Source organism: Mauremys reevesii, linkage group 24 (genome assembly GCF_016161935.1).
Source record: "Mauremys reevesii isolate NIE-2019 linkage group 24, ASM1616193v1, whole genome shotgun sequence".
In the NCBI taxonomy this organism is placed as follows: domain Eukaryota; kingdom Metazoa; phylum Chordata; order Testudines; family Geoemydidae; genus Mauremys; species Mauremys reevesii.
This window is the reverse complement of record NC_052646.1, coordinates 7,804,698-8,073,090: the sequence shown is the minus strand read 5'-3', so window position 1 is coordinate 8,073,090 and position 268,393 is coordinate 7,804,698. Positions and strand designations below refer to the sequence as shown.

General features: G+C 52.5%; 8 protein-coding genes and 1 long non-coding RNA gene across 25 annotated transcripts in view; 4 read left to right on the top strand and 5 right to left on the bottom strand.

The window, feature by feature from the left end:
• Positions 1 to 27,034: 27,034 nt before the first annotated feature.
• On the top strand, positions 27,035 to 54,636 carry TUFT1 (tuftelin 1). 2 transcript variants are annotated; one of them, XM_039512572.1, is made up of 13 exons: positions 31,033 to 31,154; positions 39,887 to 39,961; positions 40,487 to 40,591; positions 41,366 to 41,452; positions 44,229 to 44,318; positions 44,710 to 44,781; positions 45,613 to 45,726; positions 48,571 to 48,699; positions 49,327 to 49,421; positions 50,152 to 50,257; positions 51,057 to 51,140; positions 52,752 to 52,852; positions 53,412 to 54,636. In XM_039512572.1, the coding sequence occupies exons 1-13, from the start codon at positions 31,095 to 31,097 to the stop codon at positions 53,473 to 53,475; spliced, it is 1,182 nt and encodes a 393-aa protein (XP_039368506.1). In that variant the 5' UTR covers positions 31,033 to 31,094; the 3' UTR covers positions 53,476 to 54,636. The 2 variants fall into 2 exon arrangements, with proteins under 2 accessions (XP_039368505.1, XP_039368506.1); XM_039512571.1 differs by lacking the exons at positions 31,033 to 31,154; positions 44,229 to 44,318 and adding an exon at positions 27,035 to 27,213.
• A 5,176-nt stretch (positions 54,637 to 59,812) lies between these two features.
• SNX27 (sorting nexin 27) lies at positions 59,813 to 106,802 on the top strand. Of its 3 annotated transcripts, none has more exons than XM_039512568.1 (13): positions 59,815 to 60,183; positions 82,257 to 82,488; positions 88,262 to 88,454; positions 89,456 to 89,520; positions 91,254 to 91,358; positions 92,616 to 92,694; positions 95,057 to 95,220; positions 95,825 to 95,914; positions 99,508 to 99,657; positions 100,103 to 100,231; positions 100,582 to 100,641; positions 102,624 to 102,686; positions 106,637 to 106,802. In XM_039512568.1, exons 1-13 carry the CDS (start codon positions 59,909 to 59,911, stop codon positions 106,682 to 106,684), a joined length of 1,653 nt encoding a protein of 550 aa, XP_039368502.1. In that variant the 5' UTR covers positions 59,815 to 59,908; the 3' UTR covers positions 106,685 to 106,802. The 3 variants fall into 3 exon arrangements, with proteins under 3 accessions (XP_039368503.1, XP_039368502.1, XP_039368504.1); XM_039512570.1 differs by having other exon boundaries at positions 59,817 to 60,093; XM_039512569.1 differs by lacking the exon at positions 102,624 to 102,686 and having other exon boundaries at positions 59,813 to 60,183.
• A 24,984-nt stretch (positions 106,803 to 131,786) lies between these two features.
• CELF3 (CUGBP Elav-like family member 3) lies at positions 131,787 to 187,204 on the bottom strand. 5 transcript variants are annotated; one of them, XM_039512874.1, is made up of 14 exons: positions 186,789 to 187,204; positions 169,330 to 169,519; positions 167,730 to 167,835; positions 156,302 to 156,384; positions 140,545 to 140,593; positions 139,431 to 139,559; positions 137,910 to 137,989; positions 135,816 to 135,959; positions 134,680 to 134,830; positions 134,311 to 134,460; positions 134,153 to 134,218; positions 133,711 to 133,812; positions 132,493 to 132,636; positions 131,787 to 131,922 (listed from the first exon to the last, which is right to left on the bottom strand). In XM_039512874.1, the coding sequence occupies exons 2-14, from the start codon at positions 169,465 to 169,467 to the stop codon at positions 131,795 to 131,797; spliced, it is 1,470 nt and encodes a 489-aa protein (XP_039368808.1). In that variant the 5' UTR covers positions 169,468 to 169,519; positions 186,789 to 187,204; the 3' UTR covers positions 131,787 to 131,794. The 5 variants fall into 5 exon arrangements, with proteins under 5 accessions (XP_039368808.1, XP_039368807.1, XP_039368810.1 ...); XM_039512873.1 differs by having other exon boundaries at positions 167,730 to 168,051; positions 186,789 to 187,202; XM_039512876.1 differs by lacking the exons at positions 167,730 to 167,835; positions 169,330 to 169,519; positions 186,789 to 187,204 and adding an exon at positions 165,560 to 165,825.
• A 3,733-nt stretch (positions 187,205 to 190,937) lies between these two features.
• LOC120390015 lies at positions 190,938 to 206,224 on the bottom strand. Of its 4 annotated transcripts, none has more exons than XR_005591014.1 (6): positions 205,816 to 206,224; positions 204,308 to 204,405; positions 201,464 to 201,671; positions 200,312 to 200,416; positions 194,152 to 194,252; positions 190,938 to 193,332 (listed from the first exon to the last, which is right to left on the bottom strand). It is a non-coding gene; the product is annotated as an uncharacterized LOC120390015 (long non-coding RNA). The 4 variants fall into 4 exon arrangements; XR_005591012.1 differs by having other exon boundaries at positions 205,775 to 206,223; XR_005591013.1 differs by lacking the exon at positions 201,464 to 201,671 and having other exon boundaries at positions 205,816 to 206,216.
• On the top strand, positions 202,149 to 210,380 carry RIIAD1 (regulatory subunit of type II PKA R-subunit domain containing 1). Its single transcript, XM_039512218.1, has 4 exons — positions 202,149 to 202,422; positions 205,358 to 205,434; positions 207,342 to 207,388; positions 210,043 to 210,380. The coding sequence occupies exons 1-4, from the start codon at positions 202,339 to 202,341 to the stop codon at positions 210,114 to 210,116; spliced, it is 282 nt and encodes a 93-aa protein (XP_039368152.1). The 5' UTR covers positions 202,149 to 202,338; the 3' UTR covers positions 210,117 to 210,380.
• Positions 210,381 to 223,158: 12,778 nt separating this feature from the next.
• MRPL9 (mitochondrial ribosomal protein L9) lies at positions 223,159 to 232,619 on the bottom strand. Of its 3 annotated transcripts, none has more exons than XM_039512508.1 (7): positions 232,482 to 232,619; positions 229,535 to 229,694; positions 228,622 to 228,746; positions 227,447 to 227,497; positions 226,534 to 226,635; positions 225,755 to 225,838; positions 223,159 to 224,327 (listed from the first exon to the last, which is right to left on the bottom strand). In XM_039512508.1, exons 1-7 carry the CDS (start codon positions 232,602 to 232,604, stop codon positions 224,217 to 224,219), a joined length of 756 nt encoding a protein of 251 aa, XP_039368442.1. In that variant the 5' UTR covers positions 232,605 to 232,619; the 3' UTR covers positions 223,159 to 224,216. The 3 variants fall into 3 exon arrangements, with proteins under 3 accessions (XP_039368442.1, XP_039368440.1, XP_039368441.1); XM_039512506.1 differs by lacking the exon at positions 223,159 to 224,327 and adding an exon at positions 224,368 to 225,057; XM_039512507.1 differs by lacking the exons at positions 223,159 to 224,327; positions 232,482 to 232,619 and adding exons at positions 224,372 to 225,057; positions 230,049 to 230,190.
• A 1,036-nt stretch (positions 232,620 to 233,655) lies between these two features.
• OAZ3 (ornithine decarboxylase antizyme 3) lies at positions 233,656 to 238,796 on the top strand. Its single transcript, XM_039512509.1, is given in 7 exon segments — positions 233,656 to 233,730; positions 233,732 to 233,931; positions 234,902 to 234,962; positions 234,964 to 235,029; positions 236,348 to 236,523; positions 237,525 to 237,610; positions 238,497 to 238,796. Coding segments are annotated over 7 exon segments (783 nt in total). The 5' UTR covers positions 233,656 to 233,670; the 3' UTR covers positions 238,631 to 238,796.
• Positions 238,797 to 239,792: 996 nt separating this feature from the next.
• On the bottom strand, positions 239,793 to 256,592 carry TDRKH (tudor and KH domain containing). Of its 5 annotated transcripts, XM_039512502.1 has the most exons (18): positions 256,447 to 256,535; positions 253,750 to 253,807; positions 252,261 to 252,305; positions 251,544 to 251,703; positions 251,217 to 251,365; positions 250,580 to 250,686; positions 250,001 to 250,190; positions 248,423 to 248,562; positions 247,758 to 248,064; positions 247,102 to 247,268; positions 246,723 to 246,895; positions 246,261 to 246,325; positions 245,862 to 246,013; positions 245,398 to 245,532; positions 244,486 to 244,546; positions 242,228 to 242,785; positions 241,422 to 241,528; positions 239,793 to 241,103 (listed from the first exon to the last, which is right to left on the bottom strand). In XM_039512502.1, the coding sequence occupies exons 5-17, from the start codon at positions 251,338 to 251,340 to the stop codon at positions 241,467 to 241,469; spliced, it is 2,241 nt and encodes a 746-aa protein (XP_039368436.1). In that variant the 5' UTR covers positions 251,341 to 251,365; positions 251,544 to 251,703; positions 252,261 to 252,305; positions 253,750 to 253,807; positions 256,447 to 256,535; the 3' UTR covers positions 239,793 to 241,103; positions 241,422 to 241,466. The 5 variants fall into 5 exon arrangements, with proteins under 5 accessions (XP_039368436.1, XP_039368435.1, XP_039368434.1 ...); XM_039512501.1 differs by lacking the exon at positions 251,544 to 251,703; XM_039512500.1 differs by lacking the exons at positions 251,544 to 251,703; positions 252,261 to 252,305 and having other exon boundaries at positions 253,750 to 253,879; positions 256,447 to 256,567.
• A 6,027-nt stretch (positions 256,593 to 262,619) lies between these two features.
• LOC120390504 (semaphorin-7A-like) overlaps positions 262,620 to 268,393 on the bottom strand; it is a gene marked incomplete at its 5' end in the record, with an annotated part of 20,264 nt that continues 14,490 nt past the window's right edge. The window contains 3 exons of the mRNA XM_039513234.1: positions 262,620 to 263,860; positions 265,528 to 265,583; positions 267,975 to 268,147. Of these exons, the coding sequence (XP_039369168.1) occupies positions 263,523 to 263,860; positions 265,528 to 265,583; positions 267,975 to 268,147 (567 nt within the window). The remainder of the gene's footprint in view (positions 263,861 to 265,527; positions 265,584 to 267,974; positions 268,148 to 268,393) is intronic.

The following is a 268,393-nucleotide window of genomic DNA, read 5'->3' as shown; positions in this document are numbered from 1 at the left end:
TGCAGCAGATTTGCATAAGGCAGGTGCTTTCCCCTCCCTATGCTGTTCCCAGGTGTTTATCTCTCGTCATGGGTTTTAATCAAACACACTCCACCTACAGCAGATCAGGCCCTGGCTCTCCTGGCTGATAGCCATTCACCCCCTCACCTGCTCTGCATTCCCAGCCCAGGGAGGGGGGGGTGGATGAATCAGCATCACAGGACACAGGCTGCTCTGCATGAACAAGAGCGGGGTGGGGGGGACCTTGGGTTTAAAGTGCTGACTTACAACTCCAGGCACCAGAGCTTAGTGCCTGTCTCTGCCACAAGCTCCCCGTGTGTCCCTGACCAAATCACTTAAATCGCTCCAGGCTGCTGCTCCCCAACTAGAAAATGAGGATGCAGATCTTTCTTGTCTAATTAGATTGCAAGCTCTTCAGGGTGGGGAGCAGCTCTCACTCTGTGCATATGCTGCACGCAGTATGAATGAGCCTTAAGGTGCTACTGTACTGCACTAATGGAGTAGGGTAGAGGAAAGAAAACTAATGTGAGAAGAGTAAAACTCAATGGGGGATTTCAACTATCCCCATATTGACTGGGTACATGACACCTCAGGACAGGATGCAGAGATAAAGTTTCTTGACACCTTTAATGACTGCTTCTTGGAACCCACAAGGGGAGAGGCAGTTCTTGATTTAGTCCTAAATGGAGCACAGGATCTGGTCCAAGAGGTGAATATAGCTGGACCACTTGGTGGTAATGACTATAGTATAATTTAATTTAACATCCCTGGGATAGATCTCTGAAACCATCCACTCAATGTGCAGCGGCAGTCAAAAAAGCCAACAGAATGTTGGGCATCATTAAGAAAGGGATAAATAAGACCAAAAATATCATATTGCCTCTCTATAAATCCATGGTCGCCCCATCTCAAAAAAGATCTATTGGAATTGAAAAGGTTTAGAAAAGGGCAACAAAAATGATTAGGGGTATGGAACAGCTTCCATATGAGGAGCGATTAATAAGACTGGGACTTTTCAGCTTGGAAAAGCGACAACTGAGGGAGGATATGCTAGAGGGCTATAAAATCATGACTGGTGCGGAGAAAGTAAATAAGGACGTGTTTACTCCTCAGAACACAAGAACTAGGGGTCACCAAATGAAATTAAAAGGCAGCAGGTTTAAAACAAAAGGATGTATTTTTTCACACAGTGCACAGTCCATCTGTGGAACTCCTTGCCAGAGGATGTTGTGAAGCCCAGGTTATAACAGGGTTAAATAAAAACTAGATAAATTCCTGGAGGATAGATCCATCAATGGCTATTAGCCAGGATGGGCAGGGATGGTGTCCCTAGCCTCTGTTTGCCAGAATCTGGGAATGGGCAACAGGGGATGGATCACTTGATGATTCCCTGTTCTGTTCATTCCCTCTGGGGCAGCTGGCATTGGCCACTGTTGGAAGTCAGGACACTAGGCTAGATGAACCTTTGGTCTGACCTAGTAGGGCCAGTCTTATGTTCTTATGTGTTAATCATTGGAACAACTTAATGGGAGGAGAGGGGTAGTGGATTCTCCATCACTTCAAATCTTTAAATCAAGAATGACTCAACCCAAAGGTTGCTGGGTGAGGGTCTCTGGCCTGAGTTATACAGGAGTTTAGACCAGCTGGTCATCATGGTCCCCCTTCGGCCTTCAAATCCATGAAATTTCAGGCACTTGAGTTTGGAAATGTCGTCCCTGACTCCCAGCCTTAGACAAAACTCTCTCTCTCGACCATCCGTATCATTAGTGTGTATTTGTGTTATACCATGAGCCAAGACCCCACTGAGTGTATATAAACTTGTGAAACTGCTTCTGGTTTACAAATGTTTTCAAGTCACTGCTCTGCGTTGAGGGTTGTTTCAAAGTGACGATTCCTTCACTCATGCATAACAATTAAGAGTCGGGAGTTGGTTGCAGCCAATCTTATATGGGTAAGATACCAGCTGAGTTTCAAATGGGAACAGGGTTGTAACTCATTCCCCTGACACAGCTGCATTGGTAATGCAAGGCACCATCATTCTTACCACACCTGAGTTGTTATCCATTGATCCTAGGATGCAACGGGAGGAAGTAAATGTAATTAGTGGGTTAATTTCAGCTCCATTAAAATGATGGGGCCAGAGGAACTATCTGCTCAATCAAAAAAAAAAAAAAAGCTATTAGGCAAAATGGTTTTCCAGGAAGGCGTTAGTTATTTTAAAGGTCTAAATGCTGCCATCATCTTTGCATTTCAAAGTGTAATTATCTACACAATGCAAAAGCTCCTGGTTGAAATACTGTATTAAATGCAATAATCTCACACTGCTTTCTATTAGTCTTTTACAAGCAGGGGCAGAATTACAATTTCCAGCTGTTGATTTCCTCCAGCTGATTTACAAGACGATTTGCTATGCTGAAGAGCCTAGCCGCAACAGGGAAGGTGTCTTTTTGCAATCTTGCTCAGATGCTTTGCAGCGACAGTGCGTGTGTGTGGGATTATTTATGACCTGGCCAATCCAGTAAAACTCTTTAATGGTAACCTCAGCAGCAACTGGGTGGTGGGTTTAATTGATCTAAGCTTGTCCACACATGCAGTGGATGTGCTCAGAGTCCTTCCCAAGCCCCACCCAACATGTTTTTGGAAGGAGGTCGGTTGGGGAAGGGACGGGCTGTTGGCAGGTGGGTGCTATACCCAACTTTGGGCATGGAGTTTAACCAAATAGGATCAAAATCACCCCTCTCGTGCGGTCGTTACAAGGTTGGGTGTCATCCAGCCTTGGGCTGCCAGGGTGTCCCTACCTCCCCTCCCCGACCCCTGCTATTGCTGGAGCAGGCTGGGGAGGAATTGGTCAGAGAGTGACTCACGCCCTGCTTGCAGGGAACCGGCTGTTTGTTCATCCCCCCATCTTCTGGCAGCAAAATAAGGGAGGCCCCGGGTGATGTCAGTGGGAGCTTGAAGCAACGTGGAGCTAAAATGTAGTCATCCCGCTGTGGTCATACCCGTGCCAGGCTACCCGTCTCCCCGGCGAGGCAGGAGAGGGCCTTGAATCACAAGCTAAAGCAGAAGCACTGGGCCTGATTCTGGCCTTTCATACTGGTGTGACTCTGGAGTGGCTCCACTGAAGTGAACAGGTTTACATGGCTGGGAGTGAGAAGAAGATCAGGGCTAGTGTTTTCACACCATCCCCCAACAGCAGGGAAGAGACATCCACCCTCTCTGGGTTTACTCCAGCTTTGCCTCCTGCGAACCACTCCTGTGACTTTGAACAGAGTTGATGGGATTTACCCCCCGCCATAACCAAGGGCAGAATTGGACCCTCCCTGATTGAACACAGCTGTCCCTGTGCTCAGTGCTAGGAGCTGTACATTCCCGGCAGGGCATGCACCAGCCTCTCTCTGCTTCACCCCCTGACTGTGTGCATGTGTCACGGAGTCACCAGGCGGATGCTCTGGAACTGCTCTGTATGAAGCCAGTCAGGACACTGGGGGAACCTCCTCTCTCTGATACTGTCACTAGGGCAAGAAGTTTACCCAGCTTTGGCCTTCCTGGGTCTGACCTCGGAGCATTCAGCATCCCTGTTCGCACCATGCGCTTGCCCCAGCGAGTCCACCTGGGCGGGGCTCCTGGGGAAACCAGAGGGCCCTACACCCCAACTCCGCAGTCCCCCGTGACTCTCAGCCAGCGTGTAAAATGGAAGGTTTATTAGTCGACAGGAACACAGTGTGGAACAGAATTTGTTAGCACAGAAATCAGTGACTTTAACCAAGTCCATTTTGGGGGAACCCCGGGCCAGACACCCTGGCCTCCCCCCTCCTCGAGTCCCGCACAGCAGACTGAACTGCACCTTGCTGCCTGGCCTCTGACGCCCATTCCTCCTCCTCTGGTGTTAGTCCTGCTTCCTGGGCAAAGTGTCACCTGGTCACACCCCCCTCTGGGTTCTCCGGTTACGATGGGCATCGGCCATTGCTTATGTGCAGGCAGCCCCCGAGAGTCTCAGCAAGTCACACACCCATATTCCCACCACCGAGGCACTGGTGCAATACACAGGGAAACTGAGGCACACACAGTATTCATGCAAACCAGTAACTCGCATAGGCTCACGTACAACATCATGAGGATGAAAACCCCACTTTGTCACAGCATGTCTCCCTTGTCCGTGATACGGTGCCTGGGGGTGGAGGAGGATGCTCGTGGCAGGGCAGAGCTGCGCTGCTGGGGATGGCACAGAGGAATTTGTCTTTCCTTCCAACCCATCACTTCTTCCTGCCCCTGACGGGCTTGTGTGCAAGAGGCCGGGAATGGATGGGAGGCAGGGGAATGACGGAGCTTGTTGGGGCCTGATGCAGCGGGAGCTGCGGTGCTCAGGCCTGCTCAGGACCAGCCCGTTAGCCCTTGTGGTGCGAGAGGCGAGTGGGAGCGGCTGGCTGCTCTGTCTTTTATGGAAAGTTCCCTGCTCTGTTTGGCTGCGGTTTCCCTGGCTACCCTATTGCTCTGGTTAATCAGCAAGGGAGGTTAATTACAGGGCACAGGGGCAGTTTCACTCTTCAGTCTCCCGCTCCCTGTATATGTAATGGGTATTTGGGGTGCAGGGAAGCTCTGGGGGAGCCCTAGAGGCCTGGTTGAGTGGGAGGGATCAGAGCTCCCCTCCCCCAGGCCGCAGCCTTTCCTCTCCTCCCTTCCCCAGCGGCCTCCCTGCTGGCAGAGAAGGCCTCCAGCCTCCAGCGGGGTGTGTGTCTGAGGCATGTGAATCGGAGAGGTGTGAACATGCACCCAGTGTGACACAGCAGCGTGCGAGACAAGAGCCGCTTCCTGCACCAGTGCCCCAAATACAGAGGAGCAAGGGAGAGATTCCCTCAAACCAGTGGGAGCCATGAAGGAAAAACTTTGCTTGATCCTGTGAATAGAGCAAGTAGCATCATGCTGTCCCCCCGCCTCCCCAATCAGAAATAGCTCCTGGGATCACCCCCCCCCAATCCAGGGGATGGATCACACCCACCTCTGACAGACAACCCAGGGCAGTATGTGTCTGGCTTCTCCAGCTGCTAAAGCCTCACTGAAGTGGTAGAGAGACCCCGGAGAATCCCCACCAGCCCAGGCTGGGGTGGGGGCTGCAGCTGGGCTTTGGATCCAAACACCCCTGCCCCTTATAGCATTTTAGAGCTGGGGAAACCGAGGCACAGAGTGGAACTGTGACTCTCCCCAGGGTCGTGCAGCAAGTCCAATGAGAAATCAGCCTGCTGTGAAGTCAGTTAATAAGGACATTGTTCTCCAATTGTTCCTTCTCCATCCCATCGGCCTCCTGTTTACAAAGGGGTCGTGGTGCTGGGTCTTTGCAGTCCCACTGGAGCTAAGCCTGGAGGTTGTTACTTGCCTAGTAATGGAGAGCCTGGAAGGGAGGCTGGGGAAAGGATTCTGCTTATCCACAGATATGTCTTGATTGCAGCTGGGGTGGGAGCATTAATAACGCCCATCCTGGGAGACAGTTCTGCCCCAATGGAGTTGCCAGAATTACACCTCCCCTTCTGCGGGGCCCGTAGGCAGGGCAGGGCTGGCGGCTGACGGGAATGCTGCTCGCCAGGGAGATTGTTCCATTGGCGCTGGAATACGGGCAGTAGATCTGCTGGGCAGCGCTGACTAGCAGGCAAACGGGGAATTACCGCTAGCAGCACTTTTCATCCATCCATTTCCCAGTGCTTGGGGCGGGGAACCTCCATGCTCCAGCCAGGGCCGGCTCCAGGAAGCAGGTGCTTGGGGCAGCCAATGGAAAGGGGCGGCACGTCTGGGTCTTTGGCAGCAGTTCAGCGGCAGGTCCCTCGGTCCCTCTCGGAGGGAAGAACCGGCCGCTGAATTGCCGCCCAAGAATGAAGAGGTGCGGTGGAGCTGCCGCCAATCGCGGCTTTATCGTTCTTTTTTTTTTTCCCCTTCTTTGCCGCTTGGGGCGGCAAAAAAGCTGGAGCCGGCCCTGGCTCCAGCCCTACCACTGGCTCCCACCCAGCTTCCGTGCTGACTTAATGCCATGGTCCTACATCAGAGACTGAATGTCAATCTACGACTCACCGCAACAACTGGGCAGAGATTGGCAGAGGCCCTGGAGGTTTTTCACCTTCCTCTGCAGCATGGGGCACGGGTCACTTGCTGGAGGATTATCTGCACCTTGAGGTCTTCAAACCACGATTTGAGGACTTCAATAACTCAGACATAGGTTAGGGGTTTGTTACAGGAGTGGGTGGGTGAGATTCTGTGGCCTGCGTTGTGCAGGAGGTCAGACTAGATGATCATAATGGTCCCTTCTGACCTTAAAGTCTATGAGCCTAGAATTGCACTGCTCTGGGACAACGCAGATCATCGCGCTCAAGACAGAGAATGTGAGAGCTGGGAGAAGGCCTGCTCTGTCGAGGGGCTCCCAGAGGAGAGCCGACAGATCTGAACTCTGACCAGTTTTAGGAAATGCTACACAACCGTCCTCTTCGAAAAGGCCTTTCCACCGTAAAACCAACACTCATGACACTGACACCCCTATGTACCCCTTTCCTGTGGTCAGGGCCAGCGCTTCCATTAGGCGACCCTAGGCGGTCGCCTAGGGCGCCAGGATTTGGGGGGCGGCATTTTGTACGCTCCCCACGGGGCGCACGGGAGCTTCCGGTTCCACTCCCGTTGCGCTGCCAAAGAAGGACCTTCTGCTGACATGCCGCGGAAAACAGCAGCAGGCAATTGAGCAGCTCAATGACTGATGCAGTCGCCTGCTGCATTTCGGCGGAGAGTCCTTCTTCGGCGGCACAATGGGAGCGGAACCGGAAGCTCCCGCGCACCCCGTGGGGAGTGCACAAAATGCCGCCCCCCGAATTCTCAGCCCGTGGGTTCTCAGCCCGTGGGCCACTTGCAGCCCAATCAGCACACAGCTGCAGCCCATGTGACCTCCTCAGGCCCGCACAGGTACTATATATATTGTGTGGACGAGGCCCATATAACACATAGAAAGCTCCATACACAGCCTGTGCTAAACCCCAATACAGACTCGCCCTCCTACCCCTAAACACAACCAACCTGCCAAAGCAACCAAGGAACTCAATAAAATCTGAAAAATCCGAAACAAAATCTCTCCCTGCAAGCAGAGCCGGTTGACATTTGTTCCAGCAGAATGTTTTTCCACTGGAAAATGCTGATTTGACAAAATTGAAACATTTTGTACAAAATGTTGGACTTCAGCAACACTTTCCATCGATTTAACTGAAATTTTCTATGGGAAATTACTGAAATGTTTTCTTTCAATGAGGCAGAAATGTTTCGTTTCAACTTTACAGAGACATTTGGTTTCAACGTTATCATTTCTTCTCAAATATCTTTTATTATATTATAAAAATAGGAACATTTCAACTTTTATATTCATAGGATGTCAAAATGGAAAAGGTCAGAAAGGGACTGTTCTGTCCTTCTCAAAATGAAATGCTTCAGTAAGGCCAAATCAAAATTGGAATATTTCATTTTGCAAAGAAGCCAGAGATTTCTAATTTTCCTTGTGTCCCAAGTTGATGGGGTTTGGATAAGGGCCTGGCCTCGCCTGTGATGGATCGGCTACCCCCAGCCAGCTGATCTGGCTCCATCGGCTACCCCCAGCCAGCTGATCTGGCGTGGCTGGCAACCAGGGGGCTTGGTTCAGCTGTCAGACCCAGCTGGGGAAGAGTTGGGTGTTGGGAGAGCTCAGTTGATGAAGAAGGCAGGTTGTCTCTTGTGACTGGTCCAGAAGGAGAAGGGCAATGGGGGAGAAGCAGGCTTCCATGGGAGGCCTGGGGAAAAGTCAACACCATGGCTGATGGCCTGGATGTAGACTGGGAATATGGACCTGGGGAAGATCTCCAGGGAACAAGACCTGACAGTCAGTGGCTCAGGGAGGAGCCAGGCCTCCATGGAGAACATCTGGAGGGTCACCGCTCTGCGAGGGAGTGGGCTGCAGCCTGCAATTCCCTTTTGTTTGATGCTCTTTGGAGTTGAGATCCGTCTACGAGTCAAGTTACTGCCCACCAAGCTGCACGCTGGGCCTGTCAATGCTCTGTAGCAGCGTCCACATGGGACAAGCTGCTGCACTGTGGATTCCCACCCTGGTTTGCCCCGCGGTAATTTGCTGTGTAGATGTGACCCAAGAGGACAACAGAGATGGAGCCATGCTGGTCTCTGCCACAAGGGGTGCAGGGAACAGGTGCTGCTACACCCCTGATTCAGGATGAAACAAAACCTCAAACTGGTGGAATTCCGCCCGGGACAGGAATTCTGTGTTTTGATCAGCTTGACTCCCAAGCAGAGTTTTCACCCAGAAAAGGGAGAAGAGCCGGAGGCACCAAGCTATCCTCCAAGGACTTTAGTTTTGAGTTTATGTGGAAGGTGTCTAGATGCTACAACGATGGGCAGCAGAATGAAACCCTGGGGTTGTATCAAGATTCCCTTGTTACAGCTGGGCACGTGGATTTGCCCGAGGTCATACAGCAGGTAAGTGCCAGAGCCAGGGGACTGGGTCGCAATCTTACGCTCAGTGCTCTGGGCAGCGTTGACTCAGGCTGATGGGAGAAATTTAAAATAGTCATAATAAAATAAAACAGGTTTGAGAAGAGGGGCTGGGGGTCAGGACTCTGGGTTCTAGTCGCAGTTCTGGGAGTGGAGTGAGGGCTAGTGGTTAGAACTGGGGATTGGGAGTCAGGACTCTTGGGTTCTGTTCTTAGCGCTGGGAGAAAAGTGAGATCTAGAGGTAAAACCAGAGAGTTAGGTGTCTGGATTCCTGGGTTCTCTTCCTGACCCTGGGAAGGGGGAGGGAGCTGGTGGTTGGAGCAGAGTCTGGGCGCCAGGACTCCTGGGTTCGAACCCCAGCTGTGATATTATGTGCTTGCGGGAGCAAGTCACTTTGCCTGTTCCATGCCTCAGTTTACCAATCTGCAAAATGGGGACACTTCCCAAGGAGGCTTGTGGGGATTTAATGTTGGCTGGGCCGTTGGGGATCCCGTGCCGGAGAAGGGCGTGAGTTCACTTATTGGACTCAGCCCGTGAGGAATCTAATCCTGAATCACCCAAAACACAAATGTTCCCCGCCCTGAGATGAGCCACGTTTTGCCAGAGGAGCCTTATACAAATCCTTGGCCAGGGCTCTGCATGGGGAAACCCCTGCGGGGCTTGCCCAGTCGAATCCCCGTGGCCTGCTGCCCTGGGTTTGGCAGCAGAGGCTCTGCTGTGTGAAGCATGAGGCCCCTCCCAGCAGATCCGGATGGAGTAACGAGGGCAGAACCGGTTCCCAGGCTTGCAGGGAGTAGGGAAGCTGGGTTAGGCCCTTGTTTTGCACCTGAGCTAAGTGTTGTAATTGTTCCTCTGTCATCGCCAAGTAAAACGAAGGGAGGTGCCATGTCTACAAGGTGCATCTGGGCCGCATGGCGCCGGGAGCACCCCAAATGCACCGGTTGAGAATCCTTTCCCAAGCCTGGTGCTGGCAGCCCGGCTGCGGTCCATGTGCGAGCCGTGGGGCAGTGCCTGCCTGGCTCAGATGGTAGCTGGGGCCTGCCCGCTCCCTGGTGTCTGGCAATGGTCATGTCAGGCTAATGAAATGCAGTTGCAGGGACAGGCAGGTGCTGATGAAGGATGCTGCAGGGTGTAAGCTGACAGCCTCATGCCTCCTGCTACAAATTTGGCCCCAGGGGCCCCAGTGCCCTTAGGCACTAGGGTACTAAACGTGTTTAATCACGATGATGATGTGTTTTACAATAGCCCTTAGAGACGCCAGTGGAAATCAGGGACCCATTGTGCCAGGCGCTGCACAGACACAGTCCCTCCCCCAAGGAGCTTGCAAGTGAGATGGACAAAGGAAGGACCATGGCCCCCGTTTTACTGCTGGGGAAGAGAGGCCCAGAGAAACAAAGTGTTTCCCACAGGGAGTTTGTGGCAGAGCCAGGAATTGAAACCAAGTCTCCTGAGGGCCAGCCCAGTGCATTCTCTATGCCTGTGCTCTGCCTGTAAAGGGCGCTAGGAATGGGGACATAGCTCTGTTAAGAGCTAGGCTGAGACCTATCACATTCATTGCACGTGGAAAACCACAGCCAGGAAGGATTGCTAGTAGCTGCCAATCTAGACCAATTTTGCTCAGTTGGTGGGTGCAGGGATCCTGGAGGTAGTTTGTATGGCAGCTTAATGCCTTGACTCCACAAGCTAAGGGGGTGGTCTGACCTGCCAGCAGAGAAGTCCTAGAGCATCATTAACTGGCTCTAATCATCCCTAGACCCCTAAGCACTTTAGAAAGGAGGACAGTATCATTATGCCCATTTTACAGATAGGGGAAACTGAGGTACAAAGTAAAGACTTGCCTAAGATCACCAGCAGAGCCAGGACTAGAACACACATCTCCCAAATCCCAACCCAGTGCTCCCGTCACTCACCCACAGTGCTGATGTACAGCTGCCCTTTGGCAAGCGCACCTGGCTTTGGTGAGGTTTCTTCTGATTTACGCTAGCTTAAGTGACAACAGAATAGGGGCCACTTGGTGCTGGGGCGTCCCATCCTGGTCTTGGGACGCACGCTGCTAATGCCCTGGGATTTCTGTTGGGTCTTTTGCTCTTTACACAGCATGTGTAATATGAAGGTCTGACAGGGTGGAGACCAAACACCCATGTGTGTAACACACACGGCCCAGCCACGCTGGTGCTCTGGCAGGTTCTGGTGGCGTTTGAAGCATAGAACCCAGTGAGCGCCATTAAAGGGCTCACAAACAGTTTAAAGGGATACTACCCAGTTCGGAGAGACTACATTTTCCCTTTCCCTTCTGCCTGGCCTGCCCTTATCAACCAACCAGCTTAGGAAGCCAACCACTCATGCCAACAGGGCTGGGGCCTCTGGTGTGACAGACTGATGATGCTTCCTTTTTAGGGCATGTCTCAGGTTCCTCTCCCCTGGGAGGACGGTGCCTGGAAAGGTTCCGGGAAATGAACCCGCCCTCCAACACCGCTGCCTCCTGGAGGCTGTCGTCACCACATTCCAGGCTGCTAGGAGACGGCGCTGCATCCTGCCAGCCTGCACCTGAGTTATTAACAGCAGCCGGGGCTGGAAGGCGGGGACCGGCCAGCAGAACTGGTTTGAGGCCGCTTTGGCCAGGCTACTGCACTCGCCCAACTGTATGTGCTGGGCTTAGTCCAATGTATTGTCCACCACTGAGCAAAAGCTGGGGCCAGTCAGCTGAGCTTTTCCCCTGGGTTAGCATTCAGTTCCCTCAGAGTCCTGCTAACTATTGGCCTGATGGCTTTATTACTAATAATACACAGAGCTTTACGGAGGTGACGGTATCGTCATCTATACTGCATGGATAGGGAAACTGAGGCACAGGGAGGGGCTCTGACAGTGGAGTGTAGGCTAGTAGGTTAGAGCAAGGGGCTAAAGACTTGGGACTCCTGGGTTCTAAAAATGGGAACAAAGATGCAGGTAATTATAGACCAGGCAGTTTAACTTCGATAGCTGGAAAGCTATTGGACCAAATGATGCAATGATCCGTTTGTAAGCACCCCCAGGGTGACAGGGTTCTAAGCCAGCATGGATTTGTCAAGAACAAACTGTGCCCAGCCAACAGGGTTACTGGCCTAGTGGATGTGGGGAAGCAGTAGATGTGCTATAGCTTGATTTTAGTCAGGCTTTTGACACAGTCCCACAGGATATTCTCGTAAGCAAACGAGGGACGTGCTCGCGATGAAATTACGACAAGATGGGTGCACGACTGGTCGACAGACCGTGTGCTCGGAGAGTTAGCAACGGCTCACTGTCAAATTGGGAGAGTGGAGCTAGTGAGGTCTCGCAGGGGTCTGTCCTGGGTCCGGTACTCTCAATATTGCCATTAATGACATGGAAAAATTGGAAAGAGTCCAGCGGAGGGCAACAAAAATGATTGGGGGCTGGAGCACATGATTTATGAGGAGAGGCTGAGGGAACTGGGATTATTTAGTCTGCAGAAGAGAAGAACGAGGGGGGATTTGATAGCTGCTTTCAATTACCTGAAAGGGGGTTCCAGAGACGATGGATCTAGACTGTTCTCAGTGGTGGCAGATGACAGAATAAGGAGTAATGGTCTCAAGTTGCAGTGTGGGAGGTCTAGGTTGGATATTAGGAAACACTATTTCCCTAGGAGGGTGGTGAAGCACTGGAATGGGTTACCTAGGGAGGTGGTGGAATCGCCATCCTTAGAGGTTTTTAAGGCCCGGCTTGACAAAGCCCTGGCTGGGATGATTTCGTTGGGGATTGGTCCTGCTTTGAGCAGGGGGTTGGACTAGATACCTCCTGAGGCCTCTTCCAACCCTGATAGTCTATGATTCTATGGTGGAGAGAAGACGATGCTCATAAAATTTGTGAATGACACCAGGGTTGGAGGGGTTGCAAGCACTCTAGAGGCCAGGCTTAGAATTCAAATTACCTTGACAAATTCGAGACCTGGTCTGAAATCCTTAGTCCATCCCGTGATTTGCTGCACACAGGGCTACCCACATTTGCCATCCTTGCCTGTCAACTGCCCTTCTCTCCAAATCTTCCCATTTCATGTTGAGGTGCTTGATGTCGTTCAGAACGGTTCGTTTCCATGTTGTTCGCAGTCTATCGCTCTTTCTTCTTGCGTTTTCTGGCTTCCATTCAAGGCCAGTATTTGAGCAGCGTTCTTTTTCCAGTCTCAGCACATGTCCCAGACACGGATATCTTCTTTTGTAGGTTATTTGTGCGAGGACACCTTGTCAGGTAATTTTTCTGACTTCTTCATTCGTAGTTTGTACATTCCAGAGAGCTATGGATGTACCCTTTTGAGCCGTCAGAATTTGGACCATCGAGGGGGTGACTTCGCGATGGAGTTGATCATCCACTGTCATATGCACATCTGAACCTACTTAGGCCGTGACTTTTGGTTTACGTGAGTAGTTTCTGTAGCTAGAATTGTATTTATTTATTTTTACGGTGACGGGAAGCCGCCCCGTCAACCGCCCCTCCTCCTTTTTCGTCTGGGCTTGGGACCGGCACTGGCGGAGCTGGTCTGAAATCAGCTGGTCTGAAATTCAACAGAGAAAAGCGCCATGTACTTCACTTAGGAAGGAAAAAATCAAAGGTGCCACTACAAAATGGGGCATCATTGGCCAGGCAGTCGTACTACTGAAAGGGCTCCAGGGGTTACAGTGAATCACAAATTGAACCTGAGTCAACAATGTGATGCAGTTTCCCGCCCAGGATAAATAGGTAATAATATTTGCTTACCGTTTCCCTAGGGGGCTGTGATGTTAATGATTGTGTGTGACCTGCTTTGGGATGCTCAGGTGAAAGGGGCAGTGTTAGCTGTGTTATTATCTCTCATAGGCCTGGTCGACTGGGATCTCCGGGCGGGCCGTGATTTCTCTCCACTCTCAATTCTCTTTCAGATTGTCTGTGTTTGGCTAGGTGGAGCGTTGGGAGCCCTTTGAAGGGCTGCACTTTGGCACAAACAGCGCAGCTAAATGTAACCTGATCTTTGGACTATTAATGGTGGCAGGAACCGCCCTGTGCTGAGGCCAAGGTTGTCTGCCTGTGAATAAATGCCATAGGCTGTCGCCCGGGGTCTGGTGATCAGAGCACACAAGTGTCAGGACTCCTGCGTTCTATTCCTGGCTCGGCCACAGGCTGACATGATGATGTCATGTATCCTCTCGTGCCCGGAGGATAACCCTCCAGGGGAGGCATCCCCAGTGATTAGGAAGAGAGGGGTAATAATGGAGGATTTGACTTTTCAGCTGGGTTTGAGACATCTAGACAGACCTACATGCAGTGCTGGGGAGGAGCTGGTGCCAGGGAGGTACCAGTGACACTGGGAAAGGTAGAAGGGAGGTCCTGGAAGACATAAGCAGTGGGTATAATAGGCCAGGGGAGGCTAAGCTGCTGCTGACCCGCCGCCAGATGCCTGGGTGGGCCGTGGTAGCCCTGCCTACCCCCCGCCTCTTCTCGTCCCTGCTCTGCTTCTTACCCAAGGCCCTTCCTGCCCGGTGCTGCCTGGCTGAGTCCCGCATATCCTCCACTCCAGTCTCCATCCTCCCTCTCCGGAGGTCCCCGCTACACCCTGCATCCCTCCGCTCCCCCTCCCCCATGAGGCCCCCCCCGCCGCTCACTGTGTCCCTGCGGGCAATGGGGGTCTTGCGGGGGAGTGGGGTGGGGGAGAGGAGGGACACGGGGAGCGGTGGGCGGTGGGGTCCTCATGGGGGAGAAGGGGAAGAGAGAAGGAACAAGGTGAGCGGCGGCAGGGAGGCTGAGTGGGGGTGGGGCCAGGGGCAGAGTGGGAGGTGGAGCCTGAGGTGGAGAAGGGGCGGAGCGTGGGCAGGGCCTGGGTGGGAGAGGCGGGGCCCCAGGCAGAAGAGGCAGGGCAGGGAGCTAGCCTCCCCCAGAGGAAGCTTCACCCGCCGCTCACACTGGAAGCCAAATCTAGGCTGCTAGGGAAGAGATTGAAATCCAAGACCTCCAGGGTGGCATTCTCTGAAATGCTTCCAGTTCCACATGTAGGGCCAGTTAGGGAGAACTGCAGGGTCTCGATGCGAGGATGAGATGATGTTGTACAGAGGAGGAATTTAGGTTTATTAGGAACTGGGAGACCTTTTGGGGAAGGAGCCTATCCAGGAAGGCGCCACCTAAACCAAAATGGAACCAGATTGCTGGCATGTAAAATTAAAAAGGTCATACAGGAGTTTTTAAACTAAGGGCTAGGGAAAGCCGACAGGTGTAGAGGAAAACATGGTTCAGACAGAGACATCCCTTAGGGGAGGATTTATCAAAGGGGATTCTTTATATCCTCGTAAAGAGGATAGGGTAGAAATTGATAAAGTACACGTAGGAACTGAAGAGAAACAGTAAAACAAAAAAAGAATCTAATTCAATTAAACCACATTCAATTTAGACAACTCAATATTGACAACTTTTATAAGTGTTTGCTAGAAGTCTAAATACTAAGATGGGTGAACTTGAGTGCCTTCCGTTAAATGACAATATTGATATAATAGGCATCATAGAAACTTGGTGGAATTATGATAATCAATGGGACATGGTAATACCAAGGTATAAAATATATAGGAATGACAGACTGGGTCATGCTAGTGGGGAAACAAATAGTCAAATATAGTAAAAATCTTAAATGAATCAAACTGTACCACAGAATCTCTCTGGATAGAAATTCCATGCTTGAATAATAAAAGAAGAGCAGTAGGACTATACTACCGACCCCCTGACCAGAATGGTGACAGTGACTGTGAAATGCTCACGGAGATTAGAGAGGCTACAAAAACAGACAACCCAATAATAATGGGGGATTTCAATTATCCCAAATTGACTGGGTACATGTCACCTCAGGACAGGATGCAGAGATGTAATTTCTAGACATCATTCAAGATTGCTTCTTGGAGCAGTTAGTTCTGGAACCCACAAGAGGAGAGGCAATTCTTGATTTAATCCTAAGTGGCACATAGGCTCTGGTCCAAGAGGTCAGTATCGCTGAACCACTCAGTGATAGCAACCACAATGTAATTAAATTTAACTTCCTTGTAGGAGGGGAAATAATAAGACGCCCACCACAGTAGCATTTAACTTCAAAAAGGGGAACTACACAAAAACGAGGAAGCTCATTAAATGGAAATTAAGAGGAACAGTCACAAGAGTGAAATGCCTGCAAGCTGCATGGAAACTATTTACAAATACCATAAAAGAGGTTTGAACTAAATATATATCTGAAATAAATAAAAAAAACAGTAAGAGGACCAAAAAATGCCACCATGACTAAGCAACTGAGTATAAAAGGTAGACAGAGGCAAAAAGGCGTCCTTTAAAAACTGGAAGTCAGAGCCTACTAAGGAAAATAGACAAGAGCGTAATTTCTGGCACGTCATGTGTAAAAGTATAATTAAGCAGGCCAAAAAAAGAATCTGAAGAGCAACTAGCAAAGACAAAAAAATTAAACAGCATTTTTTTTAAAGTACATTAGAAGCATGAAGCCTGCCAAACAATCATTGGGGCCACTGGACAGGGCCGGCTCTACTGTTTTCGCCTCCTCAAGCACCGCGCCGAATTGCCACCGCAGACGGCAGGGGCAGCCCATGCACCGTTAGGGCGGCATGAGCGTTTCTGTGGCGGCGGCAATTCGGCAGCAGCTTCTGTCTTCAGCCAGAAGACAGAAGCCGTGCTGCGGTGGACAGCTGAACATAGAAGCTGCCGCTGAATTGCCGCCGCGCGGAAACGCAGGTGCCACCCTAACGGCACACGGACTGCCCCCGCCATCCGCGGCGGCAATTCAGCATGCTGCTGGGGACAAAACAACAGGGACTGCCATCCCTTACAGATTGGCACCCCAAGCACCTGCTTGGAATGCTGGTGCCTGGAGCCGGCCCTGCCACTGGAGCACTCAAGGAAGACAAGCAAAGTAAGCAATTAAACTCTATCCTCTCATGGATCAGTAGCTGGTTAAAAAGTAGGAGTAAATGGTCAGTTTTCACAGTGGAGAGAGATAAATGGTGGGCCTTCTAAGGATCTGTACTGGGACCTGTGCTGTTCAACATACTCATAAAAGATCTGGAAAAGGGAATGAAAAACGAGGCGGCAAAATGTGCAGATGACGCAAAATTACTGAAGATAGTTAAGCCCAAAGCTGATTGCGAAGAGCTACAAAGGGAATCTCACAAACCTGGAGAGACTGGGCAACAAAATGACAGGTGAAATTCAGTGTTGATCAGTGAGAAGTGATGCACATTGGAAAACATAATCCCAGCTCTCCATACAAAATGATGGGGTCTGAATGAGCTGTTACCACAGAAGAAAGAGATCTTGGAGTCATTGTGGCTAGTTCTCTGAAAACATCCACTCAATGTGCAGCGGCCGTCAAAAAAGCAAACAGAATGTTGGGAATCACTGAGGAAGGGATAGATAATAAGACAGAAAATATCATATTGCCTCTATATAAATCCACGGTATGTCCACATCTTGAATACTGCGTGCTGTTCTGGTTGCCCCATCTCAAAAAAAGATCTATTTTAATTGGAAAAGGTACAGAGAATGGCAACAAAAATCATTAAGGGTATGGAACAGCTTCTGTATGAGGAGAGATTTTAAAAGCCCAGGATAGCTCAGGCTGGAAAAGAGATGATTAAGTGGGGATATGATAGAGGTCTATAAAATCATGAGTGGTGAGAGAAAGTGAATAGGGAAGTGTTATTTACCCCTTCACATAACACAAGAACCAGGGGTCGCCCAATGAAATTAATAGGCAGCAGGTTTAAAGCTAACATAAGGGAGTACTTCTTCACACAAGGCACAGTCAACCTATGGAACTCATTGCCAGGGGATGTTGTGAAGCCCAAAAGTATAACTGGGTTAAAAAAAAATGAGATAAGTTCCTGGAGGATAGGTCCATCAGCAGTTATTTATCAAGACGGTCAGGAATGCAACCCCATGCTCTGGGTGTCCCTAAACCTCTGACTATACTCTGATTTAGATTAAATCTCTGGAAAAGCTTCCTAACTATAAGCACAATAAGACAATGGAACAGACTGCCTAGGGAGGTATGGAAGCTCCTTTGCTGAAGGTTTTCAAGAAGCTGGATGGCCATCTGTCTTGGATGGTTTATTCCCAACAAATCCTGCATCGTGGCAGAGGGTTAGACTAGATGACCTTTGTGGTCCCTTCTAACCCTATGATTCTATGACTGCCAGAAACTGGGAGTGGACGACAGGGGATGGGTCATTTTGATAATTGGCTTGTTTTGCTCATTCCCTCTGAAGCATCTGGCACTGGCCACTGTTAAAAGACAACTAGGCTAGATGGCCCATTGGGCTGACCCAACACAGTCATTCTTATGTTATGTTCTTATGTTCCTAGATAATTTGGGATGTCACTTCAGATCAGTGCTCTGAGGATTAATCAGTGAATGTTTCTGAAGTGTTTTGAGATCCTCACGCAGAAGGTGCATACAGAAAATTTATTCCATTGTAGCACCAGCCGGGATCGGGTCCCCATTGTGTCAGGTGCTGCACAGACACACGGTGAGAGACAGTCCCTGCCCCGAAGAGCTTACAGTCTGAACAGACCAGAAAGATTATTATCCCCTTTTTACAGGTGGGGAATGTGACAGGTTGGATCAGAGAAAACTCCTTGGGAACGGCCAACTGATGTGCTGAGACTACCTCTGAGCCCGCTTTCCTGGGCAGCTTGGGACTTCAGTGCCCTGCCTGGTTCGAGCCAGACATACTAGCCGGCTACAAACACAGTCCCAGGTCTGAATAACGTCCCCCCGAAGCTACAGGATTAACTGAAAACAGCTTAAGAAGTGTTCCTGTCTCCAACACTCAGATGATCAGCTCCCAATGGGGTCCAAACCCCAAATAAATCCATTTTCCCCTGTACAAATCTTTATATGGGGTAATCTCATAAATCGTTCACCCTCTATAACACTGATAGAGAGATATGCACAGCTGTTTGCCTCCCCAGGTATTAATACATACTCTGGGTTAATTAATACATAAAAAGTGATTTTATTAATTACACAAAGTAGGATTTAAGTGGTTCCAAGTAATAACAGACAGAACAAAGTGAATTACCAAGCAAAGTAAAACAAAACACGCAAGTCTAAACCTAGTACTGTAAGAAAGTGATTACAGATGAAATCTCACCCTCAGAGATGTTCCAGGAAGCTTCTTTTACAGACTAGCCTCCTTCTAGTCTGGGTCCAGCAATCACTCACGCCCCCCGTGGTTACTGTCCTTTGTTCCAGTTTCTTTCAGGTATCCTTTCGGGGTGGAGAGGCTCTCTCTTGAGCCAGCTGAAGCTAAAATGGAGAGGTCTCCCAGGGGCTTAAAAAGACTTTCTCTTGTGGGTGGAGACCCCCTCCTCTCTCCTATGCAGAATCCAGCTACAAGATGGAGTTTTGGAGTCACATGGGCAACTCACATGTCCATGCATGACTCAGTTCCTTACAAGTGGCAGCCATTGCTTGCATGCTACCTTGAACGTCCCCAGGTAGACTTCTTATGTGGTTTGGAGTCTTCCAAGGTTCCCTTGTCTGTTAAGTATTTCTTGATTGGTCACTTAACTTGCAAATTCCTTTCTTAAGAAGCTGACCAAATGTCTTACTAAGGCTACTTAAAATCAAACAAGTATGCAGCCAATCTTCATAACTTCAAATACAAAAATGTTACATGCCTACAAATAGGAGGAATAGATTCAATAGATCATAACCTTTGCAGAGATACGTTACATGGCACATGTAGCATAAAACATATTCCAGTTATGTCATATTTCCATTCATAAGCATATTTCATAAAGCATGATGGGGTGCAACGTCACAGGGGAATTGAGGCCCAGGGAGATTAAACAACTTGATTAAGGTCATACAGGGAGTCTGTGGCGGAGTCCAGAATTGAATCCATCTCTCCTGAGTTCCAGTCCAGTGCCTTAAACAGGACCCGTCACCTTTGCTGCCCCATTTTGGTGTTACCATATGGCTGGCAGCCCAGATTGCTTAATTCTGGCTTATAGCAATGAGTTATAACAATGAGACAATGTCTTTGTCTTCCGATAAATAACACCATAACAATTCTCTACAGCTGGAACCATGTGAGGCCAGACCCCACGTGGTGTGAATTGGCCGGAGCTACATTGGAATCCATGGGGCCAGATCCCCAGCTGGTGTAAATGAGCCCTCCTCCACCGGAGCAAATGAACCAGCTCCTCTGCTGGTGTAAATCAGCATCGCTTCATTGACTTCAGTCGAGGTTTGTGGATTTACACCCGCTGAGGAACTGGCCGTGAACATGTGTTCTAATAAACACATGCTCTGTTGAGCACACATGGCTGCTGGGAGGCATCTGCCCTCAATTATGAAGGGCCTAGGACAGATACAATAGCAACCTGATGTACTTACTGTAAACCACAACTGGGGTGATTCATAGCTTTAAAAATACAACTAAATACTTGAGTAGGGGCTATTTTGCCCAGTATAATTGCAGACCTTGCCCTCAGAGATGTGTATTCGTCTCGCAGAGAGGTGACCTCACACAGGACTAGCTAGGGCAAATTTCACCATTCAGAGCTAAACATAGAAATGCCTTCTCCATTACAGCCCAAGTGCAGGGTGCTGGATGTAACCTACTTTAGTTAGGCCCAAGTTATGGGGAAGAACAACTCCTTTGGTGACACCCACCAGAGAAAGATTTGCCTAGCAGGGAACAATGAGATGAAAATAGCTCGCAAAGAGAAGAGGAAATGAATGTTATTCAAGTCCAGGGGTTAAAATTGCCAAGTGTGACTATAGGGAGGGGAGTTCAGAAGATAGTGGGCGTTCGGACTCCTGGGTTCCATTCCCTACTCCATAAACGTAGCTGACTCTGGAGGACAGATTCTGCTCTCGCTTATGTTGGAGCTGAAGTGAAATGGAGTGACCAAGGCCAAGTCAGCGGGAGAGGAAAATCTGGACCTGTGATTTCAGTGGAGTTGATCTAGATGTCTAGGGCCAGATTTTTAATGGGATTTAGGCACTTGGAAATACAGACAGGAACCTAGTGGGATGTTGTGAAAGCCAAAAGTATTACTGGGTTCAAAAAGGAATTAGCTGAGTTCCTGGAGGATAGGTCCATCAATGGCTATTAGCCAAGGTGGTCAGGGATGCACCCCCACACTACGTGTGTCCCTAAACCTCTGCTGCTCAGCGAGTGCCACGGGCTGTGCGTTGTGTGAAGTACTTGCTTAGGTTTGTTTTAAACCTGCTGCCTATTAATGTCATCAGGTGACCCCTGGTTCGTGTGTTATGTGAAGGGGTAAATAACACTTCCCTGTTCACTTTCTCCACCTCACTCATGATTTTGTAGACCTCTATAAAGTTATAAATAAAGGATCCTTTGGATAAGGCTGCTCCACTCGAGTGCTACAGGGATCCCGGAGTGTCTCAGGAACACACTCATTCTGAACCCTCGGACGCTGGGCAGGCAGTCCCAAGGCCACTTCATCACGTGCGGTTCCGTCTCTGATGATAACGCTACTTCTGCAAACAGCTGCCACTTTCTAGCACTAAGCAACGTCCTGATGACGGAAGCCAAAGGATTTAAAAGCGACCTTGCAAACTCCGGGCTTCCAGCCGCTCTGACAGTGTTAGTTCATTGCTCTTTCCTGTCATCAAAGGATCTCAGCGCACTTTACGGGTCATTCTTCAAACCAATCCCCACCCACCATCCTAATCCCCACTTTACAAATGGAAGCACAGAGCTGGGGGAAGTGACTTGCCCAAGTTCAGAGAGTGAGTCTGTTGCAGCACTGGGAGTAGAACCCAAGCGTCCTGAACCATTAGCTAGCTTCAGGAGACCTGGCTTCAAGACCTGCTCTGCCACAGGTTGCCTCTGTGACCTTGGGCCAGTCACTTAACATGTCCGTGCCTCACATCCCCACTGTAAAATGCAGCTAATATCCCTGCCTTTACACACAGGGGGGTTGTGGGGACAAAGTGCCATAATGATTATGAGGCTCTCAGGTACTCTGGTGACCATATAAGTATCAAGATAGATATACTGTGTTCACCTGCCCCTAAGCTGGGAGTTATGGCTCCCAGCCCCTGTTCTGACCAGCCAGACCTTCACTATCACCATGGAGATTTCAGATTGGTTCTCTAGGACTTTTGAAGGATTCATCCATCTTTATACAACATAGGTGTTTATTGGCTAACAAGTGCTGTGGCCTGAGCTTAGGGTGACCAGACAGCAAACGTGAAAAATCAGGACGGGGGTGGGGGGTAATAGGAGCCTATGTAAGAAAAAGATCCAAAAATCAGGACTGTCCCTATAAAATCAGGACATCTGGTCACCCTAACTGAGCTGTCTATGGCAGGGTCATGGACATCAGGGCTGAATCAGCTAAGCCAGAGTGCAACAGATGTAGCAATTACTTTAATGGGGCAGATCCTGCGTGATGCAAACCCGTCATCAGGGCCTGATTCGCTGCAGAGCAGGAAGGGGATCGGCGAGCCTGGTTTTAACCACGGGGTGGGAGGTGGACTGAGAAAGAAGTGGGGCGGAGATTATTATTTTTGCAGGGGGAGGTGGAGTTTGGCTAGTCTCTGGGACACACCCACCTGGAGAGGCCCTGACATTTACGACTGTAGGTATGTTTGTTTTGTGTTAATATGAAATCAGAGGCACTTGGAAAGACCCCTGTGAGCTGGGGATTCCCTTTCAGAGTTGCTGGTTGGACCTTGTCTGTGTTAGCAAAGTATGTGTCCCTGAGGCCAGGGACGGATCAAAGTTTAATGTGGGGGGCTGGGCTGAAGACCCAAGAACGATACCAAAAAAGAGAGACGACAGATGTGAGCCTGGAACAGGCCAGTTGCTAGCAAAATGGGCAGCAGAGGGGATCACAGCTGCAGCTGAATGAGCAGCAGGTACCAGGCCGGGTACCCTTTTAAGGTCAGGAGTTGTTTGCACTGGCTTGGCATTTGCACTGGTCTCAATCCAGAGGAGGGAGGAAGGGAAAAGTGCTTAGGGCACTGACTTGTGACATGGGGGTGCCCTCTTCCACCACAGACTCCTTGGGTGACCTCAGCACAGGACACGGAGCCAGGGTGGAGGGTCACCCGGGCCATGGCCCGGCCTCTTCTTGGCTGGCCAAACCTGAATGGCGCTGTGACCCCGTGTGCTACGTCACAGCACCATTCACTCAAATTAGGAGGTGGTGGGAGCAGGGGGCTCCTGGGCCAGCGGGAGGGTCAGGCTGGTGGTGGTGTGGGTGCTGAGAGGGGAAGGGGAGGGAAATATTTCCCCCTTCCCCTCCCCCATTTTAAATCATGCTCTGGAGCTCCTGGACTTTGGGCAAGTCACTTAATCGCTGTGGGCCTCAGTTCCCCAATGGGTGTGACATGCCCCTGTCTCAGACAGGTGTTGAAGGTTTTCGAGGGGCTCTGGTAATGGGGCCCCCAGAGAGATTGCATCAGTGGAATTCCTCTGGCTTTTCGCCAGTGCAGCTGAGATCGGAATCTGGCCCTGGGACCCTGACAGGAGGCGCTGGCGAGTAGGAAAAGCGTTTAATGGGGGGTGCCAGCAGGAGTTGGGGAGTTGTGCCTTAGCTTATGGCCCACCTCCCCTGGTGGTCGCTTTCCCTGCCACAGCCCCCCTCTGGCAGGTAAATGACCTGTCTGGCGTACTCACCCACCACCCAGTGGGTGCATGTGACACTGCTCTACCAATCAGATCCTTTGTCCCAGAGGCTGTGCCAGGAGCTGTACGAATTTACACTGGCTTGGAACATCTACCGGCAGTTGCACCCGGATGGGTGGGTGGCTCCCCGGACGCTATCTTGGGCCTGTGACGTAGGGCAGGATGGGTGTGGCACGCTGGGCCTCTGTGGCCACTGTTTACCCAGCTAATGCAGGGCAAAGTTCACATTTTACAGCCTGGCCCAGCTCCCCGCTCTCACGCCCCTTCCCTGCTCGGTCCCTGCGGAACGTCTCCACCTCGCTCCCTAGTAATGCTTGTGTTCACAGGGAGCTATGGATACCCTGAGTGGTGCGTGCCAACAGAGGAGCACTGAGCCAGCACCCTGCAGAGCCAGCCCTGAACTTCTGTTGGAAAAGGTGAGTTTGCTTCTGTGTGACCTCATGCAGTTGGGGGGTGGAGTCTCAAACATGCTGGGCCCCCACCTGCGAATTATTATCCCCATTTTACGGATGGGGAAACTGAGACATGGGGCAGGGATTTACTCCTGTTCATGTAGAGCAGTTTTTCCCAAAGATGTCAGCTGCCACACCAGGAGCTGGAGTTTCAAAAGACCACTGCACCTTGGGTGCTGCAAAGGGAGCAGCTGGGTGCTGAGCACCTAGCTCTTTTGAAAATCCAGCTCCAATTATGGGTGCTGAGCCTTTGAAAAACTGGCCCTTAATGAGGAAATGGAAGGCCTGGGAGTAGAACCCTATGAGTCCTGAATCCCACTCTCCTGCTGTAACCCCTACACCCCACCCCACTTCTGGGGATAGGGCCCAGGAGCCCTGATTCTCAGTCCCTTTGCTCTAATCAATATGCCTCACAACCTCTATTTTAGCAAATGCCCTGCCCATAGCTTTTTCCCCAGTGGTTCTTTCTGCAAACATGACAGGAGAATTCTCGGCTGGTTTTTGCAAACCCCTCCTGGCTTGTTAGTCAGAATTCCTCAGCTGCAACTCCTAACGGACAGTTCCCCCCAAACACAGACACACCGAAATGTGTAGCTGCCAGTTGGAGCATCTTGGGTCTGTCTAGCTAGGCTAGACACCTTCTGAGAACCAGGTCTCTCTTTGGGGGTGGGGGGCAGGTGGTTCTGCCTGGATGCAGCAGATACCAAGTGAACGTGAGAAATAAGTTTCAGAGTAGCCGCCGTGTTAGTTTGTATCCGCAAAAAGAACAGGAGTACTTGTGGCACCTTAGAGACTAACACAAGAATTATAACATTCAAAAACCAGCCGGAGACTACTTCAATCTCCCTGGCCACTCGATTACAGACCTAAAAGTTGCAATATTACCACAAAAAAACTTCAGAAACAGACTCCAAGGAGAGACTGCTGAACTGGAATTAATTTGCAAATTGGACCCCATCAAATTAGGCTTGAATAAAGACTGGGAGTGGATGGGCCATTACACAAAGTAAAACTATTTCTCCATGCTTATTTCCCCACCCCCTACAGTTCCTCACATCTCCTTGTCAATTGCTGGAAATGGGCCATTTTCATTACCACTACAAAGAGTTTAATTTCATTACCACTGCTGATAATAGCTCACCTTAACTGATCACTCTCCTTATAGTGTGTATGGTAACACCCATTGTTTCATGTTCTCTGTGTGTGTATTGAGCAATAGTCAACATGGTTTCTGTAAAGGGAAATCGTGTCTTACTAATCTATTAGAGTTCTTTGCAGGGGTCAACAAACATGTGGACAAGGGGGATCCAGTGGGCACTGTACTTAGATTTCCAGAAAGCCTTTGACAAGGTCCCTCACCAAAGGCTCTTACGTAAATTAAGCTGTCATGGGACAAAAGGGAAGGTCCTTTCATGGATTGAGAACTGGTTAAAGGACAGGGAACAAAGGGTAGGAATTAATGGTAAATTCTCAGAACGGAGAGGGGTAACTAGTGGTGTTCCCAAAGGGTCAGTCCTAGGACCAATCCTATTCAATTTATTCATAAATGATCTGGAGAAAGGGGTAAACAGTGAGGTGGGAAAGTTTGCAGATGATACTAAACTGCTCAAGATAGTTAAGACCAAAGCAGACTGTGAAGAACTTCAAAATGACCTCACAAAACTAAGTGATTGGGCAACAAAATGGCAAATGAAATGTAATGTGGATAAATGTAAAGTAATGCACATTGGAAAAAATAACCCCAACTATACATACAATATGATGGGGGCTAATTTAGTTACAATGAGTCAGGAAAAAGATCTTGGAGTTATCGTGGATAGTTCTCTGAAGATGTCCACGCAGTGTGCAGAGGCGGTCAAAAAAGCAAACAGGATGTTAGGAATCATTAAAAAGGGGATAGAGAATAAGACTGAGAATATATTATTGCCCTTATATAAATCCATGGTACGCCCACATCTCGAATACTGTGTACAGATGTGGTCTCCTCACCTCAAAAAAGATATTCTAGCACTAGAAAAGGTTCAGAAAAGGGCAACTAAAATGATTAGGGGTTTGGAGAGGGTCCCATAGAAGGAAAGATTAAAGAGGCTAGGACTCTTCAGCTTGGAAAAGAGAAGACTAAGGGGGGATATGATAGAGGTATATAAAATACTGAGTGATGTTGAGAAAGTGGATAAGGAAAAGTTATTTACTTATTCCCATAATACAAGAACTAGGGGTCACCAAATGAAATTAATAGGCAGCAGGTTTAAAACAAATAAAAGGAAGTTCTTCTTCATGCAGCGCACAGTCAACTTGTGGAACTCCTTACCTGAGGAGGTTGTGAAGGCTAGGACTATAACAATGTTTAAAAGGGAACTGGATAAATTCATGGTGGCTAAGTCCAGACATGGCTATTAGCCAGGATGGGTAAGAATGGTGTCCCTAGCCTCTGTTCGTCAGAGGATGGAGATGGATGGCAGGAGAGACATCACTTGATCATTGCCTGTTAGGTTCACTCCCTCTGGGGCACCTGGCATAGGCCACTGTCGGTAGACAGATACTGGGCTAGATGGACCTTTGGTCTGACCCGGTACGGCCGTTCTTATGTTCTTATGTGTATATCTATATATATATATATCTTCCTACTGTATTTTCCACTTCTATGCATCTGATGAAGTGGGCTGTAGCTCACGAAAGCTTATGCACAAATACATTTATTAATGAGAAATAAGGAGTCCTGTGTTTCTGTGGAGTCAGTGCAAACGGGGGGCGGGGGGAGAGATGAAGAATCGGGTCAGTTCTTCTATCTATTGTTCTATAGGGGTTCTTACACTGCGCTTATCGCCAGAGTACGCAAGGCCCAGATTCTCAAAGGCATCGAACCCCCTAATTTCCACCACGCCTGTCCTTTATGCATGAAGCACCATGATGCCACATCGGTTTACGTGTCATTTGGTCTCTCATCCTTTCCCCAAGGGGAGACGTGTGGACAGTGGCCCGTCTTGTTTGGGTAGGGTAGAAGGGGGGTTGTTTTAAGACACACACGTTGCTCTGTATTTATGTTAGAGAAGATAGATCAAAGAAGCGCTCCTTGGCCTTGGAGCGGAAGGTGGGGAGGTTTGGGATGGGCCTGAGTTTCTGGAGAAGTTCATTCCACAGCCGCGCGAGAGATCTGTCTCTCAGGTTTGCTGCCTCCATGGTTCAAGCAAGGCTCCCCTCTCGGGTCTACCCCCCCTCTAAGGGACAACTTGCTTGGCGTGAACACAGGACAAGACAGAAACTTGCTCCGGTTCAGCGCCTCTCTTCACCCAGCTGCAGGATCAGGTCCCCCTGAGCTCATCCTCCTGGAATGCAGCAATCAGTGCAGCGGAGGAGGGGGAAAAGAAAGGGAAAAGGCCCGCCCTTTTGGCAGAGGAGGAGGCTCCCTGCGAGTTGGGATGCGAGGAGGTGGCTTTGCTGCAGATGCTTCTTGTAGAAGGGAAGAAATGGCCTTCTGCAGGCTGCAGACCCAGCTGGCACTGACCCCTGAAGCTGAGGGGGGCCAAGAAGCACCCTGCCCCGACGCCGGGGGTGAAGAGGAAGAGGGGATTTTTTGCCAGGTAGGCTCTAGCCTGTGATGGTGTCTCTAAGCGGGGGAGGGAGGGAATCCTATTAAACTTCTCCCAGCCACAGGCTGCGTGGAGAGGGGCACCGAGCTCATGTTGAGGCCTACGGGTTGATGGTTCCTTGCAGGAAGAGATGGTGAGGGACCCATGGTAGCTGGCTGGCTCAGAGGACTGGGAGTCAGCCCCTGGACGGGTGGCTGGGAATCCTTCTCTTCTGATCCCCATCGGGAGGCTGGTGTGAATTGGGTTTGGTCACTGGGTCTCGCTCCAGATCCCACAGCTCAAGAGCCAGGTTCAGCAGAGAGGCCGTAGGCAATGGATGCCCCCAGAGGAGGGCCCTGCCAGGGGTCAGCGCTAAGCTCCATTGGCAGGACAGCAATGGGAAAGCTTGGCTTGCCCAGGCTCGTCCCTCTGTGGAGATGGACGGTACCAGTCTCTGGGGCTGGCAGGCCAACACCACCACAAAGCTCCTACGGTGAAGGGAGCAGCAGGCTGGGAGGATGGATGGTGCGGTGGTTACGGTGCTTGCCAGGGATGGGGCAGACCTATGTTCAAGTCCCTGCTGTGCTATAGGTCCCTTATGGGGCTGTGGACAAGTCACCAAGAGCCAGATTTTGAAAGATGACTAAGATGCAGCGAGGTGCCTAGTGGGAGTCCCAAAGGCACGTCGCTTTTGTAAACCGCACTGAGCGCCTACGCACCTTTCAAAATCTGCCCCGCAGTGCCTACGTCCCTTTTGTAAAGGGGACTTTTAACGCTTCTAAGGGGACGGCTGCACTGCAAAAAAAACCCCAAAACCCGTAGCAGGGTCTCAGAGCCCGCGGCAACCGACTCAGGCTCCCGGGGCTTGTGCTATGGGACTAAAGAGCAATGGAGAGGTTCCCGCTCAGGCTGGAGGCCGGGCTCCGAAACCTGGCGAGGGAGGAGGCTCCAACATGAGCCCATACATCTACGCTGCTGTTTTTAGCCTTGCAAGCCTGTGTCAGCTGACCCTGGCTCTGAGACTCGCCACGGGGGTGGGGGTGGGGGTGTTTGCAGCGTAGATGGACTTTAAGGCACTTCGGAGTTCACAATAACGTCCCCTGAAGTCTTTCTGTGGCCTCAGATCCCCATCCGTACAAGGAGGACAACAGCGTGGCCCTGCCCACAGGGGATTTGTAAGGATCATGGAAGACTTTGACCTGCTCGGGTATGACGGTAACAGGGGCCAGCTCTCTAGGCGGATGGAAGAATTCACCTGTCCATGCTCAGAAAGATGCAGCATGGAGGGGCTAGCGTCTCTGCCCGCTGCATGTCGGGGCCACAGGCTTTGTTATCAAAAAGCCAACAGGGCTGTGGAGCGTTCGCCCCGCTCCTCACGTTGCTTCATGAGGCTCTCTCACGTGGACAATCTGTGGCACTCTCTTCCCAGGTTCTGTTCTCACACGCAGCAGTGAGCTGGCACAAACATAAAACCCCAATCAGCTTCTTTCTTCTGCTCAACTCTGAGAAAGAGACAGTCTGCTTCTCACAGCGGCTCCTGGAAACTTCCTTGCCGCGCCCCAAACAATCGCTCAGCTCTTTCCAAGTCCTTGCCTGCTGAAGCACAAACAGAGGAGAGAGAGTTGGCTGGTTACTCACCCAGAACCTGCAAAGAAAAGCACCACAACAAACCAGGGTGAACGGGACAGATTCAGTGCAACAATGAACCCATTCTTCTTTGCAGCAAATCTGGCTTTAGGGAGAACTCCAGGCCCTCGGGAGCAACTGTGGAGAAATCAGGAGAGGGAATGTGGTTGAGTGGTTAGAGCAACAGTGTATGTGTCAGCACTCCTGGGTTCTGTTACTGTTACTGCATCTTAGTGTAAGTCTGGCCTAGTGGCTAGAACAAAAGAGCGGGTCTCAGGACTCCTGGGTTCTACTACTCTTGGTTCTGGGTGGGAGTATGGCCTGGGTGTGAGAGCAGGGGCTTAGAAGGCTGGAACACCTAGGTTATTTTGCTGATGCTGAATGGGGAATGTGACTCTAAAAATTAAAACAGAGGTGTTATTGGCTCTGTTCTTGACCCTGCCATAACCTTGCTGGGTGACATAGGGTATTTAATCAGTCATGCCCTGCATGCCTCAGTTTCCCTTCTGTAAAATGGCTATGACACCACTTCAAGGGAGTACTGTGAGGCTTAATTAAGCATGATGTTAATACATGGCAGGAGATCAAAAATGACAATTAGCCTTCTCTGAAGACACTTAAGCAAAACTTCAGAATAATCTCTGTGGATAGGCCAATTAGGTGGCAGTTCCACTGGAATGTACCACCCAGAAGTAAATATAGCTGACTGCTAGGTCTGCTTTAACCAGCTGTGCCATTAAACTTCTCTTTGACAAACTACTTCGGCAGGACACAATTTTCACCCCCTTCCTTCTTGTTCTGGGCTGCAGCAGCTAAAGTTACTTAAATATCCCTCCAAAGCAAATAACTAGAAAACAATTCAGCCATGTTATGTATGTTTTGCCCCAATGCAAACAAATGCAAGATTCTTCAAGTTCATGGACCACGTACATGTAATGTTCTGGATACAAATGACTGTAGAATTAATTTATAAACAATACATGCAGCCTCAATTATGCAAATAATAGCAATGAAATTAAGTTATGCATTGCATGTAAGTCCATATATTTAATTTAAAAATAATAAAAATCTGAATTAATTTGCATGTAATATACCTTCCAGTACAAATGGCTAGAAACTACAATTAAAAATCCTGCATTTATTTTCATATAATTTCTTGACACAAATTGAAGACATCTGAAATTTTGCATTTTTTTTGCATTCCAATTAAAGTCAGTGGAAAGCAATTGTAACTGTAATGGAAATATTAAAAACCATGTCCTGTGTACATGTGAATTACTTATCCATAGGATAAATATCTTAGAAAACATAAATAATAGTTATGCATTTTTTCCATGTAATATCCTCCAATGCAAATAATTACATAAGAATTTAGAAGAGTTCAGTAATTATACATTTAATTAATGATTAAAAGCCCATACTTTAATTTGCCGATGCAAATAGACGGGAGCAAACAATTGATAACCAGAACCATACATTGGAGTGTAAACATAATGCGGGCCCGCCCATACCTTGAGGTAGCTACAATGTATTTAATGTACGTGGCTCTATAGTACGATTTGAACAAAAGAGCCCACCCCGCTCCACAGTAATTTACAGACCCTACCGCCGGTGTTTTAATTTATATGCAAGACCCCGCCCCACGGTGCGGTTCTTTGCATATGCAAGATTCCTACCTCGCCTCGCTGTACATTAGTTTACCTGGAAGACCCTGACCCGCCGTGCGTTTATTTACAAGCAAGAACCCACCTTGCTTTGCATTGATGTACATGCAAGACTCCGCATGGCTTTGTATTAACACGCACGACTCCGCCCGCCGGTATGTTCATTTATATGCGAGCCCCCGGCCCGCTATGAATTCATTTACATGCAAGACCCTCTCTTGCTTTGCATTAATTCACACGCCGGACTCCGCATTAATTCACATGCAATACCCCGCCCTACTACTATTAACATCCCAGGCCCCGCCCTACTTTGCATTAATTTTCATGCCAGAGCCCCAGTCGCGGCGCCCTCATTTACATGCAAGCCCCCGCCCTGCCTGCTTTCATCCTCCCTGCTCCCCGGGGCGCCGCGCGCGGCGGCGGCACCAACCACCGCCCCCTCCACCCCCAGCGCGAGCCCCGGGCTCAGGGGAGCGCGAGACCAGCGCCCGGCAACAGGGGGCGCGGCCTGCAGGCGCCGGGGGGCGTGGCCGGGGCGTGGCCTGTATATCTCGCGCGGGCGGGCCCGCCCGCCGCTCAGTCGGGTCGGAGCCGGGCGGGGGGATGAGCGCGGTGCGGAGCTTGTGCACGTTGGCGGAGGTGCGGCCGGACGGCGAGAATCCGGTGAGCCCCCCCCCTCCCCGGGCCTGTGGGGGCGGGGATCCCCCAACGGGCCAGACGCCCCCCCCCGCGTGGGGGTGACCCCGGCTGGTCCCGGGGCTCAGTGCCCCCCCACGCTGAGGGTGCAGGGCTGGGTCCCTGTGGTGCTGCAGGACCCCCTCAGTTCCTGGGACCTGCTCCCCCCTTGCGGCTTTGTGGGGCCCCCACTGAGTCCCTGGGGTCTCCTCCACCTGGTCGCACCTCCTCCCTGGTCCGGGGGGGACCCCCATCATCCCTGGGGGCTCCCTGAGCTCCAGGGGGGACCCCTCAGTTCCCTAGTTCAGGCCTGGCCTGTACCCCTGGCGGGGGGGGGCACCCTCTCTCCTGTGTGTGTAAGTGGGGTGGGGGCTCAAAGCTGGGGCGAGCTCCTTGTGGCTCTAGGTGGCTGCCCCTTGATTCCTGACATGGCTGCGGGTTCCCCCCTGTCCCCAGGGCTGTCCACCTTCTTGCGATGGAAGTGGCTTTGGGCTTGGGTGTAGGGTTTGTGGCACGCAGGGGGTGAGGGATCTGTGGCGCACCTGGTTCCAGCTCTGGAGGGGGACCCTTGTCTGAGATGAAGACCCCTGCCCTGCTCTTTGGGGGGGCAGCCTTTTGCAAGGGAGAAGGAGGAAGGCTCTGACATGGGGTTATGGAGACTCCAGTAACCAGAAAGCCTTTCTGTAACTTTCCTTGGTTGTTGAAAGCTGCCATAGACAGCAGGTGGCTCCTGGGTTGCTTGAAACCAGGGAAGGTTATCAGATGCTAATGCAGAACAGACAGGGCTTTGTTTCAGTCCCTTACAAATGCAGTTCACTGATAAGGTTTTTCCATCTTCCCCCTTCTACTAATTTATTTTGGCTTCTAAAAATATTAGAAAGCTTGTTGAATGGTTATCAAAATGTTACCTTTAGTGTTTATGTCCTGTAATCTTGTATTAACATACTGTAGGCTTATTTTCTTTCAGAGTATCACTTTTTTCCCTGTTGCACAAGGTTGTGCTTCAATGCTGTCAGCAGTGTTTGTAGATCAGAATATTCTCTAGGCTAATCAGAAATCTTTAGCTGTCCTCACTAGTGTTGTACTCTGTTTTATATTTTTTGTCTGAAGAAATTTTAGGCACTCTAGGTCTATGATGACAGGGCCAGATAAGGACCTATAGAAAAATATAAACAGTAACACCACAAGAATCATTGCCTGCTACACCTTTATTTATCTATTTAAAATATTTATAAATACACAATTTATATAGCACAGCTTGATGTCCTGCCCACAGATATGGCTCATGTAATGTTTACTACATTTGTGGGAAAAGTCATGCAGGCAGCAAATGGTTTTGATATAATACAGATGTCAAATAACTATATCCAGATTGTGCTAATGGAATTTGTGGTGCTTGATGTGTCTGTAGTCAGGGTGATAATTACATTGGAGATTTTAATAACAAGATTTGAGTAATCTAGGCATCGGCCATTGCTGGTAGTAAATATGTTTTGGTTGTTAGAAAGACAAGGTGAGTGAGGTAATATCTTTTATTGGGCCAGCTTCAGTTGGAGAGAGAGACATGTGTTCAAGGTTACACACAGCTGAAGAGGGACTGGTTTTAATTGTTAGTCACTTAGGCTCTGTGGTGTGTGTGTTTTGTTTTGTTCAAAGTCCTTCTAAATTGCTTTCAGCAGATCTCAATGATAAGAATGCCAGATCTTGGTGTGGCTTAAAGTTCTTGACAATATGTTTGTTCTTTGGGTGATGAAGCAGAAATGTACTGGATCTGATAAATTAGGTTTTCCAGAACCCAAGTTTTCTAGACACAGCTCAAGGCACACCAAATTGTGCATTTAGGTCCTGCAGTCAGTCCTGTGTCAGTCAATTGTCCAATTTTCTTTCTACTATATAAATATTAGACAAGAAAAAGAAGCTAGATTCTTAATGTCTTGGGGAGAAATCCAGCCTTGCAAAACATGTCTCCCATAAATGTACACTGGATTTCTCCTGTGCAGTTGTTCAACAGAACTTTAATTGTTTCATGTTCAGTTTCTCATTATCCTTGCCAGTATCAGTCCCCGGGCCTTTGTTCCTATTGAAGGTGACTCATCTTTGAGGCTTCTAATGAGAGGATCCTAACTCCCTGCAGCCCTCCCCTACCATATATGGAACAGTTGTGGTGTTATGTATGTATTGCATACATGTTGTGTGGTACTGTAGTAATAAGCAACCTTATCACACCTTGTGTCTTCAACACTTGGCAAACATTACCTAATTACTCTTCATAATCCCATTCTGGTCAGTCCTGTTCCCATTTGCCAAACTGACACAGATGAAGTGACTTGTCAAAGGTCACCAAGTGATTCAATGCTGGTGTCGGGTTCCTGGCTTTCAGCCTCAGGCATTCTTTCCTGGTCTCAAAAAATATAATCTTCTTATGTAGCTCTCCATTCACTTCTTTAGTTAGGTCAACATAATCTTCTGTTTTTAACCGAGGTCTTTAGTACTCCACTAACCTTCTCTTTTCCCTAGATTAATTTTCTTGCTTCTGGATGCTCTTGAGGCTAGAAAGCTGAAACATACTTTGCTGAGCAGTGCTCAGTATCTCTTCCTTTAATTATTTAACTAATCTGCATCCGTTGTGTTCCTGCTTATTTTTGCTCTTGGTGGGTTTCACGGCAATGAATATGCCACGATCACAAAAGAAGTCTAAAATTGGACTTTTCAAAATACTTGAATCCTAATTCAGCTGCTGATGCTATTTCACTTCCCCTTTGACATCAGTTACCTTATATTGTGGCAGAAATATCTACATTTAGATTTTAAATCTTATGCATTGAAGAATCTGAGAATGTCACACTGTTAAATCAGATACCACTCCATCACTGCTGCCTGTTCAGAATAAACTCTTGACATCAGAGAAGCCATTTTTTATTTAGAAAAGAACCCACATAAATCTCCCCTAACTGTAGATAGTTCTTCACAGAAGCACAAGTAGAAAATGGTACAAAATTGTCAGGTTTAAGGCTCTTCCTTAATTCATGATCTCTGTAGTAAATGCTTTAAACGTGCAATTCAGGGTGTGTTGGAAGCAAAGAAAACTGAGCAAGTTGCATAATCTTTATGCAACAAATAGCTCAAGGTTAATATGATATTTACTAAGGTGTTGCCATGTGAGGTTTGTTCCAAACACGAGGTTTTTTTAATAGGTAGTACGTAGCACTTACTCATTAAGTCAGACACACCTGTCATGCTACAAAGAACACCTTCTGCCTCTTGTAGAAAATAACTGGGGGCAGTAATATGTATTTCCTTAGTTTCTAAATTGTTAGTGGTTTTTTCCTAAAAGAGCGGGGGAAGGGGGGGAACCAGCATAGTCGTGGTTTTAAATGTAGCTGGAAGGTAGACAAGTGGGACTCATCCTTGCTTTAACTTGATTGCAGTCAGTGGAGTTACATGGGCCAAATGCATCTCCGGAGGATTTGAATTTGACTGTAGGGGAGAGAGATTAGTGCAGACTTCTGTGCTTGGTGGTCTCCTTTTCACTTAGGATTCTTACAAGGTAAATGAGTGCCGAATTTACATGTACTACTGCAGTGAGGTTTGGCCATGCTACCAGAGTTCATTTTTAGCATTCTCTTCCGACTCCTTTTTTCACTGATTTAATTCTCCCAGAAAATTAACTTATCAGGTAGGGTTTCTTTATGCTCATGGCACCTTGATTTTAAGCACAAGGAAATCTATCAGAAACTTAATGCAAAATGAATGTTACTGATAAAAGTAAATTTGTGCAGTTTTGTAGATTAATCTTCATTTAGCACAAATAGCAATGAAAATTAAAACATTGTGCTGTGTGGACTTGGAGAAGTCTCTGCTTTTCTATAAGATCAGAGAAAGAATAAGTGACCCGATCACACCTCTATTTCAGAATTTTTCAAGACATTTGTTTGAATTATGTTTAGGAAGTTCTTAAAAATGTGACACACTTTTATTTAGAGTTCTGAAGGATCCATGCTTGCCCAAGGTTTGGGTATGCTTGGAGCTGGTCTATCTAGCTTTTGTTAAACTTGCATAATATCAGTGATGTCTGCTCCAAATGTCTCAAATGGTTGGCTTGGGAAAGATTAGTTTGACAAGATTTTAAAGAATGCATGGAATCTTATAGCTGGGATGATTGACTAAAGTGCTAGCCCCACTCCAGGAATGTTATTTATGAGACAGTACCTGTTCTTCCTGGTGGTTACATAATAGCTTGTGCGGTCAGTCTCAACATTTTTTCCATAGAGAATTTTTTTTCTTTGCTCTGCCACCAGCTATTCTGGTGCAGATGCTTATTTGCTGTAATAGAATGTTGCTGTAGAAATACAAGCAGTACATGGGAAGGATGTGAGGAAAGAGTCACCAAATTCTTGTCTATCTTTCCTGTGTCTACAGGATTTTCTTTAGCCCTGCCATTCCAAAAAGCATTATACAAGCTTTTGTGTGTTTTGTGATATCTTTGGTCTAGGGTAGTGGCTCTCAAACTTTCCATCTTGTGTCTCGCTACTTAAGGTGACAGTTCTCTTAGTCTCTCTCCAAGCATCTCCATTTTAATTTTATATCTTCCCTATGGCAACTAGAGGCACCTGTTTATGTTGGAAAAAATAATACGATGTTATTAAAGGGATGATGGAAATAACCAGGCTCCAGTGCAAGGAGTGGGTCTGGTTGATTAGATCGTTCCCATTCTGTATCGGTGCTGTTCATTTCTTGGATGTTCAGCTTCAGGTTTATTAGCACCGACTCAGTCCCCTTTGTTGCTTATGGCCTCAGTTGCTCTAGTAGCACCTGGTCGCTGTGCAGTTTGGTTCAGTCCTAGTCCCTCTGATTTTTGTTTTTTGTCTACAAATGTAATCACTGTTGAATTTATGTGAGAGAGAGCCAATGAAGGCAGATGTGGAGCAGTTGCGTAGGGTGCTGTGAGGTGCTTGTGAGTTTAGCTGATTAGAAAATTTCTGGAAACCCCAAAATTCTGGACTGAGCTTCAGGTAGCCATGAGGATTACTAAGACTGGTGAATGCAGCTCTGTAGATAACGAATAGCCCATGGGCTGCAAGTCATAGGAATAGTCACTCCTGCTCCTTTTTTGCAGCAAATTTATATAGCGTTGAAGGAGTTTTCGTGGTGTGTAGACAATAGCAGGCATGCCTTGTAGCGTATATGCATATTTTGTAACATTAGCAAGTCCGTTTTTTTAATACTTGCCTGCTGCAGAGAGAGGCTGTTAAAAGATTGTTTAAGGAATCCCAACTTCTAGGCATGCAGTATAGATGACTTTTTACACTGTGAGATACTTTAAAACCCATCTGGGTGCCTTTCACTCTGTTGTTTCTATGGACAAGAATCTTGCACTTGTAAACAAGACTCCAAATGAGACAGAGAAATGAGTGTGTTGTTTCAAGAAACTTTTTCTTACTTACAAGGATCTGACTGGGGGGAGGAATAGCTCAGTGGTTTGAGCATTGGCCTGCTAAACCCAGGATTGTGAGCTCAATCCTTGAGGGGGCCACTTAAGGATTTGGGGCAAAAATCTATCTGGGGATTGGTCCTGCTTTGAACAGGGGGTTGGACTAGATACCTCCTGAGGTCCCTTCCAACCCTGATATTCTATGAATGGGATAACCTGTTTCTGCCATGTTGAACTATAGAAAACCTATTAAATGAGACAAATATGGTTGCATATGAATTAAAGATGAACCTATTTTTACTGATCAGTGTAATGGTTTATAAACTTTATATTAAAGAACTCCTTGCTCTGTCAGATATGTCAAGTGATTGCATATGAATTAAAAATAAAGATCAGCTGTAATAAGTAGGGGAGACTTTCAAAGTCATCTAAAGATTGAGGAGCACAAGTCCCAATGAAAATCATAACACTTGAATACTTACACATACCTTATTGCAAGTGGGTTTAGCTGTATTTTTTTGAAGCCTGCCTATTGTGTAGGTTGCTAATTGCAGAGTATTGTAGATTCAAATGCTAGTTGATGTGATGTACTAAACCATTAAAGTAGTCAGCATGAAGCTTATAGATTGTCCAGTGTATATATATTTCTCTGTTATAAGAAAATGATTCCGGATGAGGTTGTCTTACTGTGACCTGAACTGGATCGCTGTTAGTCCAATTGCTTTGCAGTGCAACTGCCTAATTTGCTTCACACACACATTATGCATGAGGAGGCTTCTGGAGAAATATTCCATAAAACTGATGATATATTTCTGCAAAATTGCTTTCACATTGTACAACTCTGACCACCATTGACTTTAAATCATATTAAAACTTGAATTGTTTTGAAAGCACACCTCTCTATTATAGTTAACTGCCACCATTTTTATGTCTTGTTGTATAATTGGCTTCTCAAATAATTACTTAATCATGCTTATGTAAACATCTGCTGGAATATAAATTCCAAACAAATACATGTGTTGACATTATTAAATATTTGATGCAGCGGTAGGGAAACCATAGCTTAAGGTTGTATCCGAGAATTGGGTTTAACAGGAGAAAAGAATGGAAATATGTTAAATGCTTAACACCAGGAAAAAAACAAAACTTACAGAATAGCATAGTTAAAATTTGTGTGAGGAACACACTCAGATATTTTGGAAATAGAGATGGCTTTTGAAATTGGACCCTATTGAATGGCTTATTTCAGAACCCTTTTAAAGAATATACATGGAAATTCTATATTGCACTTCAGGTGTAAATTACGGTATATCTGTAGTTACAGAGCTTTATATAACTAACTGTTTTGGAATTTGAGTAAAGATTTTTATTTCACAACTGACTTGTACTGTGCCAATCTGAGAGCATCTCATTAACCATATCATAGCTTTTGATATCCAACAACTTGCATGTCTACGTGGCAGCGGGTTTGACAAATTCCAACAGCCCTATTTACACACATCAGTATTGGGTTTCTGACCTGGAGCCATAAAATTATAGAAATGGCGGTCTGGAAGGGACCTCGAGAGGTCATCTAGTCCAGTCCCCTGCGCAGGACCAAGAATACCGAGACCATCTCTGACATGTGTTTTCAGAAGACGTCTTAAAAGTTCTACTTTTAAGAAAAGAAAAAGAAAACCATACCCCGAAAGAGTGAATTCTAGTCTTATTTCCCTGTGTGTGTATGTCTTTAAGGCTGCATGGTAGCCTATGAAGGCTTGGGTGTTTTGTGGAAGGAGAATAGTAAGAGTTAAGTTTTATACTGGGATTGGCAGAGAAACAGAAGTGTTGCTGTTGACTTTGTTTTTCCTAGTGCATGAGGAAAATATTGAAGGGGAGCTGAGCAACCTTAACTGTGCAAATTGATTTAAGTGCTCATCTGTTCTGGATTTTTGAAAGGATTGATCTCCCTGTCTAGCCCCAGTTGTCAGATCTAATAGATAACTACCCACTCCCCATCAGCAATCAACAAGGGGCTGTTTGTGTGATCTCCCAGCCACCTCTCCCTAAACTCCGGAGAAAAGAGAGGCTTTGCAGCATACCCAGTTTATGAGTAGACCCAACTGCTGGATCCCACATGCTTCTAAGCCCCCTGGGTCTGGGTAGTGTCATCTGGTCACTGTTCTGAGCTCTGGGTCTCTTGGGTGCACTCCCATGAGCAAATGGTGCATCTACACCCCTTTTCTGGGTTTGGAGGATCCTGACAAAGCAAGATGGTATTCTCAGTTTGGCACAGACATTCTCCCAGCCTCTCACAGAAGCCTTCAGAGTGGCTCAGCTGCAACCAGCGCCGTTTTAAACTGAGTATCAGAGGGGTAGCTGTGTTAGTTTGGATCTGTAAAAAGCAACAGAGTCCTGTGGCACCTTTTAAGACTAACAGATGTATTGGAGCATAAGCTTTCATGCATCTGACGAAGCGGGTATTCACCCATGAAGGCTTATGCTCCAATACATCTGTTAGTCTTAAAGGTGCCACAGGACTCTCTGTTGCTTTTTAAACTGAGTGCTCTGACTATACTGATCACAGCTATGGGATAGCAGAGAGGTCTCTCCAGTGGCCAGGTCCCAAACCTGCTTCATAGATTAAAGCCAATTCCTTTATGTACCACTTGGAAATAATAGCACGTGGAGCCCTGTTGGAATGAAGTATAGCTTCAATGGACAAATGCATTCTGCACCATCTTCAGTTTCTGTGTGTTCTCAACTTCCATGCAGAGTGCAGTGAAATTAGCTAGCCTCAAAGAATAAAGGAAGGGATAAATGTGTCACCACTGTTGTCTTTCCCGTCGGAGGGAAGGTTCTAATGCAGAGCAGTTACTTTCATACTTTCAATAGCAGCCTTGGACCTATGGCAACTCCTAAATGATCAGCCAGTATCACATATGGTCAGGGGCAGTCTTTCTGGCCTGGGGGCTAATATAATCATTGCCAGGTCCTCTGACTGCTTTCTCACCCCACCAGTGCTTCCTCAGGTCTACTGGGGGGCTTGGATGAGGTGCTTTCCAATCTCCTTTTCACTTCGTCTTCCTCTTTTTAATCCTAACGATTTTACTGCCTCAACTGTAGTCAAAGTCAGAGAGCTAAATAGACAGGGCTTGCCCTTGTGTCTATGCAGACAATCATTTGATTTTTTGGAAAAAATGTAAATAACTGGGTCAGATGTTTGATGTGGATACAAAAAGCATTTTAAAACCTAACCAATGGAGCAACATAAACCATTTTAAATTAAAATCTGGCATCTTTCTTACAGGACAGCGTGAAAGTGCTACGGCTGACGTTGCAGAATGACCTTCCAGGCGAGCGACATGATCAGGTGAAACAAAAGGTGTGTGTTCCAGGCATGAACATACTGCTGTATGTAGGACTCACTGCTACTTTTGTGTGCCATGTTTTGAATTTTACCAGCGGACTCCATGCTAAGGGCTGTTAAAAACCAGTAATTTTAAAATGAGTAGAAATTTCTTCTGTTCTTGCTTGTATGTAAAAGCTGTTGTTCACAATAACTTTTTGGAGGGGAAAGAACTTTGTAAGGGATCATAGTCAGACTATGCTGTGCTTGACATGCTAGAGAGAACTCTATTTCCTGAGCTGCATGAGCATTTGCAAATCGCTTAAAGGAGCATCCTTTAATTCCTGTAGCTTCTAAGGGCCCCATTGTGCAGGGGCTGTATATACCCAAGACTAAAAAACAGTGCCTGTCCCGCAGGGTCCAGACTGCATTTTACAGAGCATTCCTCTAATCAAGTGATTGATGCTGATCCGACTAGAAAGCTGGCTGTGCTAGGTCCAGACAAGCTGTGCAAACAAATCATCTCAATATCTAAATGTCTTACTACGTTGTCTCTTGCAGCCTGTTGGAAGGGCCTTTGCTATGGTGGCCAACAGATCAAGTAATGGCCATTCACTGGCTTCAGAATGCATCAAATCCAGTGACGGTCACGAGGAGATCATCAAGGTTAGTGTTAGCTATGGTTCCCAGCTGATCTGAATAATTAATTTGCCTAATTAATTTAGAGGTACCCAATATGCATTGAGACTAAATTAATCATGTTTAATTTTAGACGTAAACTAAAAGTTTAGATTTTGGCTGTGCAAACAAGAAATCTCGGCAAGCATGGTTCATGGTATCCTTACTTGGGTAGGAGAGCCTGTGGCAATGCTTGCAGAGTGGGTTTTCTTTCTGGAGAAACCATTTTGAAATGTGGAAACCTTGCATTGTTTCAGTAAACTAACTTCAGCAGAGTTGCTGAGTAACTTTCCCAGGCTGAATGGAATGAACTTGATTAAACTGGAACTCTTAAAACTCAAAACAAAAATGGCATCTGAGGAATGTTTAGTCTCCACACCCTGGGAATCCTAAGGGAGAGATTAGAGAAATAAACAAATGCATTAAAATCATCCAAATGTAAAAACTGGGAAGTGAATAGAAGTTAGAGAGAGGAGGAAAAACTGATGACAATAGCCATCCTTAACTACTTCTACTGAAAAGGTCATGCTAGAGACTGAAGTTTTCAAAGCCAGTTAAATTTAATGAGAATTGGGTGTCCAAATCCCAGCTACAATGTCCTGATGAAGGAAGGAATAGAGGTAGAAAAAGAGCCTGGAAGATCTTAGAGGGCTTTAAGAGCTCATTTTCCATATTGTACCTGACTCTGTGATTGTAACTATTCTCGTTTGTATCTTCTGTAATTGAACAGCTATTTCATTGGGGTGTTTCTTTCTGACTCAGGTTTACTTAAAAGCAAGGGCTGAGGACAAGGTGAAGCATGAACAGAATGTCAGTCAGCTGAAAAGCGAAGTTCGTTACATTCAAGAGGTAGCCTTTTGGTTTCAGAATTAATGTACAATAACCCAACCAAAGTCTGAATTCTCACAGCTGCCTGTTGGAGGCTTATCTCAAAGCTTTGGTGCCCTCAACTTCCAGTGGCAATGTTTGAAGAATCTGTGTCATGGCAGAGGTGTTCTCTTCGCATACAGGAATCTGCCCATAACCACCCCACCCCCCCATGCCCGAGTAGAAACCCATGTAGCTGTTTTTCCAAAGACTAAGGCCATGTCTATGCTAGCACTTACGTTGGCAAAACTTTTGTCACCCAGGGGTGTGAAAAAAACCACACTCCTGAGCGACATAAGTTTTGCCAGCATGAGAGCTTGTGTGCACAGGGCTCTGTTGGTGGGAGACGCTCTCCTGCCAACATAGCTACCGCCGCTCGTTGAGTTGGTTTTATTATGTTGACACAGAGCTCTCTCCTGTTGGCATAACGTGGCTACACAGGCGCTCTTACAGCGGCACAGCTGTAAGTGTAGATGTGGCCTGACACTGCCACAGTGCAGAGGCATTTTGCAGTGCTGCATTGGGTAAAGTGCAAGTCAGCTGTGTGAGAACTGCATGGCTTTTGGCCAGGCTCTCCCAGCCACACCTGGGCATGACACCAGAGCTGCCTCTTAGAAGGCAGTTTTGTAGGCAAGGCTCCACCTGCCTAAGGAAATCTGATGTCTGACACTTCAAGGGTTAATGTTTCCCTGTCCAGCTGGCAGCAGTGATGGGACTGGACCTTTGAGGGGCTGGGGGTGGGAAATAGCTGGTTGCGATTTAAACCATTTCCATATTTTGCAATAGTGGGGTCTAGGCTGGTCTGTCTCAGGCTTGGCTTTTAAATAAACTTAAATGTCTCCATTGTGGGGGCTTCTTGCACCTTCCTCTGTGGGAGATGAGATACTGGGTTAGATAGCCCAACATCTGAGTGAATAGGACAGTTCCTATGCCTCCATTCTATATTAGCCTTCTGAATCTTGGCCTCCAGCTTCTGAGACAAAATGCATTTCCCCTACAGAAAATAAAAATAGTTCGTTCTGTCTCTTCACTGCAGTAATAGCACCACAGACCTGGTCGGACGGCTTGAAAACTAACTGAAAAGCGCAAAGGCTTTAGCAGTCTCTTCTGTTAGAGCAGTGGGCCCCAATTGTGGGGTGCGCCACCCTAGGAGGGAATGGAGGCATGTCCGTGAGGCATGGCAGAGCCCAGGCCAGCCCCCATGGAGGTGCAGGGAGGACGCGCCGCCCCTAGCTCGGCTCCTCCCCCAGCTCCATTCACGGCCATGCCCCCACTCTCAGCTATGGCTCCCTTCTTGGCTCGTGTGTGGACACATTCCATTACTAGTAAGGTAATTACTGTTAGAGCCATTGAAATTTATCTCTAAGCCACCAAGATGCTTTTAATCTTTGTATGCATGTGCTAAGTCTCTGGGATTTCAGTTTTACTGACCACTCTTCACTCATTACAATGAGTTCTCATTGGGTGTGTATTGGTCAGGGTGTCCCCCACTTCCAGTGGGATGTATACTTGGTGTAAGTCACAGATTTCAAGTAAGTCATGTTCATGGTGTGACTTCGGCCTTATTCAACACACATGTTGTAGTGCTTTAACTCTTATCTGTCTGGGAAGGGGAATAAGCTATACCAGTAGAATGAGGAAGGATGTCAGGGTACTTGCCTAAGATGTGGGAGCACCTGCATTTAATTCCCTGATCTTTCATAGACTTCCTGTGTGACCTTAAAGTGCCTCAGTCCCCCCATCTGTTAAATGGGCTGATAATGCTGCTCTACCTCATAGGCGAGTTGAAGATAAATACATTAAAAGACTGAAGTGCTTTGAGATCTGCTGATGAAAACTGCTGTAGGAGAAATAAGCATAGAACTGTGTTTGCACTAGGGGTTGTACTGGTATAACTATATCAATAAATAAATGCACCCCTAACAGACGACATTATTATACCCATACAAAAACTGTGTAGAAGAGGCCTCTTACCGAATTACCTCAAAACAGTTGAAGCAACTTTTGTGCTTTATAAGCACCTTTAATCAGTGACTGGTGTCATTGAGAGAGAACACACCACGTAGCATAGTCATACCTGCTGTATGATCTTGGCTCTTCTGTGTCTCAGATTTCTCCTCTAAAGTGAGTCAGTACTTACCTCAGAGGGGATTGAGAGCTTTAAAGCTAGAAAAGTGCTTGATGATCCTTGTATGAAAGGTGCTTATAGATGCAGAAAGTACATGCTGAAATATCAGCATTTCAGCCTTGGTGTCACTATTGCTGGAGGAGTGACCTTGTAAAAATTACCGGATTCATTTTCTCTAGTGTCTAATTCTGTATCGCAGGTGCAAGTCAAGACTGCACTTGTCAGTGAACTCCCATGTGGCTTCAGCCATATGGGATCAGATGCGTGGAATAACAAGAATCTGTTAATCACGTCTATTTGTTGTAGTTTTTAATGTACTCTTGCAGAGAAAATTAAACAATAATGAAAAATCAGCATACGTATTGGGACATATTCTGTCCTTTATGCTTTAGCAAGGATAGTAAGACACTTGTAGTCAGTGCTGCTTGCTGGTGAATATCTAGTAAAATCAGGGACTTCTGTGGCACAACACAAAAGACCTCTGCTTGCTTGTCTGGCCTCAAACACTAGCACGTAATATCTTTACCCCCTGTTATTGGGACCTACTACATGTGCATTTGATGTATATTGAATAGAATAATTGACGCTGTTGTCCATACAGACGAAGCTAAGTTGACTTGCATTTACCAGGCTAGAAGTTCTATGAAGAAGCTGCGGGAAGATATAAGTAGTAAACTTGAGAGCAGACAAGGAGCTAAGACTAATCTGCAATGTGCAAAGGTAACAGGAACATTTCTTCAGTCAACTTTCAGTGACACTTCCTTTCCTGAGGAAACGTGCCATGTTTGGATAAAAATAACAGCAAAATGTGGCCTAGAAATAAAATCCCCCTGGGTGATTAAAAGCCTGTTCGGAGACCTTCTTTGGAGGAAGAACTGAGAAATGTGCAGAAGCAAACAAGAAAGATTCAGCGAGCTAAATGCATTGGCTGTTCAAATGCACTAGTGCACTTCCTTTCTTTGTAAACCTATTACAAAAAATACGTCCCCGTTTTTTTAAAGCTGTTACAGCAATTCAAAGATATAAAGCTGATGGAAGTGTTCTGTCTGTAACATCTAAGCCTAGTTTTATGAGGGAGGATCACAGTTCTTGATGTTTTTTTTTTAAATAGGTAATGTTTGAAAAACAGAATGGAATCTGCAAACCATCAGGGTATTGCCATAGGAACTCCTTGGAGGATCAGGTATGTAACCAAAAAAGGGGAACTATATTTTGAGCAGTTAGATTTGTTTTCGTTTTAAATCTTCACTTCAGGGGGGTAACTTCAAACCTATAACTGCTCTAAGATCTACCTTGCATTCCAAAGCTCACAGGTGGTATTCTGGCTGTATCTGGGTTTGGTTAGAAGTCAGGTCTGATTTTCAAATGCATTTAAACCAGCTCACCTTTTTTTAAATCTCTGCAAGCACAAGGCTCCTTTTCACAGGAGCCTTTTGGATGCGGGGATAATTAAGGAGTCCATCTTACCTGAAGTTAGTGCAGTTTGCAGAAAATTGAGCAATATATGCTCAAAAATTGAGCAATATATAAAAATTGAGCATCCTGTCTCTACAGTAATGGCATTCCATACTGCAGAGTGGCACAATACAATGCTGCAGCCCTTTTGCCAATAGTTTAAAAGCCATAACTGAGGGGGGCATGATTCAGTCATCAGTCAGTGTTTAAGTTGTCATGACTTGGTTCAGTTGATGGTTTTGGGATACCTAAGGGTGATGCATGACAGCATCCTAGAGACACCATGGGAGGGGCTGAAAGGAGATCTGAGAAAGTCACATTAATTTTTTATTTTATAGGCCCTAAGACACCCGACTCGGTGTGGAATTTGGAAACTTGTTCTCTTACTTGCCTAAATCAAACTTTGCCACAACTTCTGCAGCCTTTTTTTTTTTTTTTGGTAGTGAATATTGTAACCTATTGGTCAAAAGCATTGGCTCTTCCACATTCAAAAAAAAAGAATGTGTGTCCTGATAGCATCCAGCTTGAGACAAATAAAGCTTTCATGCTGTATTTACAGGAGGATGATTATTCAGGCGAAGACACAGAAAAAATTCGTGAGACAGCAAAGAGATTGTTCACGAAACTGCAGGAGGCTGAGAAGCGGCATCAGTCAGACAAGACAGCTTTTGAGGTGAATACACAGCAATGTTTAACTGCTGAAAGAGCTTGATGTTTGTCGGAATGAGGGGCTAGCTTCAAGTGCATGCTACCGAGTACCTTTCAAAGCTCTCTGAAACTGACCAGCCCCCTCCTTCTAGAGCTGATACAAGCTGTGTTGGAAAGCAGGATGGGAGGGTGTGATATGTATTAAAGGTTATAAATCATGAATCCTTCAACCATCAATTCCCATTTTTTCCCCCAGACAATCTGAGCTACACTGCCCCTTTCCTGTTAGCAACATCCAAACTTGTTTGGGGTTTGTACAGCACCTAGCGCAATGAGGCCATGATCCATGACTGGGGCTCCTGGCTGAAAGCACAATACAAAGAATACATAATAGTTGAAACCAGTTTGGGGTTGTGCTGGCCTGCGTGTTTGGGACACACTTCTGAAGAGCTGCTGTTCAGGCGGTTTTGAAACCCAGAGAGTAAATAGACTTGAGTGGCTTTTAATGACTGATTAAAACAAAATTCTGGCTAGTTCACAGCAGCCAGCACAGCCAGCCTCTTCCCCATGCAAGGTCGAAAGGTCAAGTTGAGCTCAGGGTTGCCATTAAAGTCTTAACTAAGTATGTACAATCTGTAAACTGTAAATAAACACATTGCATTGAAATGTTCACAAACTGGTCTTGGATTTTATACAATGGCTGTTTCCAGGTAATGTTAATTAAACAAAAGGTAAAATCATAATGACTTTAGTGGGTGATGGCAAAGTGCTTGCCAAGACAAGTGGCATTTTGGCCATTTTCCTTAGTCTCCTCCAATTTCTATTTATCCTGTTAATTATGTATAGGATAGCCTAGTGCTCATGACAAGCATATGAGCATGCTGCATATGGCAGTGAATTACCTGGATAGCTCAGATGGTGAAGTATCAGATTCTTAATGTGAGGGTCCAGGTTTCAAGTCCTTGTTCAGGTGGTAGGATGCTTGTGTTATGCAAGATATCAGACTGGATGATCACACTAATCCCTTCTGGCCTTGGAACAAACTGAATGAGGGAAGTAGTATCTCCATTTTATAGATGGAGAAAGTGAGGTACAGAGATGAAGTGCCTTGAACGGAGTCTGAAGCAGAGCCAAGCGTTGAACCTAGCCAGATCTGCTGAATTGTTCAGTGCCTTCTCCACAACACAGTCCTTCCTCTTACAGAGAGATGTTTTGCTTGTTACATCAAGATCACAAGATGTCTTGGTGGTGAAGGGATGTGGCACAAACTGGGCAGCTGGGACCCAGCCATGTTTTCACATCAAGTAACTTATTAAATGGAAACATGTGGGCGGGTTTCTGAGGTGGCAGCTGAGTTCATTCTTACTCAGCTGGGACTGTATTTACACGCTGCTTTCGGGATATAAGCAGGTTTTGTAGTGAAAGTAACTTAAAATGACAGCTCCTGTGTGCTAGAGGGTGCGGACGCAGCAGGGTCTCCTGGTTTGCTCCTTTTCCCAGCACTGGGGATTAATGGTTCCCTTTTGTTTAGGGAAAAACTGTGGCTTTGTCATGTTGGCATATGCGTCTATGGAGACTTCATTAAATGTAATGAGCTCTTGGGGCTGAGGGGAGTCCCTGTTTGGGGATGCTTCAGGTTTTAGTTCCATTGTGCCATTGGTTCCAGGCTCCATGAAAAGAAATGGAGCTTGAATGAATTATCTAAGAGAAATCCCTTTAGCCCTAAAATGGCTGGGAAAGGAAATCCTATTACCCCATATTTGTGCTCCTAGAGGGAGGCCCCTGCTTGTTCCCTTCCTCTCCAAACCAGGGGTGTGAGTTTGGGTGATTAAAAGCTAAAGGAACTAACTGGCATGGAAGCACAGGTAGAGTACCTAGGTCGATCTAAATTTTAAGTGTATACTCGGGCTCTGCTCCTGCCTGGAAAGAGTTTGGGGTGGTGGGAGTTGTAGAAATGTATTGAGTTTGTGGCACTCCTGACACATACCCCAGGGATTGGAAATCTGTGCATGATTCCTGAGATCTGCTATACTAGTTATCTGACACACAATTTTCTTGTTTAAATAGACATTGTGTAGATGCTAATCAATTGGTTTGGCAGCTGAGTCCACTTCAGCTATACCTTCTGGACAAGCCTGGGAGGTTGGTGGGTATGGAGAAGGGAGAGTCCTTCTCTACAGAACAACAGAAGCATCTGATGATCAGCCCACAAGTCTAGGAGTCAGGATCTCCTGACTTCGAGTGCCAGTTCTGTGGCTGACAACAAGGCTAGGGGATGTCATCCAAGCTGAGGTCTGGTCTACACTGGGATCTTACAGTGGCATAACTACGTCTTCGAGGGTGTGAAAAATTGACACCCCTGAGTGATGTAGTTAAGCCAACCAATGTAGACAGCGATAGGTTGACAGAAGAACTCTACTGTTGCCCTAGCAGCCACCTTTCTGGGAGGTGGATTGTCTGTGCTGACTGAAGAACCGCTCTGGTCGGTGTAGGTGGTGTCTACACAGAAACCCTACTGCAGCGCAGCTGTGCTGTTGTAATGGTTCAGTTGTAGACATACCCTGAGTGTTCATCTGAAATGAGATGGAAAACGTCCGTAACTCGCATGCCTGAATGATGAGGAGTTTTCTGGCATTTATGATGCACTTTTGTCTCCATTGCCATAGGAATTATGCATCAGTTAGTCTGAAGTGCTTTGAAGACACAGCTTTGTAGAGGTTCCTTCTCTCCAGCACTTTGGGCCATTTGGCTTCCTTCAGCAAAATACACCTGACAAGACTAAAATGCAGTCACTGAGAGGGGCCTCCTCATTGTCTTTATGGACTGTATGAGGATCAGAAACATCTTTCTTTTGTGTCCTGTGTTGCAGATGACAACCTCTCAATACCAGAAGGAAATAGAGCAAACCAGTGCAGCTCTGAAGAAGGCTGAGGATGGCATGAGAGAGAAGGAAGTGAAGCTGGAGGAAGTTCAGAGGCTCATGTCAGGGATGGAGAAGGTACTGCTTAGAGATCAACAGGGGGCCTGCTTGACGGTCTAGTGGCTGAGCCGCTCTGTCAGGTGCTTGCTGGGAAGGGTGACGGGTTTAGTGCTTGCAACGTGTAAGGTGCTGGACGCTGATCAGCTCCACAGCAACACTGGTGTAGCACAAGTGCCTCCTCTACAGCAGAAAGCGGGCCCGCTGTCTGCCAGGTAGCCATTTGTTGATGGCTTCTGGGTAACAAGTTCCAGGGGAAGGGTGTCATGTAATAGCCACCTGCCCAACTGGCACCTGTATTGGCATCCTCAGCAGAGGGGCTAAGGTGTGAACGAGCCATGGAGACTGAGCTCCCCTACTGGGGGCTCCGTCTAGGACAGGGGTTAAGCACAGTGGTAGAGTGCAGCGTGGGGGAAATGTGCACTGCTGCTGCCCCGTCCTATAAGGAAATGGAGAATTTTCTTCTCCTTTCTCCTTTCACAAGCATTAAACTTGAGATACCAGCTGCAGGATCAGCATCTCTGCTGATAACCAAGGCTGACTCCTAGGACTGCCCAGCACTACAGATCCACACAGCCCGATGCTTTGCCTCTGCCCTGAAATAAAGGCCAGAGCATCTGTTGTAACTTGTCCTCTGATCTGTTGCAGGAACATCAGAGTTTGCTGCTGAAGATGAAAGAAGGTGAAGCAGAGCTGGAGAAACTGAGAAGCCTGCAAAATGACAAACTCGCCGAACAGGATAGGTGAGGCTCAGCCTTAGGCAGGGATGCCGAGACTCCTTCTGGGCAGTCGCCAATTCGTCAGTGAGCCTAGGAGGCTGTCAGCTCGCTGGGGCATGACTTCGCATTCTTGTGAAGGGTGGGTGTAGCTGCTTGCCGAATATCAGGGTTTTCTCAAGATGACTAATCCGCCTGTTCCTACTGCAGCCTGCAGCGCCCCAAAACCTTCCCTAGAATTTGAGTACAGTCCTCATGTGGCCTTGTTAGAAAAAGCAAATCTCCCACGTCCAAAACCTGATCACCTCACTCCATTCTCAGATACCTCCACTAGCTTCCTATTTGCTCCAGGAGCCAAGTGGAAATGGCCTCTGTTTATTAGAACACCTTGCTCCAGGTAAACTGAGACCTTGTCTTTTTCTGCTCAGTTAGTGTTGCCTGGCCTCTGTCTCTCCACTCAGTCTTTGCTACCGTTGGTGCATCTGCTCTCTGCAGCAGCTGTCTAGCTCCATGAGGCGTCATCGGAGAAAACCCCATCTCCCTTACTGTCTCCATTACCGCTCCTTTTCTGCCATGTGGCTGGGGTGCATGCGGGTGTACAGAAGACACTACCCACAACTGACCATCCGTGGCAGAATAAACACAGCTCTGGGGAGGTGGTGAGATGTCTATGGTGAAACGCTCAGTCTCATATTCCTCTGCTAATCGGGGGAGGCTAAATGGCTCTTTCTGACTCACTCGTCTGTCTCTTTCCTAGGTCGGCCAAACTGGAGAAGGAAGTGGCTACCTTGCGGGAGAAGATACACCATCTCGATGACATGCTGAAGAGTCAGCAGCGCAAAGTCCGGCAGATGATTGAGCAGGTGGGTGTGCCTTGCTGGGGCTAGGGAACATATTGGTGCTGGCAGGCAGGGTCTTCCCCCCCCCCCGTGTTTGGACAGTGCTGAGCACAGTGGGGATCTGGTCCATGATGGTGGTTCTGGGGCTACAGGAATGCAAATAATACAAAAGATGCTGAGTTTGCAGAATCCGGGCTGAGTGGCATAAATCTGTTTTTAGCCCCTCTTTAAGGGAAGGCCATGCTTCCTTTCAGTGTGAGGAGGAAACGGGACAAAGGCAACACAAGGTGTGCTCAGTCTCTCCTGGCTGAGTTAGCATGCGCCGAACGCCCCATGGAGCCCGATAGCTTGGCTCTGAACGTCTGCTAGAAGGAGTTGTTTGAAAATATCACAATGCAGTTTCCACCCTGCTGCCCTCCAAAGTGATCGGTCCCCGAGGGACCCAGGTGGGAAAGGTCTGATCTTCTGAAGGGATGGTCGCAGTGATGGCAATCGGACCCTGGTGCCCAGCAAGACTAGTTAACTTGGAAATAAAATAAGCTGCTGTAATTTATACCAACAGGGAATTTGGTCCATGTCTGCAGTGGGGCCCATCAATGAATCTCTGGCAGTGAAATAGTTAATTCTAGACTGTCCAAGTTCTGAGACTCTTGCCCAAAATTTCCTTGTCCCGGATCCAAAGTTACAGAAAACCTGTAGCGAATGTTAGTTTTTGGTGTGAGCCTCAAAAGGCTCCTTGTTTTTTATGCTTTCCAGATACCTTGTCTAGTGTAGGCAAGTCTGAGCTTTCTTTAGTCATCTTGATTAACTTTTTCCTTTACAGCTTCAGAATTCCAAAACAGTGATTCATGCGAAGGATGTGATTATTCAGGAGCTCAAAGAGAGAGTTGCCTACTTGGAAGCAGAGGTATGTTTGTTAGTTTCCTTAGGGCTGGTCTACACTAGGGTGGGGGATCGATCTAAGATACGCAACTTCAGCTACGAGAATAGCGTAGCTGAAGTCGAAGTATCTTAGATCGAGTTACCTACTGTCCTCACGGCGCGGGATCGATGTCTGCGGCTCCCCATTTCGACTCTACTACCGCCATTCGCGTTGGTGGAGTGCTGGAGTCGACAGGAGCGCATTCGGGGATCGATATATCGCATCTAGATGAGACACACTATATCGATCCCCGAGAAATCGATTGCTACCCGCCAATACGGCCGGTAGTGAAGACGTACCCTTAGATTGGCTGAGCTGCCTTTCTAGGAGTTGTTTTCTCAAAGTGCCTGGTGGTGGTGATAGAGCCTGCTTTAACTGATCAGAGCTTTCCTGTTTAATGGATAGGAGCTATACCCTCAAACTTTAAAGCCAGTGAAATGTCACGTGGGATTATTTTGCAAGTCACTCCAAAGTTTGGAACAGCTAACTGGAATGTATGGAATGAACTTTGCTTTTTCTTGAAAACACTGAAGGCCCCCCAGCTGGCTAGCAAAGCCCTAGCATGCATTGTGCCCACTGCACAAGCAAGGACAGGTCATGCTTCGAGTGAAGTCTGTAGGTTTGGATGGTTTCTGCTGAGCCACTTTCTTACGCTATATTGTCTCTTTTAGTGAAGCTGGGTTACTGCAGCGCACGCAACTCAAATCTAGTCCACCATCTCATAAAGCGTGCTTCCGTAGCAATGGAGCTTTGATTTTGGTGGCATGTTTGTGCCAGATAGTAACAGTGCAAAATGCAAAGCTGCGCTTCCCTGATATTGGCATGCAAATGCATCTCCTTTTTTTGGCTAAAATTGAGCATGTGCTGGCAGCTTTTAACCAGTCTCTTACCTTCATGGTGCCTTGGCATTTCGCTAATCAGCAGAGGGGGATGGGGCAGTGAGTGCTTGTCTCCCTTTTCCTGAACCTGAAGGCAGAAAACTGAAATGGTGCAACTGCAGCCAGCTGAGTCTATTTGATGCTTCACTTCAATCTAAAATCTAAGTTAAATTCAGATTTAATCCCATATGGTCTTGTAGAACTGCCAAGCTAATGAAACCTTGATTGGGGGAGGAGGAGTGGCGGCAGTGGCACAAGGGCATGAGCTCGGTTTTGATCATAAAAGTATCAAAGCTCACTGTAGGCTGCAGTTTGCATGTAGGAGGGTGAATTAGAAGAAAGCCCCAAGAAATTCATCTGCCCCGTCTCCTTCTTCGGCCCCTAATTAACATGCAGTTTGTTCAAAGATGGGTTGACCTCAGGTCCTTAGTGCAGGGAGTAAAACTTGTCTATTGTTTAGCATTGTGCCACGTGGCAATGGGTTAATGTAGCACATGTGTTCCCAAATTGTGGTGCACATAACACCAGTGGTACGTGAACTTGATGTTCCACCAGCACTATTCACAACTATTTTTTAGGAAGGTGGTAAACCGATAATGCATGGGAATTGCTGACCTAGTGCTCTGTTCGCCGGGTGGTGGCATAATCAACTCCGTGCCACCGCTTTGGCCTTCGTCTTCAGACTGAACTGAAACTCTTGGTCTGGTCTGTGTTTCAGAATCTGGAGATGCACGATCGTATTGAGCACCTGATTGAGAGGCAAACCAACCCTGGCAGTCATAGCACCAGAGCTCGCTCAAAATCTGAGTCCGTGAGCAGGTAAGCAGGGAGCTGCAGTGACCTGTGGAGGAAGACAGAGGCCAGGTTTTACGGTGTCCAACTCCAAGCTGCTGCTTCTGCAGGGAGGTGTGAGCTAAGCACTGGCTTGGGAGGCAGGAGGTTTGGATTCTAATCCTGTCACTGCCTCCATGTTTGCCTTGAACCAAGTCATTTTTTTTCACTCTGTGCCTCAGTGTTTCCATTTGTAAAATGGAGAGAGACCTTTTTGTGGGAGTGCTTGTGACGCTTGATTCACTGTTAAGCACCAAGACTGCTGATGGAAGGCATTGGCAAGGGGCAAAGCAATTGTATCCCTCTGCCTCGGTTTCCCAGTCTGTAAAGGGGGTACAAGACTTGTCAACCTCAATGCATGGATATTTAGAAGATGCTCAGAGATTGATGCCGGGGGGAAGATATGTAATAACCCAGATAGATCCAGGGTAGGGTGGGAGGGTGGGTTAAAGAGCCCAGATTGATAGACATGCATCATAATTTGAGTCATAGCTCCAGTGCATCTGGTTGATCCGCACCTCAGTGCTTTCCTTTCTTTGCTTTGTAGTAAAAGGGTGGCGAAGCCCCTTGGACCCAAGCCCCTGCCTCTCATCAGAGTGCTGGAAACATGAGCTCTCCTGGGCACGGCTTCTGAACTGAAGAAACTCACCATTTGCTACTGTTGACTGAACTTTACTGCCACCCCCTGTGCTTGCTGGACAAATGGCGGGCAATGCCTCCAGAGAACTGTAATGCTTTAATGGTCAAGCTGTCCCCAGGGGTGACTGGCAGAGCAGCAAGCCCTGCTGAACTGACATTTCCATACTGCTGCCCCCAGGGGCTTCCAGAGTCCAGCAGAAGCAAATTTGTTGAGCATGGTATCTGCTGTGTCAGGGGAACATCTAACCTGTGTGTGTATATAACAGACAGACCCGCTTGCACTCAGCCCCAGAGTTAGGCTGACTTTCCCTGGTACAGTTTTTTTACTATTTCTTCCTTTGCTTAAGCCTGATATTGCTCTATGAGCAACTTACGATACTATACGCCTTCTTTATTCCTCAGTGGAATCCTGCTTTTTTTAAATTGCAACTAACCAAGGTGGACTTAAATTTTTAATCTTTTTTAAGAAAAGATCAGCACCAAAATCATCATCTTGAAATCACACAGATTCCCATGTTTCTCTCCCAATCCGCACCAAACCAGTGGACTCCAACTGATGTCCTCTTAAGGTCTGGCTCCTCCCTCCTGTGGTCGCTGCGAGTGCTGCTTGTGGCTGTTCATTGGGACGCATCCAACCCAGGGCTTTTCAATAGTCCGTTCCTCACTAGCAGAGAGATGAAACTTATGCAGATCTGTGTAGGTATAAAAAGAGGTTGTCCAGTTCCTACTTGTATTTATTTCAGTAAATTATTAGTGTCTTCAGATTCGCTTGGAGACGAGCACAAGTGCTAATGCCATAGTTTTATGTAGCATATTTAGTGCGTGCGTGTTTTTCTGATTTCAGTGGAAGATACCAACCGGTTTTTCTTCTGGGCTTGAAAGTTATTATATAACTTGTATGTGATTTGAAAAGAAGCAGCCTTCTCTTTTTATCTACATCTCTGGCAGAGGAAAGATGTCAGCATATGACACATGTATCTCTATAAACTAGCAAAGAGAGAGGCAGAACCAGTCCTGTAAAAGGTACCTATCGAATAACCTCTTTAGTGCAGAAAACCATAAGCCTTATATAGCCGTCCAAATAATCTGTAGTGGATTGAATAAATTATGTAAATAGTGCATATGTGCTGGAATGTATGTGGAATTTGTTGTGTTTTTATACATTAATTATGGGAATTTGGAGTCAGGCTGGATGAAAACATTTGATGTGGGTCACTGATCAGCATCCAATGGGAACAGTTTTCAGACACTACTAATACCAGCATCCTGGAAGTGAACGGCTCCGTGCCCCTGAGCTATTCCGTCCTGTGCTGCAGCCTGCGCTGATGGATGTTTAAAGGTTTTAGACCAATAGCCATGGACTGCATGGTTAGCCTACACCCAATTCTTCCTAGAGGAGAGCCTCTCAGCCTCATACAGGGGCAGAGGGGGAGGCTGATCATTTCAGCAGATCAGGGACACCTGCACCTTCCATTTTAGTTTTGCCTGGGCAGTATGTACTGTTAACTGAAACTACCTTGAAGATGCACTCACCGGTGCAGCTATTGATACTGTTTTGCTGTTGCTTGTGGAATAAAACTGGGCCTAAGTACAAAACCATGGAAAGTTTGATCCACCACCTACAGTACCTAGAATGTCTCTAATCTAGCTGCTGAGGGCAGTGGAGCATTTCATTTTGAGGGGTTGGGGGGAAACACAACTTCATGGACTCTTTATTGTGATAAACTCCTGTGTGGTTTATCAGGATGATGGTGTTTTGAATTCTTAATCCCTGTATTAAGTGAGATTATGATTGTCTGACAGAGAATCCAGTAGCCTGTCGCTTACCTTGGAACTGCTGTGATTTCTAGAACTGTCTGGATATGCCTCAGGCTAGGGTTGTTCACTGACCCATGGATTCAACTTGCGAGCTTGGGCCGAGTCACGGGACCTCTTGACACCCCTGTTTCCCAGCTGTCAAATGATACTTCCTACCCCACGGATGTGGTGAGGAGAGACATCCGTGTTTGTGAGGTGCTCAGAGGCAATGGCGGTGGGGTAGGGGTGGGGTGCTACATATACTGTGCTTTGCCAAACTCAGGGGTTCTCAATCTTGTAACCCCCTGCTGTTTTCAGCACGCCAGCTTGAGCAGAGCTACCACCTGTCTGTCTGCCTATGCTGGGAGTCGCACACCCAGCTGCTGTGTTAGATGTACCCTGAGCATTGTCTAAGCAGAGCTAACCCTACTACTGTGCTTCTGAAATGTTTTCCGAGGCTACTGTTCCCACCTCCCCACTCCCAGAGAGGCCGGGTGGCTCAGCAAATTCTCCTAAAGGGAGCTGTGGTCACCAAAGGATTTAATTATCTGTGGTTCTTTCTCTGATTATTTAACCTGAGGCAGCAGGAGTCACTAACATGCAACTGGTGTTAGTGGCGGTGGTTGGTTCACATTGATGTGTCTCTCTCGAACACTGACATCTTCACCGTGAAGGAGATTTTGTTGGCCATCTTCTAAGCCTTCTCACTGTCTCACCTGCCCGCTTGAATGCTACCAGACCATGCCAAAGCTGCTGCCTAAACTACATCTAGGGATCTGGTCATCTCATCGCACAGATGCTGCTAGTACTGGGGTGGAGCGTGGCACCTTGGCTTAGGGAAGGAGGTGAGGGATGATACCATCTGCATCAGAAGGTGCTTGGAGAATTAAATCACAGACTGGGATGTGGTTGAGACTTTGGGCCTAATTCCCCATCTCCTTTGCACTGTCCAGAGCTCTCTAAGAACCCTCAGTTTTAGATCTTTTAAAACAAAAAAAAAAACCTGACCTTTAACCTCTCATTCACCTCCCTTTTGGTGGCTCTGAGAAGCTGCTACTATGGATTAACTAACCTTAAACCATAGAGGGGTGAATACTGCACCCACCTGCCTGAGCCTGCTGTGGCATTCCTGAAATCAGGGGCAGACTGGCTGCACTGGTCCACAGGTAAGGGAGAGCAGGAAAAAGAAGGGAGCAAGTCACATGGGTCTGGGAATAGGTTAACACAACAAAATGACTCAGTGGGAGGAAGGCATTTGTTGCAGGGATTCTCCGGCAACAGCCCCTGCATTGTCCCAGATGGGGAATAGGAAGAATATGATGAGAACTTGATGGGGAGGGCTGGAGATTGGCAAGGGAGACAGATGCTGCAGAAGGGGTCACTTTCTGTGCTCCTCTCCCTGCCCTGTTTCTCCCCTCTCTTCCCCCCCACTGTTACAAAGGGGTTCATAGAATGACCCAGAACTAAGAATAAATTGTCTGAATTTCTAGCCCCAATGCCCTGGAGCCAGAGATTTGATTCCTGGTTCAGGGTTGATGCGGCCCTTTGTTCTCCTGAGGCAGATGCATGGAGTTTCTACACTGCTTGCTCTTTCAGCGTGATTTAGACAAGATCTTAGAGACCCAAAGCCTTGTCTGCTCTGCAGGATGTGAGGGCTTTTTGTAGAAATGGGAGCTTGCTTTAGTATCCTGGCCAAAATGGTTAGCTCCATTTATACAGCTGGGCAGTGTCAGAGACAGACAGAATGAGCAGGAGCACCCAGAGGTGGATTGAGTAAATGGGTTTCTTCATGGCAGTACTTGTTCCCCTTGACCCAATTGTCGAGTAAGCCCCAAATGAGTCACATTGCACTCTTTTTGTCTGTTAAAATGTAAATTTACTATAATACCCCCAAACCCTTATTTGATGAGTGCCCATATAATGAATATTAATAGCTATATACTGAATATAGTTATACCCGCCCCTGTTCACAGCATTAAGCATGTTATACAGACATTTTTACCTTGTGGCTACAATTACCACAAAGAAATGTATCTTCAAGTTCCCTTAATCAGCAGTTTACAGGGGAGAGAGGAAAGGGGCATGACCCCGAGCTTATTTATGTAGCTGGGAAAGGAAGGGAGGGAGGAGATACCCTTGTGTGAAAAAGTGCTATCCTTCAGACAACCATCTTTCTCATGCAGCTGCAACACTTATCTATCCTTAACAAGCAGCAGGGAAGGGAAAAGGGTGGCAACTTAAGCGAAGAGATGGTACCTGCCTGTGCCTTTACTCCCTATTACCATGATAGCGGATCCCAGGTCTTTACTTAACCCTTACATACCCCAACAGGGAGACTGAGGCACGGGGCGATGAGGAGACTCACCCAAGGTTGGACCGTTAGTGGCAGTGCCAGGAATACAACCTAGGAGTCTCAGCTTCCAGTCCCCTTACGCTTAACCACTAGATCATTTTCCTTCCCTGGACTGTTAGCAGAACCCAGGAGTCCTGGGTCCCAGTTCCCTGCTGTAACTACTAGACCACACTCCCTCCCTGGAGTTGGGATGAGAAGATGCCAAAGCAGGGAATTCTGTTAGCTCACATGCAGTGGGGCTGGGCTTTTGGAGCAGGAAGATTTTGAGATCCGTCTAATGCTGCGTAACCCACGACCCCTACTAGATGTACCACATGGTGCAGCCTCGGAAGTTCTCCCCCAGCTGGTGCAGCTGGCATCATTTGCAAACATTAGTGGGATTCAGCCATATTAGTGCATATGTGTTGACAGTAAATACAGCAGTTGCCAACACCCACTTTTCTGTATCCTTGGGTTTCTCTCTCTGTCTTGTTATTGCACAATGAGAACTTGCTGCTTCTCCTGCCGGAACAGACTTTCTGAGCTAAACGCTTTGGCCTCAGCTGCCACCGGCTTTTGTTGGGGTGGGATCTATGGGGCGGTAGTGGTGGGGTTCCCTGCCCTGCTTGGTAGCGGGAGACTATATCAGAGTGAAAGGAATTGACTAGTGTTGCAAAGTCACATACTCTCCCCAACCAATGATGTAGCAGCGTGGTACCTCCACCTTCTGGATGATGGATGTGCCGGAATGGGGTACGCTCCAGTAAATGGACCCCAAGCAGCAGCAGATATTTTGGACGCTTTCTTGGATACCTCATTTCACTATGGAGGGGGCCTTTCTAAAGGACTAGCCTAGGAGGATCTCTTGCCTCATACGTAGTTTGTAAGCTCTTTGGGGCAGGGATCATTTTTGTGTTTTGTGTTTGTACAGCACCTAGCTCCATGGGGTCCTGGTCCATGACTGGGTCTCCTAGGTGCTACTGCGATATACATAATAGTAATGGCCTGTGATGGAACTTGTGGGAGCTGGAACTTGATGTAACAGCCTTCTGACACAACACGGTGTAGAGTGAAGGCTGGATGTGCACCCACAGGGATGGCCTGGCCGTGGGGCTGTGATGATATTTCAAAAAGCAACAGCGTTGCAGTATGATGGGGGCAATGTCATACCGCGATGTGTTGTTAGCCTCGCCATGTGATACCATGGCACTTCGTCATAGCAGCCATGACATCAGAATGTGTTGCCACAAGCTGGGGTTCATCTGATGTGATGGTGTTTTTTTGATGTGATGGGATGTTATGACACGTGATGGGATTCTAATGCGATGGGCTGTCATCAGAGTAAATGTGATGACATCACGGTGCGATAACAGCTCAGTGTGGCTTGGTGAGATGTCTCATGTCTCACAGTTGCTATGGCAATGAGTGACAGCTGCCATCTGTGGTGAGAGGTTGGGGTCAGAGATGACTCCTGCCCCAGAGAGGGCTCAGGTCAAGGCTCTCAATCCCCAGACAGTCACCAAACCTACAATCCCCAGCACTCACCTCTTCCCACGCACACTGTGGCTGGGGCACTCCTACTGAACTACATCTCCCATGAGGCAGTGCCAGGGCTTGTGGAACTACAATTCCCATGAGCCTCTGCATCTGGGAGCTGGCTGAACTACCTTTCCCATGGAGCTGGGGGAGTGACAGGGCCTATATCACCCATGAGGCTTGGGGGGGTTGAGGCGACCCCAGCCTCCACTTCCCAGGGTGCCATGCTCCCCAGGCAGCCCCAGACTCCATTTCCCATAGTGCCATGTGCCCCCAGGCTCGCCAGACTACATTTTCTATGCGGCCATGTGCCCCTCAGTTCCCCAGAATAAATATCCCATAAGGCTATGCACCCCTCAGGATCCCCAGCCTACATTTCCCGCAAGACCTACCAGGCTCCATTGACTACATTTCTCCTGGTGCCGTGAATCCCCTCAGTATTCCTGGACTACATTTCCCATAGTGCCATGCATCACCAGGCTTCCCCCCCGAGTATCTTTCCCACGGCGGTCGTGTGCCCCTCAGACTACATTTCCCGTGGTGCCGTGCGCCCCTCAGAGACACTGAACTACATTTCCCGTGGTGCTGTGCGCCCCTCAGAGACCCTGAACTACATTTCCCGTCGTGCCGTGCGCCCCTCAGAGACACTGAACTACATCTCCCTTAGCAATTCGGTGCCCTGGCTACGGTGGTCGGTGAGGGGATCGCGTGACGGCGACGGCCGCGAACTGCTCGCCAAGATGGCGGACGAGGAGGGCGAAGGGCTGCAGCGCTCGGCGCCGGCTCCGCACCGCAACGGGGGGGGCGGGACCGGGCCGGGGGGGCCCCGCGTCGTCCGCATCGTCAAGTCGGAGTCCGGCTACGGCTTCAACGTGCGGGGCCAAGTGAGCGAGGGCGGCCAGCTGCGGAGCATCAACGGGGAGCTGTACGCGCCGCTGCAGCATGTCAGCGCCGTGCTGGGCGGGGGGGCGGCCGACCGCGCCGGGGTGCGCAAGGGGGACCGCATCCTGGAGGTGTGAGTACGGGGGGGCCGGGCGGAGAGAGAGAGTGGGCGAGCGAGCCGGGGGGGACCCCTCCCCCTCCAGAGTGACCCGGGGGGCGGGGCCGCGGGAGATGGGGGAGGGGCGCCCCTCCGCACAGAGTGGTGCGGGGAAGGGGTGGAGGGGGACCCCCCACACACATCGCGTATTGGGGATGTGAGTACTGGGGGGGAGGGCGGGACTGGGCCAGTTTGTATTGTGGCGGTGCCGAGAACCATTGAACTTGTATCTGATGGAAACCACCTCAAGCCTGGGGGTGCAGCAGCGCCCATGGACTGGGTCCCTGAGGCGGGGAGGGGACCTCACCTGAAGGAGAACCAGCCCCAGTGGAGCTGAGCTCAGAGAGATGTGTTGGGGAGATGACACCCTGGAGCTGGGACTGTGGGTGACCTGGTGGAGGATGACCTCCCCCATCAGAACCTCTTACTCCTTGGGGGAGTGGGGCCCTGGTAAGGGAGGGGTGCCATCTTGGGGGGCATTTAAATGGGGATCCTTTGGGGGGGAGAGTTGTGGCCCTGAGATCTCTAGGCATATAGGCTGGAGTGCACAAGTTGGGAGCTTCGTGGGGTCTGCCTGATGGCAGATGGGGAGAGGTGACCTTTCTGAGAAACTCCTCTTTGGGAGACCAGCGGGGGAGGGGACCACCCTGGGGTGTACATGGAGTACCCTGGAGGTGTGTGCAGGGGTGGAGAGACTAGAGGATGAGGATATGGAATAGGGCTCTGGGGAGGGATGGCTGTGGGACAGCAGAAGGGCTCAGAGAGATTTCTGTGGGGAGAGGGAGCTGTGGTGTGCACAGGTGTCTGCATCCTGGGGGGCTTGAGCATATGCTGTAGGGGAGAGGGTTAATGCCTTCCCTTGGGAATGGGAATATGCCTCAGCCAGGACAGAGAATCTCCCCTCTCCCTACAATGAGACTGGTGACTCCTGCCCACATAGGGGGATCCTGCCCCTCTGGGACTGGAGAGAACATAGGTCAAGGTGCATAAGGGGAATTGCACCCTTGGCCGAGAGAAGGATCCATCCCCCCCCCCCCCAGCACATACTCTATATAGAGAAGGGACAGCCCTCTCTGGAGAGAACCTAGGATATTCTCCCCACCTGTATGTTTCCAGAATAGGGTTTCAATTCCCCCCCCAGCCCCTACATGAAGGAGCGAGTGCAGAGGGAGCCACTTTCTGGAGGTGGGACTGATTTTACTTCTCATTTCACATCACGTGGACAATGGTACATGACTGTCACTGGTTTCTGGTCACTTGCACCTGTCCTGTGCAGTGAGGTATTAAAATCGTGCAGAGGAAATTTTAAATACAACACCCAACACAATCTCTGAATAGAAACATTTTGATCTTTATTATATCGAGTCTGATGGGGGGAGGGGGGACAACTTAAAATTTGGTCCTTAACACTGGAGACGTGGCCTAGTAGTTCTTTGAGCCTCCTTCATAGCTTGTCCTTGACCTGTTGAGATTTTGAACTGAATTTCCCCCAGCGCACTGTAATTCTTCAGGTGGGTTCTGTGGTGCCTCTGGCGGCTTGTGTTTTTTTTCCCCTAATTGTGTTCAACTGTAAGATAAATTAAAAATATGTAAAGATCAATGTGTGTGCAGAGTCAGAGATCTTGAAATACTTATTCAATATGAGTATTTCATAGCAGTAAAAATGCCTTGGTTTCCAGTCTTTGTGGATTTAAGTGTGTGAAGGAGGAGTTGTTTGTTTGGTCCCACTGGATGGGAAATGTTCTTACAGGCCCTTGGTTATGTGGGTGTTCATAACCTGGGCTGGGGGAGCCTTGTATCCACAATGGGCTTTCTGCTGTGTGACCCGAATGTTTGTGCTTTGACTTTCCTTCGCAGAGAACATGTACACTTGGTGAATTTTGCAGCTAGGGGATGTATTTAGAAAACAGTATTTATCGACTGAAGGAATATTTGTATGCATTACAGGATGCTGAGTCTAAAATCCTCCACCTCCTCGTGCTCCCTGTGGAAAACACTAAAGAGAATTGAATGTTTAAAATTATTGAAATAGGTTTCGAGGCTATGGGCTGGCTTTGGGGTGTGATCCCTGAGATCCAAGGATTTGTTCTTTGACCAGGTTACTTGAGGGCAGATCCTTACTTGGTATAAATTGTCCAGTGGAGTCAGGACAGTTTACACCAGTTCAGGAACTGACCCCTAGTTTCTTTCACATGGCAACATGTAGTTTAGTGGTTAGAGCAGAGGCTTGTGAAGCAGGACTTCTAGTGAGCTCTGCTCCATCTCTTGAAAGGTCATGAGGTCTAATGGCTAGAGCAGAGGACTGAGTCAGGACTCCTGGGTTCTATTCCCATCTATTGGAGGGACTATAGAATAGTAGGCAGAGCAGAGGACTGGGACTTGGGACTCCCGTGTCTGGCTCTGCCACTGACAGTATGTGTGATCTTAGGACAAATCACTTTAATCTCTTCCAGTGTCTCTGTTGTAGCACTGGTGAAATATGAGGGTCCCCAGTGCGAGAAAGCAAATATCAGATCTTACTTTTGTTAACTTAGCAAAGAATCCTGTGGCACAGAATATTCACCCACGAAAGCTCATGCTGCAAAACGTCTGTTAGTCTATAAGGTGCCACAGGATTCTTTGCTGCTTTTACAGATCCAGACTAACACGGCTACCCCTCTGATACTTTTGTTAACTTAAGTGCATAAATCGGCAACTTAAAAGGTTAATTGTTCCTGATTGTATTTTGTCAGCATGGAGCAGAGGATCCTGCGTCTCTTCACACTCAGCTATGTTATCCCTGGATCCAACCCCTGGAAGTAATAGTATTGCAGCAAGTTGGAGGAGAAAACAATAAAACTGACTCCAGAAATAGCATTGATTTTTCCTTCCTCTCCACAGAAGCACAATGGTGGGGGTGGGGTTCCCTGGGACTCAGGAGGCACACATTTGTACTAGGTGTGCTGTAGTTTGCTGATTTGGGGGCACACTGAATCCAATGCTTTCTAGTATGTTGACTCTGAATAAGTCATTCATTCCATGATAGTGTAACCTGCTCTTAAAGTTAATTTCTGCAGAGGCTCATCTGACGCTGCAGAGACAGCACTGGTAGAGATGGACTGTTTTCAAACTTGGGTGTCGAAGCTAACTCGTACTTAAGCACAGGGGCTCTGGAATGCCACTTAAAGTGTATGTGTGAGGAGCTATAGATTTGCACCCCCCTCAACCTGACTTCCTTGCCCATGGACTCCTATATCCACCCCTTCCAAATTTGAAGAAGTGGTGTTGTGAGCTGGTGTGCAGGGTTGCAGTGCCACACAGTTGCCCCAGCCAAAAAGTGGTTGAGCCATGGTTTGGGTGGCCCCCCTGCCCTCCTTCCCAGCCTCCGTGGCCTATGATTAGGCAAATAAATAAGGATCCTGAGACAGAATAGGAATTGTTGAGTGCTGACCATCCCTAAAAAATCAGGCCATTTGTTTAGGTGCCTAAATGCATCTGTGTTTGCAAATACTTATGTAGTGTTTCGCATCTTCAAAAGCACTGAAACTGTGTGCTTCTGAGATGGGCTTTGTTGGAACTCACATAAACTGAGGCAAATTCCCTGCGATTGGCCTATAACAAAGCAAAGTAACGTTCTTTTAGAGCATGAAGCTGGGAGGAGGTCTCTTGGGTCCTGTTCCCAGCTCTTCCACTTTCTTGCTGTGTGGTCTCGATCAAGAGAGACAAGGTGGGTGAGGTAATATCTTTTATTGGGCCAACTTCTGTCCAGTAAAACAGAAGTTGGTCCAATAAAAAAATATTGCTTCACCCACCCTGGGGGTCTCTAATATCCTGGGACTGACGTGGCTACAACAACACAGCATACGTGATCCTGATCACATCATTTCACCTTTTTGTGCCTTAGCTTATCTATCTGTAAAAAGGGATATAAAATGTAAATACAGTGGGTACCATTTAAAACAGAATATCTAGTACATGGGGTCGTTAATTTTCTGCAATATTCCTCATTCAAAGAATAGGGAGTTCTGTAGTAAAGAGAAATACTGGGGTGCAGTATCCATCCATTCTTAGATGTAAGCTTTTTGGAGTAGGGACCATCATTTTGTTCTGTCTTTGTGCAATTGGCTCCATCACAATTAAAATATTTTGTATGGCATCTCTGGGGTTGTGAGGCTTAACATCTGTAAACTACTTTGCAATCTGTGGCTATGCATGTCTGATGTTTCTCAACAGCGTCTAATTGTGTTTTCTGCGCTTGTTATAAAGCGCTTAACTGCATGATACTCTGATATGAATCTCCCCTTTGTAACTTCTAGCTCAAAATGCTTGGTTTTGAAAGCTGACATTGCAGCATAATGACTATGAAGTGCCTCTGTAATCTTAGCATGTTGTCTGTTTGTGGGAGTTGAGGGCACTGAAGGCAGACAAAGAAAGCAAATTTAGTTCCTTGATTATCACCTTGAATGACAGTCATAACTAATCTTTTTAAAAAAAAAAAAAAGTCTCTCACAAGGTGTGCAAGTCACTGGTTACAGCAAAGCTTGCTTGAGATGATCTAATAGATACAGAAGGAGTCAAGTTTTAAGTATCAGTGAGCCACGTATAGAAGAATTGCCTGGTGGTTAAGCCATTGGCCAAAGCTAAATTCAGTTCGTAGCTCTGCCACAGGAACGCTAGCAATTGGCTTACCAGATCCAACAGGTGGTCCATCTGTGCTGATGCCTGTCTCCCAACAGTACGTGCTACTTCAAAGGAATATGCAAAATAGCTTGAAGTGGGCATTTATTGAATAATCCCCCTATAGGAAAAATTTCCCTTGGAGTTTGGTTTATGCCCTGACACACACATGTGAAGAATAATTTAATCTCCTTCTCAGTTCCCTGTCTATAATATGGGGATAATACTTTCCTGCCTCATAGGGTGTTGTATGGATGAATCTGTTAACGTTGGAGGTTCAGATGGTAATTTGGGACTAGATGAGCACTTAGAGAAAATATTTTGGGTGTTCTACTAATTGACTTTTCCAATTATGCCTTTGGGATGTTAACAGCCAAATAAATTACTCATAATAGGTGAGAAATTATACATGTCTGCAGGTTATTTCAGGACCTGAGTAACACAATGGGGTCTGTACCAACACCCTCTGGGCTTGGCTGGACCTATATATGTGGGTGCACACACGCTTCTGTTTTCTCAGTGCTGTCACATAAAAAGACTAGCTCCTTCTTTGAATGAGATTAAACTCATCTCTTTGCTCTGAAGTCTAACTTCATGCGTGGACTTGAGGCACAGAAAGCTGATTCTGCTTTGGAAAAGTACAGACGCTGTCTCTAGAAAAACAAGGAGGCAGCTGTGTGTGCTGCTTTTTCAGAGTTTTACTGCTTGCCGAGAGGGCAAATTGCCAGAAAATCACCTTACGAAATGGTCAGCAGGCTGAGCTAGGCAGAACTCCCTTTAACTGAGTGACTTTTCTGAGCCCTGCAGGTCTCTGCTTTAGTGCTCAATACTGTGGTCGTGTTATATTATAGCTCATCAAGTACTTGAATTAACATTCCCTGATTATACCTCACTTTCTCCTTGAAATTTTGCAGTTCAGAGTCTTGGAAACTTTTTAAAAGTCTTCCTGTAATTTTAGCTGATGAGAAGCTGAAGAACATACTAGTGCTTTACACTGTTACAGTTATAGTGCTCAATTCCAGGCCTGTGAATGTATAAAATGAATAAGAGGGATGCTTGGTTTTCTGTTTTACCAGGAGATTGATTCACCATTTTCCTCTCAGTGGTTACTGTTAGTCCTGTATCCACTTGTAAGTCTGTATGCATAACTACTTGCACAGTGCATTAGGTCTGATTGTTTTACCGTCTTTGTTTCCTGTGAGGATACAAAACCAAAATCCTTCTCAACACCAGCTGATTGACTTTCTTCCTCAACATAATTCACTGTTTGTATATTGCTGTGACAGTTTGTTTTTGTCTTTCTAGTAGTGTTTATAAATCCACTCTAATGAAGGGTTCTTGTGTTATGGGCTTTTCATCAAGCATGCAATTGAAAAGCTATTGCATGTATCCAGCTAAGCTGACAGAACATTTCCATAGTATATTTAAACAAAATCCATATGTGTGACTAATAGCACCTGAGACTACTGAAGCTGAAATAATGTGTAGCTGCTTTTCACCACTTGTTCAGAATTTTGTATTTCCTGCAGGTTGAAAAAATGAAAGTATAGGTTGGTCAGTTTCCCTTGTGTTTAGTCAGTTTCGCTCTCTGGTTCTGATATAGTAGGACAGTGGAGGAAATGGTTTTTTTAAAAAACATAAAAGCTCTTAGAAAAACATATTTCATACTAGGATTGAAATGTTTATTTACAAAGCCTGAACTGTAGGCTGAAAGCTAATTGTGTCCTTTTTAAACTAGCAATATTCCAGTACTTTGCTACTTTACTGTAATGCCTTAGGGTAGTAACAAATTAAGAAGCTGTCGGATGTGTCTCTAGTTATTTGTATGGTGTGATAGGTCTGGGCCATGCCCCAGCTTGTAAGTAGTCTCCTTGGAGTGACCCCTTTACTGTGCCGGGCCCAAAGGACCCACACAGAACCATAGGGGCAGGCCCGTGGCCTCCAAGACTGGTTCTTTAGCCCCAGTGTTCCCTGTCTCTCTCTCTCTCTCTCTCTCTGTGGCTCCCTCGAGTGAATCCAGTCAAGCCAAACTTCTACGGGACGCTTGTACTGGGCCTGCACCGTTCTCTGAGGGAGTATTTACAGCGACACAGGCAGCCTTTTTCAGAACAAAGGAATCATTGAGGAGTCACCTGGCTACAGAATCTGAACGTCCTTGGGGTAGCACAGAAAGGCAGAAGTTAGGCCATAGTGCACTCTGGTTAACCAGTGCCGTGATGAGCCAGCCAAGATGTGATGGACTCCACCTCTGGCTCTCATCCCGTATTCTCTCTTTATCTACCCGGCTCCAGGCTCCTGAGTCCCTCCAAAAGGGTCGCCCTTCCGCCAGTCACCTGACACCTTGTTCTCCAGCTCAGTCCCCCATCCAGCCTGCGGCGGTTTCCTGCTGTTAGGTGTTGAGTCCTTGGGGCAATGGCATGGAGGAATGTTCAGGAGGTGTGGCAGGGCCCCGGCCAGGCCCCATAGGGGAGCGAGGAGAGAGCTGTACCCAGACCTGCTCTGTCCCTAGCCCTGCCCCGGCTCCCATGGCCACAGCCCTGGCACCCAGCTGTGGCTCTGGCCTCAGCTTCAGCCCCCTACCACGGCCCTGGCTCCCAACCACAGGTCAGGGAGGGGCGTGGATGGGGTAAAGAGGGGACGCACGGTAAAATGTTAGGGACCAATGTGTTAGGGCATCTCTTTGTCTTGCTGGACCCTCTGTTGATTTGGATTGGTTTGAGCCAGTTCTTCACTGACTATTCGTACCCCCCAGACAGCGAGGTGACACACACCCCTCCTACCCTCTTCCAGAAGCAGGATTAACCCTTTTGCACCCACTGGGTAGCAATGCAATGTACAGAGGGAAACTGAGGCAAGCCTAGGATTCATACAAATATTACAGAAAATACCCACTTTGTCACATGTGGCAAGAGCTATGTAAGTGTTACAAGATTTGTTAGGAGAGTTGTGATGGAACTGAAAGTAGCGATGAGATAGAGCGCTATCAGAAAGATCAGCAGCAATCAGCAAGATGATTGAAGTCCTGTTCTCCAGTTTGTACTCTCTCTTTGGAGTTCTTCTCAGAACCCAGTTTGCACCTTCTGACCAAGTGAGGAGAATACTATATGAAAGGCATTGAGCCTTAGGCTATGTCTACATGACACCTTATGACTGCATAACTTCTGTCTTGCTCACAACACACCTGTTAATGCATCCCAGAATCATGTTTGCTTTTTTTGCAACAGCGTCACACTGTTGATTCTCATTTAGCTTGTGGTCCATTATAACCCCTAGATCTCTTTCTGCCGTACTCCTTCCTAGACAGTCTCTTCCCATTCTGTATGTGTGAAACTGATTGTTCCTTCCTAAGTGGAGCACTTTGCATTTGTCTTTAGTAAACTTCATCCTGTTTACCTCAGACCATTTCTCCCAATTTGTCCAGATCATTTTGAATTATGACCTTATCCTCCAAAGCAGTTGCAATCCCTCCCAGTTTGGTATCATCTGCAAACTTAATAAGTGTACTTTCTATGCCAATATCTAAGTCGTTGATGAAGATATTGAACAGAGCCGGTCCCAAAACAGACCCTTGCAGAACCCCACTTGTTATACCTTTCCAGCAGGATTGGGAACCATTAATAACTACTCTCTGAGACAAAAGCAGTTTCTCCTCCCTTGGTTTTCACACCTCAACTGCTAGAAGAGGGCCTCATCCTCCCTGATTGAGCTAATCTCGTTATCTCTAGCTTGCTTCTTGCTTGCATATATATATCTGCCCCTGGAAATTTCCACTACATGCATCCGACGAAGTGGGTATTCACCCACGAAAGCTCATGCTCCAATACGTCTGTTAGTCTATAAGATGCCACAGGACTCTGCTGCTTTTACAGATCCAGACAACCATGGCTACCCCTCTGATACTATCTCTGAGTACGGTTATCCAGCCAGTTATGCAGCCACCTTATAGTAGCCCCATCTAAGTTGTATTTGCCTAGTTTATTGATAAGAATATAATGCAAGACTGTATCAAAGGCCTTACTAAGGTCTAGGTATATACCACATCCACCGCTTCTCCCTTATCCACAAGACTCATTATCCTATCAAAGAAAGCTATCAGATTGGTTTGACGTGATTTGTTCTTTACAAATCCGTGCTGGTTATTCCCTGTCCCCATATTACATTCCAAGTGTTTGCAGATGATTTCCTTAATTACTTGCTCCATTATCTTCTCTGGCACAGAAGTTAAACTAACTGGTCTGTAGTTTCCTGGATTGTTTTTATTTCCCTTTTTATAGATGGGCACTATATTTGCCCTTTTCCAGTCTTCTGGAATCTCTCCCGTCTCCTATGATTTTCCAAAGATAATAGCTAGAGGCTCAGATACCTCCTATATTAGCTTCTTGAGTATTCTAGGATGCATTTCATCAGGCCCTGGTGACTGCAGGCATCTAACTTTTCTAAGTGATTTTTAACTTGTTCTTTTTTTATTTTATCTTCTAAACCTACCGCCTTCCCATTAGCATTTACTATGTTAGGCATTCCTTCAGACTTCTCGGTGAAGACTGAAACAAGGACATGAGAAGTCATTCTTCGGCTCTACTCAGCGCTGGTTAGGCCTCAACTGGAATATTGTGTCCAGTTCTGGGCACTGTGTTTCAAGAAAGATGTGGAGAAATTGGAGAGGGTCCAGAGAAGAGCAACAAGAATGATTAAAGGTCTAGAGAACATGACCTATGAAGGAAGGCTGAAAGAATTGGGTTTATTTAGTTTGGAAAAGAGAAGACTGAGAGGGTTTTCAGGTATCTAAAAGGGTTTCATAAGGAGGAGGGAGAAAACTTGTTCATCTTAGCCTCTTAGGATAGAACAAGAAGCAATGGGCTTAATCTGCAGCAAGGGAGGTTTAGGTTGGACATTAGGAAAAAGTTCCTAACTGTCAGAGTGGTTAAACACTGGAATAAATTGCCTAGGGAGGTTGTGGAATGTCCATCTCTGAAAATATTTGAGTAGGTTACATAAATGTCTATCAGGGAGGGTCTAGACAGAATTGGTCCTGCCATGAGGGCAGGGGACTGGACTTGATGACCTCTCGAGGTCCCTTCCAGTTCTAGAATCTATGTCACTCAGGGGTGTGAATAAATCACCATCCTGAGTGACATAAGTTACACCCACATAGACCTTCTCCTGCCGACATAGCGACTGCCGCTTGCGGGGGATGGAGTAGTTAAGACGACAGCAGAGCTCTTTTTCATTGGCTTAGAGTGGATACGTGAGAGAGCTTACAGTGGCGCAGCTGCATCGGTGGAGTTGCTGCACTACAAATGCTATGCTGGTAGAGGTGTACTGCCATAGCCCCAGTTTATGCTGACAGAGGCAGATTTCTGTTGGCACAACTGTGTCTACACTGAGGATTTTGCCAGCATAGCTGTGCTGGATGGGGGTGTGGTTATTTCACACCCTGACTGATAGAGCTATGCTGACAAATTCTGTAGTGTAGAACTGGACTAAATGATACTCTTTCCTTATTGGTGCGATTCTTTGTTTGCTTGTATAAGCTGAAAGAAAGTAATTGCTGTTCAGTTTCCAGAATTGATATCAAGCTTTATTTCTGAAGTGTCCAAAAATACTTGCCCCCTTTAGTAAGACCAAGTCTTCTTCATTTGCCTAGTTAAATCTTACTCATTTTATAGCAATATTTGTTTTTAAAGCCTTTTGAAATGTTAGCACGAGTTTTTATGTGTACTTCAAAACCTCTCTCACTAGCATTCGTTTAGTCTTTTTATTGCTTCCAAAACTGCAACAGAAGAATGGGAACTGTACCATAGGCTATGCTGAGCCTGTTAATACACACGGAGCTGTTAGAACTTCCTTAAAGTGGCATGAGAAGCTTGTGTGAAAACAATTACAAAATGATCCAGGCTCTTTTCTCAGTGTGAGGAAGATAAGCAGCAGTGGTAAAGTCAGTGGACTTTTAATTTGCTTATGCTGTCTCTACTTAATGAGTATTTATCTTACTCGAGGAATGTTAAAACTAGGACTTGATTTTCAGCTGGAAAAGAGAAGGTCAGCATATAAGTGCTTCCCTTAGTTACAAGCATACTGGAGATGGGAAATAGTGATTAGGTTCTAACTGAGCTGCCAGGGCAGGGTTATGTTCTGTTTGTTTGTTTTCCAGTGCTCTATCCAGCCTAGTTCTAATGGTCTTAAGTCATGAGGCTTCCACTTAGGCCAGGTCTACACTAAAAAAAATAGGTCAACTGAGCTGCGTTGCTCAGGGGTGTAATCACAGTTAACTCACACAATTAACTGAAAAAAAAAATTAATCGCAGCTTTAATCGCACTGTTAAACAATAGAATACCAAATGAAATATATTAAATATTTTGGATGTTTTTCTATATTTTCATATTTATTGTATTCTCTGTTGTAATTGAAATCAAAGTGTGTTATTTATTACAAATATTTGAACTGTAAAAATAAACAAAAGAAACAGTATTTTCAATTCACCCCATACAAGTTCTGTAGTGCAATCTCCTTGTTGTGAAAGTGTAACTTACAAATGTAGATTTTTTTTGGTTACATAATTGCACTCAAAGACAAAACAATGTAAAACTTCACAACCTACAAGTCCACTCAGTCTTCCTTTTCGTTCAGCCAATCGCTAAGACAAACAAGTTTGTTTATATTTACAGGAGATAATGCTGCCCTCTTCTTATTTACAATGTCACCAGAAAGTGAGAAGAGGCATTTGCTTTGCATGGCACTTTTGAGGCTGGCATTGCAATGTATTTACGTGCCAGATATGCTAAACATTCGTATGCCCCTTCATGTTTTGGCCATCATTCCAGAGGACACATCCATGCTGATGATGCTCATTGAAAAATAATGCGTTAATTAAATTTGTGACTGAACTCCTTGGGGGAGAATTGTATGTCCCCAGCTCTGTTTTATGGATTCTGCCATATATTTCATATTATAGCAGTCTCGGATGATGACCCAGCACATGTTCATTTTAAGAATACTTTTTCACTACAGATTTCATAAAACGCAAAGAAGGTACCAATGTGAGATTTCGACCCAAGGTTTTAGAATCTGAAGTGCCTTCCAAAATTTGAGAGGGACGAGGTGTGGAGCATGCTTTCAGAAGTCTTAAAAGAGCAACACTCCGATGCGGAAACTACAGAACCTGAACCACCAAAAAAGAAAATCAACCTTGTGCTAGTGGCATCTGACTCCGATAATGAAAATGAACATGTGTCGGTCTGCATTGCTTTGGATTGTTATTGAGTAGAACCTGTCATCGGCATGGACGCATGTCCCCTGGAATGGTGGTTGAAGCCTGTTCTCACTTTCAGGTGACATTGTAAACAAGAAACGGGCAACATTCTCTCCTGCAAATGTAAACAAACTTGTTTGTCTGAGCGATTGGCTTACCAAGAAGTAGGACTGAGTGGACTTGCAGGCCCCAACCCCTATGCGAGCCCCCCCACTTCTCGCCCCTGATGGCCCCCCCGAGACTCCTACCCCATCCAACCCCCCTCGTTCCCTGTCCCCTGATGATCCCTGTCCCATCCACCCCTCCTTGTCCCTGACTGCAATCCACCGCCCCATCCAACCCCTCCTCTAATTCCTGACTGCCCCCCCGGGACCCCTGCCCCATCCAACCATCCCTTCTCCCTGACTGCCCCCCTCGGGACCTCTGCCCCTTTCAACTCCCCTGTTCCCTGCCCTCTGACTGCCCCGACTCCTATCTGCCCCCCCCGACCACTCCCCTGCCCTCTATCCAACCCTCCCACTCCCTGCCCCTTACCCAGAGCACCAGGACAGGCAGCTTTGCTGCCCGGCTGGAGCCAGCCATGCCACTGCGCACCACACAGCACCGGGTCAGGCTGTGGCTCTGCAGCTGCGCTGCCCAGCAAGAGCTCACAGCCCCGCCACCCAGAGCATTGTGCTGGTGGCGCAGTGAGCTGAGGCTGCGGGGGAGGGGGAACAGCAGGGGAAGGGGCGGGGGGCTGGCCTCTTGGGCCAGGAAGGAGGGTCCTGCAGGCCAGATGTGGCCCACGGGCCGTAATTTGCCCACCTCTGTCTTAGAGGCAGGGCTGTCTGTGCTTATGCAGCGCCCTGCACACCTGGGGCCCCAGAACTCTAGGCACTACTACTAACACCTGTTGCTGTAGCCTGTATTGCGCTGTCTAGTAGGTGAATTGTGCCATACAACTGAAGTCCTTACCTCAAAGTGCTAGATCAGGGGTGGCCAACCTGAGCCTGAGAAGGAGCCAGAATTTACCAATGTACATTGCCAAAGAGCCACAGTAACACGTCAGCAGCCCTCTGTCAGCTCCCACCCACCGGCAGCCCCGCTGATCAGCGACTCCCCACACTTCCCTATCAGCTGTTTCGTGGCGTGCAGGAGGCTCTGGGGGGGTGGGAGGAGCAAGGGCACAGCAGGCTCAGGGGAGGGGGTGGGAAGGGGTAGATGGGAGCAGGGCCTGTGGCAGAGCCAGGGGCTGAGCAGTGAGCACCAACCCCAGTACATTGGAAAGTTGGCGCCTGTAGCTCCAGCTGTGGCCAGTCGGTGCCTATACAAGGAGCCGCATATTAACTTCTGAAAGCCGCACGTGGCTCCGGAGCCACGGGTTGGCCACCCCTGTGCTAGATGTTTGAGGATAGGAACTGGTACAGTCCACAGCAGACTGGTGAGATCTTTAAGGGTAGAAGGGGTCAGTTACCGAGGGAGGGTGATCAGTGAATGTTATTTAGTCAGGTGTTTCTGGACTTCACAGTGGCCTTTGGAAGGGGGAAGTCAGGACTCCAGCTTGGATAAGAGTGTGAGAGGCGCAGGGGGAGAGAGGTGCAAACGATTGACGGTCTGTCTCAGAGGCTGATGGCAGCAGTTGTGGGGAAAGGCCTGTTACATTGCTACAGGGTGATTCAGCTTCATGTCCAGCAGAGGCCTCTCCTGAGGAGGCTGCTGATCTGTATGGTTACTGTCCTTGTCATGGGATCTTTGTTATCTATAGTGTCAAGATTATTGCTCTTTCCACCCCACTGTTAGCAACCTGCTCCCATTGTTGTAATAAAAGAACGTTGTGTGAGTGGACTCCTGACTCTGGACTTCAAAACAAATCTATTAACGGGGAGAGATTTTAGTGAGGCGGATTGGTGTTAAGGGGCAGGCAGTGAGTGTGAATGGCTTGCTAGTGATTCACTGAATTTTATGGGACTCTTAATATTTCTTGACACAGACCTACTTGGAGGAATTCTGAATCTTGGATAGAGCCAGAATCTCACACGCTCCAAGTCAGGTGTCAGGAACAGAAAGAGGCGAGGGACTGGGGTGGGGAAGAGTCCTCGGTTAACAGAGATGGACGATGCATGAAATCGTGGTGAGAGTAACAGTGCTGCTGGCTCGGCTCCTTAGAAAGAGGTGACTTTTAAAACCTATAAATATTTTGGTCCCTGGAACTTTCTCCTCCACTAGTGGGATGGTTGGGCCTTGTTGGCTGAATGGTGCACACTGGTGAGAGGGCAGCTTTTAGCGTTAATCTTTTGTTGGCATTTTGCTCTCCACTAGGGGAGGACAAAGTTGATTTCAAACTTTTTCCCTCAGGCTGGATTGATTTGAAATCACCAGGTGGAAAGCTTCCATTTAAAATCTTCAATTTTAATCAACTTTCCTATTTGTACCTCAGTTATTTTCTAAAGAAAGGGACACTCACACTTGAAATATGTTGATTTACTGCTAAAATAGAGCCTTTACACTAGATTTGGTACATCTTTTTGCTAGGTGGGTCCACTATAATGATATACACATTTATTTAAGCAGTTATGTAGCTTAATATTTTCAGCTTCTTAATTGTACATATTTTGTATGTTAGAGAATGAATGAGAGAGTGCTTACTTACTGCTAGTGTGCTCTTTTTATAAAGCTTAACTGTAAAAGTTAGATTCCCCTCAGCCTCTAACTGAGTTTTTCATAGGGGCTCAAGCATATTTATTTTTTTATTTGAATGTTTTAGGAGATTATAACAAGCTTAGTCCTCAACATATTTTGTATTAAATTTAGATGTTGTTTTAAACAGTTTTTAATAAAAAATAATTTAAATAAAATAAATTCTGATTTAAATAAAAACTGATTCCCCCTCCTCCTAAATCATTGATTTTTATCCACCCTGTTTTCCCTTAAGTGTCCTTGTTCTGGGATATGTTGGCATTTCTCTTGAGATGATTTAGGAGAATTAAAAATCCTCAAGTGTTTTCTAAAGAGATTTATAAATACTGTAAACCTTGGAAAAACTCCTTTTTAAGCATAGCGATGTGGGGAGATCCTACCTTATCAAAAAAAAATCAGTGTCCAGAGGCACCGACTTCCCCACTTCCTAGGGTGGGGGGGTGCTCAACTCTCGCCCTAGGCCCTGCCCCCACTCCGCCTCTTCCCCCAAGCCCCCGTCCTGCCTCTTTCTTCCCCCTTCCCCACCTCTTCCTGCCCCCAGTGCCTCCTGCATGCTGCTGAACAGCTGATTTCGGGAGGTGCTGGGAGGGATGGGGAGGAGCTTCTCGGTGCCCTGGTGGGCAGGAGGGCTGGGGGGGACATGGAGGAGGAGTTGATCTGTGGGTGCTCCAGACATGGAGTTGGTGCCTATGTCGATGTCCCCCAGGGCCCATTTACACTAGGAAAACCATGTACTGCAAATGGCTCCCTCTAGCAGGATGGCTTGCCCATGGGCTGGAGAGCCTGGGGCTAAACCAGCCCTGATTACAAGATGAGGCCCACCGGAGAGGGATCAGGTGATTCCAATACAACAGGCAGCAGGAAACTGCAAGGAAGGGGGTGGTCGCGAGGAGGGCGTGGCAGTAAGATGGGGGATGCTCACGAAAACAGGAGCCTGAGAAAAGCTGGCTTGAAGCAGCAGCTACAGAGGGCGAACTTGGCTCCTGCAGAGACATCAAACTGTGACTTAGCTCTTGGAAATAGGGCTGAGAAACCTCTCTCCCCCCCCCTTCCCCCAGCTAAGAAATGAAACAGACTGGGTTGGGACCTGGAGGGCCAATGGGGACCTGAGGACTGAATAAATTGGATCCCAGGTGGGGAATGTTTTTAATTTTCCAGGGGACTGTAAGGTTTGTATAAGGAGCCCTGTGGAGGAGAAAATGGGCAGAGCACTGCAGAGGCACCCCTGGCCACACGGAGGCCCCCAGTAAGCGGTCATAGACTTAAGGTCAGAAGGGACCATTATGATCGGTCATGGCACTACACTCTGCTTCTTCCTCTCACTGCCAGCGTGGTTGCTGATTTTTTCCTGCATATGTGCCCAGGTTCAGGCATAGTTCAGTGCTTTTTGGCGTGCAGTATTCTTTGAGTGACCCTCCACATGGTCCCGTTGCTGAAAGATGCACCCGGGGTGCAGCAAACTGGTGGGGACTCCTGGAAGCAGTGCCCGTTGGATTGCTTCCCCTCCCCTTGCAACTCCTGGCATTCCAGAAGTGAAGCTGTAAAAGGGTGTAGGGGACTTCAGACATCTGTTCTTTCCAGCCATGGTAGCCTGTGGACCGGGAACCTCTGGTCAGTCTCTTTGGCTTAGTGCTTCGGAAGTTTTGTTCCTAGAGCCCCTATGTCTTATGTTAATGTAATTCCACCAGTCTGTATCACCAGCACGTGCCAACATGTACAAGCTGAGGCTTATGTTGAAAGAGGAGTAAGCATTCTTCATTCCTGAGTACCTCGCTGTGCTGTTGTCTAGCACTCTTGGCCAGCATGGATCACGTTGAGCTTGACTGACCCTGTCCGTTGGAGCTACAGGGGAAAATGTTTTCAGCATGGCTGGTGGGGAGCTGTTTTTGTTCCTCGCTGTCACTGACCATTTTCCTGATGAGATCTAAGAAAAGAAAGAAGGGTGGGAGGGGAAGATCCTGGGGAATTTGTCATGGCATTGAGAGTCCCCATGGGTGTGGGGGATTTAAAAAGGCTCTTCCTAGTCGGATTAAATTATCCTCTGCTTTAGCTGTTGGAACTCTTGAAGGTGGCACAAAGTTTGTAGTCATTACACTATTCTTGGTCCTCCCGTAACTTCTTCTGTCTAAAGATTTCAACAAACAACTTGGTGAACATTCCTTGAGCCTCCCACCCGCTCTGTGAAGTAGGTCTGTATGATCCAGGCCTTACAGATGAGGAAATTGGGCACAGAGGGGAAGTGTCTTACCCATAATCACGCAGACACAGTCGCAGAGCTGGGAATAGACCCCCGACTTCCGGACTCCCAGTCTCTTGCTCTTACCACTGTACGCTCAATGATGTACCGGCTGAAAAAGCGCAGCCAGTTTTTGTCAGTTGCACTCTGGGTCTGACTGAAATCTGACGAAGGGCTGTGGACTACAGGTGTCTGGCTGATGCCACCCAGCAGGTTGTGGTTTTCTCACTGAGGTAAGTTCTTTGTCATGGCAGATCGTTTTGGTTCTCCAGCCCATTGGTAGTGAATGCTATGAGTCTTCCTGTTTAAGAGTTCCCACCTTGGGGCTCAGTACGGCTTTGTCTTGCAGCGAGACATCTTGGATTGGATAGGAGCTGAGTTGGAGGATGACTAGTTCTCCTCTGGGACAGGGCGAGTCTGCTGGAGGGGTGGAAGTAAAAACAAAACACACTCATGTCCAAAAAATCCTCTGGTATCCAATTATCTTAGGAACCAGTGTGTTTAAACTCTCTATCACTGAATAAATACTACATAGTTTAGCTAAGCTGATCTCCCCCTTCTGGAGGCTTCTGATTTGTCCATGCCATATGATCAGGGATCCTAGAAATCAGTTTGCCATGGAAAAATGTGGAATTTGCATTTTTACAGCGAATTTTGATATTTTGTGAAAAAATGGAAACGCATAAAGTAGAACCCCGTTTATCCGTACTCCATTATCCGCTTCTGTGTATTAACAGAACTGCCAGCCCTGAGTGGCTGGCGTGTTGGCTGTCAGCCTTAGCCCCACCGCTGTCAGCCCCGGCCAGCTGGTGGTTCGGTTAATACAGACTGCTGGATAATGGAGGCTTGGATAAATGGGGTTCTACTGTGCATCAGTAAAACAGTGTGTTCAACTGATACCTGTATATATTGTGGCTAGGGAAACTAAAGTTCAGCGTTTCATTGTTTGTTCATTCACTGATTTTATTTTATTTTTTATCAGAGAATTTTGGTTTTTATATCTCAGAAAACTCGGATCCCTGCTTATGTACTGTTCCCGTTCTTTGGCTTGGAGGTGATTACTCCTGGCTGAGTTGCTATGGTGACTTTATTACGCAGGTGCTAGTCGTCTGGCCCCTGTGGTATTGCACTGCTCCCTTCAGCGCCTTCGTAGTGCAGAGCTGGGGGCCAGTGCAGTGGAGCAGCAGCAGGACTGCCATTGAAATCGTGTCTGGGCTTAGAAAGAAGCCTGTTGGGTTGATATATTAAGTGACTGGGTGGCGGGGGGGGCTTCACAGACAATTACTTTTGTGCAAATGAAATGATACGTTGCAGTAGTTAGAGCCAGGACTTGGAGGTGAGACCCCTGGGTTCTCTTCCCAGCTCCGGGAGGAAGTGTGGTTCTGGAAGGGGACTGGGGCTGTATGTATCCGATTGCACAAGGAAGCAGCCATTTTCCGATCAGCCTGGAAGCAGGCATGGTTAAGCAAGCGCTAGAAATTGAGAGTGAGGAGAGGAGGGCAGTTGATTGTTTCTCACTGGCATGACCTCTGTCAGGAGAGAGACGGGGATGGCTCTGGTGATGGGGAATGAGTATTGAGCTTTTTCTTTTGGGGTCCTAGGTCATATCCAGCTCAGGGTGGGAGTGACTGAAAACTGTTTCCATCTTGTAGCCCTTGTGAAATGAATCTGATGGCTTTCAGTCCAGTTCCTATTGCACAGTCGTCCATATTACCAAAACCACCATCACAACTGGCAGTCTTTGGCAGTCTCTCCGGGAAGCCCAGGATTGGATGGGCCACGGTAACTGAATTCTTTCTTCTGCCCAACTCCCCGCTCCCCCTTTCAGGTCTGGATTGACGCACGCAGGCGGCAGACAGTGTGAGGAAAACATGACCTGCAGCCCCTTGTGCTGAACGTGGTCTGTGGACAAACAGATGGCGTCAGTCTCTAGGGCTGTCCATTGCAGCACTGTTTAACAGCACTAACTTCACACTGAAGAAAACAATTATTGGATAGCATTGCTGTCTCAGGAATAGGGCCCTACCAAATTCATGGTAGATTTTGGTCAATTTCACAGTCATAGGATTTTAAAAATTGTAAATTTCATGGTTTCAGAGATTTAAACCTGAAATTTCAAGGTGTTGTAACCGTGGGAGCCCCAACCCAAAAGGGGATCATGGGGGCTATTGTGTGTGTGTGTGGGGGGGAATCGCGATGTTGCCACCTTTACTTCTGTGCTGTTGCTGGCAGCGATGCTCCCTTCAGAGTTGGGTGGCTGGCCAGTATCTGCTGCTCTCCAGCCATGCAGCTCTAAGGGCTAGTCTACACTAGAAGCACTACAGCGGTGCAGCTGCACCACTGTTGTGTGTGGTGAAGACGCTCCATGCCGATGGGAGAGAGCTCTCCTGTCGGCATAATAAAACCACCTCCGCAGGAGGCGGTAGCTATGTTGGCGGGGGAGAGAGAGCGCTGTCCACACCCGCGCTTAGGTCAGTGAAACTTACTGCTTATTCACACACCTGAGTGACATCAGTGGTAGTGTGTACAAACCCTAAGTACCAGCACGTTGTATGCAAAGTACTTCCACCTTCCTCAGGTGCTCAAAGCGTTTGAGCTTTCACTGTTCTGCAAAGTCCTCTAAGCCCAGAAGAACCTGAAGGCAATGTGTGGGGAAGGTTCACTTTTGTCTTTTAAAATGATATGGCTTTATATGATATGGCTTTTAAAATGATATGGCTTTGAACAGTATTTTAACGACTATGCTTAATACCCTGCTTTAGCGGATGACTTGAACCGGGCTGTGACAGTTTGATCCTATCTATTTCTGCGTTCCCTCTTAAGTAGTTTTTGAGGCTTGGTTCAGAACCTTGGATCGGATTTGTAAGTTTAGACAATCTTTTCAGGGATCTTTCTGTAAATAAAAGTTCAATAAAAGGTACTGGATGCGGCAAGAGCTGCCTTTTTTTGATTTCAGTGTTAGGGAGACTTTGGAAGGACAGAAAGCTAAAAACAGTGGCTGCATTTCAAGCAGGCTTGGATAATTCTGTGAGTGGTGTTTGTGGCTTTCTGCACTTAATAATGAAAATCCATTCTCACGCTCAAGGAGGGAGACACAGAATTGCCTGAGGGGGAGTGTTTAAGAAAAAATTCTCTTCCTCCACTGGCATGGGCAGCGTTTCATAACCAAGTGTGCACAGCTTTTCTTTTGCATTCCTCTGAAGCATCAGGTGTTCCTGGCCAGAGGCACAGTATATGGGACATGATGGACAGTTAGCCTGATAGGACAGAGCAGTTCCTATGTGGCAAGAAAACAAATCGGGGGGCCTAGTTTTGGTCACTCTGACTTTAGTTGGATTGGAATCAGCGACCCCAAGATTAAAGGAATTTCTCATCACCCTATCCCTGAGCTAATTCTGTGTTCATGCCCTTCCAAGGGTGTGTTTTTGAGCAGCCTGTGTAGTTAATGAAGAGAAGCGGCCAGTCCTTTCAGATGAGACATGCGCTCTCTGTCTGGAGTCTGCAGCCCAGTTCCAGTGCATCTGGGCTGATTAGCAAGGATGCGGCTTGGACTGTTCCTGTTTATACAACTGGATGTTTCAGATACCAAACCCTGGCGGAGAGTGTTCCATTGACACCATCTATGGAGGCTTGCTGCTAAATTGAATTCTTATCTGGGAGAAAAAAAGGCTTTTTTCCCCCTCCCCAGAACTGGAAGAGAGAACAAAACAGCTATGTTTGGGTGGATTTTATTTGACTGCAAAACAAATGCCTTTAAAAACTGGTAACCAGCTGTGGTCTCTTGGGCTATCCTTGGACCAGAACTTAGCAGGGGTTGACTGTCCAGTGGCTGTTTGTTGAGAGAGCAATAACATTTGCAGTTCTGAGAGACCACTTAGTGTCAAGAGTTTCAAGCCTTCCATTTTTTTACATTGGGTTTATTTCCTAACTTAAATATTTGCTCTAACTCAACTGTTAGTTATGGGATTAGGTACAGAAATCTTTGGATGAAATTCTCTGACCGGTGTTGTGCACAAGGTCAACAAGGTGATCATAATGATCCCCTCAGGCCTTAAAATCTGTTAAACCTGCTTTCTGTGTTGAGGGTCAACCTTCCCTTCCCTAATCTTGGACCTCCTTAGATTTGTGCTTTAAGTTGAAAGCCGCAAGTTCATCTTCCAGGGACCTATCTAGCAATGAGCATTTTGGGAAGGTGAAGAATTGTAGTTCTCATATGTAAAGCCTATTTCGAAAATTACGGGGCGCATATTTGTATTAAACAAAGCCTCAGCTGCATTATTTAAGATACTGTAATATCAAAAACTGATCATAGATTAAAATCAAATAGGCTTTTTACCATCAATGAATCTTTTACTTTTTGGACTTCACAGGTTGGAGAGTGAAACTAAACTGGTCAGTAGAGCTGAGCGACTAATTTGATTTTTCTATCCGGGGACCAAACTGAAAAGTGCGTGTGTGTTGGGGGGGGGGAGAATTGGTTTGGTTCAGCCCATAACTGATTTTTTATTTTTTGCACAAAAAAATTTAAAAAATTAAAACATTTAAACCCAACACAAAATGCTTTTGGTATTTTTGCTTTTTGGGTCATTTGGGTGGGTTGAGGTTCCCCCTTTTCTTTTGTTTTTTAGAAAAAAAATTAGAAAAATTTCTAAGTGAAATACAACTTTTGATTCTGGAAAGATACTTCTTAAAAAAAAGAAAATTTCCAGCTGAATCTGTTAGCTGAATTTGCTCTGAATTTGCAAATAGTTTTCGGTGCCCTGAAAAATGGACTTTTTGGCAAATTTACTATTTGCTGGGAAAATTTCATCCATCTCTACTGATCTGATCTATTCAGTTCTCTTGGATTGGCATATACCACAGGTAGTGTTTGGCTTCCCAGCACTGCAAGTGAAGTGTTAAATTGCAAATCCTATTTCTGCTGCCATAAAACTGAAATCAGTTCCATTCATCAAGAGGGTTCTTGACCCCTCCCCCCCTTTTTATTTATTTTATGTTTTTTAAAACCTAAATAGACATTGGCTCAAATTCACAACAGGTGGAAGTCACTGAAGGGACATTGGATGTCAAACTGCATGATATTAGGCAGCTTCAGCTAATAGTGTTGTAAAGGGAGTAAATAAGAAGCGCTACGTTGTTTTCACACTTTTTTGGGCTGATTCTGGCTTGGTTTTGAGACTCCTTAGGCACATCTGCATTGTTTATGACCTGATTGTTTTTTCCCTTCCCAGGAATGGCGTGAATGTAGAAGGGGCAACGCACAAGCAGGTGGTGGACCTGATTCGAGCAGGAGAGAAGGAGTTAATACTGACAGTGTTATCCGTTCCGCCCCATGAGGCTGATAACCTCGACCCCAGCGACGACTCTTTGGGGCAGTCGTTCTATGACTACACCGAAAAGCAGGCTGTGCCCATTTCCATCCCCACATACAAACACGTGGAGCAGAATGGCGAGAAGTTTGTGGTTAGTATTGGCTCGAGCATGCCTTGTGGAGTCCAGAATTGGGTTGTTTTCCTGCTGATCAGGTCCTAAGCTGTTAGTTTTCCGAGAGGCCTGGTTTTTAATCTGATCTCTGGATTCTGGTTGTCAGACCCTCTCCCTCAACCCCAAAGAGGCTGTAATACTGACCATAGCTTGGAACTCCAGATCCTATTATTTCCTTTAATTTTAGTGCATGTAAAGGGCGTAACAGTCCAATGTATGAAGGCCTCTGGTTCATAGAGCAGCAGTAGTGCAAGCTTTCCTCTCTGCCTGGGTCCCTCCCAGCCTCCCAAAATCATCATAACAGAGGAACCTCCTCTAGGGCTGAGATGACCTTGGCCTCCATGGTTCATTCAGTCCCTTGGCTTCTTTGTATTCTGTTGGAATACTTACTCTTTTTCTGAACTGGGTTATCTGTCAGTTTTCAGCCAGTTCATACAAGTGGGGTAGCTCTGAGCAGTGGGTCCCAGAGGGTGACCTTGACAAATGGCCTTTGGTTGACACTTTCTATTCAGTACCATCAGTTAGCTCATATATGCTTCTATATCCTGTTTTATATTAAATGCCTAGAATACCTGTGATAGATACCTAAGGAGTATGATCATTGAAGAAAAACTCTTTTCTCATGCTTGTGTCCCTGCAGCTTCCCATGCAGCAGAATGAAATTGGAATGATTGATTGTGTCGGTTTCACTCTGCTGCCTTTCCTGAGAATGTGCTGTGTGTATGAGTGATCCTTCACTAATCTTCAGGGAAGTGGCCAAAGATTTCACATACAGGTGTTACAGTGGCCTGATTTTCACAGTTGCTGAGCATCTGCCACTCCCACTTAATTCAGTGGGAGCTGTTTGCTTGTTCAGCACTCCTGATAAGCAGGCTAAGTGTGTAACCTCTGTGCTATAACAAACATTAAGATAGTGTGTGTGTGTGTATTTCTTTCCCTTTCTGTTCTCATTAGTTAGGGATCAGCTGTAGAAAGTACCAGCTTCCTCCCAGGTGGAAGACACTGCCCGACTGCCTTCACTGTGGGAGCTGGCGCTCATTCTTTCAAGTAACATGGTCTGTCTTGAAACTGCTGCCTAAGCGGATGCATCCTCTGAGGCTTGCTATTGACTCTGGCTTATCACGGATGCCTGGCTGCAGCTTGGAATGGAATGCGCTAGCTATTTTGCATGTTTCCAATCTGGTTCCCTTCTCCCAGAGATGTAGAGAGGGGAAAACCTAATTTGAGCTGTGGATGATTAAAGTACGCACTTCCCCTCCATTGTTAAGTTTTGAAAGAAAATCTAATTGCTGCAGATCACAGAATAAACTTTTATTTTTCTCTTGGTGGCAGTTAAAGTTTACTTACTGATTATTGTTCTTGGTTTGAATCAATTGGGAAAAATCTGTTAGTCACGTTTCTGCCCAAAGACTGGTGCTGGCTGTTGCTGGCAGCTAGGCTGCATGTATTTCCATCTAGCTTGTGTTGCTGGCATTTGCTGTGCTTCAAACTGAGAACACACCACTGACTCCGAAAGGAGATTTGAGGCTTATTGGCAACAAATCCACAGAGCAGCAAGAGCTTCGGGAGGGGTGGAGTCGGTTAAAGATTGCTTGTAGTCAGAACAGTGACGGTGTAAAAATGGCACCATCTTACTAGACTCAGCTCCTTGTGTGTTTGAGTCATGTCTATAGATGTGACTAACACACATTTTCACTCCTGTTAGCACTTCTGAGCCCATCGAGCTTTGCCAATGCACATCTGTCCTCATCTGCAGCATCTTCTGCTGTTCCCCCTCTGGGGCCCATGCATCTTTGCCAATGCACCTCAATCCTTGCCTCAGCACCCCTGCAATTCTAGTAACACACCCAGCAGCTTTGCTGGTTCACCCCTGCAACTGTCACCTCAATCTTGCTCTGCGGCATCCCTGTTTTTGCAGTTCTGGGATCCCTACAAGCTCTGCTGATGGATTTCAATCCTAGTCCTCAGTCCCACCTGCCATTCCAATCCCAGGCTGCTTTCGAGTACTCTTCCAATTGCTCCCGAATTGTGTGAGTGACTCTGATGCTTTCATGATGTGAGATCAAACTTGTTCTCACTTTTGAGCTACCCTGTCAGATCACGCGTGAGAGCTTGGACACACCGCGTTGCAGAGACCCGTGGTCATAGTAATTTTACCATGAGCAAATGGAGACGTGAATGTTCCTGGGCACCGCTCCTGTAGTGTTCACCTGGGGCATGGCTGAGAGGGCTCCAACCTGCCAGAATTAAGTGAGGCATCTATTACAAGTGGAATAATGGTTGGGAAGCAACACAGAGAGAGAAATCTAAAACTGTTCACTGGATTAGGGCAAACTTACACTGAGAATCTCATTTGAATGGCTCACAGGTCCCAAAGTGGAATTTTGGGCATGTTCCAGGGATATTAATTGGCCAGGCCTCATCTAGGCCATTTTACTTGGCTCCTTTGGTTGTGTGTTATGTTCCCTGAATGCCTCTGTAGTATACCTGTTGAGCTGTGTCCTGTAGTCCATCCGTTGGGGCCAGAGCCCTCCAGCACATTAGCCTTAGTGGTGATTTGTGTAGCTAAACGGTGCTTTGACAACATACCTGTTAGGTTTGAACCATGAGAAAAATCAGCAAAGAATCTTAAAGCAAAAAAGAAGAAATTCCATCCGGCCTTTGGTTTTCCATAAGTGACTGTCAGAGACAGAAGCCAGCCACAAGTGTGGTATTCTTCCCCTCTCAAATAGCCACTTATTGTCAAGAGGACAGTTACCGGTCACCAGCTCCTGGGAGTGGCCCATAGATCAGTGTCAAAGTGAACATTCTCCCAGCATTGGTTCCCAGGACTTAAACACTCAGACATCCAGGGTCCTTTAAAAGCTGGTTATAATAGTACATTGCCTGGGGTGGGGGAGAAATGGTGTAAAAACTGCCTTGGCCAATTCACTTCCCAGACTGGTTTTCTTTCTCCGTTTTGCCTCTTACCTTACCCAGAACCTTCCCTTCACCTCCTAGTGGCTAGAGAGCTGCTGTTTCAATCACAGAGAACTGGATATACAGTTGCCGAGGGTCTTGAGATGAGATGTCAGGGTTAGATGAAGTACTGCTTTTTGGGTGGGGTGGAGAGGCATGCAAGGCAATCGTGCACTGGTGAAGGAATTTTTAAAGTGAACTCAGCTGGGTTTTGAATTACTCTGCCCAGACTGAAAGCTTGACTGAACCAGAGCAGTCCCCGCTGTGTGCATTGCAGTTACAGTTTGGCGTGTAAGGAGCTGACAAATGACAAATTGGTTCCCGGTTTGCTACTTTTTCCCTTACAGCATAGAAAATGGAGGCATTTTCCCATGGAGAACATGACAGAGTGTTACTGTTCCAGGAACCCGGCAGACGCACAGAAGCGTGTATGTTTTTGGGGAGGCGAGGACTAGAACTTGGTTCATCACCAAGAAGCAGAATCTAGTGTGAGGCTTGTAACCTAGGACGTGTACCGTGTGCGTTTAAATGGAGCAGATTTGATCCTCATGGAAACAAAGGATTCAGGGCAGTGGCCAGATATAGTGCGAACAGGGAGTGTGCAAGTTCCCCATATCACAGTTCTATCCTGTAGCACCCCGTGTTGTTCCAGTTCTGGGCTCCACACCCACGCCAGGCAGATGGCTAAATTCAGTACCCAGTTATAGGACAAGAGGGAAAGGGTGATAGAAACACGAGTCTTAGTCTAAAGAGAAGAAATCTTGCAAGGAAGCTGCAGCAGCTGTATCTGTGCTGCAGGAAGCCTGCAATGTGTCTGGAATGAAATGCAAACTTAAAATGACTAGACAAATGCAATGTATGTTCTCAGCTGGACAGAGGTCAGCTAATACTGGCCTCGCCTCCTTGTTTCCTCCCTCCTCTGGGGTTCTCCAGCATCACGTCATGAATATATGCTTTTGAGCAACGCAAGAGTTGTGCTTTGAAAAAATATCCTTTTTTTTTTTTTTGGAAGGTCACAGGTCAGCTATTCCTATGGCTAATGCTGAAAACAAATTGATTCAGCTTCCGAGACCACGCCCTGTACAGATCTTGGAAGCGAAGTGGGACTCAGAATTCTTTGATTTTCCAAGAGCTGTGGAAGGTTCTCTCTTGTGTCTAGGGTGGTGCCTTTTGAAATACTCTACTTCTCTGACCTGCCAGGGCTTTCAGTGTTGCAAATGCAAAGGGGAGTTGATGTATGACTTTGGCAAGATGGATGCTGTTGTGCAAATTTATCTTGCACCCACAAAAGGGTATAAGCGTGTTTATATCTTTGGCACATTCCTTTCCTCCTGTGAGGCTGATTAAGGCAAGTGTCCCATCGGTTGGTGCCTCTTTATCATTGTGGGCATATTAGCAATGCCAAGACAGCTGCAAAATTGATAAGAACCTGGTCTGTGGCTTCAGTTCTTTATGCCAGGGGTTCTCAACCTTTCTGAGGCCCCCCCGTGTACCCCCTCCCCCCCGCTATAAAAAGTCGACGGCCCACCTTTGCCACAACAACTGTTTTTCTGCATATAAAAGCCAGGGCCAGTGTTAGGGGATAGGAAGCAGGGCAGTTGCCTGGGACCCCATGCCACAGGGATCCCTGCAAAGCTAAGTTGCACAGGCTTCGGCTTCAGCGGGCTCAGGGCCCTGGGCTTCAGCTTTCTTCCCTGGGCCCCAGCAAGACTAACACTGGCTCTGCTTGGCGGCCCCCCTGAAACCTGCTCGTGGCCCCGCAACGGGGCCTGGACTTTATGCTGTCTGGGTGGTAACGCTGATTCTGAATCCCTCGCTTATCTCTGGACCCCTTAACAGTATTCTTTGTAAAGACCTTGCCACATGTAGTGTGTAGGACTAATTGACCTTAAAGTTGGAGGCTGGCTGAATGGTGAAGGCATGATCTGTAGATGTGTTAGATCTTTGAAAGGTGCCCCGATGTGTTGGCTAAACCCCCCTTCACTCTAGATCGTTTTCCTTTCCTTTCTGATGTCAAATTCCCATCAGGGTACAGAGGCCAAATCCCATTTCCTGAATGACCTTGGGATGAAATCAGAGCTGTGTGCACAGCACAGAAGCTAGTTGGATGACAAGGTGTTTCCAAAAGATTTGAACCCCTCTCCCCTGCCCTATTGTCTCTTGCCCAGTTGGGAGTGCCTGACAGCAGCAAGGGGCTCTATTCAGTCATGGAGTCTAAGCCTGGTCCTTGATCAGAGGCTGTCTTTGGGCTCTGGAGGAATGTCTGTGTTTTAAGTAAGGCCTTGTGTATTCTGAACCTAAACATTGCAGCAAAGGCCCTGGATTTCTGTGGCCTTCTGATGCTGAATTCTGCAGCAGACTGGAAATTCAGCTGTAGCTTTGTGTGTGTGTGTGTGTGTGTGTGTGGAGTTATTAGCTATGGAAACAATTGATCTAATCAGTGCAGTATTTCTTGTTTGATGTTCAGTTTGTGATACTGAACATCAACACTGTCCCCACACCAGTCTATTGCTGTGTCAAATAGTGATGCCTGGAATCGTTAGTTGGTGTGTTTCTCTGACCAAATGATCAGCTGTGACATAATGAATGATTTAAATTGATAGCAATTTTCTAACCTACCATTAAGCTTCGAAGTCAACACCCCATTGAGATGACTGAGGCAGTTCACAACTCTCAGCTAATTTCAGGCTGTCTGCAGACTCAGGAAGGCAGCAGTGCATCTGTTTACATTTGGGAAGCTTTTTATTGCACTAGACAACTTTCCTGTCCTTCTCTTCCCTCTGCATCCTGCTAGGTTTACAATGTTTACATGGCAGGGAGGCAGCTGTGTTCGAAGCGGTACCGGGAGTTTGCCATCCTCCACCAGAACCTGAAGCGGGAGTTTGCCAATTTCACCTTTCCACGCTTGCCGGGGAAATGGCCTTTCTCTTTATCGGAGCAGCAGTTGGATGGCAGGCGCCGAGGGCTCGAGGAGTATCTAGAGAAAGGTAAAGGACCAGCTGAGCCAGAAGCACAAGCCCAGTGCTACATTGAAGCTGTCGGCTTCCAAGCAGGTGAAAGGGCTTACGGAGATGGCGGTAAAGCCGACCAGCAAGGGAAAGAGGCTCATTTAAAACCAGGCTCGATTTTCCAAGGGAAACACTGCAAGAAAAACCAAACTTCACTTGCCATAGCGACGTGTGTGTTATTGACTTACTGATCACTTCCAACAACAAAACAGTGTTAGTTTGTAATGCATGGGGGGGCCGTTATTTACAGGGTTGCATGGTTTTTCTTAGGGAATCCCAGCCAGACTGCCGTAACTTGGCCTTGCCACTGCTGTATGTTTTAAAGGGGGGTATGCATCTCTGTTTAAGCTTCTGTGGCTTAGAGCCTGGAATCTATAGCTTCAGTTGCTTATGCTGTCTGGGTAGCAACGCTGCATCCAAATCCCCTCCTTGATCTGTGGACCTTGGAAGTGTTCTTAGTAAGAGACCATGCCCCACACGTGTCAATCAAGGCATTGTAAATGGGGATCAGAAAGGAGTTTCCACCCCATGGTATAGCCCTGTACTTGGCTTGCCCTGAAGCAGTAGGGATTGGCTATTGCTGGGTGAGATGGACCGTCTGTGCCTGTGCAAGTGCTTGGGCCAGGTGCCAGTTTGAAGCCTGAGGATTCTCTGCATAGAATGGGTACAGAATGGGTATTAGCACAGTAAGCTTCTCCCTCACATTGCTCATATATCTCAGCCCTGCCTTCCATGGCCCATTGAATCCACAGCCTCCCTGTTAAGTCTTTCAAGAAAGGAATAAATCAGTCTCTGTTAGCGTTGTGGACCCTGTCCTCAGTGGCTTAGGTACCACTTCATTTCACACAGGCCACCTACCAGTGACTGACAGTTATCTTCCCTTCCCCCAGCCCCCGTTCAAACCAGCCCCCTGGGGTGGAAGGCTCTTGTGCCCACTTCCAGGTGTGATCCACTAACGCAGCATTCTCTTTGTCCGGCAGTATGTTCCATACGAGTCATTGGGGAGAGCGACATCATGCAGGAGTTCTTATCGGAATCGGACGAGGTAAGTGGGCATGCTAGAGACTACGCCGGAGTGCCAATCCGATGCTCTGTGTTCTCTTTCATAACTGTTACCTTCAGACTGTTGATTGTAACAAACTAAACCCCCAGGTAAAATATGGCCAAAGAGAGCAGGTTAGGTAGTTGCTTAGCTATCTGTTGTTGCCCAGTTACACACACACAATCATGGCAAAAAAGTAGTAGCCTGATGTATCTGTAACCCCAGAAAGCTGCGTGGTTGGCCACTAGGTATCATCGTAATGGGGGCAAAAGACTTGTCAGAGGTTGCCATGTGCCTCTGTTATATCCGTCTGCTATTGATACAGCTATTCCAGGGGATTGCTGCAGTGAAGAACAGCTCTGATGCTATTCTTGTCAGTTCCTGGAGTTCAGATTTCTACAAACAAGCAACCAAACTCTCTCAATAGGGGGCCCTTGACTTTCGTACCATGTCCCCTTGGCAGGCCCAATATAAGATCCATTGATTGGGTTTGTTGCTGGCTGCTTGTGTTAATGTTGCATCTTGCAGCACTGCTGGCTTCTGCGTAGCCTCTGGTAGCTTGAGTAGCTTTGCATTTGCATGTTACTCATATTTTATGCTGCAGCCTTTGGAAGCCAAGGCAATAGATGTTATAAACATTAATATTTTATCTCGGAATAATTTAGTTATGATTTCAAAGCAGGAATTGTGAGTTATTTTCCCACTAGCTGTTACTTTTTCCCCCCAAACTTCTTCTGGTATGTAGAGCTGCTGTATCCAAGAGTGTCTCTTCCTTCATTGGCAAACTTAGAATGCACTGATTCAAGCATGTGGAAAATCCTATCCAATTGTGACCTGAAATGGTTCATTCAAGTTCCTGTCTTGTGATGCTGCTGGATTCACCTCTTCCTTTTTTTCAAAAGTTGCCTTTGTTGCAATCAGAAATCAGTTTCTGAGGCTTGAAGATTCATTTTGAAGTGCGGTTATATTCTGAAAAGTGACTATGTAAAAATGACCTCTTTCTGTTTAGCAAATCAGTATTTATTTATAGTGACACTGGACAGCTTTGACTCCAGTGAATGGGAGCTGGAGTGTGTTCTGGCTCATGCAGCCTCAACCAGAATGATTAACCAAGTTCTGTTTGTAGGACCAAATTTTCTGGGTCCGTTACCTCTATGAACACAGGCCAGAATTTGTCTACAGAACCCTTAGAGAGGGATGATGACGATCCCATGGTTAGAGCACTGGGCTGGGGTTTAAGAGACCCTGGTTCAATTCCCTGCTCCACAACAGACTTCCTGTGTAAGATCTTGGGCAAATCACTTAATGTTTCAGTGCCTCAGTTTCCCTCTATAAGGGAGATAATAGTCCTGCCCTGCCTCACACGGATGTTGTGAGGAGAACACATTACTGTTTGTGCAGGGCTCAGATACTATCATAATGGGGGTCAGATAAACTAGATACCGATAGCGACGGGTGAACCAGAAAGAGCCTGTTTTAATTCTCAGATCCCAGCGTGAGTTTGCAGGGCTGGCCGTTAGAAAAATAAATCTTCTTGTAAACTTAGCCAACTTAATTTGTGCACATGTGCCATGCCACTTCTGGATCACTTGTCTGGAGTAAAATAACTCCCCTTTAGGACTGTTGTATCTCCTGCAGTACCTAGATTACTAATCTAGTGATTCCTGGCTGGATGCTCTGTGGCATGATGGGAAGAAAGGACTCTGATGGATTACGTGTTCTTTTCTCTTTTCCAGAATTACAATGGTGTGTCAGATGTGGAACTAAGAGTAGCACTACCGGACACAACAACAGTGACAGTCAGGGTCAAAAAGAACAGCACTACAGACCAGGTGTATCAGGTAAGGTGCATATTTGCGTGAAACTTTCTAATGAGCTGAAATAGATTAATGTGGCTCAAACTTGAAGCAAGATCCTGCATGCACAGAGAGACCTTTCCCTTTGCTGTTCTCCATGGCGGGTGGGTTCCAGTGGAACTATTCCTGCAATAACACAATGGGGGGGAGAGTGCTGGAGAAATCCAACCTTGCATCTTGGTGAAACGGTGTTTCCTTTGGCAGTTTCTCCTGCAAGGGCAGAGTCATTGCTCTGTTAATTTTCACTGATAATATCTTAAAAGCTGCAGCAGGATTTCTCTAGTCACTAGACAAATTCTGTCTTGTGGCTGCAGAGTTAGCTGTCGGCAGGCAGTGAGAGCTTGCAAACCCAACCTATGAGGCTTGTGCAGCTGTCTAGTAGGGCAGTGACTTGAGTCTTAATAGGAGCGGTCTGCGTTGGGGAAATCGTGAGCGTGGGGTTAGTATTTAGCTGCCTTGTATAGTTGGACTAGTAGGTTTAAGGCCTGACCCCGGGGAGGTCCTGACTCTTCAACTCCCATCGAAGTCACTGCAACATCCCACGCCATAGCGATCTTAACTCGTCTACTGCTTCGTGAGTATGCCTAGAGTGTGGTGCTGCCGCCAAGGGATCCATTTAAAGTAGGTTAACAAAATGCAGCCGGTACTGCTGTAACTGAGGACGGTAGCTCAGAGAGAAACCTGAACAAATTAAAGTGTTGCTATAAGTAACAGAGCCAAAGGACAGGCATGCCAGCAAAATCTCATGGGTTCTAGATTTATGCAGTGAAAAACTATGCTTGTCTAATCAGACTCTGTGTATATTAATGCATTTAGGACACAGTCTATTGAATTGCATGCTTATATCGAGGTCCTACTTAAGCATGGCTCTGTTATCAGCATGCAGGACTGAAGTATTGCTGGAAAAACTCCTAGGGGAAGGGGGGGAGGGCGTCTGTGCCTGGTGTACTAGGAACTGAAACTTGAGGCACCAGAAGAAAAGATGACCTAATTGTCAGCTGTGGTAGTGCTTGAAATCTGGAGCAGTTTACAGAAGGAAAGAGCGAGAGACTCTGAGCCCTAGTTAAATAAAATGTGTGACTGAACAGGAATAGTGTTAAAGCTTTCCTTGGTGACTAATACCCGGGATCGGTGACTTGTAAATAACATGTGTGAAGCTAGGCCGGCCCTGTCCCCGAAGAAGTCGGAAGAGTGCTGAGCACAATTTTGCTGACACAATTTTTCCTTTCGGTTGCACTTTAGGCTGTGGCTGCAAAAGTAGGAATGGACAGCACTACAGCAAACTACTTTGCCTTGTTTGAAGTGATCAATCACTCCTTTGGTAAGTCTCGTAATGCTCCCAACCACGCAAAAGTTCTGCAGCAGCAGAGTCTGCTGGTGTTCTCGTTTTGCTCCTATCTGCTTTCAAAATCCAGAGCCCCCAGGGGAAATCTGCCAGGCCTTGGAGACTCTGGTAATGAGGAGCCCTCGAAGTTTGATGGTTTTTGCTTCTGCTAATGCTTGACTTTCCCTTTTTTAAACAGTTCAAGGAGACTAAAACTGTGAGAAACGAAAACATGTTTTAGTTTTAAGGATTCCAGGTTGCTTAAGATGCTCTTTATAGTGCCTGGGAGGATGAAGTGCAGAGAACTCTGCTGGCATTTGAGCCTGGGTTGTGGGAGTCTCTGGGGGTTTAGATGATGACACCTCCCTGCCTGCTAGAGATAAGTAAAGCATACTGATTCGAAAAAAAACACAGACAAAAATCAGCAGCAGCAGCGCTTCTGTTTTTCACCCAGTTTCAAACTGGATTTGCTGAAGCAAAAGAAAGTCCAGTAACTTAGATGTGACTGTATTAGATTGTATGTGCTAGGCTTTGAGCCAAGAGGTCCTGATTCCTAGCCCTGTTCCCACAATCTGTATGTTAACGGCTTTCTTACATGGCTGAAGGCGTGCCTTGTGCTACGTTGCTAATTGTGAAATATAGGCCGAGATAGTACAAACTGTTCCCGCTGGCTTTTGCTTTGGAAGACACGTCTGGCTTGGATTGCAGAGGCATTTTTAGATTTTTAAAGAAAGCACTTCTAAAATATCTCTGACACAGCAGACTAGATTGGCATGCAGATCTTGATCCTGGATCATCAAAGTGTAGTGGTTCATCCCTGTCTCCTGTGAAGCAGCCTCAATCACAAAATTACCACTGGATGCCACCGAGTTGACAGTTGCTTTATCAGAGATACCTGGCACTGAGATGACAGGGCAGGATCCCAGGGCATTGGCAGATCTGTGTCTGGGGAGCCCGGGACTGGAATGGAAGAGCATGCTGCAGGACAGGATTGAAATGTATTGGCAGAGCTGTGTAGGGAACCCACATAGGAATGTCAGGCGTTGTCAGGAATGTCAGAATTGGGGTGTACTGGCAGAGCTTCACACAGGAAGTTTTCACACTGCGTGATTCCAAACAGTGCTATATAAGAGCTGGGTATTAATAATAGTTATTCCTTATTTTTACGAGTGCCCTGCTTCTCAAACGATTGACAAGTATATGCTCTAGTTAACCTTGGTGGCGGGTGTGTTGGTAAAACTCATTCTGAATATTCACACTTCTGTATATACTGTACACGCTCCTTTTAGTTTCCCTGCAAACAACTGAGCTCCATCTGTGACAGTGCAAGGACAGTGGTCCTACCTGAACGTGGGGCTGAAAAGTCACTCAGGTGGGTCATGCTGGCTCACGCAGTGTTTTGCTCCCTCGTTTAGCAAAGTGTTTTTTCAATACAGTAAACTCACAACAAAGTCACGCTGCCTATGGTACCAACCATCCCGAGCAGATACCGAATAGCCTGAAGGCAGCTCCTTCATCACTGACCGCTGGACGAGTCTTTGTTCTGGTTCTGATGGCAGACTGCCCAGATAGCGTGTGAGATCCTTCTGTCGCTTGGGAGAATCTTAAAGCAGCTTCAGTGTGTGTGAGAAAATGTATTGTATTGTTCCGAAGCGCCCGACAATGGATCATAAGAATCGTAGCCCCGCTAGGTTCCATGTTATCCACTCCCGTAGGCCAAAGCAAGACTCTTCCCTGCATTGTTTTCTCCGGTGGCTTGAATGCCCCAGTGCCCAGGCTAGAGACCCAAAATCTAAGACTTGTGCAGGATACATCCCTGTACTCGTCACAAAGAGTGAAAAGAAACTGTGACGGTCTGACAAATATGGTCTGTCTTCGCCAAGCGTGGCTGCTTTCAGCTGAAGTTCTGCGTTACACAGCCGCTTTCCACACAGGCTTGAGGTACAGCCCCTGGGGAGCAGCATTCCCCAGACAGCAGGTCAAGCGAGTGGATTCTGGTTTCATACAAATTCCTGATGGCTGAGGTGCCTGTGTGTTGAGCCTGTAAATAACTAGCCTCGTAAAGCTCCGCCATTGTGAAGGCAAAATTCAGATGGGGCAAGGATCTTGGAAAAAGCAGAGCTGGGGTCTTGATCCCGTCTGCTCCATGGGGACCAGCTCACTCACTTGGCTTTGCATTGTGTTAGCTGAGGCAGTGTGACTTCCCTGGTGTACAGTTATTCATTTGTGTTGCGGTAGCGCCTAGGAGCTCCAGTCCTAGGCCAGCAACCCATCGTGCTAGGTGCTGTACAGGTACGGATCAAAAGGATGGTTCTTGCTCCCCAAAGAGCTCATCCTACTCTTCCCATGCGTCTTGCAGTGCGTAAACTGGCGCCCAATGAATTCCCACACAAGCTCTACGTACAGAACTACACGTCGGCGGTGCCGGGGACTTGTCTGACTATCAGGAAATGGCTCTTCACTACAGAAGAGGAAGCCCTCCTGAATGACAATGACCTCGCGGTTACCTACTTCTTCCACCAGGTAGGTGCATGTGAATTCCTTGCCTCGGAATGCTGAACTAACTTAATCACAAGCCATTTACAGCAGCTCCTGCTCATGTTGCTGTAGCTAGTCCGAATTCCAGGACATTGAATGCCTCAGTGCCACGAAGAGCTTGGGTGGGGAAGGCCCCGTCCTATGTACATCTCTGTTGTGTAAGAAATGGAAATTGGTGGTTGAATGATTTGCCCACTGTCGCTCAATGACTTCGGGCAGGGTCAGAAACAGAATACAGGATCCTGCTGCTACTCATCACTGGCTCAGGCCCTCAAAGAGCAAACAGAAGAACTCAGGAGTCCAGACTCCCTGTCTCCTGCTCTAACCACTAGATATGCCAGGACTCCTAGGTTCTTGTCTGTGCGTTCACTGACCCATTGTCTCTTTTGGTAAGTCACTTCACCTCTTTCCATTCATTTACTCCTCTGTAAAACCAGTATGTCACATACTGCCCAAAGGTGCTGTGCACTGAATTCATATTTGTAAAGCACACAACAATCCCATAGACGTGCCAGGTGAAAGTACTGCATTTAATCGTCTGTTGAAGACTCACCTTTGCTCGGTTTCCTTTCCCCCTTTTTTCATGTAGGCTGTAGATGATGTGAAGAAAGGTTGCATCAAAGCTGAGGAAAAGTCCTACCAGTTACAGAAGCTGTCTGAGCAGAAAAAGATGGTCATGGTATGTTTGTTGTTCTCTCATTACTTGGAAATGGCTGTTTTTTCTGGCATTGGCCCGGGATTGTGCCTTTCCGGTCTGCAGTGGAGCTATAAAAGTGCCACTTTCCAAGAGAAGCTGTGTTTGGAAGAGCTCTGTGGGTGTATTTTGACTTGCGTTGGTTGACTACACAGGGGAATGCCAGGTTGCTGTGCCCGTCCCTGCATGCAAGGTTAGCACGGTGCTAACTGGTAAGAGACACTCCCAAAACACTCAGTGAGTTAGTCTGTATGAAGCTAATGTCCATATGCCAGATCATGCGTTGAGTTGAGTCAAACTCCCTTACTTGTGTGGTGTGTACCGCTGGGGCAGGACTCAATTCTTGTTTAAAAAACATTGAGCAGGTAAATCTACAGCACTTAAAGACTTTTTATAAATCACTCGGTTGGGGTCCTTGATGGTAGCTCTTCTGCCTGTTTAGTATCTGATGAGCAAAGGGCTGTTTCCATCCTGATCTGTTCTAAGAACAGGAATTGTCTGACCAGTAGTGCATCTCCTCCCGTATCCTCTCTCTCTGTGGCCAGTACCAGACGTTTCAGGGGAGGGTATGAAACCCGTCGCCAAGCAGTCTGCATAGCCAGTGCTTGTGGCGCTAGTGTAACTTTATTTACACACCTCCGGCTTCTGCGTCTGTGCCAACACGGCTGCGCCTTGCACATCACCACACCGTGAACTGAGCTCCACTCCTAGCCTCCCTGTTGCTGCTGGGGCTGTCAGAGGCAGAAAACGTAGCTTCAAGGTCAGAAGAATCGTTGGGCTTGTACATGGAATAACTTACTGAGTTGCTCTGGGATCGCTGAGGCTGAATAAACATGGGGCCTCCCACTGTCCTGTCTGACTCTGAGCTCCAGCCTGTCAGGTTTTATTTCCCTGACCACCTTTGGTGGATGCTCACAGCCCTGGCAGTGTTCCCGCCTGTAGATTGCTGGTCTCTGGTGCCAGCGACCTCCCAATCTGAAATCCTCTCCCCAGTTAGTCTTTGCCAGCTCTTACTGTACCTCAGGCTCATGGGCGGTGGGTATAATAGGCCAGGGAGGCGTTGCCTCCCCCGGCGCTGCTGCAGCTGCCGAACCTCCAGTTGCAAGGTTTGGTGGTGAAGTTTTTGCTTTATGCCCCATGCAGGTTCCGGGGCACCTGAAGAGGCACATACCTCCTCCTCAGCTGCCCCGGAACCTGCATGGAGCATATCAAAAGCATCTTCTACAGATGATGGGCGGGTTGGGGTCCGAGCAGGGGGAGGCTCGGGCTGGGGCTTCGGCCACCCCAGCCAGGGCTCCTATGCTCGGGGTGGGGGGCCCTTCCAGGCTATGGCTGGCCCGGGGCTCCTCCGGGCAGGTGGGGGGGGAGGGGGAGCCTCAGGCCTTCAGCCAGCCCAGCAGGGGCTCCTCTGGGTGGGTGTGGGGGAGCGCTCTGGGCTGCAGCTGGCCCGGGGCTCCTCCAGGCGGTTGGAGGGGGGTGGGGAGGGTCAGGGCTTCGGCCAGCCTGGAGCTCCTCTGGGCGGGGGTGAGGCGCGGGGCTCCTGCGGCTGGGAGGGGGCAGGGGGTCTCGGGGCTCAGGCCGTGGGGAGGGCATGGGCGGAAGGGGCAGACTGGGGGCTAGCTCCCTGGAGGGGGACTCCACCCGCCACCCATGCTTGTACTAATGGGAGCCCTGTTGACCCTTTTTGACGGTAACAGCTGTCACAGATCAGTGCTGGAGGAGCTTGAAAGGTCTCTGTGTGGAGCCTCCAGGTCACCTGAGAGGCTGTGGTGCCTTAAGCCAAGAGTTTCCTTCTAATCACTCCCTAATCCGTGTATTTGCTTACCACAGTGAATACTAAACATCCCCCTCCCCCTGCCTGCTTCACCGCTGAGCTGGTGGGACACTCCAGGGAGCCTGGAGCCCCTTCATTCCTTTACGGGCTGGTTCATCGCTGGCTTTTCAGCTACTGCAACATCAGAAATAGGGTTAAAGGGCCAAGGTCAAGGTAGTATCATTGGAACTCTTCACCTGTGCCAATGACGGTTCCTGTTGCAGTAGAGTCTCCAGGTCCCAGTTGTGGCTGGAGCCCTCTTGTGCAAGGAGCGGTTCAAACTCACTGGAAGACGTGGCTCCTGTCCCCAAAACCTTACGTAAAACACTTCCAATCATAAAGCTAGGGGGGGAAATTAAGGTTCATATTCGGAATACAAGACTCCTGGGTTCTTTTCCCAGCTTCGTCCCTGACTCCCTCTGTGCCCTTGGTGAAGTCACTTGAAACTTTGTCTTCGTTTTCCCCCATCTGTAAAATGGGGATGTGACAACTTACACTATAACCTAGTCTACACTAGAAAAAGTGTGCTGGCATAGCTATACTGGCAGCCCCCGCAGTGGATGCAGCTTACGCAGGTTTATACCAGTTTCCTGAACAAAATAACTGAGGCCAGTAAAAGCACTTCTCCCTCCTGCTATAGCTACATATACGCTAGGGCTTTGGCCAGGATAAAAAAAATAATTGCTCCTTTAACCAGTATTTTTATACTGCAAAAGTTTTAAGTGTAAACCTGGCCTCAGTGAGGTGCTGTGTTTAGAAAGTGCTTTGAAGTTCAGAAGTGCTATTTAACATGTAATTGATGCTCTGAAATCTAATTGATTACTGCTTGCATCTCACTGAGCTTTCAGTGAAATTCGCTAGGTCGGTTTCCCATTCTGTCTCTAGTCAGTTTCCCTTTCTGATTCTCCTGCCCTATCACAAGGCTGCTTTGTTTGGGCTCCCAGCACTGCAGGCGAATTATTACACTTTTTACAAAGCGTTCATTTAAATAAGAGAAGAAGTCCCTTGTCAATATTTCCCTACTAGTTTTTGTTAAAATCCTTTAAGCAAACCTTCGATGGTGAGCCTGAACCTACTTGACAATGTCTTTATGTGATTTGAACCCATAACTAGGAGATTCAGCATTAGGTCTGAAAATCCAGGCTGATGCTCTGGCCTCAGTTCACCCTGTTGTAACTTTTCCCTCCCTCCCATTCTAGGCCCCAAGTCCCTGGTTTCTGTTTTGAGTTTGTTCCAGGCCTTCAGCAATACTTGCACACAGTCTGTTGGTTTTAAGCTCTGTATGACTCTAGTCATCCCTGACTGATGACAGAGTCAGGTAAAACTCAGCAAGGGATCTTGGGGAACATGACAGTGTAAGCAGCAGTTTGCGCTAAATGAAAATGGTTTTAATGAGATCCACACTCAGGGTGATCTCAGAGTGAGAGCTAGACCATTTGTGGCTATGTTTAAAAAAAAAAAAAAAATCCCAAGGATTTCCAGGACGCTCAGAGCCGTGGTATCTAGTGATTCCAGCTGGGCCAGCTTTTTAGAAAGCATTTATGGAATTAGTTGGTGCTCGAGGCTGCAGGAATTCAGCCCACGCAAACCTCAGCCAAATTTCTGGCAGTGGACTGAATGTGGTGGTATCCATATGGTTAAGAGCAGGGATGTGTCTCCCAGCTGGGATTGCAGGAAGGGGCTGCTGGACACTGAGGGGATTGCAGAGGGTTGGGGTGAAGGGGGATTGTTGCTGCCAACACATCACTTTCTTGCTTTTCTCCAGTATTTAAACATGCTGCGGACATGTGAGGGTTACAATGAGATCATCTTCCCCCACTGCTCCTGCGACTCCCGGCGAAAGGGTCATGTGATCACAGCCATCAGCATCAAGCACTTTAAACTCCACGCCTGCACAGAGGAGGGTCAGCTAGAGGTAAACTACTCAAGGGCATGGCAGGGTTTCCTGGGTCGGAGGAAGTTCAGCGTTGCTGCAGGAAGAGGCAGATTACTGGTTCCCCATTTCTGGGGTGCTGCAGCTGCCGGAAGAGTAAAGTTGAGAGCAGGAGGAGGTGGCCGTTAAAACGGTGGTAAATGCACTATTGTGTGATTACAGAGACTGCTGCTATGGTGGATTCCCATAGCTAGCTCTGCAGCATTAGCAGAACCTCTCTGTGTCCCCACTTCCCCTGCGCACCATTCAGCAGCATTCCTGGGACTCCCTTGTCTTCTCCGTCTCTTCCCCTGCACTCTGCCCTGCCCCGGTTCAGATCTGCCCTGTAGCATTTCAGGCGCTAACTTGCCTCCTGATTTGGCCGTGGCCAAGACCCTCCCAACTGGAGTATGGCCCGCTCTGGACCCCGATCTCTTCTTCTGTTTAGAACCAGGTAATAGCATTTGAGTGGGACGAGATGCAGCGGTGGGACACAGACGAAGAGGGAATGGCATTCTGTTTTGAATACGCACGAGGAGAGAAGAAACCTCGATGGGTTAAAATCTTCACCCCATATGTAAGTGACCTTGTTAAACTGCAAATGCACTAAGGAGAGGGACTTGCCCAGTTTTTAGAAACTGGTGTAGAATTCTCTTTGCCCTGATCTCTTGGTGTGAAAGCAGATTTGACACTCAACTTTTCCTTGCGCTGCGTAACCAGACAGCCACTTGGAGGAGCCAGAGATACAGTAAGTTCTTGCTGGGTAGAGCTGGTACCTCTGCCTTCCCCTGCTGTGTACACAAGCCGAGTGTACAGCTTCTGACTCCCGCCCTGCGCTCTAATGGAAGGCTGTCATTTCGGAGCTGCGCAGCGCTATTGCTGCTGCGCTTTACGTCAACCTGAGAGAAGGCTGCTTTATCTTTGCAGTTCAACTACATGCACGAGTGCTTCGAGCGGGTGTTCTGTGAGCTCAAGTGGAGGAAGGAGGTAAGATCCTGAAACTGCACCGAAATTGCTTAATACGTTTTGTGAGTTGACAGTAACCCTTTCCTGGCAAGCTTTCATACTGGTTCGCAATATCCGCTTACTGCGCAAACCAGGAGAGGTGGGTTGTGTAGTGCGGAGGGCTGATAGTGGGGACTCCTGGGTTCTATTCCCAGCTCTGGGAGCAGGACCCTGGGAGTCACTCCTGGGTTTTATCTGCAGCTGTTGGAGGGGAGTGTTGGCGAGTGACTAGAACAGGGAGTTGGGTGTCAGGACTCCGGGGGCCTGATCGTCTCATCCTTTGCATAGCGTAACTCCTTTTGAAGAGGTGGTGCTGTGCGTGTGTGGCATGCGATAATCAAGCCCCCGCCTCTGCAAGTCATTGGCTGTGACACCTTGGGCGAGTCACTCCCTTGCCTGAGTCTCCTGATCTGTTAAAAGGAGAGAGCAAAGCCTCCCTCTCCCAGGAGGGTTATGAGGGCTGCTTAATTGTTCATCAAGTGCTTTGAGATCCTGCAGGAGGAAGCTCTGTAGAAGTGCAAAGTATCTTTTTTTAATTATGCCCAGATTCCCGGTCCCAACTGCCTGCTCAGAATCTGTCAGTCATGATGTCCTCTTGGTAAATTATTCAATTTTTAGGTGTGACTCTGGCTGGTGCTGGGGCTTCTTTCCAAGCCAAGGAGACCTTAGCAAATAAGCCCACCCCACCTGTTGCTTGTTCACTTGTTAGTATTCATTGTTTTCTGCTTCTACTGCATGCACCTCTCCATCCTCTCCTGGTCCTTAGAGGAGATGTTTGGCCACCCCTCATCCACCTGCCAGAGTCTCCCTATCCCCATGTGGCTGCTGCCTGGCTCTGTGTCCCCATGGTACGGCTTCCTGCTACAGCTAACTGCAGTGTAGCAGAGAGATGGCAGAAGAAGATAGCAGGCAACCTGCCCCCCCCCGGGAGTTGGCTTAGAAGAGATGATGCAGAGTTATTCTGCTTAGGATGCTGAGGTCCGATACTATCAATGTGCTGGTCCATCATCACGTGTAGTGTCTTGAATCGCCACAAGGTGTCTGTTGGAAAACTTGTGCTGCTCTGTTGTCTCAGTGATTCAGTCATCCCAGTATATAAGCAACTGCGGGAGGCAGGATACTGCACTGAATGGGCCATTAGTCTGTTCTGTGCTTCTAAGTTCCTCTGCTCAACCCATTACCGCTGAGGATCAACTCTGTCACTTCTATCGTCTCTTGATCCTGAAGCAGGCAGCCTCCAGAAGTGACTAGCTTTGCTTATTAGAACACTGTTGGGTGCCATTTCTGAACACAAGCTGCCTGTAGCATCAGATGGGCCTGGAGCAGATGTGTATTTCTGTGAGGACTGATGCGCTGATATTTGTGTGGGCTCCTATATCCCAGAGATCTGAGGCTGGTATGTGAATATGCTCTGGCAGTCTGGATAGCTCTCATCTGTACATAACCATGCCGCTGCCATGTGCACTGCTGGATTTCCTAGAGGGCAGCATTCACTACGGTGGCTGGCAGGATTTTTGGCCTTTTATCACATGCAACAGCTGGGCACTATGGTTACGCAGCGAGGGGGAGAAGAGGCACTTTGGTCAGTGTATACAGACTTCTAGCTCCATCCGTGTTCTTCAGGTTGGCAGTGGGCCCCTCATGTTACTGTCCCCTGCTTGGGAGATATTGATCTGCTCCACGGGCTAAGGCCAAATGTTGGCATCTCTTTCCGCACTCATGTCAGAGCAGGGCTGAGCGTGTGTCGTGAGCAGACGCCTGATCCTGGCTTAGTCCGTTCCTAACAGAAAGAACAGTAGACGGTTGAAATTCATTGCCTGGTACTCTGGGGTGCTTATTGGAGCCTCCAAAATCCCATCCTTAAATTCACCCTAAATACACCAGTGCCATAGAAATAGGTCTTTAGTCCCCCTCCGCCTCCATCAGTTTTTATTTATATCCTTTATATTTTTTTTCTCGTAAAGGTGGAGGAGGAAGCGACAGACAAGGATAACAAGAACTTCAGTAAAGACAATATGTGCAGCAAGGTAACTGGGGTGAAAGCAAAACAGCATCTGGGCTCTCTGAGCCGGTCTGATTGCTGTACTGCGGACCTACTATTTACTTCCTGCTTCTCCATGCCAATCCCTGCTAGTGTAGAATAGCGTTCACAATAGTGGCCGCTCGTCCTTAAAGGAAACTTGCAAAGCAAAATATTTCCTGTGGCTGCATGCTGGGGAGAGACTGCCATGCCGCTTTAAGAAATGTTCTTTGTTTCCTTACATTGGAAATATTTAGTCCTGATGGGTCCTGGACACGGACAATCTTTGGAGGACCTGGAATGAGACTTTACCTGTGAAGCTCTCTCCGCTCCCAGATGAGAGGGAAAGGGGGTCAGAAAGGAGCAGTAAAGGGAACACACATTTTTTTTTACTTTTCAGTTCCTTTAAAGGACCAAAGACTAATCCCGGAAGCTGCATGCCAACTTTTCCCATGGTAGTGCTGGAGGGGCATCCTGGTACCACTTGATTGGCAGGTCCTGACCTCTCAACCTCTTGATTACTGAGATGGAAAATTGAATAGTAGGGAGGGAAACCATCTTGTGTAGCTGAATCTTTTAAGCAAAGCAGCCCTGCTGTTGTCTGCTAAGCAGTTACACAAAGCATTTCTCACTGGTTCTACAGAGAGATTTAAACCTTTAGCTTCAAATTTTGCCCTCGGATGCACCCAGGAAGTTTCCATTGCCTGACTGGGGTTTTCTATCTTAAGCCTAATCTACACTTAAAATGTAGGCTGGTGTAGCTGGGTCAATCTGGGGTGTGAAAAGCCACCCCCCCTGCGTGACATAGCTATGCTGACCAAACGCGCAGTGTAGACACAACTACACCAACGGAGAAGTGCTCCCGTCAACATGGCTAATGTCATTTGTGATCCTGTACCTTTGTCGGCATATGCTGTGTCTCTGCTAGGGGCTGTGCTGGTGTAGGCTCTGTAGGGTAGATGTAGTTTGAGGGTTTTATTCTGCTGCTCACATCTTAATATGCAGTCCGAGGGTACGTGACCCACACTCCCCATGAGCCAAACCCAACACTCGTCCTGTTGTGTTGCGAGAGCCTAGGCCTTTGGTTTCCTGAGGGCCTCCCGTCCGTTTTCTGCTCCGCTTTAACCTCTGACTGTGCTGCAGTCTCCAGCCTTTCAGCTGTGCCAAAGGCTCCTGCAGGGCAATCTTTGACTCCTCATCTCCCTGTTGCTGCCCTAAATGCACACGAGGATTCATTAGTTTGTGTTATAAAGGAGGGTGGATGAGTTGAGTCGAGGGCTCACCAGTGAGTTCCAGTTCCTATCTAGTTACCTTGTGCTCCTCCCTCTGAGTGAGAGCCCAGCCATTTATACTGCTGAAATAAAGGCCACTTGCAGTATCTCTGTACGCACTCGACTCTGTCCCTCCCCTCCAGCTGTTTGGATGCAGCGTCTGGTTGTGCATAGGCCCGTGCTGTTGACTTGCATCTCTATGTGCCAGAAATCTTGTCAAGTGAAGTCTCTGCAGACTGCTGTGGCCTATTCCATATGTGCAGGGGTAGCGGGGACACAATGAGCAGCATGGAATTTCCAGAATCAATCTATTGGCCTGTAAAAATTGTTTACAGTGTTTCTCTTTGCCTGCAATGCCCCTTCTGGCTCTGGAGAACTCGGCTCTAGATAATTCCCCTTGCTGAGATTCCAGATGTTCTTGCATTTGTGTATGATGCCTTCCACTTAATTGCTCGTAGGTCCTAAACTAAGGCACCAAGTCAATTGGCTTAGGCTATGGGGCTAAAAATAGCAGTGTAGACGTTCCAACTCTGGCTTGAGCCTGGGATCTGAAACCTGAGAAGCGGGGAGGGTCTCTGAGCCCGGGCTCCAGCCCAGCATCTTTACTGCTATTTTTAGCTCCACAGCCCAAGCCCCGTGAGCCAGAGTCAACCGACGTGGGCTCTGAGATTCGGCACCAGGGTTTGTCTTTGCAGCGGAGACGTACCCTGAGTGTCATGTGGTGTTGAGGCTGTTACATGCCCCCTTGTGACCGTATGGACCAGTGCTTAAACGCTGTGGTGATAAGCACTAAATTAGAGAAACTCTGGAGAGGGGGGAGCAGCCTTGACTGAGGGAAGCCGTGTGTTTCTGTTCCCTCTGCAGGCTCCCAAAGCAATCTGCAGAGATAGCATTTCAGCCACCTGTGAGTGGACAGCCTGGGCACCAGGGCACAGTGGTCATGGGATTGGGAGGGGAAGGGGAGACAAAGGACACCTGGGCAAAACCCTCTTGTGAGATCTTTAATGACCATTCGGCACAACCAGGAACTTTGCTTTTTAAAAGCCTTGTTCAAAAGTTGGATGAATTTACTTCAAAGAGGTGCAAGGTGTGTGCAACCTGTCTGGATTCCCCTCCCTCCCTCTCTTGGGAGTTCACCTGTTTCAGGCCAGATGCTGGTTCCCCTCCAGAGCATGGCTTCCCATGCCCACTCGCCGACCCAGCGCTATGGCATTTCTACCTCTAGAGAGAGGGGAGCATAAACCCCTCCCCTTTATAACACACTTCCATGAGACCGACTGCAGCTTCAGCAAAGGCTTCCGCTCCTTGCTGGGGGGGGGAAAGGGGTTTAATTTACAGCTGCACGCCCAGGGGGAGTAGATCTTTGCTATTGCTGCCTGCGGCAAGGCTGGTCCTCCAACCCTTGCTTCCAGTGATGGTAATTACTACTGGTTATTGGTGTCATCCATCAACCCTGCTTGTGCTGCTGCTGCAGGGAGTGCAGTGGCAGCAGAGCATCCCAAGGTGCTGGGGATTGGAGCTCCGGGTACAGAATCACTTCTGCACCCAGCGCTGGCAAGGAATCCATGCATGTGTGTTCGGAGATCTGCCTGCTCTCAACCACCGCGCTGTTGTGTTTTTAGACAGACAAACCTAGGATGATGATGGGTGTGGGAATCTGAGGGGGAGGCTGCTTCATGCGGTAGGTTAGAGCACCAGTCGTTCCCCTCAGCAGTGCTGTCTGGGTCACAAGTGAACGGTCGATTGCAGAGCCTTCATTCGGTCTAGCTTCACTGCCGGGCTGTGCCCAGGATTGGGGCTTGAGGCGTTGGCAGAGCTGGAATGGTCCAGGGGGCAGTAGATGACGAATGAGGTGAACGAGTGGGGGGGAGGGAGGGGCAGGACTAGTGTAGCAGGTGGCGGAGTTGCAGGTCAGCACTGAGGAGCATTAGCAGAGTCTCATGTGACTAGGCCCAGGAGGTTTCATAGTCATAGACTGCAAGGCCAGAAGGGACCTCTGTGATCATCTAGTCTGACCCCCTGTAGAACACAGGCCAGAGAAGGCCTCATAGAAATTCCTAGAGCAGAGCTGTTAGAAAAATATCCAGTCTTGATTTAAACATGGTCACCGGTGGGGAATCGACCACGACTCTTGGTAAATTGTTCCAAAAGTTCATTCCTCTCCCTGTTAAAAACGTTTGCCGTATTTCCAGTCTGCATGTGTCTCGCTTCAACTTCCAGCCATTGGCTGGTGTTCAACCTTTCTCTGCTAGACTGAAGAGCCCGTTAGGAAATATTTGTTCCCCACGTAGGTACTTATAGATGGTGATCAAGTCACCCCTTAGCGTTCTTTTTTATTAAGCTAAATAGATTGTGCTCCTTCGTTTTCTAATCCTGGTAGCCCTTCAGTCATGGGAGGAAGTTTAGTTTAGTGGCGAGACCCAGCAACGGGGAGGGGTCTAGTGCTTAGAGTGGGGGACTGGGAATTGGAATTAAGACTCAGTGGTCTGTTCTTTGCTTTCCCGTGGACAATTCAAGTGACGTCGGGGCAAGTCACCCCCTCTGTGCCTCAGTTTTCCCCTCTGCAAAAGGGGCTGCCCTCTGTCTAACTTGCCCCAAGAGGGTTGTTGATTAGCGAGGCAGTAAGAGCAAACCCAGAGGCTTACTGTAAGTAACATCTTTTTCATTTCCCTTTCTTCTCTTTCAGAATATCTTTCAGATGGCCAGATCACAGCAGAGAGACGCCGCCACTTAGCCCCTCCTGTCGTGGAAGAATGTAACCCCACCCCCCTCCAAATTAACACTTAAAAAAAGATTTAAAAAATTCTGTTATTGTATTAAAAGCCCTTAAACTAAATATTATTAATAACAAACCATTTGTGAATTTCATGGTTATGGAATTAAGCAACTAGGAAAAAACCAGCAGGCTTATCAGAGTAACAAGAGGGGAAAACTTTTCACCAACAGACAAAATCCACCCAAGGGTATTCTGTTTTTCTTTTTTCGTTTCACTTGGGTCCTCCATTGGAAGATGGACTGTGCTTATATTATATTTTTTACAACTGGAAATAGAAATGCCATCCATTTGCACTGTTCAGACATATATATGTATGTATGTATGTAAAAAAAAAAAAAAAAGGAAAAAAAGAAAGTTATATATACAAAATACCACACGTATATACATATATATATTTCTTTTAAAATTTCATATCAGCAGCAGTACCTTTTCTAAGCTTGCGTTTTTACACGCATCTCTTTCCTCCGAATCCATCGTGTTTTTTTAAAAACTAACTTTAATGGAAAAAAAAAACGAAAAAAAGTAACATTACAGGGAAATACCTCTCCTCTCAAAGGACCTTGACACGTTTACAAGCTTTTAATTTTGGTTCTTTTTTTTTTCTTTTCATTTTTTTGCATTGAACCTTTTTGAGAAGTGTGTAAAGCAGCTGGCTCCAGAACTAGTGGGACAAGGAGAGAGGGGATTTTGTTCATTGATGGTCTGATCCTGCATCCTTACCTCGGGTAGCGTTTAAAATCAGTGGGGCTGCTTGCGGGTGTAAATGTTCACGACGGGTGTGATGCTGTAATTGATGGGACTCGGAAAGCTATGAGTAGGATGGGTTTTGAGTTGGCCTCAGTGGACTTTGGGTCAAAACCCTAAGGAGTGAAATTCACCTCTGTGCCAAAGTGCCAGATTAAGGCCTATTCTCCGTGTAAGGCCCACTGCAATCATCGTTTGAAGGGTTAAGTGGACCTGGGATGGTGCATAGTCCTTGCGCTGGTGCTCTGGTCCTCAGGCAGAGGTGCAAAAAGGAGAACCGCAAAGCAGAATTGGCTCTATCCAGCTTGGAGGGGAAGTGAGGCTCCGTCTGTGGCCTTCCCCACAACTTGATCAGATCTCTCTGGGGCGGGGCGGGGCGAGACAGCCCAGAGCTGTCGAAGCCAAAGAGCTGGTATCTTCCTGATGGGCTTCGGCTGCTCCTTGCAGCTTCCCAGGACAGAAGCAGCATTGTTTGGGTGCGGCGCTGACGCCTGTATTTCGCTAGCAGTCGGTCAGCCCAGGCAGGGTGGGGGAGACGAGGTCTGGCAGTGCAGAGTGGCTTCCCCGAGCAGGGAGGGGTTTTAAACAGCCCCGTCTCTGTGAGAATTTGAACTGTTCTAGCCAGCCAAGCAACAGCCTGGGTAATTCCTCTGCTTTCCTGCATGTGCCCTCCGCCTGCTCTTGAGCAGAACTGAGCGTCTCCGAGCGCTTTTCAGTGCAAAGGCTTTTCTGTAGGGGAGGGGGTTCTGGCCCTGTATAGACCAGGGTGTTATGAATTGCTGCTGCTTCACCTCCCCCCGGCCCCCGGTGTGTGGTTCTAGGACTGGACGCAGGGAGCCAGCTGCAGGTTGAAGGACCTGAGGAGGCAGCCGTAGGCTAGAGGACGCCTGAGGTTAGTTTGCTAGTGCGCAGTCAGGTCATCCTTATAGCCGCTCAGGTTGATTTATCGCCTCGACTGGGGTTTTGGCAACTTCTTCCTGTGTTGATCTAGGCTGGGGTCCCTGTGGATCATAGTGGTAACTCTTCACTCGCCCATTCCAGCCAATGGCCACGGTGCCCTTGCCAGCGACCTGGTCTGCTGAGTGTGGGGCCCAGCTGGCATGGTAGCAGTACAGTACTGCCCTGCTGTGGAACTCGGTGCCATTGGAGGCCCCCTCCTTGTCTTGCCTTCTGGGCAGGCAGGGCTGGAACTCGGCACTTTCAGCTCCATGGTGGGTCAAGGGGAGAGGTCTGACAGCCCCACCTTTGATTCAGGAAGAACATCAAAGGGAGCCTGAGGATCGTGAAGGCGAGAGGCTAAGGAGAGCGGGAACGAATGAACAGTCAGTATGGACAGGAGGGGAAGAGGAGAGGGAAACGGGAGCAATGGAATTGGCTTACCGTCTTCAGAAAGGACACTTGGCAGCTTTCCCCTGAGCTGGGTTGTCTGTTCCCCATGCATCTGAGAAGCAGCAAAGAAAGCCCCAAGCTGAGGCCTGGGCAGGGCTTCCTGCTTGCTCTAACTTGATACACCCTTACCTTGAAGAATCCGTCTCTTTATAAAGCAGGACGGCCCTTGAGGCTCGTGGTACCCAGCTCGCCACACGTGGGATCTGACATTGCCTGTCATGGCATGAAGCCAGTGTGGTCTGCCAGGAAATGCTCTCTAAAGACAGACAGCATCCTCTGAGTCACAGTTTCAAAGCGGGAGCAGCATTAGCTTAGGAGAAACGTTGGCCTTGTACTTAGAGGCCAGCAAAACACTGGATTCTAAATTTTTGCCTCCAAAATGTCTTATTTCTGGGTGTGAATTAGGTAGCTTAGGTACACCAGTCTGAGTGAGTGCAAAGAATTAAAGGCTGCAGTAGGAACTCTGTACTTTAGATCTTGAACTAATTACATATCCCTTTTGCAAAGAAAACAAATTGAGCTGAGGAAGCTGGATGGCTCTGTATAAGGAAGGGGCTTTAATACGTTAACCCATTGGATGCCTTGGTGCACAGAAACCCGCCTCCTTTAATTTGGTATTGCTGGATGCAACCTAAGTATCTGGGCCAACAGGTTATGCAAACCAGCTTTTGTACCCTGTAGACGGCATGAGGAAAGCAGCTTCTAAGTTTTCTCGATCAGAACTGGATTTGAAATTGACATGGCTCACTCAAAGCTAGATGCTTATTGAAATAAGAAACTTGTTGGGGTGGGGGTTAGTGCTTTTAGAAGCAGCTGAAGTCTAGATTCAGGGCAGCTGTGAAAACGTTATTGAAGTTTTTGCAAATATCCCTCTTACTTCCCACCTCCTTTCCTGGTCTGTGGCTTCTAGATGCCCCAGGCTTAATTTCCTCACTCCCCTGAATCATTTAATTGAACATAACCCAAGAACCAGGGGCCACCCAATGAAATTAATAGGCGGTGGGATTGAAACAAACAAAAAGAAGTATTTCTTCACATGATGCGCTGACTGCCTGTAGAACTCGTTGCCAGGGGATGTTGTGAAGGCCAAAAGTATAACTGGGTTCAAAAACGAGTTAGATGAGTTCATGGAGGATAGGTCCATTGATGGCTATTAGCCAAGATGGTCCGGGATGCAAACCCCATGCTCTGGGTGTCCCTAAACTGTCAACTGCCAGAAGCTGCGACTGGATGACGGGATGGATCACTTGAAATTGTTCCGTTTATTCCCTTTGAAGCATCTGGCACTGGCCGCTGTTGGGAGATGGGGTACTGGCTAGATGGACCATTAGTCTGACCCAGTGCAGCTGTTCTTATTTTCCAGCCCTATGTACAGGGACATAGTGCATGTGATGTAGGACCTAAGTAGTGATGGAAGCACAAAATATTGGTTGGAACATGAAGTGAATTATTTTTTACACCAACTTTAGATCTAAGCTGGTGAGAAGCCGGGTGGGTTTGGGGAGCAATATTAGTTTTTCCTCTGCAATCCCAGGCTGCTGGTAGCTCTTTTGGGCCGCAAGGTTCTTCTCTTTGTTAATTTAAAAGAAGCTTTTTGTGTCCTGTAGCAACTGTTGCTCCATGCAGCAGAGAGTCATTTACAATATAGAGCAGCCCAGGCCACTGGCTGTGGGCAGATAATCCAAAGTTTGGGTGCGTGTTTGAAACCTGTTCAGAGGGTGTGGCTGGGGCCCGGGACAGGTGCCGTTGGGTTAAGAACGCTTGTGCCTTTCCAAAGTCGCTCTCCCCTTAAGCATCTTCCTGTAGGGCAGGATTTGCGGTTTAGGCTGAGAGAGGTGTTGAGTTTGGGGTCTATCTACCCAACTTCCTGCCCCTCTTTGGCGTTAGGAGCGGAATTGAAAGGCCGTAAGAAAAGCAACCCACAAAAGGACCATCCCCACCCTTCATCAAATTCCCTGGCCCAGCCATTCGATAAGCTAGCTTGCTCCTTTCCCTTGGTTAATCCTTCTGCTGCTATATTTCCCCCCCCCACACACACACACCCCTCTGAGGGAGACCAATCAGAACACGGTACAGCTGTTACCTTTCCAGGTGGCCTATCAGCCTCTGATGGCAGGAAGGCGTTTTCGTCCTGCACAGGCGGGCAGGTCGTCAAGGTGCTGGGGGATCGTGTGCCCCTCTGCCAGTTCAGTAGCGGGCGGATGGGCTGTCTCGCTGGAGTGTGTATCCTCCAGCACAGAGCTTGGAGAGTCCCCTCCTGGTGTGTGAGGCAGGCAACTTCTTCTGGTGGTTAGAGCAGGGGACCCAGGTTCTATTTCTGATTCTGCCACTGACGTTCTGGGTGACCTTGGGGCTAGTCACGTTCCCCTCTGTGCCTCAGTTTCCCCACCAGTGGAATGAGGTATTCAGACCCGCCTGTGTAAAGCACTTTGAAACCCTTGCCTGGGAGGCCCTATCCAAGTGCACAGTGTTAGCCGCTCCCAGTAAATTACCCAAAGGGCTGAATGAGCTACCGGCAATGTCTCTCTCTTGTATGGAGAGACAAGATTGTCTCAGAGCCCCCGTCTCAGCAGCAATACGTTTCCTTCCGTTTTAATCAGAACAGATGGAAAGATCTCAGCAGCAGTGTTAAGAGCCCCTCCCCGGTCTCTGCTCGTTGAGCTCGGCGACTCCCGTGACTCAAGTCAGAGGAGTTCAGCGGGTTTGTATGTCACAGGAATAAGCTCTGCTTTGGGGAGCCTTTGGAGGAGTTCATGTTCCAGCATTGATCTGTGTTAGAGGGGGAGGCTTGGACCCCGATTGCTCCGCCTGCACGGCTGGCTTGGCTTTGCTGACAGTTCTCTGCACACAGCCAAGCACCTGGCTAAGGCAGAGGAGAGAGCCCTGAAAGGCTGTTTGAGGGATGCTAAGCCCGGTTCTTCCTCAGGGCTAGCAGGAGTTAGACTTGCTCTGCAGTGTTATGTGAGGAATGCAGCTTCTGTGCAACTTGTATTCTCCCAGTATTAGCTCCCTTGGCATCCAGTGCGGCTGTAAGTGTGTCCAGCTATTCTCCTGCTGGGAAGGAAATAAGGGAGCCCCAGAGATCTGGAGCCACCTTTGGGCCTGGAGAACCAGTTATTGGGTTTATCGGGTGAAATGCGCTAGCTGTGTCGTTGGACAAGAGCTGGTTTCCGTGGGCAGGAGGGGGCAGTTTTCATGACATGAGTTCCCCAAAAGGGGAGCCACCCGCCCAAATGCTTAATTCTCATTCCCCGAACACCTCCCCTGTCTGTAATTTATTCAGGCTCCAGGTCTCCTCTTCCCCCAGTTTTGGGGTGCACCTTGAGAAGGTTTAACTTGCCTCTACTTATTCCCTAAAATCCAGGGGTGGGTGTAGGGGAGGGGAGATTCTCCCATATTCCTTATGACCCTTTTCACACAGGCAGTAGCTCTGTAATCAGCCATTGTGTTGCCAGGTTTCTCTCAGTCGACTGGATTTAGGGAAGGACTTGTGCCAATACTCGAATTTTCCATAGCTAAAGAAGCTGGAAATCTCTTTGCAGCAGTAAGTTCTGCAGCAGGACCAATGTAAAAAACAAAAATGGAGCGAGAGCCATAAACATGAAATTTCACTGCTGACTGAAGTAGGTCGACTTAAGAACTAGTAACCTCTCCAGTTGACTTCTGTGCTGTGACATTTAACCGTTGTTAGGTATGTTGCTCATTCTCTGTCTGTTTAGAGAGCTAGAAAGCAAGCACCTTTGCTCACGTCAGAGTGTCAGATTTTGGGGCCTGATGGGGAAGAACTAAAATTTCCACTTGCATAGGACTGGTCCTGAAATGCTGGTTTTGTGTGTGTGTGTTTGTGTATGTTTAAATTTGGAAAGAAACGGGTAATCTGTCAATTTCTCTTCCTTTTTTTAAAACGAATCTTTGGCTCGTTTAATCTGTCCTATTTCTGGTTCCATCAGAAATAAGCCATGAGGCTCTCTCTCTATCTGAACGCAAGTCACTTCTTAAACATGCAACCCCAGTCCTTCCATTTCCAGGCTCTTTACTTTTCAGATTTTTTAAAAATCAATTGATAGGCTTTGGCTGCTCTGACGTCAGACCGATAAGCCTGAGCACAAGTTAAATAGGTCAGGTTGCACTTGGTATAACAACTGCTTTCCTCAAACGCTCTCTGAATTAAATAGGTAGAAGATGCAGCTGATGAGGAAGCCTTAATTAGACGAGAAATAAACTTCTCAGCCCCCCTTCCTCCTCTGATCCTGATGCTTTGCAGCAATGGCCAAAGCAAAGTAATTGCTGCTTTGCTGTCTTGCAGATTTTTCTGTTTTGCTCTGTTTTCCTCCACACTTATAGGGACCAGGTGGGGGAGGGAATATATTTTATTGGACCAGTTTCTGTTGGTGAGAGCTTGCATAGGGCTCTACTTCAGGGCTGGGGAGCTAACTCAAAGCCAGATTTATGGACTCTTAACCTGATTTGAGTGGCTTAGATGGTCAAGTGTTTTCTGGGAAAATTACATTTTTATCTGTGCAAAAGCTTTTCACCGCCTGCAAACCGAAGTTGGTGAGTGATGCATTTGTAAAAACCAAGTGGTTTACAGATCCCCCTCCCCCCCACACCCTTCACCCCCCCCTCTACACCTGCTTTGGAAGTGAAGCATGTATTATTAAAGCTGATGGCAGCCTAGCTCATGGAGACTGTTCTATTTTTCTAAACAAATTTGTACGAAGCCTCCATAGCCCTCACGCTTACCGAGCGATCCTGTATTGTGGCTGCAGAGCTCTCCAGCTGAGAGCGTGGAACTTGGTCGCTAGTGCTGGAAAGGACTCCAACCAAGAGGCTGTTACGGCTTTACAGAGCACTGCCCCGTTACAGCTGAGTCCGCTGCCCTCTGGCACAGCCCTGGGCAGGGTGGCTGAGAACAGAATTTGTCCCTGTTTGAAATACCTGGGGGGGCTAGGGCTGGGTATTTGGGGGAGTGGCCGGGGGTACGTTTCTCACCCAAGCAGGGTATCCAAGATGTAGTTGTCCTTCAGCACGAAGCTCTTCTGCTTCCAGCTAACCCATCAGATTGCACCAAACCAGTTCAGCAACCAGGTAGTTTGGACACAATACAGTAGCTTCCCATTAGCAGGCAGGCCCCTTGCTTGCTCCTGCACATCCTCCTCCCTGCTGGGCTGCAGCACCAGGCCTCTCCTCTTGTTCATCCCTTGCACACGCACCCCGGCAGGTAGAGAGGTGGGAAGTCTCTGGAACCTTACTGCTTCCAGCCTTTGGAGAGTCCCCACACCCCAGCCCAGTCTGCATGTGAGCCGCACTCTCCTAGCACCTTTCTAGAGGGAGCTGTATGTAAATGCAGGTGTATAGAAAATGTTAACGCAGCTTCCGGATTCAGTTTAGCAAGCACCCAGCTGCCGTGTCTGCTTTATCCCTCGACCCTCTCCAGCCACCGTCCTCTTCTTCCCGGCTTAGATTCCAGCTGCTCCCGTTTAGAAGTTCCCTGACCTGTTACCTTGCAGCTCTTAGCCGGTCGCAACAAAGCAACTGCCCTCTAGCCAAGGCCGCAGGCCATCGTGTATGTATAAGTAGCTGTTACATTGAACTCAGTGCCCCCAGTCCACCCCTTCCTCTGCATTTTATACCTTACCCCGGCCATCCCTCTTCCCTGGGTTGAAGCGTGTTATGCAAAGGTTCATCCGTGGGAGGAAAGTAACAGATATAACAGCAATAATACAACAGTCAGAGCTTTTGATGTAAGGCGGGGGGGAGTTCCCCCTTCTGGGGGGATGGGAGGGGGATTGAACTGATGCCTGCTACTAAATTTACAGAAATTTTGTATCATGTGCCCCCCACCCTTTTTTTTTGTTTTGTTTTTTGAGCCAGTAAAATAACCCAGGTTTCAATCCCAGGCACACTCGTTTTAATTTATTTGAGAGAACTCTAATTGTATTTTCACGGCAGTATCTTGTATTTTTTATTTTTGTGATTCAGAAATGTGAAGAAGAAGAAAAAACAAAAACCCGATTGCTAACAGTGTTTCATTCCTTGTTCTCTAGAGCTAACCACTCTAAACTTGTTTGGTAAAGTCACTTAGTGTAATTAATTGTAACATATTCTTTTAAATAAATTGATTTATTGATGAAACTACTAGTTCAAGCTCTCCGGCCCCCTTTGTCTGTCGTGTGGGGGAGGGGTTTGGAAGGGTTCGTGTGGGGGGAGGGGGGGCTGTGAGGGGCTGGGGAAGGATGGGGGAGTGACTGGACTGGGGGATCCTTGCCCATCTGTGGCGCTCGCTCTGATCTGGGGGAATGGAGGCCCCACTGCCCCCCTTTTTTGTCTCCCCCCCAGTCCCACCCCATCTCCCTATGGTCTGTGCTATTCTCACACCTGCCCCTGGCGAGGACGGGCCCCCCATTTAGCCCCCTGGCCCTGCCCCATTTCCCCAATGAGGTCAGGCCCCGCCCACCCTTCTCACACCTCCCCTGGCTCCGCCCCATCTTCCCAGTGAAGACAGGCCCTGCCCTCAGGGCCGGCTCCAGACCCCAGCGCGCGCTTGGGGCGGCATTTTCCCGGCAGGGCGGCAGGCGGCTCCGGCGGACCTTCCGAAGGCATGTCTGCAAGAGGTCCCCCGGAGCCACGGGACCGGTGACCACCAGAGCGCGCCCCACGGCGCGCCGCCCTGCTTGGGGCAGCGGGATTCCTAGAGCCGCCCCTGCCTGCCCTCCAGTCTCACACCCCCCCACCGAGCTCCGCCCCGGCAGGCTGTTCTTGTGCTGTTTTGGCACATCTGGTTCCTGTGCATGAAGAACCCGGCTCCCCCTCCCACCCTGCCCTACCTGGGCTTCCCTGGCCTGGAGGAGCCACCAGAGCACGAGGTGCGACACCGGGAGAAGCCCGTGGGCGATGGAAGAGGACGGCGCCTTCCCCAACAGCACAGCAAGCTGGGGTGCTGCGGATGCCACTTGGCTGCTGCCACCTCTGCCCCATGGCCAGGCCTCCTTCGGGGTGGGGGGCCAGGCCTGTCTGGCCTTCCGGGGAGCGGTGGGGTTGTGGGCAGGGCTGTGGCAGAGGAGCTGGGACAGGAGCGGCCCTCAGCTTTGGACACCGATTTGTTAGACCAGTGCCTGACGCCTGCAGGAGGTGGGGGGCTGCTGCTGAACCCTGAGGACGGTGAATTTCCCCTCCCCCCACAAGTCGCGCCTGCTACCCTGGGAGGCGCAACCCGCCCCTGGCTATCCCAGCTCTGGTTCCCTCACCCACCGCTCTGCTGATGCTCCTCAGTGCCGGCCTGCAGCTCCCCTGTGCCTGTTGTGCGAGTGCTAAAGAAACAGCCTCTCCTCTGCCCTCAGCAGGCCGCGGGGCGCAGCCAGGGCTCGGTCGAGGGAAGTCCAAGCTCTCCACAGGGTGGTTATGCAGGGTTAGGGCTCCCCAGGCGTGTGTATGTGCACGGGTGGGCGAGACAGGCCAGCTTCACACAGAGAAGGTGACCAGAAGCCTGATGGAGCAGACGAGGCTGGTTCTGCTGAGATCCAAGCCCTCTGCCCTGCATGTCCATTACAGGCTACTCCCTTTTCCGTACCGCCCATTAACATCAGAGCGGGCCTGGGTTCCCGTCTCCTCCCAGGCTGTCACAGCAATCAAACTGGGCCCAGTGCCTGGAGCAGGTGGCGTCCTGCCAAGGTCTATAAGCAGGGTGGCTACCACACTGCAGGGCACCGCCGCGTTCTCGGGGAGCAAGAGGGAGGTTTTGCACGCAAACATTGTCAACCTATGAACGTGACGGTGATCGGGCAAACTGCGGCCTTTCCCTCCTCTCCGTCGCTGGGAAAATCCTTGCATGGACACATGGAGTAGCCTTATCACCGGTTCTTCCTGAGTCTGTGCGGACTCTGGGCTGCCCGAGGCACAATGGATGTGACCCTCACAGGCCCGCCAGCTGCAGGAAAAGTGGCGGAAGCAAAACCATGATCTTTGTATGCTGCTTCGACTTATTTGATGCTCTTGAGTGAGTCGGGAGAGGCTCTGGAAGTGTTTGTTCATCGGATGCCCTGTGAAGTTTATTTCTATCATTTGGTCCTTCCATGGTGGGATGACGTTGGACCCCTTCCCGGTCACCAGTGGCACCAGACATGGTTGCCATGCTGGCTCCCACCTGCTTTTGCATCCTTTCTTGGGCTATGCTTAAGGATACGTTTCATGAGGTGATTGACAGAGGAGGCTAGAGCCAGTTCTGCACTGCAGGGGAGTTTTTCAACCTGCAAAGCTGCCATGCTCGCCTGAAAGTGGCAGATTCACCCATCAAGGAGCTTTTCTTTGCTGACGGCTGAGCACTGTTTGCACGCTCAGTTCATGTCCGGTTTATAGTTGAATGCTTTGCCCGTGCAGTCAATCGCTTTGGTTTTACAATTAGCCTAAAGAAACCTGAAGTACCCAACCTGTGCTGGAGGCCACACATGTCTGCCTGATTATTAAAACCAACAACGTCCTCCTGGACCTGCCTTGGCTGCATCTGGGGCGCTGGCGCATCAAAATAGATACTAAGCACCCTGTCTGCTGGGCCGTTGTGCTGACACAACGCTGCTCGTTGGCTGTGAGAGATGGACAGCGTAGGTGTGACGGAGCAGGAAGCAGGGCGGATTTGACCTGGGAATGTTGCAGGAGAGTTACAGGATGGGGAACTTCCCTTGAAGGAAGGTACCTGAGCTGTAACCTGAGCCAGGAGTGGGGTTGGGAGAAGTGACACCTTCTGTCAGGGAGACTGAACAAAGGAGAGGAGGAGCTGGCGGGAGAGGGAAGAGAGCTGCTGGAGGAGGTTTTGTTTTCAGCCTTGGGCTGGGTGGTGCAACGCAGGGAACCCCAAGCTGGGGTCTAAGCTCCCTGAACCGTCCAGAAGGACTTGATTGAGGGGTTCTGGTTGTACCTACACGCTCCGCTTGAGACACTGTTCCTGTCGGCTAATAAACCTTCTGTTTTACTGGCTGGCTGAGAGTCACGGTGAATCTCAGGATGAGGGGTGCAGGGCCCTGACTTCCCCACACTCCGTAACAGTAGGGGCACCACTTTAGGACACTGGATCGGTCCCACGTGTGCCACCTCTGGTCTGTTTGCATGGGCGAATGGTGCGACAAAACTCCTACTAGCACAATCCTCAGGCGTTGGTGGATGGACGGCCTTCAAAACACACTTGTAAAAGCTCAGCTGCCTCGGCTTGAGCATCTCGTTCATCTGGCCAATTCAAGGCCAGTCAAGGCCGTATTTTATGAGCGGCGAAAGCAGGGCACCTGTTCTCGTGGCCGCTGGTGCCTCAGCAACAGCCCACAAAGTGGCAGCAGATTTGTCATGTCTCCGTTAACGTCACAGCAAGGAGCATTAACACCAAACGTGCCCAGCGCAAAGCAAAGATCCAGCAGCCTGCAATGGTTGTGGGTGGCCGAGGATGTGCCACAGGGAACCACGTCTGCGCCAGTCACGTCCATGTTCACCTGCAGCGTTTGCTGGCTCCTCATCAACAAGGGGCCTGAGACCCCTCCAGAAGCAGCATCGACTCTTGTATGCAAGACTTGGGAGAGTGGCACAAACTTTGCCCTGCGCTGCCATCTAGTGGAGTCGCTTGGTCCCTTGCTTGGCACCGAGGTGACGTTTGGAAGGCGCATCCTTGTGTACTGCAGGTGCAGAGTTAGGCTGCGCCACATCTGGGGGCTGAGATGAGAGGGCTTCGCACAGCACGTAACGCCTGGGCATCGTACGGGCACTCAGTGTTGGGCACAGCCGGGGGCCCCCCGCAGCCTGCTTGGGAGGTGCCCAGGTTGTTGTAGGAAATGTCAGTGTGCTGCTAGGGGGCACTGTGCTACAGGAGATGCCCTGCCGCCGGGGGGCGCCATACCACTGGGGGGTGCTCTGGGGCGCTGTGCTGCAGGAGATGCCCCGCTGCCGGGGGGCGCCGTACCCCTGGGGGGTGCTCTGGGGCGCTGTGCTGCAGGAGATGCCCCGCTGCCGGGGGGCGCCGTACCCCTGGGGGGTGCTCTGGGGCGCTGTGCTGCAGGAGATGCCCCGCTGCCGGGGGGCGCCGTACCCCTGGGGGGGTGCTGTGGTGCTCTGGGGCGCTGTGCTGCAGGAGATGCCCCACCGCCGGGGGGCGTTGTCTTTCTGATGAGACGTAACCCTGATCTAGATCTCAGGGCGCTTTGCATAGAAGTCAGGTGCGAGCCCAGGTGTCCTGGGCCAAATCTCAGCTCTGCCAGTTAATTTTGGGCTCATCAGATGCTGCCTCCGAAGATGGCCGCCTTCGCTTCCTGGCCTCACCGGTTGCATGCCGGCCGTCAACACACGCTCTCTCCCCTCCTCCCCTGCACTGCCATGGCCCGAGCAAGGGAAACATTTGGAAGTGCCCGTGGTTCCTTTGTGAGCAAACAGCTGCCAGGGGAGTGGGCTCCTCGCGTGTTTTCAGAGCCGTCACCCACCCCAGCTGCTGCTCTCTCTGTGGTTGCTGGTGCGGGACGGGAGGGGCCCTTCATCAATCCTGACTCAAAGGCAGCAGTAGCCTGGCACTGCCTGCATCATGCGCCTTCAACCCCCGCCCAACCCTGGGCAATCCCATGTGACCATCTCTGGGTGGGAGCGTTCTCCGGCCAGCTATTGCCACGCCAACAGCTGGTAGTGATGTCATGCGCTCAACAGAGCTGGAGCTGAAGTGTTACAGCAAAGGGTCTCCAGGTGGTGCCGTTACATGCAGTCTTGCTAGTTCTTTGTGAGCAAGTGTTTAGTCTCAGGAGAAATGCTGCATCACTGTTAGTGTTGTGATGGTATCGCTTTTTGGGGAGCTGTTGCAAGCAGCAGGGGGTGGTGTCGCTTTCTCCCTGAGACTCTGTGCCTAGAGCCAGTTCTGGGGGCAGCATTGCTCCTTGGGGATGGGATATTGGTACTTCAGTTGAGGTTCTCGAAGCCCGTGTGCCCTTTTATTGTTCTGGTGACTTTCTAGACGTGGGGAGTTGGATATGCAGCTGGGCGCCTTGAGCTGATCAGTGCCGTGAGCAGCTGGTCTTGTATTATTGGAAAGTGGGTTTGGTTTAACGGCGTGGGTGTTGCAGTGAAGTGGGCATGGTCTAGTGGGCAGCGCAGATACAGCAAATTAGATGCGGCAGTGACCTGGGGCTCAGGACGCCTGGTTCCTGGCTCTGCCAGGACAAGTCACCTCCCCTTGCTGCGCCTCAGTTTCCTGTGCAGCCTTTGTCTATTTAGATTGTGAGCTCTTTGAGGCAGGGATAGTCTCTCACTCTGTGCAGCATGCGGCACAACGGGGCCCTGATCTCGGTCACTGTGTCTGGGCAGCACCTGGCATGACTAGGCTCCAATCTTGGTTATTCTGTCTCTGGGCAGTGCCTGGCATGATGGGGCCCTAATCTCCGTTACTCTGTGTCTGGGCAGTGGGGGCATGACGGGGCCCTGATCTCGGTTACTCTGTGTCCATGCAGCGCCTGTCACGACGGAGGGCCGAGGTCAAGCTGCCCTGCATCTGTTACGCTGGCTGTGTCTTTTTTTTTTCTTTTAAAGCCACTAATAATATTAAAAACCCAGCCACAGGGACTTTTCTTTGATTTTCCTTCTTTTTATTTAGACAGAAAAAAAATTAAATTATTTAAAGTAAATGGCAATAAATAACAAATAAGTTAAGCATCGATTTCGTCTGAAACATAGACTTCAACTTTTCTCTTCTTCCCCCCCTCCCTAAAAGTTGTATTTTTTTCCCCTCTAAATAAAAGTACCAGGTAATAACCCCCCTCCCTCTCCCCGACCCCCAAATAAAAAGAAAAAAAATCCATTAAAATTCTCTAAAATTGGAGAGGAGAAAATGGCAGCAACTTGAATCCTTTTGGATCACAGCTAATCTCAACGAAATTATTTACAATTACTGGATTAGCAGGAGACTGTAAACATAGTTTTTCTTCTCTTTCCCGTGGTATAGGTTGATTTCAGAGCGCGGTCGAGATGAGAGGCTGTTTAGCATGTGGAGTTTCATGCTATTTTACAAGTGCCGGCTGGCGAGGGCCTCAAAACAGAACGGCTGGAGAGGAGAACGAAGGCCAGAGAAGCGTAATTTCTGACCGGGAGCTGGGAGCGGAGGGGAGCAGCGACCCTGCAATCGCTGGCTGGAGTAACTTTACAGCTGGAGAAGCAGCCTGACCCCGTGGCTTGGAGGCTGGACTGGGAGCCAGAACACCTGGGTTCTGGTTTTCTCTGCACCCCTGACCATGAGCAAGTCATGTGCCCGTTTGTGCCTCAGTTTCCCCTCCCACTCTTTAATAGATGATAAAGTCTTCCAGGAAGGGGCTGTTGCTGTGTCTGGGCAGCGCCCGGCACGACAGGGCCCTGATCTTAGTTACTGTGTCTCTGGGCAGCGCCTGGCACGACGGGGCCCTGATCTCAGTTACTGTGTCTCTGGGCAGCGCCCGGCACGACGGGGCCCTGATCTCAGTTACTGTGTCTGGGCAGCGCCCGGCACGACGGGGCCCTGATCTCAGTTACTGTGTCTGGGCAGCGCCCGGCACGACGGGGCCCTGATCTTGGTCACTCTGGGCAGCGCCTGGCACAACGGGGCCCTGATCGCGGTTGGGGGCACCAGAGGCTATGACAGCAGAAGTACAGTGTCACTTTGGAGCGTGCAGTTGCTCCCAAGCATAAACCATCGCAGGCTCAGGGCTGCTTCCCCGGGCAGCGAGCTGGGTTTCAAGCACAGGGCCGGTATTTTCAGAGGGCTGCTGCGCAGAACAAGGGAAATGAGCTAAGGCCGGATGGGGAGGAGATGCCGCGGCAGGTCAGGGGGCAGCCGGCACCCGCTTGGACGCAGCCCCAAGAGCCCCCTTAGTCAGAACTGTCGCTCCTGATGGTGCGTGGAGAGTTTCTTTGCCTTCTGCCACCTGAAGGACGCTGCGGCTCTCGGGGGCGGGGGAGGGGGGGCGCAGCAGGAGGTGAAATCGGCTTCTCTGGCTCTTCCTGGCCGGGCCAGGATTTGAAAACAGCAAATTTTTAACCATCAAGGAGGAGAAAATCCACATGGTGGGAAAACTGGGTGGAACTGAAGCAGCAGCCGTGGGCCGGAAATCCACGAAGGGGGTTCTGCCTGGGCCGTGGAGGCAGGGAGCTGATTGTGCATGGGCCTGGGGCTTGGAGCTGCCTTGATTGGCAGGGGGAGGGGAGTGCAGGTGGGGCATCAGCCCAATGGAGGCCACGTGGGGGGGTCCCAGTCTTGCCATGTGCTAGCCCCCACTTGGCTGCTGGGTGCAAGAGCTGCTGCTCCTGCCCCCCCCCCCCAGCTGTGCCAGCCGCTGTGGTTTGCCCCTGGATGCTGTGTTGAGGGATAGAGGTGGGGAGGGCATGGGCCTCCCCCCCCCCACCTCCGGGCCCCGGCCAGGGGGTAACCAGCCCCAGAGGCAATCAGAGAGCCCAGGTGGGCTTGGGATGAGGCTCTGGGATGCAGGGGAAGGCCAGCTTTAATCTCCCCCCCCCGCATTCCTACCCCTGGCCAGGCATGATCCTCCCCAGGCTCCTGGTTGACCAGAATGGTGGTGGAGGAGCCCACCTGGAGGAACCGGCTCCCCTGGCTGTAGTGGAGGAAAATGACATACCAGTGCCCCCGCTCCCTATGGCCAGCCCCCCGCCCCTGGAATCAGAGGCACCCAGCTCTGGCCTGCAGTGCCCTCTGCTGGCTCTGCCCCCCCCCACTCCGTGTGTCTGGCTCCCCCTCCCAAAGGCCTTGGGTACTCGGAGCCGCTTTTGGTCCCGTTTGGTGAGAAGAAAGCTCAGAGGATGGACCCCCCCCTTCCAGCTGGGCCCAGGGACAAGGCCTTTCTCTTTCCCCCCCACCCCCGGGGCAGGCTCAAGCCCCCCAGCCGATTCCCTAGGGCTGGGCCCAGTCTGTCCCCCGCCCTGGGCTCCAGTGGCAGGAATTCATGGCTACTGTGGGGGTGGGGTGGATCAGTGCTGGGGGGGAGGGGGCTCCTTTCCCCCTCCCCGCTGTTGATGAGGCAGGGCCGAGATCACAGGTGAAAGGCCTGCCCCCCCCCCCCCAACTGCAGGCTGCTGGTGGGGCCAGGCGCAGCCCAGGGCTGATGGGTGGAGGCAGGCGCCTTCGGTTCCGCCGATCGGCTTCGTCCTCCCAGCTGGCAGGCCAGGCGCCGGGATCGGTGCCGCAATGAGGCACAGGCTAGGGATGAGCTGCAGGGGGAAGGGGGGGATGGGCCGGGGGGCGTAATCCGGGGGCTCCCTCCTCCATTGAGCTCCAGACCTGCGGGGGTGGGGAGGGGGGGAAGGAGGGAGGGGCAGAGAAGAGAGAGAGGGAGAGTTAAAGGCGTCCCGAGCGGCACTGCTCCAGGCCAGAGCGTGGGGGTCGGGTCGCAGGCTGGCACATGCACAGAAGGGCACCAGCCGGTTCGAGTCCCCCCATGCCCCAGAGGTGGCGCAATTTAGACATGGGGTGGGGTTTCCTGTCATCCCGCTGCAAAGGGTGGGCTGGGACTTTGGGGTGGGGGTGGAATGAAGGGAGGAAAGGGTGGTGGGTAGGAGGGGATTATGGCTGGATTACCAGGTGCTGCCGGTTGGGTGTGAGTGGCACCCCAAAGCTCTTGAGAGGAACCAAAAGTTGAAGTAGCAGGGGGGCACCAAGGGGCATCAACAGATCGGTGCGGGGAGGCGAGCCAAGGCCTGGGAGAGCAGGGGGCTGCGGCTCCGGAGGGAGCGGCATCAGCAGAGCTGTGTGCAGGGGCCACGGTTGCAACTATTGGAATATTCCAGTTGAAATCCAGGGAGTCTCCTCTCCCCCCTGGCCCCAAGGCCGCTGACGGGCTCGTCTCCCCGAGGGGCTGGCGGGGGGTGGGACCAGCCAGCCAGGGCCTGTCACCAAGCGGCTCACCAGGGTGCAGCGAAAAGGGGTTTGGCTCTGCCTGGGCTCCATGGGACCAGGGGCCAGGGGCCGGGGCAAAGCCAGGGAATGCTGGGCCCTGCCCTGCTGGCCAGTCGTGTGGCCCATCCTTGCCTCCCCCACAGCCCAAATAACCCCACCCCTCCATCCTCCTGGGGCCACCCTGAGCAGCAGGACAGGCTGAGGGAGCCCCCAGAAAAGCCTGGACAGGCTCCCATGCCTGCCCCAGAGGGGCCGCCCCTGCAGGAGCGACCGGCGTCACTCCAAGTGCTGGGCCCGAGGTGATTCTCTCCGGGGGCACTGGCTGGCTGGTGGATCCTCCCAACAGGGCTAAGGCGTTTCATACTCCCCCCATAAAACCCAGTGCCCACGGGGGGTGTGTGTGTGGAGGGGGGGGCACGGCCCTTTGAAGGGGACTGACAGCAGATTCCCCAGCACAGTCGCACGAGATCACCGGCTGCCGTGGCCTCTGAGCTCGGCCGGGGGGTTGTGTCTGTCGGTGGCTCCGTGGCCTGCACCCCCTGCGGCCATAGGGAGGCCTCGCCCAGCCCACAGCGACTCCATGGGCTGGAGCTAAACCCAGCCACCCGCCCGCATTCACCGCCATGGCCTGCCAAGGGCCACACAACAGCCACCCCAACTGTAACCCCCTTGGCTGATTGACGTCCCAGACACAGTCCCCCCCACACCCCAAACACTGCACCAGACGTGGATGCTCCCTGGGCACCTCTGGTTGCTAAGTAACAGCCAATCAGGCCTCTCCTTTAGCAAGGCTGCCGAAGGGGATGTGGTGTGGGGGGATCGCTGCTGCTGGAGCCATGCCAGGGATGGAAGGGCAAAGGGGGGGATGTGTGTGTGTGTGTGGGGGGGTGATGTTGGGGTCAGCTGTAGTAGAGAGGCTCTGGGACGGGGGGGGGCGGAGCTGCCACTGCCAAGCTGGGCACATGGGCGGGGGGGGCTATGCTGCCACCTCGTCCACTCAGCTGACATGAGCAGTGGGCAGCTAGGGTGTGTGTGGGAGGTGAAGTTGGCCTGAGCCTGCAGTGTATGGTGGTGGTGGGGGGGGATCGTGCCCAGTCACAGCTGAGTTGGCTAAACCCAATTCTGGCACTGACCTAACACGTGCCCCTGGGGCTTACAGGCCCTGCCAGTCCTAGGCGGTGCTGGTAAAAGGGGGGGGGGTGCAGCCCACCCTGGCAATGGGGCCGGGTGGGGCATCTCTCCCTAGGTCTGTTCAAGGGTACAGCTCCCACCCCACCCCAAACTAAGCTCCAAGCCTGCAGTGCTGCAGGGCATCTGCCAGATTCATGGCCACCCTGTTCTTGGGGGGGGGGGTGTCTTGGAGGGGTTGGTTCCAGACAGGGCAAGGCCTGGCCCAGCAAGACGCCCTCTCAGGCGGCTGGGCACAAACGTGCTGCCAGGATCTGCACCGACGCTCCCCAGCCCTGCACTCATCTCTGGCATGAGGGGAGGGGGATGCTGGAGCCCTGAGGGATGGTTCTTAGAAGGATGGTGAGGAGCCACTATACAGACCCCTCCCAGAGCCGGGGATCGAACCCAGGCGTCCTGATGCCCAGTCCCTCCCCCAGTCACTACAAAGCCTCCTGTATTCTCTCACTGCATGACACAGATCATGTTTCCCGTTTGACTCTGATGTCACTTGGACCAGAGAATTTGCCCCCCCGCCACGACTCCCTCTAAACGTTGTGCAGTGATGCTGTGCAATTGTTATAACCAACCCCTGTGTCCCACTCCAGAGGCAGCTGCATTTTACTGTGTGTGTGTGTGGGGGGGCACACTCTATATAAACAGCTGCCATACCCTGCCCCAGCATGGGTGCATTGTAGCAATGATGGCCTGAGCCCCTCCATAAACAGCAGCCATGCCCTGCCCAAGAGGTGGCTGCATGCTAACAGTGGGTGCATGAGCTCCGTGTAACCAGCTGCAGTGTCCCACCGCAGAGGACATGCCCCAGCCTCCTACACTTATTCCCTGCACAGCAACTAGAGGCCTGGGCGACAGGAAGGGGGGGGTGGTGGGTTTGGGGTTTTCTACTGTGGCCGAGGTAGGCCGTGGGCCGTGCTGCTGTGTTGGGAATCTAGGTGGCAAAGAGGGAGGCGGAAGGGACCCCCCCGACCCCGGGCCTGCACAGAGGCATTTTAAGCCCCCCAACACACACACACACACACACACACACACACACACACACACACACACACACACACACACACACACACACACACACACACACACACACAGCGCAGCAACAGGGCCCGACCCCAGCTCAGCTCAGGCCAGGAAACAAACCAAACAAGCAGCAAACATGACACAACCAATGACTGAACGACCAACAAAAAAATGTTCTAAGAGATGGGGTGGGGGGGGGATCAGGGGGCCAATCAGACCAGAAAAATAACAGAGGAGGGACTGAACTAGTGACTAGGACAGGAGGACTTGTACGCTGGTTTGGGTTTCGCAGCTGGGGAAAGGAAGGTTTATTTTTTTGGACCGGGGATTTCACCGAACGAAAACTACTGTCCACTGACCCCACCAGCAAGAGAAAAGACCTCACGGCACAGCCAACCACCGCTACGGCACAGGGACGTCACGCACTCGCTAGCTCTGCGCACATGACGGGTATCCAAACACCACGCACCACAGGGGACAAGGCAGCGGCAGAGGCCCGCGAGCGAGAGCGACATACACCACGTCGGTCGGTCCGGCGGGTGCGACTTACAAGGGGGTGGCGCTACGGCGCTCGTGACAGCGAATGACGGCTAGCGACAGAGGCCTCTCAAGATATGATTGGTAACCCTGCCGGGGTGGGGGGGTTAAAGCAGCAAAGAAAGAAAACGGGATTTGGGTTTTTTTTTGTTTTGTTTTTTTAAATAAGAGAAGGGAAAAGGTCATGTCAGTGCTGCATGTAAATCACCTTGTTTCTTACACAGTAAAAGAGACACGATATGGTTTGTTTCGGCCCATTCCCCCTTGCCCTGGGGATGTCACTGCCGGGAACTGCTGTTTTGATCTGTTGTGCGGCCGGGAACAGGCAAAGCCTCGGCACTGCTTGGGGGAGGCCAGGGTTGGGACCCCGTCAAAGGCCTGGCTTGCCAGAGGGCTCAGAGTTTTGATGGGGTCTCTCACTGGCTGCTTTGCCAGACGTTGGCCTAGGGCGGGGGAATCTAGTGCTGGTGCCACTGAGCTGTCGGCTGACCCAAGACAAGCCACTGCCCCTTTGCCTAGACCGAGCTTTTTGGGGTGGGGCGGGGGGGGTTGCCTCTCCCTCTGGCTGTGCCGTGCCTGGCACGCTCTGGGCTGCAGCCTCAGCCTAGGGCCGCAATACAGAAAATAGCGATATCATGGAGCTGGGCGTTTTGGGTCTGTCCGAGTGCCGCCGGGGAGGGGTCGGGAGGGTGGGGATGTTGGAGCTTGGAGAGGGGCTGATGCCTGCTAAGCCTAAGGGGGGGGGGCGTTGCCTGGCCCCACAGACACTCGCTGGTCCATGCTCACTGGTCTTCCAATCGCCTCTCCCCACTAACCCGCTTGCCTCCCTTTACCCCCGACCCTCAGCTGGCACCAGGCCTGATGGGCAGGATGCGAGTGATGGGGCCGGGTCCTGTGGGGGGCAAATGGGTAGCAGAGGCTTGGGGGGGGGGGGGAGGGAACCTGTGAGCCTCAGCCCCATACCCCGCCTCCCATTCATGCCCGAGCTTCCTTTTTTCCCAGCAAAGAAGGGAAAAAGAGATGAAGAAAAAAAGCGAATGAGAAAATAAGCGGATGGGACAGACTGATACGGCTGATGGGAAACGGGCACCTTCATGCCACATGCAGCAGGCGAGCCTCATGCCAGCTGGTTGGCTGGTTACCGCGCTGGTGTGTGTGGGGGGTGCACGGCTCTGGGGGGGGGGTGATCCAGGCCCCAGGCACTGCGCCCAGGTTGCTCCAGCAGCTCCGGCGGGTGGAGGGAGAGGGCCTGGGTGAGATGGATAGGATGCTGGGGGAATGGGGCGTGGGCACCTCAGGCTGTGGGGGGGACTGGGACCAGGGCCGGGGGGCCTCCACTCTAGGCCTGCTGTCCGGTGGCAGGATGCTAGGACCACGCTATCGGCTAGCGGCACAGAGCCCCAGAGCCGGGACCCATGTGCACTTTGGTGGCCTGAGCTCACCCCACGGTAGCAGGCTCAGGGCCCCGCTTCAGTCCCCAGGCTGGCATACAGCTGGAGCAGCCAGGCTCCAACGCGGTTCCCGGGCCCGGAGCCTGTTGGCAGGAGCAGGGGCGTGAGGCCTTTGCAGGGGCTGAGCTGAAGCTGGTGCTGACAGGGGTGACTGAGAGACGGGTCGGCAGGGGCTGTTTGGTACCCCCGCCTCCACTGCTAGCCCAGCCCCGGGTCTCCCCTCTGTGGCTGGCCTCTCCTCACCAAACTGTTTCAGACAAACGCCTGTAATCCAACCCGCCCTGGTCTCAGCCAGCGGCTCTGTCCCCCCCCCGCAGACCGAACACCCGGCGGCTGGCGTTTCCCAGCACGAGGGCCCAGACTGAGGCACGGGCGCGACGCCAGCGGGCACTGCGGGGGCACTCACCCCCAGGCCGTTCAGTCAGGGAGCCGAGCCTGGCTCCTGTTTGTAAATTTCAGCCTCCAGGCTCCCCCCTCCCGACTACCCCCAAGACTCATCACCCTGCAAAGTGAACCCCATCGGCTTGGGCAGACCCCCAGCCACTAGGGACCCCCTGGTTCAGCCTAGATCTCCCCTGCCTCCACTGACCGAGGCCCAGCAGACAGGGCCGGTGCAACCATTTAGGCGAACTAGGCGGTTGCCTAGGGCACTAGGATTTTGGGGGGGGGGCGCCATTTTCTTTGGCAGCGACTGCGGCAGCTGGATCTTCGGCCGCCCCGGTCGCCGTCGGCATTTAGGCGGAGGGAGCTGGGGTGGGGGGGCGAGCGGGGAGGGCCACCTGCAGCAAGTAAGGGGGGGTGTGGCACGCAGGGGGAACTCCCCGCCCCAGCTCACCCCTGCCGCGCCTCCTCCCTGAGCACGCCGTGGCTGTTTCACTTCTCCTGCCTCCCAGGCCTGCGGCGCCTAAGCTGACTGGTGCCGCAAGCCTGGGAGGTGGGAGAAGTGAAGCAGCCACGGTGTGCTCGGGGAGGTGGCGGGCAGGGGTGAGCTGGGGCGGGGTGCCTCAGGCGGAGGGTGGGAGGTGGGGAGCTGCCGCAAGGGGGGGGGCGCCTCAGGGTGGAGGGGGGAGAGCACCTCAGGGCGGGGGTGCGGGGGGGGGGCGCAAAACATCCTTGCACCGGCCCTGCCAGCAGGACACGAGCCCAGCCAGTGAAGAGAGAGCACAGGGAGGGACTGTGGCGTTTTCCAGGCACTGAGAAACAAAGGATGGGCTTGCAGACAAGGGCCTGGGCTGGGACCCAGAAGACCTGGGCTCAAATCCTTCCTCTGCCACAGATTTCCTGTGTGACGTGGTCATGTCACTTCTCAGTTGCTCATCTGTACAATGGGGTCAATAACCCTGCCTCTCCCCCAACTCTTCGTTTGTTTAGACCATAAGCAACTTGGGGCAGGACCTGCCCCTCACTGTCTGTGCCGCACCTGACACAACAGCCGGGGCCTGTGCAGCACTCGGCATGACGGGGGCCCTGATCTCGGCTGGGGGTCTCTGCAGCGCCCGGCACAACGGGGACTCGATCTCAGCAGGGCTCTGTGCAGCACCTGGCACGATGGGGCCCTGCTCTCAGTTGAGGTCTGTGCAGAGCCTGGCACGACGGGGCTCCAATCTCGGCTGGGCTCTAAGAGCACATGCAATGCGGATTACAGTAAATCCTTAAAGCAATGGAGCCTGCCACTGCGCCACAGTTAAGCCCATTTCCTCCCCCACCCAACGTCCCTCTGTCTCTTTTATGTGCAAAAAAGAAACTCAGGTCAATGACAAAGACACCACGAAACAAATGAACAAGCAAAAACCAAACCAAACCAAACCAAAAAAAATCAAACCGATGCAGAACGAGAAACGACCCCCGTGAGCCGCGCACGGAGAACAAGGATCAGAACAAAAGCAGGATACGGTCACGTGCCACGACACACACAGACACGCACAGACCCCCCCCCCCTGCCCCACGCTACGCCGCGCTGGGGGTCTTCACCTGGCTGAGACAGGGCTCTGCGCAGCACAGCCGGAAAGAACTGCTAGCAGGAGGTTATGTTCTTCTTTCTTAAAATACAGGGTGAAAGGCTGTTATACAGATCGCTGCGATAGACGGGGTGGGGTGGGGGTCGGGCTACATGCACGACAGCTATGGGGATCGCTTGCGTTATTTGTGGGGGGGCATTAGTAGCACTGTTATTTTAATGCTTGAGCTGGTGGGACTTCCTCATGTTGTGGCTTTTCCTTCCACCCTGCACTGGAGCCTTGATCTCAGCAGCTAAATAATAATCCCGTGTGCACACGCAGGAGGGGGTGTGTTTCTGCCCTCTGCTGGGGGGGGAGAGCTGGCGCGGCTCCAAGACGCTTGGTTATTTGAAGGGCTTGATGAACAGGTCAGGGAGTGGCTGGTTGCAGGCCTCCTGCTTTCTCGCTGGAACGGGAAACGGCCCGGCAATTTTGCAAGAAAAAGTTTTGTCCAAATGTCACAGGTTGCCATGTCCCACGTGCCCTGATTCCAGACAGAGCTGGTCAGACAACCTGTGTGTGTGTGTGAGTGTGTGCGTGTGTGTGTACGCGTGTGTGCATGCGTGTGTGTGTGTGTATATGTGCGCACCCAAGGGCGTGTGTAGCTGTGTGTCCAGTGTATGTGTGAGCCTGGGTGAGTGGGTGCCTGTACACTGCATGTGTGTATTTTTATGTGTGTGTGTAATACGTGTGTGCCCTTGAATGTGTGTATGTGTCTCCAAGTGTGTGTGTGTATGCGTATGTACCTGTGTGCCCGCATAGGTGCATATGTGTGTGTGTGTGTGTGTGTGTGTGTGTGTGTGTGTGTGTGTGTGTGCGCGTACATCTGCCCATGTGCCTGTTCTGTTCACTCCCTCTGGGGCACCTGGCACTGGCCACTGTCGGTAGCCAGGACATTGGGCCAGCTGGACCTTTGGGCTGACCCAGTGCAGCTGTTCTTATGTGTATATGTGTGTGTACACATCTGTGTGTGCAGGAATATATGTGTGTGCCCATGTGCGTGTGCCCAGCTGCGTGTGTGTGTGTGCCTGTGTGTGTGTGTGTCTATGTGTGCCCACATGCATATATGTGTTCGCACGTACCTATATATGTGCCCATGTGCATAGGTGTGTGCATGTGTGTAGCTGTGTGTGCCCACATGTGTGTAGCTCTTTGTGTGTATCTGAGCGTGCCTGGGCATGTATCTGTGTGTGTCAATGTGCATGTGTGTAACTGTGTGCCCATGCATGTGTCAATGTGTGTGCCCGTGTGCATCTCTGTGCGCCCGTGTGGGTGTGTATCTGTGTGTGCCTGTGTGTATCTGTGTGCGCCCGTGTATGTATCGGTGTGCGCCTGTGTGTGTATCTGTGTGCACCCGTGTGCGTATCTGTGTGTGTGTATCTGTGTGCGCCCGTGTGCATGTGTATCTGTGCATGCCAGTGTGTGTGTATCTGTGTGTGTGTGTATCTGCGTGCACCCGTGTGCATGTACCTGTGTGTGCCTGTATGCATGCGTGTGTGGATGTTTGTGCCTGTGTAGAGGGGAAATCACAAAAACGACACTGACATTTTACCCTTTTTAAAAATCAAACTGTGAAATTCCTGCTACGTTTTTCCGGGGCTCTCGGCTCAGTCCTGCCCAGGGCTGGGGGCTGTCGCCCTCGTGTGGCCAAAAGGCGCCAGGGCTGCACACCCTGAGAGCGGAGACGCCCAGCGTTACCCCAGGGGGCTCTGTCCAGTGGGAGGTAACACAGCCAGGGCCTCACCCCCGCACTCCCATTACGCTGCAGCTCACCAGCCCAGCCCACTGTGCACCCCCCCCCCGGCTGTGTTTGGGGGGTCCCTGTGCATGGGGGGGGGCAGGGGACCCACCTGGGGCCTTAGTACGGCCGGTTGGCGTCTTTCGGTCGCTTGAGCTGCACTTTCAGGCGCTTCATGCCGATCTGGAAGCCGTTCATGGCCTGGATGGCAGCCTGGGCGCTGGTGGGATTGTCAAAACTTACGAAACCTGGGGAGGGGGCGGGAGGGGGCAGAGAGAGTGGGTGGAGGTTGGGCGCCGGGGAGGGGTAGAGAGGCAGGGGGAGAGGAGGGGGGCAGAGAGAGGCAGAGAAGGCTGAGTGGCCCTGGGAGACCTTTTGTTCACGGCTAGGGCAGTGCCCCCGTGGGTGCCTGGCTCAGGGTGGGCAGCTCTGTATCTGGATTCTCAGCTTGGCACCAGGGCCACGGTATGCTCAGCTGCCCCGTCCTTGGGGGCCGGGAACCCAGGATCTCCTCCCCGAGGCTCGGGTCTGGGGGCATCTATCGGTGGCAGGTAGAGGGTGCCCGATGCAGGGTTTGCGCCCCGGTGCCAGCCACTGTGGGTGACAGGAGACGGGGCCAGGCGAGCCCTGGGCTGGGCAGAGCCGCTGGGGAAGCCAGCTCCGCATCAGGCTCAGCATCAGCTACACGAGGGGTTGCAACAATCCTTTGCCTGGGAGGGCGGCCCCTCGCCCCGGTGCCCACTGGCTGGGTCTGCTGCTCGGCCGCTGGCCCACAGTGCAGCAAGAAGGGGCCGGGGGAGCCCATTGGCTGGGCTTACCGAAACATTTGCTCTGATTGGTCGCCCGATCCACGAAGACTTTGGCAGAGATGACGTTCCCGAAGGGCAGGAACATCTGCAGGATCTCGGAGTCAGTGAACTCCTGGGGCAGGTGGTAGATGAAGATGTTACAGCCCTCGGGGCCTGCGGGGAGGAGGCGGGTGAGAGTGGGCGGGTGCTCAGGACACCTTAGATGCCCCCATGCTGGGCCCCCATTCTAGATCCCTCACACACCGGGCTCCATTCTAGATACTACACAGCAGGCCCCATTCTAGATCCCCCCACGCTGGGCCCCTGTTCTAGATCCCACACACCGGCCCCTGTTCTAGATCCCCCATGCTGGGCCCCCATTCTAGATCCCACACAATGATGTCCCATTCTAGATCCCACACACTGGGCTCCCTGTTCTAGATCTCACACACTGGACCCCCTAAAGCCTTCTGCTGTGGACCTCCCATCCTGGACCTCTCTATACCGTTCACTCTGGATACCCCAGTCTGGAGACCCCCCCATTCCAGACTGTTCCAGATCCCTTGCTCTGGACTCCCTGTTCTAGACCACTCTATATCTTCTAACTGTGGACCCCCACATCCTTGACCCCTCTAGATCCCACGGCTCTGGACCCCTGTTGATCCAGCAGTCTGGACTCCCATTCTAGACCTCTCATTCTGGACTCCCCAGTGTAGACCCCTCTAGATTCCCCTGCTCTGGACCCTGTGTTCTAGACCACTCTAGATCCTCTCATTCTGGCCCCCATTCTGGATCCCTGTAGACTTCCCATGCTCTGGACTTCCTGTGTGAAGTGTTGGGGTCCTCAGGGAAGATGTGGGAGTCCTGAGGTGCACAGTGAGGCAGGTCCTTGGTGACCCCAGGCCACATCTGCCCCCCGTGGACCTCCCACTACTGAGAGATATTGGGGCAGGGCTCCTGGCATTGACAAGGGATGTGAGGGGCCCAGGGGTCCAGAGGGCACTGGGGACACATTGTTGGAGGGAGCGGTGCCTAGGGGTTGCTGGGGGCATGATATGAGGGAGTGGTGCCCAGGGGGTGCTGGGGGGACGGTGTCAGGGGCAGTGCTCAGGGGGCGCTGGGGGAACGATGTCGGGGGCAGTGCCCAGGGGGCGCTGGGAGGAGGATGTGGGGGGTGGTGCCTAGGGGGCGCTGGGGGGATAATGTTGGGGTGAAATGATGGGGGCAGTGGCCCCAGGCCCCACTTACCTTCCCGTTGCTGCTGCTGCTGGGGGGGCGGCTGCTGCGTGAGGATGGCCGGCTGCTGGGGGAAGGCCGGGCTCACCAGCCCATAGGCAGCGGGGTAGGCGGCTGGTGAAGAAGCAAAGGAGGGCGTGAGCGACCCCTCGGGCTGGGCCTACGCGCCCCCAAGGGAAGGATCTGGCCCCCTCCCCTCATCACTGGCCCAGCTCCCTTCCCCCACTGCTCCCGTCTCCCCCGGTCCTTCCACTGGCAGGGAGCCCCCACCTCATGCCCTGTGTCCCCCTGGCTGCCCACCGCCCCCGACGGCCCTGGGGGGTGAGGCCGGCCCTGCCACGCCCTGGTGCTGCTCAGACCTGGTGCCAGCACCTGGGACGTCCCACCATGCTGCTATCTCCACCCCCTCAGCCCCCACCCGGGGCCCCCCCAGCCCTGGGGCGGGGCGCCAGACCTGTGTAGTGCTGCATCCCGGCGTAGGCCTGCTGCAGGGGGTCCACGGGGGCGGCCGGGCTCTGAGCTGCGAGGGGAGACGAGGGGGGAGGGGGTTACCGGGAGCCCGTGGCTGAGCCGGGGCGGGGGGAGCAGGCAGGGCGGGGGTGGGGCGCGTACCTGGGTACGGGTGGACCCCGTTGGTGTAGAGGGCCTCGGAGGCTGGCTGCCCCGTGGTCTGTGTGGGGACCGGGCTGTAGCCGTTGACGCTGAGCGTGGCCGGGATGGCGGACACGGGGGTGGCGGCGATGGCGGGCGGTGTGCTGGTACCTGTGGGCGAGAGATGCGGTGGGGGGGGGGCGGTTCGGGGCCCTCCCCCCACCCATGAGGAGATCCCGGTCGGGTGCCAGCTCCCGGCTCGCCCACCCCCTCCCCCTCTGCAGCCTGCCGCCCGGGGGGGCTTTGCCCACCCCACTGGCTCCCCGGCGTGGCCCCTCCTCGGCCGGGGGGGGGGGTTGGCACCCGGAGCCTGGCCCGCGCCGGCCCTACCTGAGGAGGGGGTGAGGGGCGTGAGGGGCGTGGCGATGAGGCCGTTGGGGTTGATGGTGGCCATCTGCTGCATCTGGACGGCCGCCATGGTGGCCATGGGATTGAGGTAGGCGGAGTGAGCAGCGACCAGGGCTGCCTGCTGCTGCATTAGCTGCAGAGGGAGAGAAAGAGACGGGAGGGGGTCAGGGGGGGTCCGCTGGACTGCTGGGGGGATGGGGGAAAGCCTGTCTGCAAGGGCACAAGGACTGGGGGGGGCATGCCCCGCTGTCCCGGCCCCCCAGGTCTGCCCCTCAATCCTGACCCGTAGCCCTCTGCTGTCCCAGCCCTCGGCTCCCCTTCCCCCAGCTCTGCCGGTGCCCCTCACTCCCGACCTGCAGCCCCTGCTGTCCCCACCCTGGCTACCCCCATCCCCCAGCTGTGCCAGTGCCCCTCACTCCCGACCTGCAGCCCCCTGCTGTCCCCACCCTGGCTACCCCCACCCCCCAGCTGTGCCAGTGCCCCTCACTCCCGACCTGCAGCCCCCTGCTGTCCCCGCCCTGGCTACCCCCATCCCCCAGCTGTGCCAGTGCCCCTCACTCCAGACCTGCAGCCTCCTGCTGTCCCCGCCCTGGCTACCCCCATCCCCCAGCTGGGCCAGTGCCCCTCACTCCCGACCTGCAGCCCCCTGCTGTCCCCGCCCTGGCTACCCCCATCCCCCAGCTGTGCCAGTGCCCCTCACTCCCGACCTGCAGCCCCCTGCTGTCCCTGCCCTGGGCTCCCCCCATGTCCCTGCTGAGAGCCCAGTGCCCCTCACTCCCGACCTGCAGCCCCTGCTGTCCCCAGCTGTGCCAGTGCCCCTCACTCCCGACCTGCAGCCCCTGCTGTCCCCCCATGTCCCTGCTGAGTGCCCAGGGCCCCTCACTCCCGACCTGCAGCCCCTGCTGTCCCTGCCCTGGCTACCCCCATCCCCCAGCTGTGCCAGTGCCCCTCACTCCCGACCTGCAGCCCCTGCTGTCCCTGCCCTGGGCTCCCCCCACGTCCCTGCTGAGAGCCCAGTGCCCCTCACTCCCGACCTGCAGCCCCCTGCTGTCCCTGCCCTGGGCTCCCCCCACGTCCCTGCTGAGAGCCCAGTGCCCCTGCCGGCGGGAGCCGCTTACTGCCTGGGTGTAGGCGCTGTAGGCCCCGAACTGCAGGGCGATGGGGCTGAACATGCCCAGCTGGTTGGCCACCTGCTGCATCCGGCGCAGGCCCCGCTCCTTCTCCGTGTCGGCGAATTTCACCACCAGGCTGGAGGAGGCGCCCTGGGAACGGAACCCCCCCGGGGGGGCTAGTGAGACAAGCAGAGCACAGTGACCCCCCCGCCCTGCCCCGTCTGCCCCCTCCCACCACAGCCTCAGCCAGCCAGGGTGACCCACAGGCCCCAGCCCTCCTTCTGCAGTCTCTGTGCCTGGCAGCCTCCGGGGGAGTGTGTGCGGGGTGGGGGCAGGCTCCCCTCCTGTGTCAGGTACCTGCTCCAGCTCCCTTCCCCCCAAGCCTGGGATGATCTCAATCCTCCTCGGGTCGTAGGGCCTAGTGGATAGAACACCGGCCTAAGCTTCCAGACAGCAGGGTCTTCTTGTCTCTGCTGCTCGACGAGCGTGGGCACGTCACTGCCCTGGTCCATGCCTCAGTTTCCCCAACTGTCGAATGGGGCTAATGAGCCCAACCTCGTTGGCAAAGGGCTCTGAGGTCCATGCGTGAGCAGGGCTTGGGATCAGAATGACATGGGGGCTGGGCAGGAAACGACCTGCCCGTCCCGCCCACGTTTGCAAGAGTCTGAACCATTTTCCCCGCCCTGACTCGGGGTGAAAAGCTGGAAGAAATGTTCCTTTCGGGGCAGTCGAGACGTTATTTCCAGCTCCCGCCGCACACTCCAAAGTCGCCTCGACCCAGAAAACGGGTGTTTTTTCACCGCAGGAATGTGGAAGAGGGACGGTCGGACACTTCCTCACTGTCGTTTTCCCACATCAAGAAATGGGTCCCAGTCCAGCTGTTCCCACGGCAACGGTGTCGCCCCGTCGGCGTTTTTCAACTAAAAACCGTTTTCTCGGAACCTTCCCGGCTGGCTCTCGAGGCCGCAGTGGCGAGCTCAGTCCATCAGGGGGCAGCAGACCCTCAGGCAGCATCCTGCCCCCCTGCCCTGGTGCTGAGCTGGGGCCCTTCCAGGTGGTGGTGGGGGGTGTGTCTGAGATTTGGAGCTGCCCACATGAGAGGGTGGGACAGGCAGAGGGGGTCCTGCTGTCCTGGGTGCTGGCTGGCTGTGCGGCCCATCTGGTGCCCGATGGAGGCTGCAGGGGGGATCGGAGGCCTGGAGGCAGGAAGCCCCTGTGGGGTCCTCGCAGCCTGTGCCCCTCGGAGTCCCCGGGGGAGGGGGTGTTGGAGCAGAAGAGGCCTGTGGGGTGTCTACGGACTTGCACTGGCCAGGCTTCAGCTCAGCTGGGATGCTGGGGCGGCGATTCAGGCTCTGAGCTCGGGGGGCAGGAGCCTGCGTCTCTGCCAGAGCCGCCACCTCCACCCGGCTGGCAGCGCGCTGGCTCGGGCCCCGCTGGGCTGGTGCGAATCCGTCCACCTGGGCGGGCTGCCTCCCAGTGCAGGGTAGACGGGCCCTGGGCGTTCCCAGGATGCTGCTGGGGAGCATGTCCCCCTCCCCACGCATGGGGAAAGGGCTCAGAGCGGCCTGGATCTAACCCCGGAGTGTCTCAGCGGGCAGGGGGACGATGAGTGCCCGGGGGAGGGTCCAGCCGGGTCGGTGAGTGCCCGGGGGGGAGGGGGGGGATCCAGCCAGGTCGGTGAGCGCAAGGGGGGTTCAGCCGGGTCGGTGAGTGCCCGGAGGGGGGATCCAGGCGGGTCGGTCAGTGCCCGGGGGGGTCCAGCTGGGTGAGTCAGTGCCCGGGGGGGGGGTCCAGCCGGGTCGGTGAGTGCCCCCGGGGGGGTCCAGCTGGGTCGGTCAGGGGCATCCAGCCGGGTCGGTGAGTGCCCCCGGGGGGGTCCAGCTGGGTCGGTCAGTGCCCAGGGGATGGGTGGGTGTCCAGCTGGGTCAGTCAGTGCCCGGGGGCGGGTATCCAGCCAGGTCTGTCAGTGCCCAGCGTCTGCCCTGGGAGATGAGGGGTCTGGGTGATGGGTCTAATGCCAAGCTCCCCACTCAGGGCCATGCCAGGAATTGCCCCCTCTCAGCCCCCCCCCGTGTGCCCATGCGCCTGGCCGGGCCTTACCGGCAATGTCCGGCTGCCGTGCAGTGTGTTGATGGCGGCCTGAGCCTCGGCGTGGGTCTGGAACTTCACGAAGGCGCAGCCTGGGGGGAGACAGAGTCAGTGCAGTGGGGCGGGGCAGGGCCTGAGCGCGCACAGACACCCCGAGTGCAACCCCTGAGCGCGCACAGACACCCCGAGTGCAACCCCTGAGCGTGCACAGACACCGCGAGTGCAACCCCTGACTGCGCACACAGACACCCCGAGTGCAACCCCTGAGCGTGCACAGACACCCCGAGTGCAACCCCTGACTGCGCACACAGACACCGCGAGTGCAACCCCTGAGTGCACACAGACACCCCAAGTGCAACCCCTGAGCACACACAGACAATCCAAGTGCAACCCTGAGTGCACACAGACACTCCGAGTGCACCCGAGTGCACAGACACCCGAGTGCACCCCTCTGAGCACACAGACACTCTGAGTGCACCCCCCTGAGTTCGCACAGACACCCCGAGTGCACCCCCCCTGAGCACACACAGACACTCTGAATGCAACCCCTGAGCGTGCACAGACACTCTGAGTGCACCCCCCTGAGCACACAGACATCCTGAGTGCACACATGTTCCCAGTCCCCCGCTCCTCCCCAGAGCCAGGCACCCCTGTACACACGTGCCCTCCCCGGTCTCCACCCATGCCACACACAGCTGCCCCGCCCAGAGCTGGCAGGGCCCCTCAGCCCTGCATGCCCAGCCATGCAGTGGGCAAGGGTGGCAGGCGAGCAGTGGGTCTGGGAGGCAACATTGGCTAAGGGACAGGCCCAGTGAGCCCCTGCCTGGTCCATGCCAGTGGTGGGGATGGATGCCAGTTGCGCAGCCAGGGAGCGTCACCCAGGACAGCTGCAGGGCCCGGGGGTGGTGGGATTACATGGGAGAAACGGGTGAGAACCCTCAGGGGACCCCCGTGGCCAAGCTGCATCTTCCCTGCAGCACAGCGCCCCCTACTGCATCCCCACCCTGCTCCTGCAGCACAGTACCCCCTACTGCATCCCCACCCTGCTCCTGCAGCACAGCGCCCCCTACTGCCCCCACCCTGCTCCTGCAGCACAGCACCCCCTGCTGCATCCCCAGCCTGCTCCTGCAGCACAGCGCCCCCTACTGCCCCCACCCTGCTCCTGCAGCACAGCACCCCCTGCTGCATCCCCAGCCTGCTCCTGCAGCACAGCGCCCCCTACTGCCGCCCCCCGGCGCGAGCAGCACAGCGCCCCCGGCTGCATCCCCAGCCTGCTCCTGCAGCACAGCACCCCCTGCTGCATCCCCACCCTGCTCCGGCAGCACCGCGCCCCCTACTGCCCCCACCCTGCTCCTGCAGCACACCACCCCCTGCTGCATCCCCAGCCTGCTCCTGCAGCACAGCGCCCCCTGCTGTGCCCCCTGCTCCCTGCAGCATAGCACCTCCTACTGCACACACCCCCCCGCGCTCTCTGCAGCTCCCCCTCTGCTATGGGGGCAGGCCCAGCGGCAGAGGCCCCGGAGCGGCACTCACCTTTGCTGGTGCCATCTGGCCCCCGCAGCACCGTGCACTCATCGATGTTCCCGAAGGGCTCGAACATTTTCCTGACGTCCTCGTCCGTCTGCTGCTTGCCCAGCATCCCCACAAACAGCTTCCGGTCTTCTGGCAGGGAAGAGGCAGTGCTCAGTGGGGAGCCGGGCCCATTCGCCCCCCACCCTGCCCCGCTCGGGTGTCGGTCACAGAGCCCCTGCTGAGGGTCAGACGCCTCCTCTCACCCCAGGCTGGGATCCTAGTGCCAGGAGCCAACCACTAGGTCCAAGCCTGGTGCCATGATGGGCGGGCCCCGGGGGGCCTGGAGGGGGGGTTACGTCTGCAGGGGGCACTGGAGGGCATCACAGCTACACTTGGCTGGATCTTTCCATCCCTAGGGCCTAGGCTGCTGATTCGTCTGCCTGGCCTTAGCTCTGTTTCTCCAGACCCTGCTCTGTTTGTCCGGCCATGTCCTTAGATGCTAGAATGCTGATGGGTCTGTGTTTCTGTCTCCCTAGACCCTGGCTGATCGGTCTAGCTAGGTATCTACCCCCTCCGTATCTATCTATCTATCTATCTATCTATCTATCTATCTATCTATCTATCCCCATACACCCCCTCTATCTATCTATCTATCTATCTATCTATCTATCTATCTATCTATCTATCTATCTATCTATCTATCTATCTATCTATCCCCATACACCCCCTCTATCTATCTATCTATCTATCTATCTATCTATCTATCTATCCCCATACACCCCCTCTATCTATCTATCTATCTATCTATCTATCTATCTATCTATCTATCTATCTATCCAGCCCCCTGGTATCAGCAGGGAGCACTGTTAGCCCTGCCCAGTATTAATCTGATGTCACAAGAGCCCAGGGCGGGGAAAGCCCCAGTGAGAAATCCCGGGAATGTGAAGGGGGGAAGACACCCTGCCCCAGCTGATCCTAGCTTTGCTCCCCAGAGACTGCTTGGGAGGCCTGGGGTCAATGCTGGAAGGGGGGTGTGTGTGTTGGGGCAGGGAATCACCCCTTTGTTCTGATGGGGGTTTAACCAGGGGTAGCTGGGGTTCCAGGACCCTGCCCCCTCCCCACGCCCGGCGGGTACCTCCTCTGCTTTCGCTGTCTGCTGGCTTCACCTGGATCGGCCGGTTCATCTGCAAGGGGGAGAGAAGGGAGAGACATTGAGGACGTGTGCAGGCAGCCCCTGGTGCTCAGAGACCGGGGCGCCATCCCCACCCCTAGAGATGGAACCATTCAGCAGCCAGACCCCACCCACCCCCAACAACAAGGCATGAGCCCCTCAGAGAGAGAGAGAGAGAGAGAGAGAGAGAGAGCACCTTATCCCATCATACAAAGGGGAAACTGAGGCACAGGGTGTGTCTGTGACTTGCCCATGGTCACCAGGCACGTCAGAGCCCAGATTAGAACCCAGGAGTCCAGACGCCTAGTCCCATCAGCTATAACCATTAGATAACACACTCCTCCCACAGCCAGGAATGGGAACCCAGGAGTCCTGGCTCTCACCCACAGCTGGAATGGGAACCCAGGAGTCCTGGCTCCCCTGTGAATTTAATCCAGTGGGAGGTACACAACTGACACCCGGGAGAGCCAGGCCTGCCCAACACAGGGCCAGTTTCCCTACTTACTGCCACAGCCCTGCCCTGGGCAGCTCGGTTTGTAGCCAGCCCAGGAGTGGCCTCTCTGCGGTGGCTGCCAGCCAAGCGCCTGTCCCTGGCTACTGACCTGAGACTCACCAAACAGCCAGGGTTGGAATTGAACTGGGGGCAATGGCCCCGTGTCCCATTTCCCGAGGCCCCAAGTCCCCTGCCCTGGGGCTGGATCAGAGCCGGAGCCCCCTGGAGGGGAAAGGGCCCATGTCCCATTCACAGCCCCCCTGAGCCAGCCAGTCCCCCCCAACCTGGGGCTGGAGCAGTCCTGGTTCTCCAGAGCTGGCCTGGCCTGGCTGGACACAAGCTGGTGGGGGAAGGAGTATCCAGCAGAAACCACTGACACCCCCCAACCCAGTGTCAAAGACCCCCTCCCCGACTCCCTGCAGGAACACTACGAGTGGAGAGCGCCCCCTAGTGAACGCCCCGCTCCCTGCAGCCCAGCGCCCCCTAGAGCCACGCTGCGGCTTTGGGTCCAGCCCTGACTGGGAGGGGACAGCACCCCCTGCCGAGCCCTCCACCCTGCTCCCTCCTGGAGCAAAGCCCGCCGGCAAGGGGAGGGTTAAAGCAGAACCGTGAGATTAACTCAGCAGGTCGCTGGGACGAGTTCTGTAAAAGCATCTGTAATCATATTAAAGGAAAGCAGCAGCTTGCAGCAGAGAGAGCGGAGGGGAGGCAGCCCCCCCTCCACTGCATGGTAATACCGTAACCCTCACCCCAGCACCTAGGGTGACCAGAGAGCAAGTGTGAAAAATCAGGACACATTTTTCCGGGGGGCGGTCGTGGCAGAGTTGCGTATATATGACAGAGCCTTTAATATCGGGATGCCTGGTCGCCCCACCAGCACCGTCCGGAGCAAGGGGACCTGGGAAGTGAGACACCCCACAGCCAGCAGCCGGGAAGCGACTGCACCAGCAAAACCCCAGGGCCGACCGTCGTCTCCAGATGCTGGGAAGTTTGGGGGCCGCAACGTGGGGGTCCCACTCCTGATCCTGAGCACGTCGATCCCAAAGGCGGGTGGGCGCCGTGACCAGGCGGAGGAGCAGCCAGAGGCCTGGGGTTGACACGGCCAGGCACGAATGGAACCCAGGCGTCCTGGCTCCGAGTCCAGCAGCCCGTGCACTGGCCCACCCCTTTCTCCCCACGCTCTTGGCAGTTCGGCCTTCCATGGAGGTGACTGGCCATTGCCTTCGAGAGAGAAATTTAGGCCCAACTGACAATACACCAGGAGCTGGGGGGCTTCAAAGGAGGCCACATTGAAACTGTAGGGGTGAGTGTCTGTTCAGACAGCTGTCAATCAGGGCTAGCCCCCTGCTCTGGGCTCGTCACCATGGCAGCCGAGTGCCTCACCAGCTTTCCTCTATTGACCCTCCCAGCATCCCTGAGAGGCAGGGCTCTTATCCCCAGAGTACAGATGGGGAAACTGAGGCGCCAGTAGTTCGCTGCCTCACCCCATTGACTTTTGAGGATCTGGCCCAAGGTCACGCAGGGAGTGCGTGGGACAGCAGGGATCTGAACTCACAAGAGCTCTAACCACTGGGCCATCTTTCCTCCCATCCATCCTTCCCTAAATCACTGGGCCCAGCTGACAGTGGCCCCAGCCCCCCGTTTACTTGGAACCACGTGCAGTCCCAGCGCTGCCCCGATGACTGAGCAGCATCCCCACAGGCGCAATGCCACCGGGTGCTGCCATCGTGGCAGCACAAGGCTGATGTGAGCAGGAACACGACTTATCCAGGAGATCAATAAAAAAAAGGCTCCGGATTTGCCCGCTAGCCAAGGGCACCTGTTCTTACAGCTCCCACACTCCCATCCTGGTCACGGGCATGGGCAGGCGGAGGCACTGCCAGGCTGGGTCCGGGGGATGGGGACTGCAGGCCGCGGGGGCGATGCCTGACATTGCAGCATCCCGGTGCCCTGTGATGCAGCCGGCATTTCTGGCAGGACGCTGCCCACCCACTCTGCCTGCTCTTTGCACCTTGTGTCTCTCCAGGAAGGACATACATGGTGGGCGGAGATGGGGGGGGCATGGATCCCACCCAATCAGTGTAATTAAAGCCCTGCTCATTGCCCAATGGATTGATTATTACTAAGATACTGAGCTCTATTGATCAGGCAGAGATGGTGCAGGGTGTGTATGTGCATCCCTCCATCCTGCTCGGTCGGCCTCCCCAGCAAAAAGACTGAATCTAGCTCCAAAGCAAACGCTGTCTCACCGGCCGGCCCAGTGCGGGCTAGACACAGGCTGTCTGGCAACCTCACCCCCAGCCCTTTTCAGATCAGCCGGGCTCTTTATCTGCCTGCTGGCTCTAACTGTCTGTGGGATCCACCTCTCCCTGTCATATCTGTCCATCTCGTCATCCATCCATCTCCCCACCTATCCATCCACCTGTCCTTCCAGCCAATCCATAACTGTCCATCCAGCCGCTAATCTAATCTCTCCAGCCATCCATCTCGAAGGCACATATCTCCCTGGGAAGCGTCTAGCCAGAGAGCCCGGCCCACTGCCCAGACACTTCTCACAAGCGGCCTCCCAGTCACTGCTGTTTTAGGAGCAGGTAAACCCGTCGGACACAACCCCCTGCCCGCCCGGCAAGAGAAAACACACCCCAACTCCCCTGCCCTGCATCTTCCGCCACAGCCTCCCGCCTTGCTTTGTTGCCAGGTTATCTCTGGTTGCCACAGCAACCGGTGCCACATGGGGACCGCTTTTTCCTCTCGTGGTAAAAAAAACAACAGGGCCTGGCAGCCACTCAAGGAGCAGGGGCTTTTCGGAGCGGTGTGGCGCCCTGAGCCGGGCATGCAGGCCGAGCCCACAGAGGGGCAGTGTCCCCGAGGTTTCAGCCCCATTTAGCGCATCGGGAAGGTGGTGCTGGCAGGACAGACCTAGAGATCAAAGGCCTTGGTGTCCCAGGCCCCCCTCCCACCCCACCCTCAAGGGGGCAAGAGGGCAGCTTGGTGCTCCCTGAGCATGTCTTTCTTTATTCGAACGTGCATGACAGTAGCATCTGGATGCCCCAGCTGAGCACAGCCCCTGCCCCAAAGAGCTCGCAGCCTGAATAGACAAGGGGAAACTGAGGCACAGAGTGGGGAATCACCCAGCAATCACCCAGCAGAGGTGGGAATAGACCCCAGCTCTCTGAAGTGCTAGGGACATGCCCTAACCACTAGGCCACACCACACCACACCATGTTTCTTCGTGAAACAGGGGTGATAGGGAACCAGATAGCGACAGGCCCACAACTCCCATTTCACCAGGGCTGGCACCACTGCCCTGAGCTGGGTTTGAACTGGATGTGTCTGCTGCTCTCCCCCAGGCAGGGTTTGGGTCCTCTGGGGTGGAGCAGCGGTTTATACAGAAAGCACAGAGCTCAGTGCTGAAATGCAACCACCTCTGGGGTAGGGTGGCTGCTTATGGAGAGAGCACATGGCCCAGCGCTGAGATGCAGCCACCTCTGGGGTGGGGTGGCTGTTTATACAGGGATCCCTTGCCCATTATAACACCCTTGTGGCTGGGATGTGGACACCCCACCATGCCAACTGCCAGCCCCAGTGAATCACTGCAGGGTTATGCTCTATGGTCCATGGGGGCATAGCCCCATAGAGACATAGAGGTCAGTCCCCAAGCAGCCAGCCAAAAGCCCCACAGAGACTGACTACGGGTAGGGCATCGGGGGTGGGTGCCTCTGGAGGTGAGGGCTGGGGGGAGACGTCGGCCAGGGCCGTCCAGCTGGCCTTGTCCCCCAGCGCTGGGGCTGCCGATGGCTTTGGCAGGACGCTGAGACCTGCTGAGTCAAGACCCACAGCCATGCCGGAGACCCACCAGCAGAACGCTGCCGGCGGGGGCTGGTGCTGCACCCCGGGGAGCTGCTCCCTGAGTCTGGGTTGGCCTGTGGCTGTACATCCAGGGCAGCCAGCTGCGGTGCAGGCTCCGAGCCCCATTGCATGGCAGGGAACTGTGCCCCGTTCTGGCAGCTGCTTTTTGCACCCTCCCAAGACCAAAGCATACGGGGCTTTGCACGAGCAGATCTCTGCAGGCCAGCATTGTGGGGCGCAGCTAAAGGGGTCAGGGCAGTGGGGTGGGGATACGCGAGCCTCCATAGCAGGTGCTCTTGGCATGAATCAGCTGTTTAGCTGTGGGCTTTACAACGAGCTGGGAACGTGGGGGCTGACGAGGAAGGGGAATTAATTGCAATAACCAGGGATGCCCCTGCTCAGGCATCTCACGTCACAGGGAAGGATCAAGGCCTGGGTTGGGGTTTTGGGGTGCCCCACCCCACGCACCCCATGAGCCGCGTCGCTTTCTGCGTCCATGACAAAGTCATCGCAACCTCACCTCACAGGGCCGTCACGCCAGGGGGAGAAAAAAGCAGCAGATGCCCGGTAACCATGGCAACCAGAGAATATGAACCATGGCAACCGCCCACTCATCCCCAATTTACCCACTGCGTTACCTAGTAACCACGCTGACATCACCATTTATCTTTATAAACAACCCCAGGGTGGGGGGACGATTTGAGCAAAGGGGAAGAAAAACAAAGGGGGGGGGGGTTTCAAATCTCCAAAATATTCAAGTGGGAGGTAGAGGGAGAAGCCCCGAGGGGAAAATGCAGAAATACCCACCCCCAACCCCGCTAAATAGCCATCCCCTGGCAGCTGTTTATAGAGGCCTCCCTCGCCAGGTGCTGAGATACAGCCATGTCTGGGGTGGGGTGCAGGGGCTGCTTATAAAGGTACCAGGTACCCTTCACCTGACAGCAACATGCAGCCACCTCTGGGGTGGGGTGTAGGGAACTATTAATACAGGGCTCCCTTGCCCAGCACTGAGATGCAGCCACCTCTGGGGTGGGGCAGCTGTTTATATAAGGATGGCTCACCGAGCTCTGCTAGACATCTCTGGGGCAGGGCACAAGGCCTAGGTGACCTTTACCTGGCACAGAGATGCCGCTGGGGGGGCGGGGCCTATATTTAACACAGCAACACCCTGCCATGCACCACCCCGGATGTCTTTGTGGCTGGCGCTAGGCCCAGCCACCCAGGAGGGTCACCCAGCTGGTGCTCAGGACCTAGGGTGTCCAGGCAGCTGGAGCCGGAGCCCTCCTGTACCGCAGAGACCATCAGCATCTGTGAGCTGGCCGTGCAGTGCAACAGCAGCACTCTGAGTCCCTTCCAATGCCCCCATCGTGGCAGCCGGCCCCTGCAACGGGGCAGCGCCCTGCAGGACGGGCATCGTGCTGGGGCGGGGGCACGGGGGCTCACCCAGTGCTTCATTTGTATTGTAAGGGGCACCGGGGCTCAGCCCTGCTGCCTGTTTTCCAGTCTTGGGGGGCCCCCTCTGGATGCTGGTGCCAGTGGGGGAGCCCCTCCATCCTTGGGGAGCAGCCCCCGAGGGCACAGGAGAGGCCAGGCAGCTTCCCCCGCCCCCAGCTGCTGGAATCAGCAGCACAGTGAAAAGGAGCATGGCCCCGCCGCACCTCCGGACCCTGCCAGTGCCGCTTGCTTGGGGGATTATGCAGTGGGCTTCTCAGGGTTAATTTTCACTGGGGTGGGGGTCTACAGAGAATGAAAACAGGGCGGGGCTTAGCTCCTCCTCCCCTTCATTTGCAGGAGACACTTGGGAGGAGGGAGGAGGGAAGGGGAGTGGGGGTCCCACTAGGGGCTGGAAATGGGAGCCAGGCTCCCAGGGCCGCAGGGGGCTGGCGGGAGTTGGGCGGTGGCATCCCCCTGACGGAGGGCCCAGGTTCAAATCCCAGCATGGGCAGAGGGAGGCGGCTGGCCGAGGCCTGGTGCTGCTTGTGGCCAGGCTGCCTGTGTGACCGACCTGGGGTTTGAGAGAGACTCTGGCTGGGCCAGGCAGCAGCTCAGACTAGCCAGCTGGAGCAGTTCCCTCTGCTCTTCGCAGCTAGCTCAGGGGAGAGCCAGCCCAGCAGGGCTGCGGTCTCTGCTCATGAGACTCGCCTCCGCTCTCTGACCAGATCCCACCTGGCCAAGCCTTGAGATCCAGCTTCCTAAAAGCTCGACAACAACTGCTTGGCTGGTGCAAAGCAGTGGCCCGGCCACCGACTGCAGTGGAGCGTCCCCTGTTGCCACCAACTGAGAAGCTGGGTCCTGGCATGGCCAGCATCTGGGAGCCGCGGGACGAGGGAGATGCTAAAGAAGAAGCAGCCGGGCCTAGTGGGGAGGGCACTGGGCTACAAGCAGGATGCCTGGGTTCAATTCCAGGACTGACACTGACCACAGGCAAATCATTTCTCCTCTTTGGGTTTCAGTCTCCCCTCCCACCTGTGTCTATTCAGCCAGGGAGCTCCAGGTCTGGGCAGCGCCTGGCGCGATGGGGCCCTGATCTCGGTTACTCTGGGTCTGGCCAGCGCCCGGAGCGACGGGGCCCTGATCTCGGTTACTCTGGGTCTGGGCAGCGCCCGGCGCGACGGGGCCCTGATCTTGGTTACTCTGAGTCTGGGCAGCGCCCGGTGCGACGGGGCCCTGATCTCGGTTACTCTGGGTCTGGGCAGCGCCCGGAGCGACGGGGCCCTGATCTCGGTTACTCTGGGTCTGGGCAGCGCCCAGTGCGACGGGGCCCTGATCTCGGTTACTCTGGGTCTGGGCAGCGCCTGGTGCGACGGGGCCCTGATCTCGGTCACTCTGTGTCTGGGCAGCGCCCGGCGCGACGGGGCCCTGATCTCGGTTACTCTGGGTCTGGGCAGCGCCCGGCGCGACGGGGCCCTGATCTCGGTTACTCTGGGTCTGGGCAGCGCCCGGAGCGACGGGGCCCTGATCTCGGTTACTCTGGGTCTGGGCAGCGCCCGGAGCGACGGGGCCCTGATCTCGGTTACTCTGGGTCTGGGCTGTGTCCCGGAGCGACAGGGCCCTGATCTCGGTTACTCTGGGTCTGGGCTGGGTCCCGGCGCGACGGGGCCCTGATCTCGGTTACTCTGGGTCTGGGCAGCGCCCGGCGCGACGGGGCCCTGATCTCGGTTACTCTGGGTCTGGGCAGCGCCCGGCGCGACGGGGCCCTGATCTCGGTTACTCTGGGTCTGGGCAGCGCCCGGAGCGACGGGGCCCTGATCTCGGTTACTCTGGGTCTGGGCAGTGCCCGGAGCGACGGGGCCCTGATCTCGGTTACTCTGGGTCTGGGCTGTGTCCCGGAGCGACGGGGCCCTGATCTCGGTTACTCTGGGTCTGGGTAGTGCCTGGCGCGACGGGGCCCTGATCTCGGTTACTCTGGGTCTGGGCAGCGCCCGGTGCGACGGGGCCCTGATCTCAGTCACGGTTTGTGACACCTGATGATAAACCCCTGAACAGAGACATGCAATGGGGTAATTGTTGCTATGCTGCCAAGACCATCCCCTCTGTAACTGGGGCAACTGGCTGAGGGATGGTTGCCATGGTAATAAATGCCATCCTAGGATGGAGCGCTTGGCACAGGAGACTCAGAGCCGGTGGCTGGGTTCGAGGAAGGGCTGGGCAGTTTCATGGGCCTTAGCTACAAACTCCCCAGCTCTCCCGCATGGGGTGTGACCCCACCACTGCTGGGGCCAGGGAGAAATGTGCTTCCTTTCGGCCCCCAACTCCATGCAGAACTGGCAAGCTGCCCAGGTGCAATGTGGGACCATGGGGGCCTGGGCCACTGCCCGGGAATCCAGATTTGAGAGCCTGATGCCCTCAGCAGGGAGGGGAAAATTGCCCGTTCCCTTATTAACCAGAGAGGAGAGCACAATTATTGTACTGAGCAAGAACCCTCTAGGTCGCTGTTAGAAATGAAAGCCCCCAAGGCGCTACATACCCCGAGGAGGGGAAATAAATTAGGGACTGGCCCTTTTGGGATACAGCTTTCAGCCCACCCCACCCGAGCCCCCAAAGGGATTGCACGGCTCCATAGCGGATCCCACCCCAGCCCGAGGCACCACGTGCTCCCCTGTGCTCCGTCATTGGCCTGGGAGCCCTGCGGGGCCGTTTGCAGGGAGGGGATGCTTTGGGTTTTCCAAATCCCCTTGTTTGCACAGTGGTGTCTTGAGCAGGAACCGGACTCGTGGCCTGGAGGCAGATGGTTCTGAGCGGTTATGCACAAAAGCAGAGGCCCCCCGTCACTGGGCGACCTCAGGAGCTGCCCCACCAGCCTCTGAGTGAGGGTGGAGCTGGGTGGCTTGGCCTCCTCGCGGGGGTGGCTTTTGGCCGGCACAGGCCGGGCTGAGGACGTGCCAGTGACTTGATCCCCCTGCCCCCCAGATCAGAAGGCAGCTGTCTAGGAGCTGCCTGCTCTAATCCCACCCTCCAAATCCCACCTGCCCCTCCCGCCTCCCTGGGATTTACCACGCATAAATCCTGAGATTATCCAATCAAATCTAAAGCTCCTTAGGTCCCGGCATGCAGCGCGAGCCCCGTGCCGGATGGCAGCGGTAACACCGTCTGGCTGGTGGGATTCAGGAACCTGATCCGGGGCAAGAGACAGGGAAGGGGCGAGTGGTTGCTCCAGGAGTGAGAGTTGCCAGCAGAATTACAGCCAAGTGTCCCAAGATCAAGTGATCCCGGGGAGGATCCCAGCAGATCCCAGCAGATCACCCTGGATCCTCAGCCCCAGTGAATCTGAACCCAGACCCCAGGCCGCCCTTTGTCTGGAGACATGGTTCAGTGATCGGGGTGAATTGTGGTGGGAATGGGAAGTGGTTAGCGCTGGCCGGGGAAAGGCTTCTGGGTCAGAAGAGCTGTGCAAAATTCCCCTGCCCCAGCTAGGCTGGTGCCTCTCAATCCCGACCCACAGCCCCCTCCTATCCCAGCCCTGCCCCCCCAGCTCTGCCAGTGCCCCTCAATCCCAGCCCGCAGCCCCCTCCTATCCCAGCCCTGTCCCTTCCCAGCTTTGCCAGTGCCCCTCAATCCCGACCCACAGCCCCCTGCTATCCTAGCCCTGCCCCCCCAGCTCTGCCAGTGCCCCTCAATCCTGACCTGCAGCCCCCTGCTATCCCAGCCCTGGGCACCCCACCCACAGCTCTGCTGGTGCCCCTCAATCCTGACTTGCACCAGGGCAGGGAGGGGGCATGCGCTGGTTACAGGAATTGGCTGTCGGGAAAACCCCAGCGCAGCTCCCAGGCCTCACACCACCAGCCAGTGTATAAGTGGAAACGGAGCCGGGAACGAGCCCACGTGGCCCCAGCCCCCATCCCATAGCCGGGGTGGGGGCCAGCCGAGGGGGAGGCAGGAATGGGCTTGGTTTAAGATCCAAGGTCCCCCGATCACAAGCCGGCCGTGCTGGGAGCTGCCTCCCGCCCCGGATCCCACAGAGCTGTGGTGGGAAGGGGTCTCTGAGCCGAGGGGGGGGCTGGCCAGATGCGGGGGGTCAGGAGTTGCACAGGGAGAGGATGTGAGGGGTGGAGGCTGGGGGGCATGTTAGGGAGTGGAAGGGCATCTGGGGTGCAGGATATTTTGGGCCTTGGGCCCCCCCAGAAGCTGCTGGGGTCAGAGGTCAGCAGGGTCAGGCTGTTGGGGAGGGGGTCAAAGCTGCCCCCTCTCCCTGGCCCTATTTCCCCCTAACAAGGGGGTCACCTGCTGCCCCCAAGCTCGGCTGTGGGGGAGAGGAGCAGAGCCCCCTGTTCCCCATTAGATTGAAGGAGCCCAGAACCAGTGATCATGGGAGCTACAGATCCATGTCCATGTCCTAGAGCAGGGGGCTGGGAGCCAGGACTCCTGGGTTCTCTGCCCAGCTCTGAGTGGGGAGTGGGATCCAGTGGTTAGAGCAGGGGGAGCTGGGAGTCAAGAATCCTGGGAGTGGAATATGCTCAAATGAGACCTCCACGTACCTCCGCCCGGGCACAGGGCCCCCCGAGGCCGCCAGCCCTCCCCCCTCAGGGGCCACTCGGGAAGCAGACCTGGCCCCAGACACACGCACAGACTGGCTGGCGTCGCTGCTCCCAGATGTTGCGGGCGAGTTCCCCCCCGAAAGGCCCTCGGCTTTGTTAGCTCAGCCGCCCCCTGTCCCCGGCGCACCTGCCCCGCAGCCCATGTTTACCTGGCAACGAGTCATTATCTGCCTGCTGGTTACCTAGCTACCGGGCTCCTGGTGTCCACGCCCCGCCAGGAACAGAAGGGGCTATTTATAACCCAGCCGGGCACCCACAGCCTCCCCGAAACAAAAGGGAACCTGCCAGTGCCAGGTCCCTTTACCCACCGCTCCCATAGCCTGCGGTGACGGGCACATTTGCCACCCACGGCTCAGCTGAGCCAGAGCTCTGCCTCGCAGGTGGCACCAGGATATGGCAGTTTCTCAGGCAGGGATGCCAACCAGGGGGCCAGCCAGTGCCCAGGTGGGCACTGGAGATGTGGACCCTCCAGCTAGGATGTGGGCTGAGACCCAGCAAACTCGAGTGGAATGACTCAGCAGGACGCTCCTGGTCCCCAGAGCTCAGCCCTGGAGGGTTCCATCTGCTTGCCCACATGTGCAAATGCACACGGATCCCCTGCATGCATGCACGAACACACATGCCTCCCCCGGCACATGCACACGCCTCTCCTGCCCTCCCACAAATGCACTCGCGTGCATGCGCCCTCCCTCACAGACACACACGCCCTGCAGGTGCCAGCACGTGCCTCCGCTCGTACGCAGGCGCAAAGGGACGCAGCATCCCTTTGCATGCGTCTGCCACACACGCAACCCGGCACTTGCGGACACATCCCCACGCCCCCCACGCATACAGGTGCAAATGGTCACACATGTACCCCTGCATGTGTGTGCATCCTTACACGGGCACAGCTTGCTTGCACATGTAGTGGTTATAGAGATCCCCCCCCTGCAAGCCCCTCCTCCCCCAGCCAGCACACAGCCTCTCGCCTATGACACCCAGACCCGGGACCACCTGCCCTGAGAGAGGGGGCGGCGCCAGGCACCCTGACCTGCCTGGGCAACAGCTGCCGGGCCAAGGGCGGGGGAGCTCCTTTAAATCAACCCAAAAGACTGAGAGTGAGACAGGAACAACAAAGCTGGAGCGATGGGGAAAGGGAGAGGATGGAGAAGGGGTGGGGGATGGAAGTGGGGGGGAAACAGCAGAGCAGACCCCTGCAAATGCACACACACACGCACACGCACACACACACACCAGCCTTTACTAGGGAAAAGTCTGGGAGATGCCCCACTGGGATCCTGTGGGTTAGAGGGCAGAGGGGAGGGTCTGGACTCCAGGGTTCTATTTCTAGCTCTGGGAGGGGAGTGTGGTCTAGTGGGTAAAGCAGAGGCGCTGGGAGGCAGGACTCCTGGGTTCTGTCCCCAGCTCTGGGAGTGGAGTGAGATGGAGGAATTACAGATGGAGGGAACGGGAGCCAGGACTCCTGGGTTCTACTCTGTTTCTGGCAGGTGAATGGCATCTAATGGTTAGAGTGGGGAGCTGGGAGTCAGGACTCCTGGGTTTTCTTCCCAGGGAAGGGAGAGGCGTCTAGTGGTTAGGGCGAGGTGTGAGTGTGTGTGTGTGTGTGGAGTGGAGGGGGCTGGGTCCAAATCTGTTCCATGGCTCTAAGCACATTATGCAGATGCCACCTTGACCCCCAGCATTGTCCCGGATTCCTCCTCACTTGGTATTTCACAACCCCCCCGCCAGGGTCTGGGCCTCCCTCCCCACCCCCACAATAAGCTGGGGTCTGCGGGGAGTTAGCAACCCAGAAGCCTAGTGCATGGAGCCTAGAACGTGGGGTCTAGAGATGAGCAGTGACTCCAGGGTCTGTCCCCACACTGGGGTCGTCATTCACACCTGTGCAAAGCAGGTGTCCCGTTGCTCCCAATGTGCGGGGGGGGGGGAACGACATTTGGGCTGGGCACTGTTTTACACCCTCTTTGCACAATCGAAATGATGACACACAGTCACCCCAGGGTTCCGTACGCACACCTGCTAGCAATGCTACGCACTAACCCCCCCATGTTCACCAAGACACACCCAGTGAATCCAATCCCTTCCAGACACAGAAAACACGGACGCGCACACACACAGAGCAACCATAAGATGTAAGCAAAAGACACACAGACGCTAAAAAGACGCATGTGATTGCATGCCACGTGCCCTGATTCCCCATCGCCCTGCACCAGGCCCAGGCACTTACCCCAAATGGGTGTAACACATGGCGTTTCATGCCTACTTTGCACAGGTGCTAACACACTGGGCAGGGCAGTGTTGACTTAAAGTGTGTTATAAACACGAGTGTCTACACACAGATACACATGGATGGGATCACGTTGGCACACAGCTAAAAGCTACAGAGAACCGTGTCCACGCCCCTCACACACACACACACACACGGAAACACACACCCAAAGGCTGCACTCCCAGCTCCATGGCTACACACTCCAATCCCAATCAGACACAGGCGCACGCAGCAATCCACCGGCACATAAAGGGCCAGGGAAGCAAAGCAGGTGGCGAAAGGGGGCAGAAAAAACAGAATAAAGGGAATCTCTGGAGACAAAGCCCCCGCTCTGCAGCATCTGCTCCCAACATTCAGAAGGGAGGAGGTGAGAAACAAAAAGTATCTGGCCCCACTCCCTCCCCAGGCAAAATACACTTGGATTCTGTGTTTGTGTGGCGGGGAGGATCATGGGAAGCTGGTGGTGGGGGAAGACAAGCAGGAGATGTCGCCCTCTCTTTCGAGCGTGGCACAATGGGGTGGGAAGATGTGGAGGGAGCAAATCTGCCCCCGGTGGAGCTGGTGTCTTGGTGGGAGATGCTATGGTTGCTATGGGGATTGCTATGGGTTGCTATGGGGATGCCAGGAAGCCGCTCTCCTCCCAGCCTGGCGCCGTGGTTCCATCAGGCTTGTTTTTCCCACCTGGAGGCACGGAGGGGCGTTATTATTTGCCCTTGTTGTTCTCTGAGAGACGGGAGACCTTCCCCAGCCGTGCCGTGCCCTCCCGCCCTGGGCATCCTGGGCACTTCCTCAGCCAGCTCCTGCTTCCCTGCCAGTCCCCGCTGCAGGGCATTGCTCTCAGGCAGGGCTGGGGTCCCCGGCTCGCCACCCCCCATTCACGGAAGGGAGGAAATCTCAAGTCACACTCTGTATGGAAACCACCCCCCTCCTGGACATGGGGAGCCAGATTGGGGGGTCAGGCCTCCAGGGCGGGAGACCTTCAGCCTTTGTGACTTTCCATCAATAAGCCAAGGCAACGTGGCCTGCTCAGCTGAGGTCCCGGACCCGGCTGTAGACAGGCCAAGCCCCTTCACCATCGGGGAGTCCAAAGGAAGTCGGGGCTCTGCTCACCGCCTGCCTGGGGCTGGGGAGGGTCCCAGACAGCTCCCTGGTTTCCCCAGGAGAGGGCAGTCCCTAGAAGGGTCGGCATCACACCCAGGGGAGGATCGAAAGCCCTGGGGCAAACTAGGCCTCAGTTCTGTCTTTGCCAGGCCTCCACCCCTGGCATATTGGCGCCTGGCCCAGCCTTTAGTGCACGGATCTCCAGGCCGCTCTGGGGGGTAGGGCAGGGCTGTTCCCCCATTGTGCACAAGGGAGTGGTGGCTGAGAGGCCCAGATCCTCATTGATGTTTAGGATCAAACTGCCATCCAGAGGCCCTAACAAAGAGAGAGCGTCTGGGCCCCAATGGCTTAAAGCCCCTGGGACCGCATCTGTGGGGTGGCCGGCAGGACCAGTGGCAGATGTGGGGCAGTGGTGGGGAGTTAGACACCTCAAGACCTTTGAAGGTCGGGGCCCTGGGGACATGCACCAGGCAGTGTGAGATTCAGGCCCCACGGCCTCTGAGGTGTCTGACTGTGTTGATATCTGAGTCACCCTGGGCCAGACACTCGGACTGGGAGACACCAGGCTAAAGATCTCTCCTGCAAGGACCCGCCAGAGCCCCCAAGAGCTCAGCCCTGCCAAGGACCCCCGAGCATTGGATCCCCAGGGAGCTGGAGGAAGGAGGGGGACAAGCAGCAGCCCCAAAGGTTACCGCGGGAGGGAGCATGAGACTAGGCCGGAAAATGGAAATCCTGAGCAGTGCAGGGCACCTTCCTCTACCACGGATGCCTTTGAGGGGGCCCCTTGGTGGATCAGCCAGGTCCCCGGTGTCTTTACCTCCCACTCGCTCCCTGGACACCCCAGGGAAACAGCAAGTCCCGCAGGCTAGGCCTGTTTGGCAGGGAAGACAGGACACGTATGGCTACAGGACACGGAGGCGTGGCGCTCCCATTTGACAGCTGTCATATCAAAGTGATTGAGATCTGCCAATCCTGCCAGCCCGCTCCTCGGCGCGCATTTGCGTGTGGTCCATCAGCAGCAAATTTCCCATCAGTCAGAATCCTGACGCATTTCCAGACGTGCCTGGCCTGGGCGCGTCGGCTTGCCAGGGCCCTGGCACACCAAGCTCACCGGGGGGCAGGGGGAACCCCCCCAAGCCGCTCCCCGTACCGGGAGTCAGGATAGTCTTAGCTCTGGAAGAAGAGTGTGATACAGCTAGGCAGGGAAGCGGGAGTCCAGGACTCCTGGGTCCTATACGATCCCTGGACTACTTCTGTGCCTGGGACCACACACAGGACTTTGCTCTCTACAGCTGCCAGCCCGGCACCCAAAATGCTCCAAAGCCCATTCAAAGTGACTGGCAGAGCCCCAGGGCACAGATGCCTGCCTGGCACCATGACAGCAAACCACCGGCCGGCACCCTGAAACTCCCGGCTGGCGACGCGCGGCCCTTTGAGGAAATCAAGGGAGCCAGCCCCAAACTGCCTTTCCGTCAAGATTCAGGAGCTGGGAGCGAGTCACCTTGGGCGGAGGGCAACATGGGGGAGAGGCGGCGGCATGATCAGAGCTCCGACGACGCTGGCAGGCGACCAATGCCCGTGGGTGGAAGGGTGTGTATCTGTCACCCCCCTCTCCTCCCATGGTCCCTTCCCTCCACCCGCCTCGTCTGAGCCAGGCAGAGCTGTGCCCCCATGGAAAATCACCCTCCTTTCCTCTCCCCACGCCAGTGACAGGGCCCAAACCGCCAGCCCAGACTCCAATCAAACCCGTATCAGGCGCGTGCTGGGAGCTCACCGAGGAGATTTTATGGAGAGGGCCATCTGGTTATCGCAAATGCTAACGAACTGGGGGTGGGGGGGGGGACATGACACACACAATAAAACCAGCGCTGGAGGTTTGCTGACGTTTGGGCAGCTGGAGCCAGAGATAACAGAGACTCCCCTGTCCGACTCCCTCCCCCCACCCCCGCCCTCCTTTATCGCCCTGCAGGGACTCACCCCTGGGAGCGTTTTCTGCTCATGCAGCGCACTCTGTGCCTTGAGGGCCGATTCCCGGGCGCAGTAGGTCAGGAACGCACATCCTGCAGGAGAGAGAAAGCAGAGGGGAAGGGTCACGGGCGCCTCGGATCCCTGCCCCCCAACATGATGGATCCCCCCAATCTCCCCCAGTTTAAGGGGCTCCTGGGACACAGGGACAGTAGTGAGGGGGTGCCGGGCTCCTCGGGCCAAAGGGGGAACCGTGAACCCAGCTTCCCAGGCTTGGAGATGGGGGGCTGGGACCGAACCAAGCCCACCTGTGACAGCGAGGCTAGCAAGGCCCATGCCTGCCCCATGTCTCCTCCTTTGGATTGGCTCAATACAGTGCATCTGCCTGGGGAGGGGGAGGGGGATTTTCCCGGGGGGGTTGGAAGGGAAGGGGGAAACAAAGGGGACATTCGGGAGATCTAGGATCAGTTCCCAGTTCTGCCACTGACTCCTGCATGCCCCTGGGCAAGTCTCTTCGGGCCAGATCCACAAAGGGAATTAGTGCCTAACTCCCATTGGTGTCCATGGGAGTTAGGTGCCTAATTCCCTTTGAGGATCTGGGCCTTTGGCTCTCTGAGCCTCAATACGCACAAAGGGGCTAACACGCGTTCTTGTCTGTTTTGACTGCAAACTCTCCGGGGCAGGGGCGGCCTCCCACTCTGTTTGCACAGCCCCTGGCGCATTGGGGCCTGGACTCGCTGGGGCTGCTACTTGCACTGCAGATGATACCGGCCCGAGAGCTACAGAGCAAGGGGCTGACAGAGGAAGCAACTGAAAGGGACAAGGGGAAAAGAGCGATGTCAGGGGGCCCATCAGAACGCAGTAAGCAACGGACATGAATACTAGAGAGTCTGGGGAACCCTCCTCGGGTGCCTTGAAATGAAAGCCAGCCTCTTCCCTATGGAGTTTACATAGCACATTTCCCCAGTCACCACCCTTCTGCTGTCCATTTTTATCCTTATTTCACAACAGAGAACACCCCGACTTTTGCTCTCCACCCTACTGCAGCTGCTATCGCAGTAGTGGATGGTCTCCCTCAAAGGCCCAGCTCCTGGATTCATGTGACTAGAGGAGAATCTTAGCTTCCATTTAAAACAAAAATCCCTGTAAGTTTCTAGCTCTCCTGGTTACAGCGGGTAACTTGAAAATGTGAGCCGGGGGCATCTGAAGAGCCAGGAGACAAAGAACATAAGAACGGTCATACTGGGTCAGACCAACAGTCCATCTAGCCCAGTGTCCTGTCTTCCAACAGGGGCCAATGCCAGGTGCACCAGAGGGAATGAACAGAACAGGGAATCATCCAGAGATCCTGTCACCCAATCCCAGCTTCTGGCAAACACAGACTAGGGACACCATCCCTGGCCATCCTGGCTAATAGCCATGAACGTATCTAGTTCTTTTTTGAACCCTGTCTTGGCCTTCACAACATCCCCTGGCAAGGAGTTCCACAGATTGACTGTGCGCTGTGTGAAGAAATACTCCCTTTTGTTTGTTTTAAACCTGCTGCCTAGTAATTTCATTGGGGGACCCCTAGTTCTTGTGTTATGAGAAGGCATAAACAACACTTCCTTATTTACTTTCTCCGCACCCGTCATGATTTTATAGACCTCTGTCATATCCCCCCTTAGCTGTCACTTTTCCAAGCTGAAAAGTCCCAGTCTTATTAATCTCTCCGCATACGGAAGCCGTTCCATACCCCTCACAATTTTTGTTGCCCTTTTCTGAACCTTTTCCAATAGATCTTTTTTGAGATGGGGCGACCACATCTGCACACGGTATTCAAGATGTGGGTTTATCAGGGATTTATAGAGAGGCAACATGGTATTTTCTGTCCTATTATCTATCCCTTCCCTAATGATTCCTAACTTTCTGTTCACTTTTTGGACTGCTGCTGCACATTGAGCGGATGGTTTCAGAGAACTATCCACAATGACTCCAAGATCTCCTTCTTGAGCGGTAACAGCTAATTCAGACCCCATCATTTTGTATGCAGAGTTGGGATTATGTTTTCCAATGTGCATTACTTGGCATTTATCAACATTGAATTTCATCTGCCATTTTGTTGCCCAGTCACTCAGTTTCGTGAGATCCTTTGTAACGCTCCATAGTCTGCTTTGGCCTTAACTGTCTCGAGTAGTTTTGTATCACCCGCAACCAAGCCCCCACATTTATCATTTTCCAAACAAATCTCCTGATTTTGAAGCCGATCTCTTGACTTCTCGAGGTCCGACTCGTGCATTTTGCCGGCTCGGGGTTGCAATACTGCTGCTGACCACAGCGCCTAGAACCCCAAAGACATTGAGGTGCCTCACTCCCATGGACGAGGTGGGTCGAGGTTGGGGAAAGCGAGCTGTGAGCATTTGGATAGCAGGGTTGATGTTAAGATGCTGATCCAGGACTCAAAGCATCTGGCCTCACTTCTGAGCTCTGCCACAGACTTACAGAGTGACCTGGGGCAAGTCACGCCAGGCCAGATTTGATGGCGTCGGGACGACCAACTGAGGCCAGTCTTCCAAGCGCTCGGCTCACTTGAAGGGCTCCAGTTGCCCAAAGGGCTCAGCAGCTGGCAGCTCCTAACTTGGCAACGGTGATGATTGGTTCTTGGTATCGCCCCAGCGTCTAGTAGCCCTGGTTCTGGGCCACGACCCCCTGGCGCTAGGCGCTGGACAGAACACAGAAAAGGAGCTAACGCCTGCCCCCAAGGGCCCAGTCCGCTCAGCCGGTTTGAAAAGCCGTCCCCGGCTGTGGGTGCTGAACCTCGCTGAAAACTGGGCCATTTCCCTCTCTGGGCTCCCTGCCAGGAGCGCGACCAGGGACTCAGAAACTGCGGGCCCAGGGGACTGAATGATTGTGCCAGGCTCCATCAGCCTAGTGTGTGGGCACCTCACAATCTTTACCATACTTATCCTTACAGCCCCCCGCCCCCGGTGAGCCAGGGCAGGGTTCTTATCCCCACTGTACAGCTGGGGAAACCGAGGGAGTCTGCAGCATTGCGGGGAGGCCAGGCTAGGGTCTCACCCTGACCGCTGGCCCATCGCGCTCTATAATTACCCTGGCTTCTCGGCGCCTACCAGAGCTGTGGGCCATTCGACTTGTCAATGGAAAACAAGTTGACTGCTATCAACAAACTCAGCCCCCTCCAGTCCCAGAGTGTCAGAATCACGGGGCCTTGCGGCCCCCCCAGGAGATAAACAGAGACAGCTTCATGGTTGATTTAACCCCCGATGGAACCAAAAGCCCAAGGCGGCCTCAGAGGCTGAGCCTATGTTTTGGGCAGACAGGGATCACCGTGGGCATCGCCAGTCTCCTGCCATTGACCGGAGCTTCAGTGGAAAGCAGCAAACGCCAGGGTTCCAGAGCAAATTCTACTCTGAGAGGCAACGGTTGTGAATCCGGAGTCACACCACTGGCGTAAGGGGCCACGCCGCTGACTTTAGTGGAGTCGCTCTGGATTTACACCGGAACTGAGCTCAGAGTCTGGCCCGGGTGCCACTGAGTCCAGTGATGTCCCTCTGGGTGGATCAGAAGCGCACTGGAGTCACTCCCGATTTAACTGAGAGCAGGGCTGGGGCCTGGCAAATGGGGGCTGGGGAGATTAAAATAGGATCAGCCCCAGGGCCCCCCCAGCCCAGATCACAGCCCCACCCCCGATAGCCCTCCCTCTCCAGTGCAGCCTCCCCCCGCAGTAATCACTCCAGCCATCCAACCTGGCCCTTTGTCCTAACGCCTCCAAGTAGGATATTAATGTCTGTGCCCGCCTGGCTGTCTACCTGATTCTCACAGCACGTGGCGCAGTCGGGACACATCTAATAAGTGGAAATCTGGGCTGGCTGTTCTCAAACCCACCTTGCAGACATGAGGGTAATCCGGCACCTGTGCACACCTCCCCCTTGCTGACGCAGGGGGCAGGGGTCGCAAGCCCCAGACCCTCCTGGTAATCCCTGTGCTAGTCCCTTCTTCCTGTTGATATCAGAGCATTCTGTACGCCTGCATCCCCCCAAGATCCCTGCAGTGCTGACCTTTTTCATGGGGTGTGGAGGGGAACTGAGGCACAGAGCTGGGACATGTCTTGGCCCAAGGATTTTGTTTACACAGCAAAGAAAACCAAAGCGAGTCAGTGGAAGGGCTGGAAACAGTACCCAGCCCTCCCCTGCTTTAACCACTAGATCCCACTTCCCTTCCAGAGCTGGGACAGTGGAACCCCAGCGATCTGACTCCCAGGCCCTCTGCTTTAACCACTTGTCTGCATGGCCTCCAGAGGAGCACGGCTCCCACCAAGGAGAGATGCAGCAGGAACCCCCAGCAGGTAGAGCAATGAAATCCCCCTCTCAAGGGAGAACAGGGTGTCCTGCATTATACCTAGGGTGACCAGACAGCAAGTGTGAAAAATCGGGATGGGGGTGGGGGTAATAGGAGCCTATATAAGTAACAGACCCAAAAATCAGGGCTGTCCCTATACAATTGGGACATCTGGTCACCCTAATTATATCCAACTCTGATAAACCCTCTCAGCTCCTGGGGGTGCAGGGAAGATGGTGTGTCCAGGGCGGATGGGAGCTTCCAGGCCTGTGATGAACTGGGTAGAGACCTGGCTGGGTTCTGGGAATAGGGCAGCAGATCCAGGGCACATCCCCTGTCAGTTACCATCTGCAGGCCAAGCCGGGGTGGGGGTCGGGGTGGGAGGACAGAGGAAGTGCTGACAGCTGTCAGAATCAGGTGGCTTGCATGCAATGAGTCTGGCAGGACTCAGCCCAGTTCCTGAGGAGATTAGGCATCTGCAGCACAACCCCTCCTCTGCAGCCTGCCCGCCGTTACCTACAGCCCCTGCGCAGGGCTGGAATAGAAACAAAGAACAGCAACAGGTGGGCTAATGGGCCTTGTCATCCCTGACTACGAGTTCAACTCACTCGGCAATAACACACACACACACACACACGCTCTCTCTCTCTCCCCTTGCTCTTCGGGCTCAGTGCAACACACCTAATAAACACAAATGTCTTTCAGAAGCTCCTTTCCACCCCGGCTTGATCCACTTAACATTTTCCACTGGCAATAAAAGGAAAAAAAAAAAGAAAGCTAAAAATATCTACCCCGCCCAGCGAGCGTGAGTCGTCACAAAGGCACAGCAAAGGAGGAGGCCGGACGTTACTAAACAAACCCCAGGTTTTGCGATCGCTCGGGCATAAGCCCAGAGTCTGAGATTTTAAGGCAGGGGCCGTTAGGATCAGCTGGTCGGATCTCCAGCCAAAGAGCCTCCCCCAGCCCATAACTGGGATCAAGCCCATAACTTCTGGTCGAGCTACAGCTCGGCTTTTAGACAGCCAGCCGGTCTTGAGTTAAAAGCCTTCCCGTGAGGGAGAAGCCACCTCATCCCAAGAGAGCTGTCCCAGTGGTTAATCACCCTCCCTGCTAAGCATGTGCACCTTATTTCTAGGCTGTTGGTCTGGCTTCACCTGCCAGCCGCTCCCTTTGGGGTGGCCTTTCGCTGCTAGATTAAAGAGCCGCCTACTCTAAAAACCACCTAGATCCTGATCACGCCTCCCCCTTCACCTTCTCTTGGACAACTCCATAGCCTGAGCTTCTCCAGTCTCTCCCGCTGGCGGGGGTTCCAGACCCTGGGTTATTCCTGTAGCTCTGGTCTGAATCCTCCCCAAAGACACTACAGGCCTGGGGGGGCTGGGTCAGGTTACCGGGACACCTAAATCAGGGCCGGTTTCCCCAGGGTGCTCAGCAGCTATGCTGAGTTTTGCTCTTGTGACAGTCTGGCCCGTCGCTTAGACGCCCGAATGGGAACCGAGCTCTTCTGAAAGTCTGCGGGAGAGGGTTGCTCGGAAAGCCGGCCCTTTGAGCCGGGACTGCAAGCCATTTGGGGAACGTGAATTAATTCACCCAGCCATTTGGTGTTTGTCTCATCCTCATGTGACAGAAGGGGAAACTGAGGCACAGAAAGGGCCCTGACTTGCCCAAAGTCATGCTGGGCAAAAGCAGCCGAGCTGGGAACAGAACCCAGGAGTCCTGATTCCCAGTCCTCTGCTCTAGACGTCCCCCCAGATCCAAGAACAGAACCCAGGCGCCCTGACTCCCAGTCCCCTGCTGTAACCACTAGACACCACTCTCTCTTTTTATAAGAGCCACCTCCCTTCTTTCTTCTCACTCCCCCCATCAGCTCAGTCTCTCCCTGAACTAGCTGCTAGCGAGCTCAGAGCAAGCGATGAGCGTGCGGGTCACGGTGCAGGAGCGTGTGCCAGGCACTCGTGTGAATGGCCTTGACTCGAGCTGCACATGGTGCTCAGGGAGGGCCTGGGGAGACCGGCTCTGTGAAATATTCATGAGCAAAATACCCTCTTTTTCTTCCTAGCTAGAGAGTAACTGTCGGTCCCTGCCAGCAAGAGCGCTGTGGAGGGCAGTGAGGTGGAAAAGCAGTTTGGCTCCAGCCGGCCCTCCCGGAGGTGTCCCATTGCCAGCAGCCAGAGGAGTCGGTTCTCTCGCAGCCGCTCCTGGTGGAAGCCAGGCACACGGCGGGGCCCGATCCTCAGCTGGGGTGGCACCAGCAGTGCCCCCTTATCGCCTTGCACGCCCGTGCGCACCAGCTGGGGAGCTGACCCTGCCAATGCACCAGTCTCCCCTGCTCCGGGGTGGAACCGGGGTGCGCGTGTGTTGCTCCAATCCCCTGCTTGTGCTGCCCAGCTGTAGCCATCTGATCCCCAGTCTCCCCTCCCCTAAGCCCTTCCCAGACCTCCCTGGATCCAGTCTTACACCCACCCCCTTATAGGGAAGCCATATCCCCCTTGTACGGATGGGGAAACTGAGGCACGGGGTGAGTACGGGCCGGATCCTAATCCCCCGACTCATGCCTGCAGCCCAAGTCACCCCTCTGAGATTGGTGGGCGGCTCCCGGAGGAAGGATTGACTCAGGATGCAGCAGCCCATTCCTTGGCCAAGGAGGCAAAGCCAGACATTGCAGCCAGACCTCCTGCATCCCAGCGCTGCTGCCTTAGCCCCAAGGCCATTCTCCCTCCGCCCATCCCCCCGGGACTGCTGTCCTGAGAAGCCCTCCTCCTGCACCAGCTAGCCCAGGGAGGTGTCCCAGCCCAGGGACCACAGAAGCCTGCCCCTGTCTTGCTAACAACCCACTAGAAACCTCCTTGGGACAGGGCCTAGGGGTCACCATGGGGGGGCTGAACCCAGAGGCCGCCAGCACGAGTAGGGCCCCGCCTCCACTGCTGGAGCCGAAAGACGCTCCCTGGCAGGTAGCAATAGCAGACTCTTATCCTGTGTGGGAACGTGAGGAACACCTGCCGAGCCATTTACACCTGGATCCCAACCAGGGCAGGCTGTCCCGCCCCTGATTCCAGAGCTGGGTTCCAGGATCTGCCAGCCCCTCCGCCCCTCCCTGGGGCCAGGGTACACAGAGCCAAGAGAAATCCACCCCCAGGCACCAGGCCTGGCCCAAGACCTGGGCCCTAGTCGAGCCAGGGGCTTGGGCAGGCCCAGCGGTGAGCACACAGTGCCACGGAGCCACCAGCTCTGTGACTGGGCCCTGTGGCTGGGTGCGTCCTGCTCTGGGGAAGGTCATTAAGGGCTTGCACAGGGAAGGGGTGGTGGCCATCTCCCAGGCTGCTGGTCAGTGTTGCCCCTTGTGGAGACAGAACTCTGCGGGGGTGGGGGGGGAATCCTGCCCTGGCCAGATGGCGCAGAGTGTGCAGAGCCCCCATCACCTTCCTACATGGGAGCCCCCAGAGGTGTGGGCCTGGGAGAGCTTCCCCCGTGGCATGGCTCCGTGCCAGGGGGAAAGGGCCAGGCCCCTGGTTTGACAGTTGTGACCAAGCAGAGGGTAAAACCCTCTCTACTCAGGCTTGATTGTTCAGGGGAAAAGGGCATCGCACCTCGTTATCCCGCAGTAACGACCCCAGCCTGGCCCTGTACAGGACTCTGGGTGCCCCAGCGCACAGCGGTATCTTCAGCCGGGGGCTGCCCAGGGCAGATCTGCCAGGGCCTAGCCAAGGAGGATCCCTTCTGCCTTAGCTCCTGAGCTAACTTCCTCCCAGCAGCAATGGCAGCCGAATCCCAGAGCATGAATCCGGGTTCATCCTACGCTCCACCCGGGGCCCAATCCAACGTGGGTGCTGAGCACTCTCAGCGCTCCCGGAAGTCACGGTGTTCAGCATGGCACAGGATTGAACCCTCAGTGCCTGGCTCAGTGTGTCAGCGGTCGGGCCGGGTGCTGAGCCCTTTGGCAAAGCTGGTGCCAGAAGTGGGTACTGGGCAACTGGAAATCTGCCCTGTAATCCGGCCAATAGTGTCCAAGCCAAAACCCACTGAAGTCAATGGGAGTATAAGGATGCTGAGGACATCGCAGGCCTGGGACCTACGCATGTATTTGGGTCAAGCCTTTAACGATGACATCTTATATCCACTCAATTTGCAGCCCTTTGCTTGACCAGCCGCCCCTCCCGCCTCCATCCTCTGAAGAGATGAGCATTGATTGGGGTTAAAATCATTCCCTGGTTTTTTTGAAGTCCCCTTTTGAGAAACTGAGTTCCCCCCCTCGGGTTTTTGGCCCTAAATCCGGAGCGGGAGCAGTACCAAAACACGATCGTTAAAAAAATAATAATCAAACGCATTTATCGTTCCGCCTCAAAACGGCTTCAGCTGGGCCGCCTGGATCAGATTCCACTGCCGCTGGAAAGCAGGATTTCTCTCTTCCCTTCCCCGGCCATTTCAATGTACGCGGACAACAAAACCTCAGCCCAGCCCAGCAGCTGGGGTTACAGCAAAGCTTCCCAACCGCCCGGCCTATCATTATTTTGATCCTGCAAACTCCTGACTAGCTGGCGCAGTGCTGGCTAGCCCCTGGGCTTCCCTGGCACTGCTCGTCTCAGGAAGTGCTACACCTGGTTAGGTGGACTGGGCCTTAGCTGGCGTAAACTCTGTGGAGACATGACTTTCTGCTTTCATCCCAAAGCACCTCGCGCTGTCATTGCTACAGAAACAAAGAAGGGTCTAGTCCCGTGGCTCTCAACCTTTGCAGGCGACTGTACCCCGTTCCGGGGTCTGATTTGTCTCGTGTACCCCCACGTTTCACCTCACTTAAAAATGGCTTGCTTACATAACCAGGCATAAAAATACAGGCATGTCACAGCCCCGCTAGTACCCAGCAATGGCTGACTTTCTCCTTTTTTACCATAGAATTCTAAAATAAAGCAATCGGAATATAAATACAGTACTTACATTTCAGGGTCAAGAATACAGAGCCGTATAAACGAGTCACTGTCTGTATGACATTTTAGTTGGTACTAGTTGGGCTTTTTATGTCGCCTGTTGTAAAACTAGGCAAATGTCTAGATGAGTTGATGTCCCCCACCCGGGAAGAGCGCTGAGTACTCCTGGTTGAGAACCACTGATCTAGTCCAAAGGGGCTCCTCTCGGTGCTGGTGATTGGAGTCAGAAACTCTTCATATTCGCATTGGCTCCCTCTCCTCCCAAAGACGCTCCATTTTGATTCCCTGCATTTGTCAGCTTGGCCAACCCCAGCGGCGTATCTCAGCCCCCCCCCCCACCCCGAGTTTCACTTGCGCTGGCGAGCCAGGGAAAACAACCAACGCTGAATTTGTGTCACATTAGCTCGGTTCCACCCTGCTACATCTTCCCCCGCCCGCCGGGACTGCCTGGAAATGGAAGCTTCTTTCACACCTTGAATAATTTAAACATTGTTGTTACGTAAGGAGGTTTGGCTGGTTTTTAAAGCACAAAACTCTTGTCCTGGAGCATTCTCTGTTTTGCGGCTTGCATGTAAATCATTTGCATTTGTGTTTGATAAAATAATTGGTCGCACCTAAGGGGACCCGCTTGCTTTAGTGAAAATCTGAGCGATTGTTTATCTGTGGTTTGTTTGTAACATTCAAACCTTCCTGCCTTCCAGTCCTATCACCACTCTCATTCTCAGGGTTAGAACTGAAGTTTTAAACCCATAGAAGACTCAAGAGCCAGCTCTGAAGTCAGAGCCTGGTTGTTATTGTTGATGTTTTCCACATGTACCAGCTATAAAAATATGCTAAGGGCCAGATTCTCAGCTGAGCTGAATGGGCATAGCATCTAGTGAAGTCAGCGGGGCTACCCTGCTTTACATCCGCGCTGGATCTTTCTCGCCTCAGTTTACAAAAATATCAGCCAATGTACTTGATTTACAAAGGGGTAAAATAAACCCCGTTTTCCTCCACTTTGATCCCCTCTCTTTTTGTCACTGCTTGAAATCTGCCCTGAAACAGCAAATGATCAAACATTACACTGTGACTAACCTTTGCCAGCCAGCCTCCATTCCTAGGGCTGAATCCCTCAATCCAGCTCAAAATACCCTCCAACAAAGCCGGGTTGCCACAATTGCTTTCATTCTGGGCTTGTAAAAAGTGGAATGTTATCAAATTCTAGAAAATGATCTAGTTTGCCTCCTTAGCAAACCCTGCCCTACCTTCTCTTTTGTTTTCAGCAATATTCCCAGAGCAGGATTTTTCACCAATGCCAGTCTTAACTTTATTTTGAATTAAGAAATTGGCCAGAGCCCTTGTTTAATTTTCCCTGGGATCTATTTCACATGCTGATCTGCAGCCCCCCTTCTGCTTTTTAAAGACCATTTGCTCCCTCCCTGATATGGAGAAGTGTGTTTAAAAAAGAAGACAAGAAATGAACCAGCAGAGACAAATTTAGCTCTGACCTAGAGGCCTCAGGCTGAAGACAGGCCTCCTTTAGCAGGAGCGAAGGATATGCCATTTGGCAAGATCACGAGAAGGGGGCGGGCGGGGGGCCAGACCCTCTGTTTATACAGGAGGAAAGGAATCATGAGGGAACTGTCAAAGCCCAGCCTGGGTATTTGGGATCAGAACCTCGCAAGTTTTACCTCAAAGGAGACTCAAAGGTGTCCAGGGGCAGAAGCAAATGGGGTCACAACCCACCCCCACCCACACAGGGCCTAACTCTCCCCAGTGCAAAGCTACCCCACTGGAGTCAGGGTGGGGTGGAGGAGAACTGTCCCTTCCCCCCCTCCAACCCGACTCCTTAAACCCACTGCACATCCAAACCCCCGGCCTCTATCCATGACGCTCTCATCTGATTGTACCTCCTGCCATCTGTTACCATCTCGCTCTCGCTGCAAACAGCTTATTGTTGAATGGCCCCCACCCCCCCTAAGCCCTGACATTTTAATATGCATGGCCGTTTCGCACGGCCCCCACTTTCTCTGCCCTCCTGGCCACAGCTGATCTGATCTCCCCCGACATCCCCAAGACTCCTTTTTCCTCGGGCTGCTCTTGCTTTGTCATTTCATAGTCAGTTTTCTCTCCCCCCCCCCCATCTCATTGTTGGGAGCTTCTTTATTGTTCTAGCAGCCCGGGCCTGGCTCACTTACCTTTGTGCATGCCCGTGTATTTATCCTTAATCACCGTCAACTCGTAGATCTTCCCAAATTGCTCGAAGATGGGCTTCAGATCCTTCTCCTCCAAATTCCGTGGGATCTGCCCGATGAAAAGTTTAATGGCATCGGGTTCCTTCATTGGTCCAAAGGGGCGAATCTGGGGGCGAGCTTCGAATCGCCTACCCGGCCCCAGCGGAAGAAGCGAGAACACAATCCCAGCCCTAACTACGGTCCCAACACTACCCAGCGGCGAACCAAACAAAGGGAGCAGAGGCTGGTTGGTGGCTCTGGATGCTTGAACCAGGATTCCCCAAATCTGTAAAAAAAAATGTGGGTTTTTTTAGGGGGGTGGGAAATTCCTCCCTGTCGCCGCCTCCTTGTTTCTGATTTCTTTTAGCCTTTAAAAAAAAATTAAAAATCCCGATTTTTTTTGGTGCAAAAAAAATTAAATAATCATAATTAAAAAAAATCAACTCTAAAGAATCTTGCAATTCCGTCTCCTTGGAAGCGAGGTGTTGGTCTGAGCTCTTTGCAATTTCAGAGCCCTGGCGCTAATACTTTTGATCTATTAATTACAGAGCTTGCAAAGCAGTTAATTAGTTTATTGATTAACTTTCCTTGAAGAGGTTGAGACCAGTTTAAATTCTTGGGTGGTTGGTGGTGGTTGTTTAAAAAAAAATTATCGATTCATTTCTTTCTCCTCCTTTTTCCCCACCCCTTTTCCAAGCTGGATTTCAGCTGCTTTTGCTGGATTTCTCCCTTTAATGGATCTTGAGCTCTGATTCAAATCTTTTCTTTACCAACAAAAACCTCCTCTCCAGCCCGCCCTCCTTCCCTGACAAATAATGATGTCAGATTTAGGGGCTGGGAGCAAACTCCCAGCCCCGGGAGAAACGCAGGCAGGCAGGCAGGGAGGCTCAGTGCCACAGAAAATGATAGGCTCAGGCCAATTGATACAAATAAATACAAGCCTGGACAGAAAAATAGAGACCCCAGCTTGCTACCAGCACTGCTTGTGCTGGTCTTCTAAGGACCACTTCCTGAGAAGCCAGTGTAGATGGTCCATATAAGGAAATACTGCACCATATAAGATCAGATCATACAGCACAGAACGCCCCCACAGATATTCTAGATTGAGTTTATTAGGTGTGCACATGTACATGAATGAGCATATACAGGCCACGGCTTTCACAAGTGATGAGTGGTTTTGGGTGCCGCAATACTGGGGCTGCCCAAGCAGAGACTCCCCTGAAAGGATCTGGACGTTCAGGGGCTCCGATTTCTTTAAGGAGTCTCAAGCATAAGCCAGTAATAGAGGCCCCCATAATCCCGGGTCTCGTTCGAAAATCTTGGCTTCTCTATCTATTCCTAGATCGGGGTGGGCAAATCTTTTGGCCTGAGGGCCACATCTGGGTATGGAAATTGTATGGCGGGCCGTGAATGCTCACGAAATTGGGGTTGGGGTGCAGGAGGGGATAAGGGCTCTGGCTGGGGGTGCAGATTCTGGGGTGGGGCCAGAAATGAGTTCAGGGAGTGGGAGGAGTCTCCGGGCTGGGGCAGGGGGTTGGGGTGCAGGAGAGGGTCAGACTCTTACCTCAAGCAGCTCCTGGAAGCGGCATGTCCCCGCTACGGCTCCTACATGGAGGTGCAGCCAGGTGGCTCTGCGCACTGCCCCGTCCACAGGCTGCCCCTGCAGCGCCCATTCGCCGCAGTTCCCTGCCATTGGGGTCATCTACTGTCACCTCCTGCATCGCACAAGCCGGAGAACTGCCCTGAATAAATTCCTGTTTGAAACAGAGCAGGTCTTTTAGAAAAAAGATCCAACCTCTATTTAAAAATTGCCAGGAGAATCCACCAGCCCAATTGGTAAATTGTCCCAAGGGTTAATTAAAAATGTGCATCTTATTTCTAGTCTGAATTAGTCTTGCTTCAACTTCCAGCCATCGGATCTGGTTAGACCTTTGTTGGCTGGACTGAAGAGCCCGTTATTATCAAATTTCTGTCCCCCACGTAGATACTTATAGACTGTGATCAAATAATCCCTTAACTTTCTCTTTGTGAAGCTAAATAGATGGAGCTCTCTGAGTCGCTCACTATAAGGCAGACTTTCCAATCCTGGTTCTTCTCCGACCCCTCTGCAATTTTATCAACATCCTTCCTGAATTCTGAACATCGGCACTAGACACAGAATTCCAGCCGTGGCCACACCAGTGTCGTGTGTCTGTGTATTTTGTGTGCGTGTATTTGCATGAATAAATGTAGCACAATACAATACAATACCCAGGTTTACATCTCTCAAGCCTCTTTTGTTTTGAATTGCCTCACCATTCTACACACACCGCACTAGTGAAATGCAACCACCTCTGGGGTGGGGAGCATCGGCAGCTTGCTGTATATCACAGGAAGAGGAGATTTTGGCTACGTATCCCAGGACCAGCACCTGCTTTTTGGTAGTATGGCACTGCTGTAACGCAGGTAACTAAGGGTGGATCACAGAAGAAAATGAGATGAGGCCGGCCAAGAGAGGGAGTTGGTATACGGAAGCCGACGCCTTTTTAGTTTGGGGGATGATCTGCACAAAAATGGGTTGAGAAATTAGTAGAAACATTTATTTTATTATTTAAACCATTTACCAAAGCGAACGCCACCTGCTGGGGCTTGGGGATGGAGGGGGTGCAGCACAGGACACAGTTCTAAGCATCACCCAGCTAAAACGTCACCACTGTACCATTTTGCATTTACATAGCACCATCCATCCACAGGCCACAAGGACGTGGGGCTCGGTACAGAGGTAGGTCTCGTTAACCCAGTTTGACAGAAGTGGAAACTGAGTCAAGGCCACACTTGGGAGCTGGGAGAGAACCCAGGAGTCCTGACGTCCAGTCCCTTGCTCGGGCTGCTAGATCCACCCAAGCTGGGAGAGAACCCAGGAGTCCAGACGTCTGCTCCCCTGCCATAAATACCCCACCCTCCATGCCAGCTACAGAACCTAGGGATCTTGAGTCCCTGTGCCCTGCTCTAACCACTGGACGACACTCCCCCAGTGGCAGAGAAAAGCCTCCAGCCCCCACGCCCAGCCCTGCTCTGAGCACTAGGCCACGCTGCCTCCGGAGAGCCACAAGCGCGGAGCAGCCGGGCTGGGAATTTGGCGAGGGTCCCTAAGCCGGTCCCTGGGCACTGCCCATTGTTCGCGGAGCTGTCCGCGGTGCTGAAGCCCAGCTGGGCCTCCATGGAGCGAGCCGGGCCGAGCGGCGCCGGGACCCGGGATCGCCCGGGACAGCCGGGCCGGACCCCCGGCTTGGCTGCCCCTGAAACCACAGATCCACACACACAGAGACACACCCCCGGAGGAGATACAGGCACACACAGAGAGAGCAACACACACACTAGATACACTCAGCAACACACACAGATACACACACACACAAACATACACACCCGGAGGAGATACACGCACACACACACAGAGCAACACACACACACACACACGCACGATACACTCAGCAACACACACAGATACACACACACAAACATACACACCCGGAGAAGATACACGCACACACACACAGAGCAACACACACACACACACGATACATTCAGCAATACACACAGATCCACACACAAACATATACACCCAGAGGAGATACACACACACACAGAGCAACACACACAGAGCAACACACACACACACACGAGATACATACAGCAACACACCCAGATACACACCCAGAGGAGATACATGCACGCGCACACACACACACGCAGAGCAACACACACAGAGGAGATACACACAGCAACACACACACAGATGTACACACACAGATACACATGACAATGCACAACACATGTATACACACAGAGAGATACACACAGAGAGATGCATGCACAGTGACACACAGAGATGTGCACATACACACATAAATATACACACCCAGAGGAGATACACACAGCAACACACACAGATACACACACAGATATGACAACACACTTACACACATGAATACACATCTACAGATGCACGCAGCACAACACACATATAAAGGAGATATCCACACACACAGCAACATACACACACACACAAAGGTACACACAGATATGCACCTATTCATAGATACACAGTGATACATACACATGGCAACACACATATAAAGGAGATTTACACACACACACACACACAGATATACAGATACATACACGTAGACACACACACAAACACACACACATGCGCGATTTAAATCCTAATCAAATCAGAGTAACAGAGACGGAGAGACGCCCTGCTGGGAGCTGGCAGCTGTGGGAAGTGGGTTTCAGAGAAATGATCTGGGGCTGCAGCCCCCCGTCACTGGTTGCTAAAAATAAAAAGAACGGGCCCTTCGGAAACCAAGGCAAGTAACCAACCAGCCCAAAATACCCCAGATCTTTTATTTTAATGGGTCAAAGTTCTCAGTTTATATACACGGAGTGACATCAGATAAGCCAGCTCCACCCTCACCTAACCATTCCCGCCCCCATCCACCTAACCATCCCTCTTCCCACCCCCTAACACCCATCTAGCCATCCCTCCATCCCCATATACATCACCACCTAGCCCTCCTTTCATCCCCATCCACCCCCACCTAGCCATCCAACCCCCACACCTAGCCATCCCTCCCTTGACACCCAGCTAGCCATCCCCCCAACACCCACCTAGCCATCCCTCTATCCCCATACACCCTCACCTAGCCATCCCTACCTCCATCCTAATACCCACCCTCTATCTACCTGTCTATGTGCATTTATACATATATACACACATCCATCTATCCTGTACTCCTGGGGGAATTCGGCATCACTGCACGTGTGCAGAATTTATGTCCCTCTCAGATTTCTTTGCTTCCCCACAGAAAAGTGACTCTCTGACAGGGAAGCAAAGGGAAGCCAGAAGAGCAGTCATGTGACCCTCCCCAGCAGTATGTTTCGGGTGCTCAGGGCAGCCGGCAGAGAAGTAAAGCACTGTGGAGTAGGGGGCAGGACTGGAGAAGACCTGGCTGGTGGCTCCTACCCTTGTGTTAGGCTCATCTGTTAGTCCCAGTGGGCTGGAGAGGACGGGACTTCCTGTTCCCCTGCATGGCATCCAGGGCCGGGTCAGATCCACCCCTAGATTTCTCCTCCAGCTGTAGGAAGCTCTGCAAACTCCCCCACCCCACCCACTTCCTTCACCCATCACTCCTCAGCTGCACGGGAAGGGATCCCCATACCGGGAGCTGCTCCCCTATCCACCCAAGCCCCATGCATCCAGACCCCCTCATGCCCAGACCCTCCCGCTCAGCCTCACTCCTCCACACTCAGAGCCCCCTCCCAATGAGCCCCATTCCCCCTGCCCCATGGACCACCCCAATGAGCCACCCGCACCCAGATCCCCCCTGCCAAGCTCTATCCCCCCCACACCCAGACCTCCCCCCCAAGCCCCAACCACCTGGACCCCCCCATTCACAGTCCCATTACCGTTGCACCCAGAACCCCCAACAAGCCCCTGTGCATCCAGATCTTCCCCACACCCGGATCCCCCACTGGACCACCCGCACCCAGATGCCCCACACAGAACCCTCTCAACCCCCGCCTGAATCCCCCCCACACTAAGCCCCTCCACACTTGGATCCTGCCTTGCTGAGCCTGCCTGCCCACACCTGCTGCACCTGGCATGGACGGGCAGTGCCCAGGTTGTTTCTGGGGCAGGCCCAATCCTTGCGCTGTGTCAGGGTTGGGTGCAGCCTCACCGCTGAGTCCATGTCCCAGGGGGGAGCTGCACAATGAGCTCCCCCCTCTGTGCAGCCAATGGTTTCCGCTCCTCAATGCCAGGCTGGAGCCTCCACATTTATTTGACAAATAAAATGTGCAGAGTTTTGCAGAATTTTCAAATATTGTGCACAGAATTTTTAATTGTTTGGCCCAGAATTCCCTCAGGAGTAATCCTGGAAGCAACCCACAGCTGGCTAGTCCCTTAACTCCAGCTGCTGGCTTCAGAAACCCAATTGTCATCTTTTAAATGCTTTGTGGGACAGGCCATGTATCAAACACAAAGAGGAGCAACATTTGTGCCATCTCCCCAGCCCAGTTTTTGCAGCTGAGGAGGAGAAACCTTACAGGCCGTGCATGGGAGCGTTCCCCTTCATATTTCATTTGGCTTTCAAAGAATTGTTTTGCTGTTGCACTTTTCCCAAGGGTTTTGAAATCAGGCCATTTTCCTTTGCCAGATTCCCCCCCACCCCTTTTCTTTAATCAGAGACAATGGGCTTGCCCCGAAGAGGCAGGAGAGGGTTGTGAGTGTTATTTTTTTCCTTAGGCCCAGAGGCAGAAAGATGTAGCTGCGGAGAGCGGAAATTGGCTGTTGCTTTGGGCTGGTCTGACAGCCGGGGAGGGGAAGGGGGTGGCTAAGCTGTGGGAGGAGACTATTCTGGCTAATATCCTTTCTCGAATTCTGGTCATGGAGCCCTGGCTTTCCTGGAGGGAAAGAAGCCGCTGCCTTGCTCCGCACACAAGATCTCCGGCAGTGTCTCCTGCCCCTGGCTGGCTGGCTTCTGGATCCAGAGCTGGAGGAGTGGGCCAGAGTGATGCGGATGTTACGCTTCCTAGGGGCGTCATTTCTTATGGCCGTTGGCGAGATGCCGTTTGGCCTTCATCCGGACTTTTTATTAAGAGATCTCGGCTTCGCTCTCCACAGAGAGGAAAGGGGCTGGAGGGGGCATGGTGATGGGGCTGGAGGGGGGGTTCTGGGGGATCATTTTGTGTGTGTGTGTGTGTGTGTGTGTGTCTGAACAGGCAGTAGGTACAAATTGCAGACTGATCACCCACACTCCCGTGCCTGTTGTGAGGTCATTTTTAATCCCCTTAAACTTTCCACCCAAGGATAAAGCAGGTGTTGGCGGGGGGAGGGGGACAGAAACACATAAAGAGAAAGCTTTTCTTACAGGCCGCCTCCGCCTCCCACTGCTGTCAATAACAGGGCTGGTGGCAGTCCCGTTTGCTTGATTCTGCACTAGGCTGCCAGAGGAAGGATGGACTAGGGGGTAAGATGTTGGACTGGGGTTCAGGAGACTGGGGAATCAATTCTTCCCCCGCCACAGACTTCCTGGGTGATCTTGGGCAAATCACTTGATCTGACAGCTGTAAAGCGGAAATCGTCGTCCTTCCTTTGTCAGCCTGGGTGTATTCAGACTGTAGACTCGGCGGGGTGCGGGAATGTCTCTCCCTGTACACGCACGGCCTCTGATCTCAGCGCTGGCCTCCAGGGGTTATTGCAGTGGTCCCCAACATTTTTGTCTGGCAGGCGCCAGATGAAGGACCGCGGCGGCGGTTGAGCATCCACCGAAATGCTGCCAAAATTCGGCGGCGACGCCTCTGGATGACGCCGCATGTCGGCGGCAAGTGGCGTCATCCAGAGGCGTCGCTGCTGAAATGCCGCCGAATTTCGGCGGATGCTCGACTGCTGACAGGATGCGGGTGCATTTAGATGCCCCCGCGGGCGCCATGGCGCCTGCGGGCACCACGTTGGGGACCCCTGGGTTATTGTAACATAAATAATATAATCCTGACTGCAAAAGGATTGGGCTGGCCGGCCCTTTAAGCAGGGCACTGCCTGGCCGTTACCCCTCAGCCTTGCCCATGATCTAGCCACCAAGGGTCAAGGCGCAGTCCCAGCTAGGTACAATGGAGTGAGCTACAGGAAGGAGACCTCCCAGGGAGCATGTTAGGGCCCAGAGATGGGAGCTCCCTGGTCTTTGGGGGCCCTGACACAAAGTGGGGGAATCCTGCTGTGGAAGAAGAAAGATACGAGAGGCTCCCCAAGGCCAGGAAGCAGATGACTTCAGTGGCACCCGAGAGGGCAGCAAAACTCTTAGTTTGAGTCTTTGATTTGGACTTTCAGTTGCACTTTTTGTTACCACGGAAGGGGACTCAACGTTATGGGATTCGGCCAGAGGGCCAAGCTATGGAAAACCGGGTGACAGGCAGTCAGCCAGCAGGAGGCGCCAGAGACAAGGCCCCCTCGCAGCATCGCACCCTACCACAAGGGGGCGCTCCGGGGGCACTACAGGCCCTTAGCTAAGACGGCTCAGGCCCCAGATCACGTCAGAGCCTTGTGTGTTGAGACTGGACCCCCAGAGGGAGGGCAGCGGTGCAAAAAAACGTGATTTATGATTTTTTTTAATGCACTGAGCATATTTTTCACTTTCCCCTGAACATGTTTCCACTGAATCGCATCAATAAAAAAAACAAAAACGGGCCAACTCATCTGCTTGGAGCCCATGGACTTTGCTGATTTACACCAGCTGCGGGATCTGGCCCTAACAACGACCTTGAGAGAGCTTTCTGAAAAGGACTTTTCCCTGCAAACATCCCGTGGGGAATCGGGTTTATTACTCACATGAATCACTCTAGCTAATTAGCTGTATAATGCATTGTGGTAGCAACTCAGAGCCCCAGGCACTGACCAGCAAGCCATGGCGCTAGGCGCTGTACAAAGACAGGCCCTGCCCCCAAAGAGCTGAGACTCCAGATATTTTTGCCAAGGAATAATCAAATGCAGGCATGTGCCCAAGCCAAAGGATTCCAAAGAAAACACAGAATAAAATAACAGTGGGATTACTGTCCGTGTAAACGCCCCTCTGCAGATTCGAAGCACACTATAAATCACTGACCCAAGGGTAAGTATCAGCACCTGGATTTTCCAGGGGTGGAAACGGAAGCATACTGAGGTGTGATACTGTTTGCTAATATTTGTATTACAGCATTGCCTAGCGATCAGGCCCCCCGTTATGCCGGTCCCTTCACAGACACAGAGTGGCCGAGATCAAGGGCCCCCTTGGGCCAGGCGCTGCACAGACACAGAGCAAGACAGTCCCTGCCCCAAAGAACTCACAGTCTTAACAGGCAAGCGGAATGATTGTCCTTGTACAGCGGAGGGACAGAGGTACCGACAGATCAAGTGCTATTTACCTTTTCCTGCAAGCCAAGAACCAGGGCTCGCCCAATGACGTTAACAGGCAGCAGGTTTAATGCAAACCAGAGGAAGTACTTTTGCACACAATGCAGTTAACCTGTGGAACTCACTGCCAGGGGAGGTTGTGATGGCCAAGGGTATAGCTGAATTAAAAAAAGAACAGGATAACTTCCTGGAGGATCGGTCCATTAATGGCCATGGGCCAAGGCGGTCAGGGAGGCAACTCCATCCTCTGGGGTGACCCTAAACCACCAGGAGGGGGAAAGACAGGGTGGCTCACTCCATTAGTGCCTCCTGTTCTGTTCACTCCCTTTGGTACCGGCCACAGTCAGAGACAGGACACTGGGTTAGATGGACCATTGGGCCGACCCCATATGTACGTAAATGACAGGAGGTCAGTACCAGAGCCAGGGAGTGAACCCAGATCCCCTGAGTCCCAGCCCAGGGCATTAGCCATAGTACCATCTTTTGTCCTTCTCCAGTTGAGGCCGCACATGGGTAACGATCCTGTCCTGATATTGATAAACCTAGCCAACATTTTCAACCGCGGGCGCCTAAAGGTAGCCCCCCGCCGTCCCGCCCGGAGCCGCACAGTAAGGGGCCCGGCCCAGCTATTCCTGTTAACTCCCAGGGGAGCCACATGAGGCAGAAAATTAGGCCATGAACCCAGGGGCCTAAACACGGGCTGGCTTTTGGCACCGAGCTTGAAAATATTGGCCTGAGATCCCAAAGCATTTTTCAGACAGAGCCTGCAAACGCCAGGAGCTGGCTGTCCCTTTCAATCACACACACACAAATATATACACGTGGGTTCCTTCGTTCTCCACTGGCATTAGCTACCCCGGTAACACTGAACAGCCACCCAAGGCCAGGACGAAGCGTCCCAGAGTTTCGCCTCTGTCTCACTGATAAGTCACTTTAGCACCAGCTGGCTACCTGCACCGAAACCCCATGTCTCCCAAGATGCATCTGCTGCTGCTATTTCTGGAGGTTGGCAAAGCCAGTGGGGGAAGCCACGTTGCTCGAGTCATTTCCAGGCAGCCCGGACAGAGCCCCGGAGACTAGACAATCCCACGCTGACCCTGTCGGGTCTTTGCAGGCTCCTGGGCTTGAACGAAGCCCGTTGGGGTTTCCCCATGGATTTGGCCCAGCCAGCTCTGCCTTGTCCTCCAGCCCCACAAAATTAAAACCAGCCGCTCCGAGGGCCCTTCCCCATCCATCAGAGACAGGCCTGGCATTTGCAGCAAACCCTGGGATGCTGAAAGGGATGACAAATTCCCTGCCAGCTGGAAGCCAGGGAGGTCACACCCCTGAGTTTGGATCTCCAAGTTATGGAAATCCAGGGTCCCGGCACAGTCTCAGTGCAGGACGTTAGCTCCCAATTTCTCCTCCACCCCCTATTTCATTAGGTGTATTAGTGCAACGCTGGAGCACTGACACAGACGGTCCCTGCCCCAGAGAGCTCCTTGCCTGAACAGACAAGCCAGGCAAAGCAGGGGCTGTTACCCAGATGGGGAACTGAGGCCCAGACAGGGACAGAGACTCACCCAAGGGCACCCAGCAAGTGCTGGTGTTACGTGTCCTAGCCCCAGGGCCACCCCCACCCAGGCCCCAGGGCATCACTAGCTTTGGTAACCCCCAGCCCCTGCTCCTCACCCAGGCTTGGGGTTCCCCTCGCTGCCGTCCCCCATGTTCTCAAGCACAAGCCCCACTCAAAAGTGGTTCCTGAGCCCCAGGCTTGTGGGGAGCCCCTAGGGGTCCCACTCTCTGGGAATGGGGGTTAGTATCATGTGATGACCCACCCACGGCCCTCCAGAGCTGCAGGCAGGAGCTGCCTAGGCAGGGCCATAACGTTCCTCTGCAGGCGGGGGCACAGAGAGGGACGAGGAACATCACTCTCCCCTGGGTCCTGAATGCACCAAATGGGGTGCAAGGCCAGGCTCAGGGTAGATACTAACTGCCACTGGCATCCCCATCTGGCAGATCAGGTGGGAGCTGGGTACCCCAAGATGCCTGAGCAACCAGGGATTTTCCAGAGCGTCCTGGCACATTCCCAGGGGGCTCCAGCCAGAGGGGAAACGAACACTAGCTGCATAGTATCCTACGCAAATGATCACTTTGCATATGCTAATGAGGCCTAGCTACTCTAGGGCCCTTTGCAGGTGCCAGTGGAGAGTGGCCATGCTGGGGACGGGAGCGCGTGGTTGGGGCAGGTGTCGGGGAAACCCAGCTAACTAGAAGACGCGACCCCGCGCCGTGGGGAGCTGGCAGTGGTGTCAGAACCTCTCCCTGGCCTGACACTGGTGATTCAGTCCCATCTTGGCATCTCAGACACCCGGGTGCCCTCTGTGTCTCAAGGCTGTATCCTCGGGGGCCTTCCCCCTGCAGGGGTGGGGACCCCCCGTCCTGAGGGGAAGGTGGCTGATCCCAAGGGTGGCCCTGCCAGGCTCACTGACCCCTCCCTCTTTCCACCACCTCCCCTCAGTCTAATCCTAGCAATGCTCCCCACGCCCCTCACAGAGGTGTGGAAGAGGGGCTCACTCCAGGGACTTTCTCTTTAATGGGGGGGGGCACTCCCTCAGCAGCGGCCCCTTGGCCTAGTGTCATTGGAGCTCCCAGGGCTGACGCTGTTTGGGCACCCGCCCCCCAGATTGCGTTCTGCCCTCGGGGCACTTAGACAGCGTGGATATAACATAGCAACCGGTTCTGGAAACCTGCAGGGCATCCAAACAGCTGCTTATGCCGGCCTGAGCCTTCAGAAACATTGGCCTCAGAGATTTGCCCCAGCTCAGCCGGCAGAACAGAACCCAGGAGTCCTGACTCTCAGTCCCCCTGCTTTAACCACTAGCCCCCAATGGCTAGTTGGCAACAGAACCCAGGAATCCTGAGTCCCAGTCCTCTTCTCTAACCACCAGGCCACACTCCCACCCACAGCCAAGAAGAGAACCCAGGAGTCCTGATCCCCAGTCCCTCCTGTTCCAACACTGAGTGGGCACAGGACTGGAGGGGGGAAGTTTCATTAAGAGGATTTAGCCCGTTTATTTTCCCAAAGTTCATCGCGCCTCAGCGCACTCTGCATGATTAACAAAACTATCAGTAAAATGTCACCATGTCCTGTGCTCAGAACTTCCTTCCCCAAACCGTGCAAAATCCATTTGCCCGTCCTGGCGCTCTGTCCAGAATACAAAGGAGATTCTCAGCCCATTACCTCGGAAATTAAATTCACTGGGTGTTATTCTGCCCCGCGCGCCTTTGGGTGTCTCGCTCGTTGATGGATGGAAACTGAACGCAGAACTGCGACCCCCCCAAAACGAATGCCAAATCGAATCCCTAGAGAGTAAATCTCCCCGCCCTTCCGCTGCAAGCAACACAAACGTCTCGCCTTAACCTTGCAAGCCGGCAAGCTTTATTCAGACAGGGAAGGGACTGTCTCTCGTGGTGTGTCTGTGCAGTGCCTGGCACAACGGGGCCCTGAGCTGAGCCTCTGGGTGTTACCGTCACACACCTACCAATACACCCCACCCCTCCATCCCATTATCATCAGGATAAGCCCCTGGCTGTCAGCAACCGTCCTAGAATTCTCTCGCAGACCAGCATAACCCGCCGCAGCTGCTCGAGGACGTTCGCAAGTGAGCAGTACTCGGGTAGTCTTTTGAGCCGTGCCAATGGCACAGGTGCACTTGTCTTCCAACTTGCCTTGCTTGCCACTCCTCACCGTCTGCATTAAAACGCCTCCATGTCCCCCAAAGTTGCTGTTCGTAAAGGGACGGCTCCACGCACAAGACACATGCTGCTTTATTCAGCTACGGGGTGGGGGTGGGGGGCGGCAGACACAAGGGAGGGGTGGAGCATGGCTCCAGCCCATAATACTCCGAGTAACCCAGGTAACCCGTCGATGACCACTTTACTACACTGACTCTCCTAGAAACTGCCCTATAGTAGTGTGACCCACAGAGCACGTGGGTAAGGGCTAGAGAGGGGGCCAGCTGGAATTACAGCCCTATGGGCTGAGAGCTGCAGCAAGGGAGGGGCGGTGCAAAAACTCTCAATTCTTTGTTAGCCCCGCCCTCGGCCCCACCCACTTGTCAGTTTCACCAGGGGGTAGGGGGGCTGTGGCTTGCCCATGTAGATTGGGCACTGTTTGGGGTGGGGGCTGGGTCTTGCTATGCTTTTGTACAAAATGGGCCTGTGGCCAAGGCCTTGATTTTAAAGTGCCACCAGGCTTGGGTGAGAGGGTTTCGTGTGTGGACGGGACGGGGTTAGGGACAGCACCTCTGTGAACTTTGCAGTGAAGACAGACCTTTAAGCCTGTGAGCTCTCGGGGGCAGGGACAGTCTCTTACTCTGTATCTGTGCAGTGCCTGGCACCACAGGGCCCTGATCTCGGTCACTCTGTGTCTGGGCAGCGCCCGGCACGTCAGGGCACCGATCTCGGTCACTCTGTGTCTGGGCAGCACCCGGCACGACGCGGCCCTGATCTCGGTCACTCTGTGTCTGGGCAGCACCTGGCACGACGGGGCCCTGATCTCGGTCACTCTGTGTCTGGGCAGCGCCCGGCACGTCAGGGCACCGATCTCGGTCACACTGTGTCTGGGCAGCACCCGGCACGTCGGGGCCCTGATCTCGGTCACTCTGTGTCTGGGCAGCGCCTGGCACGACGGGGCCCTGATCTCGGTCACTCTGTGTCTGGGCAGCGCCTGGCACGACGGGGCCCTGATCTCGGTTACTCTGTGTCTGGGCAGCACCCGGCACGACGGGGCCCTGATCTTGGTCACTCTGTGTCTGGGCAGCGCCTGGCATGACGGGGCCCTGATCTCGGTCACTCTGTGTCTGGGCAGCGCCCGGCATGACGGGGCCCTGATCTCGGTCACTCTGTGTCTGGGCAGCGCCTGGCACGACGGGGCCCTGATCTCGGTCACTCTGTGTCTGGGCAGCACCCGGAACGACGGGGCCCTGATCTCGGTCACTCTGTGTCTGGGCAGCTGAGAGCAAAGCAGGAGCTGGGGGAGTTACTGGCCTGATGTTCTTTCATTACCTTGGAATTGAATGAGCACTGGGGGGAGGCGCGGGACTGAGAGCAGGGGCGAGTCAAGTCCTTTTGATCCGCAGGTTGGGGGCCAGGCAATGTTCTGCTCCCCCTTCACACCATGCGCAGCAGCCATGCTCCCCCTAGTGGAGGAAACGTGCAGTACCATGCTGAGGACACATGGGGGGCAGGATGCCCCGGTGGGGTGAAAGGTTAGGTGAAATCCCACCTCTGCAGAGCCCACCGGGGAACACACGTCCCCTTCTGAGCCAGTCCACAGAGGACAGGAGAGCTCCAGCTGTAGCCACCCCGTTTCATGTGGGAGGCCCCCGGTGTGTCACGCTGTCATGCCCAAGGCCCGGGCACCGCCCTATGCCCAGTGTGCGGTTCACTCTGAGCACTAACTTAAGCCTGGCTGTTGGATCCGGTGCTTTGCTGACTGTCCGGCCTTTCCAGCGTGTTGTGCGGCTGATGCAGCGTGTGAGGATCTTTGGACACAGTGGCAGCATCTGAACAAGTGTCTGGAGTGCCCCTGATTGTCCTGCCTCAGAGCAGACCTGTGCATTTCAGGCTGGGTGGCGGGGGTGTGATATATCACTCTGCTCGCCCGGCCTGGGGCCTCCGAGCACTGTGCAATCATTCATTCCACTTCCCCAGCTCCTTTTCAAAGGAGGGGAACTGAGGCAAAGAGTGGGGGAGGGACGTGGCTCAAAAGGAAGTCAGTAATGGACAGCAGGAGTCCTGGCTCCCAGTCCAGTGGTCTCACCACTAACCCACACTTCCTTCCTAGAGCTAGAAATGCCACTGAGGGGTACTGAATCCCAGCCCTGCTGCTCTAGCCCTCAAAGAACTGGGAACAGAACCCAGGAGTCCTGACGCCCAGTCCCCAGCTCTAGCCACTAGATGACACCCCAGTGCTCAATGCCGCCCGTTTGTGGCCCTCTAGCCACCACCCACTTGGGGGTCCCTGGCACCGAGAGGCCTGCGCCCCACTGGTGATGGGGCTGACAAGCTCACCCCGGGCAGGGCCTGCTGGCTGCACTGGCATTTGCTCTGAGAGAAAAGGGCTGAGGAAAGTGGGTCAGAAAGTGCCCGATGGGCTGAAAGAGGAAGCAGCTGCTGTAGCCAGGAGTGGGGTCAGTGGCAGGGCAGTGCTCAGCTGGGACCAGGGCCACGGCAGTTACCAGCCAGGGGCTGCCACTCACTGACAGCTCCCACTGCTGTCCAGAGAGCAGGATGCACCTGAGTTCCTCAGAGAAAGGGTCCTGCCAGAGCTGGGAGTAGAACCCAGGTGTCCTGCCTCCCATCCCCCACCCCACTCTACCCCTACACCTCACTCCCCTCCCAGGGCTGGGGACAGAACCCAGGTGTCCTGCCTCCCATCCCCCACCCCACTCTACCCCTAGACCTCACTCCCCTCCCAGGGCTGGGGACAGAACCCAGGTGTCCTGCCTCCCATCCCTTATGTCCAGACGGATTTGGCCCCTGACTCCAATGCCATTAGCCTGACACTGGAGAACTCCTACAACAGGCCAGGTTCCTGAGGCACCCTGGGATTGGGCCTAGCTAGCAGTCGTGCCAGGCCTCGTGCGATATTAGGGGAGCTGGCAAACAGCTCAGCCAAGCCTTGGAGGCTGGCGGTGGGGTGTCTCTCCCTGCTCTGGAGAAACTTGTGTTCCAGGGGTGATGGAGAGAGAGAGCAAGTGGGCTGGTCACCCAGTGCTCAGGGTGGGAGGGAACAAGAAAAAGAGAAAAAAACGTGATGATAAACAGAAAGAAAAAAGCACAGGTAAAGACAGAAGGAACTAGAGAAAGAGAAACAGCTCGAAGGAGAGAAAGACAAGCCGAGAACTACAGAAAGCCAAGGAGATGGCGAGAGAAACAGCAACAAGGAAAGGTTGTAATAAGCAGTGGATCTGGGCAAACATTTTCCATCAAAAAACATTTTTTGGGGGGAGGAAAGGGGCTTTTTGACAAAAAGAAAAATTTCCCCCAAACGCTTTTGCTCAGTGAAAATTTTCCAGCTTTCGTCAAACATGCCGAATATTTTGAAACGGAAACGACTGGAAAATGTCAGGTGCTGAAAACTGGGGAACAATAGTGGTGGGTTTTCCCCGCCCCTAACAAAATCCCCCCTCTCCCCAAATTTAGACAGAAAAGGAAGGATTTTCGTTGCTATTGAAATTTTGCAGGGAGTGGGGAAGCATTTCCTGCCCCACTCGAAGAATGAGAGAGAGAAAGATACAAAGGGGTGAAGAACTCAGAAGACAAAGGACGTTGTCTGGTTCCCCCTTTCTCCCCAGATTTGGCGAACAGCCCTGGCAAACATTACAGACCGTGCCTAGAGCCCCTCTGGTTCTGGGAGTGGCACATTATCCCGATGGGGAGGCACTCTTGAACAAAGGGGGAGTGGCACCACCCCCCCCCCAAGCTCTCTAGCTGCTGCCTTAATTGGTGAGGATTTTAAATTGCAAACTCCTGGGCATTCATTCCACTCCTTGGAGAGCTCCGGAGTCCCTTGGGGTCACCATCTGTCTGCTTCAGCCCGGGACGGAGAGGACGGGCAGCTCAGCGGGGAGGGCTCTGAACCGACTGCCAGCGAGTACAGGCTCCTTCTCCTTTTATCCCTGCTCCCGGCAGGGGGATGGGGGAAGGGAGCCCAAAGCTCCCTGCTCTGCCAAGGCAGCTGGCCAGCATCCCACCCACCCCGTCACCAAGGGCCAGAGAAGGGCCATGGGGCACAGCAACCAGCTGGCGTGTGGTGAAGTTGGGGGCACGTGGGCAGCTGACAGATTGACCCTGGCATGAGAACATTATAATCAATGCAGCTGCATGTGGGGGTAGCAAGGAGAGGGCCTGCCTACCCAGCCCCACTTGGAAGGTAAAGGGGAATCTCTGTTAGCTATTGGGAGTAGAGGGCCTATGACCCATCGGTGACCAGACGCAAGTCACTATACGCTCAGCAGTAGCGGGCTAGCAGGGAAAGGCTGTGAATGGTTGAAGACAAGACAGAAGGGGCCACTGGGCTGAGGGAGAAGGGTTAGGGCAGATCCTACACTGCTGGGGTCATCACAGAAAGGGGAACAGCGGCTCAGACATGACCGTGAGAGGAGCTATATAAAAACGAGATAGATGGAGCGAGGGGTGCGTATGGGGACTGATGGGTAGAGGGGTGTGAATGGGGCTAGACAGAGGGGTGTACATGGGAATGGATGGATATAGGGGTGTGGACAGGGTTAGACAGAGGGGTGCATAGGGGGATGGATGGATAGCTGCCCTTTTCTTGTGGGTGGCTCAGTCTTCCCTCTCCATATCCCCAGTGCAGTTCGGTGCCCTGGCTGGGAAGGCACTGGGGAGTTATGCTGGATTCTATCGTCTCTATGGTGGGGAATGAGCACCCATATCTCCCCTGCACCCTGCATTACCACACGTGGTTTGTGGAAGGGTAAACTGCAACCCTTCCATCCCAGAGGTAGCTGCATTTTAGTGCTGGGTGAGCCATTCCTGTCTAGAACGCTGCCACTGGAAAATGCAAAGCGGCCTGGTACAGTGTCATTTGGGTACATTCCTCTTCTGCATGTCAGCTTAAAATTTATCCGGGCTACAGTGCCTGGCACAACAGGACGCTGCTCTGTGACCGGGGCTCACCACTGCTACTGCAACGCAGACAGTAAATAATAATAATAAAGCCTGAAGCTGGAGTGCTCAAAGCGCCTCGGGACGCCGCGGTGGCTGAACTGGAGTCTCGAATCCAAATGACTAGGTGAAGAAATTCTTTTGCCTGCCGTTTGCTCCGTGCCGGAGTCTCTTCTCTCCCTCCCTCGTTATTTCTTTGCTAATTAAAACCTACCCAGCTGCTTGCTTAAAGATCTGGATCTAAAAACAGCTGACTGAAATCAGTACCTCTCTTTGGTTCTCACCTGGCGCCCTTCACTAATACCAGAACACTTCACAGCCTCGTACACTCTTGTGAGCCCCACGACAGATGGGGAAACTGAGGCACAGAGCAATTACATCTTCAGAAGATACTCAGGCTACAACACCCCCACAGCAACGCCTCTCAGCCCAGGTCAACTCAATCGAGCTCGCAGGGGCTGAAAATAGTGACGTAGCTGTTTGGCCTTGGGCTGGAGCCTGGGCTTTGAGATTCTCCCCCTTGCCAGGTCTCGGAGCCCAGGCTCCAGCTTGAGCGTCTGCATGGCTATTTTTAGCCCTGAGTCAATTGACCTGGGCTCTGAGACTCGCAGCTGTGGGACTTTTCTGTGGTGTAGATGTGCCCCAAGTGTCTTAGGAGTCAACTGTTTACTCTGCACGCTAGGCCTGGGTCTTGGGACCTGGTGTTTCACAGACCTTCTGACTCCAGCTGCGTCCACACTGCAAAATGACAGGGCTCGGACCCGACTCGCAGCGGGACTTGGGCTCTGACCCTACCCTAGCTGGGGCCTAGGACCCGGGTCCCACAAGCACTTGCAGATGGAAACAGTGCCTGGGCTGAGCAGTCTGCCCATGCAGCCCCGCTCGCCAGCCTGGATACGGGGCGGGTTTGTCCACCCTGTTAGGGACGCTGTCATGCCGCTGGCGAGACCTCGTCTGGAATCCTGGCTCCAGCTCTGGGCGCCCGGGTCCTTTCCGGGGCAGGTGCGGGGAAGGGCGACGAGGATGATCAGAGAACGGAGGGCCGCTCTCAGGCGAGGAAGAGCTTGGCTGAGTGGGGAAGCTGATGGGAATCGGTGTTTGGGAGCTGGTTTGGCAGGCTCAAGATATGCTCAGGGACCGGGCTGTTTGGTGTCTGTTACACTGCCTGCTCTGGGCTTGATCCACAGAGACCGGGAGCTTGCAACAGTTCTTGGCTGGGGGGGCTCTGGCTGGCGAGGGACATGCACTCCGCGCTGGCGTGCCAGCGTCCAGTCCCTGCTGCTGGCCAAGAGGGACCCAGCAGGGTGACCGTGAGAGCAAAGCCCGAGTGGGGGCTGGCGCCCAGTCACGCAGGATAGGAGCAGACATGCAGAAAAAGGGAAAGTTACTAGCAGCTTTATGCAAAGAATTCCTACCTCCGCCTCGCCTGGGTCTTGTAGGCTTCAGAGGAGAAAAGACCTGGTTTTCAAGGGCTGCGTTTACTTCTTTTTAAACGGGCTGTTACGTTTCAAGCCAGTGCGGAGCAGCGGCAGGAGTGTGACCTCACCAGCAACCCAGTCAGTCATCACAGAGCTGATGGTTAGGAGGGAATAAGGTTTAATGGTTAGAGTGGGGGTGGGGGAGCCAGGACTCCTGGGTTCTATTTTTTGCTGTGGGATGGAGTGAGGTCTCAGGGTTATAGAAGATGGGTCTAATCAGAAAAGGAGGTGGGGAAACTGAGGCCCGGGGCGGGGAAGTGACTTGCCCGAGATCACTGAGCTCCCCCGATTCCCAAGCCCAGCCCTTAGCTACTGGCCCACGCTGCCTCTCCGGTGAAGCAATGCCAGGCCAGGGATTGTCTCGCTAAGCCCAGGAGAGCAGCTCCCAAGCAAGTCTGTAGGATCCTCTGTCCCTGTTCCCTGACCTCAGGTGCCCTCAGCAGCTGCTGCTCCACGCTCCCGGCTGCTGATCCCCAGTGAGGGTGGGTGCAGTCAGTGCCGACAGCACGGCATTGTCCCTGCACAGTGAGCTGTGCCCCACTCTTCCTCCCCCCACCCCCACTCGAGTGCCGGAGAAGGGGGGTGAAATGCCACCAGGCGAGAGGGGGGCCAAGCGGCCCATACGAAGAACCCCAGAGCTCTTTGTCCTCCCTGGGCTGGCGGATCGAGTCCCAGGCAGCCCAGCCACATGGCCGGAGCACAGGGCTTGGCCGATGAGATCACAGAGCCCCACAGGCCTTGTGAGGGGCATCACCCTTAGTAGCCAGCAGACCCCATGGCCCTGGGGCTACTGCCCAGCAGGGCATGACGCTGGGATTTGCATCAGTCCCTTGCCCTCCGCTGCTCTCTGCTCCCTTTCACAGCCTCCTCCCTGGTCCTCTGGATGCCCCCTCGAGGGCAGGACCCATGGGGCTCTTGCTGGAGTCAGAGCAAGAGGTGGCATCCTCGGATCGCCAAGGCTGGACCCCACTCCCAGAAAAGTCAGGAAAACGCTCCTGGGCTTCAGTTTCCCAGAGGCCCCACAGGGCCTGAGAGCGCCCCCTGCTGGGGCTGGCTCTGTCTCTGCACGCCAGGGCCTCTCTGCTGCCAGGACCAGCATGCCGGCGGGACGCGGGCACCCGGCGAATGGAAGATCCTGGCCTAGTGGGGGAGGAAGGTGCCCAGGGGGAGCAGAGGACAGGAAGGGGGAGCAGGGAAAGAATGTGGAAATGCGAAGAGGGTGAGAAAAGCCCGTCCAAGCCTGTGCACCGGTCGTCGCAGGCCGGGGGAGGGGAGGCAAAGCCAGCCAGAGCAGGAGGGAGACATCCCTCCCCCCCGCTGCCCCTTTCTCTTACCCGCAAGTGGCGTCAGTTCCCCCCAGTTGGAGGCAAGAGGGCTCCAGGCTCCGGGGCCCAGGGATCTTCAGCTGAGCCTGGCAAAAAGGCAGCTGTCTGGGAGGGGCTGAGAGCCACCCACCTCATTGCCTCTAGGGACTGCGACCTGCAGGGGAGAGGCTCTTCCCTTTCCCGCCCCCCAGGGGCAGCCAGAGGCTGGGACTGTGGCACTCCCACCAAGTTTGACTCCCTCTGGGTAGGGCACGGATCTGGGGAGGGCACGGCCCATGGCAGAGCAATATGCACCCAGCTCAATCTAGCTAGGTCCGGGTATGGCCCTGACCCCCCAGCACCTCCTACACCCTGCTGGCATTTGCCCTCATCCCACCCGGGCAGGATGATCCCCCTACCGAGGCAGAGGGCAGATGATGTGACTTGCCCAAGGTCACACAGGAAGGCTGTGGCAGAGCTGGGTGTTGCCCCTAAGCTGCCCTGTCCCAGACTGCAGGGGAAAGCAGGAGCGGCCCCAAGGAAACCAGGGGCATTATGCTGCTGAGAGTGGCAGGAGGTGCAGGCTCGTGGGGCCAGATTTTCAAGAGCGCTCAGTGCCCAGTGAGTGGAGAGCTCCTGCAAGCCCCGCCCATGTCACCCTGCCCTGCTTTGTGATCACACCCGGGCCACAGCCTCCCTCGCCATACTCCCCCCAGGAAGGCATAGAGCTTGATCCTCTTCTCCCCCCAGCTTTTGCTCTCGGTCTCAGACAGACCTGGGCGGGGATTCATTGGCAGGCCTGGTGGCCTAGTGGCTAGAGCACTGCATTGGGACTCAGGAGACCTTGGGCAAGTCCCTGCCCTGTGCCTCAGTTTCCCCATCTACTTTGTAAAACAATTTGAGCTCGATGGATAAAAAGCACTAGATAGGATGAACCTTAAGGAAACTGGGTTGGGGTGGGGCTGGAACTCAGGACTGCCGTGGTGAAATGACCCCAAATTTGGCTTGCTAACCCTACTCCGCATCCCCATGAGGCACTTCAAATTTCAAAGCAATCCCAGTAACCGTGTGGCTTTTACAGCACTTCTAACGGTCAAGCTTTAAACCGTAAACCTCAATACTCCAAGATTCTTCCCTCTGCCACTGCATCTGGAGCACAGACCTGTGGGCCCACGTCGCTCCTCCCGGACACCAGCACTGCCACACTGGACAGGGACCCAGGCTGAAATCGGGCCCCCTCCCCTTCTGGATTGAAAGGCAGCTGATCGGTAGCAATGCCGCAGGGTGACATCTGCCCCAAACCCTGCTCCCATCTCTCTGCCGGCACCAGCCAAAACCTCGCTAGAGCGCAGCTGAGAACCACCTGCCTCCAATCACTAGCTGAATACCCCTCCTCCCCCACCCCCCATGCTATTGTGTGAGGGGTAGAAAGCACCTGGCTGAGCCAGGCTCTGGGATACTGGGCCTCTGCACTTCAGTGCTTTTAAGTGCTTAGCAAGGGACCATCTCCCTGTGTTCTCTTGAGCCCAAGGAGGCAGTATCTCTCAGCGGTCAGAGCAAAGACACCTGGGTTCTAGTCCCTGCTCTGGGAGGGGAGCGTTATCTAGTGATTACAGCAGGTGGTGGTGGGGAGGAAGTGGGGCGGGGGTCAGGACTCCTGGGTTCTATTCCCTGCTATGGGAGGGGAGTGGTGTCCAGTGGTTACAGCAGGGAGTCTAGCAGTCAGAACTACTCGGTTCTATTCCCTGCTCTGGGAAGGGAGTGTGATCTAGTGGTTATAGCAGGTGGTGGTGGGGAGGAAGCTGGGGGTCAGGACTCCTGGGTTCTATTCTGTGCTATGGGAAGGGAGTGTGATCTAGTGGTTAGCGTGTCTGGGGGAAAGCCAGGGGTCAGGAGTTTGGGGTTTCATTCCTGGCTCTGGAAGAAGTGTCACCTAGTGGTTAGAGTGGGGAGGACAAGGGGGTTAGGACTCCTGACAGGGAAAACGGGGCCCTGGGCGGACGTGTACTTTGGCGCCCGTTCTTTCAGTTTGAGAGCAGCAGCGCAGGGCTCAGAGACCAGCTCCTGGCCCCGGAGCCCAGCCAGGCTGCACAGGGAGGAGTTTGAGCTCCCCCAGGCATACACTCCCTAACCACCTAGTAGGAGGAGAGCAGGTGTGGTGGCCACTGCCTGTATCCATGGGAATGAGGGACCCAGGGGTTGGCCTGCTGGCTCGCCCTGCTGCCTGTGCCTCTCTGCCAGGTTGGCAGCTCTGGGCAGTGTCACCCGCTCCCTGCCCGGCTGGCCAGGAGATCCAGCCCTGGGCTTGCCTGCACTCACCCCCACTTCGGCAGCCCAGGCTCGGCACCTTGCGGCCCTCGGGGAGTGGCCAAGACTTAGCAAGATCACCCCACTCTGTAAGGAAAATACCTTGGGCTGTTGCTGAGAGGCTGTTACAGCCGGGGGACCCACGAGGAACCCTCGAGCTAGCCCTGCCCGCTCAGCCAGATGACTGCAAGCAAGTGTTAAAGTTGTCAGCGTTCTGCGTTGGAGTAAACCATTGGCTGATCCTCTCTTTCACAGACCAGGTGCAATCACATTAGACTCACCCTTGTCCCCCGCCAGCCCCTCTGCGTGGGAGCCACTCGGCAGGAGATAATGATCATATTTTTACCCAGCCTCCCCCTGGTTTGAGCAGGGGGCAGAGATCGCGCACTGGGGATACTCATAAGATTTGCCCACCACCGGCGCACGTGCCTCTGGAATGATCAGGTTTGGGAAAGTGGCACTGGGCCAGATTCTGCAGCTGCAACCCCACCGAAGTCCGTTACTCCCAGTTCTACGGCGGCATCTTGCTCTTCCTGGCAGGCTCAGATCTGAGTCACGCCAGGGGTAAACTCTCCTCGGCATTGCCCGAGAGCTGCTTTCTGCCAGCTAAGTTGGCACAAAGGGGCCATCGGGGGGCCCCTGGCACATGGGGGCCCTATGCCAGTGCAGAGCCATCTCCGCCAGCTGCACTGCCACCACCAGAGCCCCTGCCACAGGGGGGCGTGCTGGGGTGGGGGCATGGCTGGGGCAGATCTGTTCTATGTTCCTGCAAAGCTCTATTGGGGGTCATAGCAACAGGGGTGCATCTTAGGGTTTGGAGAGGGGGCACATTGGCTCCTGCAGTTGTTTAAAAGGAGCCCCAAATAGCCAGCCTCGGTCCAGCCACACCACCTCTCATTGACCTTAGCAGAGCCCCTGCAGATTTCCATCGCCTACAACCACGACCCAGAGCTGGGCTGCGGGTGCGCCATTGTCCCTCACTTCTCTAGCAGTTTCTTTTTGAAAAATGGGGTGGGGGTGGGGGAAACTGCTCCCCAGCTGTTCATACGTCCCCTCTGCTATTGTCTCCAGCCGGCTGAAGGTCGTCGTCACACAAGATCTCAGCCGGCGTGTAATCTTGGTAAAAGTATTGACTAGCTGAGCACCTGACCTTTCCAGGGAGCTATTTTGGGCATTCTGATTTTACATCTTTCCTTCTTTTAATTAGAACCTCGTCAGACAGACCTTGGGAGAGAAAAAAAAATAGTTTTCACTTTAAAGAAAAACTCCCTTTAGGTGGCATCGGTGGAATGAGCAAAACCGTCTAAAACAGGAGCAAAACTCACTCCCGGGGTGGTTCTAGCCCACTCACGGGTTGGTTCTTTCTACTCAAAGTTCTGGGAGTTTTCCTTGAAAGACCCGAGGGCTTTATTCATTGCCGATAGCATCTTCAGCTGATGCAGCACCATCTCCCAATGAGGCAGCATCTTCCACCCCCACAGGTGCCAACAGGCTGTACCAACATGATCTTTTTGCACACAATTACCTCAAGAGGAATGTCTCCCTCATTAGGGAAGGGCACCCTCTTCTGTGGGGCGAAAGGAAACAGTTGTCACAACCAGGACATGGGCAGTCTGACCCAGCAGGCAGGTCCAGGAGTCAGAGCAGGAATAGGGCTTAGGGGTTGGTTCAGGAGCTGGAGCCGGGGGCAAAGCCAGAGTCAGAGATCAAGAGTCTGGAATCAGGAGTCAAGCCAGGGGTCAGAGCTGGAGTCAGGGGTGAAGCCTGGGAAACAGAGCCCGAGTCCAGAGCAGGGTTTGTTGCAACAACAGCTTCCTAAAGCTTCTTCCATGCTTAAATAGTGGGCTGGACCAATCAGAGGTCCCAGGGGGTGTGCTGCCAATCAGATGTTTGTGGGCAGCACTTCCTGTGGTGCTTAGTCCCCAGGATTTGGATCACCACTCTGCCAGATGGTGGCACGGAAGCACCCTCCCCTGCACAGCTGGGTTCTGGGCCTCTGGATTCTTACACCAACTGTTTAACAATGCATTTGACCCTGTCAGCGCTGAGATAGTGCTGTCTTCTCCAAGAGAGGTGGCGGGGGGCCAGGGTTATAAGCTAAAACGGTTTGAGTCCTTCCTGGAGGGGGACACCCAGAGAATCGGGTTTGGATGCTGCACCTCCACCACTAGTTCCCTCTCCTGTAGAGCTCCACAAGGACCAGTTCTCTCTCCAGTCCTATTCTAAACATCGCCACTGGGTGAACTGGTCAGACAACATGGACCACTGTGCCAGCAATATGCAGAAGACGCATAGCCCTACCTAGCCTTCTCCGCATGCTACCACCAAGATGGCCCAGTGCTTGGAGGAGATCAGCCAGATGTTCTTTATCCGTGAGCTGAAGCTGAATGCAAGCAAGACAGAGGTGATGCTGGTGGAAGTATTTTGAAAGGTTCGGACCATGGCACATTCTCCTTTGGTTGAAGGCTCATGCCCAATGGGTCAACTCACTCTAGGAATGCTCTTGGATTCCTTGCTGAGCTTTCACATAGCACTTTCCAGGCCCTTCCAACCATCTACGGTCCGTGAGGAGACTCCATCCCAAGTTATTCAGGCCTACATCACCTTTCGGCTGGACCACAACAATGCAATAGACCTGGGGATGAAGCCTTCTGCGCTCAGGGAACTCCAGCAAGTTCCAAACATGACAGTGGGTCTCCTCAGCACCACAGTACCACTCTCTCTGATGGCTTCCCACAGAATAGCAAATCCAGTTCAAGGTCTCGGGCCTTATCTTCAAAGTGCTCCGTGGCTGAGGCCCAGCGTATCTCAGAGTCTACAGCTCTGGGGTGAAGACTGTGGTTGATGACTTCCCCTGACACAGTGGAGCTCTGTACACAAGGATAAAGCTCATGTTTGGGAGTGGGGACTAGTGGTTAGAGCAGGGGTCCTGGGAGCCAGGACTCCTGGGTTCCAACCCCTGCTCTAGGAGGGGAGTGGGGTCTAGTGCAGTGGCATAGCCAGGTTTTCAGTGTAGGGGGAGCAAACATAAAAAAGGCGCCCTCCCTTGGCTCCTCCTCTGGCCACGCCCCCCACCGGACACCAGCACCACCACCCCCCGCTCACCTTCCCTCCTGCGCCTCCGCCCGTCCCCGGCCTTTTCCCAGCGCTTGGCGCGCTCCATGCTGGGCTCGCCAGCCAGGCAGCCTTAAAGGCACAACGGCCCTTTCGCCTCCCCCCGCCCGCCGCATTAGCAAGGGGTGGGGGCGGGAAGTGCTTGGCCACCGAGCCCTGAGCAGAGGAGCCGGCCCCCTCGCTCCTCCGGCTGCGTCTGCCGCCTCCGCATGGCTCCTCTGGCCGTGCTGCTGGCAGAGCCGGCTGGCAGGTGCCGCTTCCACGCCTGCCGCCCTGAGGGGAAGCGGCTGCTTCCACTGAACCCCACTAGCTATGCTACTGGTCTAGTGGCTACAGCAGGAGAGGGGGACCAAGTGTGGAACTCCCCTTTTCACCAGAGCCAAGCTGGGGTCAGGAAATAGACAAGCACATTTTGTTACCAAATTAAAAACATCCTTTTATAATTAAAAAAAAAAGAAGCATCTGCCATATCAGAAGGTGCCTAGGTTTTGCTAGCCTACATCCCGGATTGTAGCTCCAGAGCACTCAGTTCTACCAACTCCCATGGTGCAGTAGAAAGGGGAAATAGTATTTACCCGGCAATGCAAATAGGAAGCAAGTCTCTTGGGAGGTGAAGGGCTGTCTTGCAGATCAGCGCCCACTGCTGGTCGCTCCATGGATCCAAAGCAACTGCCACCTGGGAGAAGCCAGGAAAACAGCTGTTGAGCAATTAAGAAAGCAATCCGTTGAAGGTTGTGGGGGATGTAGAGAGACCAGGCCCTGGATCTAATGCAGCAGTGTTGGGATGCAGCCAGCACAAGATGTTTGAAAAAAACTCTCAGAAGCACGTTTTCTTTTGTGCACCACTTCCTTCTACTGGATGGAATCAGAACTACACAACTGTGTGTCATAGGTCCTCTACTGCTAACAGCTAATGGAGACTCTCCATTAAGTCAAGGAGCTTTTGGAGAAGGAAGATTTGAGTTCTGTCCCTGCTGTTGAGCCATGCTGTGCAGCACAGCAATAGCTGTGACGCTCCTGAGTAGTCATGAATTTGTTACATTGCAATCAGAGGGCAGGGGCCTGCAGGTTTGGGGCAGTTTAGCTGGATAATAAAACTTATGGTCTGGATCAGGTCCTCAACTTAATACCACAGCATGTGAATAGTCCCTTTTGTTCCTGGATCTTAAAGTATCATTAACCCCCATTTTATAGATGGGGACACTGAGGCACAAACACGTGTGACTTGACAGCAGTCACATAGCACATCAGTGGCAGAGATGGGAAAAGAACTCAGGAATCCAGACTCTCTGCAGGGACACAAAATTCTGGTGTAACTACTGGCTCACAACCCTTCTCACTGCCCAGAATCAAACCCCTAAGTCCTCTCTCACTGTTAACTGCTCTTACCACTAGACCACACTCCCCACCCCAGTGCCAAGAGTAGAACCCACTTCCCCTGCACTAGCCCATGCTCCTTTCTGGAGCCCAGAAGAGGACCCAGGAGTCCTGACTCCCAGCCCTGTGCTAAACCCACAGCACCACAGCTGCTCCCATGCCACATTCAGGATGACCCCCTGCTCTTTGTGCAATTCCCCCCTCCTCTTTATAGGATCATAGAATATCAGGGTTGGAAGGGACCTCAGGAGGTATCTCGTCCAACCCCCTGCTCAAAGCAGGACCAAACCCCAACTAAATCACCTCAGCCAGGGCTTTGTCAAGCCTGATCTTAAAAACTTCTAAGGAAGGAGATTCCACCACCTCCATCGGGAACCCATCTCAGTGCTTCACCACCCTCCTAGTGAAAAAGTTTTTCCTAATATCCAACCTAAACCTCCCCCACTGCAACTTGAGACCATTACTCCTTGTTCTGTCATCTGCTACCACTGAGAACAGTCTAGATCCATTCTCTTTGCAACCCCCTTTCAGGTAGTTGAAAGCAGCTATCAAATCCCCCCTCGTTCTTCTCATTCTTATAAATGCAGGCCTGTCAGCTGTTCACCCAACAGTCCCTTGCAGACAGGCTGCTGGATCTCAGAGAACTCCATGTTTTCCCCGTGAAATGCTCAAGTCTTAACCTTTCCATGTCCCTGATTTTGCCTGAAGTACCTTTTGTCATTCTCCCCACTCTGACATTTTGAAGAGACACGTGGTGCAGAAAGCTATTTATAAAATGGGCTGGCTGAGCAGAGGGATCTGATTGGACCAGGAGGGCTGAGAGCCATGGAGGGACCCAGCTGTCAGCTCATGGGTCAGGGACTCTCTAACCAGATTTTCCTCATTTGATATGAAAACAACCCCCCCAGGTCCTGTCCCGCCCCCGAATCTCTGCTATAGGCACCAGTGCAGTGCTAATACTAACTGCTCCTCAAAGTGTTTAGGATCAACCAATTTTCACCCTTGTTACTCTTCATATAGTAACGAGGAGTTTTGTTCTGGGGTTAGATCAGGGACTGGGCATGAGGACTCCCAGGGTCTAATCCCAGCTCCAGAGGGGAGTGTTGTTTAGTGGTTAGTGCCAAGCAGTAGGAAGCAGGACTCTTGCAGCCTAATTCCACCCATAGAAGGGAGTGTGATTAAAGCAAATCTAGACTCCTGGGTTCTAGTTCCACCTGTGGACAGGAGTGTGGTTTAGTGGTTAAAGCAGCCCTGATTTTCACAGGTCTGTCCAGAGTGTGATGACATTGCATCAGGCTGTGACATCATCACGATGACACCAGCTGGGATCCGAGGAATGGCAGATCCTAGTGCAGGGGGCGAGCTGAGCTGCTCACCTCCCCGGTGCATAGATCGGGGTAGCCTGGGATAGGGCTTTCTCTCTCAGCTGACGAATCTACGGTCCTTATCTGACCCCCGTTACTGGCGTATCTGAACCCAGGGCTCAGCCAGTGTTCTAACCACTGGTCCATCCGTCCCCTCTACCCATACACGTAAGGGGCAGTGGGCTATACATACCGCTTGGTCTCTTCATTTAGAGATGTACAGATCCTTCGTAAGAGAATTGGGAAACCCAGGCAAGCCTCACCTGGGTTTGTTCTTTGCTACAGACCCCCAAACCTTGACCAGGTTTGCAGAGCTGAGCAAGCCTTTGATCTGAGCCAAACCTTTCCATCCCAGCTGCCCTGTGTTAGCAGTCCAACCAGATCTCTCTTTTGCAATGGCCCTGTAGTGGGCTGGACCAAAAACCCGGCTCCACCCATATCCAAATACTCAGCAGAGAAGACACTGGGACTGGAAATCTGAATGCAAACCTTGCTCCTTGATTCCACACGTGTCATCCTGACACTCATTCAAACTCAATGACGTCTCGCTCTAAATGTGGGGGTCTGAAGCAACTCAGAGCAAGTTTCCAACCCCCAGCATGAAACTAAACCCAAAGCAAAGTTCATCCTGTGATCTGCTGGTTGGCCTCAGCTCTGGCAGCTCATAAGTTCCAATGTAAACCTGTCCCTTTGTCCTAGTGGTGTCAGACCAGTCCTAACTTCCCTGACAGCTAATAAAATATTTCCTCTCCCAACAAGTCACCCCCAGTAAATTATGAGCCCTGACATGCAGTTACATTTTAATCTATCTATATAAAAATCCCTTTATGGGGGATCTTTAATACTCAGACGTGCACATTAAATCTTTAAGCAAAACAGCTTGAGCTGAACAGGCTTTTCAGAATCCCGTCCCAGCAGAGGGTTCTGAGCCTGAAGTCGGTCAAAGATGGGCAGAGTCAGCACAAACTGTCCCGTGTCGATCAGTTTGCCAACAGGGCGGCCAATGGCTGTAATCTCGGTTTAGCATTAGCTGCTTTAGCTCCTTACGGACAGACGCAGAGCAAAGTGCCTGGCTTTGGGGCTGGGTGGATGTGGGCCAAGGAGATATCGGCGCCATTTACTCCAGTGCAGAGTGAGCATCCAGCCCAACCAGAATGCCAGTGTCATGCACGCACCTTGAATGGTGTGTGACAAAGGTCCTCCTCTACCTTGGTGGGTCCTGCGCTTATTGGTGGATTTGCTCATCTCAGATTCACCCTGTGGGTCAGGAAACAGAGACCTTCCCCTCTGGTAGAAGCCACAGTCCAGGTCAATTCCTCCTGTGTTTGATCAGGAGTTGGGAGGTTTGGGGGGAACCCGGGCCCAGCCTCTACTCCGGGTTCCAGCCCAGGGCCCTGTAGACTGCAGCTGTCTAGAGTGCCTCCTGGGACAGCTGCACGACAGCTACAACTCCCTGGGTTACTTCCCCATGGCCTCCTCCCAATACCTTCTTTGTCCTCACCACCAGACCTTCCTCCTGATGTCTGATAACGCTTGTACTTCTCAGTCCTCCAGCAGTGCCTACTCACTCGCAGCTTCTTGCACGCCTCTTGCTCCCAGTTCCTCACACACACTTCCTCTCCTCTGGCTCCCTTTGGCCTAACTGGAGTGAGCCCTTTTATAGCATCAGAGGGGCCTTAATTAGAGTCAGGTGCTTAACAGCCTCACCTGACTCTTAGCAGGTTAATTGGAGTCAGGTGTTCTCATTAGCCTGGAGCAGCCCCTGCTCTGGCCACTCAGGGAACAGAAAACTGCTTATCCAGTGGCCAGTATATCTGCCTTCGACTACTCTGCTGTTCCCAACTGGCCTGGGTCTATCACAGGTGTAAGAAACACAAGTGCGACGATGGATTGGGTCCTCGCTGGCTGGGCTGGCTTCCTACCCATTTTACACTGGTGCAACTACAGTCATCCTCCGTCACGCCACACTTGCTTTTCTTACCCTCTTCTCCCCTGCCCTGGCCCTGCACTCTCTTCCCTTTTCAGCCCAGGGAACTGATCCCCTCTGAACTAAACCCACCCACACTAGAAAGATCATGGCACTAACACACCATCTGCTGCCCAGGGCTGGCTTTAGGCACCGTGGGGCCCGATTCGAAGGAGCTGCGGCCGAAGTCCCGCTGCTGTCTTCGGCAGCGGCTCAATCGCTGCCGCGGAGGAAGGTCCCTCTGCCGAAATGCCGCCGAAGACAGTGGCAACGATTGAGCTGCCGCCGCTGACAGTGCCAGGACTTCAGTGGCAGCTCAATCGGCTGCTGGTGCCTTTGGCGGCATTTCGGCAGAGGGAACTTCCTCCGTAGCAGCGGTTGAGCTGCCGCCGAAGACAGTGGCGGGACTTCGGTGGCAGCTCCTTCGGGACGTTGCGGGGCCCGATTCTGGGGAATCGGCTGAATCGCCCTAAAGCCGGCCCTGCTGCTGCCAGTGCACTGGTCGCTCAGCTGGCGTGTTCCATCCCGACCCCATGCTGGCTGCTCTAGTTAGGTTGTAACTGGGGGCAGGGACTCTGTACTGCTCTGTCTGTACAGCACCTTCCACACTGGGCTTCCCATGCTCGTTTGGCCCTTTGGCACCACCCTAATACATGTGATTGATAATACACTGGCATCAATGGAGCTACTCCTGATTTACCCCAGTGGGAGCTGAGAATCAGGGCCTATTGGGGTGTATCCACAAGACACAAGCTGGGCAAAGTCCCTGCCCGACCCGTCTACCTTAGCCCTGGAAGGGGAGTCTCCCCACTCTGTTACTCCCCTGCTCAGACGTCTACCAAGACTCCAATGAATGATGGGGACATTTGTCACTGGGAACTTTACCATGACCCCACAAACTCATCACTATTAGAACCCTCAGCCCTTCCTTCCCCTCGTCCTTGAGAGCAGAGACAGGCCCAGCCATAGACGGAGATCTATTTCTTTTCCCTTCCTGCCATGGCATGGGAACTCCTTGCCAAGAAAAGCAGCAGGCTTTGGGAGCAGATGCCTCCTCTTTTCTCTTAGCTCTTTGCAGCATAAGCCACAGGAAGGCAGGAATCGGTACGTGTCGGGGGCAGAAATAGACTGCTGGTTGCCTGGTTTTTAAACTATAATCAGCAGCGCCCATGGTTCTAGAGTCCACGATGCTACACAGTTCCACAGAGGGCCCTGTGGTAGGGCAGATGCTCATTCGGTCATAGGGCAAATACATGGCTGGCTTATTATGTGACATTTACAGCAAGCCCTGAATCCTGCAACGTTTGAGCCAGAGACGGTTTTTATGCTTATGTAACTGCATCCTTTTCAAGTGGAAATGATAATTGGAAGTGGAGTCTAGTGGTTAAAGCAGGGGACTGGGATTCGGGACTCTTGGGCTCTTTTTCCTGACTCTGCCACTGAGTCACTGCATGACCTTGGGCAAGTCACTTAATTGTTGTTCTTTGTATTACGATAGCACTAGAGGCCCTAATCAGGGATCAGCACCCCATTGTTCCAGGCACTGTACACACCATTGAGAAGGTGGCCCTTGCCCCACTTGTCTGTGTAAAACAAGAGACAGCAGATAGACAAAAATAGATGAGAGTGCACAAGCACTCTCTGCCTCAGTTTCCCCATCTGTAGACAGAGTATTAACACTCTAAGGGTTAATTAACATTTTCAAAGTTCTTTAAGATTCTGAAATATAAGCTAGATGTTCCAAAGGCTATTTTTATAATTAGAAGTGCTAAGTAAGAATGGTACCTTCCTTTTGTTCATAAGAGCACCATATGGCTCTTCAAGTTAAGTCTCCCAGCTTTACAACTCATCAAAATTGTCAATTCTACATCCTAACTGCAGGATCTTCATCAGTGCCTGTGATGCAAGAGGCAAAAGGACCCTAAAGGTTTTCTGGAGCTTATGGAGGGACCATCTGTGGGGTCTCCACAAGTTAAGAAGGCAAAATCTATGTGGAATTTACCCGGATGATTAAAGCAGGACACTCACATGTGGTTTCTTGCAGAACTGCTTTGCTGATTATAACCAGTCTTTAAATGAATCCAACCAGGTTTGCTTTAAAGCTTCAGGGATGTTCTGTTCTGGAGACGCAGCCTAGGGGGAAAACAGACAAGCAAAGTTTTATACCACTTCACTTAGTGCTGAGTGTATTCCAAGCCGTCACCGCCGTAAACTGGAGTGTTCTTGGGGCTGCTCTAGATTTACAAAGGCCTCTTCGGAGCTGCCTATTGGCTGGGCCGCTGCCTAGCCCCTCCATAGGCACACCAAATGCTACAGCTACCATACTGCCAACCCCATGTGTCTAAAAATCACGTCTGGCCCCTAAAAACCACAAGATTAGCTTAAAAATCACGAGATCGTCAAAATAATATAATTAGGTTCTTTTTCTTTGCTTTCTGGGCCTTTGGGGCCATGTTTTCAAGCTTTTCTCTGCACCCACCCTACTTTTGGGGGGGAGGGGAGCAGAGATTCTCATTTAATCACATGGCTCTAGGAGTTGATCTTTATCACCAAATATCGCAAGACTAAAAGTAAAATCATGAGAGCTGGCAATGCGAACTCCTTCTTCCTCCTCCCAATCCCTATCCATACCCCCCACATCCCCTCCGCTGGGGTTTGGGGACAGTATATGGGTGCGTATCCAGCTTTTCCCTGATCCTTTGAAGTTTATTTATGGCTCCTATATGCCCCTGGAGCATCACAGGAGAGCCCGTCACAACTGGCCCCCATTTTTCAACCTCTGTGTGTGTAAATTAACATCTAGAAGATTAAGAAGTTACACGCAGTCTGTCCTGTGTCTGCTTATTTAGATCACGTGGGACGGCAGTGCTTTCCCCTTCCATTCCTTTCACAGGGAATAATGAGATAGAGCAGAGCCAAATTAGACAAAATCCTTTACCTGGAGATAAGCTTGGCTTAGCCATCTCTGATTTAGGCTTAGTTTTCACTCCGCCTACCATCTGTGCTTAGAGAAAACAGACACGCAGCATTTAAAAAGGCAGCCTTATTTCATTAAAACACTAATTTGTAGCTCGCCTGCTTGCTGAGAAAAGCTTGAAATCGTGACCCGTGCACTGAAAAAATATAAATCAGAAAGAAAAAGAAAAGCGGCCTCCCCACACTTCATTTTTTCAATCTCACAATTATTGGGTGCCTGGGGTCGTTCACACTGGAAAAGCCTGCGTCAGCCCCAAATTTGGGTTTTGTAATCCAAGCCAATCTCGGCGCCAATCAAAAAGTTTCCATGGTTAGAATGATTTGTTTTCAAGTTCTGATGGAAATTGATATTTGAATAAATAAATAAATCTTGGTACTGGTGGCCTGATGAATCCAAAAATCATGACTGCTCCTAAAAAACAAACAACAACAAAAATGAGATTGTCTTAAAAATCATGAGATTTTAAAGAAACAAACGAGTTGTGGGTTCTGTTTTTTTGCCTCCTGGTTTCTGAGAGCATTTGGGTCACGTTTTTTACTTTTTCTCTGCAACCTCGTGGGTGAAAAATATACTTTTTCCTCTTTAAGCAGAAGGAGAGATTCTTGGGCATTCCCATGACTCCAAGAGCTGGGGTTTTAAAAACACAACAAGACCCACACTAAATATCATGAGAGTTGGCCCTGGCGATATCCCCACAATGGTTTGCAGCCCAAACATTGCAGCCTGGGGCTAGCGCATGAGAACCAGAGGGCGTAACTGGCCAGAGACGGCGCATAGACAGGCAGGCTAATTTCATGGTCCAAGTGCCATTTTCAGTCCCGTGATCACTGGGGTGGGTGGCGTCCCGCACGCTGGGTTGGGGGGTTCTGCCCTCCATCTGGGCATGATTTTGGGGAGGGGGGGTTGCCCCCAGTTCTGAGGTGAGGCCGGAGTAAATTCCTCCCCTGCTGCTGGGGAAGGGGAGGCCCCGGCCTGCGGCCCCACCCCAGGGCTGGAGGGAGGCTCAGGATTCAGAACAAGGCTGGGCCTGCTGGAGCCGTCCCCATAGCAACCCCAGCAGCTTGCCTGAGCAAACAAAATGGCTGATGTGGCCTCCGGCTTGGAGGGGCTGGATCTGGGGGCCCTGAGCCCAGAGCAGCAGGCACAGCTCATGGAGTTCAAGGTGTGTGTGGGGGGGAGCTGGGGCACCCCCTTAAAGTGAGGGGGGGGCTGGGTCCAAGAGAACCCCCCCCAAATAATGGGGCAATCCCACCTTAACACAGGAGGGGGTGGAGAAAGGTTCCCCTCTCCCAAAAGGAGGGCTGCTCCCCCCCCAAAAAAACTTTTCAGTCTGGGAGGCATTTCTCCTCTTCTTCCCTCCCAAAGTAGGGTGCAGGCCTGAGGCAGCTCCAGGACCCCTTAATTGGGGATGTTAAGGGTTAGTTCTACAACCCTATGTCGTGCCCCCAGTAAGGGGGGCGGGGGGGGCGGTGCTGCTGGTCCCGGTCACTCCCGGGGGAAGACTGGATTTCTTACCCGATCATTTTGTTTAAGCTGTTTTATGGGCTGTCTTGACCGTATAAGGGCTATTGGCAAGACATCGGTGGCATGAGCGAGGCATGGGGATGGGGGCACAGAGTTTGATCGAGTCCTGGTTTCACTCCCAGAATTGTCACCCGAAAGTGTTAATTTTCATCCTGTTCTAAATAAGAACAGCCAGACTGGGTCAGACCTGTTGTGCATGGCCAGTGCAAGCGAACAGGGTAATTATCATAGAATTCAAGATCAGAAGGGACCATTATGATCATCTAGTCTGACCTCCTGCAAGATGCAGGCCGATCCACCCACTCCTGAACTAATTCTCTCCCTTGACTCTGCTGTTGAATGCTCCATCCCTTGATGTCCAGTCCCAGAATCTATTATTTCCTAAGAAACTTTTTTTTTAAGCCAAAAATGCAGATTCAGCAACACTGAAATGTGTTATGAATTCGTGTCAGGTTTGCGGAATTGTTTTAGTCGAAAAACCTTGGGGAAAAAAGTCCAAAAATAATCAAAATGGTTTGATTTTTTTTTTTTAGTTCAAAACAACTTTTTGTTCCAAAGTTTCCTTTAATGCTATTAACAATCAAGAGTGTTTAAAAATGCTCAGAATCAAATCAAAATGTTTCATTTAGACTTGAAAGAAACGTTTCATTGGACTCAAAATATTTTTCTTTGATATGCCAAAAAAAAGTTTTGAAAAAAAGCTCATTTTCAGTTTGACCCAAAATAAATGTTTTCTGATTTTGTTGCCAGCCAAGTGAAAAAACCCATTATCTGCACAGCTCTAGTTATGTTGAGCTGGAATGGTCTCAAGGATAGATCACAGATTCCTGGATTTAAAGCTATGAGCCGGAGGGCTGGCAATCCAATTTACTGATAAACAACCAGAAAACCCTGTTGAAGTGCTTTTGACCCTACCCAGCCAGCGCACATTTCGCCTTTGCACATAAACTGTAGCTGCTCCGTTTTGCCATCTGCGGAGTCAACGTATTTAGGATTTCAAAAGATGTTTGATCAGTCGTTAGTGCGTTTCAGTCATTCCTCCAATTTAGGGAGAATATTCTCATCAAGGTGATAATTACTCATTCAGCTTCCCCAGGGCCTGATTTAGATTAAACCTTAGATCTAGGGATGTCAGTGAATAAAATCTAATACGTTTATTAGCGCATAGACTGCAAAGTCGGGAAAGCTGGGTTTTATCCCCCACCTTTCTGGGCCTCTCTGTCACTCTCAGAATTTGTCTGTCAGGATTCCTGGGTTCTATTCTTGGCTCTACCACTGGAGCCTAGTGGAAGAGGTGACCTTTCTGTGCTCAGTTTCTCCATCAATGTAATGGGCATACATAATATTGATTTACAGGCTCATCCCTTACAGGGGGAATTGTGAGGATTACCTAGCATCTGCATAGCACTTTGGAGATGCAGAGGACTACGCAAATGCTATGTATCACTGGTGCTTCAGCAAAGCACCGTTGGACTAACGAAACCGGGTTACTGCCAGTTCAGAGCTGCATCCCTTAAACATACCTTTGCTGTTGTGTTTCTGCTCAAGCTCTTCAGGGCAGGGACTGTTTCTAGTATGTACAACACCTAGCACAACAGGACACCGATCTCAGCTAGGGACTCTAAGCACAAAAACAAGAAGCAGATATTAACTACTGTAGAAAATAATTGTTATGAAGCACAGCGAGTGCTCTGAAAAGCTTTTCAGAGCACTTGCTGTGCTTCATCGGCAGAATTAACTTTTATCTTAGACCTCTAGAGAAAACCTTTTCATGCAAAACTTCCACAAAAAACCAGTGATCCTTGTTGTCTGACAGATTGCCAAAGGGGACCCCACTGAGAAACCTGTCAGTTTGTTTAGTCCTTTCAGGGATGAGAGGTTTGTCGCAAGGATTATTTATGAAACAGGACCGTCTTAGAGTCCATTGCAAAATCCTTTCCTTACACACACACCCCGCCCCCCGTAAGCCCAAATGTAGCACACGCCGTTCGTTTTCTGGGAGGGCAGTAGGCCTGGTTCTTTGATCTACACTGACGCAAATCAGGTGTCACTCCGTTGAAGTCAATAGCATTACAGCGGTGTAATGCTGAGAGGAGAATCAGGCCCGGGTCTAGCGATTAGACCTGGATCAAGCAAGAATGGACTGTCAGCAAGAGCAGTGTAAATCTGAACTGTCACTTTGGATTTACTCCACTGTAATCAACTGCCCAATTCTCTATTCAGTCACACTTGTCTACTTCCACCGCAGAGCAGAGAGTACAGTCTTGTATCTGACTCTGGGTTCTATTCCTGGCTTTACCACTGGTGCCTAGTGGAAGAGGTGACCTTTCTGTGCCTCAGTTTCTCCATCAATGTAATGGGCATAAATATTGATTTACAGGATCATCCCTTACAGGGGGAATCTGGAGGATTACCTAGCATCTGCATAGCACTTTGGAGATGCAGAGGCCTACGTAATTGCTATGTATCACTACTGCTTCAGCGAGGCACCGTAGGACTAATGAAACGGGGTTCCTTCCAGTTCAGAGCTGCATTCCTTAAACATACCTTTGCTGTTGTGTTTCTGCTCCCAGATTAACACTCGCATTGCCAATGAGAAGTACCTGAGGTCTCACAAAGAAGTTGAGCTGCTGCTATCAGGATTTCTGAGGTAATTTCATCTTCCCAACAACACAGACACTTGGGGGGAAGTGATAGCTCAGTGGTTTGAGCTTTGGCCTGCTTAAACCCAGGGTTGTGAGTTCAATCCTTGAGGGGGCCCATTTAGGGATCTGGGGTAAAAATCTGTCTGGGAATTGGTCCTGCTTTGAGCAGAGGGTTGGACTAAATACCTCCTGAGGTCCCTTCCAACCCTGATATTCTATGAAAAGAAAGGAAATGCCAAAAAATAACCCCTATAATCAGAGGATGGTAAAGTTTCAACTCAATCTGACCAGAGCCATAAAAAGAAACACAGACACTTGGTACTAATTGGAGTCTTGAAAATTTACCTCCAACACCAGACATGCTGCTGTTGGCTCAGTTGCCTCACCATGCCTCAGTTTCCCCTCCTCAGGAGCTGGTCTTCCCCAGTCTGATTTAGTCCTCTGGCCAAGTCAAAAGTCTTCCCCTTCCAGGACAAACAGAAAGCAGCCCTCTCACAGGCGCTTGGTTCCTTTTGCCCTCCCTGGGCTCAGGGCCTCTGCTTGGGTCACAGAGGTTTTCACAGTCCCTTTGCCCTGGATGAATCTTTCCCCTCTCAGTGCTGTAGCTCCCTCTCACTCAGAGGAGAAACATAGTCCATATGGTCACCCTCTGCCATCCCTGGGCTTAGACCCAGCCTACCCCTGGAGGACTCCCCCCTCACAGCTGTGGCTCTCTTCAGAGCTCTCTCCCTTTCTATGCTGTTTCCACCTTCCCAGCATGCCTCGCTCACTCTCAGTCACATGCTCCCTGGACTACAAGTCCCATGGTCTGGGAGGGAGTGAAGCACAGGTGTAAACTGGGCCTGAGCTCCCTTTAAAAGACCAGACCCTGACGTGACCAATTAGCCAGAGATGAGATGATTCAGTGAATATCTCCCCCCACTTCCCAGCATGGAACAGCTTGCAGTTAGCAAGTGCACTGTAACCCCCCAGGCATCTGTTCTGACCCCCATTCCATGCAGCTGACCCAGCAGGATTTTATCAGGGAGAATCAGAGCTACTTGTGGAAGCTGTCAACAGCTTTAAACTCATCCATTCCCAGCAGGAATTTGCAATTGCTAGCGCAGGCCCCCTTCTCCCATACTGGATGGATTTTCGGGGTTTCTACTGGCATGCAAGAGGTGCAGTCCACTGTGGGAAGGGGAGAGGCTCCTTTTTCCCCCCACTCCAATCATGGGCCAGATCCTTAGCTGGTTTAAGCTGGCATAGCTCCACTGACCTCACTGCAGCTATGTTGATTTACCCTGATGTATTATGGATAGTGTGTGCCTGGTTGTCTTCACATGTACCCTACTGTAAATCAGGAGTAACTCCATCAAAGCCAACAGAAATACGCCAGCATGAGGCCAGAACTGGGCCTTTCCCTGCAGAGGTACCCAGCCGAATGGCAGGAGCGTAGGTGAATGCAGATCCCAGTCCATCACACCAATATCTAATTGCTTTCAATAGGATTTCAGGTTACACAATGCTTGGGACATTATCCCGGGATAGTATTTAACCATGATGAAATTTTTGCGGTTTTATTTCAGGTGAAATGTATGTTTTCTCCCCCATTTGTTACTAATTATCTTATCGATTCCCAATGCAGGGCTGTGTAATTCAGTGAGGAAGCTTTAATTGTGATAAATATTCCTTAGCTCTGTGCCAGTCTAAATTGTTGTGGGGTTTTATAAATATAAAATTCCCTAAAATTGAAGGCAAACATAAATTAAATGTTTCTCCTCAGTAACTAATTGGCTTATTGATTCCCAATATAAAAGTGTAATTTACCAATTTGTCTTCTGCATCTTCAGACAGGGCTAACATAATAAGCCACCACAAGAGCAAGCAGTAAAACTCGGTTTAAAGTCTATTTCTCCCCCTTTTTCCCCAGAGAAGTTATGCTGAGAAGACCAGAGAATATCCCTGAGTTTGCAGCAGGTAAAACAATTATTTTAATCCTGTTAGACATGAAAAGCAAGACCTGTTAGTATTATTATCATCTTCAGAAGTATTGAGGCAACAGTTTAGAGAGAGTGAGCCAGATTCTGTCTAGCTTACCCCAGTGTAAATCCAGAGCAACCTCATTGATGCAAGGGTTGAATTGGAAGGGGGGGGGAAGGAGGGTGGAGCTATTCCAAGCTCCACCCACAAAATAAGCTCCGCCTCTGTGAGTTTCCAAAGTGGGACACGGCTCACGATAGGTAGTGTGTGTATTCAAAATATGATCATTTTGCTGCTTGGCGCTCCTGGGGATCCCATAGACTCTGCTCCTGGCAGGGAAAATATAATGGGTGGCATCTCCCAAATGCCACCCATGTGAGGCATCAAAATGAGATGCCACTCAGAATAAGTTGGGCAAAGTAAGTCTGCACCCCTTTGTCTCCATGCTTATGTAAGAGGAGTGAAATTGTTAACGATGTTGACCATGAAATCAGCATGGCGGGGCACCTGACTTAACCCGTTGCGGAGCTGAATGACACAGTTCACACCGCTCCGAGCGACTGTCCCAGGCTCTCGCTAGGGAGGCCACCTGTCCAGGTTTGAACCAGACTTTTGGGGTGGCTTGTCCCGCATCCGGCACTGGGACCAAACCAGCCATGGTTCTGTCTGGTATTGGCCAGGGGACACCATTTTTAAGAGTGCACTGCTCCACCTGATCTGGCGTGAACTCAAATGCTGAGGGGGCAGGGACATGCCAGCAGGGGGCAGGCCAATACTATTTCCAGAAGTACTGGAATGCCCAGTATTCTGGGACCATGTGCTTTGCCACCCTACGTCCGCAGACTCAGGCAGACCCCGCTGCAGTGGTTCCGTTCCGTTCCCATCTCTGCCCCATAGCAGCTCAAGACGTAGGGTTTGGTTTGGTTTTTTTGACGAAAGGTGAGATTTTGGAGAACGAGACAGTCGCTTCAGAGCCCTGGCGTATGGGCGCACATTGGCTGCTTCTGAGCCCCGGACAGCAGTCAGTGGAGTTTCTCGGGATTGACACGCTGCAGGCACTGATAGCAGCACGAGGCGACTGATTATGGAATGAGCCGCTCCTGGGAGAGAGCAGGGGGATTACCCTGTGAAGGGCAGCAGTGAAGAGGAGAAGCCCAGGCAAAGGCGAGACACTGCAGAGCATGTGGAAAAGCTCCTGCAGAGAAGACCTTGAGACCGAGGGAGGTGGGATAGTGAGGAGCTGCAGTGAGCAGAAGGCTCCTGGGAGAGACTCTGACTGGGAGAAGGGCTGAGGAAGGACCTAGTGCTGGGGACTCCCGACCTACAGGGAGAGAAGGACTGAACTGGGGTTGGGGCCTGACGGGCCAGTATGTAAGGGCTCAATAAACGGGACCCCATGAGGGGAACATGTTTTCGTTACCTGTGGACTGTGAGTTATTAAGGGGCATTGAAGAGGGGAGAAGCTGGGAGCAGGGCACTGCAGAGTGACCTCTGGCCAGGAGGGGGCGCTCAGTCAGTGGCCACCCCACTACAGCCTTGTGATTTCTACTGCATGGGTTTCCAGTTGTCCTTCGCTGTGGAAGGTGCGGCCTGCGGCCATTGCAGATGTTTGGAATGAGCCCGTTCATGGCCCACTGGGGCCTCCAATGATTTACTGTTCTCCAAAAGATCTGGCTCTGTTGTGCTGGGACGGAGGTCTAGATGCCAGGGGCTGGCATATGCTGGCACCCCCGCTGAGGTTTCCCTCAAGCCGCTAAGGAAGAGTCTGGTTAGAAACTGGATCTTGGGCTGGTTAGAGGAAGGTTTAGACTCTAAGAGGAAGATTGGTGGCAAGGTGCACACCAGCCTCACTCCACAACCTTAACTCTGCCCCCCTGGAGCTGGCAAGAGCCCCTGGGGATGAACTGTCAGTATGACGCAGCCAGGGCTGCCCTATAATAAATGAGTAAGTAAACATGCCATTTACACTGGTACTTGCATGAAGGCACTGTGGGCTAGTGACTCACCAGCCCTGTGTTCTATTCCCATCTGCCGCTGGCCAGCTGGGTGACCTTGGGCAAGTCACTTCCTCTCCCTGGGCCTCAGTTTCCCCATCTTACAGATGGGGATAATGATACGGCCCTCCTTTGTAAAGCACTTTGAGATCTGCAGCTGAAAACTGCTGGAGAAGAGCGCGGGCTGATGCCGATGTATTTAATGTGGTGTGGTGTGTCGCACAGCTCTGTGTTCTGTCATTGCTCTGCATACACCACAACTGCCTTCGCTGTGTTACGGGGACAGATTCACTGATTGATTCCAATGGGCGTTAGGCACCTAAACTACCTTTGTGATTCTGGGCCCTTAAGTGTATTTCCTGGCTTTCGGAGGTTTGACTGTAGGTGCATTTGATGGTCTGGGAGTCTACACGGCATTGGAGGTCAACTTGAAATTGTGTTAATATTTTGGGCAGCAAATTTACCATATAGACCCATCTCTCGAGCACGGACATGTGTGGAGTGAGATGGAGATGTGCCTTATCGGTCTATCACCATCCATCCCCAGACATCTATCATCTGTCCAGCCACCTATCTATCACCGTTGCATGTAGGCGCCGAATGAAACAAAAGATGCCTTAGACCAATATTTCTTTTCACCTTTCTCTGTCATTTCAGAACATTTTACGGATCCGGAGCTTCCAATGAAGACACAGAAAAAACTAGCGGAAATAGCAAACCAGGTGAATTGAGAGAGATGTGACCCACTCTTTCCTTGCTGAAGCAGGATAGAAATTTAGGAGATTTTTTTTGATGATTCTTAGATTTATCCTCCAGATTCTCTGGAATGTGTTTATTTTTATTTTGAAGGCTTTGCAATATGGCTAATAATTCTCAGTTGTACAGTGTCCTCTGGAGGCAGAGAGAGAGATTGCAGCAATGTGTGTTGCTGGTGATGTTTCATGCTTTACAGCTGTATGTTCCGATGGCATCATTAAAATAGATCTGCTGGTCAACCCTGTTCTATTCATGGACAATTTCCTTTTCCTACTCTGGCTTCTCTCCTTGGCAAAGGAAATGTACAAAGACAGGAGGCAGATCTCATGGCAGGAGGGTTGCTGTTTATGGGGCAGATTTTTTCCCCCTAGTTGCAGTGGTCGTAGTGATGGGAATGAGGTACCAGCTAGCTTCTCACAAGGGTCTCCATCAGTCACTCTCGCACCTGCCCTTCGTCCTCCACCCTTTTTCTGTCTTTGCCAGTGTATGTGGACAAATACATTCCTTTGGACTTGATCCTGTGAGGTCTGAGGCTGTCTCTCAGGAGAGCAGCTGAGGACCAGAGGCAGTGTTGAGAGGGTAGGCCAGTGTTCAGCTGTCAGCCACAGTTTTAGAAACGTTTCTCCACTAGGAATAGTATTTGTAGCACGCAGCAAGTAGAGGCCCCAGCAGAGATCAGGGCAGATTGTGCTGGGCGCTGCACATTAGTGTTTGGACGAGGGTAGCACCCTGTGGTGTTCAGTGGTTACCCAGTGCATAAGGTGCTTCCAGGAGATCTGGTTTATTCTCGCCGGTTCCACCAGGCTAGGCAAAGAGCTTCACATTATTTATCTCATATTTTCCAGTCTTTCTGTCAGGGAAGCTCAGTCGTTCAAGGCACCGCCCCAATATAACAGCAGGTAGGAGCCCCAGCTCAGGAGCCCATTGTGCTCGGCGCTGCACAAACCCAGAACAAAGAGATACCCAGCCTGCAAAGAGCTCACGTTGACCAGTCAAGGCTGGGTGAAAGGATCATCATCTATCACCATTCTGCAGATGGTGGGACGGAGGCCCAGGGAGAGAAAGTTACAGGCACAAGGACACACAGGGTAGCAACCTGCCAGGAACTTGGAGGGGGAGCACAGGTTGCAGGAGGAGACTGTGTGGAGGAAGCACCAGGAAGTCAGTCTGTGTGCTCATGGCTGGAATGCTGGCTGCAGTTACAACATCTTTGTAAATAGTTCTAGCAATAAACAGCAAGTTTGGTCTTGCAAGCATGGAGACCCTTCATGCTATCACCTGGCCTGCAGTCCATGAAACACAAGGAGGGGGAGAGCTGGGAACTGAACCTAGATCAATTAATTTGCAAACATCTAGAAGATAAGGTGATAAGTAACAGTCAGCATGGATTTGTCAAGAACAAATCATGTCAAACAAACCTGATAGCTTTCTTTATAAAAAAATAATATGGAGATCTACCTATCTCATAGAACTGGAAGGGACCCTGAAAGGTCATTGAGTCCAGCCCCCTGCCTTCACTAGCAGGACCAAGTACTGATTTTGCCCCAGATCCCTAAGTGGCCCCCCTCAAAGACTGAAGTCACAACCCTGGGTTTCGCAGGCCAATGCTCAAACCACTGAGCTATCTCTCCCCAACCCTGTTACTGTGCCGGGGTAACAAGCCATGTGGATGGGGGGAAGTGGTAAACGTGGTATATCTTGACTTTAGTAAGGCTTTTGATACTGTCTCGCATGACCTTCTCATACACAAACTAGGGAAATGCAACCTAGATGGAGCTACTATAAGCTGGGTGCAAAACTGGTTGGAAAATTGTTCCCAGAGAGTAGTTACCAGCGGTTCACAATCAAGCTGGAAGGGCATAATTAGTGGGGTCTCGCAGGGATCAGTTTGGGTCCAGTTCTGTTCAATATCTTCATCAGTGATTTAGATAATGGCATACAGAGTATACTTATAAAATTTGCGGATGATACCAAGCTGGGAGGGGTTGCAAGTGCTTTGGAGGATAGGCTTAAAATTCAAAATGATCTGGACAAACTGGAGAAATGGTCTGAAGTAAATAGGATGAAATTCAATAAGGACAAATGCAAAGTACTCCACTTAGGAAGGAACAATCAGTTGCACACATACAAAATGGGAAATGACTGCCTCGGAAGGAGGACTGCAGTAGGGATCCGGGGGTCATAGTGGACCACAAGCTAAATATAAGCCAACAGTGTAACACTATTGAAAAAAAGCGAACGTCACTCTGGGCTGTATTAGCAGGAGTGTTGTAAGCGAGACACGAGAAGTAATTCTTCTGCTCTAGTCCGTGCTGATTAGGCCTCAGCTGGAGAATTGTGTCCAGTTCTGGGCACCACATTTCAGGAAGGATGTGGACAAATTGGAGAGAGTCCAGAGAAGAGCAACAAAAATGATGAAAGGTCTAGAAAACATGACCTATGAGGGAAGACTGAAACATTTGGGGTTGTTTAATGTGGAAAAGAGAAGACTGAGAGGGAACATGAGAACAGTTTTCAAGTATGTACAAGGAAGGAGGAGAGAGAAAAATTGTTCTTCTTAACCTCTGAGGACAGGACAAGAAGCAATGGGCTTAAATTGCAGCAAGGGCGGTTTAGGTTGGACATTAGGAAAAACTTCCTATGTGTCAAGGTGGTTAAGCACTGGAATAAATTGCCTAGGGAGGTTGTGGAATCTCCATTAGAGATTTTTAAGAGCAGGTTGGACAAACGCCTGTCAGGGATGGTCTAGATAATACTTTGTCCTGCCGTGAATGCAGGGGACTGGACTAGATGACCTCTCAGTCTTATGATTGATTCTATGATCATCTCTGTCCCAGCCCAGCACTTCCTTCTTCCAGTGTGAAATACACCCCACCTTCTGGCAGCAGCCATACTGCCCACCCCCAATGCGGCAAATCTCCATCACATTCCCGCAGGAGACGTGTGCATGGCCCGGAGCACAGGCCACTAGAAGAAACCGAAGCCGCTCTGACGAGACCTGGCCTCTCGGAGAAAGGCTCCTGGACCAATTTCAAGTCCAGTGACTTAATAGCTGGCTTGGGCCCACATCAGAGAATGGCAGACAATAATGCTGTTGAGCAACAGGGCTCGCTCTTATGTCGGAGTGCAGCGCCCACGTCCTGGGCTGCCTTTCCCAGCCACGGGGCTGAAGGGTGAAGTCAAAGCAGCGGGAACCAGGGAAGGGTAACAAATCAACTAGCCGCGTGAATCGCTGCTGACCCATGCTGGAGCGTGGTGGGAGGTGTTTAAGCCGCCCTAACTCCTTAGCTGCAATGGCCCAGGGTGGGTGAGATTTATCCCTGTGCAGGGGGCCAGCACAGGATGCGATTGGTTTTCTCCCCTTCAGCAGTGCATCCCCTCATCCACAGACCCAGTTACCTCCTCATAGAAGGCAATTAGGTTAGTGAGGCATGACTTGCCCTTGGTGAATCCATGCTGACTGTTCCTGATCACTTTCCTCTCCTCTAAGTGCTTCAGAATTGATTCCTTGAGGACCTGCTCCATGATTTTTCCAGGGACTGAGGTGAGGCTTGTTTCAGGGAATGATGGTTAATTTGCCTAGACTTTAAGCATTTGCTCAATGGACAGTAACTTACCCCTTGTGGCAGAGAGCTGTTATTTATCTGTATTGTTGTAGTCAGGAGCCCCGGCCATGGACTAGGTCCCCATTGTGCAAGGAGCTGTACATACACCCTTTGCGCCACTGCCTAACACTCTTCTTTTATCTCAGCTAGAGTGATGCTCCTCAGCTGCCAGCTTCAGGGTAGGGATGGCAAGAGAGGCCTAAATTTGCTTGCAAAGATTTTGTTTTGAAAAAGAAGCAAAGCACGCAGGTGGCAAGGCAACACCCACCGTCAAAGCGCCTCTGGGTGAGCTCACGGCAGGGACGACAAGCCTGGCTTGCGTCAGTGCCAGGCCCCTGCTGGCCAAGCAGAAACAAAGCAAACTGGTGCGTGGGACAAAGAGCTTTTCCTTGGTCTGGGAGTTACAGATCTCCAGAGCTCTCTGTAAAGTCCCCACCCTTCATTCTCTCGCTCTCTCACACACACGTCTACACTTGAAACTTAATTTGGATTAAGGTCGGGTGTAAATGTAAAGCACAATAGTTATTCCAGACTAGCTATTCCAGAGGAAATCCATGGGTAGACAAGCCCTTAGGTACTTCTATGGCCCCTGTTACCATACAACTGTGTTGTATAAATCATGGGGCTGATTCTGATCTCCCACTGATTCCACAGTGGGGTAACGCCAGTGATTTCATTAGTGTTACGCCCGCTGGAGGGCGTGATTCTGCACAGCTCTCTGGCTCTGATCCCGCAAAGCACTTCAGCCACGCTTAAACTTTAAGCACATCTGTAGCCCCATTGAAGTCAGTGGAACGACCCACAACCTTCAAGTTAAGCACCTGGTCAAGTGCTTGTCAGATTACTCCCTTGTGCTGGTGTTAGATCAGAATTAGGCCTATGTTATTTTTTTCAAATGGGTTCCTTGGGGAGGGAGGAGCTGTATCTTGGGAACCCCTTGGCCAACTGACCCCAAATTTTCACCATTCACATTAGCCCTGCCCCCCACGTAGCACGCCAGTTTTCAAGGCAATCGGCCTAGGCATGTGGCTTTTGCAGCACGTAAGGGAAAAATAATCAGCCATGTACAGAAACTCTGCTGGAGTTTCCAAGCAAAGCTGTCCCTTCGCCAGCCAGGACCCACCTCTCTCATTATGCTGGGAGTAACCTTGACGCCACCCGGATGCCAACCTTGTGATAATTGATGGAACGTCTCCCGCAAAGGAAGAGCACGCTCGTGAATATTCAGGCTGTCCTCCTCTAAAATCCCATTGGAAAAGGGACTTAATGACTTTTTTGGCACCTCTTCCAGCTTTTCTCTTCAAGTCGACCGCTCCCATTAGCCTCCTTGTGCGCTGTGCGTGTTCCCCTCTGTTACGTGCCAGGGCTTCCTGTTCTTTTAGCAGGCCAGCTGATTGTTCCGGCCCCAGAAAAGGAAACCTGCTAATTGCAATGGCAAGAAAAATTGTTTTGAGCTGGGGGGTGGGTGGGGGAGAAACCTGGGCCGGAGTGATCCCATCAGAGCACTTGGCTAGGTGGGTCAGCTCAGACAGCCGCGGTAATGCCCAAAGACAAAGAACGTTACCCATCAGGGATGAAATGGATAGACGGGAAACAGCTCTTCTAATAGTGCCAACCTCTGGCGTTCACAGATGAAGAGTCAGGCCCTCCCTAGCCTGGGCACAGCTCTGCAGGTGGCGTCGCCCGTCTGCCAGGGTAGCTTGCTTCACTTGGGGGTGGGGTGGAATGAACTATACCGGTGAAGTGCTCCTAGCCTGCCAAGGTGTCCCTAGCATAGCCATGGCCCAGGGCTCCAGGACTTGGTCCGGTGCTTTGGAGACGGTGCTTGGTACGGTGCTTCCCGTCCATATTCTGTGGACGGGAAGAGACGTGGCTTGTCAGTGAGACGAGATGTGCTCCTTTACACCAGGCCAGGGGAGGCAGACAGATCTGCTGCTGCCTTCACACAACCCTAGAAATGTAGGGCTAGAAGGCTTTTCACCCCATGAATTTCAACAATGACTAGTCTAGAGATTTCATAAAGGGGCCCCAAAATCATGACCCCCCCCCCAAATCACTAGTCACTTTGGATCATCTTGACCCAAGGGCACATGGGTAAGTAACTGCTCCAGGGAAATAGAGAATCTGTCCCTCTGTGGGAATCAGGTGTTTGGTTACTTCAGCAATGTCTGTCTGTCCCTGTGCCTCACCCCGCAGCTGCTTCTGCCTTCCACCAAGAGGAGCTGAGTGCAAATGAAATAGAGAAGGAAGCGTTGTTCCTGGGGGGAGGCAGCAAAGGGGTAGAACTAAAGGGGGGGGACAACAGAGGAGGGGCAAGCAGGGAAAGGGGAGAGGGACTCTCCCAAATATGGGGGGTTTCTGGACTCAGGGCATGGGCCCATCTCTCCGCAGGGGGGTAATGAAACGAGGCCTGCTTGGCAGGAATTGGGGGGGTTGTCTCAGGGTGGAATCCTGGCTTATCGCCTGAGCAGAGAGAGCGGCAGACAAACCCAGGGTGCTGTGTGCACAGGCAGGGGATATAAAGCCCTGCAGAGCCAAGCTGTTCACTGAACAGTCAGATAAGGGTTCCTGGGGATTTCAGGGCTCATACTCCCTGGACAGTGATTCGTGGTTGCAGAAAGAAGCTTGAGAACCCGGCCCCTCAAGGATCAAAATCCAGATGGCAAATTGGAAGAACCCCCGTTTAAAAAGAGAGAAGGAAATCCCCATAATTTGTAAGGCAGTCTCATGATTTCAGGTGGGTGGCGTGGAGGGATTTGTGAATTCTTTCACCTCTCGGGTTTAACAGCACTGCATGCAGGGCTGGGACAGTCTCTCACTCTGTGTCTGTGCAACACCCAGCATGATGGGGCCCTGAACTTGGCTGGATCCTCTACACAGACAGAAATAAATAATAGTCACGAGTAAGAGGAGGCCTGAAAAACACAGACACTCCTTTGTAAACCCCTTTATTATTATGGTATTATGGTAGGACTTCAGAGCCCTAGTATAGACGAGGACCCCATTGTGCTGGGTGTTGTACATTAGGTGGATTACGGTAGCATCTAGGAGCCTGAGCCATGGACCAGGACCCCATGGTGTTAGGTGCTGTACGGTCTCTATTAGGTGTGTTACAGTAGTGCCCAGGCGCCCCGGTGACGGAGCAGGCCATACAAACAGAAAACACAGTCCCTGCCCCACTGACCCGCCCGGCTAAGCTCTGAGAGCTGTGGATGAAACGCACAACGCGAGAGCCAAGCTTTCATTATTAATGACTATTTACTAATGATGGATGGTTAGCTCATCAGCTCCTTGCGAAATCCAGCAAATTGCCACTTCGAGGATTTGAACACAGGCCAGTGGGGGTGTGTGTGTGTGTGTGTGAGTGTGGGGTGGGAATCAAAGCAAACTCTGTGGCTAGACTCTCTGCTATTACATTGATCAAACCCTGACATCTCCTGCCCATTAAAAGCAGCTCCCTTTGCCGGCAGAAAGCAGGGGGGCAGCTGCACGGCCCGATAAAAGAAAAGCCCATTCGCTTCGGGCTGCTCAGCAGCAGGGATTCGATCGCACCCCCCGCTGGGCCATTCGTTAAGCAAAGATCCAGCAAACGCAGGTCCAGGGACTCCAGTTTATGCCCTGCCACAGCTGCGCTGGGACGCAGCAGCCCCTTTGGATTTCCATTTTCAAGCTGTTTTCCACTTTTATGTCCCTCAGACACACCAGGGAGCTGAGAAACGACCTTGGCTGAGCAGGAGCAGGCTGCTCTGCTCCATCCCGTCCCCGGGATGAGATACACCTGCTAGGACTCACGCCGGTGTCCTGCTCTGGAAGGCACCTGGGTGGCTGCTCCCCCTCCTGTGATCCGTGACAAACGGCAGGGAGTGGTCCTAGGAACGAGCAGGGGGCTGGAGGGGTCAGTTTCCAAGAGGGGTTGAATCTTTTTGGCTTGGAAGAGCAGTGACGGGGAGCGGGAAGAGTCTATGGCTATTTGAGGGTATAAGCATCAAGCAGAGAGAACAATCAAGAGGCTGGAACTAGGAGGGATGGGATGACGTTAAAAAGCCACTGGCAAAGCTGTGGCGTCTCCCAGCGCCTGCCCTCCCAACGCAGCTGCCTTTTGCCACTGACCCACCTTTCCGCAGCGTTCCCTCTGCTCTGCTCCACCCAGGCCTGGACAGGGTCCCGTCAGCCTCAGCAGGGCTCAGCACAGGCACACGATCTGGGCCTAAGGTAGAAATGCCGGTCAGCCACAAAGGCATCATCACAGAGTGTTTAAAGGGCATCATGGGAAGCAAATGAATGAAGGCAGCGTGGCCTAGTGGGGAGAGCAGTGGACTAGGACACAGAATGACCTAAGGCAGGTCTGTGCTCAGTACCCCCATTTCCCCTCCCACTGCCTGTCTGTTTAGACTGTAGGTGGGCAAACTACAGCCCGGGGGCCGCATCTGGCCCTCCAGATGTTTTAATCTGGCCCTCGAGCTCACGCTGGGGAGCGGGATCCAGGGCTTACCCCGCTCTGCGTGGCTCCTGGAAGCAGCGGTATGTCCCCCCTCTGGCTCCTATGCGTAGGGGCAGCCAGGGGACTCCGCACGCCACCCCAAGCAGCACCCGCACAGCTCCCATTGGCCGGGAGTAGGATCGGGCCCCAAACAGCTCTCCCGGTGCCCAGCTGCCTCCCCTTTGGCACAACAGACAGAGCCGAGTCTGCAAAGCCAGAGCAGCCTCGCCCGGCTGGGGAGAAGCAGCCGGCACCAACCTGTCCAAGCGGCTTCAACACAAACAAGTTCAGTGCCACTGAATGGGGCCCAGAAAGCGAGCCGTGGGGCAGGCACAGCCCGGGCAGGGGCAAGGGAAGAATCTAAGTCAGCCTCAAGTAACAGCATCCAGGTGAGCAGGCAGGCCAGGCTCTGGGGCCAGGCAGCCCTTGGCCTCTGCGGAGAAGTGGATTGTCGGGCAGATTGCTGGGGTGGGGACGCTTGTTTGCTAGAGGAACTAGGCTGAGACCCACCAAAACTCATCTCAGAGGCCAGCAAAGGGCCCAGTCCCTGTCACTGAGGTAACACAACGTGACTGTGCAGCAGGGACAACACTGTGTCTGTGCTCTCTGGGACAACGCCCCCCCCGAAGCTTTGCCTAGGATTTGACACGCACAAACAAGTCGATCTCAGACACACATGTACACAACAGAGTGGGAGAGACAGACACCCACTCAGACATCTGATTCACCCACAGTGACACAACACACACTTAGAAACCCGCACAGACACAACACAGAAACCCGCCTGTAGAGACACAACTCACACACATCCCGCTCTTGCATTTCCATAATCACTTTGACTTCAGCTTTGCCATTCCTGGCTAGTTTTGCATTTGCTTTATGACTCTTCATTCGCATGTGACTCGGTTCCATTTCATCTCGACGCCGCCAGCCCAGTTGCCGACTCATAAAAAATGTTGCGTTCCAGCCACATCACCCGAGGCTGGAGATTTCAAACAATTTATTGGGCCCCATATAAAATTTAAAGAGCCCATATATCGTGCAGATTGCCAACAAAATGTAATTTCATCGTATGCAACACGCTGGTAGCATCCAGCCCAATCAATTTCCTTCTCGACATGGGACCATATATAACTTGTGAGTTTCAATAACATTCAGGATGGATTCTGAAGGGGAAAGGTAACAGGGCTCATCTGCCTATGCACCTCCCCTGATTCAGATGCAGTCGCACAGTGCCTAGGGTCCTGGCCTGGCTGGCCTCCAGTCACCACCGCAATAGAGATGCTCAGTAATAATGACCTCCTGGATGGAATATCTTGGGAGACTGAACCAGCCACCTCGGGATTTACAAGCAGGATTGGCTGTAGAAAGGACTGCGATGGGCCACTAGTGGATTCATCAGCCTCTCGCCTAAATCAGCCCCTAGACCAGGGGTCGGCAACCTATGGCACATGTGCCAAAGGTGGCATGCGAGCCGATTTTTGGACCCTTCACCCAGGCCAGCAGCGGCAGGCTGAGCGGTTCACCCCGCCGCCGGTGTGGAGTTTCCACCGCTGGCTCCTGCCAACTGGGGTCCCACCGCCAGTCCCACTCAGTGCCCGCTGGTGGCCTGGATGAAGGAACCCCAGGCTGGCAGCGGGCTGAGACCCCGGCTGGCAGGAGCCAGCGGCCGAAACCCCAGAGCGGTGCTGGGGTGAGCCGCTCAGCCTGCCGCTGCTCTGGGGTTCTGGCTGCTGGCCCCTTGCCAATCGGGGTCCCCGCCGCAGCCCCCCACTCACCTTGCTTCTGGTTGGAGTTCCAGCGCAGGCCCCCTGCCAGACAGGGTCCAGGCCTCCGGCCCTGCTCAGCCCTACCAGCTGCCAGCTCCACTCACCTCAGCTGCCAATCTGGGGTTCCAGCCGCTGACCTCCTGCCAGCTGGTTAACAATTGATCACGCAGAAGCCTGTGTGCAGCTTAAAGTATCCAAACAGGTGCCACTAGACATTGGAAAACTCAGCAAGGAAAAGCCAGGGCAAGGATCACACTAAACTAATAAGATCTGAATTTTAATTTAATTTTAAATAAAGCTTCTGAAACATTTTGAAAACCTTGTTTACTTTACATATAACAGTAATTTGGTTACATAATATGTAGACTTATAGAGAGACCTTCCAAAAAACGTTAAAATGTATTACTGGCACATGAAGCCTTAAATTAGAGTGTAGAAATGAAGACTTGGCACAGCACTGCTGAAAGGTTGCCGACCCCTGCCCAAGACAAAGCTTTGATCTTTTCGTTTGATCTTGGTTTACTGGCCTGGCCTTCAAAGCCTTTGGGCCATGGCCTCCATCGCTTGCCCCGGCTGCTGGCAGGGCAAAGTACTAGGTAGTCTGAATGGTGACGTCCGGCACTCGCTGGGATGGAGGATTGGGCTTTGCATGCGTTGCTGCAAGAAGAGACGAGACTCTAGAAGCGGAGCTGGGGAGGAGGCTGAATTTCCTGCTGCCTGTGTGGTATAAACCTCTCTAGGGGGCATGCTTCAGAGTGGTAGCCGTGTTAGTCTGTATCATTTCCCCCCCCTTGGTATCCTGCTGTCAATTGAATTGTCTCATTAGACTGACCTCACACTTGGGAAGGCCACTCACATCTTCTCATGTATTTATACCTGCTCCTGTATTTTCCACTCCATGCATCTGATGAAGTGGGTTCTAGCCCACGAAAGCTTATGCCCAAATAAATTTGTTAGTCTCTGGGGTGCCACAAGGACTCCTCTAAGGGGCATGGATCAGTGCCGGGTGTTGGCCAACACTCGCCTGCTATGGTAGCTTTAGGAACATTATCTCTAAGGCACGTCAGACAGAGGGATGCCAGGGCTGGACATCTCCACTTATATATCATTCATTGTATTCTCATTTCAGCTAACCCCTCCCTGATTTCTGCACCCACACACCCAAGTCCTCCTCCATTCTCTCCCCAGAGATTCCCTAATTATTAGCCCCTCCCCAATTGCCAGGAGATCCTTCAAAGGACCCTTATTCGCAGAAGATCCTGAGCAGCTTCCCATGAAGCCCCCTTCTCTGCTTGCTCGGCAGTCAGCAGTAGATGCCTCACTGGGAGTGATCCCCAATCCCCAGTAGATCCTTGCCCTCTCCCACAGTAAATCCCTGGTCCCCCTCCCTCAATGGCTCCTCAACAATTGATCCAGTAGATCCCCAGCATGTCCTGACTAAATTCCAACATGTGTGAGGACATTCTGCCCCCACCTGCGCTTTCCCTGGGCTACAGTGGCCTATATTTTCACCAAGGCCTAGTGATTTTAGGGGCCCAACTTGAGATACCTTGAAGGAGTTGGATTTTCAGAAAGGGCCACGCCCCCCCCCTTCAGAAAACAAGACCCCTCTGAGATGGCTTGAGGTGAGCAGCCCCCAAAAAAGAAGCCTCCCAAATCTCATCTCACTTTTGAAAATACAAGCCACGGGTATTTCACTTCCTGTCCTCAAAACGTGACCATGCGGTTGTGGGCTGTGAAACTGCCATGTGCTCCCCAGAAGTGGCTGCATTTTGATGACTGGCCAAACAATCCTGTTTGTACAGCAGTTTGTTAAGTGCTTTGGGATCCTTCAGGCAAGATGTGCTAGAGCTCTTCCGTGGAGAGAGGGTGACCGTACCTGTTCTCCAGCCTCCACCCCTAGGTTATCCCTTTGCGCCGCCTTTTAAAGACAGGCTGCTGGAGCAGGCTGCTATGGCAGCAGCAGAGGGAAGTCTCTTCTTTCACTTTTCCACCATGCAGCAAACTATTTAAAGAAGGAGCCAGGCTTTTCTGATTGGTTGCTGGCCTAAGTTGCAAAGCATCATGGAAGCGGGTGGGTTATAATTGCCTAGCGGTGGCTAGGGAAGAAGCTGTGGATGGCAGTGCCAGGTACTAGACTGCTACAAAGGGAGAGGTGGATTGAAGTCAAAGGGCCCAACCCAGGCAGAGGGCAGGGCTCCTCACCACACGGCCGGCAGAGTCTGACCCCCAAAGCTGGCGACATGCAGGGGCTCAGTGTTATTCCAGGTTACTTGTGGGAGATGAGAAATGCAGAGGGGAGAACCCCAGCGTGCTCCTACTGGCACTCTCTAGCCAAAGGCCTCCAGCTGCTTATGGGTGGGTGCATGAGGCTAGCATGGCCTTGGTATGCCAGGCTGAAAGCAGCTGCCTGGGCACCGCCAGAGAACAGGGGCTGGTGACAGGTGTTTCTGCAAATCAAGCTCTCTGGGCACCCTGAGCTGCAGGACACAGCGATCACCTCCCTGCATCTGCTGGCGGAGATGATGGCGCACTTGGCAAATCTCAACAGGCCCCAGCCTGCACTGGGAGGTCAGAAGGGTCTTTCCCAATGCCGGGCTCCCCCTTAGCTGCAGAAGGGGCAGGGCATTCTGCAGTGAGGGGCTCTTTGGGCCAGGTATTTCATAGGGGAGAGCCAGGGCCTGAGCCCTGCTTGGGACACTGCATCCTCCCTGCCCCCCGGGGAAGGGCCCAGGCTGACTGTCCACCCCAAGGACTTTGCACAGGCTGTTGGGCATTTAAACGCAGGCTTCACAGGATTTTGACCGGCACCCTCAGCTTTAGAACTTGCCTCTCCCCCTCAGAGGTGGAATTGCATGTGCCCAGCCTCTCCTGGAGGCAGAGGGCTGGCGCAGGGATGGATGGATTTAACCCCCTCAGTAAGAGCAGGGGACCTCGAAGAGGGGCAGGAGGAGGGAGCACTGGTGGGCTGCAGCCAGCAATGAGGGCTCAGACTAGCCCAGCAAGGTGGCTACAGGGAATAGGGGAGGATGCCCTGGTGGGATCACGTTGCTTTGGCTGGGTTTGCAACTGGCCGCTGGAAAGGGCTCAGCCCTGGCAGAGATGATGTCAGACGCTGAAGATGGGGGTGGGGGCTGGTAGAGGAACCAGTCCCCACATGGAAATGCCCTTCCTCTGCCCCTTTGATCAGGGACCAAACCAGCTGGGGGCCCCCAGTCACACCAGAGGCAGGGCATGGAAGTCTCTGCCCACACTGCCCTGAGAGCAACTACCAGAAAGGCGCTTTGGCACAGAGGACCCTGACTCGGGCTCTGCCCCAAGAAAGGGTTGGCAGGACAATCTCTGGTTACCCTGCTTCCAGCGCTGCAGCTGCCGCATTTCAGCCCCGCTCCGCCACCGTGAGAACAGCTGACAACGAGCAACAGGGTGGTTCTTTGGCTCTGGGGTATTAGCCCCATTCACCCATAAAGTCGCTACAGGGGCAGAGGGGAAGGGTGCCCGGTGTGGGTGCGTCCCTCCCTCCTCCTGTTAGGATGCCTGTGGCAGGGAGGGCGGTGAAAGGGAGCTGGGATCTCCAGCCCAGCTGAGAGTCTTGTTCCTGCAATAAGGTAACTTCCTGTAGGGGACTCTCCACCTTCCATTTCCTCTCCCCCCATCCGGCTGGACTGGACTCAGCACTGGCACTACCGGGCATCAGGCTGCACATCTGGGAACAGACCATTTGGCGCTTTTCTACTGATCAGGTGAGTCACTGATGGCTGCTTCTCCCAGTGCTCCCCCCTCCACTCCCCATAGGGCATTTGGCCTCCAGCTGCCCCACTTCTGAGGTGTTGTCTGACCGAACCCGACAGCAACAAGACCCAGCCGATTCCCACTGCCAGGGACTTGGACACAGGAGCTTTTTATTAGTAGCTCTGAGCGTTCTGGTGTCCTGCTTTGACTGGGAGCAACGTACAGCATGTTGGGTGCTTTCCTGGTCCTGTGCAGAGAGCCCCACCTGGGAGGGATGGAGGGTCCCTTCGTGGTTGCAGCGAGAACCTCCCCCAAACACCGACAAAGTTTAAATGAAGTTAGCTAACTGCTCCCAGCAGAGACAGGCCAGCTGGGGCCTGGCTGCCCTTCTCAGCTGGTAGAGCGAAGGGTCCAGGTTCCGCAGCAGGGAGATTCTCCCAACAGTTCGACCTTGCGAGGAGAACTCCCCAGGACAGAGTGGAGGGGCCTTTACCCCTTCGATGCCGCCTGCTGGGCCAGCCAGTATTTGTAGCGCTTGGTCTTTGGCCTCATGAAGTTCACCACAGACATCGGCACCCTGACGGTGTCCAAGCCATTCACCTGCAACACACAAGCCCAGGACAGAGACACAGGTTAGGACCCCAGACAATGAGCCGGCCCCGTGCTTCCAGGTTAACTGAAGGCAAAGGGCCAGAAAATGGCTGGGCCCCTGCGGATCCCTCCACAGCAGGTTGTTTCTGTTGGTCGCTGGCTAAGGGTTTCACAGGCAGGAAACCCTCCCTAGGCCTGAGGTCAGAGAGCACATGGGGCAGGTCCAGATGCAGGCTCACCAATGCCTCGCAGAGAGGGGAAGACGTTTAGAGTTGCTTCAAATCTAGCTGAACGAGAGATCTAAAACCCTTCATGGGCTTGCTACAGCCGACCTGATAAACTGCCTCTGACTCCCCCCTCGCCCCCCAGGTCTTCTGTTCCTGCACGGTTGGTACCAGGGCCTTCACCTCTGCCGCTCCCCTCTGAAATCTCCTGTATCCCTCCAGTTCCATTTCAAATCTCAGCCTGCAACATCAGCTCCTCTCTCCCTTGTCTCTCTCAGCGTTGGGCCATTCTGTTCCCTATTCTTTTGGGGTTACATCATGTAGAGAAGATACTGGCAATTACAGGCCTGCAGCTTGCTGAGCTGCAGTAACCAACACGGAAATGTAGCACGTACGCACACACGCATCGGGAATTCAATATGGCAAATTAAGCAGGAGGTGATGCAAATTGGTACAGCTGTAAATGACACCAATTCAGCTTTCGTCCTGCACATTTCAGAGCTGGCTCTCCTCCCCTAAGTGGGCAGGAAGGAAAAAAAGATGAATAGAAATGCAGCAGGCGAAATTCTCTTCTGCCTTGGACCCTGTGTTTTACAAAGTGCCTCCTGGGTGGGTGGGAGAGAGAAATCTTAAAAACCTGGCTCCTCTCTGCTGTGGGCATGCCGGCACTTCTCATGAGAGTAGGGGTTTGTCTGTGGCTTGGCCAAAGTTCTCCTGCCCCCTGTCTTGCAGAGGGGCTGTCTACCCAGCTGGTAATCCGCCCCCCGAGAGGGGGTTGCGTTTCCGTGGGTATCTAGTTTATAAAGCACTCTGGAGTGTGTCAGGTGGTGCAGATCTGGGATGCAGCAGTAACTCCGTGCCTGAGGATCTCAAAGCAGGCTCAGTTGGCAACAAAGCTGTGCCTCTCCCCCCACCCAGCGCCCCCAAAAGAGGCAGACAAGTATTTTCCCTGGTGTCACAGAGGGGGGAAACTGAGGTAATGAGCAGGGAAGTGACTTGCCCAAAGACACCAGCGAGCCAGTGGCCAGAGCTGAGATCAGAATTTGTGTCCTGATTCCCATTTCCCTGGCTCTAGCCAGCAGCCCTTGCCATCTTCCAAACACAACGTGAAGGGTGACAGGGAGGGTGGGGACTAGGAAGTTGGAGCTGTTTGTAGCTAAGTGACCTTCAAACAAAAGCAGCTGCCCCCTTTCCAAAGAACCGCACACTTACCGTCACTTCACACCAGTATTCGCCCCATCTCGTGATGGGCTCATCGGGCAGCTTCACCGCATGCGGCGTCACGAAGACATTAAGCTGAAAGAACCAGCACCACGACTTAGCCCCAGGATGCTCACTCCAACCCAATGCCAGCAGCTGTCCCTCTAGTCTAACCACAAACAGCAGCCTGTGGGCCTTCGACACTTAAACTAGGTGGAACAAGGCGGTCTGCCGCTGTAAGGGCAGCAGGGGTCAGAGGCCAGCTAGTCCTGCATGGCCCCTTTAAGAACAGGCATTTGGAGGTGGCTCACCGGGGGCCAGGTGACAGATTGATGTGACTGCCTGCTGGGGAGGGTAAAGGGGCGTTCCTACCGCAGGCGGGGGAAGCCTGGAAACGGGAGGGCTGGACAGGGAGTATCTGCTGCGACAGATGCCCAAGTGTTGGTGAGTTGGGAGGCCTGGAGATGGCAGAGACCTGCAGGGAGTAGACAGGCTCCTGCAGATGCCCTCCGGCTTAACACTAGGACTGGCTTGGCCTTGTAAATCCTAACCCCAGCCAAGAACCATCTAGTGAGAACGTGGAGGCCTTGGCCTCGGCCTAAATTTCTGGTCTAGCCCATTACAATAACTTCACAAGCTTCCACTCGAGCTGCTCACTGAATCCCAACCTACAGCGAGCCAGCTCTGCTGTCTGGGATTAACACGCTCCGCATCCCGGGGGCGGAGCTAAATTAGCCACCTCCCCCACCCTCAGTCTGCACGCAAGCCCCAATCACAGCCAGACCACGAACGTTTTTCAGGAAGTGGCGGGCGACGATCTCGTTGTTTAGCTCCCACTTCACGTTGTTCTTCATCCCCACCTCCAGACGGCAACTCCTCAGAAACTGGATGGTCTAGGGAAGGGCAGGGGGATGACAGATGGGGAGCATGAGTGCAAGGAATGGCCGGGTCTCAGTTTAATTTCTAGCGGACAAGTGTCTGCATCACGAAGCCACTGCAGTAACAGAACCCAAGACTGCATGGCTCACGGAGAACGAACTCCCCACTCATGCCTGCAGGAGGGTCCCAGAAGGTCAGGATTAAGTCACGCTGGCAGGATGGGGGGTGGGGGCAGGGGAGTTTACCCAGTTGTTACCCACACTGCAAACATTCACGGAATGAGCAGCTCTTCACTGTCCAGTGTCATGAAGCCAGCACCGACTGAACGGCTTTGTTTGTTTGAAGAGCTAGCCCGGGGTAAAGCTGTTTCAGTGTCACTGATGGAGAACAGGTCTGGTAAACTCTCTTGCCAAGATCATGTTAAGAGATGGGTACCACTGGTTGACTGAGCCTTCATTATAACTCCGATTCAAAACTGGACTGAACTTAGCTACCTCACTCTCCCTTTAGAAGGGATGATAGTATCAATCATTTAGAGAATGCCATAGGTATGGAATGGCAGTTTAGATAAAGACAAGCTCTTTCCCCCTACAGGCTCACAGTATGTATTTTTCTTTGCTTTTTATTGGGGGAAAAAGCTATATGAACGAACATCCCCACATAGAAAGACACCATGCTAAGGGCATCACTAATCAGATCAGGTTCCCATTAACATGCCAGGAGTTTCAGGTTTGTTGGCTGGGATTCTCCCCACATTTCACTGGAACTGAACCGCTATTTCACGAACATTCATCTGTCTCCCCACAACAACCACCTTTTACTCACCTTTTCACCACTCTGGGTTTGAAGTCTCTCCAGCTTCCCTTCGTCACGCAGCTATAAGAAATAAGATTGGGGAGAAAAGTGAGACGAACACACAGTTAACAAGGTCTCCCAGTTAATCTCTGCACAGTCCAGGATTTGGAGTTACTTTTGGAGCTCTCAATTCAAAATGCCTTAGTGTCAGCCATGTCCCCACGCTGGGTATTTTGGGATAGGACGTCTCCGGTGTGCTATAAAAGCGAGTCACAACTCATTAATTCCCATTTCACTAGCCAGCAAATCCAGCAATTGTCAAAAGTCCCAGGTCTCACCCCACTTTGCAACAAAGCTTTAATAGCAGGATTCTTTTTTGGCTTTGTATGGTAGATTTACTAGTGTATTCAGTGTTACATCATTGAAATTAGACAGCACTTGTCAAAGCAGGTGAAGAAGAGTCTTTTGGCAATGCAGAATCCTTGACTGTGAATTACAGCAATGCCTTGGAGCCCCGACCATGGACCAACAGCCTATTGTACTAGGGTTGAATTTGTTAAATTACCTGTTACTTTGCAATTCATAATTGGTCTCCTGGTCATTAGCAAGGTTATGTTAACTGAAAGGCATTTTACGCACTATTCATTTTATAGGGGATACTAGAAACAATTGACTTTACTCAATAGCCTTTACAGGGTGTTCCCAAATACATCTGTAACATTGCTAGCAAGATTTCTATGTTTAATAAAACAATCAGCAATTCAAATTCCAGTAATGTGTGCATGAGCACACACATACACGCGCGCACACACACACACAATTTGCTAAAAAAAAGTTTAATCAACTCAGTTAAAAACAAAACGAAATTACTCTCTTGGTTTACAGTCTCCTGATTGCAAATCTCACATAGGATTAAAAAAAATAAAAAAATAAAGATCGCAAAGCCCCAAGCGAGCAGCAGTTTCATTCTGAAGTTGCACTACCTGGATGTTTTGCTGAAGACATTAAACTTTCAGGGCCTGGTATATTTTCCCCAACAAAAATCACAGGTTAACTGTGTGAGCCAAATCCTAGCTTTTGGGAAATTGCATGCTGCTCTCACTGAATCCAGTGAGAATCTCAAATTGCTCATGGCAGAATTCTGCACATTAGGACAGCAGAGACCCCGTTGTGGGCTGGAAAGGCAATTCCCTCCTCCAGCTCACCCTCATTTCCTCCTCAAACATTTTTTTGTTCTCTGGAGAGGCGTAAACTGCGAGTCCCTCGAGGAGGAGCTTGTTACGAGCCAGAGGTTTCTTCACTGAGACAATATCACCACGGCTTCCCAAATCTGTGAATGAGAGACACAGGGCACAATATGACACCTCTGGCAAAGCCAGCACACAGATCATTAGAGAGCTTTTACAGTTACACAGTACATTCCTCTTGAGAAGGATGCCAGAGCACTTCGAACACAGGAAAAGGAACTGGCATTTCAAAGAGAGTTTGGAAAACGGCCTAAAAGCACTAATGTTTTGACAGAGGCGTGAGAGATGACTGAGCACTGTATGGGGACTATCAGCTGCTTCACTATACCATGCTTCATATTCAGAACATATGAGCATGTATGTGTGTACACACTCAAAGTGGAGTTAGGTTATTATTGTGAAGGAAAAGCTCTGAACAAGAATATCTAAAAATAACAAATAGCATTTAAAAATAAAACCAAAGGACACCAAGTTGAGTGGTTAAAGCAGAGGACTGGGAGTCAGAACTCCTGGGTCTGTGTCTGAGATCTGAGGGCAGGCTTTAGCACCAGCACAATAATAATTACTTCCATAATTCCTTTATTCCTAAACTCCAAAACCACTCTGTGTTTTAACAGGTAAAACCCCACACCCAACAATCCCTTCTGTTTTGCAGTGCAGTGATCTCCCCATTTTACTGCTAGGGACATAAGAGGCCGAGCTGGGAACAGAACCCAGGAGTCCTGGTTCACTTCTCTGTTCTAACCATTAGAGAACACTGAGCTCATAACAGATTGGTGAAAATCAGGAAAGAAATATGGACTCCTATGACATGCCCAGCACCACCTCAGCTCTTCAGTATGGAAAGCAAATGCGGCCAGTGGGAACCTACTGTCCACGGACTGAGTGAGGATCACCTCCAGCTCCCCCTTGGGCTGGTTCTTGGTGTCTTCCACCAGCCTGTAGATGCGGTGCCTCCTGGGGTGTAGGCGAGGCGGGCGCCCTTCTTTGCTCAGCGGGACCTTCCACCAGCGCTCCACCACCACTGTGCCCTGCACGGAGAAACTGATCAGCCCGGGCCGTGACCTCCCCCAAATACCTGCCCCCGGGCCGGGAAAGACCAGCCCTGAGAGACCAGCCTGGGGCATGACCCCCCCCCCCCCCGAGACCAGCCCGGGGAGTGACACCCTCACCCCGCCCCCAGAGACCAGCCTGGGGCTGGAACTCCGCCCCCCGCCCCCCAGAGACCAGCCCGGGCCGTGACACCCCCACACCGACCAGCCTCAGGGGGGGAACTCCCACCCCCCCAGAGAGAGCCAAGCCCAGGGTGTGACCCCTCCTCACATCCCCCCGCCCCCAAGGGACCAGCCCGGGCGCGACCCCCCCAGCCCAGCCCGGCCCCTCACCCGGCTGAGCGAGAGGCCCAGCCCCCGGCTCTGCGCCCCCAGCTGCTCCCCCCCGAGCCCCCGCCGCAGGCGGCCGCCGCCCCACCCCGCTCCCAGCCTCAGCATCCTCCGCCGGGGCCGCCCGCGACCGCCTCAGCGAAGGGCCCGGGCCGCGCCGGCCCAGAGGAAGGACCCCGAGCCGGGGCTGCCCGCAGCGCGCCTGACGCGTCCCCTCCCCCCGCAGCGCCGCGTTTCCGCCTTATAGACCGAGCCCGGCTGCCCCCCAGCACGCCCCGAGAGACCCCCTCCCCCACCCGGACCCCCTCCCCCACTGAACCCCCACTCGCCAGTCCCCCACCGGGACCCCCTCCCCCACTGAACCCCCACTCGCCAGTCCCCACCGGGACCCCTCCCCACTGATCCCCACTCACCTGCCCCACCGAGACCCCTCCCCACTGAACCCCACTCGCCAGCCCCCACCGAGACCCCTCCCCACTGAACACCCACCTGCCCTCCACCGAGACCCCTCCCCACTGAACCCCACTCGCCAGCCCCACTGGGACCCTCCCCACTGAACACCCACCCGCCAGTCCCCACCGAGACCCCTCCCCACTGAACCCCACCCACGTGCCCCCACCGAGACCCCTCCCCACTGAACACCCACTCACCAGCCCCCACCGGGACCCCTCCCCACTGAACCCCCACTCGCCAGTCCCCACCGGGACCCCTCCCCACTGATCCTTTCCCCACCTGCCCTCCACCGGGACCCTCCCCCACTGATCCCATTCCCACCTGCCCCACCGGGACCCCTCCCCACTGAACACCCACCCGCCAGTCCCCACCGAGACCCCGCCCCACTGAACCCCACCGAGACCCCTCCGCACTGAACCCCACCCGCCAGTCCCTCCCGAGACCCCTCCCCACTGAACCCCCACCCACCTGCCCTCCACCGAGACCCCCTCCCCACTGAACACCCACTCACCAGCCCCACCGGGACCCCTCCCCACTGAACCCCACCCGCCAGCCCCTACCGGGACCCCCTCCCCACTGAACCCCACCCGCCAGCCCCTACTGGGACCCCTCCCCACTGATCCTTTCCCCACCTGCCCTCCACCGAGACCCCCTCCCCACTGAACACCCACCTGCCAGTCCCCACCGAGACCCCTCCCCACCGAACCCCACCCGCCAGCCCCACCGAGACCCCCTCCCCACTGAACCCCACCCGCCAGTCCCCACCGAGACCCCTCCCCACTGAGTCCCCACCCACCTGCCCCCACCGGGACCTCCTCCCCAGTGAACCTCCCCATTGAACCCCACCCGCCAGCCCCCATTGAACCCCCACTGGGACCCCTCCCCATTGATTCCTCCCCACCTGCCCCCACCGAGACCTCCTCCCCATTGAACCCCCACCCACCAGGACCCCCTCCCCCACTGAACCTCCACTAGGGTGACCAGACAGCAAATGTGAAAAGTCGGGACAGGGGTGGGGGGTAATAGGAGCCTATATAAGAAAAAGACCCAAAAATCAGGACTGTACCTATAAAATTGGGACATCTGGTCAGCCTAACCCCACCGGGACCCCTCCTCTATGGAACCCCCACCTACCTGTCCCCTATTGACCCCCACACAGGACCCCTCTGCCAGTGAACCCCACCCACCAGCCCCTCACTAGGACCTCCTCCCCACCAGGACTCTCCCCACTGAACCCCACCCACCTGTCCCCACTGGGACCCCTCCCCCACCAACCCCTCCCCTACCAGCACTGGGACCCCCTCCCCACTGAACCCCACCTACCAATCCCCACCAGGACCCCTTCCCCATTGAAGTCCCACTTCCTTGCCCCCTCAGGAATCCCCTCCCCTCACTGTATCCCCACCCCATGTACACCAGGAACCCCATCCCCTAACCCCACTGTACCCCCACCTGCCTGCTCCCCTCAGGGATCCCGACCCCCTCCTGCTATACCGCTGTCTGCCTGCTCCCACAGGGACCCTCATCCTCCTATCACATTGTACCTCCACTTCCCTGCCCCTAGAAACCCCCATCCCCTAACCCCGCACTGTAAACCACCTCCCTGCTCCCCCAGGGACCCCTTAACCCCCTACTGTACCCCTAGCTCTGTGCCTCCAGGGAACCCCATCCTCCTAACCCCCCGCTATAACCACACTCTCCTGCCTCCCACAGGGACCCCCATCCCCTAATATCCCCATTCTACCCCTACTTTCCTGGCCTCATCCCCCCATTCCCATTTTAGCTAGAGACTCCCTCCCCGAAATCCCTGCTCCTCTAAGGGAACCCTTCCCCTGCTCGTCCCCTCAAGAACCTCTCCCCCCCACCACTGCCTTACTTCCTCCGGGTCTCCTTGCTGCTCCCCCCAACTCTCTCCCAGTGCCCTTCAAGGACCCACCAACTCATTCTCAGGGATCCCCATGCTTTCCCCTCTTTGGGACCCACCCACTGTCCATGCTTTCTGCCCCCCAAAGCGTCAGTGGGGTTCCAAGCAATGGAAGGGTGCCCAGTATTCTGGGACCGTAGGTGTGGGAGGCAATTCCCAGGAGCCCCTGTGCCTATGGTCATGGGACTGCCACCTAATTTCCAGGAGCCCTCATGGTCATGGTCACAGAAATTCCCATGGGCCCTGTGCTCATGTCTGTGCCCCCTCCCCCGCAATCACTCAACTGTGGCCACTTATTCTCAGGTGTCCCCATTTCCATGTTCAAAAGGTGGGGTCACACCAGTTGCTAGAGATGCCCTGGACAAATATATGAGTGCAATTGTATGATGGGGTTGCTTGTGGTGGTGGGGGAGGCAGGGCTCAGCAGACCTGGGGCTCACTTCCCATTTATCACCTATGTTTCTAGAGCTCATGCTTCAGGGTTTCAGCTGGCCACCAGCAGGGGTCAGGAAGGGATTTGCTGCCCCCGTGTATTGTGAGGGTTGGTTGGGTTGTTTTAATCTCCTTCCTCTTAAGCATCAGGGACGGCCACGGCTGGAGACAGGCTGTGCTCTGAGGGGGCACCAAGCATGTCTCGTAGGTGCCTGGCTGGCGCTTCTTGCTCACACGCTCAGGGCCTAACTGATCACCAGAGGTGGGGCCAGGAAGGAATTTGCCTCCCAGCTCAGATGGGCAGGGAGCTTGGCGGGAGTGGGGTGGGTTTTCGCCTTTCTCTGTGGTGTGGGATTATCACTTGCTGGGCTGATCTGGTCAGATTGGATGAGCTGATGGTCCCATCTGGCCTCCAACTATCTGAGTCTTTGACTCCCCAAACCCGAGGGGAGGTGCCCTGTTGGCATAGTGCTGCAGAGAGAAAAGGACCCACTCTAGGGCCTAGCAGGGTGGGGGCTACACAGAGACCCCACAGTGGGAGCCAGGGTTTAGAAAGGCCCCCAACCATCATAATCTCCATCGTTTAAATCAATACGGACCCGGCAGTTTGGGGGATTAAGAGGGAACGTGATGGATGCCAGGGACTGAGGAACCCCCCCAAACTACAGCTCTGTCCCCCTTAGATCAGGGTATTAGAAGGCCGGCCACACACTGGCAACATCCCACACTTATGCCCAGGAGGGGAATAACCTAGGTGTGGCCCTGGGGTGTGTGGCCTGGCTGGGCATGTCACAATGATGCCCTCCCCATGGGGGAATGTCACAATGGCTGGGTCATAAAGCACCTGGCTACTTGAACTGGGGCCCTGGGGCTCAGGGGCTCACTCTGCCACGGGTAGGCATTGCCTGAAGAAACGTCGCTGCTCCGGGACCACACCTATCTGTTTTCCCTTTCTTATACTGAGAGAGGGAGGAAACGGAACTACTTATATCCCATCTGCTCCCCCTTTGCGTATTACTACTACTGCTATCGCTATCGCCTCATCTACAGGCGGAGGATGGTGCCTTCCCATGGGAGGTGAGTGGCTTTTCCCACCCCCTCTATCGAAGATTAACAGGGAACTGTCGCTTTATTTCTGTTTGGCATGGGGGGAGGGGCGGAATCAAACCCAAGAGGGCTTATGTGGGTAAAAATGTCTGGAAAGGGGAGAAGCCCCCATTTTCCATAGCCGGGGGCCAGCCTGTAACTTGCTGATTGTTGTCTTTGGAGCTTTGAGAATGATTCATCCTTCAAAAAACCAACAGGGGGTGCCTGGGGCGTATATCTGAGCTCTTAAGGCCAAGATTTTACTGCACTATGAGCTCTGTGGGGCAGGGACTGGCTTTTGTTCTGTATTTGTACAGCCCCTAGCACAACCCTGGTGTGTGACCACACCACAAATCAGCCATTGGGTTTTCAAAAGCAACTGGTGATTTTAGAAGCCCAACTTTAGACCCCTTAGAAAAGCCTGGTTTTCAGAAGGAGGGGGGCTCAGCATCTTCTGAAATCAGGCCCCCCCAAATGTCTCTCTATATAGTTGAAGTGGGGAGGGTGAAATACCCCTACACACACACATATACTATTCAGTAGTCACAGATTTTACTCTCAAGCTGGGAATCATTTACAGTGTTTAGCATCAGATTACTTTTCTACAGCTGCGTTGATTTGATTCCTCAGGGCATCCGGCTCTCCGAGGCAACACCAATCAGTCAAATGCCCTTTAAAGCAGCCCGCATGCTCGGTGCCAGAGTCTGATGCCTGTAACAATGCGGGTGGTAGCATCTGCCTACCCGGCAGCTAATTACAGAGTAAAGGACTGTTTGGCATGATAAGGGATCAGGAGCTTGAGGCATTTACAATGGATTTTCCCTTATAGGAGCAATTTGTTACAGACCTGGGATGAAATCTTGGCCCCATTGAAGTCAAGGCCAAAACTCCTCTTGATTTGCAAATGGGCCAGGATTTCATCCCTGCTGTCCTTCTCTCTCTTGTTCTCTCATCCTCCAAGTATCACCATGACTGAGCGCGAGAGCCTGACCCTCAGACCTCGCTACTGCCTCCAATGTTCCTGAGTCCTTGGGAGGCGGCCCGGCCGGCAGAGGAGCTAACCAGGGTGAGCTGAAAGAGTTGTACAAGGTAGGAAATCTCCGGCCGCCTGGTCGAGTCCAGGGTGCATCCAGGGGATCGTTCCGTAGCTACTGATTGTGTCTAAGGAGATGAGAACATAAGAATGGCCATACTGGGTCAGACCAAAGGTCCATCCAGCCCAGTATCCTGTCCTCCAACAGTGGCCAATGCCAGGTGCCCCAGAGGGAGTGAACCTAACACGTAATGATCAAGTGATCTCTCTCCTGCCATCCATCTCCACCTTCTGACAAACAGAGGCTAGGGACACCATTCCTTACCCATCCTGACTAATAGCCATTAACGGACTTAACCACCATGAATTTATCTAGTTCTCTTTTAAACCCTGTTATAGTCCTAGCCTTCACAACCTCCTCAGGCAAGGAGTTCCACAGGTTGACTGTGCGCTGCGTGAAGAACTTCCTTTTATTTATTTTAAACCTGCTGCCCATTTCATTTGGTGGCCCCTAGTTCTTATATTATGGGAACAAGTACATAACTTTTCCTTATTCACTTTCTCCACATCACTCATGATTTTATAGACCTCTATCATGTCCCCCCTTAGTCTCCTCTTTTCCAAGCTGAAAAGTCCTAGCATCTTTAATCTCTCCTCATATGGGACCCGTTCCAAGCCCCTAATCATTTTAGTTGTCCTTCTCTGAACCTTTTCTAGTGCCAGTGTATCTTTTCTGAGATGAGACTACATCTGTATGCAGAATTCAAGATGTGGGCTTACCATGGATTTATATAAGGGCAATAAGATATTCTCTGTCTTATTCTCTATCCCTTTTTGAATGATTCCTAATATCCTGTTTGCTTTTTTGACTGCCGCAGCACACTGCGTGGACATCTTCAGAGAAGGATTGGGGTGGCCAGTTTGTGCCTAGAGAGGAGGGTGATGGGCCCAGGGGAACTGGAGGGGCAGCAATCATTAACGTTTGCCCTTTGAACAAGAAACGGTTTCAGATTCTTCAGGTGGGAAATAGTGCAGGGAGGAAGTTGCCTTGTGTGATGCTGCTTCCTGCCTGTAAATCCCAGGGCTTCCCGGTTAGATCCTAGTCTAGGCTCCTGGAGCACATGGGCAGGGGTTCAGGCTGGGACAGGGTGACCAGACAGCAAGTCTGAAAAAATCGGGGGGGGGGGGGGGGGAGTAGGAATAATATAATAAAAAAAACCCAAAAAATGGACTGTCTATAAAAAATCAGGACACTAGGCTGGGAGTTCCCATTCAGTAGGATCTGGGTCCCCTTGGCAGACCCCAGTGTTAACAGGTGTTGGCTCTCAGCCAGTCAGCGCACCTGGTAACGGGGGCTTCGCTGTTTCCTTGCAGGCTAGGAACCTGACAGTATTTGCTGGCGACCTTCTGCTCCCTGGTCTCCCTGTCCAGCTGGACTTCCATTTCCAACTCGGTCCCCGCGGCTCCGCTCACTGGCACGGACTCCTGGCCGACGGCAAGCTTTTCCTGGACACGCCCCGCGGCGCCCTGGATCAAAACAACCGCGAAAGGTAAGGGATTGGTCCTGCTTTGAGCAGGGGGTTGGACAAGATACCGCCTGAGGTCCCTTCCAACCCTGATATTCTATGATTTCCCGCCTCCTTTGTCTGGAGGCCATGGGAAAAAGCAGCCCCAGCCATCACCCCCCTGCTTCCCTGAGACACTTGCGATCTAAGGTAAATCCAGTTCCATTTGCAAACCCACCGAAGAGCCTCAAAGCATTCAGTGCTGCCCTGCCGCAGCTTAGAGACGGCCAAGCCCCAGAGCAGCGTAGGGTTCACCCCTCTGGTGCATGCTGCTGGCTGATCCTTTATTCCATCTGTGGGTCATTTCTTTCTAAGCACCGGGATGTTTAAGACATCAAGGATCCCAGAGCCCATGTCTCCTGAACCACATTATAGCTATCCCTTGCCCGTCATTCTGCAGCTGTAAATCCCCCCCCCCCCCCACATTGTGACATTAGGTGGCTGGCAGGAAAAAGGCAGCAGCTCCCACCCCGCAGTGTCCAAGGTCATAGACAATTACTGCCGACCCTCCACGCCCATTGTGTGCTCACTGGGGCTGTGCCTTCAAGCTGCCAAAGTCAGGGGAAGGGCTGGCTGAGTGACCCATGTAACTTTATGCAGCTCTTCTCAGCCATAACAGTTGTGCCCGCTTCTAAACGAGCCTCCCGCCCCTTAAATTAATCCAACTCCTTGGTCCTCTTCAGTCTTGGAAATGTCGTAGAGGCTTGAAACTTCCCTGATTGTCTCTTTCCAGCTGATCAAACTGGGTTTGATACAGCTGCTGCTTGTGGTTGTGATTTAATTCCCAAGTGCCACCAAATCACAGTCCTACAGAACTAGACCAACCAATCCTGCATCAATCGAATCCATATCGAGGGGGTAGAATTTTCACAGCCTCCCCAACTCCCCCTGGATTTTAATGGGAGTTGAGCACCTCACTCCTTTGAAACTCCCCCTCCCGGGCTATTTCTCAGCTTGTTCGAACACAGGGGTGTGTTTCTTTCTAGCCTGACTGCGACGCTGGAATACGTGGAGGAACAGACCGCCGTGAACCTCGTGTTTGTGAACTTCCAGCCGGCTCGCAGCGATCGCGGTAAGGGGCCCTCCGGGCTGGCGGTTGGTAGGCGAACCCAGACACGGAGAGCGATCGCCTTCCACGTACAGAGAAGTGCAAGTTGCTTGTGCCATATTTTTGATACTTAATGTACAGTGAAAGAGTTTCCACTGGAATTTTTTTTCTTGCTAGCTTAGTGCAGTGGCTCTCAAACTTTTTTACTGGTGACCCCTTTCACATAGCAAGCCTCTGAGTGTGACCTCCCCTTATAAATTAAAAACACTTTTTAATATATTTAACACCATTATAAATGCTGGAGGCAACGCAGGGTTTGTTTGGGCTGGAGGCTGACAGCTCACAACCCCCCACATAATAACCTCACAACCCCCTGAGAGGTCCCGACCCCCAGTTTGAGAACCTGTGGCTTGTTAACGGGAGCAGAGGCTGCTCTCTGTCCAGCATACAGCTTGTCCAGTAATGGCTATTATTTACACTGAACGTGGAATGCACAGAGCCCAGCAGTCAGAGTATTTCTCCTGACTTTTCTGTATGTAAGAACAGATGGTGCAGGTCCAGTGGGAACCCACGTTTTAAAACAAAGTACACGATTTTGCAGTACTCTGTTATAATAGGGACTGCAGTATTTTGTAGGTAACAGAAGCTATTTGACTTTTGCAATTAAAAGACTGAGGCCCTGGTGTGACTGCAGACACGCAGCCAGGGCTTTTCAATGGAAGTTGACTGCCTGACTTTATGCATTAGAACTACTTCATGTAGCGCCCCATCCTTTCTGCCCTCATCCCCCTGTAACGTGTCTAGTCTCTCTAGAGGAACACGAGCATTGGGGTTAAGGGGCAAGTGATCCCAAGTGGAGGTCAGAACGGCTGGTTTTAAGAATGGCGACCCTTCCTCTTCTGTCCCACAGGAGACCTGTTGCGAGCATTCAGCTACTTGGGCTTTGAGGTTGTCAGACCAGATCATCCCGCGCTGCCGCCCTGGCAGGACCTTATCTTCATGGTTTACCCGCTGGAGCGAGACTGCTGTCCGGAGCTGGAATGAGAGTTCCTGAAGCTGGGCATTCTGCAAAGACAGGATGGGATGGGTGGGGGGACGGCTTAGCTCCCACTTCACTTGGGCCTGGAACTGGCAGGATGGGGCAGAGGCTTTGAGTTGATGTGCGTAACAGCATGTCCCCACTGAGCATCATTAAATGCGTGTGAAAGCACAGGTGTGGTGTCTGGCTGGCGGAAGGGCTTTGACACTCAGTGCAGAATGCAGGGGGGGAGCAGGGAGGAGAGAGAGACTCAACCTTGCAGCTTCGACAGGTGTTCATGAGGCCCTGCTCAGCTGCCCCATGACCCGCCTCCAGCCTGCCTTGGCAGGATCAGTTCCAGAGCTCAACAGAGTCCCACTGTGCAATCAGTGCTGGGCCTTGTGACCTGGACTGAGGCCCCAACTGATTTCAGAGCATGGGAGCTCCGAGCAATAGGAAGGAGACGTTACCCCACTACCCCTTGGCTCAGGCACCCAAAACTCACTGCCCAATCTCCATGCTCTTGTGCAACTCCCAGTTTAAAGCTCTAGCCTGGGTGACTTCAGCAGGACAGGCTGACGGCTGGTCATAGCATCGTCCACCCAAGGCTCCTGCCGCTCAGGGAGATAACTGGCAAGGGAAGTGAGGCCCTGTGTTCGGCGCCATTTCTCAGTCTGTCGCGTGACAGTGTTAGAAAACCTGCACCTGCTCCATTCAAAAATGCCAGGGACCCTGCTAGGCCCCAAGGAGCAGAGCCCCCGAGCTGGTTGAGAGAACTGGAACAAGCCTCATTTCCTGGCTACAGGGGTGAGGGAATGAGCCCAGTGAGGCCTGTGGGAGGGGGGTGGACTCGCTCTGGCAGAGCAGTGCGGGGAGAGGGAGTGATGGCAGGTCCCCCCGCCCCAAGCTGGGCACCTCCAGCTGGCATCCCCCAAGGACCTCGCCAGCTCCAAGGGCAAATCTAACCCAGAGCTTGACCCCCATGAACGGCAAAGTCCCTGGCCCCCTAATTATGCATCATCAGCCCCATTCTACAGCATGGTGCAAGTGGCACAACGAGGAATCAGACTAACATGGTCTCAGAGTGAGCGGTAAGGTGGACAACGGACCCCCTGCAGCCCAGCTCTAAGCCCCCCCTTCCTCCCCCATGCACCCCCAGCCCCCAAGGACTTGGCTGACTCACAAGAAAAACTCTCAACAGAACTTTTATTTAATAAAGAAACCAATGGCTGAGGCACACAGCTCTCCCAAGCCTTGTTCCATCTCCCCGCACCCACCCCCAAAAACGGGGCTGGGGTGAAACCACCAGCTGGCAGAAAATGCCCATCTTCACACCAGGGCAGTTCCGCTGACGTGCACTGACAGACCCCCAAAGCCGCCTGGCTCGAGGCATAAAGCTTTGGCTAATTCCCACAGCCAGGCGCTTTGACGGAGCCAGCTAGGTACTCTCCAGCCGGCAGCAGGCTCAACACACTCTGCCCAGACCGCTCCTTTACGCGGCAAAGGAGACAATAAGAGGCAGAGATCGGCAAAAGCCCCCGACGCTGGCCTAACTCGGCTCCCGTCATCGCCAAGGTTGAAGAGCAGTAAGTCCACACAGCGTGCTCCAGAAACCGCCCCCTTCAAAACTCTCTACTAATGCTAGATGCTGGGGCAGTTCTGCACGAAGCAGATTCAGCCACAAAAAAAGGACCAGCTCGGTCTGCGTTTATGGAAACAAAAACGCAGCTCCAACGTTCGCAGCCTAAGAGGATTCTCTCTCCTTTTTGAACATAAAACTTATTTTAGTAAAGCAAGTGCTGTCAAAGCTGGGGGCGGCCTTGGGAGGGGGGCGTCACAACCGTCCTCCGGCCCCGTTTCTGCCGCAGAAAAAGCTCAGCCAGTCACATCAGCGTGCCGGTGTCTCCCTCGCCCCTGCAGCGGGAAGGACGGCAGAGTGGAGTCTTTGGTGCAGGCGCCTTGCTCCGAGATTTAAACCAAAACTGACTCACGGCAGAGCGAGCGCAACTGAGCTGAATGGCCCGCAGGAGAGTGAATGGGGATCTCCCTCCAGTCAGGGGAAGAAGGGGACTGCAGGACAGCTACCCCCGGCAGACAGTGATCCCTTGGGAGCGCCACAGAACCGCACAGCTGGAACCCTGGCGTCCGACTCAACAGACGCTGGCAGTTAGCCTCAGAATCTCTATGATCAGCACCCTCCAAATGCACTGAAAACACCCACTCCCCACCCCAGAGAGCCCCCAAGAAGGGCAGTCACGCAACAGCCGGCATCAAGTCCCTGCTGCAAGGAGCCAGCAACGTGCACTCGACGCGGTGCAGCCCCCGCCCCAAACACACACGCCCACAGACGAGGTTACGATGCAAACCCGTCGTTTCTGGACCCGGAGAAAGGGTGGGTCCCCAATGGCCGTGGTCTCTCCTTCCACCTTCCCGCAGTATTTTATTCCCCCGCCCCCGTCGGGGAGTCCTCATGGTCGTCTCAATCCAGGCACCAACCTCCTAGGGACCAAAGGGAAGGCAAGAAAGCAGAGGCACTGAGTGGTGCAGGGAGCTGCAGCTGCTTGCTTAAAATAGCAGCCCGGAGTGGGCGTATGACAGCCTCTGACTGTAGCTAGTGCCACTCCTTAACCTGCCCATAGGGGTCGCTATTGAGCAATGCCCTCCCGCTCTCAGGGCAGCCATGCTGGCAAAAGCACGTCAGTGCAGACAAGACTCCCCCCCCGCCACATGTACAAGAGGGCATTTGCCCTTCCTGAAAGCAGGATCTCGGGGACAGCCAGGGGCCCAGGACCACCCCCAATAGACAAACTTACGCACGCCCCCTCTGCGACGCCTCCAGCTCGCTGCCGCTCGGGGAAGGGGTCACAGCGAATCGTCTTCGACCAGCATAACGTCGTCGCCGCTTCCAGACACAGACGCGGCTTCTGCACAGAAGAGGAGAGGCAGCGGGTAGAACGGGCGCAGCATCAGGGCTCCCCAGCCTGCCACCAAGAGCCACCGTGCAGCCAGGAGTCTGTGCCCCCTTCTCTGGGGACAGGCCGCAGAGAGACGACCTGCTCTGCTCAGGAAGAGCCCTAGCCAGTGTCCAGCTGCTCCCTGGTGCAAGGAAGGGCCCAGCTCTCCCCACTTGTGCGCCCCCGTGCACTGAGAAACAAGAGTCGTGCCGCAGCTGACACTAAGAGCCCCTGTGCATCCATTTCACGCCCCCTTCACCTGGCTCTCAATTTACACCTGATCTCAATTTACACCTGGCTCAAGCTGGAGAACCCCAGTCACCAGCATGGGGCTGCTCCGGATTTACACCAGGAGGAATGAGAGCAGGCCCGACGCGGCACTGAGCACTTGCCCGGGGCCCGCTCCGCACTGAAAGAGGCATTGCTAAGGATTGAGGCCCTCGCCAGGGGCTGTCCCTCGGGGGAGGAGCAGATGTTGCCAGCTGGTGGAGATCGCCAGTAGTGGCCTCTCCAAGCCGAACGATAGCAAGGCGGCAAATGGAGCAGCAGCCATGGGACACTCCTGCATCTCAAGGCTGCCAGTGCAGCAGAAATCTGTACTCCTTGTGCTTCTGACACCCCAGACCACAGTGCGGTGCCCAGGCTGCCCATCCATGGTGCCCTCTGTACCTCTCCTCCAGGCCCTCAGGCCCCCTTCCTCCTCCTCTCCCTCGCTGCCAGAGGAGCTGATGAGGACGGGGCTTTGGAGGGAATCGCTGGCAGAGCCGGAGCTGCTGCAGAAGACCGAGGAGGTGGACCACTCTTCTGACGTGGAGAGGTAATAGAAGTAGCCCCGGGGGGAGTAGCAGCTGCTGTCCCCAGAGGCCAGGGGGGTAGGGAAGCTGGCGTCTGAGGTGCTGGAGCCTTTGCTTGAGAGGGAGATGGGAGAGGCCTCTCCCGAGCAGGCTGCGGGATGCGTGCAATCAGCAGGACTGGATGTCCACTTGGCATCTGCTGCATGGCTCCTGGTGGCCAGCAGAAACCCCCCAGCCTCCGATGCCCCCTCGCTGCTGCAGCCCCCTGAGCCATTCTGCTGGTCACCGCCAGCTGGCAAGGCGAGAGCCTTGGAGTCCCCCAGAGGGCAGGAGGGAGCCGAGATCCGTAGGGACCAGAGTGAGGGTATGACAGTCTTCTGGGAGGGTGGTTCTGTGGGCTCGGTGTCACTTCGGAGCTGCTCAATGGAGTCATCTACCAAGCCAAAGGCACATATTACATGGGGAGCTGGGCCGCGCTCTCTCCTCTGTGTCTTCAGCACATGGACACAAGCTCCCTACAGCTCCCCCACCACCACCACCGCCCCCGGTCTCTTTTCTGTCCCATTGTGCCACTTGGCCACCGCTGGTGCAAGAACCTTCTCCTCTGCAGCTACTGCTGACTAAAACAGCCTCCCCTCGATTTCTGCTCTTCACCTTTCCCCACTTATCTCCTCCTGGCCTCCTCGCTGCCTGGTCTAACCCTAGAGGGGGTTTCTTGAACCTTTCTGCCCCAACTCTCCTCCCCATCATAGCTGGAAGTAATTTCTCTCCTTTGCCTAACGGATTATTTAACACCTGCCAAGCATTTGAGGGATACACTTTGTATCTCGTGTGGACGGAGGCTATTTCTCGAATGTTCATCCAAACCAGCAAATGACCCGTGCCCCATGCTGCAGAGGAAACACAGAGAACCTGGGGGAAAATCTGGCGATCAGTTAGACCCTGAGCGTGGGGGCGAGACACCTGGGAACGAGTTCTCTGTAGTAACTCAGCGCTCCCCCCACCCAGGGTCCCACCCTGGAGATCTCTGCTAATAAGACTCGCGGGTAGGCCACGTGCCGCTGTAGGCAGCCATCATACCATCCCCTCCATAACCTTGTCACGCTCAGTCTTACGCACACAGCCACTTTCAAAGAGTCAAGGCCGCCTGAAACGACATTCCCAGCCTCCTCACTAGATCCCAGAAAACAGAGAGGGAAGCCTGGGTTTTGGTTCCCATCCATCGGCAGGATTAGCCCCTACAGTACGTTCTCTCTTGTGCTAGGAGCAGTGGAGCTTTAAACAGCCCTCTCTGTCCAGCGCTTGGAATAAGGGGATTAGCACCAGTTATTAAACACTGGAAGGATTTGCAAAAAAACCTCAATTTTCATGACCCCATTTTCTTTTTCCCTTTCAGGCAGCTTGGGGGCCGTTATTACAAGCAGCACCTTGAGGCCATTGCTGAGATCAGGGTTCTATCAGGCCAGGGGCTGCACAGACACGAGACAGTCGCTCACAAATCGGAGTAGACAAAGGCAGGAGAGGGAAGGGAAACGCAGGCACAGAAGTGACTTGCCCAAGGGCCACAGAGCAGATCAGTGGCAGAGCCAGGAATAGAATCTAGATTCCTAGGTCTTCACCCAGTGCCCTCCCCACTAGGACACACTGCCTGTAAAGTTGACCAGCCAGTTTCTAATTTGCATGCACCTGGGACAGTGTTCTCTTAGGGCTACGAACTGCAGAGGAATTAGTAAATACCTCTCCCACCCACACCCATACCCACGGAAGTGTATTTTAAAAGGAACTAAGTGAATATAGTCCAATTCATACTGAATTTCCTGAAAAAATCCTTGAAACAAAATGTAAGTGCCAGGCCTGAAACGGTCGGTTCTGTTTTTCCCTAGAGTAAAGAGAGATTTAATTTTTTTGCCCCATTCATGTGACGGAGGTGGAGAATCAGGTCTCAGAGGAGGGAGGAATCAATCAGGAGTGGTGGCACATGAAGAGCCAGAGACTTAGCTATTGATGTGATGTGGAAGATGCCCAGACACTGCGGTGATGGGCAGCAGGATACAGCCCTAAAGGCAGACGGGTTCTGTCGGAGCAGCCGCCCCCAGGAAGGGCGGGTTGCTTCAGCCGATCACAGCGGCGTACCTGAAAGGCTGACGCAGGTCTCTGACAGGAGGCTCTCGAGGGAGGTCCCTGCAGCATTCCCCTGAGCAAGAGAGAGAGGCAACGTTAATCCCATTACTGTGCCCGCGGACAAAACACCTCCACAGCGCAGAACCGACCAGGGCCCGTGGAGGGGAGAGGAACCCAGCCCCAAGGCAGAGATCTCCAGTGGCAGCGCTGAAGCTTTCACAACAGCAGGGGGCGATATGCGCTGCTCCACGCTGGAGATCTCGTGGGGTAGGTGAACAGCGCAGCCGGAGGTGCGACTCCCGGCTCAGGGAGATGGACACGCGCTCCTAACAGTGGCAGAGCTGCGGCAGGCACAGGCAGCGACTCGGACCGGCTGCCTGACGGCAATCCCGCCCGAGACCCTGGGCACGAACTCGGGCAGCTGGCCCACGCAGCTGCAGCCACGGTGCTATCTTGATCAAAGCTAGCGCGGGCACGTCAGCCGGAGCCGGAAGCTACACCTCCAGCGGCAGGCGCGCCCGTGATGCCACAGCCGCCTGCGTCGGGGCAGCCTGAGAGCAGAGGGACCTAGAGCCCCTCCCCTCCGCCCGGCACACGTCACTTCCTCGGGCTCCTTTTCCTCCAGGCTGAGAACGGGCTCATTAGAGCTGCTCGACACTGGTGCTTCCAGCCCTCCCGTTTAGCTCCTTACACAATTCCCCAGCCATCGGGAAGGGTTTGCAGCCTTTGGCGCCCAGCCTGGTGGAAAAGGGCACAGCCCTGGGGGTTTGGAGAGAGGCCGCTGACCGGAGAGGAGAGGATATCAAAATTTCAGCCAGAAATAAACGTGCTCCGCCAAGAGTTGTCCTAACGCTGGCCTCCGGATAAACGCCAGCCTCTCCTGATGGCTTCCCAGCACTTCCACGGGGTTAGTGATTGACTAACCAGCATCTTCTGGAACGCCTCAGCCGTGGCCCCCGCCCCCAGCTGGGGGGCGCCGTCCCCCGCAGCGCCATCCTCCTCTCCCGGGCACCGCACAGCATGACCCAGCCGGACCAGCTCCTCCCCTATATCGAGGCTCTGAAGGGGAAACAGGAAGGGGCAGAGAGTTGCAGGCTGACGACAGCACAAGGGGGTGCCGCTCGGGGACGGGGAGCCAGGGAGGAAGCAGCACTGGTGGTTTGGGGAACGATACAGATTGGAGAGAGACGGGAGTTTGACTGAATCCTGATCTCAATACATGCAGAGACGAGCCCACTCCGGGCTCGCCAGGCTCTGGCTGCCAGCGGCCGCACCAAGGGGAGTGGAGGTGCAGAAACGTGCTGCTCTAGAGACGCCTTGTCAGCAAACGCTGCGTGTGTGTAAGGGGAGCCGGCAGCCTGCCAGACAACCCGGCCTCCGGCGCTCACCGGTCCGTGGCTGGTGTCGTACAGCTGGATGCGCGGCCAGGTACAGGCCCCAGACTGGACGTAACTGGAAATCTTCGCCAGCAGGGGCTTCCACTCGGCACAACACGTGAGGCGATCGAACTCGTCCAGGGCGTCCTCTTCCCACTGCTCCCCTGTGGGGAGAGACTGAGTAGCAGGGGCTGGGTTTGACTCCCCGGGACACAGAGAGAGAGAGCCCCACGGAGCTAAGCGCAGGCGGGTCTGGAAATGGGAGATTTCAGCCTCTTGGCAGCCATCGAGAGCCGCCTCTCCCTGGGCGCTGCCCGAGCCCAGTCAGGCTACCCCACCGGCAGCCCAGCTGGGTACCTCGCGGGGACCCATCCCCACCGACAGCCCCCCGCCCCCGGCTTCGCCACTCACCTGCGGGGGCAATCCCAGCAAGGCTGCACTCGATGGCCTGGAAGGGCAGACTCAGGAAGTCGCTCCTAGCAGACAGGGAGGGGAGGAACCACTGTGAACAGCGATACGACCCCAGCACGCGGAGGCCCCCGCAGCTGGTGAAATCGGTCAGGTCTGCCCTGCTAAGCCGCGTCTCTCTGGGTTAGCGGGGATCTGCACGTGCTAGCGGCGTCACTGCACCCATCCTCGTCCTTCACGTGCAAGGAGCTCCACACCCTGGACAGTCGTTAGCTCGGCCATTCAACCCCCTTGAGATAGAGGCTCTCCCCATTTTACAGAAACTGAGGTGCAGAGCGAGCCAGGAGGCTTCCCCGGAATCCCACAGCAAATCAGCGGCAGGAATGGGACCCAGGAGTCCTGCTCCAACCCCCCCTTGCCCTAGCCTACGCTCTCCCTCTTCACCGCCCTCCTTGCTGCACGTACCGCAAGGCTCGCAGTGCTTCTAGGGGGGCTTCCCCGTTATCCCCAAAGTCGACGTAATACAGATCCAAGTTGCCGTTCTCCAGGGTGCCCAGGACTCGGGCCCGGTACCAGGAGCCGTGATCGGCATACGGGGCAGCCACGATGTCGCCTACGCGGACGTTGGGGAATTCGGGCTGGCGAGACAGAAGGAGGGGCAGGGAGTCACACGCGCAGGTTCTCGAGGCTAGAACGGGAAGCGATGCAGGTTCTAGCAGCAGGGGAGGAAGAGAAGGATTAACCCCTCTTTGGCTAGCGGGGCGGGGGACACATCGTTCTATTCGGCTGCGGCAGGTTTACCCAGCCGTCGCGTCGGGCGGGGCACGCCACGGCAGACGCTCACCGACTGGCTGCTGCTCCCGTAGTACTGGGACATCTCGCAGGTCAGCTTGTCGAGCTGCAGGCTGCGGGAGCCGACGATCTGGATCCAGAAGTGGCTGGGGTTCTCCGAGGCCGAGACATAAACCTCCAGGTGTTCGTCCGCGTGGAAGCTGAAGTCGGGGCTGGGGACTGAGAGGGGCACACAGCAGTGAGCAAGAGGGGAAGGGGAAGCCCAGGGTCACCCGGAGTGAGAGGCAGAGCGTACGAGTCCAAGCATGGGCTGATGATCCGGACGGAGGGACAAGGGTCTTGGGGTGGGTGGGGGGAGGCAACATTTCGCCGCATGCGAGGAGCTTTGAGGAGAGCCTGCAGATCTACCCGCAAGTCACCTTGCTGCGTGACATGCAGCCCCAGCCCTTTTCTCTTTACAGCTGCTTTTCTCCAGGACAGCACCCTTTGCAGACACCTAACCCCCACGGAACAGACAGGGAAACCGAGGCACAGAGCAGGGTGGGCGCTGCTCTGAGACCAGCAAATCAATCGAAGAGCCAGGAGAGAATCCAGTTCTAGGTCTCAGCGGCCAGCCCATGCCCCTCCAAGGGCTGGGGCAGCAACCCCTGTGGTGCATGCCACACACCCTCTGTTTGAGCCAGCCCTGGAGAAAACCACTCCACTCACCCTCGAACATGGGCACCGCCTGGCTGGGCTCCATCACCAGCTCCTCCGGGGACTCGCTCTCGGCTCTGAGCTCCTGTGGTTGGTCCGGGGCTTCTGCAGCCAGCAGGCGGCCTCCATCCCCTGCCCCTTGCGGAGGGCTCGCCAGCTGGCAGAGGGCCTCGCCGTTGGGGCGTGGCAGCTCCTCCTGCTGCCCGGGATCCTCTCCCCTCACGCCCAGGGGCTGCTTGCGCAGGCACCGGGCCGCCGCCGACAGGGCCAGTTTCTTTCGAAAGGCGTCGTCCTCCGAAAGCTTTTCCAGGATCAGTTGCTTTGGGAGAGCAAGGGGGAGAAGGGTGTTTGCACAGCCCATGCAGAAGGAGACGCTGTGACAGGGTAACCCCCATGCAGGGTGCTCCTCTGTGGCCAAGCTTCACAGTACTGGCATGTCCTGCCTCAGTTTCCCTTTCATCCACTCCAACCTAGTTCTCCCCCTCCTTCCTAGGGGTCTCCGCACAAGCCTTCCTGCAGCTTGGCAGCGTTCTCCCGCTCTAGCCCGTCCTGAGAGCTCATCGCCAGCAGCTCCCAGCTCAGCTGCCTTCTCTTAAACCAGACCGGGAGGCAGCTGACCAGTCCCAGGTGCACCGGACCCCACTGCCTCTTAAAGGGGGCAGTCACCCCAGACCCACCTTGGCAGCATTCACCTCCTTGCGGCTCCCCGAGAGGCTGATGAGCCGGGTCAGACACAGGGCGTTGTCCGTCTCCTTCTCGCAGACCACTCTGGCCCCCGAGCTGCGGCAGATGGCTCGCACCGTCTCGCCACCCCTGCCTGGGACGGGCAGCGAGAAGTAGGTTACTCACTCAGCAGCAGCAGAACTAGAGAACCCAGCCGAAGAAACGGCTCTGAAGGGAATGCCCACTTCCCCCGCTCCGGTCATTTTTTTTTGTGACCAGAACACAAGCACCTCCAGAAATTTGGATTTTGGCTGCTCCGCGCCAGGGAGATGATTTTAGCGAAGGACGAATGGCTGCTGGTGGCCAGATGCTGCAGCGATGGGCACCACCATAAGAATTGGACAGATCCAGCTGCGATTCTGGAAGGTGCTGGTTGCCGCTCGGCGTATGTCTACCCTGCAATCAAAGCCCCACGGCAGCGCGTCTCAGAGCCTGGGGGCCAATGACGCAGGCTTGTGCTTCGGGGCTAAAAACAGCAGTGCAGCTGTTCAGGCCAGTCCTGAAACCCTCCAGCTCCAGCCCAAGCCTCAACGTCTATCCTGCTGTTTTTAGCTCTGTAGCATGAGCCAGGCTCTGAGATTCGCATTTTTCATGGCAGCCTATAGGTACAGCTAGCTAGTAACCAGCGCTCCAGCATGGCACTTGGGGTACAGAGCCGGCCTTCGGGTGTGATGCAAACTCCAGGGCCTGATCTCTCGTGCTCTGTGAAAGAGGCAAGGAGCTAAGCCCCATTTTGCTGGTTAAGTTCCGATTGAGCCGGGCTTCCTGTATTTCCGTGTTATCTTAGATACATCTCTAGCCCCTAACACCAAACTAGCCAAGCACCATGCAGCCTTTAAGGGCATTTATCCTCACAGCCCTCCTGTGAGGCAGGGCAGGGCTCTTATTGCCACTGTACAGGTGGGGAAACCAAGGCACGGAGACTAAGTGACAGGCACACGGTCACACAGGAAGTCAGTGGTGGAGAAGGGACTTGAACCCAGATCTCTCACAGCCCAAGCCAGTTTCCAGCTGGTCAGGGCACAGTCTCCTTCCCCCGCAGTGTCTCCATTGGACAGAAGCAGTGTTCTACCCCAGAGATGTCAGTCCTGTGGCCAGCAATTCAAACCTAGCTTTATAAATACAGGCATCCAAAGCGCACCAGGATCAAAGGTGCAAAATAAAGGTTCTTAGATTTGAGATGCTGCAGTCTGATACACTGAGGCAGCTCAATGAGATTTCTTGTCACCCTAAGGAGCCAATGAGTGGAGAAGGGGGTAACTATTTAATCCCGGGCTCCGGATGCAGATTTACTGTTATGTCTCAGTATTTCTCCCCAGCGCCCCAGCCCAGGAACAGCAAGCGCTCTGGTCAACAGCCGGAAGCAGTATTTAGCAGTCGCCGTGTTTCACCACAGCTGTGGTCAGTGTTTCTGGAGCAGCTTTAAAAACCAGCCCCCGGGTCACTTCTGCCCAGGCCCCTTGCATTTCTTCTGGTGGCTAATGGGAAGTGTGTGTGTGTGGGGGGGGGCGGTTAAGTCTCTAGACAGTTACCGATAATCCTGCCCACGGCTCTCTGCGGCACAGCGAACTGCTCCGACACGGGGGCGTTGTCCACCAGGATCTGGTGAATAGCAGCTTTCGCTCGGCACACCTGGACGGGGAAGCCACTGATCAGCAGCACCCGCTCCGCACCGGAGTCCTCCGCTTCCACATCAATGCGAGCACCAGTCTCCTTCCTTAGCTGCGGAGACACGGGACAAAGAAATCTAGCAAGGTTCTCACGCAGAGGGGATGGCTTAGCCTGAGCATCAGCCTTAAAACGCAGACCCCTTGGAAATGCCAGCGATTCAGCCTTTAAGCCTGTTAGAGTGGGTGGACCTTTAGAAGCCAAGGGATAGGCATTAAGATCCAGTGGCACGTACTGCCCTCCCCTGGCATCTGTGCCCAAATCTTCCCCTCCCCAGGCCGCTGGGCCGGTTGCCAGCCTGGCTGCAGCAGCTTATACAAAGGGTTTGCCAAGATCTTTGGGATCCTCTGGGATGGAGTGAGAGGGGCAGGGGAGACCACCACACCGAAGCCAATGGTGGGGCCAGGCACGGATGCAGGACTCGCTAACCGTTGTCCACTTGCCTGTTTGATACTGGCGCCCTGTCGTCCGATGATCAATTTCACAGCCTCCTGGGGGATCTTCATCTCAATTTCAATGTCATCCTCTCCTACAAACGTCAGCCGCTCCTCTGAGCACAAGCCATAGTAGACAGGTTAAACAGGCTAACACATCCACCCCCAAAAGCCATCTTCCCCATGGCCTGAAGGTGGCCAATCCTGCTAGCTCAGCAGCTCCAGGACAGGAGAGAAGGGGAATCCGCAAAGCTCCAGAGCGGTGAGACATTTAACCTTTCTGTGCTAAGTCTGTTTGCATTTCCCCAAGCGCCAGGCAGGATCCGGGAAGGAATTAGCAGGAGGGTGAAAGGATTTTAACTTCTTGCGGGGATATTATAGAAAGTGCAGAGGAACTTCAGAACAAAGCTGCTCAGAAACAGGCCTCCTGTCCCCAGGGATCACCCCTCCCTGGATATGCTCTTCAGCATGGGAGAGATTTATTTCTGAGCACCAGCCAACATTTGGCAGGGATGGGAATGGGGGCGGAAGGAGGCCAAGTAATTAATAATTCAAGCCTAAATGCAACACACAAGCTGTTAGTCACCATGCAACAATGGAGTCGGGGCCAGCCGAAGGTCATTGCCGCGGGGTGATGCATACGTACCTCGGCTTTCTCTGTACCTGCGGTACAAGATGTACATGACAGTTGCACTGGCTGGGATCCCCAGGACCAGAGCGATTTTCTGCAGGGTTGTCAGGTTGTTCCAGTAACCCCGGTCTGTTGACATCTTTCCCAGACTGATGGACCACAGCCTAAGTGGGGGAAGAGAGAAATTCTCTTAGCTACAACAGTAGCCCCTCTTCCTGAGACCATGACTGGCTTGACTGGCAGTCCCAATGGGCACAGACTCCACTAACCCTGGGCACTGCCAGAGCAGGGCAAAAGTGAAAACACGACTGGCACATGCCAGGACTCGTTCAAGCTGCTCACAGATAGCTGCAGGCTTTAAGCCTTCCGCAGGATCGCTCTGCATCACAAAGCCGATCTGTCAAGGCACACGAGCCGTACCCGGCAGGCTGTGCTCTTCCAAAGTAGGCAGCATCAAGCAGTTTGCTACAGGAAGAGGCAGGCAGGAGGGTGAAGCCGCCAGCTTGGGAATTTAAACAAGAATAAATGAGCTGCCCCCCATTGTTAAAGCTCTCCATGGACCTAGTCTCCTCCTTGCAAACATCCTGCACCCAATTCCTCCCTGGTTCTCTGCACTCTCACAATGTTAGACGCAAGGGCCTTCTCCTGTGCAGCTACCTGGCCTCTGGAACAGCCTGCCTGCCTCCTTTCCTCCCGTGCCCATGCCTCTTTCCTCCCCCGCTGCTGCCATTACTTAACTCTGTCAAGCATTTGGGGACACTGAACAAATTATGGGTCTGATCACACACCAGTGCCCTGGGAAGTCAATGGAGTTGTGGGTGCTCCGTACCCCAAGTTACCCTATCAAAGCTGCTGAAAGCTGGCCCAGTGATTAGGGACTTGGGGTCCCCAGGTTCAATTCCCAGCTCTGCCACAGACTTTCTGCATGGCCTTGGGCGAGTCACTTCATCTCTCTATGCTGCCGGTCCCCATCCCCCTTCTACAGATAATAGCACTTCTCCTCCTCACGTGGGTGTGGTGAGGTGCTCGGATACAGCAACAACGGGGCCATGCAAATACCTGTGGTAGATTTTGCTCCTGGTCCTCCTTATCTGTTAGGACCCCCTACAATAAATAACAATACTTAGCATTGATCCCCTGGGGAACGGTGCTATATCTCAAACCCCTTCCCAAAGCAGGGTCACTTCTCAAACACAGACCACCTGATACTCAGGGGTGCTGGTCGCATGCAGCAGCTCCCAACGACTTCAATAGTGGCTGCAGGTACTGGGAGCCTCGGGGGGAGAATGAGGTCTCAAGAGATTATCTGATTTGCCCCAGGGCCATGCAGCAGAAACAGAATCCAACAGTCCTGCCTCCCAGTGGCTGGTGGAGGATATTGATGCTGCCTCCGAAGAATCATCAACCAGTTTCTGAGAGCGGCCGCGAATGGGGGTGGGGATGGAGGAGGGAGAGCAGCATTTTGAGAGCTTAACACATTGTCAGTGGGCGTTGCTAGATCTCTCTCGCACAGGGGAGATGAAAATATATGGAGACAGACTCCAGACAGCAACAAGAGAGAGATTTCACATGGACACATGCCAGCAGGGAAAGCTGTCCCTTCCCATTTGGGTTCTACCCCAAGACCACAGTTCAGAGGTCTGTGCTCCTGTGAAGTGCAGCGCGTCAGAAAGCAAGACAGGCAGCTAAGCGAGACTCAACTTTGCTGCACAAATGTTAGCAAAAAGGATCCTAACCCTGGCGTCTGTGGTAGTTAAGTTCTCAGTTTGCACCACAGCCCAGCTAGAACGTCACTTACGCGCTGGCACAGACTGTAACGGGGGAGAGGGATTGATATTTACACCCACGTCACCACAGACCATATGCTCCTTGCGAAGCAGGGTGGTGGCGAGAGCTACTCTGAAGGGGATAAGCCAGGGCCGGGAGGCAGCATCACAAGGTGAGCAGGGCACGGGCCTAGAAGCCAGGAGAGCTCGTTTCTTATCCCGGCTCTGCCACTGACTTACCGTGCGACCTCGGGCAAGTCACTTCCCCTCCCAACCTGCATCTGCCTTTGTCCAGTTAGACTCAGTTCCTCGGGGACAGGGGCTGTGTGTGTCTGTGGAGCACCCCATATAATGGGACCCTGATCCCGTTTGGGACGCCTAGGCACTACTATAATGCAAATAATAAAATAGCATCACTGGCTTGTCTTGTTTATTACAGAGGGTTCAATGGGAGAATAGTAAGAAACTCCAAAACCCAGTTGTGACAGAGCTGGCAATTTCCTGCAATATCCCCGGAAGCCATTATTGTATTAAATGTGTGTATTCTTGTGGGCTGGGATTGTCTGTTACCACTCTAGAGGGAAATGTGACAGATGTGAGACCTGGGAATTCAAGAGACTCTTACTGAAAATGTGCCAGACAAGTATGGACTTTTGGGACAAGTGGATTTCCTGGGGGAATCCCTAGGGAGGGGTCCATGCAAATTCCCCAACTCCCAGATATGCAAAACCCCAGCGTTTTGAAGCTATGCCCTGAGGAGAGGGTCACAGTCTGCTTATTACCTGTTACAGAAGGCCAAGATCCAAGGAACAGCTGATCTGCCCAGTCTCTGCTCTGGATCTAAGACGGATGAACTCGTAAGCATGAGGAAAAACCTAGTTGTGGGTTCTGAAGAACAGACACCTACCAGAGCTGCAGGATAGAGTTGGGGGGTGACCTCTGGTTAGCTTTTTAGCAGGTCAGTTCTTTCATTGTTTTTACATATTTTCCCTGTAATGCTTTTACCTTCAGAATAAATGTACTTTGGAAGAGCTGTGTGGTAACTTGTAATGGTTGGCGACACACCGGTCTTAGCCCTGAGAGAGGGAGCAGAGTGCAGGTGCTGGGTTTTCTAGGCAGTCTGGCTTGCTGGGGATAGCACAGTGTTGGCAGAGAACTGTGCAGAAATCCCCCATCAGGAGCAGTGAGACACAGGTCTCTCCCACCCCCAAGAGGTGACAGCTGGGAGCTAGAAGCCTAAAGCAGGTGCCCCTGCTGGGCCAAGGAGGGGGAATACAGGTGCAGTTGCCCTGAACTGTGACATATCAATGGCAGAACAGTAAGGAACCCAGTTGTTTCCCCCACTACAACAGAAGCTCAGGTCTCTTGCATACAAGTAACACTGCTATTGGTGGGACAGAAAGGATAGCTCAGCGATCTGGGATGTATTTCCTACTCTGCCACAGGCTCCCTGTGTGACTTGGGCAAGTCACTTAGTTTCTTTGGGCCTCATTTCACCATCTGGTCAGCGGGAGGACCTAACCCCCCCAGGGACCTGCGAGGAGAAATACATTAAAGATTGTGAGGAGCTCTGATGCTATGTTGATGGGGACATTACCTAAGACAGCCTGACAACTAACACACTGCAGATGTTGCTACAGCCACTGGAAGTCCTTTGCTAGCAGCGAGCCAGTCTATAAATTGTCTTTAATTATTGTTTTTCACGACTGCATGCACATGATGGGATTGTTTTGATCAGTTCACTTTGAAAAAATTAATACACATATCTGGCAGGTAAAATGTAATCAGAGTCAGCTGGACCTGGCATTAAGCGCAGTGGAATAAAGGCAGCTGGCAGGCCAAGCAGCTTGTGGCCTCAGGTTCTCTCAACAGCACAGCTCAGCTGTTGAGCAAACCTGCACAAGGAGAAGAAATGTGTGCGCCTGACAATCACGGGAACCGCCACTGGGGATCAGGCACAAGGTCCAGCTAATCTGGTACCTTGGTTTCCACCCCCTGCTCCCGGGAAGACGTGAGCAGAGACTTAGGCCCGGCAAAAGCATTTTGAGTGTTCGCATTTTATATTTTGTTTTTAATCAGAGCTAAACTCCTGCAATCAGACACCCCCCATTCTACTGCCCTTAATGCCAGCACCCCAGATCCACAGTCACCCCCTTCCAGGCCAAAACACCCACCCCACATTGCACCCCTCTCCATCAGCATATCTAACCCCCAGGCCACTCACCTCTGTGCTGTTACATCTAATGCACTAGAGCCACCCCAGCCCAAGCACCTCAGCTCCACACACCATGCAGCCAGTGTGCCTAAGCCAACCCCACCCCACCCCACTCATGCTCTACTTCCCCATGCCACAGCCCTGCCAGGCTGCTGCTGCTGCGCCAGGCCTGGCTTCCCCAAGGACGCCCCATCTGCTCCATAATACAGCTCCCTAAACACCCCCACTATTCTACCCACCACATCCCTCAGCTAACCCCAAGCAAGCCCCCTTGGATGGCCTGGACCCAGCTGTTCTGGTCTCCCCTCCCCATCCCCATCCTACCTTTCCCCCCACCACACGAGGTTCCCCCAGAGCCTACCCCCTTCACTGTCCCAGGACCCAGGTTCACCCCCACTCCAGATCTCTCCCCTCTCACACCCCAGGCCTCCCCACTCCATGCCAGGACCCACACTCCCTTTGGCCCCTGCAACCCTGTGCCAGCCCCACCCCCTCAGCCCCTACAACTCCCACATCATCCCATGCGAGCCACCCCACCCATTTGGCCCCTGCAACCTCAAGCCACCCCCCTCCCCCTTGGCCCCTGCAACCCCCCATCCCGTGCCAGCCCCACCCACCCCCCGGCCCCTGCAACCTCATCCCGCCCCATACAACCCCCACCCCGTGCCACCCCCACGGCCCTCCCCTTGGCCCCTGCAACCCCCATCCCGTGCCACCCCACGGCCCCTCCCCTTGGCCCCTGCAACCCCCATCCCGTGCCAGCCCCACCCACCCCGGCCCCTGCAACCTCATCCCGCCCCATACAACCCCACCCCGTGCCACCTCCACAGCCCCTGCAGCCCCCATCCTGTGTCAGCCCCACCCACCCCTGGCCCTACAACCTCATCCCGTGCCACCCCACGGCCCCTCCCCTTGGCCCCTGCAACCCCCATCCCGTGCCACCCCCACGGCCCTCCCCTTGGCCCCTGCAACCCCATCCCGTGCCAGCCCCACCCACCCCGGCCCCTGCAACCTCATCCCGCCCCATACAACCCCACCCCGTGCCACCTCCACAGCCCCTGCAGCCCCATCCTGTGTCAGCCCCACCCACCCCTGGCCCTACAACCTCATCCCGTGCCACCCCACGGCCCCTCCCCCTTGGCCCCTGCAACCCCCATCCCGTGCCACCCCACGGCCCCTCCCCTTGGCCCCTGCAACCCCCATCCCGTGCCAGCCCCACCCACCCCGGCCCCTGCAACCCCATCCCGCCCCGTGCCAGCCCCACCTGTCTCAGCCGCTCCGCCGCCGTAGTCGCCGGCTCCGCTCCCCAGCCCCGCCTGCCCGGGCAGCTCGCACGCGCCCGCCGCAGCAAATCACCGGGCCGCGCCTCCGTTCTGAACCAATCGCTACACGGGTGGCCACGCGAGCCACACCGCGGCTGAAACTCCAAGGCCAATCAGCTCCCACTCCTTCTAACCAATGGGAGGCTAGGCTAGCGGGACCCCCTCCCCCCAGCCAATAAGAGAGAGGTATTGGGAGAGCGGGCCCCGCCCCTCACCCTTCTCTGAAGGCGGGTCAATTCTGAGAAGCCCCATGATGCACTGGGGCAGGGGTTGATGCTGAGAGGCCCCATGATGCACTGGGTGGGGAGGGGGCAGCAGCACTCTGAGAGTTCCCATGATGCACTGGGCTGGGGGAGGCAGCAATCTGAGAAGCCCCATGATGCCCTGGTGCAGCATGCTGAGAGGTCCCATGATGCACTGGGGGTGAGGAGGGGGTAGCACCACACTGAGAAGCCCCATGATGCCCTGGGGGCAGCATGCTGAGAGGTCCCATGATGCACTGGGGGTGAGGAGGGGGTAGCACCACACTGAGAAGCCCCATGATGCCCTGGGGGCAGCATGCTGAGAGGTCCCATGATGCACTGGGGGTGAGGAGGGGGTAGCACCACACTGAGAAGCCCCATGATGCCCTGGGGGCAGCATGCTGAGAGGTCCCATGATGCCCTGGGGTGAGGAGGGGGTAGCACCACTTTGAGAAGCCCCATGATGCTCTAGGATGCGGGAGGCAGCACTCAGAAGCCCCATGATTTGGACCCTACCAAATTCATGGCCATGAAAAGTGCCACAGACCTTGAAATCTGGTGTGTCTCCCCCCCCCCCCCCGGTGAAAGCTGATCTTTTGTGTGCTTTTACCGCATACTGTACAGATTTCACAGGGGAGACCAGCATTTCTCAAATGGGGGGGTCCTGACCCAAAAGGGAGTTGCAGGGAGGTCACAAGGTTATTTGTTGGGGGGGGCGAGGGAGGGTTGCTATACTGCTACCGCAGCCAGAGAGCGGTGGCTGTTAGCCAGGTGCCCAGCTCGGAAGGCACCACCCTGCCAGCAGCAGCGCAGAAGTAAGGGTCGCAATACCATCCCATACCACCCTTCCAGCTGCCCAGCTCTGAAGGCAGAGCCGCCGCCAGCAGCAGCACACAAGGGTAGCAGTACCGCAATCCGCCCTACCTTGGGACCCCCCCCCCACAACATCTTTTGGGGTCAGGACCCCAGCAATTACAACACTGAAATTTAATATTTAAATATAATAAATTTCATGATTTCAGCTTTTAAAAATCCTATGACCATGAAACTGGCCAAAATGGATCATGAATTTGGTAGGGCTCTACTCATGATGCACTGGGGTGGGGGCAGCACACTGAGAGGGCCCTTGATGCACCAGGATTCGGGAGGCCACACTCTGAGAAGCCCCATGGCCATGGTGCACTACGGGGCAGCTCCAGTAGTTATATGATAGCGGCAGATGCACTGTAAGTGCCACTGCTCTGTGGCAGCACATGTCACAACAAAGCCACTGTGATGTCATGACATGCCCAGGCAAGTTGTGACATAGGGTCCAGGGTCCTGGTGTGTCACTTGGAGCATCCCAGACCCCAGCCCTCCCAGGCTAGCTCCAACAGGAGGCCAGCTTTGGGACTTTCTCACCTAGCAGTGCAGCTCACTTCTGAGTTTGCCAGTTTAATCTTTGCTCCTCATTCCCCTTTGCCTCCCGCACCCATGGCTGCTTCATCAACTGATGTCTCTGTTGAGCAGAGGAAATCCTGCGCAATAAATGCTACCGACCTGTCAGGGAAATGCAGAGGAAAGCCCTTGTATTTTTCCATGTCAAACTCATGACATCTGAGGCTTTTCTAATGGAGGGAGAAGCGTTTAAATAGGTTTATCAAGTCTTTAGGACAGTGGTTTTCAAACTTTTTTTCTGGGGACCCAGTTGAAGAAAATTGTTGATGCCTGCGACCCAGTGGAGCTGGGAATGAGGGGTTTGGGGTGTGGGAGGGGCTCAGGGCAGAGGATTGGGGTGCAGGAGTGAGGGCTGCGGGGTGGGGCCAGGAATGAGAGGTTCAGGGTGTGGAAGAGGGCTCTGGGCTCGGGAAGGGGGTGCAAGCTCGGGGGTGGGACCAGGGATGAGGGGTTTGGGGTGCAGGAGGGGGCTGCAGGTTTGGGGGGACTCAGGGGTGGGGCAGGAGATTGGGGGGTGGGCTTACCTCGGGCAGCTCCTGGCCAGCAGCACAGCGGGGCTGCAGAGGCAGGGTTCCTGCCTGTCCTGGCACCGTGGACCACACTGTGCCCCAGAAATGACCAGCAGCAGGTCTGGCTCCTAGGCGGAGGCACGCAAGCAACTCCGTGCAGCTCTTGCTTGCAGAGAGCTTGCAGCTCTCCCCCCAGTTCTCGCCCACAGGCACCGCCCCCCCAGCTCTTGCCCGCAGGCACAGTCCCCGCCCCCCACAATCTGCTGCTAAGGGGTGTTCTCCATCTGGGCAAGGCATGAGATCTCAGAGAATGAGCTTGCTGCAAAGAAACATTCCAAGTCTCTGGCCCCTGGCAGGGATTTCCAAATAACCTGAGGGCACGTGGCTGACAGCAAGAATACAGATGGCAATTGACATTTCCAGAGCACCTATCATGGCAAAGCACTTTACAGATTATACCGGTCACTAGTTCATCGACCGCTAAACTGCAGCCACCTCTGCTGTCAAACACGGCAGCTGTTTAACAGCACACAACATCATCCGGTGGAACTGCAAGAAGAATGTAACCACCCACGTGGGAACTTAGCCAGGACCTTGGGGTTACTACCCTTACTCTTGCTAACAATGCCATTGGGATGTGTAATGGCCAGAGGAGGTCAAGGCCTTCATCTGAAGCCTGTTATGTCCCCCAACTCCACATTGGCTGCTGTAGTTACTCAGAGTCAAGAACACCACACAGTGAGTCACCAAACCCAATTCCTGAAACCTCTGGGTTTCCTGGAAGCTTACACCCCCAAATACCAACCACCCCTAACCCTACATAGTGCCAAAAGGCAGGCAGCCTGGCTGAAAGCACATTACTGGGGCAGTAGCATCCAGGGATTTGGAGCAATCTAATTTTTGAATTGCTACACTCCAGCTCCGCTCTGGCACCAATAGTGACTGCTCCAGCTCCAGGCAAAAACCTGCAGCTCCACTGCTCTGCGCTCCAGCTCTGGGCTCCACTCCAAAGCCCTGGTAGCATCTTTCTCACACAGTGACGACGGGCTGCCATACACCATAAGGCCATATCATGAGAGAGAGATTCAGCCATCAGACACTTAGCGTTTGACAATTGCACGCATTTATTCCATTCCCCAGCACGCGTTACACTTTCTTTCGACTCAGAAGAGAGCGGAACATAGGTTGTTTTTTTGTGGGGGCGGGGGTCACATGTTACAATGGGGAGGAACACAGACATATTCAGATTGCTACACAGCAAAGCGGGGTCCTGCAGAAGTGGAAGCATCTGCCGTGGGAGGGAGCCGAACAACATTTACTGCTCTGTTTCTTTCAAAAAGAAAGGGCAGAGGATTGTTTACTAAGAGGCAGCTAAAGGTAGCTTCTCGTCGCTTTTTGCATTCCTCCAGCAACGGAAGTTCTATACTATCAAACGGGAAAGGGGAAAAGATGAACTTGTGGTTTTCCAATATACAGCACCCCGACCTGGTGCAAACACGGGACTGCCAGCATCGTCAACCGCAAACATGCAAATATCAGCTCAGGCCCCTAAAAAATCATGAGATAACAATAACTGGCACTCGTCTCATTTGTCTTCTGGGTTTTGAACCTTCAGGGGCTGCGTTTTCAAGCTTTTCTGTGCTAGAAACCTATTTTTTTTAAACAACAGCTGAGATTCTCCTGCAATCACAGGATTCCAGGAGCTGGAGCTTTAAGGAAAACACCAGATATGACAGTGGCAAAACTGGGACTTCCTGTGATCATGCTTCAAGAAACTCATTCAGGTTTCCTATCTGAATATTAATATAAACCTCTTCCTTAACAGGCCCCCACCCCATCTCACTGGGAGATACTTGCTCCATGAGGCCAGTTTTACACCCGCTCTTCAGCATCATCGTGGGGTAATAAGGGAAACAGACAGCACAGAGCCAAAAAGTGGAGTGGGGCTGGGCATCAGAAACATGGCCCTCCATGCATCTGAAGAAGTGGATTTTTTACCCACGAAAGCTTATGCCCAAATAAATCTGTTAGTCTTTAAGGTGCTTTAATGTCCCCATAATGGGACATTCTTCTGTTCACACACACCGCCTGGAGCATATGGGTAGTGGCTGCCAGTCATGGTAATTTACGACCCACACATCTCTCTCTACACATGCTTATCTTCCTAGGCAGTGAAATCCTTCCCAGCCAATCTAAGGGCAGATCTAGACCAGCAGGTGAGGTTATCTGGGGACAGCCCTGACTACAATAGAGTGGGATTCGGAGACTCCCAATACACCATCCCACGTTCCCACCACTTTAAAGTAATACGCAGCACCTCTGTTGTGCTTTTCAAACATTATCTCATGAATGGTGACAACCCTGCAAGGTTTGGCACTATCATTAGCCCCATGTCACAGATGGGGAAACTGAGGCACAGTGTCGCACAGCGACTCGGTGACAGAAGTGCCTGGGGCCTAGCCTTATGCTTTGTAGACAATACCTCTTTAATAATACCAAATAAATACCCAGAGCTGATAAATACAAGCAAAGGGAGTTACTCTAACATCCTACCTGTTTGGCTGGGTTTTTTTAAACTACGTGGGCCCTTAGCTACATTCATACAGCTATTGACTACAGCCAGTTTAGGGACTGGGAGATTTTTTTCCTCATACTTTTTTTTTTTTTTTGAAAAAACTTTCATATCTATTTTATACAAAGATAAAAAAAATTACTTTGCTGAAAATCCGGAGAAGGAAGCCTCTGGAATCTGGCCGATGTGCAGTACCCAGATGCGGACAGCTGTTTTGGCACTCAGTGGAGCTCCTAACCTGCTGAAAGGGGGACTTTGGTTTCTGGCTCAGAATCACCAGAATTTTACAGAAACCAGGGGTCATGCACTGAAATTAACAGGCAGCAGGTTTAAAACAAATATAAGGAAGCACGTCTTCACACAACATACCGTTAACCTGTGGAACTCACCGCCAGGGGGATGTTGTGAAGGCCAAAAGTATAACTGGGAGTGGGTTCAAAAAAGAATGAGATAAGTTCTTGGCAGATAGGTCCATCCATGGCTATTAGCCAAGATGGTCTGGAACACAACCCCATGTTCGGGGTGTCCCTAAACCACTGACTGCCAGAAGCTGGGACTGGATGACAGGAGATGGATCACTCAATAAATTGCCCTGCTCTGTTCAATCCCTCTGAAGCATCTGGCCCTGGCCACTGTCGGAAGACAGGACACTGGGCTAGATGGACCATTGGTCTGACCCAGTATGACCGTTCTTATGTTCTTTGCTTTTTTAGGGTTGCTTGCAAATTTAGCCAATGCAGTTTAACGACCAGGGCACTGGCTTGGTCAGTACCCTCTGGACACAGAAGGCGGAGAAAGGGGACATGATTAACTCTTTCCGTACCATTGCATACAAGCACCCAAAGCACTGGTTTGGCTGGTCCTGTGGGACACGAGCAATGGTGCAAGTTTGAAAGCCAGTTTTGAATCGCTCTCTCCTGGTCTCTGGGCCAGATTCTGATCTCCGTGACAGCAGTGGCAGACAGGCAGTCATTCTCAAGAGGCAAAGGCAAAGCTTCCCTAAGCCAACGGCTCGTTGGGCTGACACAGTTAAGGCACATCACTTTCACAGCCAGTGGGACACAAGGGGTTGATGTGGACCCTGGCTGCCCTAATCTGCTGGAGCAGGTGCCCATTTCGCAGTGGTGAGATCATCTTAGCATGGGATCGAGCAAGACCCATCCCACAACCTTCAAGCTGGTAGGACACCGTCTTCACCACTCGGCTCCCGCACCTCTTCACGTGAGTGCCATCCAGATTTACACAGGCATGACTGAGCTCAGCCGCTAACTTTCCCTCCCTCCCTTTTCCTTTTCAAGCTGAAATCCCCTCTAACCGGAAGCCCTTCTCCATCTGTCCCTTTTCAGCGCAGTTGCTTGAGCCAGTTGAATCAAGCCTTAGATCCCTCCCACGGCCACCGGTTTGTTGTGCAGCAGCCTCTGCATGGCGCCGATTGAAACCACGGCAAGACGGTAGCTGAAGACGATTGCTTGAAGGCGGAACCGTCCCTGGAAGCGCCAAGTCAACGCAGTGACTCTGCATTTACCCCAGCGTAAGCTCGGAGTGCAGGCGTCTGGATGATCACTCGCCCTTCCCTTGAAAACACAGGCCAGGCTGGTAATCAGGGGAACTGTGCCCAAAAGACCACAGAGAGAACAGCCTGGATCATGACTCTGAACGGGTCAGATTTGGGGCTCATCGGAGAAGCTTTCCCTTTAAACAGCGTGGATGCTAAAAGGATTTAGCGTCTAGCAGCTGCAGTTGGAAGAGACCCACTCATGCATCATCTCTCCCCCAGCAGCACCTGGAGGATTGTTCCTTAAAGAAGCCACATCATGGAAACCAGCAAAATCCTATCGCCCAGCAGCCTTGGGACAAGCAAACTCCCAGTCTGGACCAGTGCCCATCAGACAAGCTGGATGCTAAACTGGGATCGGCATGGCAGCAGGCCTACCGGCCCACTGAGCAGCAAAATAAATAGTCCATTTACCCTCCTTGCCTCTACTTTAACTCGCCCTCTCCCCAGCTCTGCCAAGTTTAGTTGTGCCGTACATTTCGGGAAGGAGGCTCCTGGGTTATCGATGGCTAGCAAAAACCCTGCCGTAACGGCTGTGTTTGCTGATGGGACGTTCGGAGGAGTCCCCTGGAATTTTGTTCCTAGAGCGTCGTGTGTTCTGGTTGGGGTTTAAAGGGAGAATCTTCAGGAGGGCGGGTTACAAGAAGAAAAAGAAAGAGACGTCATTGGCAGTGGAATGAGATCTCCGCTTGGACGGCAGAGTCTAAAGCAAGAGGATGGCGACGACAAGGAATAAAGCCCCGGCGGCCACTGTCACGGAGAGCTGTGGGACGCCGGCAGCGTTGAGCGTGAGTTTATAGGCAGTAATCTCCTCTAGGTAGCCGTCCTCTGTGGCTGTGCATTTGAACAGCCCCTGGTCCATGGGGGCGTTCTCCCCAAAGCGCAGCGTGCAGGAGTGCCCGTCCATGGCACAGGGGTACTGCTTGCTGCCGTCTTTGACCCAGGTGTAGATGGCGTGGTGGGAGCGCAGAGGACACGGGAGGTAGATGTAGCTGGTCGGGTCCACCCTCACCTTTTTCAGGGCTTCCTGCGCTACTTGTTCTTTGAACAGCGGGATCGGGGGTGAGAGCAGAGCAATCATAAAGGAAAAGGTGGTGGGGGAGAGGAGACAGAACAGGGGAAAGAATGAGAGCTCCATAGTTTGGAGGCACAAAATCCCACCCAAATGCAGCCCTAGCCTCTGCGCACACGGACACCCTGGGCCTCGACAGCGAAAAGCCCGCGATCCGCTCTATGTAGAACCCCATCGAAGGATCTCAAAGTGCTGTGCACCGTGCATGACTTGCGTCTCCCAGCACTGCACCACAGAGGTTAGTGTGATGGTTGCCATTTTTTTTTTTTTTTGCAGAAGGGGAAGCCAATGCTTTGGCTGAAGGACTTTGCTCAGGATTCCTTGGCAGGGGAACCCAGGAGTCCCAGTTTCCCTCTTCTGGGCATGAATTAGCAGCAGTGCTCAGCCCATTGGGTGCAGGCCGGGGGCTGAACTCTGCTGACAATCTGGCTCTGAGGGTCGCAGTGGCAGCTGCTGGGAACTTTGGAAAATTCAGCCCTTATTTAGGCGCCGGTGGGTATGTCTACACTGCAGTCCCGGGGTGTGATTCCAGATCGTGTGGACATACCTGAGCCAGCTTCACTCTAGCTCTCGGCTCCAGGAAGACACCATGGCCACATGCACAAGCTGTACAAGCCCGCCCCCTGGGTAACTGCTCACAGGACTAGCCCACACTGGAGCGCGGGCCAGGGCCGCCCAGAGGATTCAGGGGGCCTGGGGCAAAGCAACTTCGGGGGCCCCTTCCATCGTGGGGGCTCCTGCGGGGCCCAGGGCCTGGGGCAAATTGCCCCACTTGCCCCCCCTCTCTGGCGCAGGCTTCACTGCTTTGATACCTGAGCTAGCTAAATTAAAGCTAGGTCGGGTACGTCCACTCGAGCTGCCGTCACTCACACCCTGGGATTGCGGTCTAGTCGTGCCCCAAAGGGAAAATCTAATCCCAGTTGGGAGTGACGAGCACGTGCAAATCTGGCCCAGAGCCATTCTGAAAATTCCATGCTGCCCCCTGGCCCAGGGCTGGGAAGAGAACCCAGGAGACCTGGCTCCCGGGTCCCCCTGCTCCAACCATTCTACCACTCCGCACCGTATCACTGGGGTGTGTGAACCATTACCGCAGACTCTCTCCTCCCGACGGCTAGCACAACCCTGGATTTATGGCACGGTCTCGACCAAACCATTTTCCTGCCATACCTTGGTCACAGCTTTTGAAGCTGGAAATGCACCAATTCAAATGGAGGGGGGAGGCACTTTGCCAGCAACAGGGTCCTCACGCAGCTTAGCAGTGGGGAAAGAGTAACCTTAGGCTCTCGCTAAGGCACTAGAGTTTTGGGGCCGTGTCCCTCCATTGCCCCAGCGCTGAGCCCTGCTGGTAGTGAGAGCGGGCAGGCGGAATCCCTGGCACTTGAATGGCCTTGCCGGCTAAGCTCGGTGCAGAGTAGGAAAATCCCATTGCTGCACCTCCAGCGGGAGACTGGAGGCTCTAGCTTAGACAAGGCCTCGCAGTCCTGAGAGATGCTGCTTGTTTTTTCCATGCCCACGGGGGCAACAGCGAGATTCCCTCGGGCACATGGGCCTTTTGTCATCTGCTTTCCAGGGTCTCCACGGCCGAGGCAGCAACACCTGTGTGCAACCAGGGTTCCGCAAAGGCCGAGACACCTACCTGCTGCACCTTCACACACGTCCTGGGCCTCTGGGTCCAGGCTTTGCAGGAAGTTGCTGCAAGGAAAGGCAGAGAGAGAGGAAATCGTTCAGGAGGGTGGCAAGGGACACGTGACTGTCGCAGCCTCACCCAGAGGATGGAGAAGGAACTGTCATTTTAACAAGGGCCAGTGCTTAGCCCCAGCTTCCCGCCTCCGCCCCCATGCTGGCTGCCGGAAGCTCACTCTGTGTCTCCAACATCTTGCAACACAGAGATCAGGAGCTAGAGCTACATACAAGAGCATAAGGTGAGTTGTGGGGGTCTAGCCAGACCTCCTGCTAAGACACAGGATTCTCCTTCACTCTGGGTCCTATTGTGCAGCACTGCTGGGCTCTGTTCTAGTTCTCTTGCTGTAGCCCAGAGGTGGCTGCATTTCTTATTTACCCTGCACGATGGGTGGCTATATAAACAGAAGTTATTATCCTTTCACAAAAAGGGTCTGCTTTCTCTAGCAAAATTCATTTGTTTGTTGAAACACTGAAATCGCTCAATTTGGATATATTGCTGCAGTGCAGTGCCTCATGGGAGACGTAGGTTGGTTGTTTCATGTCCCCATTCTCCTCTATAGACTGAGCTCCCCAGCTAGTCTACCATGATGCACCACGGCGACAAACTCCCATGATGCACTGCCTCTCCAAGCGGCAGGACCAAGGTGCATCATGGGAGTTGTAGCCCAGCTGTGGAGCACAGCCTAGGGAGGAGAATGGGAGCTTGAGGCGCATGAACTACAACTCCCATGAGGCACCATGGTAGCATTTCTGAATTTTTCATTATCTGAATTTTTGCCAAAAAAAATCTAAGTTTTCCATATAAAAATCCCATTTTTCTGACACCTCTCTCAGCAAGGTCCTTTCCTGCCAGCAGGCCAGTTGTGCAATGAAGGACAGTCCAGGCTCAGGTTTCTCAACCTGTTTACCCTTGTGAATCGCATATGCAGCTCTCTTTGTGTTATGTGGGCTGCATCCATACAATATAGATACTACCTTGTATGGCCCTGAGGATGTCACACGGCCACAGCTGTGTGATTAGGCTACAAGCAGCGAGTGGGCTGCGGGTTGAGAAACACTGCTCTAGGGTTTTGTCCAGTCTAGGTTTAGAAGTCCTGAGCAAGCATATTCAGCTTTATTTCTTTATTATACATAATAATACATCCATTACAGCTGGTCTGAAAATGGATAGCCAAAACCAAAATTTCAATTTTTTTTTCAATTTTTCATTCATTTTTTTTTTCTTCGGTTTTGAATTTTTTTTTTTATTTTTTTTTTTTTTAAATACATTTCTAATCAAAAAAGTTTTTGAAAAAAAACTCAAAAAAAAATTCTGAAAAAGTCAACATAGGACATTCATTTACCCAAATAATGGGTTTTTTTTTTTTTTTTTTTTTAAAGAAAAAAAAATAAAATAGACACACATTGTTTTTGTTTAACACTTTTTGTTTTTTTTTTTTTGCAAATTTTGCCAGTTCTCGATACGATACAAATCGCCTAAAAATGCTATAATCCTAATCTATACTATAAAACATATAGTCAGCATAGGTAAAGGTGTGAAAATTGGGTGTGCATGTGTCACCAGTCTGTGTGCAACAGTCAGAGCTGACAGAACAGGCTGCAGAAGAGTGAGGTTTCAGCATAGCATAGCTAATGTTGTTCAGGGTTCAGCGAGAGGAGAGCGAGAGAGGCCTGCTTGCGGCGCGAGCCGATACTGTACTGGTGCACTGAGTGTGGGTGTGTGTGTGCTGAAAGGAGCATGATGCATGACATGGTTTGGAGGGCAGCCTCGTCCCCTGTGATTGCTATCACAGTTGAAATAGCCTCACCTGGAGCTCCCTCAGGATAAACCAGCGGGCCTTCTCTGAGCAGGGTCCTCGAGTTTGGAACCTGCTCCTCTCCCCCCAGCATGTTCCACCAGAGCCCAGATCTGTAACCCTCCTGGCAAAGCTCAGCTTTTCCCCTTTGTCAAGGCTGTGGTTGGGGCAGGTGAATCTGTTGATGGACAGCCTTTGTCTATGCTCGTAGTACGGGAGGTGCCCTAAAGTTGTGTTCCAAAAATGTGAACAGGAAGAAGTTATACAGATGGGCAAACTGAGGCACGGGGAAGTGATTTGGCCAAGGTTATACAGCGAATCAGTGGCACAGCTAGGAATAGAACCCGGGTGTCCTAGCTCCCAGCCTCATGCTCTAACTAGTAAACATGTCTCCCTCCCACAGCTGGGAATAGAACCCAGGCAACCCGAGATCTCCCTGTGTGACAGATGCTCTAACCAATAGGCCATGCTGCCTTCATGTTACTGTGTGTATGTTTACAGCTACCAGCTCCTTTCATTTCCTCCTTCTCTCCCCAACTTGACAAAACCATTGAATGGATGGCAGATTGGGAGCAAAGCATTCCGCCTTTAAGACCGAGCACACCTGGCAGTGTCATTTGCCTCTTGGGAGATGGCCGAGCATTTTTTGCCGTCTGGATCCCATCCGCAGTAGGGGTCCTTGGCGAGGACACACTTCCAGCAGGTCTCCCTGTACTGCCCACAGTCTGCCAGTGGCAGGCGCGTCACCTCGAACTCAGTGGCTACATAGAGGTGCCCCTGCCAAGGAGGGGTCGGGTTAGTCAAGGGTTCAAACAAACAAGCAAGAGAGGAGGCCGCATGCTCTGGAACTGATGGGTGAGATACAAACTGGGCCAATCCCTTTCCAAGCAGACGTGCTGGCAAAATTCCCATTGAAATCTCCACTGGCAGCAGGATTATGCCCGTAATGGACTTCACAAGCAAAAGCACTTGTTGGGGGTAGGGGTGGGTGTCTGTCTTAGAAACAGGTGTTATGTTCAGGGC

Coding starts and splice junctions, on each gene's coding strand:
- TDRKH (XM_039512500.1), bottom strand. CDS start 253,832: ATGCTTACGAGTTCATCCGTCTTAGATCCAGAGCAGAGACTGGGCAGA. Junction 244,547..245,397: donor AGGCGTTCCAGAAGATGCTG/GTTAGTCAATCA, acceptor TCTCTTGCTCAG/GGGAATGCTGCAGGGACCTC. Junction 242,786..244,485: donor GACCTGCGTCAGCCTTTCAG/GTACGCCGCTGT, acceptor TTGGCTTGGTAG/ATGACTCCATTGAGCAGCTC.
- TUFT1 (XM_039512571.1), top strand. CDS start 27,052: ATGCGAGGAGGTGGCTTTGCTGCAGATGCTTCTTGTAGAAGGGAAGAA. Junction 27,214..39,886: donor AAGAGGGGATTTTTTGCCAG/GTAGGCTCTAGC, acceptor TCTTTCTTACAG/GACAGCGTGAAAGTGCTACG. Junction 45,727..48,570: donor CAGACAAGACAGCTTTTGAG/GTGAATACACAG, acceptor CCTGTGTTGCAG/ATGACAACCTCTCAATACCA.
- MRPL9 (XM_039512506.1), bottom strand. CDS start 232,604: ATGACCATAGGCACAGGGGCTCCTGGGAATTGCCTCCCACACCTACGG. Junction 227,498..228,621: donor TGTTTGAGGAGGAAATGAGG/GTGAGCTGGAGG, acceptor TATTTCTTATAG/CTGCGTGACGAAGGGAAGCT. Junction 226,636..227,446: donor AAACCCAGAGTGGTGAAAAG/GTGAGTAAAAGG, acceptor GCCCTTCCCTAG/ACCATCCAGTTTCTGAGGAG.
- CELF3 (XM_039512873.1), bottom strand. CDS start 169,467: ATGACCCCAATGGCAGGGAACTGCGGCGAATGGGCGCTGCAGGGGCAG. Junction 134,461..134,679: donor GCCCCTCACCCCCTCCTCAG/GTAGGGCCGGCG, acceptor TCTCGCCCACAG/GTACCAGCACACCGCCCGCC. Junction 131,923..132,492: donor CAATCAGAGCAAATGTTTCG/GTAAGCCCAGCC, acceptor CCCCCTCCCCAG/GTTTCGTAAGTTTTGACAAT.
- SNX27 (XM_039512568.1), top strand. CDS start 59,909: ATGGCGGACGAGGAGGGCGAAGGGCTGCAGCGCTCGGCGCCGGCTCCG. Junction 60,184..82,256: donor GGGGACCGCATCCTGGAGGT/GTGAGTACGGGG, acceptor TTCCCTTCCCAG/GAATGGCGTGAATGTAGAAG. Junction 89,521..91,253: donor TCTTATCGGAATCGGACGAG/GTAAGTGGGCAT, acceptor TCTCTTTTCCAG/AATTACAATGGTGTGTCAGA.
- RIIAD1 (XM_039512218.1), top strand. CDS start 202,339: ATGGCTGATGTGGCCTCCGGCTTGGAGGGGCTGGATCTGGGGGCCCTG. Junction 205,435..207,341: donor CTGCTATCAGGATTTCTGAG/GTAATTTCATCT, acceptor CTTTTTCCCCAG/AGAAGTTATGCTGAGAAGAC. Junction 207,389..210,042: donor TATCCCTGAGTTTGCAGCAG/GTAAAACAATTA, acceptor CTGTCATTTCAG/AACATTTTACGGATCCGGAG.